A 288,358-nucleotide genomic window follows, 5' to 3' on the forward strand; every position below is an offset into this window, starting at 1 on the left:
GAAAATTAATAAAAAATAACTAAAAAAGTTAATAAAAACTTAATTTTCGAATTTTATTAATTTTGTTTTTAAATAAAATCAAAATATTTATGTATTTCTTTCACTTAATAGCATTTATTAGCCGAGTTGTCAACGATTCACTACATTTAGATTTATTACAATTTCGTATTAAACACAAAAAAAAAATAAAACAAAATTGAAATAAAAATAATTATATTTTTTTATTTTTTAATTATTTATTTTCTTTTTGTTTAATTTTTGCGCTATTTACAATTTAATTTTATTTAAAGCTAAGCATAATGCATGATTTGTGTGTATGCAATTTATCAGTGAATATCATAATAATTAATACTATTTTATGTTTTTGTTTTTGTAAGCGATTTATTTAACTTAATACAGTATAGAAGAAGCGTTAAGCTAGATTAACAGCAAAAAAAAACGCAAAAATGCGTTTGTTGTAATTATACAAATAATTATCGAAAAATATTAACAATAAAGAGCATTTCCTTTTTCATATAATATGTGTGTAAATATAATAAGTTATAGGACAATAATGAGTTTTTCCTCTATAAATTAGATGAGCAAAATTAAACTAATACAACAGTAAAAAGCGTGAGTGGGTGAGTGGAAGGAGCATAAAGGAAGGAAGATTGTGGTAATTATAGCTAATAAGAAATACATAATTAAGTTTTTGAGCGCAGACAAAGCGTAAGTAGAGTTGTTTTTATATAAATAATGAGTTAATGCTTAAAGTTGTCGATAAAGCAAAATGAAAAAAAAAAATGTAAGAATAAATATATCGGAAAACCTTATAGAAGTAACTGTTGATGTAAATCATGTTTGATTGTGGGTGATTTTTAGTATTTTATAACTTTCTTTTTTAATTTATTAAATTTATTTGAATTTAAGCTTTAGCAGTATTCTTCGAAAATGTTCGATGCTGTTATAAATATAAATTTTTTCGAAAACATTTTTGTAAATTAATTTTCAAATATTTTTCTAAATTGTCTAAAGTGCCATGTAAATTTGCGAAAAAATTAAATTACAACAAAAAACCACAAAAGAAGTGATGTTTAATAAATAGTTATCAAGGTTTGCCAGAGGCATATAATTGCAATGAGTTTTCGAAATTCGAAAAGATATAATAAATTTATATTAAAAAAGTACAATATTAAATAAAACATGATTTGAGCCTGAAAGTATGCTTAATTTCATAAACAGTTGCTTTAAGACAAATTTATTTTGATAGAAATACATTTTTAGTAATTTTATTTATCATTTTCGAATTTATATATATAAGAGAAAATAACAAATAAAACTATTTGGGAGCCGAAAAGTATGCAATAATAGCTCATATATACTCTGTATGTGCAAGCAATTGCTTTAAACTAATTTTCTAAATATGTAAATACAATTTCGAAATTAAATTTTAACATGTTCGAATAAATTTATAAGTAAATGTTTCTATAAAAATAAATATTGAGCCAAAAATGTGAAATATACATGCATATAATAAATTTTAGCAAACAATTGCATCAAAAATAATTATTTTTAAATTAAAATACACTTTCCAAATGTTAATTTTAACAATTTCGAATTTTAATAATACTAAATAAAGCACATTTTAAACTTTAAATTATGCAGGTATATATTACAATTATATCTATAAGACTAATTTTAGAAGAAACTTGCTAAAAATTTACTTTTTCTTAAAGAAACTCTTTTTCGAAATTAAATTTTATCTTTTTCGAAATTATATATGCTACTGTTTTATGCATTTTCTCAATTTTAGAATGTATATATAGAAATATAATTTCGAAATTCGAATTTAATAATTTTCGAAATTATATGTGAGACAGTTTTATGCATTTTATGAATAGAAAGTAATTGCTTGAAAAATATTGTGTTTTTAATATAGAAGTATAATTTCAAATATTAATATTAAAAATTTCGAAATTCCAATCTTATCTTTTTCGAAATTATACGTGAGACAGTTTTAGGCTTTTATTCAATTTGCTTGAAGAATATTGTTTTCTTCCTACAAAATTTTACTTTCGAATATTAATTTTTAAATTTTCGAATTTTGTCAGTTTAGAAAATATATATGAATAGTTTTAGGCATTTCCTCAAATATAGAAAACAATTGCTAGAAATTTCATTTCGAATAATAATTTTAATATTTTCGAAATTCGAATTTAATCATTCTCGGAAATATATATGAAACTATTTTATGCATTTTCCCAATATTAGAAAGCATTTGCGTGAAAAAATATAGTATTTTTCATATAGAAATTTAATTTCGAAAATATTAAAATTGATTTTCGAAATTATATATGAAACAATTTTATAGCTTTTCTCAATTTTAATAAGCAATTACTTGAAATATGTTTTTCTTGATACAAAAATAGATTTTCGAAACGTAAATTTTCAACATTTTCGAATTTCGAAAACTCATTGCAAGTGTATAAAGTTGCGTAATGTGCTTAAATTTAATATTGTTGACATTTCAAGTTCTTAAACATAATAATCTTTGTGTTCTTCCCGTTATTTTCTTGTTATATTTTTTGTTTTTGTTTCGATTTTTGTTTTCTTCACTTAACTCTATATGCATAAATTGGAATGTCCATTTCATAAGTGCCGTTGCGCAGAGAGAAAAACGTCGAGCCGCTACCGCTTAGACATGCTACATTTAAGTAAAGTTATTTATAAAAATATATTTTATATTTTGTATGTATATGTATGTATGTATGTATGTATTTGTGTAAAGACAGTTCTTTTAGAACACGATTACACTGCTTACTGGCTGCCAAGCTGCTTTGTATTTATACTTTGTATGTATATATGTATAGATCGATATATATATATATAAGATCGCATACAAATATATGTAACTTTTGCTCAACCCCTAATGGGCATCCCTGTTGAGTGGTGTCTATATATATATATGTATGTATGTATGTTTGTGTGTGCGGAAGAAATACTGTTGCCTTGCAATTAGTTTTCACAAAACTCTTTGCATATTTCTGCTGTGGCGGAGAACTGCTAAGTTGGCCGACCATTCAATGTACCGTTATTATAACAAATTCACTTTCACTTTGTCTTATTGAATTTATATTTTATATTCATGGCGTGCCTCAATTCCTTGTCATCGGTCCCAAACGGAACCAGTCGATCAATTCTTTGCGCAAATCATATTTACTCAGATCGATCTGAAAGCCGCCCAGCAGTTCGTTTTCCTGCAGTGTGTCATGTGACCAGACGGTGACGTGCAGCAGGCGATTTTGTATGTACTCCAATGGCATGCGATACTCGAGCTGAAGTGGGAGAGGATTTATGGATAATTTTCATTTATTATTTATATATTTTATTGTTGTTATTTACCGTTTCCATGAAGCTCGGCACACAGGTCTTTCGCACCACTTTCGTTTTGCGCTTCGTCACTTTGGTCGTATCCGGTTTGAGATAGCATTTGACATAAGTGTTCGGCTCTTGACCGCCTTGTAGCATTGTCAAACCCTTGGCGTGATGAATCTGTAAAGGAAAGAAGATGTTTTTACTTTAATAAACGTTTTTTTTTAATTTAAATTAAATTAAATTGAATTAAATTTGACATTAAATTAAGTGTAATTAAATTGACATTAAATTAAATTAAGTTTAACATAAAATTTTATATTATATTAATTTAAAATAATTAAGTTTAATTAAATTAATTGTGTTAAATTAAATTAAATTGCATTTGATTTTATTTAATTAAATTGACATCAAATTAAAATTTACACTTAATTAAATTTTTATTTTTTTTTTTTTATTTTTTTTAATTAATTAAGGTTAATGAAATTTAAATTAATTACTTTAGTTAAATTAAATTCAATTTGACTTTAAATTAAATTAATCTAAAATTGTATGTCATATTAAATTAAATTTAAGTTTAATTAAATTAGATGGAATTAAATTAAATTACATTTTAGATTATATTAAATTAAAATAATTAAGTTAAATAAAAATTAAATTAATTTAATTACGTTAAATTTAATCAAAACAAATTTAAATTGACAATAAATTAAATTTTCTTTAATTAATTATGTTTAAATAATTTAAATTAATTAATTTAGTTAAATTAAATTCAATTTGACTTTAAATTAAATTAATCTAAAATTGTATGTCATATCAATTTAAATTTAAGTTTAATTAAATTAGATGGAATTAAATTAAATTAAATTTTATATCATATTCAATTAAAATAATTAAGTTAAATTAAAATTAAATTAATTTAATTACGTTAAATTGAATCAAATCAAATTTAAATTGACAATAAATTAAATTTTCTTTAATTAATTATGTTTAATTAAATTTAAATTAATTAATTTAGTTAAATTAAATTCAATTTGACATTAAATTAAGTTAAATTAAAATTGTCTGTCATATTAAATTAAATTTAAGTTTAATTAAATTAGATAGAATTAAATTTGACAATAAATTAAATTAAATAACATAAAATTTTACATTAATTAAGTTTAATTAAATTTAAATTAATTAATTTAGTTACATTAAATTCAATTTGACATTAAATTAAGTTAAATTAAAATTGTCTGTCATATTAAATTAAATTGATTAAGTTAAATTTAATTTAAATTGACATTAAATTAAATTTAATTTAATTATAATAAGTTAAATTTGATGCTAAGTTAAATTGAATTGAATTTGATATTAAATTATATTAAAATTTACATAAAATTTTACATTAAATTTAATTAGACAATCAATTTAATTATATCGATTATGTTAAATTAAACTAAATGAAATCAAAAATATTTGTATATATAGTTATTTGTTTCACTTACCATCACCGTTAAGACATCACGGCGATATTGTAATGATAATTTTATCTGACCAACTTCGTAAGGGTTCTCACGTGTAGGCTGCTTGACTTCTGTAATTCAAAAATAAAATTAAAATCAATTAAATCTCAGAGTGTTAATTTAGATAAGAAAGATATCAGAATTATATTTTTTGTGCAATTTTTGATCATTGATCAGATGCTCTCATTGTATAGTACCCAATAGCGAATATTAAACTTCAAATAAGCTTTTCATAACATTACTAGGGTTTCTACATTATTTTTTCAGCATAAAGAGATATGTTTCATTCGAATTTTGTCTTAACTACAGCTGTTCTACTTTCACTATCGAAGATCATTTTATATCTAACCTTAACCACATACTTGCGAGACTACAAATATATATCGGCCTATTTACACTTACATATCTTTATTTGGATATGTACATACATACATATTCTTTTAATCTTATCGAAAGTAAATATTTACAAGTACAACAAAAAATACTTGCCGCTAGTGCGGGTTTATTACGAAATAACGATAACACAAATGTCCAGAAAACAGCTTGAAACTGTTGTGTAAGCATTTGGCCACTAATCGTGACTAATTAACCACACTAGCGAAATAGCACAAGCCAAGCTAGTTGAAGTTGAGAGTTCTTAATTTTTTGTTCGTTTTGGAAATATTTTATACCCGAGTGCAATATATTAAGGGACCTCATTTTGATCTTCGTTAGTTACAGGAGTAGAGGAAAATAATTCGTCTGAATATGTTAGACATAGATTTCAGATCTATTTAAAAAGCTGTATATATTTTACTAAGGTTCTTGAAGATTTTTTTGGAAGAAAAGAGGATTTTCGAATAAAAATGGGGACTCAAGTAATGACTTAGATCAAGAATTGTTTCTTGAACCATCAGGGACTTGAGCTATATTCAGAGCAGCGAAATACAGCTTAAGTGGGTAACAGATCCATTTGGATACAAAAATTGCAAAGATTGAATTTAGGTGCAAAAATAAGAGGTCTTCGGTAGGAATCATTAAAAAATTTATTTGAGGTCTATGATTAAACGTCTAAAAGGTAGTAATTCTACTATGAAAGTGAAACTTAGAAACTATGATGCAATAATTTCGAACTTCAGACTTATAAATCACTTTCCGAATTAGGCGAATCTCGACCGAACCTTGATATTCCTTACTTTTTTGTTCTATATATTTTTAGTTGGTTTTCTGTTTTGTTTCTGTTCTGTTTATGTTTGTTACAACTAAACTTCACGTGTCACACGCTTATCAGATGTAAAACACCGAGTATTAGTTACTTACCTCTAACTTTAGACACCGTCAACTTAGCCTCTTGCTGATCGCGCAACAAGGGATGGAAGAATGTATACACCAAATCCGAGTGAGCAATCTCATCCGCTGAATTGAAGAGCGATACGAGAAAACGTCGTATTTGTGGAAGGCGACGCTCAGCGACCGATTTTACATTCGAACGGCCGACATGCATGCCACTTGGTAAACTAGAAGAAAATAAAGAAAACAACAACAACACTTATGAATATGAATATATAAAGATAATTATGGAAATAGAGTGAAGAGTAAATTGAAGTTATTGTAGAGAGGGTAAATTAGAGCGGCATGGAAATTAATTAAGTTGGCGCTTGAGTGCGAGTAAACTGTAATAACTTGGCTAATAAAGTTGGGTCGGTGAGTGGGAACAAATTAAATAAAAAAAGTGAAATTCATATAAAAACAAAACAAAGTAGTTGATAATGTACAACAACAATTTGTGCAATTTTTGTTGGTATCGAAAATATAAATAAAATGCTTATCAGAAATTTGTTGCAGAAATTGCTCGTATTGAATAGATTTTATTGTGCGATTCGACGAAAGACACGTCATAAAAGAGCGTGTAATAACTCAATCAGCTGCGAAGGAGAGTCGAATAGGTGAGGCTGATAAGTGCTGGACACGTGTGTTAGGCGACAGTTAATGAGCAGTAACGGTTAATATGAGTGGGTTATATATTTAAATGAAATATAAATTGGCTAATACATGGGGATAACATTAGAAAATGCGGTCACTTGTTTGACGAGAAAAAATAAAAAATAAAATAAAATAAAATAAAAAAAATTAAATTCAATTAAATTAAAATAAAGTAAATTAATTTAAATTAAATTAAATTATATTAAATTAAATTATATTAAATTAAATTATATTAAAGTAAATTAATTTAAATTTAATTTAATTAAATTAAAATAAAATAAAATAAAATAAAGTAAAATAAAATTAAATTTAATTAAATAAAGTAAAATTAAATAAAATAAAATAAAATAAAGTAAAATAAAATTAAATTTAATTAAATAAAGTAAAATCAAATAAAATAAAATAAAATAAAGCAAAATAAAATTATATTAAATTAAAGTAAATTAAATTAAATTAATTAAAATTAAATTTAATTAAATTAAAATAAAACAAAATAAAATAAAATTAAATTAAATTAAATTAAATTCAATTCAATTAAATTAAATTAAAGTAAATTAATTTAAATTAAATTTAATTAAATAAAGATAAAATTAAATTCAATTAAATTAAATTAAATTATATTAAATTAAATTAAGGTAAATTAAATTAAAATAAATCAAAATAAAATAAAATAAAAAAAAATTAAATTCAATTAAATTAAATTAAAGTAAATTATTTTAAATTAAATTTAATTAAATAAAGATAAAATTAAATTAAATTAAATTAAATTATATTAAATTAAATTAAAGTAAATTAAATTAAATTAAATTAATTTAAATTAAATTAAATTAAAGTAAATTTATTTAAGTTTAATTTAATTTAATTAAAATAAAATTAAATTAAATAAAGTAAAATTAAATAAAATTAAATAAAGTAAAATAAAATAAAATAAAATAAAATTAAATAAAGTAAAATTAAATATGTAAAATAAAATAAAATAAAATTAAATTAAATTTAAAAAGCAAAAAAAAATAAAATTAAATTAAATATAAAATAAAATAAATTACATTAAATTAAATTAACTTAAATCAAATGAAATGAAAAAATATAAAATAAATGAAATTAATTTTAATAAAATATAAATTGAATTAAAGTTTATAAAAAATAAAGATTTAATTTAATATAATTTAATTTTCGTAAAACGTAAATTAAGAAAATTAAAATTAATAAACCCTCAAAACAGCCCAAAAATCATAGCTCCACCGCCAGTGGGTGAATAGTAATAAGAAATTGTTGCGAAAGAGTAAAGCACAAAAAAATTACAAAAACAAAAGCAAAAATGTTTTTTTTTATTTAAAAAAAAAATCATGGTAAAAGTCAAAACAATTGACGTTGAGTAGTTGAGCTGTAGCTAACGTTTGTTGTTGTTGTTGTTGGCAAAACAGCAGTTAACAGCCAACAAGCCAAACAAGCAACGAGTCAGCTAGCCAACTAACCAAGCAACTCCGAAGCTTTTGTCATTCGATTTGATAAACGGGTGCGATGCAGACACGCCGAGCGAGCGGCAAAATAGAGTGAGAGTAAAAGAAGTGATATAGAAAATTAAAAATAAAAAATATAAAATACAAAAACAAAATATAAAAACAAAAAATAATTGCAAAAACAAAAAATAAAATATAAAAACAAGAAAAATAAATTACAAAAATAAAAAATTAAATACAGAAACAAAAATAATAGCAATTAGGCAAAAAAAATTCAAGTAAGAACGAAATCTAATTGATTTCTTAGATATCACGGCATAATACTAGCAAAAAACAACAACAAAAAATACGAAGTGATAAGCGAAGTAACGGTAAAAAGTGCACAACGCGATACTTTAAGCAAACGTGATAGCAATAAATTGAAGAAAAATAAAAATAACAAAATCGACAAAAATTTGCTGCGTTCGACAAGGTTAAAATACATACATACAAGCAAACATTTGTATGTGAGTTGTTCAAAAATGCTCTGAACATATGAAACTTCAAAACGCAATGTAAAAAAAAAAAAAACAAATTTTGGCATTCAAAATTCAAAAATTCAATTAGAAAACAAAAATTTTGAAATTACAACAAAATTCCAACCAAATTATAACAAAAATTATGGCTAAAATCAGCCATGTAGATACAACTGGTGTGGGCAGCGTCAGCGGTAGTAGCGCAGGTGGGCTAACAACAATAATAACTACATACGGAATACTAAAAATCAAACTAAATTTATCAATTTACCCCCCAAACAACAAAAAAAAAAAACAAATACTAAACAGGTGACGACGATTATGGTCTCTTTGCCATGCTGGCATGTGTTGGCATCTTCATTTGCATGATCTCCACATTGGTGGGCATAAAAATTTGGTGGTTCAAACATCGGCTCACTTTCGATCATGGTAGAACGAATAATGGTGCAGCGGGTGGTGCCACGCCTACCTTGCCATTACGTACGCGCAGCAGTCGAGAGAAACGCATGTCACAAGAGGTAAAGCAATGAGTGAAAGAAGTAATGAAGTTTGCAAACGAAATGTGTAAGAACTTGATAAAAGACAAGAGCTCAGCGCCTCTGTTGCGTTTTAGAGGTCTTCTTCTCAATTAATTTAGATGAGATCAGTGAAGTCTCGCGCTGAAAGCTATACATTCTTTTATGTAATGATATTGCGGAATTTTTGTTTTTAGTTTTCGAAATCTAAAAACTACGTTTAACTTTACGAAGCTGGTGCTTCAAAAATCGAACTGAAACCAATTTAGTTTAGTGCTTTTAGATATAATTTCTGTTTCACAAAAGTTTTTAAGACATTTTTTGTAGTCTTTTCGAAGTTATCATCGTTGCTTCGAAGTCTATATGGAATTTTGAAAATCAGGTCTATAGTAAACTTTTTGATGTTTTTCATTTCAAAGCTCATACAAAAGCATGAAAATGAGATCTAACAATCTTAAGGTTCTTTTGCATTTTGAGTTTCTTTAAAGAAATTCCAAATTAGTTCAGATTTATAAGAATCTTTTCTTAGCACAATTCTCTCTGCTTATCGATTCTTTACTCCCATTCAGCTGTCGGATATATTTTACGATCTCGATGCACAGCCAACAGCATCGCCATCAACTACTCTTCGTATATGTTCCGTATTCTATTGTGCTTCATTGGAGATTTCGGAAAATCATAAACTCAATTTTCAACTATTAGACAATGGACAATTACGCATATGCATTGATAAACAATAAAGTGTCTGGCATTTATAATTATTTTGTGATAGTAAAAAACGAAAGAGAGAAAAAGAAAAGAAAAGAAGAAAAAGCGAACTATAAAATGTTTTATTACAAAATACCATAAATCCAAGTCTCTTTAACTCGAAGTTTTTTTGTGGGTTATGGTGATTCGAGTTAGGAAAGTTCAACTCTAGTTATTTTGGACACTGTGAGTGTGCTAACGGTATTTATAACTTTATTTATAAGTTTATAAATAAGTAAAATCTGAATATTTTTGAGTACACACAACAGGTTTTGAGACGAATCTAGACTTTTGAGATTTATAAAATCATGTAAAGAAGTTTATTTAAAATGAGATGTTAATATAATCTGAGATTCTTCTTAGATCTTAAGGATTTGCAATAATAATAATCAAATAGAATAATAAACCAGATAGTGAAGTACATTAGAAACAGCTTTTGACTTTGAATTGCATGAGATTTGGAAAGATCAGAATAGATCGAAGCTTCTCTTCAATAGAAGAATATTATTCCAACTCAGAAAACTTTTAGAAAGCTTCTTCAAAATTATTTGGAGATGTTTTGTGGGTTACAAAAACCCAGAACAAAGTGGATTTTTTTAGGAAAAGAGAAAAAGTAGTTTATGAAGATATCTGATTATTAAGAATATGTTCCTATCAATGTTTTAAAATCAGAACAAATCGAAGGAAAAACTTTATTAAACATTGAAGATTCAAAATTAGTATTTGACAACCATTATTACTGGTGAGATTGGATTTGTAAGGGTAAATATTATTGAATACACAGACTAAAAAATATAGAAATATTAAAAGAAATCTCAAATTAAAAAAAAAATATGAAGAATACTTTAAAGTATAGAAACCCCACATATATATAGGTAATACATTTATTAAAATTAGTGCGAAAAGGAATTTTAAGCGGCACTAAAACAATATAAAGGCATTCTGACAAATGATCCACTTCAACTAATACAATACTAGAACTGATTACAGTTATATAATATATAGGCATTGATATTTTACGATTTGTAAATAAGTCATAAACCTGAATAAATTTTGTGGCGATAAGAGAAATATCGATAAAATATGAGAACTATAAAAAGTGGGTTAAAATTTTTTGAGCAAGGACTATACGCTAAAGAAATTAGATAGATTATTTATGGGTTATTTATTGGTTATACATACATATAGTTATAATACTGCATGTTCATATGACATATAAGAACTCATTACTCATCATTACACATACAAAAAGTCAAGGCTTCTCCTACCCCGTGCCGATCACTAGCCAATTGTCAGTAAGGCAAATCGAAGCAAAACAGACTTTATTCCAATGTTTTCTTTTACCGTGATCAACATATGACTAGTGAATATATGCGATATTTATGATACTCATGCATTTATAAATGGCAAATGTGGATGGACGGACATATATGTATACAGGCAGGCGAACAGACAGACAAAATGTGCTTCCAGTGACAGAAGTGCGTACTGGTGGAAATTAAAGCTACGCCGCACTTTGATTTTCATATCACAAATCAACAAGTTAATTGTTTGTTGGTGCGTTTGTGTGTATGCCATTTCATAAATACAACAACAACAAGCATCTATACATATGTATGTGTTTGTAAGTACATGTGTGTACATGCTGTTCAGCACTATCGGCCAAATACAAAAACAACAAAAAGTAGGCAACAACAAAAAATACCTGCCTATTACGTTGATTGGTTTTGCTTATCAGTTGGCGGCGGCGGCGGCGACGGCAAAGCTTTTGCGAGCATTTTACGGTTTCCAGTTATATTTTCGTTATTTTTGTTGTTGTTGTTATTGCTATTGTCTTCTATCTTTTTTAATTATGCATATATAGTATGTGTATTAGTCAGATTTTCGCAATAAATTATTTGAATATTTATTTCGCCAATTAATTCAGATACATAATACATAACTATATATCGTACTATATACATAAACCCATATATATGTAGTTATTAATTTGCTTTTGTTCTTGTGCAGATACGTGAACCGGTGGAGGTGCATGGCGTTTTTCGTCGACGACAAGAGGATGATTTGGACATTGTGCCAACAAAGCAATTGCCGCGTATGTATGATTTATTTAATGTAAATTTGTGTGTGTATGTATGTATATTTTTATGGGTAGAGTGCGTGTTGGGGAACACCCTATTTGGGAAAATACATATGTCAGTAGCTTAGAATATTACAAATAGCAACAGATATATTGATATTAAAAAGCGCTTACATTTTCAATTAAGCAATTACAGTAAGCGCAAGTTAAGTTAATCAATGATTTGAAAAATTTTTTAATTTGTTATCAAAATGCATAAAAAAATGTTTAAACCATTGCTTTATAATGTTTTGGATTTGAAATAATCATATTTGACTGGAAATGAGTTTTTACTGAATTTAAAATGTTATTTATATTATTATTATTATTATTTATATTATATTATCATTTATTAATTTCATTCGAATTAATATAAATTAATTTACATAATTTTTTTATGATTTAATGTATTTTTTAAGTTGATTTAATTAATTTAATTTAATTTTATTTTATTTGAATTTATTTAATTTAATTTAATTTTATTTTATTTATTTTACTTTATTTTATTTTATTTTACTTTATTTTAATTAATTTATTTTAATTTATTTTATTTTTTTTCATTGTTTTTATTTTTTATTTTATTTTATTTTATTTTATTTATTTTACTTTATTTTATTTTATTTTATTTATTTTTAGTTTATTTTACTTTATTTTAGTTAATTTAATTTAATTATTAATTTTATTTTATTTTACTTTATTTTATTTTATTTTACTTTATTTTAATTAGTTTAATTTAATTTAATTATTAATTTAATTTAATTTTATTTTATTTTATTTTATTTTATTTTATTTTATTTAATTTAATTTTATTTTATTTTATTTTATTTTATTTAATTTAATTTAATTTAATTTAATTTAATTTAATTTTATTTTATTTTATTTTATTTTATTTTATTTATTTTACTTTATTTTATTTTATTTTATTTTATTTTATTTTATTTTATTTTATTTTATTTTATTTTATTTATTTTTAGTTTATTTTACTTTATTTTAGTTAATTTAATTTAATTATTAATTTTATTTTATTTTATTTTATTTTATTTATTTTACTTTAGTTTATTTTATTTTACTTTATTTTAATTAATTTAATTTAATTATTAATTTAATTTAATTTTATTTTATTTTATTTTATTTTTATTTTATTTTATTTTTGTTTTATTTTAATTTTATTTATTTAATTTTATTTAATTTAATTTAATTTTATTTTATTCTATTTTATTTTTATTTTATTTATTTTATTTTATTTTATTTTATTTTAATTTTATTTTATTTATTTAATTTAATTTAATTTAATTTAATTTCATTTAATTTAATTTTATTTTATTTTATTTTATTTTATTTTATTTATTTTACTTTATTTTATTTTATTTTATTTTATTTTATTTTATTTTATTTATTTTTAGTTTATTTTACTTTATTTTAGTTAATTTAATTTAATTATTAATTTAATTTTATTTTATTTTATTGTATTTTATTTATTTTACTTTATTTTATTTTATTTTACTTTATTTTAATTAATTTAATTTAATTATTAATTTAATTTTATTTTTATTTTATTTTATTTTATTTTTATTTTATTTTAATTTTAATTTTATTTATTTAATTTAATTTAATTTTATTTTATTTTATTTTATTTTATTTTATTTTATTTTATTTTTATTTTATTTTAATTTTATTTATTTTATTTTATTTTATTTTATTTTTCAAATCAATTAACTTCCTTCACTTCCCATTCCAGCCGTTCGCATACGCAACCTGTCACAAAGCACACCCTCCCTGTTTCCCCTGCCCCCAACACGCCGGCAAGATCGTGTGCGCAGCGCAATCTTCGAAGAATATGAGCCACCAACACGTGAGCCGCCACGCCCACCAATCGATGCATCGCCACCCTTACACACACCCACAATAAGTTTGGTGGAAGAAATGCCCACTTTCGATGAACTGGAGCAGAAGTACCGGCAAATGCAGTTGAATGAAACAAAAGTACTCGAACCGAATGCCGAACCTAGCGATGAGGGTATACTACGCGTGCGCGAATCACCACCACAACCACCGAAGCGTTTCAATCGCAACTCAAGCAAAGAAGCGAGCTACGCTTCGTCGGTGGGTATGCACAAGTTCGTAAAAGCCAAATCGCCCTCGACGGACATAGAAGGACCACAGCAAAAGTTGAGTGAACGTCGTGCAACGGGCTATTTGCGACCGGATGAGGACGATATAAAAGCGTCATTGGCTGAGGACAATTCAATAGCGCGTTCGCACAGTGTTGAAGAGTTCGGCGAACGTCGTCCCACCGGCTACATCAAGTACGAGGAGATCGATACGGATGGCTTGGAGGACTTCCGCAATAAATGGGATGCATTGCAAACGAGTTTGGGCCCAGAGAGTCCCAAATCGTATGAAAGCAGCGAACGTGCGGTTTTTGAAACTATGCACGGACACAATTATGATCACCTCAATCGTGCGAGTGCCTGTGAGTTACGTACGATGGCCGATGGCGCGCCAGCCGATTACACAGATGGCGGGCGCGGTTCCAATACGGCAACGCGTTTCAGCTGGCAGACGGATGAACGCACGAGCAAACCAGTTAGACCAGAATCGCAGGCAAGCATCGATTTCACCAGCGACGAAGAGTATGCCGAAGAGCTGGATGGTTTTAAGCCACAGACGATATTGAAATCAGCGACGGTGTCTGACTGCACTTTTGGTGGCTACGAAAGTGTGGAGCATGTGCGACCACAGACGCCTGAGATGGCTTACGCAGCGACACGTGTAGTGAAGTTTGCGAACCCAGAGTTAGAAGAGAATGACACGCTGCTCTCACATACTTTGGAAGAAGAAAAAGACACTTTGAAAATGCGACGACCAACGGGTTACGTGCGTGCAGTGCAGCCCGAAGATTTGTGGGACGAGATGGAGGCCAATATAAAACAAGATGAACGTGAAAAGCATCTCTGGCTTGAGATTGAAAAAGATGTTAAACTCAATCGAGAATTCACAAGCAATATTGAGGAAGAATTCGACAAAATACGACATTCGTACGAAGAAAACGAGGCAGCATTCTTGGAGAACACCAACAGCTTGAAGCGCGTGCCCAAACAAGTGCTAATAACGACACCCGAACCCGAAGGATTTGGCAAAAGCATCGACGAGGATTGGGAGAGCTTTGAGAACTTGAGTGACGTGAAACCTAAAAAGAGTGACGAGGCAGGCAAGCAAGTTGTACAATTTAAGCTATCAGACTTAGAAGACGCTTACGAAAAGGAGTCCGTACTGCGTACTGAGCGGCGCCCAACCGCTTTTGTGCGCAATAGCGAACAGTTGCAACGAGAACTCTCGAACATCGAAGACGACGACGACGAGGAGGCAGTCACAACAACGCACTACGAGCCGAGTAGCGTTGAATTCGTAGACGAAGCCAATGAAAGCTCAAGCAAAACACTCCGAGAGCGTCGCCCCACGGGCTATGTGCGCCCACAAATATCCAATTTGGACGAGGATTATGTGCATGAGCACAATAGAAACAGCATTTTCGAGCCTGTGGAAGAGCCGCTAACTATAAAGACCGAGACGCCTGTGCGTCCACGCACGCGTCAAAAAGTCACCTTCGATTTCAGCAATACAGAGTACTTTCAAACACCGGACACTGGGGAAAAGCAGGAAGGAGTAACGAACTTTGCAACAACAAATTACGACGGTATTGATAGCGACTCCGAAGGCCAACAGGACGCGGCAGCACACAGTTTCCCGAAACCTATGCAGCGCATTACAAAAATTCATTACACCGCCGAGTCGGTTAATAATGACAGTACTGTTACACAAGATCAAGCGCTAGCACGCACCATCTCACCAGCACCCGTGCCGTTACTGTTCGGCACACAAACCTCGCTTGAGAAAGCCGAGACCGAAATAAACGACAGCTGGGCCGCGATACGACAACGTCGTCAAATCACAACAACAACGTCAACATCACCTCAGCAACCGTTAACACCAATACTTATAAATGCGAGCGAGCCTCCAAAACCGGCCTACCGCAATCCGCTTGCACAATCTTCCACGGTACAAAGCGTGACGTTGATGGAAGAGACGCCTGTCGTAGCGCAGCAACATATGAGCACATTCCAACCGCATGCGGCGGCGCGTCATCAATACTTTGAGCAGAGCTATTACAATTCAACGGAGGCTTAGAAAATATTGAGCTAGAGCAATTACAATACAATGGAGGCTTAGTAGAAAGCTTTGAAGAATAGAGAGAAGAATGTGGCAGCGAAGTACTGAAGTAGAATGCGAAACGTAATCGGTAGCTTATGTAAGACGGAAAAGTATTAAATGTAGCTAAACCAAAGTTAGGCTTTACAAATACATACATATAATGTGCCAAAAATACATATTTACAGATATTTAAGAGAAATAAAATAAATTAATTAATGATGAAAATATTAAAATGGAGTTGTGTTTCCAGGTAATTTACGATATTTGGAGTTCTATAAGAACAAATCCTTCAAGATCATCTGCCAACTGAACAAATATCTGAGAACAGGTCATGCGACGATCGTAAAGACCAAAGTCTAACCGATTTGGAATAGTGAAAGACTAAAACAACCAACTTGAACTGATGATAGAACATGCCAAATGAGGTTAGAGTTAACGACAATCTCGATTAGGAGTTTACAACTCAGTTTATGCAGTCTGGAGATCTCGGAAAAACTTCTTTGTTACCAAAATCTTCTAAGATTTATCATATCATCTACATCTAAGATTACTAATTTAGTGGACCTTTGAAAGAATTGATTGATCAGTTGAAGATTATTTCATTGTCCGACAACCTTTTTGATAATAGATCATGACATAAGTGAGGTTAGGTTAAACTCAAATCTCGATTAGGTGATTACAACTCATTTTATAGACTCTGGAAATTTCGGAAAAATTATTTGTCCTCAAAAATCGAAACCCAAGGGGACCTGCTAAGATTTATCATAGAAAGCTCTACATCTAAGAATACTAATTTAGTGGACCTTTGAAAGAATTTATTGATCGGCTGGTATAATGCCAAGTGAGGTTATGTTAAATGAAAATCTCTAATGGGAGTTTACAATTCAGTTTGTGGACTCTGAAGATCTCGGAAAAACTTTTTTGTTACCAAGAATATATATAATTCAAAAGTAAATATTTACTATCCTCTTGAGATTTCACAAAGAAAGTTCTTCACTTAAGAATACTAATTTTACCAGACCTTTGAAAGAATCGATCGATTGTAGGAAGTATTCTTTCCTTGTGCGACAAGAATTATTTTGACTAAGAGTGTCTTATGAAGTTTAATGAGAGTTCGAGGAAAATGTTTACTCTGCAGAAATGAAATAGAGAAAGTGAGAATTGTTGCCGTCTTTGAATGTGCAGCAACCTTATGAATAGAGTTGACAGTTCGTTGAAGATCACTGCTAACAGAAGAGTCACTTTACTAGATACTTTTTCTTTCAGCTTAGGAAGTATACACTCGAATTGACATAATTGGAAAGTGTCTGAATAAAGGAGAAATGACGGTTTAATGAACATCCCATCCCGATTTATAGTCTATCAAAGCTATTTGAAATATGTTTATGTTACAACTTACAAAATTACACTTTTTAAAGTAAAATTGAAACCGAATTAGGAACAATTGGGTTGGGTTGAAACTGATGAGAAAGCAAATATTATATTCATTCAAAGGAGACGGGTCTATGAAAATGAACAGTTGAATAACAGTGGCTCTAAAAATTGTTCCAAAAAATATTTGGAGATTAGAATATGTACAATAGCATATGCCAACCCTCTGTTATAGTTTAACATTACTCTCTACAAAACTACAACAACACTCACCTGTGCAATTTCGCGAGCGGAAAGTGTAAACATAATTTCTGATGAAACTCCGTGAATTCCTTGTATGAACGGAACAAATGTGTGGGATCGGTTTGACCGTGACGCGTCACACATATAATATAGGTGTAATACTTTTCCATGTCATAATGTTTCTGACAGCGCACCACCATAACGCTCTTCAGACGACCATCCTGTTGCATGCTGTGGAGGTGATAGTGATAAAGAAAAATGTATACAATTCAAATATTAATAACGCCAAGTACTTACGTATATTTACGCGGCACAAAGGAGAGCAGCTCACCGCTGCCCTCATCATTGCTGAAACGCATTTGCGCCAAATTGTGCAAGAAGAAATTGAATTGTGTGAACCAACTCTTCAGCGAGAATTGTATCATTTTGGCGAATGAAGCGGCAGCCTCGGGATTCGACTGCTCGGGCAACAGAGCACCACGCACATAAGTCACGGCATCCGCTGTTACACCCGGTATGCCGGCAGTGGCCATTAGAGCAAGCATGTGTAGGATGAGATCACCGTGTTTGCGTATGATATTGAAGGCACGACAACACAAATCGACAAAATAATGAAAATCTGTGGAGGGTTTATCGCCGCCATTGATCACATACGCCATATCGGAGGTTAGTACGAACGGTGTGCGGTCTCTGTACGTTGGAGAGAGGGCGAGAGAGAGAGATACATGAAGTGAAACATTATTAAAGTTCAAAATGATGAGTTTCTTACCTTTTGAAATTGCCAAACATTTGTGCATCGCCCAGAAATTTGCCGAAATCTATATGGAACAGATGACCCGAAGTCTTCAGCATAATATTGTCATTGTGACGATCACAGATGCCGAGTATATAAGTTGCAACGCTGTAGCCGGCGCAAGAAACTGCAAAGAAACCATTTTAATTCACATAAATTATAAATAAAGAAGAGTTTAATACGGACGGAACCGAATATTTATGGCAGACGAGTCAGATCCGACGCAAGTTTATATCAAATCAATACCATCGAATCAAGAGTTTTTTTTAAATAAGTCGGGGAATATTTTCTGACATTACAACTATAACTTCAACTATATATGATCCCAACTTTTCTATGAACACTCACCTGTGAAATTCTTCACCGCCCTTTGATACTCCAATTGACTAGGATTCTGTTTGGCCAACCATTCAGCAATCGGACGATCTTTGAAGGAGCCCGTTAAGCCATATTCCACTTGTATTTTACGTAATGTCTCCGCATCGGAGACCAGCTCGATCATACCCTTCTTAAAGCCCGTTGGTACGCAGTTGAAAGTGACCATTTTCAGATCCAAACCCTCGGCCAACCACATTTTATTCATCACACGTATGAGTTGTATGGTAAGCATGTCCTGCTGCAGATCGTCACCGGACTAAACGTTGGAAAATTGTTTAAAAATTTGTCTTTTATAAAAATATTGGCACTACCAACAAACCTTAAAAATAGCTGGTAATACTTCAGCATCAGAGTTGATATAGGAAATTTTCAGTGGCAGCGTATTTGAGTTGAAATAACTGCAACTGCGTACATTAACACCGGTCACTTCCAATTCGGGACCCAGAGGCAGTGATGTGGGTTTGTCATTCAACTGTTGATGCACGACTTCCATGCCGAAGCAAAGTGTTTTCTGACGCAACGACTCCTTAGCCTGCTTCACTGAGTCAGCTAGACTTGCCAGATTCTGTGGAGAACGGAAATAAATTATATATTTTCAAATTTTTGAAGTTTTGGACACAAAAAGGATTATTCCACTTCCTTTCGAACTGTACGATCTATATCGCTCGCTTTATCTCAATATATCTAACTCATTCTCTCCATCCATAACTCTCTCTCCCTTTCGATCAATGTTTCTCTCTTTTGGACTTCCTTTCAAACTGTATCTACTCTATCTATATCTGTCTCTCTATTTTTCTTTTCATCTCACTTTCCCTCTCGATCTAGGTTTATCTTTTCTTCTCTATCTATATCTCCCTCTTTTCCTCTCGATGTATATTTCTCTCTCCCTTTCTATCTATGTCTCTTTACTTCCTTTCGCACTGTATCTCTCTCTTTCTCTTGATATATATCTCTTTATTCTCTTTTATATCTCTCTTTTTCTCCCTAACAATATCCCTATTTTCTTCTCGAGCTTTGTCTCTCACTTCCTCTCTATCTTTATCTCCACCTTTCTCTCAATCAATCTCTCTCTACTTTTTTACTCTCTTACGCCCTTTTTCTAATATCCTTACTCTCATTTCCTAACTAACTAACTCTCTCTGTGTGTCTATCTCCCTCCGTCTATATAAATGGCTCTCTCCACATCCCTCTCCCACTCACCTTGCACATAATATTCTGACTGAGGAAACGCGCCAACAGCCGCTCACCGCACACTGCCAGCAGCGCGCGCAACATCATCTTGTTCCGTCGGTAGTAGCGAGCTTGTGTAATCAACGAATCATCCAACTCGTTCGCGCCAGACGAAGCATCAATTGAGTTCTGCGGATCATCACCCGGCAAACTGTGTACGAGTAACCAATACATATGATGAGCAATGCGCGGTGATTCCAAACACTTGCAGAGCAAGAAGTTTGCCATATCGGATGCCTCGTAGGTGTCATGCTTGAGCGCTTGCAACAATTGTGGCAGATAATCGACCAGCTGATCGTTGGGTAGTTGGGATATCCATTCGACAGCCTTCTTACGCACCTTCGCATCGGGGTAGCGTGGCAGCAGCAATTCGAGCGCTTGTAGCGGTGAAAGCGGCGCCCACGAATGCAACAGCGAATGCAGATCCATAAGACTGGCGTAGTCCCAACTATGCGCCGCATGCAGCACTTTCGGCAAGGCGTAGGGGAAACTCTGCAAATACAGGCGTTTCTCCCAGAACACCTCACGCTTATCCTTAGCGCCGGAGTAGCCCTGTTCGGCAGTATCGAGAAGTTCATTCTGTAAATTTGCGTCTAACGAATTGAAATCGCAACGCGGCGCTGGCGTTGGCTGCTCCAACGGTTCCGGGAACAGTATACGTCCGCCATAAGGTGGTACTTCTATACTTAATACCGGACACAGATCCGGTTGTGGATGGCAACCCCGCGCCGGCGCAGGACCCAAAAACTTATCCGTCGTCGGCGGCCACATCGACAACAAGTACGAGCCGCAAATCATTTCGCGTTTATGATCGAACAACTGTATGGCGCACCAACCCAGCTCGGTGGGCACTTGTCGACGTTCGCCATTCGCATCGGTGTTCTGCTCATTCTCCGCCGTCTGTGTGCCGTAAAGTACAAATATCAGACGCGATTCACGTGGAAGCGTACAGATTGCATTCTTCTCGAACGAAAGCCACGAAGAGAAATTTAGACGTGGAAATAGGCCGCCACTCATATCGTTCGAACACTTCGTGACTATGGGATCGGAGATGAAGCGTGTGCCATAGTTGATTTGCACACCCAACGAGTAGTCGTCGTAACGCCAATCGGGAGGTGGACGATGTAGGCAATTCACGCTGAGCATAATCGGTTTGAGTACGCACGAAATGGGCATGGGCGCTGTGAAAAGAGAGAGAAAGAGAGAGAGAGAGCGAACTTAGTAAAACATATAACTTTAATAATCATTTTACTCACTCGTCGAGTAATCCAACGATTTCACGGAGAAGCCCACACGGAACACATTCGAATAGAGCTCGATGAGCTCTTGCACGGCATCACGCAGCTGATTGCATTTCAATTTGATCTGATCGAGCATGGGGCGTGGTACTAAACGCACCTCCGCGTAATCACCGCGTTCGCTAACAATCTCCGGATTTGTTTCGCTCGAGTGCGAGGCATATTTCACTTGTCCCTCTTCGCATATGCGTTTGAGATCGGCTATGCAAGCCGAGATTTCGAGTGTGTCAATTGAGCCGAGCAGCGCACATATAGCTTTCACGGCCTGCACAACGCCCGAGCAGGAGAGTATAGCACGTGCATTGGGATCGACGCACTCCAGCTTATCAATTTCGTTTTCAAGCGTTTCTGTGGAAGGAGATTAATAAATTGTTCAATTAAATTGTAGTGGGAGGTACAAATATTTATATTTGAGACTGCAATTAAAAGCGTTGCATATTTCCAGTCTGTTTACCTATTAATATCATCATATTGTCATAATTGATGATGGTCGCCATTTCGTTTGGCAATATATCTTCGGCACGCAGCTCAGCGTCACGTAAATCATCTCCCTGCGTACGCGCAATAACCTGCATATTCTCCTCGGACTTGACGCACAGTCCCAACTGCACATCCTGCTCCAGTTTCAAGCTGTTATGCACACATTCCAGCTGACTAAGCTTCGATGTGGGCGACAGCCATTCCGATACACCAATGGGCTGGAAGGAAAAGGGGAAAATATGGTTATTGAACTATACTTACTTATGTATATAAAGGCATTTGTGTTGCATCTCAAGATCCTCTAAAAAACTAAAAGGCTTACAATAAAACACGTTAAACGCAAACGGCAAGAATAAAGTCAGCGATTGTCTATTTTGAAACATTTTAGAAAGCTTTTTGGAAATGTTTTACTTGAAAGTACAATATCAAGCTAGTTATGGAGTGTCGTAACATCCTGATCAGTAGCTTCAGTTTGCAATCGAACTTGGAATCGAGTGTACCTTGTTACCACGGTATCGCTGGAAACTACAGAGCTTGTCTAGCATGCAAAAGAGTGTAACCTAGCAACATTGACGGCGGAAGGAAGCGGATGGATAGTCCATGGACACACTGACTTCGAGTGACCTCCCCAAACGCTGTAGCAAAACCAGCACATGTGCAGTAGAGAGGTCTTTCTGGCCCGCGGTGGACAGAAAACGGTCCTTCCAACAGTTGTCTTTTAGGAAGGCTCATCTCGCCACAATCATTAGTGTGCTTAACGGTTACTGTTCAATAGGTACACATACGGAAGATCAATGATCAAGCTGCTTGAAGGAAGGCGAAGAGGAATCATCCCAGTTTAATGATTGGAATCGACATTAGCCGACAAATGCCACAAAGGACAGTCGAAGCTATCTAAGCGAAACTTCGCCGACTTAAGAACTTTGTAACATAGTTCAAGCGCTTTTTCGAATCATGAGGATCTTGGCGAGCCGTTAGGAGTATTTGAATGCAACAAATGACAGTCGAAGCTATCTAAGTGACACATTAGCCGACTTCAAAACTTTGTAAAAGAGTCCAATCGCTTTGTCGAATCTTGTGAACTTTAGCGATGCGTTAGAAGTATTTAGGTGCTACGAAGGACAGTCAAAGCTATCTTTGTGAGGCTATAGTTGGGGAGAACTACCCCTTAACCCAATCTAACCTAACCTACAATAACAACATTTCGAAAAACTTTGGCTTTACAACAACAACACTCCGCAATACATTAATTTCACTCACCTTCACCACATAATCACTGGGTGTGCCATTTATCTGACCCTCTAGTGAGCAAAATGCCTGATCTATGACCAATTCCACAGCCGTATTAACTGTAACGAAGTTGAATAATTAGTCAAATATTGAAAATATATACGAATCCCACTCACTATCACATGTGAACACCACCGGTACACCATAACCCTTCAACTGTCCTTGAGAGCGCGTCGAGTCAGCGCTCGGCAGCAGCGCCTTCAAAGCAGGATGCACTAAAATCTTAATGCTCGTCTCCAAAGGATAATGATAGTTGAACTCCGACGCAATTATATGACCCGGATTAGTCTGTCTATCATTGTACAAGTAACGCATACGCAACTCTTTAACCATAAAATAGAATTCCAAGAGTTCGGGATCAACGGTGCGACGATCGGTGACCACTTCATACAAGCGTGCACCGGTGGTTTTTCGACGATCCAACGTTGCACTGGGACGCGAGAACGAGTTTGTAGAAGTGCTCGGAGCAGCAGCAGCAGCAGCTGTCGCAGCTATACTACTGCTACTGCCGAAACTCTCGCGCTTCAGCGTAGGATAGAGTCCAGGCAGAAATGGTGGTGAACGTGAGCCGCTATTGCGTGGCGGCAGCGGTGGTGGTGGCGAGCGTGTACCGCTAGGCGTTGCTTCATGCGACTGCGTGGGTGTGGGGCTGGCGGCGGCGGGCGAACGCGATAAATTGTTGAGCATTTCATCGCGATTGACATAATCCGTGCGCCAACCAATGGAGGATACTGTTTGAAGGGTGGAGAAAATAAATTATTAATATTTTTTAATTTAAAATTGAATTAATTGTTCAGTTACTCACCATTTGGACTGACGGCGCTCTTCTCCAACTTATTAACCGCCTCGTAAACGGGATCTGAGTACTGTGTACCGCCGCCACTGTAGAGATAATCAAATGGATCGTACTCGGCATAGTAGGAAGTACAATCCGAGTCATCGTCGCAACCTGCAAGCAGTGAATGCATCGTTTTTATATTCGCACAAATTGGACACTAACTTGTTGAACGGGAAGTTTTCACTTTCGCAACTGTGAGCGAAAATTATAGTGAAAACAAAAACAAAACCAAAACCAAAAACAAAAAAACCAGAAAATGACGCAAAAATTGCGGCGAATCACATTGGCGTAAATTAATTATAATAAAGAGCCGACAACGGTTTAACAAATCATATTTTGTTTTTATTGTTGTTGTTGCGCCTACTAAAAACCAGCTGAATGCTATAAAAACAAATAGTGTTTAAATAAAATTTGTTATATTGCGCTTGGCCGGGAGACAACGTCGACGACGACGACAACCACAATGACCGGCCAAACACACACGAAAACAATTAAAAAAAAAAATATTAAAAATTATATTATTTTTGTTTTCTTTTAATAATAGAATGTCGAAATAGCAATTATGGCGCAGAAATACATTTGCGGTGTCGATAAGTAAAGCAATCTGCCGTGTTTACAACGCTGCCACAGACGAATTTCTACATTTACAAGTACCTAAAACAACAACTACACAACAGCAGCAGAACATTTTCAGACTTCAGCGCCAACCAAACCGACCAATAATCGAAACGATTAAAACTTAAGGACTGCGGCCAAAATGCCAAAATAAAATAAAATTAAATTTTGAAGTGTGTGTGTGTGGGGAAGGGTGGGTAGAACTAAATAAAAATATAAATAAAATAAAAACTAATAAATAAGAAATAAAATAAAATAAAATAACATAGAATAAAATAAAATAAAATAAAATCAAATGAAACGAAATTAAATAAAATAAAATAAAATAAAATGTAATAAAACAAAATAAAATAAAATAAAATTAAATTATATTAAATAAAAATAAAATATTTAAAAAATATTCGTCAGATATTTAAAAAATTAAAAAAAAAATCATGAACCGGTTTCATTAATTTTCACCACAAAGATAGAATATATCCAAGACTATACGTTCATTTAATATAATATATATATATAAATCTAACAGAATTTTGACCCGATTTACATATTTTTTTGGAACAGAGGCACACTATTAGAAGAAGAAGAAAATTTCCTCTGAATTAAATTAAAATATATACGAGATTTAACGATATTTTCGGTGGAAAATTACCCTAAGGTACTGAGTTCTTCATATTCGATATCCGGGGCCTTGAAAAGTTATAGCCCGATTTCGACAATTTTTCCACAAGTGATGTCATAGCTTAAATACAGTATTTGTGTAAAGTTTTATTCCGCTATAATGTACATATATCAAGTGAAGGAATCAGATGGAATTCAAAATTGAGTTATATGGGAAGTAGGCGTGGTTGTGAACCGCTTTCGCCCATTTTCCATTCATGTCATTAGGGTCTTAAGAAAATATCATGTACCGAATTTCATTGATATTGATCGAGTGGTTTCTGAGACTTGGTTTTTGACCCATAAGTGGGCGACGCCACGCCCATTTTCCCATTTTTTTTTAGTCTGAGCTCATTTCCTTTTGGCATGTTTTCTGATGTTTTTCATTAGTGAGTTAACGCACTTTTAGTGATTTTCAATATAACCTTCGTATGGGAGGTGGGCGTGGTTATTATCCGATTTCAACTATTTTCATGGTGTGTGGTGGGATTTTGGAGGCGGGGCCACGCCTACTTCTCCTAAAAAATTACATCTAAATATTCCCCTTCCTAGTGAGATCCTTGGCACAAAATTTTATTTTATAAATTTTTTTTTAAGGCTTCGTTATGACACTTTATGTATTTTCGGTTACTCTCATAGCAACTTTGTTGCGAGAGTATAAAAAATATTAAAAAATAAATGAAAATTATGCAAAATAACTAAAAAAAAATAAATTTAATTTAATTTAAATAATATCTAAAAAACCTATAGAAAATAAAATAAAATATTTAGAAAAACAATACAATATATTTAAAAAAAATAAACACCAATTAAACTTTATAGCCAACTGTTCCAGCGCACTACTCTTGAAACGATAACAATAAAATTAGCCAATGGCTAAATCAAAAAACTATATATTACCTATACATACTTCTATAAGAGAAACATAGCAACTAATTTAAGCAAATCGAAAGCATGAACTGAGAAAACACAATGCTATATAGTACACATTGTTGTAGATTTGTTGGAAATGGCGCACACACTTGAGGCGCGTTAATTATAGCATATCAGTGCTAAACGTGCCGTCGAACGGTGAGTGAGTTGATACAGCTGCCCATTAGTACTGGGACATATTGCCTGGCTAAAGGATTAAGAAGTGGCCGCGCGATTGGCGCGTAGATCTGCATACACAAAAGTTAATACGCACAACAAGACAATTTGACAGACGAATTTGTCCGCTATTAGAGCGTGGAAATTGTTGGAAATTTTGTGCTTTTTTTGTTTTTGTTTTTGTGTTATATTATACATTTGAAAGATATTTGGAATTTTTGATTTTCGAAAATTGTGAATAAATTAATTTTGAATAGTAAAGTCTACTTTTAGGCGGCATGAAATAGTTTTATATTCAGGTACCGTCCAAATTATTTTATTGAGGAATTATAAAACAGAAATAACGAAAAATTGAGTATTTTAAATATTATAAAAGTGGTTTAAGTGGAAAAATTTTGTTTTCGAAAATCCCATAGAAATTAAAGATATCGAAGTATACATTTAGGCAGTACGAAATTATTTAATTTGAAGAATTGTCTTTAATGCATATTCAGCAGAGATTTGAAGAACACTGAGCTCGACTTGGCATCTGTCAATATACTGTCGGCATATTGAAATGGAACTTAAACTGGAGTCAAAGGCTATACGAATAATAGTCAAGGTGATATGAACGATTTTTCGATCGACTACGGAGAAATTACTATATGCACTAAATTTATAATGAAAAATTTTAAAATTATCTTAATTTTTAAATTCTGAATTTAGAAAATAATATTTTTTGGACCACGAATATTTAGAGTTCAGTTTAATAATTTAGATAATAAACTTAATTATTTTACGATGAATAACCTGAATATGTGAACATAGGCGTCAATTAGGATTTCTATTTAGAAATTTAAAAATGTAACGGGTTTTTGAACAAAGGTATGTATAAATAATTTTGAAATTAACACAGCTTTCTCCATTTTTGTATCTAATAAAAAAATTTACCACTAAGTCTGTCTTCCAGCAAACAAAGGCAAGGCAAATACCAAATTTCAGAATGAAGAAGATAGAGGTACTATATAAACCAATATGGAAAATGGGCATGACATTAAGCCATGTTATTGACCTGTGTTTTAAGTGCTCCAGTATTGCGTTAACCTCAAATTCAACGCGATAACTCGATAACTATGGAGAAAGCCGATTCTATGAAGTACAGTAACTATAGTGTTACGAAAATCCCTAAAAAAGAGAAGTGGGCGTGGTGTCATAACCGATTTAGTGTTTAAAACTACAGAAACAATCAGGATCTCTAAATTAAATCTATGTAGCTTAGCAGTTTGAGATCTCGATGCTTAAAAATCGCTTGCTTTTCAGGATTCAGATTCAGAACGGGGGCCGATTAGGCAGGGGGAGGTTAATCGTTTGGGTTTACATATAACATATTATCTGACGCTGAAACGAATCTAGATTTTTAATCGACCAAATTATTCTTTCTCAAAATCATTTGCGTAATATTTTCTATATAAAAAGAGCAAGAGCCCTTTGTGTTAAAAATACAACTGATATCGATATGATATGAAATCTATTTATAATACAAAAAGAGTCGATTAGAGTTCGGACAAACTGATAAAAGTTAAGCCCGTTCATAATTTAATATTTATAGCGAGAAATATTTTTCCTTTGTTTGCATATCTACCTAACACTTATCAAATCTATAGCACCAGCTGATTAATGCAACAACAATCATTTGGTGTGTTCACAAACAAACATAAATACAATAAATGATATAAAGACCTGCTTTATTACCGTTAAACAAAGGCAAATATTACGCAGACAAAAAATATCATAAATTTTCAATTGGTATTCACATAAGAAGGTGTTGAATTATTTGGAACTAAATCAGATGCAATAAACGAGGAAAGAGAGTGGATGGAAATGAAAATATGAGAAAAATTATGATAATAATAATTTAATTTAAAAAATTAATAAAAAAAATTAAAAATAATATAAAATAAAAAAATATATTATACAAAAATTTAAAAAAATATATAGAATAATAAAAATTAATTTAAAAATATTTAAAGAGAAAAAATAAGTGTTAAAAAGTTAAAAGAAATGTTTTTAAAATTCTTTTAAAATATAAGAAAGTAAATAAAAAAATTATAAAAATAATAGAAGAAAAAACGAATTAAAAAATTTTAAAAAGAAAAAATAAAATTTATTTTTTCAAAAAGTAATAAAAAGTTTTTAATAAATTAAAAAATTTATATATATAAAAAGTATATATATTAAATAAAAAAAAATTGAAAAAGACAAAATAATAAACAAATAAACAAATAAACTATTAAAAAAATTAACAAAAACATTCAAAATATATAAAAAAAATATTGAAAACAAAGAACAAAAAATTTTTAAATATATATAAAATAAAAATATTTAAAAAACTTAAAAAAAAAAATATTTGAAAAAATTAAAAAATATTAGAAATAAAAAAACAAATGAATTATAGATAAAATTAAAACAGAAAATTCAAAAAAAAAACATTTGTAAAAATTAAAAAAACAAAAATTTAAAAAGACAAAATAATAAACAAATAAAATATGAAAAAAATTAACAAAAACATTCAAAATTATAAAAAAAATATTGAAAATAAAGAACAAAAAAATTTTAAATATATATAAAATAAAAATAACTAAAAATTTAAAAAAAATAAAAAAATATTAGAAATAAAAAACAAATGAATTATAGATAAAATTAAAACAGAAAATTCAAAAAAAAAACATTTGTAAAAATTAAATAAATAAAAATTTAAAAAGACAAAATAATAAACAAATAAAATATGAAAAAAATTAACAAAAACATTCAAAATAATAAAAAAAATTATAAAAAAAATATTGAAAATAAAGAACAAAAAAAATTTTAAATATATATAAAATAAAAATATTTAAAAAATATATAAAATAAAAAAAAGAATTTAAAAAAATTAAAAAGAAATAAAAGTTATTTTTGCACAAAAAATTGAATAAATAAGTTTTTAAAATATGTACAAAATAATAAAATAAATAAAATGAAATAATAAAATTGTAATAATAGTATCTTGTAATAATTTTATTATTGTAATAATTATAATTGTAATAATTTTATTATTAAAAAGATTATAATTGAAAAAATAACAAGTTTAAAAAAATGTAAGAATCATATAAAAAATAAACAAATAAATAAAAAATTAAATGGTAAAAAAAGTAAGAATGAAATAAAAAAGTAATTAAAAAACAAAATAAATTAAAGTTATCAATAAAAAATATTTTTTAATAAAAAAATTAAAAAATAATATAAAAAAATTAAAATATAATACAATTACAAAAAAAAAAAAAATATAATAAAAGAGAAAGGTACATACATACATACAAATGTAAGGTACGGATACAAAAATGCGCAATTTCGTTTATTATAACGACGAAACAAAACGACAACACACAGAACTAAAATAAATATAATAAATCACGCAAAAAATATTAAAAACAAAAATATCCTTGATTGAACGACAAAAAGTATGCATAAAAGTTCTCAACAAAATTATGGCATTTAACTCATTGATTAAATTAACATACCTACACACGACAACAACAACAACAACACTCACAGTGTACACAATGTGAAATGAAACAACAATTTTCGGTTTTATATTTTCTCGCATAATTCAAAACGCTGCGCACGTCTGCACCCACACGCCGTCACCACAACAGATGCCACTGCTATTTGTAACCTAAAAAAAGACAATGCAGCCGAAAAGCTGCCGCGGAGAGCAAGCGGGTGGGGCGGATGGGTGCAGGCGTGACAGCGCTTTTCATAAATGCCTCTTTATTGACAAATTCGCATTAAAAACAAAGCAAAGTAAATAATCACATTTTTTGTTTTTAGTTTTCGTAAACAATTCGTTTAAAACATATATATTTTTGTTGTTGCAACATTTTCAATAATAATTTTTATAATTAATTCCTTTCAATAAATAAAATCGCCTAACAATACGATTTGCATTAAATTTATATAAAGTAAATTGTTTATTATTTTAATTAGAATTTAACTTAGTTTGTTCTTTTGGAATATGCAAAAATCAAGCGCAAGTTTACAATGTGTGGCAATGATATGCAAACTTTATTTTTTTGGGTTGTGGCATTTAACGTTTTAATAAATTCAACAAAAAAAGCAAAGTTTTATAAACTCAATGATTTTAATGAATTGCAATTTTCATTTCATATTTGTACATTATATGTGTGCCGAGAAGGGGTGACTATACTTAACTGTAAATAATACAAAAAAATTGCTATGTAAACGCAGCAGAATGTTAGGGGTATTCACGTAGAGCAGCTAAATGGTAAATTTTGAAAAATTTAGTAAAAGAAAAACTGAAAATAACATAAAATGCAATAAAAATAAATAAAAAACTAAAAAAAAAAATAAGAATAAAATATAAAAAAAAAAAAAAAAAAATAAAAATTAATAAACAAAAATAACATTAATAAAATTGAAGTATAAAAACAAAAATTTATAAAAAATTAAAAAATATATAAGAAAAATTAAAACAAAAATTTGATTTAAAAATTGTTTATCAATTAATAACAAATAATTTTTTATCGATTAATAAAAAAAATAAAAAAAAAAAATTAAAAAAGTTTGATTTATTAAAATTGTAATCGATTAATAAAAAATTTAATCAAAGTTAAATAAATAAAAATAAATAAAAAACTAAAAAAAAAATATAAAAAAATAAAAATTAATAAACAAAAATAACATTAATAAAATTGAAATATAAAAACAAAATTTTATAAAAAATTAAAAAAAAATATAAGAAAAATTAAAACAAAAATTTGATTTAAAATTTTTTTATCGATTAATAAAAAAATAATTTTTTATCGATTAAACAAAAAATAAATTTAAAAAAATAGATTATTAAAAAATTAAATCAAAATTAAATAAATAAAAATTAATAAAAAAATGTCAACCAAAAAAATTTAAAAAAAAAAATATTAAAAAAAAATACAAAAAACATAAAAAAAGTACTAATTTTTTTTTTTAATTTTTACTGTTTTATGTTAATTATATTATTCTATTTACTATTTCTTATTTCTTCATAATTAATTTTTTCAATTTAAAAGTTTTAAGTTTTTATAATTTTAAAATGCATCATATTTAATGTAAAAAAAATATTAAAATTATGTAAGTAATATGCCGTATGAAGACTAGTGTTGAAAATGTTCATAATACTGTTTTATTTAATGAAAAAAAGATTTTTAATATTGAAAGATTGTTTAAAAAAAGTATTATTGAGGTTATGAGATGACTTGTATGGCAACATAATTTGATAATTATTGGTTTTAATCGTTATTAAACAGAAAATATATGTATAAAAATTATAAAATTAAAATATTAAAAATTATATATATGTAATAGAAATAGAAAGTTATATATATTTAATAGAAATAAAAATATTTGAAAATTTTTTAATTGTTTTTATTTATTATTTAGAGAAAATCATTGTGTAAGAGAGAAGTTATGAGTTTGTTTTATAAAGAAATAAATAAAATTGTATTTATTAAAAAAAAAAATGAAATGAAATTTTAATTATAAAAAAATTTAATTATAAAAATATGCAAAAAGCAAAAATTAAGTGAATTAAAAAGATTGGAAATATTAAAGTAGAAATCTTAATATTAATTAATAAAAAAAGTTTTTGAATTTGTAAAATATGTGAAAGTGAAAACAAAAAATCAAACTTATCAGTATTTTTTTAGTAAATAGAGGTAAAACTTAATATGCTTACGTGAATACCCCATTTCTATATAAAAAAAAAATAAAAAAAAGTGTTAGCTAACGCGGAAATACCTAAATTTAGAGCTAAAACAATTAAGCGCCTAAAACTATACATCGACTTTGTCAATGCAACAATTTTTCATGGCAGCTTTTAGGCGCTCAAGCTTACTTTTTCACATTAAAACCATAACAATTGTTAAAACTCCCTTGTTTATTTATATATATATTTTTTTTTTTAAGAAACTTTTATGCATACTTTTAACAGCCAATTATTTCACATAATGCAATACAATATTTAGTTTATGAATTTCGACAAAATAAATCACTTTAAATAAAAAAGTATAAAACCTAACTTATAATGGAATAAAAAATAGAAAAGAATTACATGGGATCTAAAAATGTTGTGTAAAAGTGCAAATGCTATTACATAAACTGACTCGTACATGTACATATATACTATATAATTTACAACAGCGATTGAAACAGACGTAAGACGTACAAGCTGTTGGGTGCACGACGCAATAGTTGTCTTTTGCTGTCTTTTTATGTTTTTTGTTTTGGTCACACTGACGATTGAGCATATTTTAATGAAATTTGATTTCTTTTATTTATAGTAAATTATCAGTGATTGATTTTAAGGTCTTTTACTACTTAGAGTTACATTAAATACACGGTAATTTTTTTGGTCGTTTTCATTTTTACTTAAATATAGATATATATAGTATATTCATATTCATATAAGCTTCCTTGTTACCCCTTGAATGCATTTAATAATATTATTATTTTTTGTTATAATTAAATATTTTTTCTCATTAGTCGTTTTTAAGTATGTGTATGTGTGGTAGTAGAAAAGCGTTTTGCTTGCAACAAAATGTGTTGGTTATTTTTTCCATACTGGAAGATAGAGAAATAAATCAAAAAATAAAATATACAATATTTTATAATGAAAATAAAAATACTTTGTTTTATTTTCTATAAACACACATACATACAAGAGAGAGAGGGATAAATTTAATTCATGCAGACAGATATAGCGCATACAATTTGGTTAATACAAGTTAACGAGAAATGGTGAAGGTGGCGAGAATATAGTAAGTGTGGTGAGTATTTAGCACATGCAAGCGGAGAAAAGGGGGAGAGCAATGTAATAATCCGAAAATTTAAACGTACAAAATGGCATATTCACATATCATAAGCTACGCTGAATTACGTATGCATTTCGAACAATAATTTATGCGATAAATATAATTTTTAAGAATGTTAAAAATATAAAAAAAGAAAAATATAATAAAAAATTTAAAGTCGACATACCATATATTAAATTTTAAACGTAATGATAATATTAAAAATTGTTACAAAAACATATATGTGACCTGGTCTACGGAAAGGGGGCTTAGGTGTCAAAAAATCAATTTTCACATTTTAGTTCATTTGGATGGAAGATGAGATGCTTTTCACGTGATAGAATCCAAAAAGTCATAACTAGTTTTCGCACGTTAGCTCCCTTTTCGTAGACCAGGTCACATATATAAATAATTAGCAAAAGTAAAAAAAAAATAAAAATGGAATTAATGAAAACAAATGAAATCAATACTAAAGAGTTTTGAAAAAATTATAAAAATTTTATGTATAAGACAGCAATAAAAATGCATAATAATGAATAAAAAACTATAATAAATATTAATAAAATAATATATAAAATTTAAATATAAAAAATAAAAAAGGAATAATAATTGAACTAAAAAAAGGAGATTAAAAAATAATCATAATGAATAAAAAACAAATAAATATATAAAAAATTTATCAAGCACAAAAAAATAAAAGGAGGTAAATAAAAAATAATTATAGCTCAAATAAATAATAATAAATAAGATTTCTAAAAAAAAAATATTAATTAAAAACAAAAAAATAATAAAAATAACAAAACAAGAATAAAATAAAATTTCAAAAACCAAAATAAAAAAATTAATAAAATAAAATTTCAATAACCAAAATAAAAAAATTAAAAATGTGGTAGGGAAAAAATATATAATAATAAGTATAAAAAACATAAACTTTTCAATATTAATTAGGATTTAAAAAATTAGTACACATTTGCTAAAGAAAACAAGAACGATTTAAAATTAAAAAAATACAAATATTATATTAAACATTAGCAACCACAAGCGTCTAAAAATAAGTGCATTGCCTATATTGAGATAAGCCTTTTTTAAAACAAAATCATAATTAACTAGAAGCGGTGTTAGTGGTAGAGTCAAATAAAAAGTTATATATAAATAATCACATATGATTTTCTAACGTGTGTTATATATTGTCTCAAAAATGCTAAAAAATCAGACCAACAATTAAAGAAGTAGTAGTAGTAGTAAGAATCATCAATCGAAAGCGTTCCAATGTATTCCAAGAAAGCGAGGTTTCATATATCTAACGAAGCTAAATCGGAATTTATAGCAAGAAACTTTGAAAAAAAGACGGTCATCACTCGGCTTTGCACGAAATTCATCAGGTCTTTGAAGATGTCTTAAAAATAATAGCAACTCTCAATTTGCCAAATAATGGAAAAGCGAACCCTCGACCGAACAAAAGTAGTATTTTTTCTATATCAAAAACTTTTTAGATAAATCTGTTTAATAGCAAAATCGACTTATTTCTGGATATTGAACTAAATATAATTTTTCCGGAAGATTGAGTCATAAGTAAACAAAATATGTACTTCGTTTTTTCGAAGTTGGTCTCTAAAATCGAAATATTTGTCTTCGAATTTCGAAATTTAGTTTACTGAAAATGTGTACACTTTCACAACCGTGCCATTCCAGTACTTATCCAAAATTGGCCATTGGACCAGTATTTATCGAAATACAATTTTTTTTTTCGAACATCTAACTTTGACCCCTTATAGCACCTTTTATATAAACTTGATCTAAAAATGTTATATAGCATAGAAATAATAGGGAAAGGTAGTTTATACCAATATTTTTTATTTCGTAATGACTATATTATGTAATTAATATATGTATATTGAAAAAAAATTTCGAACTTCGAATGCAAATATTTTAATTTTGGAAGCCAACTTCAGAAATCGAAAAACAAAACAAGTAAAAATACTTATTAAATACTTAAAAAGTAAAAATACTTATTACTCAATCTCTCGGAAAAAACTAATTTGGTTCAATACCCAGCCGAGTGTTGTACAGTGTAAAGAAGAAGAAATATTAAAATAACACACTAGAGCAGTAGGTCACTAAAACAACTAACATCATAGCATTTTTATGGAAAGACTAGATAAAAGATTTAAAACAACAACTAAAATGATATCAGATAAATTATTGAATATATATAACAGTACTAATTGTTTATATCAATTCATAAAAGCCCTATAATAAATACTAATTAATTAAATTAAACTACAACGGTACTTAAAAACGTTTAAGCGCAAAATTAAAACAGCAAAAAATGCATTCCAAAGAACAAGGAGCAGAAAATTTGGATAAACGCCAACTTACAAAAATCTATAATAAACTCAAGTAACTAAGTTAGCTGTAGTAACTTTAGCATACTTAATGCTAAGACGCAGAATAAAAGAACACATAAGAGTTAAAGAAATACAAACAGCATCGCTGAGCTTACCTTCTTCATCGGCATTGAGCAATGGATCGAACGCCTCCAGCACGCTGACGCGCGAACTGCAAGAGAGTAGAAATAATGAATTAAAAAGAAAGTTTTGAAACAAATATTTTCAAGCGCATACTCATCCTCCTGACTAAGATCGATTAAATCGTTGCCGGTGCGTTGTGGCTTGCGCGCAGGCGGTGTCTGACGGCGTAAACCTGCAGCGCCGCCATTACTGCCATTCGGCACAATCGCTGCGGCGGCAGATTGCGACTTGGCTAGCGGCAGAGGCGCCGCGGCGACTGCGATATTGCCCGCTGCTGCTGCTGCTGATGCTGGAGCTGCTGACATATGCGCTGCGCCATAGTAGGGCGTAGAGTTGCCGGGCATGACGCCGTATTGAAAACCATATGGTGAAACCGTTGACGGAAATTGTGGTGGCGTAAAAGCGGCAGCTGCTGCGGCTGTTGCCGGCGCGCTCTGCGTGTAGTTGGCAGCATGTGTTGGCGCTGCAAAGCCACCCACTGTAGGCACATAACCGGCACGCGCTTGTGCCGCTGTATATGCCACACCGGGCGGCATGATGGCTGCCATATATTGTTGTTGCAGCTGTTGTTGTTGTTGATAATACTGCTGCTGCTGTTGCTGCTGCTGTAACGGCATATTGTAGAGTTTCTGCAAACCTTCGCTGGTTAACGGTACTTTCTGCTGCTGTTGCGTCGGCGTAAAAGGCACCAACTGCATGCTATTGGCAGCAGCAGCGCCACCTGCTGCCGCCGCATAGTGTTGCAAAGCGGCCGCATTGTGTTGAGGCGTGGCCGCCAGTGGCGGCGGTTGTCGATAACTCGCTGCCGCATGCATGGGTGTAATGGGCGTGGCAGCGACCGGACCAAATGGCACCAAAGCCGTTTGTGGCGTCGCTGTTTGCAGCTTCTGCAAGTCTTCTATTAATTTCTCCAATGTGTTCGGTTGCGCCTCCTTAGCGGTGGGACTGGAGAATGAAATGAGATCGTTTTCGGGCAGCGTTGCTGGTGGCGTTTTGGAGCGTTCACGTGAAGCGGCCGTTACAGCGGCCACATTCAACGAGATATTATTATTCGCCTCCGAGTGGCGACGACTCGGCGGTATTGGCGGCGTCGTTGTGGCCAGGTCATTCGAATTGCCGCGCGATTGCTGGTAGCGCGTACGCAATTGCGCATAGAAAGCTTTCGCCGATTCGGTCGATTGCTGGCGCTGTTGTAGGGAATGTGTATGTTGTTGTTGTTGAAAGGTAGGCGATTGCGTCTGTGCGCGTTCGCTGTAATAATGCGCAGCAGTGCCATACTTCTTGGCACGATGACAATCGTCGAGCACCTGTTGCTCCAAACTCAAAGCGGTAGCTTTAGCCAAATCCTCCTGGAATTGTTTATCATAATCGACCTCCGATTGATTGGACATCGTTGCAGTAGGCAGTCGGCTGTGTGGATTATGGTGTAATCTGTGAAGATAAGAAATGAAAATTATTATCAAAGGAAAACAAGAAAATAAAACTCACATGGGTGTGTGTAAATAAAATAAAATAAAATAAAAATAAAATAAAATAAAATAAATTAAAATAAAATAAAATAAATTAAAATAAAATAAATTAAATTCAAACAAAATAAAATAAAATAAATTAAATTAAATTAAATTAAATTAAAATAAAATAAAATAAAAACAAAATAAAACTTTATTTTTGTTATACTCGTTACTAATGTTTTATTCCTATTCTGCATACGAAAATAAAATAAATTAAAATAAAATAATATAAAATAAAATAAAATAAAATAAAAAAATAAATTAAAATAAAATAATATAAAATAAAATAAAATAAAGTAAATTAAATTAAAATAAAATAAAAATAAAAATAAAAATAAAAAATTCTTTATTTTTGTTATACTCGTTACTAATGTTTTATTCCTATTCTGCATACGAAAAATATTTGCGTATTTGCCTGCTAAGTGTTTGATTATCAATTAATGACTGTTTTATACATTCTTGACAACAAAACCTCAAATTGCCAAATACTGTTTTGGCTCCCCAATACACACCAGCTGTGGCTTTTCACACCAAATACAAACTGCAGCTAAAATTCTAAATATTGAACGAAATTCCGACGCGAACCCCCACTAAAAAGCAAAATGCAATAACAACAACAATAACATGTAGTCATATAGCCAATCGCATTTAATCAGTTTGTAGCGATTACTTTTGATAATATACGTTGCTGCTTTTATCTAATTGAATTCATAAAAAGCATAATACATATAAAAAACAGACCTAAACACACATACAGATACAAATATAAATTTGATGATAACACAAATGCAGAATAGAGTGTGAAATGTTTGTTAAAATGCGCTGTCTGATAAATGTGATTAGAAGAAATGTGAAATGTTAATTGCCGTTGGGAACAGTTAGAAGTGCCGTAAGTACAGGTGAGTAAATAATAACTGTCTGTGGAAATGTATATGTAAATGGTGCTTTTTATGCCTACTAATGGGTGCTCTAGCGTTGTAGAAAAAAGTAGAAAATTCATAGTAAGTATAATTGATCACTGAGTGTTGCTTTAATGAAGCGTAAATAATAATTAGAGTGCTTTTTAAGCGGAAAATGTGCATATGAATTTTTATAAAATGTTTATAAAATGTATTTCACCGGATTATATATTGGTGTTTTTCTCCTTTGTTAACAGATATGCAAGTGATGAAATCAGTTATCGAGGCTTTGAGAGTGATTTGCAGTTTTGTTTTTGTAAATTAGGCACTTTAGAGATACACTTTACACAAAATTATTTTACACTTTTTGCACGAAATTATAATATTTAATTTTATAATCACCTTATCACAATATTTTTTGCAGGTTATGATCGTTATGACTCAATAAAACAAATTTTTTATAGATAGATTATAGTATTTCACACTGCTAAAGCAACATAATTTTTATAAAATAATTAATTACAGCTTAAACAACAAAAAAATAATAAATAATAATTTTTTGTTTGTAAAAAAATAATAAAAAATAAATTTTTTGTAGGTTATGAGATTTTTAACTCACTAAAAATTAATTTTCTAATTATGCTGTTATAAGTTATTGAGAGAGTTTCTTTAATGCTTATTTAACTTAGTTAATTCGACAAAATATTTATAAACTAGTTAATTACAACTTAAACTACAAAAACAACAATACGCAGCACATCATAATCTCCATTCATACATAATTACAAATTTACATCAATTAAAATATGGCGCAAAGCCTCATTTTATAAACAAATCGCATACAACATATGTATGTACATTATCAGCTGTTTTTTTTTTTATTTCAATAAAAAGTCTAGACTTATCGCTGCAGCATGCTTTATAATTGCGTAAAAACCCAGAAGCGCGACAAAACCGCAAGGGACGAGCAAACCTCAAAACTGATAAGTCTTGTACGAAGTAGGTTTTGAGTAACTGAGCCCATTTTAAAAGGGGCTTGTTGAGATAAACAAATGTAGAGTGTTGCAAAAAGCAATATGAAGCAATTATATGAAATGTTTGGGTAACCGTTACAACAACAAAAACAATAATAATAATATAAAATACAAAAATAGTAATGATAACAAACAAAGTTTAAGTAAATATTCGAAAAAAAAATAATAATTTCGAAGAATTTTGAAAACCTCAATAAAATATAAAAAAATATTTTGAGAAACTGAATAAAATATTAAAAATAATTTAAAAAAACTTTTTTGAAACTAAATATAATATTATAAATGATTTCGAATCGTTGTGAGAAACACAATAAAATATTAAAAATAATTTCAAATCATTTTGAGAAACCAATATAATATTGTATCTTTTAGTTGTAAACCATGTTCAGTAAATCGTTAACTTTTAATATTGACACATACCAAAATTATGTTTTTTTTTTAATTTTGAGTAAATAAATACACTTTAGTATATACACACACATATATATATACATATGTATATGCATTTATGATTCATAATTGGCTATATTCTGACTTTATTATTTTCTATTTCATTCTATTTTCCTTAAACAAACAATTTCTCTATTTAAGTTTACTTCAATATCGAATCCAATTAATCGTATTGAATTGAAAGAAATTGATTTGAAGGCGGGTACATACACTTTCCGTCTATTTTTAGGTCAAACATTGACGATAAACAGACGTTGCACAATCAGAGGCAAGATATCAATGAAATCGACATGGCACAACAACGCGCCAACACAAACAACGTAAATGTAATAACAAAAAACTAAAAAAAAAAATATATAAAAGAAAAGAGGTAACAAGAGGTAGGCAATACTTTGTGATGGTGTTCTACAGATGGTCTATAAGTAAAAATTAAAGGCCTTGAATGTATTTGTAAACAAAAATAAGTCAATAATGTGTATGTGTATGTGAATATAAACAATAAAATATACAATAACAGTATTGTTATAAAGTCAATATGCAGTGAATTTATTTTTTGCCTAGGGTTTGCGAAATTTGAATGAAATGCAAACGATGGTTGTTTATTATTATTATTGTGCTGTTATTGCAGCTGATAAGGTATCACTTTCATGAGAATGCCTATCTGCTCTATAGATTTATAATGCAAATGTCGATTAAGGCTGGTCAAAGCTTAAATCAAACGCATATTGTATGCTTGGAGGCAGGAAATATTGAATACATTGCATGAGTTTTATTATTTATTGTTAGGGTGATAAGCGAGCTTATTTTTGTTTATTTTATATTTAAAAAGTGGAATACGAAATATTATTAATAAGTCTTCCTTCTTTGAAAACAAAAAACTGCACACAACCTCAAAAAAAATAAATATGAATCAACCCACTATATAAAAATAAAATAAAAATTGGACGTGTTGAGTTCTTAAAGAATTCGTGAGTTGTATAAATGTATAAATATGATCAAGTTATCAAATTACCAAGAGAGCAATACGAAATGCACATATCAACCTACATACACATATATTCTTACTAAAACTAACTGGAAAGTCAAAGATGATTTCCAAGCTGAAAGAAAACTGCAAACGAAAGTAAAGCAACTTCACTCTTAAGCATAAGCAGACAGAAAGCATATATGAAAGTGGAAAACTTCAAATAAAATATAACATTAACAAAGTATGTCATAGCTTTGCTCAGTTAGTTATAAAGTAAGCGTGTTAAATCGTTAGAGCAGAGCCATGTACTAACTAACTAACACGGCACACATAAATTTCAATTTGGTCGATTGTTGCAAGCTGATGGTGGCCAACACAACAAAAATAACAACAACAACATTTTAGTGGAACTAATTGCGCCTGCTTCCATGCTTATAGCTGTTTCTATGCATATTTGTATGCGCGTTAAAACTACGTCAGCTCAGTGGCATGAGGATAGGTGCGTGACATTTAAGGCAATCACTCAGGTATTCACTGACTGCAAGGCGTCATCATATATACACACATACACGTGTGTGTGTGTGCAAGCAAAGAAAGTGCGATTATAGCAACCGGCTTGCAACTTTTGCAAATATCCGATTACCTTCGCTTCAGCAGAATAGGAAATACATTCGTACAAATATCATGTGCTTGCAGGTAAACAGCAGCGTTCAACGACACTGCTACAAAAGCTACTAGTATTCATAAAGAAAAATAAAATAACTACCCACATAAATACATATATGTATGTACATATACATATACAGCGATAATTCGCCAACTTCTTGCCCATTGCAGCAATAACTTACCTACTTAAATTTTGGAAATTTATATGACTGCTGCTTTGTACATATGTCTGCACATATAGTTAGTTATATGTACAAAAGTAGTATCGTATATATGCAAGCAGTTAATTGGTTGTCTCCGTGTTTCTAGAGTCCTCTTGTCCAGCTATACGTCTTGGCGTGTGCCGCTTTGTGCTTCAACTCTTTCTTTGATCAAATATTAGTCTTTTGTTTTATAATAGATATAGGTACGTGTGTAATTAATTTTCACTGTCCTACGTCATAGCACTTCACTAGTTATCTATTTGTTGTTGTAGTTTTTTTTTGCTACCTTTTATTTTCTCTAGTCTTGCAAATTTTCACTGCATGCATACACTCCCACTGTGTTTAATACTTTTCCGTTCACAAACTACTTATTTCGCCAAATGCAATTGCAAAATTCAACTTAATCTTACTTTTTAAAAAACTATCTGCACTTTTTCACGCCTTCTAGTCGTTTCGTATCGAAGAATACCACGGCTGTATGCCTAATTTGGCTACCAGTGAGTGGGGGTCATGTAAAAAAATAAGTTAATAAAAAATCGCAACAAACTTTAATGGAAAATATAAAAAATAATCAACTCGCCACCGATTGACGTTTCTGACTGAATTCAAGAAAATTTTTTCTACGATAAGAACAGCAGGCGTTAAAGAAATGTCAAAAACCAAATGACAGCTATCGCCAATTTTGCATTACACTATTCGTCACAAAGCGATTTTCGCCTTAAACAGAGATGCCAAGTCGATTTTTATTTTAATTTAATAATGTTATTTTATGTTTTAAAATTGAGAAGGTGAAATGATTGCACAGAGATTTAAAAAAGAATAATAAAATTTGCATATACGTGTGTATATAATATGGTTGTTTATAGAGCTATTTTCTAAAATGGCTTGGCTTTTAATGGAGCGATGACTCATACGAATTGATTGGAGCAGTCTACGTACTGAAATATCAACAACACAGTGCAATAAATTGAAAAATAAATTAAAGGATTTCAGTAAAGGCTTGCTTGAAATAGAGCGTGAGTTCGTGTATATAAATTCAAAATTATTAAATGAGGCTTGAATTTGCATATAAAGTGCGCTGAAACGTATACTTGTATTTTTTAACGCGTGTTCGCATGTTATGGCGTTCCACCATTACGGGGTGACTATTCGAAACAATTACAAATAGATTTACAAATTTAAAAATGTGTTATTAAAACACAAATTACATGCTTAATATTTAAATCTATTTACTTTATTCCCAGGACAGTCCCGAAAAATTTACCCTAATTTTAATATAACTTAAAGAAACAATTTCAAGAATTATATCCTTAGAGTAAAACCCGGCTAAAAAAGGTATGCCACACAATGCTAAATTAGCAACATTAAAACAACCAGATGTTAATGGTACCTAACCCTTTTTGAAACGGTAAGTAGCTGTTACAAATTTAATAACAGCTTTCTTCTTGATTATTTAAAGGTAAGAAAAACTCAATGACGACATTGACATAGTTCAGCGAATAAAAAGACAGCGGCTGCGCTGACTAGGTTATGTTGCTCGAATGGACGAAAGCACTCCAGCTTTGAAAGTATTCAATGCAGTACGCGCCGTAGGTAGCCGTGGAAGGGGAAGACCTCCACTCCGTTGGAAGGACTAGGTGCAGAAGGACGAGACAGCACGTGAGATTTCCAATTGCCGCCAAACTGCTAAAAGGAGGAATGAATGTCGCGCTGTTGTAAACTCGGCTAAAACCGCGTAAGCAATGTCTACGCCAGTTAAGAAGAAGAAGAACACAGTAATAATTTCACATAAAACCAGTAACATTTTATTGAATTCGTTTTGATTTTCATTTTTAAATTCATACACAAAGATTTTGTTGCTGGACTTATTGAGATAAGACTTGAAATACATTTATGTTTACTTGCTTCATTGTTTTTCAAATTTCCAAATATTTTTCCAATATCACCAATATAGTTTATATTATATTAATTAATAAGAAATAATAATAATTTAGAGCAAATAAATACTTCATTTCTGAATACAAGTTCGCTTTCATACGCAATTTAGTAAACAATTCAATACTTAACTGTATATATGTATATACGTAATTACATATATAGAGTAAACAATTAATGCTAATTTAATGAAATACTATGTGGCATATTTATAGGCCAAATAAAGGCGGCTTTAAAATCAAATGCAACTTTTTGTTAAAAATTTCATAAAAAAAAATATTTGTGAAAGAAAGGTTGCAATAAATTTTAGTGTCGCTTTATTGTATCTATAAATACGCCTACATGATTTATAATGATAAAAAGGGAAGAAGAAAGTAATAACAATTTCGCTTAGCTATTTATATAAGATTCGCAGGCCGTTTAAAACTTCCTTTATAATAGTAATAGTAATAGCTATATCATACTGGTACACATATAATATTATTATTAATAATAAAAATTGGCAAAATAACATGCAGACTTCTTATTATTCTTATTCTCTGTCGCATACAGTTCATTAAGTACTATTGAGCTTTTATTAAAAATGTATGTAGCGTTTTAATAATGATGAAGGATAGTTAGCTTGTTGTATTTGCGGTCGGTGGTGATGGTGCTAAAAATGTTAGTTGTGTTACTAAATGTGCTATTATTTGGCGCAAATGCGCTACATTGTGATATACTAGATTAGTTGTTATGTTATTATTAGGTCTTGTTTTTAACGCTGACTTAGTAGTTGTATTCCTGCGTTCACGTCGCCGCCACTATTCAATAGTGGGATCGGCTGCGCCGGGCGCCGTCTTTGAGATCAAATTTTCATTTTTATTATCACTTTTATTTGTGCCAGCATCGTCTGCTGCCGCTGACGGATCATTAATATCGCGCTCAAATTCATCCATTTCTACATCTGCATTGATTACTTCATTCAATGGTTGCCAATTATTTAAATCATCCAAATTAAATATTTCGGACAAAGGTTCGCCAGTCACATCGACGAGACGTGTGCGCAAACGTTCAGAGATTACCTTCAGTTCATTGTATTTATGATTGACGGCTTCATTAAGATTTAGATGACTGATATCGAGCGACTTACCAAATTCTAGCATCTCTGTATCAGCTGTTGTGTCGGTAGTAGAAGCACCAGCAGCAGCAGCATCAGCGGCCTTAGCAGCACGCGCAGCAGCCGCAGCAGCGGGAGTCATTCGTATGATTGGCCTCGGCTTCGGTGGCTCCTTGTGTGTTTTCTCCCAAACTTTTTCGACCAAATACTGCACATACCATTCATCCGCTGGTTTGGCATCTAATTCTAACCTGGCCGTAATGCGTCCATTGAAATCGAATACATTGAAAACTCCGGCTAAATGCAGGCCCTTCAAGAAAACACTCAAGTCCAAAGCTGTAAAACCGATGATGGCATCATCATTCGGTGTGGGTTCCATTTCGCTGGTGTTAATGATTCTGGGGCTGTCATTAGCTGGTGGCACATTCGCCTTCTTCCATAATTTCAAAACAAACGTTTGCTTGGGCTGTATGAAAGAAGATTTATTTGATTCGATTATAAAAGGTTTGGTAAGTAATGACAGCAAAGCTTTGATACAAAAGCTTGCATTTGCAAAGTAAAGAAAAGCGGGAAATTGTACACACCTTTTTCAAGTAGTCTTCGTCCACGGTGACCACGAACGTTTGCAACCAATGCGGCACGACAGAGCGCATCACAACCCGTGTGGCGTATACGTTGCCCTCATGCGACTTGTAACAACCACTACTACCGTCACAGCTGGTCGCCTGGAATGTGACGTACGTCGACGGTGGCTCACCGGGTGGAAAACGTTTCGAAACCGAACGTTTCGGTTCGTTCGTACCAGGTTTGCAACGTACACCCGGATTTAGCGGCAATCCAACGGCACAATTAATTGATAGCTCAAATTTGAATTGTGGCTTCTCCAACGGTTTAGTGGGATCAACAGCTGCAGCATCTGTAGTTATTGGTGTAGACTTTGCTGAGCCAGCAGCAGCAGCAGCTTGTGATGTAGATGGTTCGAAAGTCATTAGTGGCACATCTTCGAGACCGCTTGGTGTGGCGTCTGTGCTAAGTGATGATGTTGTTGTTGACGGTGATGGTTCTGGATTTTTGGCACGTTCACTAGCCATATTTGTTTGTTGCAATGCATTCTGCAGCATATCCATTAACTCAACCGTGGTGCGAATACTTTTCTTTTGGTCCGAAGGTGCAGAAATGGCATGCTTCTTACAGTCATCGGTCGGCATGCGTATGGATTTATATAGATAATCAATTTCACTATTTGCAGTAAGGTTGGTAAACATGTCGGAGTGTAACGGTTTTATATCGCGCTCTCTTTTAAGCGTAGTTATCTGCTCTTCACTACCCATTGCTAGCAAACATTTAATTTCGCCCATAGCCTGCCCATTCGAACCGTAAATGGGTGCCCAAGCGTCAATGGATATAACCGGAAGCTAAATGATTAGAAAAAATTTTGCGTAAATATATAACAACAACAACAATACATTTACACACACACACTCACCCTATCAGACATCAAACGATTTGTCATCTCATCGTTACTGAATGCTATATAAAATTGATGTAACGGCAAGAAGGCCAAACCCAATGGCTCTAACGGTTCATCCGAATTGCCATTCCAATCGCTGAAAGATGTGCTTAACGGCCGTTGGTAAATTAGTAAACGTAAATGCTTACCTCTGACGTGATTCAAGAAGTTCGCATCACGTAGAATGGCAAATTGCTGCAGATAAGGTACTCGATTATTGTATATACGAAGTATAATTGAAAAACAAGTCATAAGTTCTTAATTCACTAACCTCTTGATAATAGAATTGCTCGGTACCAACGGATTTTGCTGTGGCCGGTTCTGTTTTCCAAAAACGCTCGCACACCAGATGCATTTCACGATTTATCGGTATTTCCAAATAGCGCACTTCACAGGCACATATCAAACCGGTTAATAGGCGTATTTTAAGCGTTTCAGAATTGAATTCGCTCTTTAGCCTGGCTTTTAAGTCATTGTTGTCTTTGGTGTTGTTTCCTTTAGCTGTGGAAAAATCATATTTTAGATTTACATTACAGAATATATTAATTATGTGAGATATTGGAACATAATTTTTGAGCGTGCTGAAAGTATACCGTTGACTCAATGACATCGCTTTAGGTTTTAGGGTTTTCAACAAAAATTAACTGTATTTATGTATTTATATGTCCTGTATGTATTTCGGCTATATTGTCTTCCTTGGGAGATAACTTTTTATTTCATATAAATTTTGTTTAGTTAATATCACTCAAACAGCTTCTTTTATAAATAATTAGAAAGAGTCCGGGTTCAAAACTTTATAAAACTTTTATTGTAACAAATCGGTTTCTAAAGAAACATGGATATTTCGTCTAGCAACAAATGTTCACTCAGTTTTTGTTATCGACTTCGGACTACTTGGTGGTACTGGGTTTCGAACACCAATTTGTTCAAATTTTTGAAGAAAATAATAGTTGTTGTTATTCTAGCGGTGATCTAGACCCAGTTTGGGGAGAAGCAAAATTACTCTAGACCCTGTTTAAAGAATAAAGCAAACTTAATTGCCATCGTGGTCATCTGACGAAAGTTCAGCGAATAAAAAGGCAGCGGCTACGCTGGTTAGGTCATGTTGTTCGAATGGACAAAAGCGCTGGAGCTTTGAAAGTCTTCGGTTCAGTACCCGCTGGTGGAAGCCGAAGAAGAGGGAGACCTTCACTCCGATGGAAGGACCAGGTGGAGAGGGACCTGGCTTCGCTTGGTATAACCAATTGGCGCCAAACTGCCAGAAGGAGGGATACGTGGCGCGCTGTTTTGGACTCGGCTATAACCGCGTAAGCGGTGTCTACGCCAGTCAAGAAGAAGAAGAAAACATAGTTCAGCGAATAAAAAGACAGCGGCTACGCTGGCTAGGTTATGTTGTTCGAATGGACAAAAGCGCTGGAGCTTTGAAAGTCTTCGGTTCAGTACCCGCTGGTGGAAGCCGAAGAAGAGGGAGACCTTCACTCCGATGGAAAAACCAGGGGAGAAGAACCTGGACACCTCTTGAAATTTCCAATTGTCGCCAAACATCGAGAAGGAAGAACGAGTGGTGCGCTGTTTTAAACTATAACCGCGTAACGGTCTACGACTACCGTTAAATTAAAAAATCCGCCATGATAGGATCGAAGTGATAGATCGGAAAGTACGTTAGAAGGGAGAGAGAATCAGCCGTTCCGCCAAGATTGGATCGAAATGATAGGGGGTACGTTTCAAGGGATTAAGTGAGTAATACACCGTCATAAGTGCTACTAATCGCTACTAGTAATCGATTCAAGTGAATACTGCCGATTGGAGATGAATTAAACCCCTCTATGAGTGATATTTAGTCACCACGTTTGACTCCAGGCAGTCGGATCTGTGTAACCAGAATGGATCCACTTTCGTATTTGCTCAAAAAATGTACTAATTAGAAGTTGTTGTTCTTGTAACAACGTAAATACTTGGGGGACTGTGGAAGAGTTTACACGTTACTAGGTTGCTGTTGGAAAGGAAATTATGTGGACCCAGCTGTCGTGAAGGCGATGGTTGAGCATTCGTTAAACCTACTGCTTAATCCGGCCGGTTTTCAAAAAAAAAAGGAATCTAAAACTCAAAGTGGAACCCATCTCTAAACCCCTTTAATTGGAAAAGCTAATGGAAATTTTACAAAATTTCAGAAATATCTCAATAATGATGGCTCAAAGCGCGTAGAACTATTTGTCTAATGAGACAACAACAAGGCGTGAACGAACACCGAGCTGGCTAGGTAACAGCTAGGTAAAACCACTAAGGCGGCTGCGCCAAATTAACGCCTTGTGCATGAGTAATAATGTAAAATATAAAAAAAAAACTATAAAATACATACAAACATACAAATATAGAAATACATAAAAATAAATAGAAATACAAAGAAATTTGTTTTTGTTTTGTTTTTTGTTGTTTTTTTGTTTTTTTTTCTTTTTCTTTTGTTTTTTCTTCTTCATTGTTTTCAACTATATTCAAGATATTTATTATAAAGTCTAAAGTAAACCAATCTAAGAAAATTACAAATAAAAATTTGTCTTGTTCAAAAAATGCAACCCTAAAATCATAACGATTAATATCAAATACTAAAATATCAACAAAATCATCGCCGCAATGATTTGTCATAATGATGAAATTAGATTTTTGTAAGAATTTGTCATTGGCAGAAACTATATTGGGGCTAGTGTTTACATTGCACCCATTATATAGTTGTTGTTGTTGTTGTTTTGATTCACCAACGAATGGCGGATTCGCGCACACGCGCACACACATTATGCTTAGTCATTGAATGTCGGTATCTTTCAGATGCACCAAACGCTCAATCTGATAGTCACCTGTAGTGTTCGATTGATTGTTGGCATTGGGGGCTGCTGGAGCGCCCGCACCACCAGCTGCCGCTGCTGATGCATTGCCACTAGCACCCTTCTTATTCTTATTACCACCGCCTGGGTGTTGTTTCATGGCTTGCAATGCCGCTTCGCAGCTAATATCAGCCGCGTTGTTGTTGGCGGTGTCAGCCAACGAGCACAAAAGTAGATTAATCTTCAAATAGATATTCGCCAGTGGCACGCCACGACGCTGAATCGTAATGCGTTTGCACTGCTCCAAAAGTGCAGCATCGTACAGCTCACGCAATTCGAAGACGCCCATGCCGAGCATCTCATTGAGACAAGTGCCGGGTTCACGCCACCAGACGGCAAAGTGTATGCGTCCGAAGTTGGGCGCATCACCAGCAGCAGCATTGCCCTCGGCATTGCCATTCAAAGCGTTGTCGAGCTCATCGATGATTGGCGCCAAATTGATGTCGCGCTGCGCCTCCTGCCCGAAACGGGTGCACTGCGTGAGGCTGTGGAATTTCTCCGATTCGAATTGCATGATGTTGAACATTTCGTAGCGTGGCAATTGTTGGATCAATTCGTGCGATAGCTGACACTCAACGGTGAAGATCGGACGCGTGTCGTTCTGCAGCAGCTCCATACGTTTAGTGCCCTCTGGCTCTAGTGTAAGCGCCTCCAATTGCAAATTGATGCTCTTGATGCGTCTGAATAGCTGCAATTCTTCACGTGTCATATTCTCAACCGTCTCGATAATGGGATCGCTGAATTCTTCCAAAATATATTCATCATTGTCGTTCATTTGATCATTTGGCGCATTCAAATCCAGCTCCAGCTCCAGCTCCGACTCCAATTGCTTCGATTGCAACTTGGTCTCGCCGGCCAAGTAGGCGACCAATGTGGCGTCGAGTTTACGCATTGCCTCTGCAAATGAAAGAAGGGAGGAAATGGAAATTAATATGTGAATGACAAGGTATTAATTATATTTTTGTAATTTTAATTTAAATATAGTTAATTAATAATTATTAAAAAATACTGGAAAAAAATCGGAAAAAAATTTAAAATTTTTCCAAAAAAAAAATTATGAAATTTTGAAAAAAAAATGTAATATTATTTATTTATTAAATTAAAGAAAAATTAAAAAAAAATATATTTTTAAATATATATAAATATATATATATATTTTTAAATATTTTTTTTTATTTTTAAATATTTTTTTTTTATTTTTAAATATTTTTTTATTTTTTTTATTTTTCAATATTTTTTTATTAATTTTTATTAAATTATTTTCTTATTTAATATTTTATTAAATAAAAAAATATTACTAAAAATACACTTCAAATTTATTACATAACTATTTTTTTATTAATATTTTTTTTTTAATAAATTTATTTTTCTGAAATTAATTAATTGACTCAAACGATGAATAAAAAAGTTTAATTAGCTGCAATATTGAACGAATTCGTTTAATATTAATGAAACACGTTCAATCATGAAATATGTTTTCAAAAAAAATACAATAATTTTTTTCTATCGAAAAAATACAAATTTTAAAATTCAAACTATTTTCACCAATGCAAAATTTTTATATTAAACATGCTAAATTTTTTGTAGCTAAATTTTTTAACAAATTATTTTTTTTTTTCAAAAATCGAACCAATCTCCAAATTTTTAAATAAAATATTTTCTTCAAAAAAAAAGTTGTTTAAATTAAAATTAATTTTTTTTCTTTCTTAATTTTTACTTTTAGTTAATATTTTACACCAAAAAATCACTTAAAAACTATTATAAAAATTAAAGAGTTTGTTTTCGAATTCACATACACACATCGGAACATTAAAAAAAAAAACCAAAAAAAATTTCAAGCTTTTCCAATCAAATTACATAATAAATTAATGCACTTCAAACACTTTCTTCGGCAAACAACTGTTTCTAAACACAAATTTAAAATATTTTCGTACCCATTTTAAATGTAAAAAAATATGGTTATCTGCTTTCCCAAGCGATTCTTTAGAAGTCACTAGAACCAGTGAAATAATTTATTTTATTTTCTTTTTTCCGTTTGACAGCAAAGCGTCTGCTTATAGATGCGTGAGTGTGTGTGTGTGCGTGTGTGCGCGTTCTTAAGCGTTCGATACGAGTACTGCTTTGGCCGCAACCGTTGAGTAGAATGAGGATTTTGCCGGTTGCGAAGCTATTTAAATTAGAAATTCTTCTCAATTCTCAACGACGACTAGCACAGTATGTGCACACTGCTTTTTTCCGCTTTTGGCGTTATCGCTTGTTTAATAGATTTTGAGCATAACTATGCCGCATGATTATATTGGAACCAAGTAGGTAAAAACACGGCACACGAGTAGAGCGCACAAGAAAGAGCACACACGCGTTGCTACACAACGGTGGAGAAAGTTAGGTGTGATAACGGTAAAAATCATCATATATGGTGGCTTTAAAAGAAAGGGGGATCACTATATTGGTCTGGAAACATACCAGATAACAATTGAATCAGTTCAAACCCGGTTCCCAATCTTCACTTTCTCATTCTTAGAGAATTTCCTGATTTAAAAGTTTAATATCTCTTTTTACATACCCGAGAGGTCCAAGATGAACGAGCAACTTGAGCGATCTTTATATGCCTATTAGGGAATACAGAATACCGAGAATCCAGGGTTTAATAGATATATCACAAGTCAAAGACTTGGCTTAGAGACGTGATAACTGCTAAACCCTAAAGACGAAAAAACACGAACATTTTTCGAGAGATCAGATTAGAAAAATTGGAAAATTCAAAAGATCCGTAGACCTGAAAGAGAAGTGAAGTTTGAAATTTTCTTAAAATCAAAAAAGACAGTAAAATGATCTCAATCCCTCCGTAAGAACTCATATACTGATGCTCCCTACTTAAAACATTGGCAAGATAACTGTTTTTCCATTTTGAGAGCATTCATAAAAGGGTATTTTCTATAAATTTTGGTAAAAATATTTCCAAAAATTTATTTTTCAAAAAAAGCCCACCGTGCAACCTGAAAAAGAGCGCGAAAACGTACCATTATCTCTTCAAAAATCGCTTGCGCATGGAAACAAACAAGAGAGAGCAAAACAAAAAAAAAACAAAACACGCGGGAATCTGCTACTAACTATTTCAACTTATATAAATTTAATATGCGCTTAAAAATAATTGAATATTTGCTGATAACAGAGTATTAATAAATATAGTGATCGAGAGAAGTAGCTGAGAGTGACTCCGATTAGAAGCTTTAAGAGACATTGAACCGGCAAATAGGTGGATTTGCGAAATTCGAGATTGTAGCGTTAGACTGACGCACTGCATGAAGTTGGGACATTAAAATGCTTATAAAAGAATAATTTATTGCATGATCCCGCGATAACCTTTCTCTCTCGCTCTACTAGCAAGTTACACGCTCTTATAATCCGTTGTAATAAGCGAGGGAAATAACCGGCGAGCTGATGACACAGTTCTAAATGAGTAAATTTCAAAGTACAAATCTTCTTTATGTCAATAATTGTATTATCTATCGATTTAATGGAACAAATAGACTAAATCTTATCAATCGCATGAACACAATGTTGTCACATGCGAAGTCTACACGTGCTTGTCTGTAAAAACAGTTACAATTTTATATAAACTCGTATATTTTGGATCCAGAAACTACGTTCTCTCTACAAGTCGAACCGGCATAGTCAAGGTTCTATTCAGAACTCATTATACTAGATATCAATCGATATTTGACACTCGGAATTAATGAAGTAACCCAGCGGATCCGTCCCCGGATGCATGAAGAAGTCACTCCTACAATACGTCGACGACATAACGAAATACGCTGGCGAGACCTCGGACGCGGACAGCTTCAGATACGCCTTAAACGTCATTCAATTAATACCTCCCTTGCCTCCTTTTCACTGAATGGCGTCCTTGGAGTTAAACCACCATCTGTAGCAGACGCTGAACTCGAGTTGTTTGTGAAACCAGTGTGACCATTGCATAACTACGTTCTGGATATTGTAGCAGTTTAAACTAATACTTATCCAGACTGAATCCCAACATACAGAATATATGTTGTGCAAGCAAAGAGTCCCCGCATGATACTAATCACCTCTTTACATGTCCAACGAACCCGACTCATCTTACAACTCTCTCTCTTTGGTTCTACCCTGTCGAAACAGGATGTATGAGATCTGTAAAGATGGAACCCACTCGATCACAGAAACAATAGTACGTTGTCTCCACTAGCATTTTATCTGAATTTTAGATGAGTTCGTCAAGCCTATCAAGATAAAAAGGGAGGCGTAATGACATTCCGTCAGTCATCAACGTATAAACAAGGATTTACAACCCATCTAAGGTTACTCTTCGACCTTCCATTGCCATATACAACGCATGATTTTCATTATTCAACTGAATACTAACGACCCATAACCTCAAACATCGTCACTCGAAACTTTTTTAATTGAAATGATGATTATGTATAATGGAAGCTATGCCGATCGAGAGATCAAATTGATGCGCGCTGTCTCCGGGTGGGCTTATCTCACTTTCTAAGTTATATAAATTTGGAAAACAAAGCAAATTCATAATTAATACAGCTTCGGGTTTTAGCAATGCTTTACCGATAACTGTAGAAATCACTAACAAAAAATCACAATCGAAACTTTTAGAATAATAAAAAAGTGTCTACGCGGTTAAAAATTGTTATTGTGCATTTTTTGAAGATTAAATTTCAAAGGCTTACATTATTTTTTTAGCTTTAATTTCTTTTAATCAGTTAAAAAGAAATGTTTTTTGAGTTTTAATTTTTCAATTGCGGCACTTAATACGACTTTAAATATAACAATTTGCATTACAAGTCTGGCCGGCTACGTACGCTATCACTATCTCTCTGAATGGGGCATGAGAAGACATATTGACAGACCGAATCAGCAGTTGGAGTTCAATGTGCGACCTCGCGAGTCTGATTTCAGTTTAATTTAAATTATTTCAGATTAAAAAAAGATGTTAATTTATGTATGTACATATGTAGTTAGCAACAGGTTTCCGGTATTGCGAATTTTGACCATGAAAATAATAAGAGATAGGAGGTTTATGAAAGTAACCTAAAAAATAGTAGAAATAACCAAAAATATGAATACTTGTACATATGGATCTACATATGAAGATTCGGAGAAAGGACTATAAATAAAGGGTTAAGGTTAAGTAAAGGGTTAGGGAACAAAAAGGCCTATGCAAAGGCTACTTCAAAAACCCAGGTTGTGCAAATGCTGTGAGTTCATCATTATATATATATACTCTTTCTAGTTGAAACTTCCGAAGGTCCATTGAATTTATAATCAAAACGACCCAAATACGTTACACGTTACTTCTATTTTTGAAAAAACTAACCTTGCAACGAGAACAGTGCAATAAGTCTGTAACATTTTGAAGCAATCTTGTTTTTTTTTTTTAATTTCTCAGTGTAATTTAAAAGATAACAGAGTCGGAGCATAACAAAATGATCTCCAAGAAATTTTTCTGGGATATTTTCAGAGAAACCCCCTGCAGTAAATTGATTGAAGCTGAACCGACCCCTGGAGCCATCGAGAGAACATTCCCGTAATACGCCGACGACCTATAGCACCTTACCAAACTTCAAACGCGACTAACTTCAGACAAGCATTGTGAAGACACAGAAGACTACCTTCCAGTGAATGGCGTCCTTGGAGTTCAATCACCATCCACTTATGATACCGATCCACTATCTATGCAGAATAGATACCGTTATTCCGATTACATTTTCTGAATGGAATAAGTGGGCGTATGACACTAACCACCTCTTTGCATGTCCAAACAAACCCACAGATTTAATACTCCTCACCCCTTGGTCCGGCCTCGAAACACAATGAAGTAGAATTTAAATACATAACAGTGACTTGAGGATCTTGTTCTATAATTTGGTGACGGTCCGGTGATCCGACGGTCGTATGCGAACTGAAGGATTACCAGCTATTTTACATGACAGCCAAAATTTGGAGAATTTCAACGCCAACGAATGATTCGTCGAGTTAGTGAATATTGTCGTGAGAGGTGAACGAAATTCCTCAATTTTGAACCTTTAATTAAAATTGCAAAGTCTTCAGGTTCAGTCAAGATATCAATAACTCGTCTAAAGACCCGTTTGGCCGATCCGTTATATTTTCCGTTTTCTATTTTGACAACAGCTAAAAATACACACTCGAAGGTGTTTATCAAGAGGCCCTCGTTTTTCCACTAATATTTCGATTTCAATTTCCTGTAACTTTCAAATATATATATTCATGAGGCACGTGAATCCATTAGAGGCTTAAAAGCCAGCTGTTGTGTCTCATATCAATTTCAGTGTTAAGTGTTATCAGTCTTAGTAGACTCGATCATAATACATAATATGGATGTATGTAGAGATGTACTAAAAATAAATAAATTCAATGGCGTTTAATACCCGGCAACAAGTATTGCAGCATATTTGTACAGTTCTTTGCAAACATTTCGAGTTGAGTACATCATCTGAGAGCTTATCAATTACGTCGACAAATATTTCATATTTCATAAATTTTGATGAGATAATACTTTTTTGTAGATGTTTGGAAATGCTGTGAAGCTTCAGCGGACTGCATACGAATACATGCGAAAAGGAGATGTTTAGAAAGCTGTAGCCGAAGTTCAAATCAAAAGGCGTTTTTTTTCCTAATTTATATGGAATCACTCTGTATGTTCTAGGAAGTAGGCTACCTATATTGAAAATGAAAAAAAAAAACAGAGACAGAGGCAGAGAGAACAATAATAACATCCAATGCCTCTATTCACGTTCAAATCCTATATAATCTCCAAAACTCCTCGAACTCTTCTTCCAATAAAAGCCAATTTATATCAGTTTTTTAGACTGAAGATCGAAAGTCCCTTTAATAATGTCGAAAGAACCCCATTTTTACTTCGTAGAAATCTATTTCTAGTTCTTATGTCTAAAGTTCTTCAAAATAAGTAAATAGAACTGTGCAAGATATCATGGTAATTGTACAAGAAATCACCTTTGCTCAATGAATGTTTCGGATCTACAACTGTTCACATTAAACCGAGTGTTAGAAGTTATAAATTAAGACAGAACGATGTTCTTATGATAAATTCCAGATTAGGACATCAGCTACGACAGGCTTGTCCTTATAACCGATCTGACTAGATCTATATTTGATCAAGACTACTGGGGTCGGTAGCATTCCATAAAATGATCTCAGGAATGTTTTGTGCCTCTGCAACAACAACCAACCGATCGGTCACCTCTAGAGATCGAGGCTGACAATCATCCACAAATAGATAAATACGGTCCGACGACAGTCGATTCTACGTTATCGGAACGGAACCGGATTTTTATCCGGTCAAGGACTATCATATCGGCAGTTTACTTCAAAATTATTTGGGGAATGTTTTATGCCGTTAAAACAACAACAACAACAAAGATAAAATCTGAACTTTCAAATAGCCTCTCTCCGTGAATCACATCTTGATAATCAAAACATTGCATGTCGTAGACAAACAGCTCGTTTGACATCCAGTTTCTATGGAAGTCTAAAATGCAAAATATTGAAATTAAATGCATTTCACCATAATTATTTATTATGAATGCATTTTTGCCGCTGCGTTAGTGTATATGTAAAGAATTTCCTGTCTGCCGACGCATTACAAATGGTCCACATACATATACTTACAAATATGCATACACATAAGTATACAATTAGGCGCCTAAAATCAAGGTTTCGCAATACGTTTCTTCAATGTCAATAACGATGGCACAAAAAACACGGTCAAAACGCAAAGCATAAGCTATAAATATCTGAAAATTTATGCATATGTAAGTATGTATATATGTACATACATACAGTTATGTTTGAATGTTGAAGAATTCGCAGAACCGACGCCACCATAACAGAGAGCGCAACAAAAATCACAGATGGGGCTGGGAGCGCAATCATGTGGACATGTAATTGAAGGCCAATGGCATAATCTCTCGAGCTCTTTTGAGTATTCGCAATGTATTTATGTAAGTCAATATATATGTATGAGCCAAAACTTGTATTACGGGTATGCGAAAAAGCTTATTATCTAAAGGAAATTACAACGCAAACGACAAACCTTTCTATATACAAATATATATTATTATTGTCGGTATGTTTGTATGTACTTGCATGTGATAATTCGCACAGAGGTCCCAACAAGCAGACCCGGCGAAATTTATGAGCAGTCGTGAGCGTAGTACGGAGAGAGAGAAGCTCTTTGAATCGTAAATTATAATTGTATCGTATATGTTTGTAGGTTATGTTCTTTTTGTCGCTCTTTGATTTATTTTATTAGTGGCGATTCTTTTATTTCGCAAAAGCAGAATACACAACATGTAATCAATTTGCTGCGCTACAATCGGTTATATGCGCGCTTTTAAAAAATTTAATTTCGTATTTAAAATACGATGTCTTAAAATATACAAAAACCGTAAAAGCAAGATGAACTCCCTGGAAACCGAATATTATTTCAAAGTCGTAGAATACATTAGGGGCATACCTTCCTAATCATCCCTGAAATATGTAAAAATGTTGGTTGTGCGATACGCAAAACAATGAAAACCGAACCCGTCTTTTTTTGACACTATACCAACAACAAAGAAATGAAAAATCATCACCCACAATGGATCTACGTAATCGGTATGGACCCGGATTAGTTTCTGTCCACAATTATTTTGGAAATGTTGTTGTTGTTGTAACGGTTACCCAAACCTGGCTGAACCGCAGATCTAAATCATTTGTCATCGAAGACATCTAACGGAAGGACCAGGAAACGAGCTGTTTCGACAGAGTCGGACCAGACGGAGAGGGTTGTTAGATGAGTGAGATCAAGTGTATTATGTATATCGGGGTTCAGTCTGGATAGGTAGGAGTTATAATCTACTGCAGTATCCAGAACGAATTTGTGCGAGGGTCATTCTAGTTAGGCGAGGCAATTCGAGCTAGGTATCTGCAATACATAGTGATTTATACCCAAGTACGCCATTCACGGCGAGGGGGTCGATGAAGGTGTTAATAGCTCCTCAGTAAATGACGTTCAGTGCTTGTCGAAAGTTTGTGGCGTTCAAAGTTGGGTCGGTAAATTTCTGTAAATCGTCGATATATTTCAGGAAGGTACCATTGATGGCTCTGGGAGGCGACTCGGCTTCCAGCAAAAGAATGCGGAACAGTTTCTGCTAAAACAACCCAACAGAAACTGTTTGGAGGCTATTTCAATATGTATGCTCTTTAACAAGTAGCATTAGGGACACATTGTGTAGGTGTTCGACCGGAGACAGCAAGAGGAAACCTGTGGCTGTTCGGAGAGTCGGAATTCTGATGAAAAGAATCTTTTATTCATATTATTGTGGCACATATAGTCAGCGAACGATGAAGAATCTTTCCCTTACAAATTTATACGTACTAGCTAATGGGACGTCAACAAATAAAATAATATTATCAAATGCTATGAAGTCAAATGCGATATATAGACTTGTGAATTTACAACGAAGACCGACTGTAGCGAAGTTAAAAAAATGCTCTTTTTTTCAAAACAAATACATACATATGTATGTAGGTAGGTATACAGAACCCAGTGGAACCAATTGCTCATGGTTGTTTTTTTTTTCAATTTTGCTTTACTTTCGATGACGCTGAGAGCCACAAACATTTTTTGTTGTAGCCAATGGGCACTATTTCAAAGCAAACCAAACAAAACATATACATATGTACTTACAAAATACACATACATATGTATAAATAAGCATTTGGTTTGGTTTTTATGCCTTTTCCGTAACAAAGCAGATACGGCAATGGAAAATTTTCACTTTTTTCTAAATGAGAATTGACGATGCGGAGGGCTATCATTAAAAATAAAGCAAAAAACAGGCTGAAACGGCAAATATTTTATTAAAAAAAAAGTTAGTCAAATATTTAGAAAATAAATTGATAAGAAATTAGGGGTAAATATGTAGTAAAAGAAGGGAAGAGTGAAAGAGAAAACATAAAAACATAAATATGGTACAAAAAAACATAAATATGTACATATGTTATATATAATATGTATGTCTGCTTAATTAGCTTAGATGTGAGATTTTTGGCTTTTGGCGCTGTATATAATTTAAATTCATGTTCATTAACAAACAAAATAAGAGCCTCGCCAAATATTTTAGAGACGCATATATTATTTTGGTTAAATCTGAGTGTGTGAACATAAAAATTTTATTCTAGACGATTATATTTATATATGTATGTACATAAATATTTGTGTGCATATATCTTGGGTACACCTAGGCATATATAACATTTATGTACAAAAACAAATGTATATATAAAGTTACAGATAAATATGTATGACCCTTAATTTGGCTTTGACATACTCTATATATGATCAGAACTGATTTTTTATTTCTTTTTATAGAATTTTTATTATTATTTTTTAAAGCTTTCGTGAATTTAAAAATCCCAAAATATATTACAATTACTAAATTAATATTTGGATAAGACCTGATCCGTCTGTTGTTTGTAAATTTAAATGTTGATAGAGAGGAAAATAAATATGTAAATAAAAAACAGTTCAATTGCTGATTCCGATTTAGATAAATCTGTTGACTTCTATGTGGTCACCACGAACTTTGAAAGATAGCGGTTCCAAAGGCTGTGACTCTTTGTGCAAAGAAGAACAATACTATGTCCGAAGCTTCATCTCAAACTGTTATATATTATTATAAACCGAACTATTATAAATATGTAAAAAAAATTTACAGAATCATTCATACATATATAATTATGCACTTAAATCACTTGCACATTGCAATAACCAAAGCCTTAAATCGATCGGTAAGCGACATACGATGTACAAACACACTTCATATAAGCATACACACTTTCATCCGTTCATCCATTTGTATATAAATACTCATTTTACAATTGCATAATTATTAAACCGAATGTTATTCTATAGGGCACTATATAGATTATAAAAAATAATCAACCAAAACACTGATTAATGCATAGACATACATATGTATGCACTGCGTATGTATGTTAATAAACAGCTTATAAACACTAGTTTGTAAGTGCGAAAATATTGCACAAGCCTGCACTCGGCATTTCTTTGCAATATATCACTAAACTATTACGAATACTAGAAACGCAGTAGAACTAATTATTATGGACACACTTTTAAATATTTTAAATGTACATATGTATATACGTAAGTATATATTCCATATAGTATACCATTTTATATGCATATTAAATAGCGACCATGACATCATGTACACTTGCAATATTTGTATATCAAACGAAATTACGTCTAATGCTATTTAAGGGCATAATGGCACAATAAGTGCACTATTGGAATGAAATATGTATGCACAAACCGGAAATATATTAAGCAATACAACAATTACAAAATAAATATTTTGACCACTGGAATATTGTGAAATCTCAGAATTTTTAACCGTTGCAGACTTAATCACTCGTATTTAATAATTAAAAATTTAAACTCTCACTTTGTTTTGTCTAAACCTCTTCGAAGAATGTCAAAAAAAATGGTTTTTCACTTTAAAAACATTATTTTAACTTATTTGACTGCCCAGACAGGGTTAGATCACTATTAAAATAACGATTCCAATGCGCTGCTTGCAGCTGATGTTCCGATTGTTATTTCTAGATATAAAATTAAAAAATTAATAAAATAAATTCATAAATTATTATTAATTTTAAAATAAAACTAACGATTTTAGAAACAATTGTTTTTCAATCAAAAACTTTATAAATAAATAGACGCAACGCATAACAAATGTCAACAGCCTTTGAAATAAATTACTAATTGATAAAAAAAATAGCTACACGCGCCGGCAGTGTGCAGAATTTAGTCTTTTTATTTAGATCAACTAAAAAAGCAACAAAAAAAAAATTGTATATAAATACAAAATACAAACTAACAAAACTAAAATCGAAAGAATTTTATGATCCCAAAAAAACATTGAGCAGATAAAAACAGTGAAAACATAAAAACCAGAAAACTTAGCTCAATTAAAATAATATCAAAACAAATGGTTGATAAAAATAGAGTAAATGACACAAAAATATATATAATGGATGTGCTATGTTAATCGGCGTATATACAAACATTTGCAAAAAATACTTATTATTATACTTAAATATGTATATATTATATACATTTGTACATATGTATATAAACAAATCTGTGCTGTCGAGAATGCGTGACGCTATCAGTCAGCAATACAGCTGCTTTTTAATTTCTTTGCCGTCACGCTGTGCAATTTAACTTTATTTTTGTTATATTTATAACCAGATGTGGGAATTTTAATACCTACACACAAAAATAGTTAATATTGGAATTTGCGAATTAGTCCAATTGGAAAGTGTACTGGTTTAGTGAACAGCACAGACAAGGAATTGCCATTAGGCTATTAGAAAGACTTTCTCAGCTATAATTGCTGAAGAAATTAAAAACTAAAAGACTAAAAGAATCTTAGATTTAAAACTTCTTTAGCGAATAAAATAATTTGTGTAAACAAAAGCCTAGGTTACATGTCTTAAACGTGTCATAGGTTCATTGAAAATAATTCACAGTTTTTTATTAAAGCAAATTCCGTCAATTCTCACTGTAGGGTACAGACAAATATGTAAATGCAAAATTTTCGTTCTCACACAAGTATTTGTATAGGAACGCGATTCGCTGATTGCATAATGTTTGAAGCACGCTCGAGTAATACCGGCAAGTGCACGCAAACAGAAAGCGATGGGAAAATTATACAAGCAGGTTTTAAGTCCATAACGATGGTGTGGTGTGTATGTAAATTAAAAAGCTAAAAGCAAAGGCCATTGTCACTTTCGTTTATAATTGTTTATCTGTAAACATACAGACACATATAAGTATAATTAAATATAATAACAAATAAATAAATAATAATAACAGTAATAAATAATAATAATAAATTAATAAAATTTGCTAAAAGACACAAATTACTTGAAATTATTGAAATTTAATTAAAATGCCGGAAAAACAGAACTTAAGACAGTAACGGCACACTTATATAGTAGGCAAATTAATTTTAGCATCTTTGGGTACATATGTCACCCATAACTGTATGCATATATGCAAATTTAACTCTTTCCCTTTCCAATAAGAAAATTCTCACTCACCCTTGGCCTCCTCATTGGCACGCGCAGCCACCGCCGCTGCTACCGCTGCAGCTGCATTTCCTGTTGCTGCTGCATGCATTTGATGTTGTGGCGACATTTGCGCCGGCGTTTGCATAGCCGAAGACGACGACGACGATGACGATGACGATAGGGACATCGCATGTTGATCCTTCAGCTGTTGCAGGGACGTCAACTGCTGTTGCCCCAAATTGTTGTTGGCGACATGAGCAGTGAGCTGCAGCGGTTTCGGCGCTGCAGTGGTGCAAGCTGCAAATAGCATTCTGAAGCGTAGCTGGTATACACCTGTCTTCAGCTGCTGCTGCTGCTGTAACTGTAACGACTCCGTCGGCTATACACCTTTGACGCCGCCGTTGCGGTAGAGCGCATAAATTTTTGGTATATGCTGAAAAGGGCAACCACTCTTGTAGTTGCTATTGTATTTGCGCGTTAAAAATGCGGTTAACTTTTGTGAGCACTGTTACTGCTGGTGCTGCTGCTGATGCTGCTGCTCAACAACGGTTTTATACAAAATCAGGTAACGCGTGCTAAACGCTGATATAGTTGTTGTAAAACTGAAAACCCGAATAAAATAATTATTTGCTTTTTACAATTGACGTGCAATTTAATGCAAATTGCGATAGGCTCAAGAGAGTGCGAATATTCTAAAAATAGCACAAAATGTTTATTGCACTCACTGCAGTGTTGTTGTGTTGTTGTTATCGTTTAAATTGCTATATGTAATGCTCTTTGCAATCTTTTCGCAGGGATACCTAAAATGCAATTTGTTGTTGTTGCACTGCACTTATGCTTACATTGGCGGTAGCTTCAAAGCTCTCACCTCTACAAGCAAAACTTTGCAATGGCTTCCTGCGGGCACCAATTACACTTGGGCGTCGTTTTATTCACACTTCTACAATCCGCACGAATTCGATTTTTCCTAAACACTTCGGTAGCACAGTTTTTACTTTTCCCTTTGACTCCTGAAATGGGTGTGACACTTTAAATTTTTTGTGGAAAAAACTTGAATTTAGCACATCAATATCACACACTTTCTGTATGCTATCTACTGCATTGGTAGGATGCAAAAATTCCGATTATTTCATAATCAAAATGCCCTCTTCATATTTTTGCATCGCACACACAACTATCACATACACTACTATTTATAATATTTTTACACTATTAAGCCGAGATTTACATACACCAATGATATTAGGAAATGAACAGGGGATTTATTTCAATTAAAACTTCCAGAAATTTCACAAGCTAAATGGCCACCAAACCGAACAGTAATTTATACAAATGCAAACCGACACGAAAGGCTCACGATGTAGCAAAACCGTTGATGATTTCTAGCCTTTTTTCCGGGTTCTATATGTCACAGTTCACAACCAAAGGAGTTGCCATACACATACATGCGCACATTCAGATAAAAAAAAATTTCAATATCAGCAACCGGCTTTTAACTTGTTTTTGCTAATGTGAATTCTTATTGGCGCACAGCATGTATAAATTGGAAATAATCACAGTGATCAAACATAACCAACTAGAATTTTGCGAACACTGATCAGCTGCTCAGGTGTGAAAGGTAAATTCGCATTTCGGCAATATGGCAATCTTCTGTTTGAAACTGACAGCTGTGTGCCGGTAGAGGGTGACAGTGTTCATTGCAACATGCTTCAATATCGATAACATATATTTATACGTAAAGAAGTAATAAAAACAAATGCAATTGTTAAATAGAAGCAATTAATTTAATTATTATTAAAAATGTATGCAAAATGTTAATGCAAATTACATTTTAGTGTGTTATATACAAACTTAAATATTGCTTGAAATATATACCAATTGGCACGATTTTTAATCGATAAAAAATTGTGTGTTACCAATAAAAATAAATCTAAATTTTCAGATTTTTAACAGCGGTCATTTCAAACCAAATTCTTTTATTTGTTGTTTAAAGTTTCATTATCAACTTCTACACCAAAATCATTTATAATCGACCATAATTCACTAGATGTAACGCCATACCACAAAGAACGCACAACAAGTACAACAAACAGTAACTCCCGTACATGTAAATGTTTCTTTTTCAAATTGCTGACTGGCCACCAACGCCACCAACTTCCATGTTGTCTATCATAAGCGTAGCTGTTGTTGTTGTTAGCGTTGTTGCCATTATCGTAGTTTTATGCAAACATACGTAATTCTTCCCGATGTTCTATGGGTTTTGGTGGAGCTGGCTCCTCCCATTCGCCCAATTCGGCATCATAATATTGCGCTGCGCGATATGGTCGCAATTCCCATGGTACTTGCTCTTCCATGGAGGTCAATTGCACACCTAAATCTTCCAAACATGGTATGTCTGAGCGTACGACATCGGTAATGCATTCGCGTTCGATACGTTCCACATGTAGCTCGCCAATAGGTTGGCCAGGACAGATGAGCTCAGTGAATTTGGCTTTCCAGAGGAAGGTTGGGTCCCAACGCATGTCGTAACGACGGTAGCCCCACCATTTCTCATCTTTGCGCATAACGCGATGGAACCAGTCAACCAATTCGCTCAACTGGTAACGTTTGGGTCTGCAAAGTTTTGTCACATATTAGAAAGTATAGAAATTCAAAATTTACACAAAACCTACCCAACAGCTTGATAAACCTGACCAGCAGTATCGGGGTCCTTAGCGCAATTCACAATAGCTTGTGCAACATCTGAAACATAAACGGGTTGTTTAACGGTACGTTCACCGGCAAACCACAGTGGCATGGCACGGAACTGGCGACGCCAAATGTGTGCGTAGTAACGTAGGAAACGATCCTCCGAACCATAGATATCAGCAGGCCTAATAATGGTTGCCTCAGGGAATTCATCGCGTACAGCGCATTCACCGTAGTATTTACTCTTCAAGAAGTTGCTGCCACCCTCAAGCACAAAACTCATTGGTTCGGGACTAGCATTCAAAGCAGACAAGTGAATCAAACGTTCCACACCGGCTTCCTTGCTGATTCTATAAAAAAGATAAAAATAAAATTACAAAAATGTGTGTATATGCTTCAAGTCAATAATAGTTTTAGCTTACCTAGCAATGCGGCGTGCGCCTTCCACATGCACATCATTGAAGTTAAAGTTTTTAGTCTCGAATTCACGTCCAACCAAGTTGATCACCACATTCGAGTACTTCACAGCATCGCGTATCGCTTTTTCGTCTCTTATATCATAGAATTGGAACAGCACTTGACCCAAATCGCCGCACACCTTGAGACGTATAGCCTCACCGAAATCACCACGATATGGCATTATCATTTGCGTGCCAGTTTTGCCAAGCTTATTGCAAACATAGCGTCCAACGAAACCAGTACAACCAAAAATGGTTGCAACAATGCCATTGAAGCTGCTACGGCCGCCGGTACCACGACGCATGGCGCTAACATTGGTGGTTTTCAGTGGACGAGGCGCATCGGAGGAGTTGGAAGCATGACGCACTAAAAGCACACTCAATGCAGCGCTGCTCTGTTGCTCTGCAATAGTTAAGCGTGTGAGATTTAATAAGAAATACACAAATTATTGTATACATTTAAATGCAAAATGTAAGTTACATAATATTTATGTGCTCCTGTTAGCGCAGAGTTGTGCGCTCATGTACTTACTTGCTACTTGGCCATTACGCAGCAATATTAACGAGGCCATCTTTAGTTACTTCGTAGTTTTTTATTGGAATATATAATCCCAGTCGATGTGTTACTTATCCTCCCAAGGAAAATTTGCAAGCACTCGTTCCTAATTGAAATTATAGACCTACAGAAAAGAAAAAAAAACAACCACACGTCTGATTTGGAAACGTCAAATTTTGACGTTTTGCTTTTGTACACAAATTTGTGGGACAGGTAAAAAAAAATGTCAATGTCAGTTTCTGCTGGATTTGGATTTTATGGAGATTGCCTTATGAAATTATTTAAAAAATTAATAATTAATCATTTAAAGAAATATTTAAATAATGGATATTTCTCATCTTTTATTAAAATTTCATGTATCACCTCATCTTCGGTTTAAGACTTAAGTTATAGAATACTGAATGACCGCTTATGTTGCCCAGCAACACGGTTAAAGTTACTTACTTTAGGATCCATCGGTTACCAGTAATAAATTCATATATTATCTACTTAGTCACTCTTGTTCAAGCATCAGGAAAAATGTGACTATTTCTCCTCTTTTACTATACGTTGATGTGATTATCTTGCTCATTCATTATGATTAACATTTATCGAATGGAAATTAGTTAAATATTTTTTAATTATTTCAATATTCTATTCTATTATATTATATTAATAAAATAAATAAAACTGCATCTAACTATTAAGTGAAATTTTACAGTTAAATTTGTTAAAATTATTTTTAATTTAAAAAATAGTTGTTGATTTCAACAAAAGATGATTGCTCACAACCTTTGGTAATCGATATTTTTATCGATTGATTAAACTTTCGTAAACTCGATAACTATTAATGATTCTTAGTATTGTTCAAAACTAGGTAGAAAAGAATGCAAGCAATTTGCAAACAACATTTTATTTAATGCTAAAAACGCTTGAGAAAAAATAGTATTGCACAGAAATTAACAATAAAAAACTACTAAACAAACGTTTAAAACTTAAACTATAATATTGTATATAAGTAGTGTCGAAAAAGACGAAAATAAGTGCAGTGACTTGGTGTGTGAAAGTGTATCGACGGCGGCTTGTCCAGCGGAGCCCCATTCCTTTCTACTTTCAACGCTTTTGTTACATGTGGTGGTAAAGACTTTTAAAAATAATGAACACCGCTATAGCAAAGACGGCGGCTGGAACAACTAGTGAGTGTTAATTATTTGTATAATAATTTTAACTGTATAAATACATACATATATGTTACAAAACATACAATAAGTTTTTTAAAACAAAATTTTCCTAAACTAGAAATACATACGTTTTTTTTTAATCCTCTTGCTATATTGGCACTATAATGCTTTTTTTTTAATATTCACTAATTAATATTTGTTTTCCAGCAACCACAGCTGCTCAGTTGCTCAGCTCTGCACCAAGCGCTGCTGAGAAAAATAAACAATGGCAACGCGAATTGCTTATGGAGCGCATACGTACGCGCTCCAACCAACACAAATCATTTCCTGAACTAGCCAAGGCTATGCGTATGTCCATGTTGGAAAAACGCTACGCACTCGATGCAGTGGAGAAGGCAAATTTGCAAAAATGTCTCGACAGCATGCAACACTGCATTAAGGTAACATCGCGGCAAGGATTGGTTGAGCGACTTGAGAGTCTCTCACGCCAATTGGGTCTTAAGTTCATGGAAGACACATCGGGTTTGTTTATATCGACTGATATGTTCTTTTTGGAAATCATTTTGGACGCCAATGGCGCACTAACCGACGTTAAAGTGCATCATGAATGTAAGATTGAACAACAATCTTGTAGTGAGCTGGTGAATTGCTTGAATCGTGGTGACTTTGCCGATTTCACTGTGCAATTGGAAGGTCTATCGTCCATCTATCAATTGAACGCGGAACCTAAAGTGAAAACCAAGGCTTTTGTTGCGCTACAAGCAATGGAAACCGATTTGTATAATCTCTTTCAAATGCAAAACTTCACAAAAGACTCACAGCAGCTGGTTAAAGCATCTTCCGTGGGTTTAGTGTTGAAACGACGTGGTGGTCATCCAATGAAACTCATTTACTTCGTCTCGCCTTATGATCTCATCTCAATGGATACCAAATCGATGCAACCACTCACAACCGAATTGATAACAAGCAAAGATATTGGTTTTAGTGTCACAGTGAACTTAGAGGCTTCTTCAGCGAATAAATTGCAAATATTACCGATTGTTAGCGTCACCAATGATCCACAAACCGGCATTGATATACCGATATATGCGCCGTTGAATCAGCAAAACTCCATGCTCTTGCCTGCGACATTTGTGCTACGTTTAAATAAACCGTTACCGGTGTGTCATGCCAACTTGAGAGCTTTGGGCTTGCCACTCGGTGTTGCAGCCGACGGTGCAACAGGCTTAGAATCACCCGACAAAAAGGAGGTTGTGGTAACGTCGATTATGAATTTGATAGTGCAAACTGCTTCGGAGCAACAGTTGAAGAACTCACAGAAAGGGCTCTTCGTGAATTTGCCGGATCAAACGCATTGCTACTTCTTCACTGAGAATAAACAACTGCAGGTGTGTATTAGTATTTGGAAATGTTTTTATATTTTTTACTGCAATAAATGTATAGGTTAGGTTAAGTTAAGTAGTTGTCTATAGACGCACCTAAATGCATAAAATTATATATTTTGTTGCTTTCTTTTCATTAGGCCACACTTGTTTCATCCATACCCTTCACGGAGCCTATGCAAGTACCGAAAATTCTGGATTTTCTTAAACGTCAGGCGCTTTTCTACACACTCTTGGCTAGTTGTGTGCGCACACAGTCGAAAATGGGTAACGGTAAGTTGTTACTGTAAATTATTAGCATTAATATCAGCTATCAATAACTATATTTCCTTCACTTCAGACATGGAGTCCACCACAATACTCGAAGTGAATGCCATATCCTTCCAACAAATCAGCGTCTCGTTGCAACATAGTTACGAGGAATCAATGGCAACTCTGGAGTTTGATTTACGTGATGGCAATGTAAAGTGCGCGCTGTACTCACTCACACACAACTACGATCTGCTGTCTTTGAAGCTGACAAAAGTTGTTGAAAAGTGTCTGTCCATACCGGTGACCATACGTGCGCTACTCAAGTTTTGGGATCAAGAAACGATGAGCATGTTTCAACGCAGCATTGGTGGTGGTGTTGGCGGTGGCATGGGCGGTTTAGGTGGCACGGGCCCATGTGGTAGCACTGGCAATGCTGGTTATGGAAATTTTAGCATGGTTATGGGACCTAATGATTCGGGCGGTGGTGGTGGTAGTGCCGGTATGCGTGGTGGCGGTGGCGTTAAAATGGAACAAAATACACGACAACAACAAATGCCAAATATGGCTTCTGCAACGACAACAATGGGTGGTGGTGTTGGTGGTGTCGGTATGAATGCAGCTTGCAATAGCGCTGCCGGCATTACAGGGTTTCTGCAATATAAGAATGAAGTGAAGCAGGAGGATTTTCATGATAGCCCAAAGAGTCAAATGCAAAATAATTTAGCATTGCATGCTGCTGCTGCTGAGAACAGCTCTTTGGGCGGCCTACACCAGCTACAGCAAACGCAGCAACAACAACAAACATCATCACCGCATGATCTACACGCCATCGCCAAGCAGACAGAAATCGAAATCGCCGACAAGTACAAGAACATTTGGATGGATAAGACAAATTTGAAGAATTGCGTCAGCATAACACCCATCTCGCCGGATAGTAATAGTAGAGGCGCCACACAGCCACAAGGTGTCGATGTGAAACGCGCTGTCGGCATAGAAATCATACCATTGACCGGTGCAAATGGCGCAACTACGAGCGGCGCTTCAGTCACGATGCCTGGCGGTACGAATGTGCCACAAACCGGCGTCAACACCTCGTCCACCATCACTATAACGCCCATAAATGCCGTGACCAGCGCCGGCATTAATGCCAACAAAGATAAGAAAACAAGCAGCGGCTCACTAGTGGGCAGTGTTGGTGGCTTAAATGCTGGCGCGAATATGACGCCGATGGCCAGCAACAAACGTCCCATGGATGTGCCCTCACCCAGCGACGCGCAAAAAGAGAAGAAACGCAAAAAGAAGCGTGACGATTCACCGATGGGTCCACCAGAGAAGGTGTATTCGCGTCAAAATTCACCCGCTGCCACCAACGAAACCGCAGCCACGGTGGCGGCGCGCAAATTCTCATCACCTTCCTCTTCACCGAAGGGTGGCAGCGGTAGTGGCATGCTGAGTGGCGCCAACACAGGCGCGGTCGGCAATGCTGCGCTGCTTTCGACACGACCCAGCCCGAAACATTCGCCCGTCTATAGCAGTCCGAAGCATTCGAATACCGCATCAAATAGCCCGAAATCACCGTTCGGCACGCATTCGCCAAAACATGGCTCATCGGGCAAGCCGAGCATGTCTACGCTGAAGAGCGCCACAGCAACCAGTCTGAGTCCGAAAGGCGACAAAAGCGGTTGTGTCAGCGCAAGCAGTCTAGTTGGCAATGCGGCGGCGGCCGGTGTTGCCGCTGCCAATGCAGTGAAAACCGCTATGGGTGTGGGTGTGGTTGGTGGCATGCAACAAATAAAGTCCATGAATCATTTAGCGGCGCCCTCAGCGTTGAATACGGCTGCCGGTGGCTATGGTGGCGTGCCAAATATGGCGAATATGGGCGGCGGTGGTGCCGGCGGTGTTGGTCAGTTGTTGAGCGGCAATGGTGCGGGTGGTGGCATGGATATGAATGCTGCGGCGGCGGTTGCAGCATCACAAGTGGCAGCTATGCGCAAAGTGGTGAGCGGCGCGGTAAGTTCATACAATTTTCAATAGACACAACTTGCAAGTACACATTTTTGAAGACTTTTGAATTTTTATTATTTTTGTAGTAGCAGTAAGTCTAGTTTATAGGTTCATGAGCTGCTCTGTGTGGTTTAATTTATTTTCAAAGTGATTAAAGTTGTTTTAAAACTTATAAAATTCAAATAAGCAGCAGTAAACCAAGCTTTGCTTGTAAAAATTAAATTTACAAATAAATTAGTGTGTTCAACTCCAAATTCTTTTTGTCTATAAAGTGTATAAGAAAGGTTTAGTTTTGCACAATTAAATTGGAATTTTTTCTATGCTAAAATAATTTAATAAAAACTGCTAAAATAACGCTAGACGTTTGGCACAGGGTGGTCCACAAAATTGAAAATTAAATTTTAAGGAATTAAAATTAAAGTTTAAGGAATTTGAATTAATTTTTTAAGGAATTTCAAATTAAAATTTTTAGAACTTTCATATTAAAATTTTTCAATAAAAATATAATTTTTTTTAACTTTCTTTCTGCATATGCTGACTATGTACATTTTACTTAAAAAAAACGCAAAAATTTGTATTTTAGTTTTCAAAATTAAAGAAAATAATTATAAAATAAATAATAAAGTATACTTTTGCTAACACCTGTAGTTTGACTTTTTTATTTATTATTTTAGTTTAAAATTATTTTTAATTTGTGATTTGGTTTAATTTTTTTTTATTGAAATGCATGCTCTGGTAAACAATAATATATTTATATATAATAATCAAGGTGTGGTTAGACATTAATTATTTTATTTTATATCAATTGAAGTTTTTTTTTAAACAATATTAAAATAACTTAGAAAAAAATATTTCAAAAGTTTCTGTATTAAAAAGCTTACATTTTTTTTAGTTTTTATTTACTTCTTAAATAAATTCGACTGTATTTTTATTCGAGGTTAGGTTAAATCAAAAATAAAAACTCATTAAAGTCTATTGAATATATTTTTTTAGAATTTCTGCGAATAAAATGAAATAATTTTTTTTTGAGGTTAAGTTCACTTTAATTTGCATACATTTTTGGTTCGAGTTAGGCATAGTTTAAAAATTTATATTTTGAGGAGTAAACGTCGTTACAATACAAAGGAATTTGATGATAGAGTTAAAAAATTTGGCGTTTACCGTTAGTTTGTAATTTTGAGGTTATGTTAAGGATATTTTTGGCGCTAGTTTTCATGTTCAGTTTTTATAAATCCCAACGAGGTGTATAAATTTTAAATAGTGTAATTGACAACATAACAGTTAGTTGGATATTTCTTATAAATTAAAAAGAAAATATTAAACCATATGAAAAAAACAGGTTTCTTGATATACATATTATATATATTTTTTTAATGTATTTTTCTTTATATTTTTTTACCATTTTTTTTATTTTTATTTTTCTTAATTATTTTTTATAATAACTTATTTATTTATTTTTATTTTATTTTTTATTTCTTTCTTTAATTTTTTATTTATTTATTTTTTATTTTTATTTATTTATTTTTATTTATTTATTTTTATTTATTTATTTATTTTTTATATTTATTTATTTTTATTAATTTATTTTTAATTTTTTTTTTATTAATTTATTTTTATTTTTTTTTATTTATTTGTTTTTTTTTTTTTATACAAAAGTAGTTCAAAATTGTTGGTGTTAAAGTAATTATTGCAATTACTATGACATTTTTTAGTAAATTTTACTAACAATTTATACTTCACTCTTTCTCTCTCTCTCTTTAATCTTTTCATACACTTTTGCTCTTTTCTGCACTTCCTCTCTGCACTAATTGTTTTTAACACATTTTCTTCGTTTTCTTCTTTTCCCAACAAATCTTAACTCACCACACAAATACACACATGCATTTAACACCTTCCTGACCACCCACACACCCACTCTCGTTCTAATTGTTTCTTCATTTTTACGCTTTCCGCGTGTAATTATCCACACACACACTCTCTATGTTACGAAATTCTTTTGTCAGGTTAGTTCGACGGCGTCAACGATGTCAGTCGCGCCAACAACAGCAACAGCAACGCAAGCGCTGCCGGGAGCGCCAGTGTCGGCGCCGCTGCAACACTCACCGTCGCCGGACATTGGCAGCAGTGAGGTGAAGAACGGTGGACGTGCCGAATCAACACAGCAATTCAACTCAACCGAATATATGGTGAAACCGAGTCAAGAGGGCTTGAAGCTGACCATCAACAAGACGAGCGGTGGTGGCAAATCGAGCAGTAGCAACAACAATGGCAGCGGCACTAGTACGTCTTCTTCAAGCAACGCCAACACATCCACTGGGAAGAGTATGAAATCTAGTAGCTCGACGAGTTCAAGTAAGAGACAACATACTGGACTTAAACCGGGCGTTAGTAGTGGACCGGCCTCTAAAAAGTTATCCTCCGCCAAGTCACCGTCCAAGAAGAGCTCAACATCCAAGCATCCCTTTCAAAAGTCCAACTCATCCGGCAGTTTGTCAACGAAGTCAACCAATCCCGCTGGTGGTGGTCTGACCAAAAGCTACAGCACAAACTCATTTGGTGACTTGAGCGCCGGTGGCGCCCCGTCACGTAAGTCCTCGAAGAAATCTTCCTCGTCGTCTTCGTCAACGTCGAGCGCCAGCTTGCACGCCAATGCGACCGCTACTTCTGCACCTGCCACCCGCTTGGATCACCAAGCGGATATGTTGAAAATACTGCAATATGCCTCACCTGTCATGGCGGCCAATATGGAGGGTTTCATGAAGGGTTTCAATAGTAAATTCCAAATACCGAAGCTGTCGCAACGCAATGCGAACCTCGCGAATGGCTCACAATCGGCACCGACAACACCGACTGCACTCTCGCCGGCGTTGAGTAGTGTGGGCAGTGCGACGGCTGCAAAGGTCGATAACCATGCTAACGAAGCCTTACAAACGCTGCAGAATACGCAACAACAACAGCAGCAACAACAACAAAATGCTACAACAATGCAATTTAATGCTAATTATCATTTGGCCCAGAAATCGGAAGGCGTACAAATGCATTACGCTAATCATCACCGTCAGCAGCAACAGCAACAGCAGCACCAATACCAACAACAAACGCAAATGCATAATCCGCACACTCAGCACCAACAGACCGCCTTAACCGTTGACTACCACCATCAGGCGTCAGCCGTCGCCCACAGTCAACCCATGGATGAGTCGTCGTTCATGTCGAACGCTGCGGCTGCATCGTCGGCCGGATACGGCGGTAAATGACATTACTTTGTTACATTTGTATTTTCTTATTCGTAAGCTCTAAGTATTTGTGTACCCGCATATTTACTAGAGTCCAATGACGGGAGCTTGTTGAAGCATTGATGACAACTTAAAGATTATTGGCGTAGTTGTAACTGGAGATTCGCTCTTTTTTTCTAGTATTTGAGGTTAGTTAAGTCTTAAAAATTAAGTATTAAAGACTGTCTGTGAGAAACTATATTCGGACTAAAGGACTGTACTTTCCTGGAGATTTACTCAAACATTTACTCATCTCTGCTGTGTTACGCGGATTTCTAGGCAGATCAGTTTACACAGAAAGTGAGGTTATGGCCTCTAGTTGCGCTCATTACGAGTTAGATGGAGATAACTCCAAATAATTTTGAAAACTACGACTGAATTGACAGACCTTGACTGGATATGAATGAGAGTCCATTCCGGTTGTGTAGATCCGACAGTCCTGGGAACGCTTATTCTTAATAGCTTCAGGTACTAATATTACTTTGGTACCGGGTCCCTATCTATATTCTGCATTGATGCCAGTGACGTTCTGTTACTATAAAGTAACTATCAAAATTCTCACAGTAACTCGATCAAAAACTTTTCTGGAACAAAAAACTGTCTATAAGTGGACTTGTGAGCCCCTTTCTACGAATAAACTTATGATAAATTGTACGCCAAGACAGAGTTAAGCTCCTGAATGTGACACAGAGATACTTTAGTTTACTTTTTACATCAACGATGTATCCAACTGAGTGCAGGTCTCACTACAGACTCCTCTCTTTACTAAGACTCTTTATGCGAAACTTAATGAAACTTTGCAAAACCTTTCAAAAATAGTTGACATATTTTTTCTGCACGGAATTTCCAGTATACAAACTATTGCTATGTACTGAAAATGTATGTTTTAGAAAACTAGTAAAGTCAACGAATATTTTATTTTAAGTAAATCAACACTTAATTATATGAAGAATGCTTCTAGTTACATATTTTAACAACTATCAAGTAAAAAAAAAATTACAAATACACTGAGAAAATGATTTATATCATCAAGTGCGAACATTGTATGCCTAGAAGTATGCAATATTTTTTCAGAAAATTTTTGAAATCATACAAATTACATTTGAATTATAATTATTTAATCTATTAATATACCACCAAGAGAAGAACCACTTACACAAGCATTAATAGAAAATATTTCTCAAGAAGTTTTTAAGGTTAAAAATATCATTTAGCTTTTGTTGCTCAATTCCTCTGACGCTTTAGCTTAAATATGATATTTTAATACTTCTTATTAAAAAAGAACCCTCATTTGAATGAGGGGGAATGAAGAATCTTATGAAATATGATACGTCAAGAGAGAGTTAAGGTCCGGAAATCAACACTTAATTGTATGAATAATACTTCTAGTTACATATTTTATGAAGTATTAAGTAAAAACAGTTAAAACATACACTGATAGAGCGATTTATATCAAGTGCAAATATTGAATGCCTAAAAGTATGCAATATTTTCTCAGAAACATATTGAAATAACGCAAATATCAAACATATAACATTTGAATTAAAATTATTTAATCTATTTTCGTATACCACCAAGAAAACAACCACTTACACAAGCATTAATAGAATATATTTGCCAAGATGGTTTTTAGGTTAAAAATATCATTTCGCCTGCCTTGTTGATATTTTTAATGCTACTTATTTGAAAAAAAAAACTCTTATTTGAATTCTCAATTCTTACTTAACATATATGAAGATGTTTCTTAAAGATTTGACGTGTCAGGTAACAAGTGACGTCTGGCTTCGTTTATGCCTTACATTTGGCCACTCTCAACGATTGCTCACATCCCTCTGAATATCGATTCCATTAAAGGTATATGTTAAGTAGTGTGAATACCGATTGATCAGATTCGTTTTTCAACTTTCGGTACATGTTGCGCCTAAAAATATGCAACCGATATTCCCTTATTGAAAGAATCAATGCTCTGCACTTTCACAGTTTCTTAGAACTGGTGTTTCGTTGTCAGAAATGCTCCGCGTTCAAGAAGGCTTAAACACACTTTCTGAAGCGTAACTTATTCAAAAAGACGTTTAAGAAAGCAATTCCTTAGGAACAAGTTGAGTCACTAAAGATTTGCTTCTTTTGATTGAAGTTAACGATAAATATAAGCGCTTGAAGCGTTAGTTTATCAAGTATTCTATCTGTGACTTAGTTGACGCTTAAGAAAGTGTTCACCCAAAAAACAAGATTACACAGCAGGTAATGGAAATCTCGGCTTTATATCATAGTCGTTGAGCAAGAAAATCCTTTAAGAGATCTTCGAATATTGTTGAAGATCATCGGATTTGAAGAAACTCCTTTAGAAAATCTTCGAATATTGTCGAAGACAATCTGATTTGAAGAAAATCGCTAGTTTTTACTTTGATCGATTTTAGTAAATCTATCGAGATGAACTAGTGAGTGCTTATACTTTACAGTGATATCGATTACTTTATACAACATGAACAGTTATCGCAAAACATGATTAAAATATAAATTGATTAATATTTTCAAGTGCTTGGGCAGCTCTTTGTCTCAAGTCAAGCAAGAAAGAATCGATTTTTGTTTATGTGTTATGCTTTTTTATATGGAAAAGTGTATTTATACAAAAATGTCGATAACGAAAGCGATTGATATTATCGATACTTATTTAATATCGATATAATTATCGAGTGCGTCTTGGAGAATTGTTCTTAAACAGACAGTTGTTAATACACTGTTGACTTTATGAAGTTAAATATTATTCAGTATTTTATAACATAAAAATATCGCCAAAAACTGTTGAAAAAATATTCGAAAATTTGGATGTGAGTTTTTAATAGCATACTTTTAGGTGTCCCTTTTTTATTTGTAAGCCACTTTTTTGATAAGTTCTTATAGAATCTCTAAAATATCTGATATGATCAAAAAAATAATTGTGGCAGCCGCCTAAAAGTATGCTAAATAATATTTTCTGATATTCGTATTCATAATTTTCAGTTTGGAAGTTAGAACTGACTTATACTGGTTCTTAAAAACGTCACAAAAGTTTTAATTTTCTTTATTTTAACGTTAAACTATTCATTTATCTAGCCACATCTGGAAATAAAAACATTATTTTCATATTATTAATTAAATAATATTAAAAAATTATATTTAAATAATAATTATTACAATTTCTGATCAAATTTGGACTGAAACGGCTGGGCTAAAACATAAAATTGAGTACAAAATTAAAAAATAAAGAAATATTAAAAAAATAAAATAAAAATTAAATTAAAAATATATATATATATATAAATGAAAAAAAAATATATATATATAAATAAAAATACACACATAAATACATTTAAATGCAAAGAAAAAAATTGTAAAATATAATTGATATTAAGAATTTTGAAATTAAATTATATTTAAAAAATAATATCCATACGTTATATTACAGGCAAAAGCAGTATCATTGTTAAAATCTTAGTTAAGTACGAAAGCAAAAATTATTAATGGCAATAACTGTATAAAAAAATAAAAATGAATTGAGAAAAGTTTTCGAAAACTCAAGCTGCTGGTTTTGATGGAATTATACTTAAAAGTTTTCAAAATTTTAAGCGAGTAACCAAGTGTGGTGAGTATCGTGAAGTATTCTGAATTTTTAGTGAACAATTTCAAATATACATATTTTTTTTTAATTAACTGATTTTCAGCTTAAGTTGGCGTACGAAAATTTTGTGGTTATTGCAGGTATCAAGAAAATTTTGAATTTCAAGAAAAGTGGATTGAAGAAGGCTTAAGAAAGAAACAGGTAATCTGTTAATTTTGTTTTCTTTCTATTTTGTTCTATTCTATTTTGGTTTGAAATTACCAAATGTAGAAGGCGTAAATTTCAACTTAGGCGAAGATAATGTTATGCGACGTCCTTGAATAATTATAATATTTGCAAATTTGTACAATGATGATGTGACCCTTCTATTGCTTATTGCTTGATTAGGATAAATAGCCAACACTGTTGTTATGCTCAATTACCTGACTATTGTTGCTGTTGTATTTTAACTCAGATGTTAAAGAATCTGTGAAATAAACAGTTTGTTGAATATAGCTTGCAAGGTCATTCGTTAAAAGACCTCTGCAACACTTTATTAAGAAAACAGCTCGAGATGTTTGCAGCTGTTGGTATAATAACGATTAGTTTTCTTGTTTAATATATGATTATTCATTGAGTTAAACAGAAGACCCCAAAACGGCACGAGATTATATTTTCTCCCTTCATGTTTGATGTTTCAGGTAAATCTTACATCCGACTGTTGTATACCTACGTAAATTACCTTCCATGTATGTATGTATGTATGTTAGAGACAAAAACAATCCACTCAGGTATATGCATGTATACTTTAGACTCTAAAAATCGCATAAATATCGCAGGCATCGAGTGTTAGTACGTCATTCATTCAACACGAGACGTTGTGCGTAGAAGCATAGAAAAAAAAGTTCTGCAATTGTAAAAGGTTATAAAACTCAACACTCGTTTTTAAATACTCTTGTTCTTGTTTATTCAACGCAAAATGTGTAATGAGCATAATGCGCCGTTTGCCTACGAAACAATTCGTCGAAAACATCCGAATTTAAATAAAATCATCTTAGAATTAATAGAGAAACGAAGAACGCCCAAAGAAGCTTTGAAGCTGCCTGATATCAAACGTATGTATTTGTATTTATTTAGTCTAAATATGCAAATAATGTATACATGTATTTTATTGTTTCAGTTCTCTACGTTTTAATCACGTTAAACCCATTTCCGAAACCTATGTGCGATATACAAATTACGGAGTACATACTGAGCATACCCAATATCGTGTGCTTTCGAAATTTCAGAGGAGTGCCATATTTTTATTGTCTGCGCTAGTGAAGGGATTCAATTCAAAATTAATTTATATATTTATTATAAATAATTTGTTTATATTTGACAAACGTATTAAATATATATGTGTATAACAAAATAAATTTATTATTTACTGATTTCATACCTGAAATGGGTCCTCACTTTCTCAAGGATCTGTTCTTTGACTTTAGTTCATATCTATCATATGTCATAATGACAACTTGCCAATGACTCAGATCAAGAAGTATCAATATGGAGTACTTGAGATCGATGAACTTCCGAAACAAAATTAAGGCCACGAGACGAAAATATTTCGTTTGTAAATGCCGAAACAGGAAAGTCTAGACCGATTTTAGATAAAAGTAGTCACTACTTGAAAGGCACTAATTGTACAAAGCTTTATTGCGATATCTTCTTTGTTTCTTGATTTATATAGCTATTATGATAGTGAACGAAACAGATGGTATTTACAAATATTTTATATGGAAAGTATACGTGGTTCGATTTCAATAGGAGTAATGATATCTTTTTCCTTTTTAGCCTTTTCGCACACAGGTGTTAATTGAACAATTAACCGGCCTTTGCTCGATTATATTCTTTTCGCACAGGAGTAAATTTATCAATTAACTGGCCTAACGTACTTATCCATCGATTAACCATACAAAAGAGGTCTTATTTTACTACATTAATTCTTAATCGAATACAAATTAAGTTGAAATTGGAATTCAACTCTGCGGGTTGTTGTCTACATTGTAAATTTGCTGTGTTTACTGATAAAATATCAATCAGCTGATGAAATTTACCAACATCTGATTATTAATCGAGCTGCCTGCTGTGCGAAACAAACACTGCTTTCTCATAATGTATTAAATTAATTTGGCTGTTCGAAAAGGCTATAAGAATGTGAAGGTAATATTTTGTACCAAAATTAGTTGAAAACTTCGAGAAATTGCTCAGATATGAGACTTCATCTGAAATTAGTCAAATATTCAAAGTCAGCAAACGAATTTTTCAAATTAAAAACAGTTGAACTTGCCTAGCTTGAATCAGGAAACATAATCCACAAAAAACTTCGAGTTTGAGAATCTTCCGCTGTCTTTTTATGTTGTTCTATGGTCTGCGGTATTCGCCGTTGCCAATGTTCAGAGGACCATAAATCTTACGCAAAACCTTTCTCTCAAAAACCCAAAGAGTCGTCTCAACGGATATTGTCATCGTCCACGCTTCAGCGCCATACATCAGGACGGGAATAATGAGCGACTTATAGAGTTTGATTTTGGTTCGTCGAGAGAAGATTTTACTTTTCAATTGCCTACTCTGGCCTTTCCAAGGTGATATTGTTATTGCTGTTAATGCTGGTTCCCAGATAAAGGAAATTATCTACAACTTCAAAGTTATGACTGTCAGCAGTGACGTGGGAGCCAAGACAAGAATCTGCTGACTGTTTGTTTGATAACAGGAGATATTTCGTCTTGTCCTCATTCACCAAGAGACCCATACGCTTCGCTTCCTTATCCGATCTGGAAAGAGCAGAACAAACGGTGCGGTTGTTGCTTCCGATGATATCAATATCATCGGCGTACGCCAGCAGCTGTACACTCTTATAGAAGATTGTACCTTAACTGTATATATATTTCAAAACATTTTTTTTTTCAAGAAATAAATGATTTTATATGTAAAATGATAAATATCTAAATATACTATATTATTAAAGAAATAAATATATTTTGGTCATTAAATTGCCTAGCGCAAGCTATAAAAATAAGCAACGCCATCTTCATCACTAAATGATACAATGTAAGGTATAGTCAAAAGGAACTGTCTTGCTCGTAAGTCGCACATACTCGGTGGAAATTTGATATCTGCATGGACCCGGTAGGCATCTGAAAGAATAAAAAACAATTTTATTTAGTTTTATGGAAGTATTTTTATAAAAATCCTGGTAAAAGATTTCCAATAACGATTGAGAGTTTTCCAAAAAAGAATATTAAAAGTTGGCAACTCTTACAAATGACTCAAATAAAAATAATTTAATATTTTTTAAATTACCAATTTATATTTAAATATAATATATTTAAAATTGCCATCTTACAAACCTTTAAGCGTGCTCAAACTAAGCGCCTCTTGGGGTGTTCTATGGCTGGCTAACACCTCTATAAAATACTTATCGATTCTAGGATACTTTTTACGTACTCGGTCGAAATAATGCGCTGCATTGTCTAAGGGGCACATTATAAAATATAAAATTTCTATTTCAAAAATAAATGTTGAAAACGTAATATAAGAAAATCGATAGACGTACACTGTCTTGCGATGACTGAAGATTTCCCAGGTTTGCTGAGTTTATTTTGTTGAAACAAGCTTTTAATATGTAACATACAAATTTATTTGGCTTTTTCTGTTGTGAAATAAGTTAGTTCCTATCCTAGAGGTTCTTATTAAATCCAAGCCCTAATTTATAGATTGTGATTTTTTCCGATGTCTGCTTGAATGACTTCGGGTCAGAGGATATTACTCTTCAATCAGTCTCTGTAATCCGGGATCTACAGTGGATTCGCTTTCTCGTTTCTCAATGGGAAGGATTATGTTTTTTTTACTTGCAATATCTATTCTGTCCACAGTATTACTCGCTTGTTGATTTGATGAGAATCTATTTCTTCCTGTTTGCAATCTCATCCAGATCAGATATTATGTTTTCGTACCAAGAGAGCTAAGCAATAAGGGGATAAAAGATTATAAAATTATGTACTTTATTTCTTCATCGAAATCTTTTATCTGAACCTTCCGTGGACGTCAGGCAAATATATTTGGAACTTTCTGTAAGCATTTCCGCTCATTCTTATTTTGCGAATGGACTTTTTTCTTTCTGTTCGATAAATATCTATGTCTCGCTGTTTTCTTTCATCTTCGCAGTGCTTTTTTCTGGACCAAATATCTCACCTTGTTTAAATATTTTACTTTAATGGCGGAACGAGATTTCTATGGGGGACCTGCGGTTATTGAGCCGAGAGTTGTTTTGCAGGTGCTCTCTATGGGTGATGTGGAGGTTCCAATTAAATCTTTCGAAGACAGATCACAGGTTTTCTGAATTCAATTGGTTCTTAAATTGTACCACCACTATTTGTGTTGTAATATCTGTCGATTAGGATAGTATTTCGCATGGTTTAACTTTTCGGGTAGTGGAGAGTGGTAGTGATATTGTAACGTGTTCCTCCTATCCTATGTTGCACCTATGTATATTGAGTTTCTTCAAATGTCGCGAAGCCCAAATGTCCTTTGTCTCCCACACATATGACCTAGAAAGCATCTGTGTCTGTGCATTCATCTATGACAACTATAAAATGCCTATGTGGTTTACTGAGATTTTCAGCCATTCACCTTTTCGCATTGAAATGATATCGAAAAAAACTGGAATATGCAGAAAGCAGAGAAAAAATCCTAACCACAATTGAAATCAACACAAATTTGCGTAAGACACAAAACAAAAAAAGAAACGAAATAAATGTGTCACTCAAGGCGGTCGCCTACCTAAGCTTTGTATTTAGGCTAACCCTTTTCATTGGCTCGTCTGAAAATGGCCCACAGCTTAGCAGAGCGAGATTGACAGTTGTATTATAGACATCATTCACCTTGTATCCATGTCGTAATGCTTGCTTATTCGTGTGTATTTATTTACGTATGTGTAAATAAGCGGGACACACATGTTTACACACCTATTAAAGTGACACATACATATATTATTTACAGTTGTATGTACACAATTTTATTTTGGTAAGTTCAAGTGGGCACGTGTCGCAAACATATGGAGCGCCACCTACTACACACACATATATTGTAAAGGGTTACACGTTTTGGTGATTTGAAAGCGCAATGTTGTAATTTGATAGATGTCAGTCGCTTTTTAGGTTAGAGTATTAAATTATGACACATATAGGGGGCTTAGATTTGAGTATACAGCTTCAGATTTCTCGAAGAAGTAGCTTTAAGACAGTCAGAAGATGATTTGAGGATTCAATCTTGAAATTTAGAAGAGTACGTAAGCTCAAATGTCCCTTTGTTTTCCACGCACTTGACCTAGAAGAGTGAAGAGTCCATTCATGTTAGACAATTGAGAACAGAATAATATTTTTTAAGGTTTTCTACTATTCTGAGGATGGGATCATGTGTAGAAGTTCACGCAAGTGAGGAAAGTTTTTGATTGTCACTCACTTGGGAGTGGCCAGAAACGATTCTTCTCCACATGGTTCAAGCAGCTCACGACTTCCGGTTTTAGACCAAGTATCCTCTGGGTAGCCAACAGACATCCGTTTGAAGGCGAGCTAAAGTGAGAAGGCGAAGCCCGCTATGGCTGGTGGGCTTGGGACCCACCACATAAAAACGAAGTACCAATGAAAAATCGACGAAAGCCTCGGATGAGACACCCCCCTTTTGATGACGACCCCTGCAAACGTTTTAAGGATAATGATATAAGGGCATGCACCTGGAATGTCCGGACCCTTAATTGGGAAGGTGCCTCTGCCCAGCTGGTTGATGTCCTCATACGACTTAAGGCTGACATCACCGCCATCCAAGAAGTGCGATGGACGGGACAAGGACGGAAGAAGGTGGGTCCTTGTGACATCTACTACAGCGGCCATATAAAGGAGCGCAAATTTGGTGTTGGATTTGTGGTGGGAGAGAGACTCCGTCGCAGAGTCCTGGCATTCACCCCGGTGGATGAACGTCTAGCCACAATCCGCATCAAAGCGAGGTTCTTCAACATATCGCTGATTTGCGCCCACGCCCCAACGGAAGAGAAGGACGATGTGACCAAAGATGCTTTCTAAATTTCGCAAATATTTCATAAATGGGTAATTGAAGAACACAGTGTTTACTGGAGAATAGTATGTATGTGATTGGCGTTGCAACCGTTTAGCCGGTTATAGCCGAATCGACGATAGTGCGGTCGACAGGTCGCTCTCCACCTGGTCCCTCCAACGGAGTGGAGGCCTTCCCCTTCTTCGGCTTCCTCCGGCGGGTACTACATCGAACACTTTCAGGGCTGGAGTGTTTTCGTCCATTCGGACAACATGACCTAGCCAGCGTAGCCGCTGTCTTTTTATTCGCTGAACTATGTCAATGTCGTCGTATAACTCGTACAGCTCATCGTTCCATCGTCTGCGGTATTCGCCGTTGCCAATGTTCTGAGGACCATAAATCTTGCGCAAAATTTTCCTCTCGAAAACTCCTAGTGTCGTCTCATCTGATGTTGACATCGTCCAAGCTTCTGCACCGTAAAGCAGGACGGGAATGATAAGCGACTTGTAGAGCTTGATTTTGGTTCGTCGAGAGAGGACTTTACTGTTCAATTGCCTACTCAGTCCAAAGTAGCACCTGTTGGCAAGAGTTATTCTGCGCTGGATTTCGAGGCTGACATTGTTCGTGTTGTTGATGCTGGTTCCCAGGTATACGAAATTATCTACGACCTCGAAGTTATGACTGTCAACAGTGACGTGGGAGCCAAGACGCGAATGCGCCGACTGTTTGTTTGATGACAGGAGATATTTCGTCTTGTCCTCATTCACCTCCAGACCCATTCGCTTCGCCTCCTTATCCATGCGGGAAAAAGCAGAACAAACGGCGCGGTTGTTGCTTCCGATGATATCAATATCATCGGCGTACGCCAGGAGCTGTACACTCTTGTAGAAGATTGTACCTTCTCGGTTTAGTTCTGCAGCTCTTATAATTTTCTCCAGCATCAGGTTAAAGAAGTCGCACGATAGTGAGTCACCTTGTCTGAAACCTCGTTTGGTATCGAACGGCTCGGAGAGGTCCTTCCCAATCATGACGGAGCTTTTGGTGTTGCTCAACGTCAACTTACACAGCCGTATTAGTTTTGCGGGGATACCGAATTCAGACATCGCGGCATAAAGGCAGCTCCTTTTCGTGCTGTCGAAAGCAGCTTTAAAATCGACAAAAAGGTGGTGTGTGTCGATCCTCTTTTCACGGGTCTTCTCCAAGATTTGGCGCATGGTGAATATCTGGTCAGTTGTCGATTTTCCAGGTCTAAAGCCACACTGATAAGGTCCAATCAGTTTGTTGACGGTGGGCTTTAGTCTTTCACACAGTACGCTCGATAGAACCTTGTATGCGATATTTAGAAGGCTGATCCCACGGTAATTGGCGCAGATTGCGGGATCTTCCTTTTTATGGATTGGGCAGAGCACACTGAGATTCCAATCGTCAGGCATGCTTTCTTCCGACCATATTCTGCAAAGAAGCTGATGCATGCACCTTATCAGTTCTTCGCCGCCGTATTTGAATAGTTCTGCCGGTAATCTATCGGCCCCCGCTGCTTTGTTGTTCTTCAAGCGGGTAATTGCTATTCGAATTTCTTCATGGTCGGGTAATGGAACATCTGTTCCATCGTCATCGATTTGGGGATCGGGTTCGCCATCTCCTGGTGCTGTACTCTCACTGCCATTCAGCAGGTCGGAGAAGTGTTCCCTCCATAATCCCAGTATGCCCTGGACATCGGTTACCAGATTACCACCTTGGTCTCTACATGAGGATGCTCCGGTCTCGAAACCTTCGTTAAGTCGCTTAATTTTTTCATAAAATTTTCGAGCATTACCTCTGTCTGCCAGCTTCTCAAGCTCTTCGTACTCACGCATTTCGGCCTCTTTCTTTTTTTGTCTGCAGATGCGTCTCGCTTCCCTCTTCAGCTCTCGGTATCTATCCCATCCCGCACGTGTTGTGGTCGTTTGCAACGTTGCGAGGTAGGCAGTCTGTTTTCTCTCCGCTGCGAGACGGCACTCCTCATCGTACCAGCTTGTTTTTTGTCGTTGCCGAAAACCAATTGTTTCGGCTGCAGCGGTACGCAGTGAGTTTGAGATGCCGTTCCACAGTTCCCTTATACCGAGATGCTGATGAGTGCTCTCAGAGAGCAGGAGTGCAAGTCGAGTAGAGTATTTCGTGGCTGTCTGTTGCGATTGCAGCTTTTCGACGTCGAACCTTCCTTGTGTTTGTAGACGGGCGTTCTTTGCTGCACAGAGGCGGGTGCGTATCTTCGCTGCGACCAGATAATGGTCCGAGTCTATATTTGGTCCTCGGAGCGTACGCACGTCTAAAACACAGGAGACATGTCTTCCGTCTATCACAACGTGATCGATTTGGTTCCGCGTGTTTCGATCAGGAGACAGCCAAGTAGCTTGATGTATTTTCTTATGCTGGAATCTGGTACTACAGACGACCATATTTCGGGCCCCAGCGAAGTCGATCAGCCTCAGGCCGTTTGGCGATGTTTCGTCATGGAGGCTGAATTTTCCGACTGTTGTGCCAAAGACACCTTCTTTACCCACCCTGGCGTTAAAATCACCAAGCACGACTTTTACATCGTGGCGGGGGCAGCGCTCATAGGTGCGTTCTAGGCGCTCATAGAAAGCATCTTTGGTCACATCGTCCTTCTCTTCCGTTGGGGCGTGGGCGCAAATCAGCGATATGACCTCGCTTTGATGCGGATTGTGGCTAGACGTTCATCCACCGGGGTGAATGCCAGGACTCTGCGACGGAGTCTCTCTCCCACCACAAATCCAACACCAAATTTGCGCTCCTTTATATGGCCGCTGTAGTAGATGTCACAAGGACCCACCTTCTTCCGTCCTTGTCCCGTCCATCGCACTTCTTGGATGGCGGTGATGTCAGCCTTAAGTCGTATGAGGACATCAACCAGCTGGGCAGAGGCACCTTCCCAATTAAGGGTCCGGACATTCCAGGTGCATGCCCTTATATCATTATCCTTAAAACGTTTGCAGGGGTCGTCATCAAAAGGGGGGTGTCTCATCCGAGGCTTTCGTAGATTTTTCATTGGGGGGTGTTTTTATGTGGTGGGTCCCAAACCCTACGCACAACCGCATAAGCGGGCTTCGCCTTCTCACTTTAGCTCGCCTTCAAACGGATGTCTGTTGGCTACCCAGAGGATACTTGGTCTAAAACCGGAAGTCGTGAGCTGCTTGAACCATGTGGAGAAGAATCGTTTCTGGCCACTCCCAAGTGAGTGACAATCAAAAATTTTCCTCACTTGCGTGAACTTCTACACATGATCCCATCCTCCAGGTATTACTTAATACATAATACCTAGTTCCACACTTCAGGAAAATAATTTAAAAATCCTGTTTGATTTCCTTGAAAGAAAGATCGAAAGTAACCATTAAAGAATCGAAAAGGGAAGGTATTACTTAACATATAATACCTAGTTCCACACTTCGGGAGATTGCATCGCAAGAAAGATCGGAAGTAACCACTAAGGAATAATAGCTTACCACAGGTCCACACTTCGGAAAAACAATTTTTCATATGTTATCAACTTATATTTCATTTCGAAAATATCAAATGTAACACCCTTTCTTATTTGTATTTATGGCGCCTTTGTATCGCGCATATGTGGTGCATATTTATGTAGGTTCCTTTCACCATATAATTGCTTGTATGTGTAAAAAAGTTTCAAGTTACTTGAGATGCTAATTGGATATATTCCTCCATAAATACAATTACAGGAGTGGAATGTTTACAAGCACGTTGCACTGTGCTTTAACGAAATAATAATTGTTAATTTACTCGTATAAGCATTAAAAGGTTGGGACCCCATAATTTTAGCATTGGCGTGAGAAAGAAGCCCACTACGATGATGCAATGAAATCGAGATTGTTAGGAGATTGCTTTTAGTTGCTAAAGGCGACATATATTTTTGGTTCCCTACATATTTGGCTTGAAACAAACACAAAGAGATCGGAGGTTTTCTGCTTATTATTTGTAGCTTAAAGTTTTGCAAATTGGCCTAGAATGTCGTGCCACACAGATGCTATCTTTTGTTTGGATTAGGTTAAAGGGCTGATCCAATTGATCTCACTTAGAAACCTAAAGTTGTGATACCGCAAACTCCTAAATATGGACACCACCGAACTTTACGCGTCGCCAAAACGCTTTGAGTCTACTACAAATGTGTTAAGACGGCTGATATCCAATCGGGCCCATTTATTTGGTTAGCCGAAGTTAGTGCTGTCGAGATGTTTTAGCCTCAGACTAGTAAAAGCTGGATAATGAAGATGGAAAAATCTATATGTTTCAATTTCATCTTCTTCCATACAATATTGGCAAGGACATGTAAGCCCATTGGGCAGTGTCCATTGTTAAGAGCAAGTAGTTCAGTTGACCTCCTACGATCCACACTTTGACAAAAGGATCTCATAGTCACGCAGATGCGGTCATTAACCGACGCCTTACGAGCTTGTGAAAGGTCCATAAATCTAGTGTCAGAATGCAGGGGAACAATGGGGTGACAGCTCATTCTGATGAGATTTCGGCTGAAGAGCGGACATGTTTTTGGACGGCTGGCAGATTTGATAGGATTAAACATTGTCTGCTTTTGGACTTGAATGGAACCCAGGTCCAGCACACCGTTTCTCTAACATCATACTAGGGATCCAAGCTAATGATAAAACGAAAATGAACGGTGATTATTAGTCCTCTCAGTTCTAATCTATGATGAATACTCAACATGTGATATGTATCTTTTTGTGTTCTATATATTGGGATACAAGGTAGAGTTCGAGCTTTAGCTTGTATTTTACAACCTCAGGAAGTGTTTATGATCTATAGGTCTCAAAAGGCGTACTTTTATAATTTAGATTACTACCCAAAATAATGAGTACGGTTATGAAACGAATTAACCTCGACAGCGAACTAAATTATCCCTATATATAACTTCTATCCGCCATTCGGCTCCCAACGAACTTAATAATTTCATGTTTGCTATAATTTCTTGTTGCTTTCAAATTCAAGGAAATATTGACAAAACTCTACAATAACAAGAATAGTTCTTTTGAACTGTAAGTTTGTAGCATATTTTTCAACCAAAAGAAAAAGTAATATAAAATACGAGATTGCAATGGAATTTTCGCCAGAAATTTTACAGCAATGCACATTGTTGCCGAATTGCAAGTCAACTGACAGCAGCGTACGTGCCACGTAAATATCAATTATGCTCGGCCAGCTGGTTACAATGTCCACGTAGGCGAACGTACAACTCGCAAGACATAATAATCAATATCGTTAAGTTGAGAAAGTGTGTTTCGGCAGCGAGATCCAAAAGTTGTTACTTTTTTTGCGTTCGAGATCTTTATATGGTTCCATAGTTAACAGATTTGCCAAAACATAAGAGTGCCAGAATTATTGAAATGGTCGATCAACCTATTTGTGCAAAAAGGTCAAGTTCTCTTTCTACGTACATAGACCGATTCTAGGGAAGTAGACATAGACTGTTAAACTAGCTTTCTGGATTAGCGCAAATTGGAGACAAGGGTTTCATCGTTCACTTTCTAGAAAAAATCAATTCTATAAGCTTTTCGCCATTTAATTACGAATATTTTTTGGTTAGTTCTTGGTATCGGAAATAAATTTTTCACGATCAAGAAATCGGGCGCTTTGGGAACATTATTGATTATTATACTCTCGCAACAAAAGTTGCTAAGAGAGTATTATAGTTTTATTCACCTAACGGTTGCTTGTAAGTCATAAAACTAAACGAGTTAGATATAGGGTTATGTATATCAAAATGATCAGGGTGACGAGACGAGTCAAAATCCGAATGTCTGTCTGTCCGTGCAACGGATAACTTGAGTAAAAATTGAGATATCTTAACGAAACTTGGAACACGTATTCCTTGGCACCCTGAGGAGGTGGGCAAAATCGGACCATTGCCACGCCCACAAAATGGCGGAAACCGAAAACCTATACAGTGTCATAACTAAGCCATAACTAAAGTTATTAAAAAAAAATTTGAAACACAGCATCGCATTAGAGAGGGGCACATTTGGATGTAATTTTTTTTGAAGAAGTGGGCGTGGCCTCGCCCTCAAATAGGTTTTTTGTATATATCTCGCAAAACAAAAAAAGCTATATAAACCAAACTTTCTGCAGTCGTTTCTTTTAGCCAATTCTTAATACAGTCCAAAAATGAAAGAAATCGGATAATAACCACACCCACCTCCCATACAAAGGTTAGGTTGAAAATTACTAAAAGTGAGTTAACTCACTAACGAAACACTTCAGAAACACTAAATTTCACAGCAATAATAGCAGAAGAAAGCTGCACTGAGATTTTTTTACAAAATGGAAAATGGGCGTGGCATCGCCTACTTATGGGTAAAAAACCATATCTAAGGAACTACTTGACCGATTTCAATGAAATTCGGTATATAATACTTTCTTGACATCCTGATGACACATGTGAAAAATGGATGAAATCGGTTCATAACCACGACAACTTCCTATATAACTCAATTTTGAATTCCATCTGATTCGTTCACTTTATAATGTATTCATAAGGAACCAATGAAGCTAGCGGAATAAAACTTTACACAAATAGTACATATGTCGAAAACGGACTATAACTTTTCAAGGTCCCTGTTATCGAACATGTTGAACTCCGCACCTAAGGGTAAATTTTAACCGAAAATATGGATAAATCTCTCTGATAATTTAATGTAATTCAGAGGAAATTGTTTATTCTAATAGTGTGTCTCGGTTCCAAAAATTATTAAAATCGGGTCACAACATCTCCTAGCTCCCATATACCTAATTATAGGGTTTTCAAAAATACGGTGGGCATTAATCTGCATAGATGTATTGATTAATATGTGAGATATCTTAGCAAAATTAAGTGAGTGTATAGTCTTGGATATAGTGTACCTTGCTGGTGAAAATTAATGAAATCGGTTCAGGAATTTCCTCAGCCCTCATACACTATATTGGATGATTTTCGTTATTCTTTATGCCGAATTTATGAGTAAATTTGTGTGATATGTAAATAAAATTTCTTCAATAAATTGCGAGAGTATAAAATGTTCGGTTGCACCCGAACTTAGCCTTTCCTTACTTGTTTTTGTTTTAGAATCTTTTCATTGCTTTCTCGACTTTTTTATGTAGGCGACCTCTTCGAAAGCCTCTCGATTCGGACTTATAATGGAATTCGATAGTATAGAGAATATTATAGACCAGTCTGACAGAAAGGAATCTACAAGATATGGTCTTATATCGGAATGAGTTATTGTACTGGGTAGTGGATATTTCTTTTAGACCATAAGTAAGGAGTTTAAATTAAGCCTAGATTCATGCTTCATTCATTCAAACATCGTGTAGAGTTGCTGGCTGACAGGATCATTCTATTCAAATCTGTAAGTTCTAGTTTCGATGTCTTAGCTAAGGAATTTGTAGAAAATCTCTATTTTAAGAAAATTTGCTTCTGAAAATAGTCAGACGAGCAACATAGCTCTTTACAAGCGGTGTGTAATACTTGTATTATTCCCACAAATGAAGAGTCCTACTAGCCTTAAGCAGCCTCTGAATGACTAAATATTTCTATTAAAAGCTTTTTTATGCCAGAAAGTCTGCCTTGAGGCAAGCGACGTTGGAAAAACCCTTTTCAATCAAGTATTGTTTATGCCTTTTATAGGACCTTTTACTTACTATACTATATACTTTTAATGAAAAACGGCACTTGTAAAACCTTCTAATAGAAAAATAAATTGAGTATTTTATATATTATTCTCTTTTCAGCTCCCAAGTCACTCAAATAGCAGAAACCATTAATGCTTACGCGTTGTTTTAACAGCATCCAAAGCCACATTGCTCTCGCCCACTCTCTTGCGGTTATTAACAGTGGTGAGTATCTTAAATGTTTTACATAATGATAATTTAACTGGGCTGTCAACTTAGAGAAGGTTTCTAATGTAATTTTTTGGACTTCATAATTAATGTTAAAAATAATATTAACAGTAGGGCTTGAGTGAAGTAGTGATAACAATATATCAGATTGAAATATAACTGTTTACTGTAGTTATAACAACATATGTAAATAAAAAAGGTAAATTTACATTCATTTTATATTATATCTGAAAAAAAAAAACTAACGTTATTATTCAAATTTACTCAATCAACTGCTGAGTTGGTTCAGACGCCATTCACATTTCATTTGATTGCCGAATGGTTTTTGTGTCGCGACAGATGCATTAGTGCATGGCAAATAAACGGTTATCAGTTAGTCAACTGTATCATAAAGCGTTATTCAACGTTTTTTACCGTTAAAATTGCATACATGACTAACCGAGAAGGTGTATGATGGTATATGGTGTAAACCCTTATATTTATACAGCAAGGCAGTTATATTAGTACATACAAACCTAGATAGTGCAAATATTTACAGCGTTGCAATGAAAACTGACAACAAATCAATGCAATGACAGCGAAATGCATTTGCATTTAAATCAATTCAACGGCCCGTGTTTATATTTTGGTAACACGCTTGCGGAGGTGGGTCATGTTGACACAGTTGACGGATTGAAATGAGTGGGTTTTAGTTACGGTATGTGCGTGTTGTCTTTTAGGAAGGATAAATCACTAAAGTTCTACATATGGTGTTTATGGATTGATTTGAATAATGGATTCGCCATTTTCCGGAGCAGGGAATCAGAGTCAAGAGTTCAGTGAATTACTCTTGGTTATATATTTATTTTGCTTAGCATTGTAGTGAATTCTTAATACTGTTAGTTACAGCTAAGCTAAGGAGCCTCACAAATCTATCGATTACCATAACAATAGATTCTAGCATTTGTTTTACATTTCGATGCAAGTCTGCTTTGCAATAGTAATCTATTTTGAGAACGTTCGTTCAGTAATTTTCTATGTAGTAACTAGATATTCTAATATCTAAGTTAGGATAGATTCTATGGCTCTTCCCCACCAGTGGAAACACACAATATCAGAGAAAACAATATATCTCGTTAGAACTTTTTATCCGAAAAACGGAAAATTTTGAAAGCGAGGACCTAAGATTGCTTCTTCTCAAAGACATTCCTGAAAATATTCAATATTTTGGTTATATTTCGGGTAGTTTCAAGCACTTTATAGCGACTATAACTCTAATATGGGTTCCCTTCCATTTTATATGTTTACTGAAATGTGTTTCTAAACAATTTCTGGTACTCTACTTGCCATTATACGACCTCGGGAGAGTATCACAAGACGTTTTCGAATTGGTGGAATGTTAAGACAGTTTTTGTAGCTGAAGTAACCTCACAGGTTTACAATGGGGTTGTCTTATTGAAAAAAATTATATTACATCGTAGGTAAGATTTTCACAATCGAATCAAGAAATTTCGGTAATTTCAAAATTATTAATGAAAAAATAAAATTATTGTTGATGTGTTCAAAAAATAATGGGAGTTTTATTTTTCTAGAAAAAAATTATTCAATCGTCTACATTAATGTTGTCGCCTTGAAAATACTACTCATTCTATATTATGCACTTAGCAGCAGTGCTTCTTCCAATCGTTGAACACGATTTTTGCCATATTCTTTGTCTCTTTTACAGATTTCTCGTATGCTTTTAAAACGACGGCCCTTTAAGGTTCTCTTTATTTTTGGAAATAGGAAAAAGTCACATGTATTCATGTCTGGCAAATATGGAATCTGAGGAATCTGTGAGCCTTTAAAAAACGAAAATCGCTAAGCTCATAATACGTATCACTTTAGCGGCGGCTACAGACAAAGTAAGTAATGAATACAGCTTAAAATTGTATCATTCTACAGGGACACGTGATAATAAAACTTTTTTTTGACATTTGGACTTTAGAATGACAATTATACATTTTAAACAAACCCGTTAGTTTTTGAACACACCTCGAAATTCGGAAACCTTCGATTTGAAAATTCTTATTCTACAACTGTTGTTTAGAGTTTTCGTCTCAGTTTGTCAGTCTGAAGTATCACAATGGGTCTCCTAAGGCCTAGGTGCGTCGATCGACATTCACAATATCTACCTACCTCGTCAGTCTGAATTCAGGGGTGTATCGAGGGTGTTGGCCAACATCATGCTGTCTTCGAGTAGCTCGTTCAATTCTGGAAGAACCTTTTTCAAAATATAAACATTGAGCGACTTGTTGATAGAAGACTTAACAGACTTATGGGTTTCGAAGGTATTTGTTCATAGAGTGATTGTAGTTAGATTAGATGGCTTTATCCTAAACACTCATTAATGCTACCGAAATAATCATTGTTTTATTACAATTTAGTTATTTTTCTACTCTCGAAACAAAGTTGCTAAGAGCGTATAATAATTTTGTTCACATAACGGTTGTTTGTAACACCTAAAACTAATCGAGTTAGGTATTGAGTTATATATATACCAAATTGCCTGTCCGTCTGTGCAAGCTTTAACTGTAGTTATCTTGATGAAACTTGGTACACATATTTCTTGGCACCATAAGCAGTTTGTTTGGGCGAAATCGGTCTTTGGAAGTAAGTTTTTGTACAATCTCGTAAACTACTAAAGCTAAATCAAACAAACTTTCTAGAGTCGTTTCTTTTATATACTATCTTATACAGTCCTAAAATGGAGGAAATTGGATAATGACTACGCCTACCTCCCATACAAAGGTTGTGTTGAAAACTACTAAAAAAGGGAAAACACTAGAAACCTTAAATTTCATTATAAAGAAGGTACATAAAGACTGCACTCAAATTGATATACAAAAATTTAAATGGGTGGGGCTCGGCCCACTTAGGAGTTAAAAACCATATCTTCGAAACTGCCCGACCAATTTCAATGAAATTCGGTTTATAATATTTTCCTGTCATTTCAATGATATGTTGTGAAAATAGGGCAAATTGGTTCACAACCACGCCTACTTCCTATATACCAGACTTTGAAGTCCATCTGAATCGTTTACTTTACAATATATACAGTAAGCACGAGTGAAGATATTTTGAAGAAATTCAGAGAGAATATTTTTCTTCTTCTAATCTGTCTCCGTACTAAAAATGGGTGAAATCGGGTTATAATTTCACCTAGCTCCCATATACCTAATATTAGGGTTTCCAACTTTCAATGGACTTTATACGTGACGATTTGTGGGTCAAATGTATATTATATATACTATTATTAAATTTAAATAAATAAATTGCGAGAGTATAAAATGTTCGGTTGCGCCCGAACTTAGCCCTTTCTTACTTGTTATTTTTATACTCTCGCAATATGTTGCACAGAGTATAATAGTTTTGTTCACATAACGGTTGCTTGTGTCACCAAGAAATAAAAGAGTTAGATATGGGGTTATATATATATAAATGATCAGGTTGACGAGTGGATTTGAAATCCGGATGTCTGTCCGTCCGTCTGTCCGTCTGTCCGTCTGTCCGTGCAAGCGATAACTTGAGTAAAAATTAAGATATCTTAATGAAACTTGGAACACATATTCCTTGGCACCCTGAGGAGGTTGCTTTCGGGCAAAATCGTTCCACTGCCACGCCCACAAAATGGCGGAAACCGAAAACCTATACAGTGTCATAACTAAGCCATAAATAAAGTTATTAAAATAAAATTTGAAACACAGCATCGCATTAGAGAGGGGCACATTTGGATGTAATTTTTTTGGAGAAGTGGGCGTGGCCTCGCCCTCAAATAGGTTTTTTGTATTTATCTCACAAATCAATAAACCTATATAAACCAAACTTTCTGCAGTCGTTTCTTTTAGCCACTTCTTAATGCAGTCTAAAAGTGAAAGAAATCGGATAATAACCACACCCACCTCCCATACAAAGGTTAGGTTGAAAATTACTAAAAGTGGGTTAACTTGCTAAGGAAAAACGTCAGAAACACTAAATTTCACATAAGCAATGGCAGATAGGAGATGCACTCCGATTTTTTTGAGTGGAAAATGGGCGTGGCATCACCCACTTATGGGTCAAAAACCATAACTCACGAACTACTCGACCGATTTTAATGAAACTTGGTTTGTAATAGTTTCCTTACATCCCAATAATATGTTGTGAAAATAGGCGAAATCGCTTCACAACCACGCCTACTTCCTATATACCAGAACTTTGAAGACGATCTGAATCGTTTGCTTTACAATATATAAAGTAAGCACTAGTGAAGATATTGGTGCAGATCTTTGCACAAATACTATGTTTATAGTGTGGCATATATCGAACACGAGGACCTCGGTGCTTCTAACCTAATATTATGGTTTCCAACTTTCAATGGACTTTATACAATATATATGACGAATATGTGGGTCAAATTGTGTATTATATAAAATAAATAAAGTTAAATAAATAAATTGCGAGAGTATAAAATGTTCGGTTACACCCGAACTTAGTCCTTCCTTACTTGTTATTTTATATTTTATTTCGAAAAACTTAATGGACTGCCTTTATTTTATTTTTCCAAAAAAGGTTATAAAAAATCAGCGAATTCTCCTCATTCTAATTGAACTTGTATAATTTATTGTTTCTAAAGCTGCGCGTCTGCTTGCCCGACCAAACAGCAACTTTTTACAAAATCAAAAGGCAAATCAGCCGCAGAGTCTACAATTGGTTTTGGTTTTAAATTGTTTTGTCGCCACAATTTTGTTTTTGTTTTTATTTATTTTTTGTTTTGTTGCAGATCTGCCTTTATTAAGTTTCACCACTTCAAAATGCTTGTAATTAAAGAAATCCTTTGAATCCACAGCGCTTAAAAGCAATTTATCTTACCCACTTCAACCGCAGCGGAACGTTCATTTTAATTAAATTAAAGTAAAACAAATCGCCGCAGCCATATTTTGTAGATATTTATGGAAATGTGTGTGTTTGTGTGTGTGTATGCATGGAAAATTCCCTAAAGTTCCAAAGTGAAATATGTGCATATACTTAACTCAAGCGCGAAAAATGTCTAACAAACACATAAACTTACCACACCACAGCACTTACCTCACCACCATTACCGCTACTTGCCGTTTAACTTTGCACAAATATAAAGAGTACAAAATAAATGTGAATTAAATGAAATTAAAAATGTACACAATTAAAAATAAAGTTACGTATACGCCACGTCGAACACCAGCGCAACGACAAGACGCAGTCGTCGCTGCCACTTCAACAGCAATTTGAAGATAAACAGAATAAAGTGAAAGAAAAATAAAGACGAATGGCGAAAAAAAGACAATCAAATCAAATACAGTTAACGGTAAGTGAGTAGAAGACGAAATGGCTGAAAATATTACTGCAAACACAATATGTTCAAAAAATAACGGGAATTTCCAATTTTAAAATTTTTTGATTTTTTTATTATGATGCTATGTATACCCTAGGAGTAGGATACAATTTTATTTGTGAGCTTGGCGATTTGCGTTTGTTAAAAGCTAGCATTTCGTTGCTTTTTCGTGAATTGCCGTTATTTTTTGAACACACCTCGTATATATCACAGACACTACCCAAAGTAGCTGTTGCTTTTTAATTGCATAAGCGAGAAGTGGAGAGCAATTGTGTTGGTTGGTACTGAGGAAATACGTCTTACAATACTCTTCTTTCACAAACTCTTGTATACACACACACTCTGAAAATAAAAGAGAGTATCAGGCGTGGAACAAAAGATTCAACTTGCTCTGGTAGCTTTGAGCGCACTCTGACAGTCACATACAATAGCCTACGAATTGCGTTGATGAACCTGGTTGACTGCTGAGCTACCTTAAATGCCGGAAATGTTGACCTTTGATACTGTCGTGGTGAGTGCCACTAATTTGAGCTCTAATTTGAAGTTGTAGGTTGAAATATTCAGTCTATTAAGTGGACAGCAAGTGCTCGCACAACGCCACATCGCCACACAATTGTCTCAGCAATGACAACAAAAGGTTTTACTGCTGCAAGTACAACTGTTGCAAAGACAATGCAGAGACGAAGACAGAGTCTGGAAATGCAGCTAATTAGTAAGCAAAAATGCAGTTGTATTTGAATGTATGAAATTGGTAAATGATTAAAATAACAGACTTTGTGAATTCTATGTTTTCTCGCCGGAAAAGAATGTGGATTCCTAAGATTTTAAATATAACAACTATACCGGATTTTACAATTAGTTTTTTGAATTTAATGTATAGAGATTATTCCTACACTAAGTATATTTCTTCTCTGTTAAGTAAAACTCTTCTCTACAAGCTTCGGAGGGGTCAATAGATTCAGGTCTTTCAGAATTCCTAATTGATTTAAAGCAAATATTGTAGTTGCTGTATTATAAAATAATCGTTAAAGAGTTTTCAAGAATGCCATCTAGTTGAAAGTCTTTCGATGATTGAAAATCCAGGACTGTCCCGGTTACTATGAACCAACTGTACTAGGAACGATTGGGGTCAATCGAACTAACTAACTGACTGACTGGCTAAGGACAATACGTGAACTTTCTAGCACTCGCAGTAGAGTAAGTTCGGGTAATATGGAATACCTATTTATTTTTAATAATAACTATGAAGGTATGATTCCGAAACTTTCGAAATTCGATACACATCATCACTGATATAATGGCTTAAGAAAAATTAGAAAAAAGTCAAAAAGTAGTACTTTGAAAATTATGCGGGTAATGTGGTATACATGGTTCGTATATATATATGGTATACCATAACCATATTACTAACACAATATCAACGATTTCGAATTTTTTTTTCGCGTATGACTATAGTTTAAAAGAACCGGATCTTCTTTAGATGGTTTTGTGAAATCTAGGAAATGTTTCAACCAATTGGTGAAAATTGGAATTGGTACTCATCCAGACAGATGGTACGACGACGCTCCTCCTTCATAAGGAGTGATTTGCAATTCTTTCTTGGGAAAATCAAATATGAAGGCACAAAAGATCCGACACGGAAGTCATGGCGCCTATTTGTCTTTTTCCTTTTTGTGCAATCAACTTTGGTTATCGGGACTGCACTACTGCAAGAGACCGCAAGTCCAGTCCCGCCAGGCCTGAAAAGTGCGACTCCATCTTCTAAGAGTACCTTACAATGTCACTCTCTATTTCTATTTCTGTTAAAAAATGGTTTTCTAACAAAGTTTTGTTGCAAGCAGCTCCTCTGATGATTCGTTGCTTCTAGCCATACGTTGCGATATGTGGAAGTTCGTATATTTTTGAGGCCAGTAGAATACCAACTTCCCCATTTCTTACAGCTACTATGGCTTTTATTATTCACTCCACATTCTATTGCCTTCTTTTATCCTTTTTGATCATTATTATTGTATGATGTAACTTTAAAATTAAAATATTAACCTAAATAACATACCAAATTGGCAGTGGCAGGCCATACGCAGTGTACCATATTATACGCTTTTGTCCTGTCTGTTTAAAGCTCACTTTCTTTAAAACTTTTCTGTTTTAATTTAATTGTTATAAGTTATTTATAAGTTAAATAACTATGTTTCATAGGAAAATCCGTTATAACCTATAAAAAATTACTTAATGTTGTGTCCTCATAAAAACTCTATCACGAGCAATCTCGTGTTTTTAGGAATTGCAAGAAAACTTGACAACTTTCGGAAATGTCACCAACTTTTTATTTATTTGAAAAACACGTTTTTGAGAATAACGCGTTCAAAGTATCCAGCTGCCAACTGAGTGCTTCGGTTATCTCCATCTTCTAACTGCTGTATCTTTAAAACGACTTCGAATTTCTGAAAATCACTTTACTACCATATTCTAGACATGTTAAGTAAGCAATTTATGGCAAGAATAATTTTTTTTGCCCATCACATGGGATGACCCCCTTAAGTCTCCTTCTCTTTCGACACGTTAATTGAGTGTGTACTGAACTCGATGATTCATATGGTTCAATTAAGACTTTTTTCTGTTTTTTTTTCTTTTTTAAACAGTAAAACGATTTCTGATTCGCAATCGCAGTCTGAGACATAAAGTGATCGGTTGTTGTAAGAGTTAATTTTTTGGACTGTATGGTATGTAAGGGAGGGTATACTAAGAGACTAATAAAATATTAATTGAGTGTATTAAGATAATATCTTTTCTTATCGACCTCTATTAGTAATCAAACAACAGTGATCTATTAGCACAGTCCAAGATTTGCTCTGGAATCCCGATTATGCAAGTGTTCCTTATGTATAAGTTTATGGTTTCCGTACTACGATGTGTACGACAATAAAAGCTCAAGAAACCACGTACCATGTCTGTCTCAGGAATTAGTAGCTGTTTAAGTTTTCTGTTTTATAAATTATTTTCTATGAGAGATTTGCACTTGACTTTTTTATATTCATCCTGAAAGTATAATACTCTTTTAACAATTACGATACGTGCTTAATTTTCATAAATTTCTTTATATTATGAGACTTTATAAATATGATATTATATATATACATATATTTAGGTCTACCTTACTGCTCATAGGATTTTTTGATGACACGTAGTTCGAATGCGATTTCTCAGGCACTCGTACCATTTCAAACTTATCCTGGTAAAAATCACGAACACTTCGGTTGGGTCTCATGCTCTTTATCTACTCAAACTATGCGGAAGTTCCATTCATTATTCAAATGATTCTATACACAAAATTTCTATGAAATTGTATCAAAACGTACTCTGACCTACATAAACCACATAAAAATTTCTCAAACTGTAACTATTAAGGCCATTAAATGCTGATTTCATTTTAAAAATTGATCTTTACAACATAATCATATTTATTATTGTGGTATTGTTAAGTAAATATTAATCTTTCCGCCTTTATCGCCATATACAAAACATTGAAAAGCCGTAAAATGGTCATAAAATTAAACTAACGAATTTGCAGTAATTTTTAATGGCACCAGAAATGAAGTAAACGTTTTGCTTTGTCATACGAAAATCTTTGCAAATTAAAACGCCATAAAAATATGGTTAAATTTTTGATTTCAAATGAATTTGGGTTAGTTGGTTCTAGTGTCGTCAGAGGGATAAGAGAAATTCAAGGTTAAATACTTTAACTCGAATGGCATCCTATTCCTCCACCTAATTAAAAAAACATTGATAAGTTTGGTAGTCATACATTTTAGCAATGAGCTTCTTAGGGAGAGGAAGAGGGATAGAAAAAGCGAGAGCGAGAGAGATAATGATAGAGAATGACAAAGAGAGAGTTAGAAAATCAATGGGAGACAGAGATAGAGACAGGGAAAGAAATTCTAAATAAAAGTCCGAATTATTGTTGGACATAGAATCGGGGTTTGCTTTCTTTGAAATGCCCCAACATCAAAAGCTTTTGTTAGTAAAAAACTGTCTTCCACTTCTCATATTACAAATCTTTGCAGCTTAAAACGTAAAGCAACAAACTCTTTACAGTTTACTCATAGAAAATGATATGCCATAGTAAAATAGCGCCATAAAATTATGCCATAACGTAAGAAACAAAAAAATAGAGAATTGAACTCATAAAAATCACTGACTTTGCGAAAATTATTGCTTTTTGCCACTTAAAGTCATAAATATGCAGTAAAGAATATTATTAATTGACAGTTTTATGACATGAAGTACCGCAATAGTATTCATAACCATAGCAATAACTGAGCACTGGCGTTGCACCGTAGTCCACCAGTTAGGGCCCTCTTTATTGAAGCATTCGAAATCAGCGCCTTTGGGGCTGGCGCATAAACTGCAGTGGCCCAAACATGAACTTTGACTGCCATTGAGGTGATGGTGAGGATGGTGTTGCTGTAAGTGTTGTTGCCGTTTCGTTTCGAATTTTTCAATAGTTTTGGGGTGTTACTTGTTTCCATCTCAAATTGCTGTCTTTTATGGCAACGCAGTGTTATAGTGTAATAGAAGGACGTTAGGAATGTTCAAGGTTTTCTTCTGGCAAGGAAGTTAGGTTGGAAGGGTTTTATCGCTACAGTACTACCACTTGGTCTATTCACAATAGTTTCCACCATTTAGTCTATTCACAATAGTTTCAGGGACGGTCCATTGACAAACTGATGTTTCATCTGGAGTCGGCTATTAGAAAAGCCTGAACTTAAGCCTTGTTTCGAGTTTCTTTAACAGTAACTTTAGATTTCAACATATAAAGACCCGAATCGATACTAGTTTTCTTCTTCTTTATTCCCTATGGGCTTTTGGAACAAGTTTTCACAGAACATTCTAGATATATTCCTTATATATACTTTTTATAAGTCCGATAATCGAAGAGCAGAAGGATAGGCTTATCGTATAAAAAAAACCTTTTTAGACGTGGCTATTGAAATAAGATCTCCTGGCATTGTGGTATATTTCTAAATTAGAGGCTGTCTTGCTTTCAACCATATTCGATTGAGTATCAATCTATTTATATGATACACTGGATTTTGTTATTATTTGAGGATCTTCTGAAAATCTTTTTTTTAATGTTCAAAACTCTGCACCACACCTTCCTCAAAGGTTTGGTATTCTTGTTTACCAATTCGAGGCGATTAAACTATGATTGTTTGGGAGTCTCATGTTCAACTCGCTTAGCAGATATATATCTCTTGATATTGTTTCTCCTATAAGCTATTGATATCTTAATTCTTAAGATACTTTCAGACCATCAGAAGGCAGTTCATACCAATTGTCAACGATATTTTCCTTAGTTCTACCATGATGAATCCCGAATCCCTGCTGGGTACTTTCTCTCGCATAAAAATTGCCATTATTCCGTACTTTGTGACCATGGTTATGCATATCATATCTCCATGTTGACCCAATCTTGTTTGCTTTCGAAATCTGGTCCTTTGCACCGCATTCTTCTGGCACGTCTTCGCTTGACATTCACTTATGCTTTCGTGTTATAGTATCTTCTGTGTCCTTCAGCGTGTCGCACTTAATTGCATTTATTACATGAAGTAAACTGGTTGCAACACAATGAGTCAGCATAAAGCACTGAAATGTTGTTTTGGTCACGAAGCGGTGGAGGAGCTCAAGCCACGGCGAACGCTTATTTAAGTCACAAATAATTTATGGGTTTTAGAATGGATATTAGTATTTATCAAGTCTTTGCGGGCTTACTCCAGTGGATACCGCGTGTCTTGGCAAGCTGTATTGACAGCCGTGCCAAGGTGTTGCCATCAATTTGTAATTCATACTGAGTGCAAGAGAAATGCCATAGTTGGAACACTGATGGATGCAATTTTAGTTGGAACGGTGGCTGTGGAGTAGTGTCACTTTAAAAATTTTTTAAAATGTACGAATAAGAACTTCACCTTCTTTCCAACCGTAGAGGATTTTCTAGTGGTTGACGTGTTGAAAGAGAATATGAGTAATTATGAACGAGAAGTGTCAAACGAAGGCTTCCGGTGAACAAAATATGTATGTTTTAAATTTGTGCGATTCTTAAGGCATTTGTCATAAGAACTCGAGAGACGTAAGTAGAGCTCAGAGCTATTCAAAAATGTGCTGCAATTTTGATAGTTCTCTGGAAATTATTTTTCTTATCACCACCACCAAACTGTATAGAGAAAACGTTTTAGATTCAAAAGTATGTGCCATTTGCTTTGAACGACCTCTTTTAAATGGAGCTTACACAGCCATCTGTCTTAAAAAGCGTAACAAAGTATTCGCATTCTTTGAATGATGAGACAATTATCGAAGAAGCTTTGAATTCTTAGTATTGGAGGAAGTTATTCTTCTAGTATTGAGTAACTTCTGTCAAAAAGACTATAGCTTGATCTTATTGGGAGTTCCTGAGATAAGCTATATATTATACATTTAAATCTCTAAGACTATGAACTGATCACTTAAAATCATTGATACTCGTTCGAGGAACTTTTTACTCTTATATTGTTCTCCAAAGTATCGAAATTATTGATATTTGAGTCTTTCGAATTCGGACACAAATTTAGAAAACCTAATCTAGAGCATATGAGCTGTTGACAAAAGCAAAAGCTTTAGGAACTTCGTTCCACAAAAGCTCTTTTTATAATTTTCAACCAAAGCTCCAGGTGCTATAAGAGGATGAGTACATAATAATCTCTCTTGATCATTCTTTCCACTCTCTCTGGATATATGACAATTTTACAAGCTGGAGAATATTTCCAATATTATAATATCAAGTCAACAAAGCTGCGCTGTTTCTTCTGTCCCTGGTCTTTCATCCTATTGTACCCACTGGTACTTTCATGTAATCATTTGTTAGGTAACGATGAGCGCTTAACTAAATGTCTTCTAAACTGCACTTACTAACGGTTACAAATGCTTAACACTTAAATCTTGATGGGTGCAGTCTGGTCACAGTAATTTCGTAATGAATTCTGGTAGAAAGCACGTGTGATAAATGTCTGTGTGTATGAAATAAATTATATAAATTAGCTCATACCGTTCAGCTGGAATATTTATTGCATCAATTGAGCGTGTGCCTGATTTGTGAAGGTTGGCATTGTCATGACATAGTTTAAGTTGAAATAGCTTGGCAGTAAATTAGTATGAATGTATAGGAATGAGATGAGTGCTCAAATGCGAGTGCAATTAGATAACGTTAAAGTATCTCAAATTGAGTTTTTTCTGCTTTCATACTGCTATCTTTCGAAATTGATAGAAACCTGTAAATATTCTCTCTTCTTATCCTCAGAATTTAACAACTTTTAATTACACATTTATTTCATAACGAGGATATTCTACAATTCGTGATCTGCTAGGTTAGGTTAAGAGGTGTGTATGCAAATGATCTCACTTGGACAGCTGTGAGGATCGTCCTTTGTAATACCAAAAAACTCCTAATGAATCACGATTCGGCAAAGCGCTTGAAATCTATTACCTAATTCTTGAGTTGACTAATGCCAATACGGTAGGTTTGAGGAAGGTCTGCCTACCAAGGTCTAGTCAATACTGGACATTCGAGATACTAGTGCTTAGATGATTCCACTTCGTCTTCCTCTAATAGGTATCTATTGGACAGTTACCAATAAGCACACATATAATAGCATCGAGATGAATCTTGTTGAGAGCAGTTCGAAGGGCCTTTTATGGGACTGCTGGCCAAGAAGACCTTTCAACCGCGCAGATGCTGGTTGTTGTCCAGCGCTTGGCGACGTGTGTATATCAAATGGACCATACATGGTCTGCTAACCCACTCACAATCCGATGTCAATGTTGCAGGGGTACCCTCTCTTGCAAGCTGCGTTGTAGTTCCCAGCGATTCCGCGGGGTTCGGGTTGTTGTTTTTGTAACGATTATCTATCCCTGCCGGAATGGAAAACTAGTTGTCCTCGAGGTCATCTAACGGGAGGCCCAGGAAACATGCTGTTTTGACGGGGTTGGTACAAAGGGAAAGGGGTGTTAGATTAGTAGGGTTCGTTGGGCATACAAAAAGGTGGTTCGTGTCATGCGGGGACTCATTGCATGCAGCATTGTATGTCGGGGTTCAGTCTGGATAAGTATTAGTTTAACCTGCTACAATATCCAGATCTCTGGTTTCACGCGATAACTCGAGCTCTTCGTCTGCTCAAGGTGGTGGTTTGGTTCCAAGAACGTCATTCACTGGAAGGGAGTCAAGGAAGGTGTAAATAGCTCCACGAGGTCCGGGTACCTACACTTGCTTGAGCTACTGCTAAAGAGGTTAGACACTGCTTAACTAGCCTAAAGCGTACTGTCATCGATTCCTATGCTAATACTTCTGCACTGCTGTCGGAGCGAATGTAAACCTCTCTGAAGGAGGTTACATTTCGGAGCAGTGCGTCTGATGTTACCTTGCTCGTGTCACCTCTAATTGAGAGACACTACACTGGTAACATAAAATTTGCTGTTGCTTGACAGCTTTGCACGTGTTTGCTATAGAGATCACTATACACATTTATAAACTATATACTTTTACATTTCTTTCATTAGTCCCCTATTCTATCAGGAGATTAAATCTAAACTTGTAAAAATGCGCAATAAATATTTATTGCATTCTTCTTGTTCTAATTTGACTACAAAGAAATAATCTTCTTTCAATAATCCAATAATAAAAGAATTTCCAACGTGATTTATCATTAATTCTAATCCAAAAGCACAGCAAAAGAGCCGTTGATTGAGGAAACTACTATCAGTGGAAAGTCATGCGATAATCTGCTGAATGCGCTTACATAACAAAATAATCCGAAATTAATTTTATTGACTATTTTCTCGCATATGCTGTTTCAAAGGGATTACAAATATACTCAACACATACACATACATTTATATATATATATATATATATATTGGGTGAAATGCAATAACGTTGTCAGCATACCCGTAAATTATTGCCTGCAGATTTTTTTTTTGTTTTTTCTTAAGCTTTTTTGTTGTTGCGTTTTCCACTGAACTGTCAGCAGCAGCGGAAATTAAATTGCATTACTTCTTTTTTAAGTGAATTCGTGTGCACTGAATGAGGGCGTTAAAATGCACTGCAATTCAGTACTTTGTGCGCGCCGCGGCTACTGCACATTGACTGACGCGTAAAAACGTACGTGACGATGAATTTCGAAAGTTTTTACACGATATTAAAAATGCGAATAAAATCGCAAGATTTATAAGACGATCAAGTTGAAAGCTCAAAGTGAAATTAAGGACGTTTTTAGCGAATTGTTGTGTGCTAGAAGAGAAGGGCAAAATGTAATAAATAATAAGTGATTGACATTGTCAGAAAATGTCGGAAATATCAATCAGTTATCAGCTATTTAATATTATGTTTAAGGCTGTTAATCGAATTTCGGATATCCAATACTATAACAATACAATACAATAACCCTTAATACGTATTAAAATCGTATATGAAAATCTAGTCCATATTCGTTTATCCGGATTAGATTAGATTAAATTACAAAACGAAGATCGCACTGCGACCTATGGTCTATTGTGCCCTTTCCTGTTATCAATCCAATATACTATCTAACGCCGTCAAGTTGTTTCAGGGCTGACGGACTATGCTGTCTCTTTGGAGTCACAGATCCCCGAATATTTGATTATTTTTCTTCTCGAGTGCCGGAAAGCCAAGGAGTAAGTTCTCAGATGTCTCCGCTACTAGAATACAGATTCGTACTGATCCGACGAGTAGATCCCTAGTTTGTGTAGACTAAAGAGTCTGCAGAGGCCAGTGTAGAGTGTGGTCTCAGTTTGTTCTTAGAGAGTGCTGTTAATTCTTTAAATCTGTTCAGGTTATATCCTCCGAGAAACAGTTTGGAGTGGCGAAGTCCCTGCAATTGTGTTACATGTTGACCAACTGCAATGTAGGGCTCCGGCCCTTCCGACCTGATTACCTTGTATACCTTTATGTCCTGGTACCCAGAACAATGTAATACTGTTGTTGCCGTTTGACTATTACTGATGATGGCTATGCGTTCACCGTGGTAGTTTCTGTATAATATTACCTCTGCACATTTGGAAATCGGATAGACTTCAGCTTGAAAAATGCTGGAGAATTGTACCATGGACACAGAAAACTTAAGGCGTGGTCCCGTTAACCCGGAGTGTGGTCTCAGTTTGTTCTTAGGGAGTGCTATTAATTCTTTAAATCTGTTCAGGTTATATCCTCCGAGAAACAGTTTGGAGTGGCGATGGTCCCCTATACCATCTGTTGATCCGTCTGTGTACCATTGTTGGGTATTTCTGCTTATGACTTCCTTGAGGGAGTTGTCCTCCCATTCCCTCTTATTGCTCAGAACTGTTCTGAAACGTCTCTCAAAGTGTACCCTTTTGATAATGTCGTCCCTTGGAAGGAGAGCCATTGGAAGTTTTTCTGATGATTCCCAATATCCAGACGTTTTCATCGTGTTGTTTCCTAGTCCCGGAAATCCGGATTATTCATTGACAATGACATAATCTGGTTTCTATAAAAAACAAACCAATATTTGATTATCCGAATGTCTGGATTCATTAGAATTATTTATTGAGACAGTTAAAAACGAATAATAAGAAAATCTGGTAAAATTTGGTTATCCTCAAATCTGGATTCATATATATAATCCGTTAACAAGGATAAGCACCCTATAGTATAGATATTTGATAAACATAATTTGCGGAAGTTAATTCTAAACATTGGAATCTTGTGTTTAACCGGCAAACCAATAATATAGTTTTTTTTTAATGGACTTTTTGGAACGATATATATATTTGATCTTATCTTCGGTAGAGCGCAGAATCCAGTTATTTTCATTGAAGACGCCAATTTTTGTACTTCCTGACATCTTGTTTTGTCTATAGAACAGATTGGTTCAACAAAAAAGTTTCCAGTGCTTTTAGATTGACGTTACCCGACGTTGACGTTTGCTCCAGAGTATAGTTCAAAATATTGTGAACAATCCATCTCCGACAGAATTTTGTCTTAAATATTAGTGTATTTCAGAGAAAAACTTGATAAGATTTCAACTCTTCCCAAAAATATTTCAACTCTAAAAGAAACTAGAGTTATAATTTTTATGTACTTAAAATTTTCAAATAGGTGGCAACTCTTCGCAAATCTAAATTAAGTATTTTCGGCAAGAATATTTCATAAACTTACTGGTTTGATACCTTTATTGTAGTAATTATTTGTATTCTTTATTTTAGCAATTTTATTGAAATGTAATTTTTAAATAGGCGGCAACCTTCTTTCAAATATTTCTTCAAGTGTAAGTTTTTGTAAACATATTTCTTTTGATACTCATATTGTAAAGCGTCTGCATCTTATTCAAAATTTTACTTACAAATTTCAAGCAGGTGGCAACCCTCTAACTGTTAGGCCAGTTGGGTTTTACTCCGAGCAATATATTAATAATTTTATCGACTCACATTCAGTATATAAGAGCTTTATAAACAACGAGTGTAACGAAAATTTGTTTAATGTGAATCACAGCAATCTGGCAACGCAGTCATATCCAGCGCTGTAGTCGTGCACACCTTTAATCTCTAATCACAGCCATAGTTCCTAACTCACCTATTATTAGTCAAGACGACATTCCCCAATCCATGTCTTACTAAAGTCATCTCAATTTTTTATGAATGCACATCTGTAGAATTCACTGCAATTAAGACGAACGAGCGGCGAAGCAAGCAACTCGCGAACCACCTTCGCTGCGTTCAATTGAATTTAATTGGCGCTGTCAAGTGGAAGTAATAAATATAAAATTGGCAAACAAGCGGAGCTAAATTAGTGCGCATCCTCCGCTGCACTAACGGTAAATCCAGGTGCACTACGCGTTTAATGAAATTACATTTTGAACCGATAATTCCTTGTGAAGCCAACGTTATTGCCGGCGAAGCGAAGCGTAGGGATATGAAAAACGTTGTTAACTAATGATTTGTATTACACAGCCAATTCAGCGATAACGGCACTACACACACACATTTATATAATCACAAATACATATTTACTTACTGCTATAAAGCCAAGTTAGTGCATTCTTGGCGCTATACTCGTAAACTGTTGGATTGTTGTGGGTGTCATTACATTATCGCATTTATTTTTGTTGTTGTTGTCAGTTTTGTTGTCATTACTGTAACGCTAACCAGCTAGAAGGATGATTGCGCGAAAAGCGGATAAAGATAAAATTGCAGTGGCTCACAGTAAATGCAGTCTCATATATGCATTTCTACAAGAGTAGCAATAGAAACCCAGCTGAGAAATGGATAATGTAGCTTCAAGGAGATCATTCGACATTACAAATTTTCAAGACATTATAGCAAATCTTTGGTGATAAGATAACTTCCATTTCCAAGTCCCATTCGATATTATACACATATGTAGCGTTTCTTGTCAATCGCCGCAACACTTCTCAAACTCGATTTTTGGGATAGCCTTTGGCTCTTTCAGCGATTTTTCAGATGTAAGTAAAAAACGGTCCTATAATGTTCTCTTAAATTTTGGAACAAAGTCCCAAAAATGGCCATTCAGAAGTTATCGTTCAATTGGACTGGATCACTGGAAATCTAGATTTCTGTATTGAGGAGACTAATCCCCGCCGCTCCTTCTATTATTAGCAGGGGTGGCTGCCATACAGGTAACTGATAGATTACTTAGATGTGCTACCTTTATCAGAGAGGTGAATATTCACTCGAATGGTAGACTGGTAATCCCGGCTATGAGCTCGCTGACTGTTCGCTTAAAGCTAGTCAAAGAGAACTTAGTATCTCTATCCATAGCTTCCAGCTACTTTAATATAAAACTCATTTCGATCTCAGCCCATAGCGGTATCGCTGGAAATCGCAAACCAATAAGCTTGCGTGTAAGGGCATCCAAGCTACAATCTCATCAGAAGCTGGTGCCCCACTATCCTGATGCCTCTCCGCGTTGGATCGTCGAATGAAGACGGTAGGCGTTGGACATCGACCAGTAGATCATTCTGGCCTAAAGAAGATCGCAGGAGATCCATTGTGCTATGTGCTCTTAGTAAGGTTCAGTTGGCGGTAATGATAGGAGTCATTACTGGTCGCTGCCCGATGGGGTTACATGCCGTCAATCCAAATATACTGACGGACGCAAATTGATAAAGTTGCATGGAAGACATCGAGACACTTTCTCCTTCATTGCGGCTGAAACATCTTGGCAGGACAAACTTCGGAGAACCAACTGAACTGTCCTGTGGCACAGGAGATCTGCCCCTTTAACCTAGCCACATATAACCTTCTCTATTTTAATTTGTACATTCAATATCGGGTTTTTGCCGAACTCTAACCCTTACCATATAGGCACGAAAATGTCGTACGTCGTTTCATTAATCTGAATACAACACTTTAACATTACTTTAGGACTTCAGAAAAATTTCCATTGTCGTTTGGAGCCTAGAATAAAATTTCCGTTCCTTTAACAAAATATCTGTTGTTCACTCAGTTGGAGATATCAGCCTTTATCGATTGTTTCAAGATGGGAATGTTGAATCATCTTAGTCTTCAAAAACTGCTAATAGAATTATCTGAAAACCGAACTATCATAAGAAAGACTGTAATATTCTAAATACATACTATATTATAACAGACTTTTTATAGTCTTCAGATAGCTTTCCTCACTATTGTTCTCTGCAGTATGTTCCTCGATATATCTCTGAGCGCACCAATACTGCCGATAATCAAAAAATAATATCATTGTTCTAAGACACCCGTTTTTGCTGAAACTATGAGTATACAAGTAGAACGCAAGAGTCAGAGAAATAAGTCCTTCATACTCCTGAGTGCATGAATTATTTGATGTAAGTCTAGCAATTTTATATCCATACCATCTTTATCTACTGACTATCAAACTGCTTTCCTACTGTGAAAGTCGCATCCCTTACGAACTAGAACTCACACCATATATTAATACACACAGAGACTAAAGACAGTAAAGACTACTGAAGATTACAACTACAATTTACGAATCACGAGCATAAGAAGGAATTACAAAATGCATATTACAAATATCACAGGGATTTGTGTTGTCAACAAATCGGAAGCCATTGTAATGCGTATAATTTTATTTGTTGTCTTAGCTCAGTTTTTCCGCTCAATTAGTTGTGAATGCTGGTACTCATTGCGAAAGCTATGTAAATTTACGAAAGTCGGTATGTGCTGCGATTATATTTTGTTATGTGACTGTATCCACTTGTTGTCCACTGATTGAAATGGTAATTATTGTCATTGTTATTGATAAAAAGAGGAAATAGGAGAGTGTCGGGCATTATTTGAAAGTGTGGTAGGGATTTAGAAACATCTTAGTTGATGGTCTGTTAATCTGGGGATGGATTGCTATCTGTGGTGAGGTTAAGTTTGGATTAATCGGTAGATTAATCAGTTTGAAACATTCTAGTGTAGTTAGATCCAGTTTCTAGTCTTTTAAACTGCGGTATTCATATCGTTTTAACCTTCAATACGATGGTATTTAAATGCAACTGTGGACGTGACGGAATTTCGTTGTATTACACAATTTAGTTGCAGCCCATTCTGATTCCTGATGCTTTTTCAAAATATAAATAAAATCTCTCTTAATTTTTTCACTATTTCACTATAAATTCACCAGTATGTCCAAAAGCTGTTCCATGCTCCAGTGATGATTAATTTCACCAACGCTATAACTAAATTTTTCAATTACTAAATATTTCTTTCAACGGAAATTTGGCAAGCACAAACACACATTTGCCACACGAGTCTATATTGCATTCTAGACACATTTATTTGCGGAGTAGCCGCGCCCGTTTGCTAAAGCCATTACGTGAGTGTGTGCGTGTGTAATTTATGAAATTTGATATCCGCTCCGAATTTGGCGAAATTCCAACCATTAGAAGTAGTTACACGCCTGCACAAGTTATGCACTGCGTTTGGCTTTTATTTTCGCAGCTGTGTGCTCTTTTGTGTTCGCATTTGTGTTTGTGTTGTGTGGCGCCAAAAGGGCGACAACGCTTAGAAAAAAAAATGGAAATAGAGATATATGAAATTATAAAATATATCTATGTGCGGATGCCAAATTGGTATGGAAATATTTTCGAGATTATTCTACTCCCGCAACATGTTGCACAGGGAATAAGAATAAGTTTTGTTCCCGTGACTCTTACAAATGTAAACATATCTCTTCAAACAAACAAAGTAGATCCCACATGACCACTCAAAATATAAATAATATTAACCTCAAGTGACCAACCAATATGTTTAAAAAGTTGGTCTGCCTTGACACTTCAAAACGTAAACAAACTGAAACTTATGGAACCCTCAAAATATAAACAAACTTTACGTTACGTGACCCCTTAAAACGTAAAAAAACTGACATCAGGTCAGGATTGAGCACATGAAGTCAAGTTGGTTCACATACTTGAGTCTATTAGGGGTTAAGATCCAATTTTTATAGATATTAAGTGATGAGAACCGCCAATATCAACTCGAACCTCGGTCAGTTGTGGTCCCCAATTCCGAAATTTCTTTCCTGAATTATCTTTAAGAGAAGTAGATAAACCGATATTTCTTTCTAGTCGACACAAACCTATAAACGAAGGTTCATACAGTACGGCCAGAAGTACCGTTATGCTATTTTTCTCATTTTCGACAGAGCTTCGACATTGATAAGACCGGACCAATGACTTCTGATTTGATTAATAAAAGTTTTGCTAGAGATTTCATTTCATTTCCTTTCCTTTCCTTTCTTTTCTTTTCTTTTCTCTTCTCTTCTCTTCTCTTCTCTTCTCTTCTCTTCTCTTCTCTTCTCTTCTCTTCTCTTCTCTTCTCTTCTCTTCTCTTCTCTTCTCTTCTCTTCTCTTCTCTTCTCTTCTCTTCTCTTCTCTTCTCTTCTCTTCTCTTCTCTTCTCTTCTCTTCTCTTCTCTTCTCTTCTCTTCTCTTCTCTTCTCTTCTCTTCTCTTCTTTTCTTCTTTTCTTCTTTTCTTTTCTTTTCTTTTCTTTTCTTTTCCTTTCTTTTCTTTTCTTTTCTTTTCTTTTCTTTTCTTTTCTTTTCTTTTCTTTTCTTTTCTTTTCTTTTCTTTTCTTTTCTTTTCTTTTCTTTTCTTTTCTTTTCTTTTCTTTTCTTTTCTTTTCTTTTCTTTTCTTTTCTTTTCTTTTCTTTTCTTTTCTTTTCTTTTCTTTTCTTTTCTTTTCTTTTCTTTCCTTTCCTTTCCTTTCCTTTCCTTTCCTTTCCTTTCCTTTCCTTTCCTTTCCTTTCCTTTCCTTTCCTTTCCTTTCCTTTCCTTTCCTTTCCTTTCCTTTCCTTTCCTTTCCTTTCCTTTCCTTTCCTTTCCTTTCCTTTCCTTTCCTTTCCTTTCCTTTCCTTTCCTTTCCTTTCCTTTCCTTTCCTTTCCTTTCCTTTCCTTTCCTTTCCTTTATTGAGAATAGGTTACCGATCTACGTAGGACCTTCTTCTTGGCTCCAGAAAGTTTTCCACCATCCAAGTGAACGCCTTCATTTAAAAGCACAAACGCTACAATCAGCCATCAGACTTATCAATAAGCTTAAGTGCGCTTAGCAAATTATGAAAAGTATAAAATTTCCAGAACTCAAATACGTTGTAAATCAATTTAATTTACTTCCAAGTTATATTACGTTATACTACGCGCTAACTTCGGACGCCAACTTCTTGTGCAATACGCCTTAGCAAACTTCGTCAACACTTAGAAATTAACTTCGACGCCGTCAGGTATGCGTCGTCAGCGCAGCTGTAGTGGGCTCTTAGACCGCTCGCTCTCCACTTGTCGGGAACTCAGCGTGGAGTGCCTTCAGCTTGTTGCTTACGAGTGTCATTCAATCATTTATCGCAATTGCCTTGCAACACAACTAAATTGTTGCAGACTGTTGCATAGCGAAAGGCGCTTAGGCAAACTCACGTATATACTTGGATGAACTACCCACTCGCTTTGCCTTGATGACGGCAATTGTTTGCTTAGTTGGGGCTAGAAAGTTTGTTATAGTTGCCAGCTGCTGAGTAGAAGACCATTTCATTTTTCTTTCTTGTTTGTTTTTGATTTAAAATGTGTTTTAGATTTATCTCAGGCAATTACTTCGGTCATTGCTGTAATATTCCCAATATACTGTCGTTATCTTCCCCAATTTAAATAGACTTCGCTATCCTCAAGCCCAATGATTCAATGTAAGATAAAGGAATAATGGGTTATTTTCTCGGCATAAAAGTCTTCAGATCTCTAAAATTGTTCAGGGCTGACCTATGACCATCAATCCGATCCTCCTCGTATTATGTACTGCTACATCAAAAACAACTATAGGGGAACTACTCGAGTATTCTCGGATTATCAGTAGAATATGAGAACCGATTTCTCACCGTTTGCTGTTCATTGTGGACATTTTAAGAACGTGGTAGGTCTACAAAGTCAACGTCTTCCGTGGCAAGCTCGACGAGACCATTTACTCTCAATTCTATACAATAAAATACACTAGTTCTCTTGGGATCTTCCTAAGAAGTGATGTAAAAGTCGATCGCGGAGGAAAGTAACATGACCAAAAGATTTGGTTACAGGCATAAGTTTGTTCTCAAGTGTTTTTGTCGAATTCTAGATTGTTCTCTGAACATAAGTTCCATAAAGTTAGAGGTGGAACTCAATTAGCTGACGAGTTCAACGGAATGAACAACATTCATAATTGGTATAACCGAGTGTTATTGAAGGCTTGACCTAGAGTATATTTTCAAATTGCTATATATATATAGGTATCCTGTGGACAAAGGTTTATGTTTAGTCTAAGGCTTAGACTTTCAAATTGCAGTACGTATCAAAGTACTCCATAAGACTAAGGCTCATAAGCCTTAACTAAGTCAACGAAAGTCCTTTCTAAACTCTTGTTCTCTCCTCCGCCTGCGATCTCTTCAAGATTTTTCATCTCAAATTAACCTCAAATGGTGCACTGAACTTTGAAACGACAGACTGTTGATTGCACACCCTCACTTCTCACTTCTACATCTACATAAATACACACAAAGAGGAGTGGTAATTTATATTGCGCCAGCTGAGCGCGTCAAAAGTTGCATTTAAGCAAATCAATTAAAATCCGCCGAGTGTCACGAAGCATGAAAATTATTAATGTAATCACCGAAGGAGAAGAAGAAAAAGTAAAAAAATCTCAACAAGAACACATACTTAAAACTCTCACTTACAGCTTTTTTGCTCATATTCGCCGCCAATTGCAGCAGCGTTGCAACAACAATTTACACTACAACAATAAATGAAGCGTTAAATATCCTTTGGGGAATACGTCACTCTCGCCCTCACCCTTGCGTTCGCGTTCGCGTTCGCGCCGTCGGTCGTATTGTCCACAGTGTGTGACGTTTGTCAGCCGTAAGTAATTAAATCTCAACCGTTGGCGGCGCTGCACTGCGGCGAAAAGCCAATTACTTTCCCGTTGGGCTTTTGTTTTTGGCGTTTTGCGAAGCAGTGCATATATTCGCGAGTACGAGTACGTGCGCTTGTGACAGTGTGCTCGAGTGCTAAAATTAAAATGCAATTCAAGTGTGAGTTTAAATATGGACCGACTGGCTTTTTGTGCTACGAGCGTCGTGTTAAGTGTCGGGAATTTATAAATAAAAGTTGGCAGCAAAAGAACATTCGAAAGTGCTCTTATTGAAGATATTAGAAGGGTTCGTTAAGTCAAGCCCCAAATGAGAGTTGACTATCATTAAGGGAGATCAAAACTGCTTTCTAATCTAGAAAGACACGTCCTGAACTTGTCGACTTTCTCTTGTAAGCGTTTCTCAAAGAAATTCAAGAAGTTCTTTATTTGGACCCTATTGTTTTTTTTTTGAATTGAACAAAATTTCTCATCTGAGTTGTAAAAGAAGTCTTCAGTTAACTTTACTAATATTCTTATGCAAACTTTGAATTCACTTCGTTGCGAAGTAAACCACTTGTCGAACAATGTCGTCCAAACTGTCTTAACTACAATTTCTGACAAGGAAACCTCATTTCTAAGAAGGAAAGTTAATGGATAGTGATAAAGTCGGGGATATTAAGCTCGCAGTGTATTTAGGAAGATTTTTCATATTTTGATGAAGTTTTCAAGTCAAAACTTAAGACTCTCTGCCTTTTTTGAATATTTCGATTTACATACATCCACAAACTAGGTGTTTTTTCTTATTCCGGTAGCTGATGCTACAGTTTAGGAGTTAGATCAACATCACATCGTTACTGGAAGTTTTAATGGGAAATCTGACCAAAGTCACATTAAAATCATCAATTGCAAAGTAAAAATATTCACCAATATTTTCTACGTCATTGATCAAGAAGATTGACGGAGCTCTGTGATCAAGTATGGCTTAATTCTACATTTTTACATCGTTCTATGAGATGTCACTAATCACGATTGAGTCAATTGATGGTGGTCATAAAAAATGTGTGTCCACAGACGTTATCTCATGCGATATGTCACAAAGTCGACTACTGAGAGATCTTTTGATTCAGATGTTCGAAACTCCTTGAAGTCGGAGCACCAGGACGTATCTAAGAATTTATATTTAATATATAACTAATTTAAATTTGGAAGATTTAATGTTCCATAAAATTGTACACATATATCATATATTCACATATAGTACGAAAATGGTTGGTTGGTTTGTTGGTTGAAAAGGGAGGCAAAGTGAGCCTGACCCCAAGCGGCCGCACTTAGGCCATCATTTGGGCCATTGTGCTCCCCAGAAGTATTGTGGTAAGCAACACTTAAACGACTCGTGGAAGGTGTCTCTTCTTAACCTACTTAATGCTGGCATTCGCAAAGATAATGCTCTAGTGTCTTGTCATCCTCCGCGCTCGCCCTCAATTCCGCCGATTCCACTATACCAAGTCTCTGTAGGTGGCCTCTAAGGAGTAAGTGCCCCTCGATCACACCTGTGATACAGCTTAGTTCTCTTGTACTCAGAATAAGAAGTTTTTGGGTCAGTCCATTGTCAAAATTATCCCATAGTAGTTTTATGACACGACCTGTGTTGCAAATGTTCCAAGACCTGAGATGTTCACCTAGCATCCATTGTTTAGGCAGCGCTTGAATGAACTGAAAGGTCTGGGGCAGTTTAAGGGAACTGCGTTCCCAGCTGCGCCTGAGCGGGCCAACTCTTTGCATGATCTAACGAAGTGAGACTTCGTGTTGGCGCAGCTGATGGCCTTAATTAATGCTTCACTTATAAATTGCACAGCTTCAAATGATTAATCATATATGTACATATATACAAGATATATCTGCATACTTTAATCTCATATGTTCAACCCACCAAATGCAGAACTGAAGTTGCGGCTCATTAGATGCAACATTCAAGTTGTTAATTTGTTGGTAAGTGTTGTTGTTCTATAAGCAGATTACTGGGCGATGCGGCGGTAATAACTGGCTTCGCTTACTGCTCAATATTTGTACGTATGTATAAGTGTTCATGGATGTAGATTTGCTCGTATATTACATACTGCTGGTTGCAGTATTCCGTGGTAATATTGGCTACGATTCGATGCTTGTAGTAAAAGTTTGTATGTACATGTATATAGGGTTCTTCAACAATCCAAGACGACTGGACAATCAGCAGACATTTTACATCGACGGACATTATTCCTACAGTTCGGCAATACGGGCAAAGGCACCCGGACGGTGTATTATGCGTGTGCACAAGATCTCGTTCTATGAAATGCATTCCCGATTATTTTTTCAAATATAAAAAAATCAAATTGTACAGGTTCCCATTGACGAAGAAATAGTTAAAACAAAAGGTATGTTCACCATATGGAACCCCATGCTAACAGGGCATAGTCCTTTAAAATGTAACCTTTTGGATCCGTATCTTTGTAGGATGCTAGAGTGGACATTTGAACGATTTATTCTGCTGTGTCATTAAAATAAAGAACTCGGAAGTACTTCTTTTACGGCTCACCTTACCTTATTACGAAACCCTTTATTTGTATATCCACTCTTGAATGCAATCGCACGTAAATTTAATTATGTTTGCGTAAGCCAGTCGACTGCTAATATTGCAACATATCTGTTGCACTTGTTGAGGTATTTGCGAATATAAATCTCTTTGGCGCCATTGGTTAGTGGAATTTAAAAAATCTTCGCTAATGGTTCACATTTACTGGATGTAGTTTAGTAGTAATTCTATTAAATAAACAGTACAGATGCTCAGTTCAGGTGGAACATTGAACATGGATTTTCCATAAATTTGTGGTTATTTATTTCTCTATATAAAGTAGAAAACTAACGTCTATCATTCGACATTTTTCGGGTTACTTGAGTAATTTGGATCTACATAAAATCTCCATTATCTATTTAACCAAAAGTATTATATTATTTTATAATCCTGTCATCAAGCAAACAGTCAGCGCACTCGCGCCTTGGCTCCCACGTCACTGTTGACAGTCATAACTTCGAGGTCGTAGATAATTTCGTATACCTAGGAACCAGCATCAGCAACACCAACAATGTCAGCCTCGAAATCCAGCGCAGAATCACTCTTGCCAACAGGTGCTACTTTGGACTGAGTAGGCAATTGAACAGTAAAGTCCTCTCTCGACGAACCAAAATCAAACTCTACAAGTCGCTTATCATTCCCGTCCTACATTATGGTGCAGATGCTTGGACGATGTCACCATCAGATGAAACGACACTAGGAGTTTTCGAGAGGAAAATTTTGCGCAAGATTTATGGTTCACAGAATACTGGCAACGGCGAATGCCGCAGGCGATGGAACGAAGAGCTTTATGAGTTATACGATGACATTGACATAGTTCAGCGAATAAAAAGACAGCGGCTACGCTGGCTAGGTCATGTTGTCCGAATGGACGAAAACACTCCAGCTTGGAAAGTGTTCGATGCAGTACCCGCCGGAGGAAGCCGAGGAAGGGGAAGGACTCCACTCCGTTGGAGGAGCCAGGTGGAGAGCGACCTGGTTACACTTGGGATCTCCAACTGGCGCCGAACAGCGAGGGAAAGAGAGGAGTGGCGCACTATAATCTATTCGGCTATAACCGGCTAAACGGTTCCAACGCCAATCACACACATACATACATTAAAGAAAATCTCGGAAAAATCGTTACATTCTTTGTGTAATTGGTCGGGTGAAAGAAGTATTAAGATAAATCAAGATACAACTTCAGTATCGAAAGTTAATTGTCAATCCCCATTTATTCACCAATCAGAGACTATTTTTCTGCAATCCCATCTTGAGAAGCTTTGCCGTGTGAGCTATTTTGGGTCATGGTTCATTTTTAAATATACAGCAAAACATCCAATAATGAATTTCGATATACAATTTCAGATACAGATGACCGATTTCTAAAGGAAGTCTTTTTAGGATCTCTGAAACCCCTGAGGATAAGATTTTGTGAAATATTTCGTCAAGATTGGTACTTGTATATACTCATGTCCATTCGTCAAAAAAAAGTTCGATACCGTGGACCAAGACATAAATTAAGTATGAAACTCCTCATTGTTCGCAGGGTTTATATTAAAACTTTTTTTTTTGATAATACTGACTAAGTTATTTCACCAGGAGCAAAGAATTAAAGAGAATAGGAGAGCACCGCACAACTCAAAACAGAGACCAAAGTGTGGTCATCTACATGAAATATATCACTATCCTCTCTCCCCCACAACCCATATCCTGCATAGACAGAAAAAAACTTAATTTTCTTGCATTTGTACACACTCACTCTGTGACCTCGCTAACGACATCTACATACGATATATATGCGCGTACATAACTTGATCCTGCCCATAACTGTCAGTAATGGCCATCGATGTGGTGTCGGTAATACTGACAATTGTTTAACGCAATAAATTTTCAATTCCGTTATTTTTCTGTTGTCACTGTATATACACCTCACGTATGCGTTTGTTGCTGTGTGTAGCTTTTGTCTGCGGTTGCTATAGTATAACGTTTGTTTTTACACGCGCCATGTTGACTGCCAATGTGTTGCCACAAACAACCGTTATACGACTACTTGCATGATTTCAGTTTTCAGTTAAATACTCGTATGCGTACTGTACTGCTTGGCTTGACTTCATGCTTGACTTATTCTGCTGTATTTTCCTTTTCGCTCGGTTTGCTTGAACGCTGCGAAATTGTACATTTGAATTGATACACATTTGCAAATAATAATTTTCTGTTCTTTTGATTGCTTTTCAATTTTACGTTCCCGAAAATACCCGGGGTTACATTGGTGGGAAAGTGTACATGTGTTGGTATTCAAAACATTGAAAAAACAATATTGAAAGCTCTCTAAGATGAGGATTGCAAAGTTGGAGTGGTGTTCACTTAAATCTAGTTAGTCCTTTGATTTTTCTGATACAAATTCCAAAGTCTTCGAGGGAGACCTTTTTTGAATTTACATAAACCTTATCTTCTAGGAACTTTATTTTCGAAGTAATTAGGTGGAGCCCAGTCTTATACAGGGTTAGAGTTGTTTCTTCGAAGTCATTCACTATAAAAGAGGTGACCTAATACAATTTCAGACATCTCTGGCGATCACTCTAAACCCGTAGGTAACAAGAAATATTATTTTAAGAAATCTTATACGAAGAGTTTCCGACATAGCATTTGAAGTTATAAGTTTTCATTATTATCCATTAAACGATAATCACAATGATGAAATTCTGTACTATCTCACCTAATTTGTCACCCTCTTCGAATTACGGAGATATAATACGAGCAATTTTCCCACCGATCTCAAAGGTTAAATGACATATTAATAACATCGTTCTGGATTGAGGGTAATCTTTCATCATCCTCGATTTGGCACGGTTTTGGTCGCGTTAACAAGCATTTGCCAGCCGTCTCTGCTTTGCTCACGACGGTGCCGATTGGGCATTTCAAGCTTCGCCGGGTCTGCATCCACTTTATTCTTCCACCTGAGTTTCGGTCGTCCTTTTCTTCGTCAGCCGTCAGGAGGTACCGAATCCTTTGTTTTACGCGTTGGAGTGTTTTCTTCCATTCGGGCTATATACTTAGGCCAGCACAGCCTCTGTAGTTTTCTGCGTCGCACTATGTTCATATCGCCAAAGAGCTCAGCTCATGCCCTAGTGTAGCGGGCTATAATTCTTTCGGGAAACTTTTCTCTCGAACGCTTCTACGGGCCTATTTTTGCAGCACCAATGTCGATATCGTCGGCATAGACCAATTGAATTGAAAACAAGTAAGGAAGGGCTAAGTTCGGGTGTAAACGAACATTTTATACTCTCGCAATTTATTTATTTAACTTAATATTATATAATACACAATTTGACCCACATATTCGTCATATATATTGTATAAAGTCCATTGGAAGTTGGAAACCCTAATATTAGGTTAGAAGCACCGAGGTCCTCATGTGCGATATATGGGGTCTTGAAAACCTATAGTCCGATTTCGGCGATTTTTAGAAATGGGCTGCCACACTATAAATACAGTATTTGTGCAAAGTTTTGCACCGATATCTTCACTAGTGCTTACTATATATATTGTAAAGTAAACGATTCAGATCATCTTCTAAGTTCTGGTATACAGGAAGTAGGCGTGGTTGTGAAGCGATTTGGCCAATTTTCACAACATATTTTTGGGAGGTAAGGAAACTATTACAAACCAAGTTTCATTTAAATCGGTCGAGTAGTTCCTGAGGTATGGTTTTTGACCCATAAGTGGGCGACGCCACGCCCATTTTCCATTTTGTAAAAAAATCTGAGTGCAGCTTCCATCTGCCATTTCTTATGTGAAATTTTGTGTTTCTGACGTTTTTCGTTAGTGATTTAACCCACTTTTAGTAATTTTCAACCTAACTTTTGTATGGGAGGTGGGCGTGGTTATGATCCGATTTCTTTCATTTTTGGACTGTATTAGGAAGTGGCTAAAAAAAACGACTGCAGAAAGCTCTATTGGTTTGCGAGATATGTACAAAAAACTTAGTAGGGTTCGGGACCACGCCCACTTCCCCAAAAAAATTACATCCAAATATGCCCCTTCATAGTGCGATCCTTCATACCAAATTTTATTTCCATAGCTTTATTTATGGCGTAGTTATGGCACTTTATGTGTTTTCGTTTTCGCCATTTTGTGGGCGTGGCAGTGGGCCGATTTTGCAACCTTCCTATGGTGCCAAGAAATAAGTGTGCCAAGTTTCATCAAGATATCTTAATTTTTACTCAAGTTACAGCTTGCACAGACGGACGGACGGACGGACAGACAGACATTCGGATTTGAACTCCACTCTTCACCCTGATCACTTTGGTATATATAACCCTATATCTAACTCGTTTAGTTTTGGGTGTTACAAACAACCGTTATGTGAACAAAACTATAATACTCTCTTTAGCAACATTTGTTGCGAGAGTATAAATATAGGTTGAGATCTATAGTGAATTATCGAATTATCTTCTTAAGCATTAGATTAAAGAAATCGCCCGTTAGGAGATCGCTTTGTCTGAAACATCTTTTGGTATCGAACGTTGCGGACTTCATCCCCATTCTGATGAAGCTGGTGGTATCCCTCAGCGTCATTTTACAGAGCCGGATAATTCTGTAAAGACATCAATCAGAGATACTATGAGCTAGACATAGTCAGTAACGGGCAACTTATGTTCCATCAGTAAATTTCGCATTATTTTATATTATATTATTCTGTTCCAACATTTTATAGAGTGATCCAATTCCACAGCAATTGGGTCTTTGTTAGTGTGAAGAACACGTGTTCTTATTCGTGTAACACTATTTGTAGATTGAGTTTTGCGATCCCAAATCATGCGGATTGAAGAATCATAAAGTTGATATTATGATCTGAGAAGGAGTGTTTCATGACCGGCATTAACTTCCAAGTATGTTCTCTCTCCCCAAAGGTATGATCCTCAATAACGATCAATATCTATTCAGAACTCAGAATTAGGAAACCCGTTTAAGACACTACAGCAATAACTTCGTAGATATTGATCAGAGAATTGATACTATGGTGTGAGGATATCATCTACCTGTGAGTATCTTGTAACCCTCTCTTTATCACTTAATTTCTTTCTTTCTCGCTCTATCTTTTAACAACGATATGCAGATAGGTCTGAGAGTTACGATTTTGATCTTGCGAACCCATCTAGTAGTCAGTCTCTGGGAACGCTCTCCTTATTTCTTATTATCCCTCTCTTTCTATCTTTTAACTCTTCTTCTTTTTCTCTCTGTCTTTTCCTCTATTTATAAGTAGTAAAGGGACAATACTTCACAGTATAACTTAAATGAAACTGATTTATGTGACTCGATTTGCTGCTGAAAAATAGTTGAATATTACATTTCAGCAGTCAAATTTTCGTCTGCTGGTTCATGAGATGATTTGACTAACATTTCATATTTGCATAACAATATTTACTTTTCACTGAGCTGCACTAAGGAAGCGGGATATAACGCGCCACGCTAAACCCAAGTGACTTCAGTATATCCACTCACCAACACAAGCACACCACATGGTAAGCTAAGCACTCGCACAAATCATTGCATTTCACATATTTCATTGCATTCGCAAAATTCACTTAAAAGTTCAACGCATCGTAAAAAAATATTCTATGCATTTTCGTAATTGTGATATATGAATGTTATGAGTGGGAGTATTATCCTGCGGGAATGTGGACGTGCCACACAATGTAGATGTGGCGCTGCAAATGCAAATGCGAATGTAAATGCAAACATTTGCATAGCTGGCCAAACGTTCCAGGATATGGCGGAGGGCGACAGTTATGTGCATATATATTCGTATACTTTGTTGCTTAATAGTTTTGTTGTTATTTTTGTTGCTGTCGCTAGCTGCGAGCACTTTCATGTCATTCACTTCACTGCCAACAATTTACACATTTCACATGCAGAACACTGAGGAAGCTGCTGTCCCATTCGTCTTCCAGTTGGTCGGTCGTTGGAGCGGTGTGTGTGTGAGGAAAGAATGAAATCACATCCAGACAGTATTGTTGGTCAACAACTAGAGGACAATCAACGAACTTAGCGGAAACAGACAGACAGAGAAACTGTGAAAAACAAATTGCATCATAACTTATAGTGTTATTACAGCGCGGCGTGTGAGTCTATAGATATGGAAAGACTTGGGTGGAAGTGAAGATACTCGTGCAATGTAGATGGCGTTGCTTTCCAAGAGTTATGATTGGTGACGGAGCCTATAATTTACATTAAAGCTTAGAGCACATGGATTCTGCCGGTCTACCTACACTTCGAGATTATATTGCTCTTTGAAAAGATCTTCTAAGAATTCCAAGACCCTAGACTTGGGTTACATTGTATGGCTATTTCCAAGAGGGAAACACACTTAGACTATAAAAGACAGTCCATTCTAAAGCGAAGATCCACTCACCTCGCTCGCTTGAGTAGATATTAAGACTCGACAACGCCTAAACCAAATACAAACCTTCAGAAATTTCTATATCCACTAATTCGCGCGGTTGAAAAAAAGTGAGATCCAAGAAATGTTTGTCATGATCTTCTAAATGCATTTCAGAAAAAAGATCAGATGATTCCATCTCGTCCCCTTCCAGTCACCTTCGACTGCGTTAAGCTTTTTAATCTAACGGCGTGGATCCCGATGGGACAATAGCCAGGGCTCTGTTGAGGACGAGGAGATCCCTATACCTCTTACGATTCACCTAAGGCCAGTAAGATCTATCAACTGTGTAAGTGCTTGTGACTGACCAGTGCTTGTCCAGCTCAGCTGAGGTCCAGTAATAAATCACAATAGGATGGTGATGCTTATACTTGTTCCGTTTCCTTGGGTTCCCTGAAACTAAAGTTCCTGAGAGTAAACTTTTCGACCCATCTGTGAAGAAGCTCACCGCGTCTCTTCTCTAGCAACCCTTCATCGCTCAAATCCCACTCAAATGTATAAGAGTTGAAAAGGGATACCCAGAGGTAGGCTTGGCGATATGGCAAAACTTTTTTTTTTGGTTTATTATCATTTTGTAAGTCCGTTAAATTGAATATCAAAACCTATTCTCTCGGAATTAAGACTTCCCAAAGAAGAGATCACATCAGACTATAGACCGCACATTTTGTCTGCTACTTTCGGGTTGGTTTTTAGCGGCCGAAACCAACAAAGAAAGACATTTCGTAAAATATAATCTCTTTCATGGGTGTTTATCCTCCATCCAACATTTGTCGTACGTAAATTATATCTGGAACTGGTTCGTCTTATAGCTTATGACAGTTACATAAAGAATAGACAGTAGTCAGCATGAAAAAAAGGTATTTTTTTGAATATTTACTATCTGATCCTGCTAGCACTTGAATAGTTATATTACTGCCGACTTCGTGGGCTCATTGCCAAATTAAATTGCATATACAGTAAAGAAGCCGTATGGTTTAGTTGATTCTTTTAATGGAAAAATCTCGTAAAAGTTCAACTCACTGTTGGCAACGGACAGTGCTCAACTTCAGCCATTAAACATGTAAGTTAAATGCTCCATTAAAAATTGAATAAAATTTAAACAATTGACAACGTACAAACATTTTAGTAGAAACTACAAAGTATATCAAAAAACTGCTGATGCAAATGAGTGGTTTTTAAATGAATTCGTAATGAAGCCCTGAAATTGCATTGTATGCACCGGACAGTAAAATGACAGTTCAGTTTAGAATTTTGGAGCCAAAATGTTAACTGAACGTATTGTTGTTTTTGCATAAACAAAATTTGGCAAAACTGTTGAATTTTTGCTGTAATGGTCACCATAATACGCTGAAGCTGTGAATTTTTACAAAGGAGGGTGAAAGAATTCAAATTACCAAACTATTTCAAATACAGATTGAGAAGCAAAATGAGGGAATTTTAATAGTCCAACAGTTTGCTTGGAAACTGATATGCTAGATGAACAGTGGCTTAATACTAGTCGTACAGCCCCAAGCGAGTTAGTGAGAAATCACTTTTTGGCGCATGAGGATTCAATACCAGAAGTTCATTACTTGAGCTTTTCAGCTGAATAGTTTTTCATAATCTTGCTTTGGTTTTCCTATAGGTTAAGAATTAAGATTGGTCCTCACGTCAGAGATCGTGGGGATCATATATACTTGGACATGAGTGGACTGGTCCTTTATTATCTTAAGGACGATCTGTTCTTTACTGTTCGCTGAGATGACTGAAAATGGAAGATCAAAGATGTTTCAACATTAGTCTTGCGCAAAACTCCGGAAAATCCTATTTCGACATCATCTGATTAAGTCGGTGGTTTTAAACAATATGGTATATATTGTGCGCTACTCAAGGTCTAGTCTGGTCTGATTTAGAAACTGCCTTCAAACTCGTCAAGTGCTTCCCTTAAATGGGGACGAAGCAGAGATCTAATGGTTGGTAGTTGTCTCAGTGTTTCGATTTCAGAATCTACTACGTCACATCCGTCTTTTAAAACTCATTTGCAAAGAAACTTCTTCCTAAGATTTTCGGGCCTGTGCTCTGATGAGACTGTGGAATATCGGGTTGGGATTAAACGTTGAAATGTTTTTTATTGTTGATTGGGAATATGGAGTCCGAGCCGAGTTGGAAATTGAGACACAAGTTGTACTTAAGCTGTTTAGTTGTGATTTAAATCTTCTTTGATTTTTTTTTTTTTATCAGAGAAGAGTTCAGTTAAGCCGTAGATCTTTATAGACATCGGAGGCTTTTCAATGATATTAACCATCCGTTGACCATAACTTAACAACAGTACCTCCAACCTTAGATGTCAAGTCGGCTATAATCCGATAAAAATGAAGTCTCTGTCTTATTTTGCAATTACAATGCACACAATTTGTATAGAAAATATCCATAAAATGTTGAAAAATAATTTTCATAAATTATTCTCAAATTTAATTCCTTCCATGCACTACACAAGTTTCTTGTTAATCCTTCAGCAATATATGAATTCTACATGCCAGCAAGATTCCCTATCTCTTATTTACGCACCTTCTCTACCCACACAATACCTTTTCTAACAAGTATACTTTATCCTTATCGCAAACTCATTTATTTGATTGCTTTTGTATTTGCAAATGCGTTCCAATAGCTTCACTCAACATATAGCGACTCATTCTTAAGAACAAAACAACAACAATTTGTTGTATTTGTCGTTCTGCTTGTTCACTGGTACGTAAAATTATATTAAAAATAGGAAAATCATAAACAAAAAGCTTACAAATTATTATGAATTCTAGTTGTTGCTGTTGCCGCTCCTGCACTTGACACGTGATTTATGACAAGTAATTCGGTTTGCCTAGGACAGTAGGTGTACGAGTATTGTGTATAGATAATAGAGGTGAACTATTGTAAAAGCACAACAGCACTAGAAGCCCTTGAAATTTTGTTATTGTATACGCTCTATATTCAAGTTATTGTTGTCTCCACTTGACTGTTGCATTGAGAGTGTAGTGAAGTGTCCTTTGAATTGTTTACGTAGATTGTACCCTTTTGTTAGCATTTCTTCTTAGTAATGTTATGCCGAAGTTTGTGTACTATACGACATTGGGTATTAGTTGCTTTAAGTATTCATGATAATAGTTAGACAAAATAGATTGATTATCAAGGGTATACGACTTCATTTTAAGTGAAATTCTCCAGTAGAAAAGGGGACTTAACTAATGAAAGGAATCCCTCAGCAGACGCAGCTTAAATTTAAAAATAAATTCCGTCCATTTCAGAAAATAACTAATTACGTATCTAAGGAATTTAAAATTTGAATGAGAAAAAAAACTCGTATTCCAAAGGTCTTTCAAAATATCATCGTCGTACCAACCAATAAGACATCGCCGACATAATACAAATTTCTATAAAGCTCTGTGGAAGTCCTAAAATGAGTTCGCATGACATTTTACAACATTTTAGAAGAAGTCTTAGAAGACAGTTTCTAAAGTAGTCAAAAGAAGTTACCTCGGAGATGTAGAATGAAATACATAAAGTACTACCAACATAGAAGTCTATGACTTCTGCAATCATTGTCCTGAATAAAAATTTATTATTCTAATTTTATAGTATAGAAACGGTAGCGTCCTTAGAATACTTTCAAAGGTTGGTAAAGTTCTGGTCTAGAATATTTTCGATCTTAAATTTAATTGTGCAAATATGGACCGAACATATTTGGACCGAACCCTTTTTATTCAAAATACGAGTGGTCTTTTCCAATTAACTGATGAATACTCCCTCATCTAACGACAGAACTAGAATTAAATAAATATGAACAGGACGGAAATAGTAACTGTAACAGGACAGAAGAGAGATTAGATAAGAGACATAGATAGGGGTGGGAGATAGAGACAGATATCATAACTCTCTTGGGGAGCTGGACGTGGTAAACCCTGAACTTCGATAAATTATTGAAGAAAGAAGAGGTAATAACGTTAAAGCTTCTAAACTCCATTATAATTTCCAATAATTTACAACTGATATTTTCTGAGTGAAATCCGGTCTATCTCTCAAAAACTCAGCGAAAATATTCGTATTAATAATACTTCAGTGGCTTTTAAAAGGAAGGTTTAAGCCTCAAATATAGCGGATCTATTTTATTGATTGATATTTTATACCAGTCATCGAGTCCCAATTAATTTAGAAACGTATGATTTTTTATCCAATCTAGCAGAAAGTTGATAACACTGCCTTTTCTTTGCTTTAGCCTTCATTCTTTTCAAAATTTCAAATACGAGAAGATCTCAATTTTCACTTAAATTATCTATTTCACTGTGGCACGTGCTGGTTCTACTGCTGCACGCCAGCTGCAACCTAAAAATATTCGCGAAATGTTCATTAATTAATTATAGCAATTAATTTGCATACAACTCAACAGTCACGACCGAATTCAATGCTGACCTTGACTATCAATGTGAATTTTCGCTTAATTCGAATTGATTAAAAATCAATAGCCTGCGGAATTAAAAATAAGCTTGTGTGGAAAATATATTTAAAGTTGCGAAACTTATACGTGTAGTATTTTCTAGTTCAATTGAGTTTTAAATTTAAGAAGGAAGGGACTATGGACTGGATAAAATTTCATTAGGCAATTAACGCAGATTTCTATATTTTCATACGGGTCTATACGGATGAGAATTATATATTTCGGTGGACGTCTTAAAAATTCTCACACAGTTAGTATAAAGGGCCATAAACCTGAGTAAAACGGAACTCGTCTTATTCACAAGAAGATATAAAATTCCAAATGTTACTCTCCCCTCATTGGGAGGCTCCAGTCTGCAACCTGCGGATAAGGTGAAATACCTGGGGCTTATTCTTGATAGGAAGCTCTCATGGAAGCCAAACATTGAGGAGAGGGTAAGAAAGGCTTCGGTAGCTCTTTACTGCTGTAGAGGGGCTATTGGAAAAAGGTGGGGTCTCTCACCGAAAGTGGTTTTATGGTTGTATGAGACCATTATTAAACCTATAATGTTCTATGGCGTTGTCGTCTGGTGGAGGGCACTCGAGAAAGTCACACTAGCTAAGCAGCTGGAGCGTGCCCAAAGAGCGGCTCTCATTGGAATCAGCGGAGCGCTAAGAACTACACCAACAATGGCTCTAAATGCCATTTTACACGTCGCACCTGTTGATATCGCCGGTAGGTGCCTGCGGCAAAGGTCGCTGTCAGACTCAGAGACGCTGGGTACATGATCGGTCCCAAGCAGGGGCATTCTGAGATTCTCCGTCGGTTCGATTGCATCCCTGACTACTGCACTGCGGAACCGTCCCCTAGAGGCTTCTTCTCTACACATGTACCTACGAGGGATATGTGGGTAGGTAGAAGTCAATGGAGGAAAAGTGCAGTCAGCTTTTTCACGGATGGATCGAAGCTTAGGGGAAAGGTGGGAGGGGGAGTTTTCTGCAGAAAGCTTTCTATCAATACCAGCAGAGCAGAGGTCGCTGCGATCAAAGTAGAAGTGGACGCACTGCTTCGTATGGTGACCTCTTTTAGAGAGGTATGTATTCACTCCGACAGCAGGGCGGCAATACTGGCATTGGAATCGATGACGGTACGCTCCAGCTTCCAGCTATTTTGCAATCCGACTAGTGTGGGTACCCGGTCACCGCGGGATCGCTGGTAACTGCATAGCGGACAAGCTTTCAAGGGAGGGTACCCTAGCTCCATTGACGTCGGAATGGGAGTGCATTGGTAGTCCATGGTCCACCTGCGCAAGAGCGCTGGACATGCAGACTACGCATGAGCTCGTCAAACGCTGGTTAACTACCAGTACTTGTGCAGTAGCGAGGTCCTTTTGGCCCTCTGTGGAGCGTAAGCGGTCCTTTCAACAGCTTTCTCTTGGCAGGGTCCATCTCAGCGCAATCATAGGGGTACTTACTGGACATTGTCCAATGGGTACCCATACGGTTAGACTTGGGATCGTGGCAGATGTTAGTTGCCAAAGCTGTATGGAGGAAGGCGAGATGGAATCATCTAAGCATTTCCTACTGCACTGTCCAGCTTTTGCCAGACTGAGGTTGAAACACCTCCGAAAGCCCCTTTTTCGACGATCCTAGCGAATTGGCTAGAATCGATATTACCAGTCTTAAGAAATTTATAACGGATTCCAAGCGGTTTGCTGAATCTTAAAGGTCTTTGATCCACGGGGAGTTTTATTGGTACCACAATGGACAGCGCCAGGCTGTCTAAGTGAGATCTTTCTGTCTTGCAGAGATCTGCCTACAAACCTAACCTAACCTAACCTAGTATAAAGTTCTGTGGAGTATCGTAGTGTAAATGAAGACCTCCCAGAAATATCAAAGTAACCAGTGTCCAGTCCAACAGACTGGAAATAAAGCGTTGTTTTCGAATTGTGTTGAGAGATGTTTGGTGTTCTTGAGATGTAAGACGAAGACCAAGCGATGACTTCAAATAAGGTGTTACGGCTAGTCACTCAGAGATTCACTGGAACCCTTTTAGGGATGTGCTTATTGCAACGATGAAGAAAATATTTAGTGAATAAATTTGGTGTATAAACTGGACGAGCTTTTATTCAGAATTCGCATAATCCTCAATTCTAATTTCGTTACGTTGATTCTCCCTGCATGGCAGGATCTTGTAGAACCATCAGCTGGTATCTTGCGTATAAATATAAAAAACTGGTGCGTGAAGTCCCTACACGCGGAAGAAGTTATACTTCTTAGTGATATTCCAAGAAATGCATATCATTTTGTATGAAAGAAAACTAGCGAGAGGGAAAGGATAAAATTTTGGTGGAGTGACCAACACTTTCTTAAATTCACATTTTATAAAGCAAAGTCCAAATCAATTATCATTTCTGGGTTCTGACGGATTGATATCTATAATATTTACAATTGGATTATGATATATAATATCATATATATATATATATTTCTCGCGAATACCGCATCAATAGTCGTACCTCCTTTTGTCGTAGCATCATTTCTTCCATTGATCATTTCTAATGAAAATTTCTCTCTAAGGAATGCCAGTAGTGGTTCAGCTTCTGGCAATGAGAAATTTACATTGAAATCTCCCGCAAGGAGTATCGGTTGTTCGCTATACTCTACTGGTTCTCCGATAATATCTGCAAAAGCTTGCGAACCTGCAGTTGACAACAGTAATAAAGCTTTACCGATGAACAATTTTATATCTCTCATCGATGAATTTGGTGATATATAAATGGCAATTAAATTCAATTTTTTACTATTATGATTATCGCTAGGGTTCATTTTGCATTCTACCGCACACAAATCGCCAATTCTTGTTGATGTTGATATCGTCACATCAGCATCACTAGCGTACGGAGCCTTTATATCTAAATGAGGAATGAGTCATTGTGATAAATAGCAACGCCTGAATTTCTTGTTTAATTTCGTTGAAATCTTACAACGAAATCAAAATTTGGTACGGATACAGGAGGCTCGTTGTCGTTCATAAATGTTTCTGACAACATCAAGATGTTTGACTGTTTAAACACTCTATCTGAGAAAGCATCAACATGAGCACGAAGACTTTGACAATTGTCTACAGAAATGATCCTGTGAAGTCTTAACTTTTCAGCGGTCTCATTATTCACTAATGCACTCTCTCATTTCATACAAACACACCTATAATTTCCTTTAAATACTTGATAACACCAGTACTTCGTGAAATTCAATAAAATTTTATGTATTTTTTTGAATTCACAACATGTACTTGCTCAGCGATGAGTGGGGCGCATATAATAAACCAGTTCGATTAAACAATTAAAATTCAAAAGTGATTGGGCCCATTAAAGTAACACAGCTTCAAAGTATTTTAACGGTTTTTATTGCCTACAGCCAATCGAATAAAATGGGCAATAACTCTTTGCGACGATGATTGTCCAGCTTGCTGTGTTATTGGTACTTTCATTTGCGAGCGTCGACGAGTAAAAAATTGAATGAATTGAATGTAATTGTGGCACTGTTGTGGGTAGCAGAAAAATGAATGAACAAATGAATGTTGTGTAATGGGTTGTTTAAAAGCGCGATGTTTTTTGATTGAAATTTTTACAGAAACAGTACTCAATATATAGGTCCAATAAAGGGTGAGACGATCATAAGTCTTCATTATTCACAAATTTATTAAGATTAATGGAAATATACATGCTAGCTCCCTTCAGAAGAATTCTATAATAATTTTACGTAATTTCATAAACTCGAGTTAAAGCTTTTGCCTTTATCTTCTGGGATAGAGGGTACATTGCAGGGGTTCGTACTCGCTCGAACCTCCTTTGGGTTATTTCCCGCCTGGGATGCCAGGAGTAGTGGCTTGCCTACTCTGCCGTTGCTCGTTGAGGGTACGTCGTCATCTATCGCGTACTCCTCGAACAGCGAACGCTCCTCTGCTGTTAGAGCATCGAGGAAGCGTGGTCGTCTTCCTGAGCTGGGAGTACCCTTGTCGCTGCTTGGTTTCTACCACCTGACTAGACACAAAAACCCTGTTAGAATTTTCATGGTAGTCAGATGGCGGCCGGCTGAGCAACGGCTAAGCCCCTGCACCGCGACAAGGTGCCTGCCATTAGCAGGAGCACAAAGCTAAGCTAAGCTTCACTAACTCGAGTTAAAATCTTTGAGTTTATTAACTGCTCAGTTGTCTGTTTAATTGTAAAACAAAGGTGTTTCCATGCGAGTTAAAGAAAGTCTTGTTTTGTTAGATAAACTCCGAGTTTAAGAATGGTGCTAGATAAATAAACTCGAGTTAGTGGTCAAAAGTGAGTAAAAAAGAACATCTATAAAGTCAACAGAACTGTAGTTTTGTTGTAAAACCGACTACTATTTTGACGAATTGTGTTCGAGAATTGCTCGTCGAAGAGGTACTTAATCCCCTTGTAATGTTTAAGGAACAATTCTTTCCGGAAAAATGTTCAGAATCTAACGGAGAAATTCGAAAAAAAAACATGAAACGGCGTAAAATCTTAATAACGAATGTGTGAGGGCCTATAAGAGCCAGATGTAGTTCGTCTAATCTTTCATTAGAAAGTCTAACTCGATCTTCTACAAAGGTGTTCAAACTCTTCAGTTAAGGTTTGGTCACATTTTTTACCGGATCCGCCATCAGTTACGGGAAGAACATGTTCTTACATTTACTCACTCATCGTTTTTACTACCAGGAAATTAAACAAAGAGTTAAAAAATCGCTCAAGTAAAAATTGCAAGCTCCGCAAATTGAACGCTCGCATTTCAGTCATATTGTGTTCCAGTTTGTATTATTTTATGCAAAATATTGCCGACGATTTATTTACCTTCACGCGAATCTCGGTCACTCAAATGTGCCCGATTCCAATATATATTTTTTCTTATAAAGACCAAACAAAAACATTGCACAATCAAACAAAAATATATTTCACAATCAAACGTGACAGAGCGCGTTTGTTCAGGCTACTGACGACGCATGGTGCACACAAAATAATTGCATTAAATAAATAAATGATAAAAAAGTGTATACGCCCATGTATGCTTTTTATCGGAGCCCCCGCAGCTCGAGTGCGCCATCTGTTAGCTTTCTGTTGTGTTTGCAAAGCGAAAACAATTTTAACAAAGTACTCGTTTCAGCGTTTGTTCACACGGTTAGGTGAAATACATCATGCCAAATTGCATACTTTTAAGCGCCAATGCGAAATATAGCGAGTTATGGGTGTATGAATATGGCGGTGAAAGGAAGTTATACACATATTGCATTGAAATTTTATATTTGAGGAAATGAGTCATCACATTTATGGTTGTTTATATGAATATTTACTTCGAGTCAAGGTCATTGTTAGTGGAATATCTAACCCCTCTTTTATTGTTTTTTAGAGTATCGAGATTGTTGAGACTCATCCGACGAAGGCTATTTAGCAGGGAGGAATGTAATGCTCGAAAATTTTATGAAAAAATGAAGCGACTTAACGAAGGTTTCAAGATCGGATCATCCTCATGTAGAGACCAAGGTGGTAATCTGGTAACCGATGTCCAGGGCATACTGGGATTATGGAGGGAACACTTCTCCGACCTGCTGAATGGCAGTGAGAGTACAACACCAGGAGATGGCGAACCCGATCCCCCAATCGATGACGATGGAACAGATGTACCATTACCCGACCATGAAGAAATTCGAATAGCAATAACCCGTTTGAAGAACAATAAAGCGGCGGTGGCCGATGGACTACCGCTATAAATACGGCGGCGAAGAACTGATAAGGTGCATGCATCAGCTTCTTTGCAGAATATGGTCGGAAGAAAGCATGCCTGACGATTGGAATCTCAGTGTGCTCTGCCCAATCCATAAAAAGGGAGATCCCACAATCTGCGCCAATTACCGTGGGATCAGCCTCCTAAATATCGCATACAAGGTTCTATCGAGCGTATTGTGTGAAAGACTAAAGCCCACCGTCAACAAACTGATTGGACCTTATCAGTGTGGCTTTAGACCTGGAAAATCGACAACTGACCATATATTCACCATGCGCCAAATCTTGGAGAAGACCCGTGAAAAGAGGATCGACACACACCACCTTTTTGTCGATTTTAAAGCTGCTTTCGACAGCACTAAAAGGAGCTGCCTTGACGCCGCGATGTCTGAATTTGGTATCCCCGCAAAACTAATACGGCTGTGTAAATTGACGTTGAGCAACACCAAAAGCTCCGTCATGATTGGGAAGGACCTCTCCGAGCCGTTCGATACCAAACGAGGTTTCAGACAAGGTGACTCACTATCGTGCGACTTCTTTAACCTGATGCTGGAAAAAATTATAAGAGCTGCAGAGCTAAACCGAGAAGGTACAATCTTCTACAAGAGTGTACAGCTCCTGGCGTACGCCGATGATATTGATATCATCGGAAGCAACAACCGCGCCGTTTGTTCTGCTTTTTCCCACATGGATAAGGAGGCAAAGCGAATGGGTCTGGAGGTGAATGAGGACAAGACGAAATATCTCCTGTCATCAAACAGTCGGCGCATTCACGTCTTGGCACCCACGTCATTGTTGACAGTCATAACTTCGAAGTCGTAGATAATTTCGTATACCTGGGAACCAGTATCAACAACACCAACAATGTCAGCCTCGAAATCCAGCGCAGAATCACTCTTGCCAACAGGTGCTACTTTGGACTGAGTAGGCAATTGAATAGTAAAGTCCTCTCTCGACGAACCAAAATCAAGCTCTACAAGTCGCTTATCATTCCCGTCCTGCTTTACGGTGCAGAAGCTTGGACGATGTCAACATCAGATGAGACGACTCTTGGGGTTTTCGAGAGAAAGGTTTTGCGCAAGATTTATGTTCCTCAGAACATTGGCAAGGGCGAATACCGCAGACGATGGAACGATGAGCTGTACGAGTTATACGACGACATTGACATAGTTCAGCGAATAAAAAGACAGCGGCTACGCTGGCTAGGTCATGTTGTCCGAATGGACGATTACACTCCAGCCCTGAAAGTGTTCGATGCAGTACCCGCCGGAGGAAGCCGAGGAAGGGGAAGGCCTCCACTCCGTTGGAGGGACCAGGTGGAGAGCGACCTGGTTACACTTGGGATCTCCAACTGGCGCCGAACTGCGAAGGAGAGGTAGGCTTAGAAATATCTTTGGCACCTGCGATTAGACCCAGAGAAGCTGAGTCCATGAAGGGTTCCAAGCCTCGAAATTCTCCGGCACTTCAAATGCGACAGTCAATCCCTGCGGCTCCTTCTCTTTTCCCTAGCCTCCAAGCGGAATGTTAGCATTTTGACACAGTTTACATTTTGACGGTTGTGGGTGAAAGGTTGGAGATGGAGTTTATTTTAAGGAGCATTTCTTTGAAACTTAATTTTTTTGTCTCTTTCCAGCAGAGGTGTTTGCAATTAAGGTAGCGGTAAGTGAACTGTCCTTCAGGTGCGTGAGCATCCACTCCGATAGTAGCACGGCAATTATGACCATGAGATCGCTGAATGTGTGTTCAAAGCTAGTTAAGGACTGTTTTAGGTCATTATCGTTAACGTCAAGCTATTTCACTATTAGACTCGTATGGGTGCCGGCCAGATCGTAACGCTGGGAACTACATAGCGGATAAGCTCGCAAGAAGGGGCACAAGTCGTCGTATTTCGCCATGCTGGGAACGAGTCAGCGCTCCGTTGTCCTCTTCTGCATTAGATCTCTTGACCTCTCGATAGCTTGCAAAGCGTTGGTTAACAACCAAAACCTGTTCGGTAGCGAGATCCTTTTGGCCCAGAGTGGAGCGTAAGAGGTCGGCTGAACTCCCTACATTAAAAAAAGGTTCACCTTGAGATGACGCATCGGACACTGTGGAATAGGCATAGGAATCCTGCCGTACGCTGGAGGAAGGCGAGGTGGAAACATCAAGTAATTTCCTCCTCCACTGTCCAGCGTTCGCAAGACTGAAAGTAATAATGAAAATAGGAATATTAATCAACGAAAATGGTTTCATTGTTTTTCAAAATATTCTCCATCAAGATTTATACACTTTTGCATGCGCTCAAACCAATTTTCGAAGCACTTTTTTGAGCCTTTTTTTGAGCGATTGTCAAATTGTGCGGGATCCAACGAGAACAAACCTTTTTTACGGCCAGTTGTTCATGCAATATCGAATGTATGCTGGTGGGAGAAATGCGTAGGCATGCCTCTATCTCAAGGTATGTTACATGACGGTCTTGCATTATCAGTTCACGTATGGCATCGATGTTTTCTGGCACAACGGCTGTTTTTGGACGACCTTCACGGAATTCGTCTTTGAGCGAGCGTCGGCCACGATTGAATTCGTTGTACCAGTTTTTCACAGTGCTATAGGATGGGGCTTCATAGTCATACAAAGATTTTAGTTCATCGATGCACTCTTGTCGCGATAATCCACGTCGAAAGTTGTGAAAAATGATCGCACGAAAATGTTCACGAGTTAATTCCATTTTTTTGAATTTTTTAATTCCCTGTAAATAAAACAATTCACGATTAAATGACAAAACGTTCTGAGTGATGTTATGCCAAAAAATGTCAAACTTTCCAATAAAATGTCAGATTGCACCTGGCAACACTTAGTGTTGCCTAGGCCAGAAATAGATATAGCAGCCCTCGTATTTGAGGTGAACTTGCCGGATTAGAAATTAGCCGCCAAAAAAAAAAATTTTGATAAGCTCAAAGCGCTTCGGCGATACGTAAGGGTCTTCTTTGATATTCATATTTGGAGTCTTCTGGCATCATAACGGTTTGGCACCTTCAGCTGTCCGAGTGGGATCCACCGCAAAACCTGTTGCGGGGACCAGTCTTTATAACCTAACATAATCTAAACCAGGCTTAGAAAAATTTTTTATTTACAGATCGTCTATGATTCGGAATAACTCATATTTTTCGAACTTATATTTTTCAGAACACTTTTAAATTGGGGACTGGTCGGTTTGAAATAGGCCCATAGGCTGTGAAAATATTTCTAGTCAGCAACGAATTGCGGAAAATCCGCCAATTTGTTTTCAGATATCGAAATTGATGTAGCTTCTACGAATAAGTTAGAAGGAGTCTGCAGATTCATCCCGTGATATCATAGATTCTTTTATGAGAAATGATTTTCTAAATTATAATTTTTTTTTTGTCGAAAATTCGGCCTTTGAAGTTTATCAGAAAATATTTGATAATGTAAAATACATATTTATAGCTAGGATAAATGACGAATAATAAATAAATTTTCCAGGATTTTCAGTATTGAAAAAAGGATTTCTTACCCCGAACGATTAATTTATGACATTTTTACATAAAACATTTATATTGTTGAGCTACTGGCTTACAAAGGATGTTAATCACTTTGGCAATTTGTTGTTGTCAGAGTTGTTTTTGTAAAAACATATTTTTTTCTCCGACAAAAGCTTTTTACTCTTTTTTGAAAGTCTGCAAACAAAGTTTAGCATAATGAAAATACTTTTCCGCTTTGTAGTAGTTGTTGTTGTATTTCAGCTAGCACAGGGTGTGTGTGTGTGTATTGTGCAGCGCCACCGCAGACTGTAATTAGCCGTGGTAATCAACATTGGCCTACATGTTGCATAAATTAATGTTGATTTTTTTTTCAATCGACTGCGAGTTGCACACTCGTGGCGCTGCTGCGGCGCACTTGCCTATGGTTTACAAGCGCCATTTTCCGATTTTTTGTTTTTTCATTAAAATAAGTGTTTGCCGGGAGGGAAATCAAGCGATGTGGAAATTGTATACCCAGTAAACCATTTAGGGAGTGAAAACTTTGTTTAGTACTTTCTGGAAGTTGGAGAGAGAATATGTAATGATGTTTGAGCTGGTCGAAATTGCTAGTCCTGAAAGCGTGAGTGGATCTACCGAAGGTCTGCAGTATTCTGTCACCGAATATTATAAGCTGACTGGGTTCTGTTGAAGTTGTTGCTTTGTTGTTGTTGCTGTCTGTAGTATATCCAATGCAAAATGCATTAACACTATTGTATATTGTGGGCGTGTCGGTCAGCCAGCTGCTGTCAACACGCATCAAAGTTGGCAAGTGTTTGTTTGCCGTCACTGAGCACAGGCAACAAGTTGGTTGCAGCAAGTGTCAAGCAGACACAACGGCGTTTACTTGTGGTCGACCGTGGTGCAGTTATTTGCATGAGCGGTTGCCTATATAGGCATACAGGCACACAGGCAGCTGTGCTAACTTACTGTGCGATGAATTCATTAATTTCGGGTTAAAATTAAATTGTGCTGCCAGCTAACAGTCTGTCGGTGTAGTATGTATGCATGTCTATAGGCGTAACTGGTTGCATTTCGCATCAATAGACAGCAATCGCTTTATGCGCGAGCGACATTATATTGCTCTCCATACAAGTACTCTACCTTCATGTGTATGTGTATGAGGCGTGTCCGTGTCTGTTGCGTAATGGCGTTTTGTTGTAATTAAATTTCAGAATTCGCCGCTTTTTTCCACTTGAACATCTTTTCAGAGAATTTTTTTCTCCACTTGGTAAAATTAATATTATGTGCAACTGTAGTTGCCTCAGGCATTTTGTTGTTAATAACAAGTGTTGCTGAAGCAGTGATGGGAGTGTGTGTCTGTCTGTGACTAAAGGAAGATGAAGTTTAAAAGTATTCATTGAAACAAAAATTTAACATTTTTGACAATAAATTAAGTAGCCTTTTCTGAAGATCGAATATTCTAAGTACACTGATTTGAGGTTATGAAGCAGAGAAAGTACCGAAGTACCGGGATCAGGGATAGGACAAAATATCTCCTGTCAACAAAAAAACAGTTCGGAGCATTCGCGTCTTGGCTCTCACGTTTTGAATGTCATAATTTTGAAGTTGTGGATAATGTGGAACACCTTGGAACCAGCATTGATACCAACAAAAATGTCAGCCTTGAAATTCAACGCAGAATCACTCATACCAACAGGACAGGACTGATTAGACAATTGAAAAGTAAAGTCCTCTCTCGACGACAAAGACCAAACTCTACAAGTCGCTCTTTATTCCCACCCTGATGTATGATACAGAAGCGTGGATGATATCGACATCCGATGGGACGGCAGTAGAAATTCCCATAGACGATGGTATGATGAGTTGTACGAATTATATTTCCCATATTGACATAGTTCATCGAATAAAAAGACAGCGGCTACGCTGGCGAAGTCATGTTGTTAGAATGTATGAGAGCACTCCAGCTCTGAAAGTGTATGATACTGTACCGCCGGTGAAAGCCGAGGAAGAGGAAGGCCTCCACTCCGTTGGAAAGGCCAGGTGGAGACCGATCTGGTTTCGCTGGGTATTTCCAATTGGCGCCAAACTGAAAGAAGAAGAAATATGAAGGGTGAATCTGGAATGGACGTTAGAACTGTTAATAATGGATGAATCGGAAGCTCTTTATTGCAATGCACAGCTAGTTCAAAAGTCACGAGTTCATCTACCTTCAGTTGGTTCCAACGGAAGTTCGGGATCCTAAGTGACCGACTTAAGACATTTACTCAAGAGGAAGGTCTCCACTACGTTGGAAAAACCAGGTGGAGATCGATCTGGTTTCGCTGGGTATTTTCAATTGGTGCCAACTGAGGGAAGAGTGAACGAAGAGTGAATTTGGAATGGACGTTAGAACTGTTAGAAATGGATGAATATGAATCTCTTTATTGCAATGAACTCATGAGTCACGAACTCTTCTGTAATCGGTTGGTTCAAACGGAAGGTCGGAATCCTAAGTGACCGACTTAAGTCATTATTGTTCAAATCGAATGAATCTCAACTAAGTACCTTTCTACAACTCGCTGTATTTATTATTATATCAACCTAATTTCTAATCAATTGAAACATTGGGAGCCGTGAAAGATAACCAGGCTTTATCAAATGTAAAATTATTCTCTCTTGACTAAGTTAGCTTTAGTTTATTTAATTATTAGTGATCTGTCTAAAAATAACGCTCTTCAAAGACCGTGCAGAAATATTTTGACAATCGTCATTTATTTAAAGATAACAAATTATGTATGTAACCCCATTTGATCCAATTTTATTGAAGGAAAAATCGAAGAGAGTTCGAAAATTAACTAACAAAGGAGTACCTACGATCTGATAGATGACTCAAGTGACGAATTATTATTTACAAAAACCTTTCTACTCGTAACTGTACATTTATTAAGTTGTTCAAGGATTAATGGTCTCGTGTGAATCGAGTTCGGTAACATATTAAAGAATATTTCAATTATCATCAGCGGACCACTGATTTGATGGTGGTGTTTTTCCGCGTAAAGTCAATCATTCACAGTCCATTACCTTAGCACATTTATAGTGCGAAATGTGCGAAAAAATTCATGACATCAACAATTGCTTTGGCGCCCAGATGTATGCCACAAAAAATGTATACACTCGGCGACAGCGCTTCAGATGAGTGCGTTTATTATTTAAAATGTTAAAGGAAACCGTTGTAGGTTGAGTGAGGGCCCAGACTCGAGAACAGCTTCCTCAGCAATCTTATATATCAATTACTTTCTGTCTAGTTCCTTAAGAGTAATTCTACATATGTGATTTCTAGGGAAAAATAATCAGGAAGAAAGAGTTATATAGAAAGAGATGAATATCGTGAAATTAAAAGAAACAAGTTTGGAATAAAAGTGAAAAGTAGATTGTGGTTATTAGGAATACTTAATTTTTAAGCGTTTTCTCGGAAAGAGAAAGCGATTATCCAGCCCGGCCGGAACGGAAAGCATAAGTCTAGTTGTCGTCGAGGTCATCTAACGGGAGGCCCAGTAATCATGCAGTTTCGATGGGGTCGGACAAAAGGGAAAGGGGTGTTAGATGAGTTGGGTTCGTTGGGCATGTAAAATAGGTGATTAGTGTTTTGAAGGTGGGGGTCAGTCTGAATAAGTAGGAGGAACCTGCTACAATATCCAGAACGAATTTGCGCAAGGGTCGCTCTGGGGACATGGGGTCGTGTATAGCGGTCATCGGAAGTCTACGAATCCTATGAGGTGTAAATAATTAGAAGTATAGAGAGCAAGAGCAAGAGAGAGAGAGAGAGAGAGAGAGAGAGAGAGGAAGAAAGAGTTGGTGAAATGACAGAGCAAGCAGATAGTTATGGAAAAAAGAGAGAAAGAAATAGATGCAGATATATAGAGCGATTTAAAATATATAGATATAGAGAAATAGAGAGTTAATTAGAGAAGAGAAGAATAGAAATAGTTAGAGGAAACGACTCATATGCTTCAAAACTTCTTCAGATAGATCACTATTCTCTATATTGCCTATATTTGTAATATTTTCCTTCCGTTTTGACGCCATGTGTCCAGTGTGCATGAATGTCCACGCAGACTGATTGATGTACATATGCGTCGCGAGTGAAAATAAAAATGCGAAAATATGACAAATGCTCGTGAGAAATATTTGTCATCATTTGTGTCAACAGCGAGTGAGCAAATAACTGAAAACAATTGCGCAAATTGCGTGTGAACCTTTTTCTAGCGACTAGAAAGGCGCGAGTTAATAATGACTTTTGCGAAACAGCCTAAAATGTTGCGACGCAAAAACTTTTCAAGCTGAAGCTATAAAATTTCTAACATAAAAAGCTTTATTGTTGCGCGCAATGGAACTCCCGAACACTGAGAAGAGAGAGGTGTGTATAAAAATGAAAATTATGTCATTGCTGAAGTTTTATCGCAAAACATAAGCGCCTAAAGGTAGACTTACTGTTCGTAGCTTAAAATTGTTCCCTACTCCTAAATGTAGACGACGTGTGCTGTAAACTTTTGATAAGCGATTTCGACGGCCCTTAAGCTTTTTTCTTAACGTACTTATGGCAACAATTATTACGAAGGAAGCTGTTACGACTTATTAAGGAGCTGATAATGGGATATATGGTAGAAGAGCAGGGAAGAATTAAAAGACAATTAGCGAGCAGATGAAAGTTGGATAGACAAGAAATTAAATTGCCAGAGGTGTCTCTTTCTATTTTAATTAGCAGAATTCAATAGACAATTCTGAAGTGCCTTCGGTAAACTTTTTGGATCTTTCTTTTGATATTTTTTATAGAGAATTAAGAGAAGTATGAAATAAAACTAACAATAATATTGCTTTTACCCTAAAAGTGCTTCAACAAAAGCAAAAAAAGTGCTCAACACTAAGCTTAAAAGCTTCATCTATCAGCTGACAAAGTAAAAGCACAGCGCAAAAGTAATCAAAGGGAAATTGAAAGTGGAAACATATGTACTCGCACAAGTAAAAAAATTGAAAAACACATTTTGCACTCGGGGCAAATTTACTGTGCAGTTTTTGGTAGCAGGGAAAATGTGACAAAGCAAATCCATAAAAAAGCGCGCGCTCAAAAGCTCTAACACCACTGATCCAAACGTATTTGCAACATTTTTCACGCGCGCCCTCTTGAAAAAAAAAGAAATCTGATAGTACGGGTGAAAGTTAAATGGTGCAGGCAGACCAAAAAAAGCGCCGAAACCGTTACAATTCAATCAAAGAACATTGGCTGGCGAAAAATGTGGCTGCGGACATGAGGCTACTAACTAAAAAGCTGCGATAAAACTGAGCTGGCAAACATAAGCGGAAAAAGATGACAACTGTGGAAATGCGAGCAGCCTTCGGTGGAGTGGAGTACATTCACGTTGGTGATTGGCTCTTTAGATTGTGTGCGATAAATTTTGTGTGCTTTCGTGAGTGTATCAGCACGAGTTCCGTCAGGTTTCCACGGAAATAAGAAATGGAGTGGATGACGCTTTTTTTGTCGTGTGTCTTGGTTCTACGTTTTATGTAGAAATAATATTTTTAGAGATTTAGATTTTTTAAATGAACGGTTGATTGGTTACCAGGAATCAAGATACAAATCTAGTTTCTTCAGGTTAAGTTGGCACTCACATATACTATATGGGAACCCCATTCCGATTGGAGTTCGTCATTTGTGTTATTTACTCTAGTTTTTTGTTTAGATCCGCAACCGCAGACGATTGTCAACTCAGTCCCAGGGGTCCAGTTGGTTTCTGATTAAAGGAAATACTATATATTCGAATCGCATTGTTATTGTTTTTTATCTTTCAGTCACGTCAAACCAGTTGCTGACTTTCTATGATGATCTACGGTAAAGCCGTAACTTTTGTAGTTGTCATATGGCCATTATCTCAACATCCGCAATTTGTTTGATCTGTGCTTACTTATGTTCCTTTTTATCTCACAGTTAATATTTAAATGTTTCAGGATCCAGCTATGGCAGAGATGGACACTTATCTTTCACAGAACGTATCTGTTGCTCATGCAGTTAGACCGTTACCAGGTGAGATTGACTCATTAATGGTGATTATTAGGATATGTACTCTCTTTCATCTTCTTATTTGTTACTGAAGACCCTGCGAGCTCAAAATTTTAGTTATCTCTACCATTCCATGCCAGATAGTGTCTGTCTCTAGCGATTTATTAGTTCTTCTTCTTCTTTGACATTATAACCGTGGGTCGGTCTAGGCAGAGAACACAAAACTTTGGCACTTGTTTCTATCTTTTGCGATGTCATGCCATGTCAGTCATCCTAAGTGTAGACAGGTCCCTATGTACTTAGTTCTTCCATAGGTTGTGTGGGCGCCCTTACTTCCTTTTTCTACCCATGGGTGTCGAATTCAAGGGTCTTTTTACTGGATCATCGTCTTCCATTCGTACGACATAGCCTAACCAACGCCTTCGTTGGATTTTTATGCACTTAACTATATCCATTTCATTGTAGATCTCATAGAGTTCATGGTTTCATCTTCTTCGGTAGTCTTCGCTCACGCGCACGGCTCCAGGGATCTTGTGGAGAAAGTTAGTTTATTAATTAGTCTTAAATTTTTGCCGACCCTGATTGTACCTACTACTACTTACTACTTACTCATCCAAATAGGGTTAAATCACCGAATGGACAGTTCTAAGTTACTACTGGAAACATAGAACCGAGTGTCCTGGGACTTGGAATCTGAATGTCCCTCGTCAGTTTTGTTAAAAAAGGCAGAAAGATTCCAATTCGGTCTACAAGAATTTACCACTGGATTTTTTCTGCAATTAATGATCTTGAATAAATGGATCAGTTAGTAGAGCGTATATAAAAACTTGCGGAGGGTGAAAACTTCAGCTGAAAGATTTTGACTCTTTCATCAATCTTTAATACGTTGGATGGCCCTATTTAGGCAAAAATAGTTTCAGACAAAATACAGAAGGAAAATATGACTTGCCGTAAAAGATCCGAAACGTCCTATAAGGCAGCGAAGTTACGGTGAGTAGATATGGCTGTTCTCTGTCTGTTTTGGAGCTGCTTCGAGGGAGTACCAGTTCAAGAGAGGTAAGCATATTAACAATTTCAGACTTGTAACCCACAAATTCAAACCTGCGCTTCGGAAAATCATTCCCTGAATATAAGAATTGTTTGAAGAAGTTAACAAAGAAACAAACTATAGCTTTATAGTATGGAAAATACAATTTTTTTTATGATTTTTTAAATTGAATTGAATTGAAGTTACTAAGCTGCTGGTTTCGATAAATAGATCCAGTTAAACATTACTGCCGTCCTACATTGCATCCCGGCTCTGAACTTGAGGTCTTCTGAAAGCATCTGCCTCGTGGCTTCTCCAATTGTAAAGAACTATACAACGCGCAATAAATCATATAAAACCACAACAACATTAAGAATATTACAACACCAAAAAAATTAGCCAACAACAACAATATTACAACAAAATTTTATCACGCCATAATTTTATCATTTATGACTTACAACTTCCGAACAACTCGACTACAAAACTTCTACCAAAAACAGTTCTAAAACAATTACAAATTCATGGTGAAAACAAACAAGCACACCACAACAACAATAACTTATCAGACACTATACTAAAGAGCAAAAACAACAACAATAACAATAAATTTTATGCTGACTTTGTAATTAATTAACCAAATTGTGCGGAATGCCTAGAAAAGCTGACTGATTTGTAAAACAACTACCATACAAATGACAAATAAACACACAGAAACCGTTAGATATACGAGTATATATAAATGGGAGTGTGTGTGAGAGTTGTTGCAAAGGAATTTTGTTGCGCACAAATAATGAAGATTTGTCAGTTATGAATTATTAATGCCAGCTGGGACACAGAAACTTACAGAATTCATACCGCAAAATAGCCGAGGCACCCAACGTGGTGGAGTGTGGTGAGTTGTGTTACAGGAAAATTGAAAACAAAATGTAAAGTGTGTGCGCTCCTCCGCCGACAACGCACACAATTTCTATAAATTATTGCGCCGTCGGGTGAAATATTAATTGTGGTGGGGAGCACATTGTGTGGTGTGGCGACAGATTCCCGTTCACAGTGTCAACAAAAAGTCAATGCACAAAGGTTGTTGTATATGAGCGCTCATAGTTTTTGAAGACAGTCGTTAACAGGATGTGAGTCTATACCCAAAAATGTTGTTGAACTGTAAATTAGCGATTAACGGAAATTTGAACAAACTTTACCAGACTTTCAGGCAAACTTAGCAGGATGTATGGGTGGTTGAGAGTACGGTACAGTAAGTCACAGAATTGCTCTTATTTTCTTTAATTAAATGTTTAATACATTTTCCAGAAAATTCAAATTATCTTAAAAAATTAAAACAAAATTATAAAATTTTAGAAAATTTTAAAAATTTTGGAATTATAAAATTTTAGAAAATTTTAAAAATTTTGGAATTATAAAATTTTAGAAAATTTTAAAAATTTTGGAATTATAAAATTTTAGAAAATTTTGAAAATTTTGTGGGTCACTGTATTTATTCTTTTTGCTTATTTTAATGCACAATAAATTTTACTAAAAATTATAATTATTTTAACAACAAAAAAAAATATTCGAAATATTTTTAAAATTTTGTACGTCACTGTAAGTTACTCCTTTTCCTTTTATACTACAGTCTACTATAATTTTTTTAAACAAATTAAATATTCTAAAAGTCAAAAATTAATAAAAAAAAATATTCCTTCACCAACATGAACACAATTGCGAGTCACTGTAATATTTTTATCTTTCGCTTTCATGGTTAAACGCTTCAAGCCATTATAATGTTCATTTTTCGTTTGTTGTTTGTGTCGCGTGAAATTGCGAAATGTTGTGAAGTGTGCAGCTCAAGGTTATTCAGCGATAACCGTTAACATTTGAAAGAGTGTAAAAAAATATTCAAAATAAAAATAAATTCAATGTATGAATAAAAAAATCAAAAATCCAGTTTAAAGCATATGACATTAACTATGAAATTCTCTTTCAAATACTAGATAGGAATGGTTTAGTTTTTGCTTAAAATAGTTATTAAACAATTATTGCGAAACTTGGCAACTCTATCACAAAATTAGTCAATCATATATTATATTATATAAAGTATAATAGTGTATAAAGTGTATTATAAAGTGTATAATATAAAGTATAAAGTGTATTAATATATTATATAAATTAATCTAATAATTAATTGTTTGATAGTTGGCAATCCTATTTGAAGATAATAATTCTCGAACTATTTTCTTCGAAAAGTATAATAAAGTGTATAATATAAAGTATAAAGTGTATTAATATATTATATAAATTAATCTAATAATTAATTGTTTGATAGTTGGCAATCCTATTTGAAGATAATAATGCTCGAACTATTTTCTTCGAAAAAAAATTTCAAAATGGCAATTTCACTTACAGAAGCATAGCAAAATTAATATTTTTAACTAAAATCTTTTTAATTGTGTAAATTTAAGGCAACCCTAAAAAATAAAAAAAATAAAAATAATTAAAACGCAACTTTACTGAAAAAATTCTTTTTAGAAATTAATATTTTGAACTGAAATATATTTTAGTAGCGAAAACTGATGGCAACCCTATTAAAATACTTTTCGAAAAAATATATTTACATAGGCAATAATTTTTCGAAATCAATATTTTTAACAGAAATCTATTTTATGCATTGAATTGAAATCTATGATAGATGGCAACACTTTTCAAAAATTTACAAATTTATGAAAAATTACTAATAATAAAAATAATTGAAATAATATAATATTTTTTCGTAATTTTGTAATATTTTCGATATGAGTAGGTGGCAACCCTATGAAGTATATTTTAGAGCCAAGTTCGGTAGCAAACCTGCTCACGAAGTGATCCAAAAATGTCATACTTGATACACACATGTTTCTGTTTTCTATTCAGCCATCTATGCAAAAAATTGCAATCCTTTATAAGCTTGCAGCGCAGCTAACGCCTTTGAACTCTTTCATGCGCGCACAATGAAAGTGTGTTGTCAACAAAAAAATGTTCGTATCATAGCACCTCAACTTATTTGCAACATGACAGCTCTTGCTCACACTTTCACACTACAAATTTTCTCTTGGAAAATTCCACGTAAAATTATTTTTAAGGGAATTTTCCATTCTTGATGTTGAAATTGAGAAAAATTCGTCATATCATGTCAACTGCATTAGCAAGCTTTCCATAAATTACTTTTTTTCTTAGATAAATGCTGAATGCTGCATATCATTAATAACAAGCACACATACGAACACTTACTACATGCAAATAGCCAAGACATTGAAAAGGTGGAGTAAGCGCTCAGTGACAAGTTCATCATACGCCGTGTTGCCTCAATTGTTGCCAAGCGAATTTGCATAATTCGAAAAACTCATTTTTGTTAGTCACTATGCCGCAAAAAATTTATTTAAGGTGGTAATATGGGGTTCTAAGTTGAAAAAAAATAAATATAAACAAGTCCATTGAAAGTTAGAAACCATAATATTAGGCTAGAAGCACCGAGGTCCTCGTGTTCGATATATGGGACCTTAAAAACCTATGGTCCGATTTCGGCGATTTTTAGAATGGGGCTGCCACACTATTAACATAGTATTTGTGCAAAGTTCTGCACCGATATCTTCACTAGTGCTTACTTTATATATTGTAAAGTAAACAATTCAGATCGTCTTCAAAGTTCTGGTATAAAGGAAGTAGGTGTGGTTTTGAAGCGATTTGACCTATTTTCACAACATATCATTGGGACCAAGTTTTATTGAAATCGGTCGAGTAGTTCCTGAGATATGGTTTTTGACCCATAAGTGGGTCATTTTGTAAAAAAATCTGAGTGAAGCTTTCTTCTGCCATTTCTTATGTGAAATTTAGTGTTTCCGACGTTTTGCGTTAGTGAGTTAACCCACTTTTAGTAATTTTCAACCTAACCTTTGTATGGGAGGTGAGCGTGGTTGTTATCCCATTTCTTTCATTTTTGGACTGTATAAGGATCCGTCTGTCCGTCTGTCCGTCTGTACAAGCTGTAACTTGAGTAAAAATTAAGATATCTTGACGAAACATGGCACAAATATTCCTTGTCACCATAAGAAGATCAAGTTCGAAAATGGGCAGAATCGGTGGACTGCCATAAAGTCTCATAACTAAGCTATAAATAAAGTTATAAAAGTAAAATTTGGTACAAAGGATCGCACTAGAAAGGAGCATAATTGGATGTAATTTTTTTGGTAAGGGGGCTGGGCCACGCCCACAAATATCTCTCTCTCAATAAAGCTATACAAACCAAACTTTCTGCAGTCGTTTCTTTTAGCCATTTACTTATACAGTCCAAAAATGAAAGAAATCGGATAACAACCACGCTCACCTCCCATACAAAGGTTAGGTTAAAAATTACTAAAAGTGGGTTAACTCACTAACGAATAACATCAGAAATCCTAAATTTTGCAGAAGGAAGCTGTACTTAGATTTTTTTACAAAATGGAAATTTCTTGACACCCTGTTGACACGTGTCGAAAATGGGTTCACAACCACGACTACTTTCCATATAACTCAATTTTGAATTCCATCTTATTCCTTCACTTTATAAGATATACATGAGGATCCAGTGAAGATAGCGGAATAAAAATACTGTATATGATCTGTAGCATCTTTTGTGAAAGAATGCCCCAGATATCGGATATGAAGAACTCAGTGCCTTAGGGTAATTTTTCAACCAAAAGATCGGTAAATCTATCAGATATCTTAATTTAATTCAGGGGGAATATTTTTCGTCTAATAGTGTGTCTCTGTATCAGAAATGGTTAAAATCAGGTCATAACTTCCCCTAGCTCTCATATAGTTAGCTAATTATAGGATTTTCAAAAATACGATGAGCTTAACAGCTTGTAAATCGGTTAATATGTGAAATATCTTAGGCAAATTAAATGAGCATACAATCCAGATATAATGTATGTTGGTGATGAAAATGAGTTTAATCGGATCAGGAATTACCTCTGCCTATATACCATATATGATGAATTTCGTTATTCTATTGGACTTTATGCCGAATATATGGGTCAAATTGTGTGTGATCTTAATAAAAATATAGCGATAAATTGCGAGAGTATAAAATGTTCGGTTGCATCCGAACTTAGCTTTACCTTACTTGTTTTGTTTTACAATAATAATTGATTGAACTTTATAAAACACCAAGACTATAGAGTATTACAAATATTTAATTTAAAATATTAATTCAGGGAAATTTATTCTATTTTGGAAACTTACATGGCAACTCTATTCGTTTTTCTTAAAAAAAGTAAAAATAAAATACACAACTCAGTTTTATAGAGCATTATGTTGAAAGTATTTTGAAAATTATTTTAGAACCCATTCTCTGTAAGATAAATGGCAGCTCTATTTTACGAATTTTTGTTTTGTTTTAGTAGAATTACTACGAATTTCTAAATTATTCTAAAATATTTTAAACGACAGCCTTCTTTTAAGTCGACATCAATTATAATAAATTAATTAAAACTATACGGAAACCATATTTCTTAAACAAATAATTTCTGAATTAATTTTGCATATTTTCTATTAATTTTGTTTATTGTATATATATTTTAATAGTGTTATACAAATTATATGGCAACTCTATTTTTTAAAATAATACATTTTTAATACGATCGGCAACCCTACTTTATGAATATTTAACATATGTAAAAGTTAATGCATAACTAGTCTAAAGAAATTAAAATTACAGTTTCTAACCAACGCAAAAGTTAACAGGAATAGTAATTGACATCGCTATTGATTGCTCTCTGTACTTAGTGGCAAGAAAATACAACTCTTATTAATTTTTCTAAGTGTTTTAGCCATAGTTAATGCACAAAAAAAAAACTTTACGAAAATAAAGTGATTTTGAAGGTATTCGAATTTTTTATAAAACTGTTGAGAATTACAAGTAACTGGGAACGAAATATAATAAAAGCAGAAAATATTTAGTTAAATTCTTTATCCCTACTCGCCATCTGCGACACTCGCATTAAAATAGTATAACAATAATTTAAAGAAAATACACACTTTCACCACTTTTCGCCGCCATCAAATGCAAGTAATAGTAAAAGAGCCAGTTTTATGGCATGCAAAAAAGTGAAATGTCAACCTGCCAAATTAACGAGCGATACGGTTGTAAATTTACGCTTTACAAGCACGAGATTTTATGGCTGTTCGGACAATCATGGTTCAAGTTTTCCCCTCTATTCACTCGAAACAAGAACAGAAGGCAGGTGAAACCATCTAATGCAAAGCGCCAGCACTCAGCAACCGTAGCCTGCTGGGTGTCATAACTCACACATACACAAACACAGGCATACTTATTTTGGTTATTTGAGCAGCACTTTAGAATGTGCCCTCGCTGCACTTTGGTCATTTTATGGCGACTACTATTTTTGGCAAGACGCCAGTGTCACTCAGCATTTTTGTGCACACTCTCGTTGTAGATAAAGACAGAGTGAGTGCTCATTTTTGGTTTCACTGAAGGCACATACATGTACATATGTTCACTTACTTATGAATAGATGCTTTAAGCTTTTAAAAATCGAAAGCGAACTTTAATGTTCACTTTCATCTAAGTTCTTCTAGTAATATTACTAAGTAGTTGCTCTTGTAATAACAATTACTTTTACTTTTGTTTTTATGTTATTAAGTGTTTTCTTTAATTAAATGTCGAGTAATAAAGCTTTAAAGCTCATTTTTAGTGAAGAATTTAATGACAGCTTAAGTTCGTTTTATTTAATTGCCAGACAGCTAGTATGTGGTGCACTCTTGTCAAATCTTGTGGTTGTGAATTTAATTTGATGGCAAGTCAAGTAGGTTGTGAATATATAGAAAGAGAGCTTTCAAAAAGAGACACTCTTCCTGAAAGGAATGAAAGAGAACTTTCTTAAATGTGTTTTAGTATCTTTAAGTGTAACTTTGTAATATGAAAGTTGCGGCTCACATACAGTTGAAACTGATTTCGAACCAATATGTCCAGTTCTATACAAGATTTTCAATTAAATACGTTCTATAAACCAATTGTGAAGTAAACGTCTAAGTAATAGTAAAAATGAAAAAGTGAAACACCGCCTAAATGTATGTTCCTTTAAATGGAATAGCATAGTTTTAGGCAATAGCTTCATTAACTCGTTCATTCATATTCGTTTACCATTTTTGTTGTATTATTTAACTTTTGCTTCAAAATAAGTCTCAATCTTTGATATTTCACACACTCTGAATAGGGACTCTAAGAATAGCAAAAAGTCGCTGAGGACCACTTGTAGAGATTTCGGAGATTTTAAATTTTCTATATATTCTCAATAATCTCTAAATTGTTTAATTACCTCTTAGTACACCTACTTAACAGATGTCCATGTAAGATGAGATACCATGCAATTATCTTTTAAATATTTTTGTTTTGTCAAGAGCTACAGCCCTGCAATTATAAGGATTTGTACATCCCGCATAAAACGCAGAACGTTTTCATGAACTTGATTTCATATGTAGTATGAACTGCATTTTTAGGAAGAGTCAAAGAGGAACTCAAAATAGTTTTTAAACTATAAAATAGAATTAAAGTTTAGGCTAATAGTAAACATTTATATGTGTATTTTACTATTTTTACCAGTAAAGCCTATACATTTGAGTTTAACTGAAAGAAATGTTTATTTTAATAGTCAGTAGAATTGTCCTTACATTTTAAAACTAAATTAAGCCGCTTAATCAGAGAATTAACTACTGACTGTAGAATACTTATGTTAATATTGGCAAATTCTTGCTTTATGGCTAATTTAAGGTGACGTACTGTCTCAAACTGCTTTCTGTTTTGGAAAACAGGAGCAGAGAGGTTCCCCCAGAGATCCGCAATAGGATTTAAGTTCGAACTCAATGCTGCACATTGTAATACCGGAATTTTCCGGTCGTTCTTCGTGTGGATTGATGCGTTATCCTTTCGATATGTCCAGTTATATGCCATAAATATTGCCAGCAAATTTTATTAACTCGCTGTCCAAAATATCTACATTCATATTAGCATTCATTTAAGTGAATATAAAACATGAAGGTAGCTTTCCACGGCAGCAAAATTCAGCCCAGGAAATCAAGGTACCGCTTCCAAGACATCGCTTGTAGTAGGACCGTTGTTCCTGGTGCAAATCTCTCAAATATTTCTTGCAAACCTGGGCCGACCAAATTTAATTTTTTTTCATCACTAAAGACTGTATTCTATCACTCATCGGCACAGAATTGGTATTTATTTGCAAACCTCAAATGAGCTTTATTGTGTCTTTCTTTAGCCTTGGTTTAGGTGCCATGGAGGTGTGTTTCAGAAACTGATTTTTATATATAATTGCGAAACTTATATTTATTGTGATTTTCTGTCTTAACTAGGTCTATATTTGATCGCTGCTTATCAAGTCCGCAACTACTAGCCGTCGAATCATCATTTCGCACCGCTCATCAATGTTGGTTTTCGTCCGCTGCGTCGCACTACACCATAATTAGTGGTGTTTTTAAGAATTTTTGAGATACAGTTCCGATGTCGTTTTGGTCTAGAGCCATTTTGGAAACGCTTTCATGCATTCCTATGATTATTACTTGTTCATTGGCTGATAAACTAGTACCACGAGGCATTTTAGGCTTAAAGCTAAATAAATGTAATCAAATTTTAATAATTAATTAAGTTAATGCACCTAAAATAATTTTGAAAACAAATTTTAGCAAAAAAAGTTTAGAAAACAAAAAAAAAGTTTTTAAAGTTTAGTCTATCAGTAAGAAAGTTCCGCTAAACTGATTTTGCACATATAAATATTTACTATGCAATACCTAATCCACAAGCTCATTCTTAATGTAAGTGTACAACGAACGAGAAAAGTATGAAACAATTTTCGTTGCATAGAAACGGTAACATATCAACCTTTTATTCCAGATTTACCGAAATCCAAAAAATAACAGTGAATAAGAAATATAAACAAAAGCAGAAATGCACATATAATTATTTGACTGGGGTATGTATAAGTTAATTCTGTTGTCCCTTAGCTTACTGTCAAACAGTGGACATTTTTAACATCCAATTTCTAAAAAAATCGCAAACAATTGCTCAAAAGTAGGAGAAATGAATGAAGTGGTCGATAGGTCGTAAGAAGGACTAAGTAATCGTTATCACTAAAGGAATAAAAAACTGCTATTCCTCCAATTTTATTCGACCGCTCGAACAAATAAAATTTGGACTGTTCTTTACGAAATAAAGGAATAATTACATATGTTAAAAGAGATTAAAAATCTTTGGAAATCAAATAAAATTTTAATATGTAACAGCATTGATCTAATAGGTTCATAATTCCACTGGCTTTACCAACTCATACACCGCAGATTAGTCACGCTTCATTTTCAACTGTCAATTTTCGGCTGCCAATTTCGAGTGTCAATTTTAATTTAATATTTCCTCTTTTTGGCTTTCATTCCGTTTATTAACTAAAACAAAAGAAATTTCAAATTCGCGACCGGCTAAGAGTGTTAATTTGGCAATTGACTGGTTCATAAATTGCAGCTATTCACACATGCACTCGTCAAACATATCTCATATTTTTCGGAAAATTATTATTCGCGGTTACAATTTTTGCTTCTATATATGAAATTGACGGCTGGAAAAATTTTATTGAGTGATTAAAGGATTTGTGAAGGTATATGAATGAATGAAATAAATAAAACTGTTGTCTAAAACTATGCTATTTCGTTTAATGGAGCATACATTTACGCGGTGTTCCATTCTTTTTTCATGATTACTATTACTTGGTTGAGCTTCACAATTGGTTTATAGAATTTAATTAAAAATATTCCAAGTTTTTTAGTGGTATAAACGGTTTATCATTCTCGATGAGAACTGTGTTTAATAGTAAAATATTTGTTTCTCTTCTGTGAAAACAAAGTGAAATTGTGCTTGAGGGTAGATATTTATGTCTTTGTATGGTAATATAATTTATAGCTTTTCGCACAGGTGTTAATTGATCAATTTGCTCAATTTAAGCACTGATTTATTTACTTACAAAAGAAAATCTGCATTTACTTTTGATTGAATTTTAATCGACTTGAAAATCAAATGCAACTCTACTACAAAGACGTATGATGTAAGTTCATTGTCTGCGATTGGCTGAATTTTTTGATAAAAAAAGCTAAGCTGCCGCTGCTAAATATATTAATCAGCTGATGAAACTTACCAACTTCATGTGAAAAGCGAAAACAAAAATGAACAGCTAATCGGCTATCGAGTAGCTGGCAGTATAAATGGTAAAAAAGGGTTTCTCAATGAAAATTTTAATTGATCAATTAATTTGGCTGTCTAAATACGCTATTACCAATTTATCATGAACAGCAAAGAACACTGTATAACAACTGATCGTTAATAGAGTAGCCGACTGTACAAAGTGCAAATATTGTTTTTTCTATTATAACCTAAATTTGTTAAATTAATTAGGCTGTGCGAAAAGGCTATTAGATGAAAAGGTAAGAAATATATTTATCCGTCTTATCTATTCAATAACAGAAACCAGTTAAGTGCTTTGGAGACGATCAAATAATTACGTCAAAAACTTTAAGTGTGTTGGTGTCGTCGGCTCTCGTCGGCTGCACGTAAGCTACACCGACCTGTTGTCGGCTCTGTTTGATGAAAATCAAAAATTTTTGATATTTCTATTTGACGGACGATAATTTGATCGTCTCCACTCATGTTTGACAAGCATGAGATCATTTGCAGGGAAGATTTCAAGCTGAGAGGACATAGAAAAGTGAAGTGAAGCGAAGCGGAAAAAATAAAATAAAATAAAATAAAATAAAAAAAAAATAAAATAAATAAATAAAATAAAAAAAAAAAAATAAAATAAAATAAAATAAAATAAAATAAAATAAAATAAAATAAAATAAAATAAAATAAAATAAAATAAAATAAATTAAATTAAATTAAATTAAATTAAATTAAATTAAATTAAATTAAATTAAATTAAATTAAATTAAATTAAATTAAATTAAATTAAATTAAATTAAATTAAATTAAATTAAATTAAATTAAATTAAATTAAATAAAAAAATAAAAAATAAAATAAAATTAATAAAATAAAATAAAATAAAATAAAATAAAATAAAATAAAATGAAATAAAATTAAATAAAATTAAATAATAAAATAAAATAAAGTAAAATCAAATATAATTAAATAAACTAAATAATATAAAGTAATACAAAAATAGAAAATTTTTTTTTATAAAAATTGCAGCACATGCCAATAATAGATAATCATCATCCGACGATGACATGATGACCGTTCGTTACGACCTCAAAACTAAACTGATGTTTGACGTGTTAATTTGAACGTTTGCGGGAAACACACGATTGAACATCACTAATACATATGCACTGTTTGACGCAATTATTTGATCGTCTCCAGGGCACTTTATAATCCAGTTTAACTCGATTAGCGTTTAAAAGCTTTTGAATAGAGCTTTAAAGTTTTACAAAAGCTCCACAAATGTATCACATAAATTTGCGAAAGTATTTCATATATAAATAGCAGACAGAAACGAATAGTTTCAATGAAAATGCCCGGCATTATTTCATATTTATTGCCCATGAATAGTTTCTACTTGAAAAATTGCAATTAAAGCTGTCAGCTTATATGAAAGAAATGTTTTATTATTAAAAAGTGATTTTAAGTGCTTATAAAAGTGTGAAACTCATATTATTTACATTCAAGTTCACAGTTATGCGATTGGGAATATACATATGGTACATATATATTTACAGAAATCAGCACAGTCAATGGCCCTTAACGGCAATATTAAATTCCAACTCTTTTTTATACAATAAAAAGCAGGCAAGTTGTTGTTGCAACTACAATATTCCTGCCCTTGTAAGTGTTCTTAACCAACATCGGTTGAAATATATATATTTGTATATATATGTTCATATATATTTTTCTCTCTGATTTCACTTTCGCTCTTATTTGTGTTTGTAAGTCAAGTGGCGTATTGAAATGGCTTGGCGAGTCTTTGATGTGCTGCCAGTCTGTTATTTTAATAATAAATATGTTGCGGTGTTTTACATCTCTGGCTTACTTAACTACATATTATGTGTAAATATGTGTTCAAGTATTCGCTTGTTGAGTCGCTGCTATGAAAAATATGCCGGTTATTGGCTTTTTTATTACAGTCTGCGAGAATTGTAGGAATTCTTTTTTTATTTTTTTCTGTTTTTTTATTGTTTTTATTGTTTTTTTTTTATTTTTTTTTTGTTTTTGTTGTATTTTAAATCAAGGTACACTTGTGTGTTGTGTGAGAAAAAAATGTTAAACTGTGTAAAGTTTTAACATTTTGCTGGCTTACATGAATCTTGAGCTATTTCCCGTGCAGTAGGCACACACACACTCTCTCATACACAGACAAATGAAAGTCTTAAGTTTTAGTTGCATGTGCAATTCTCTGAATTAATTTTTTCACTGTATTATTATAAAGTCAACATCATTCATATACATGTATAAACATTTCAGCGAATTATTTTACGTTTCTTCGAAAAAGTGTATGAAAATATGAATAAAGAAGGCGTGGGTGCAATAAAATGTTCCAAGAAAATTTTACTTTGACTTTATCGCACATATGGTAAATAAAGTTTATTTAAAAAATATGAGAAACAATTTTTGTGAGATGAGATGTCTAATGATGTCTAGAGGGAGAGTTTTTTTTTTAATTTTTGATTAATATTTAAAGAAAAAATTAATTGCTGAACTACTAAACATTAAAAAAGAGGGTTTCAAGAGTTTTCACAGCCTTATTTTTTCAATATTTATGACATTGAATGACTAAATAGGGGTCAAAGTATTTAATGGAAAATGTATTCATTACCAAGCTGGGGTATCCTAAATTGAACTGAAGCACTAGGCTTAATTACTCTGGCTCTTATCTCGAGACCATTAAAAACATGCCTTCATACAAATAATATTTATCCAAATAATTATTTATCCTCATTTTGAATTTCAATTTACACATTTTACTAGTAGCCAGAGATAAATGGTTTTGTATTTTGTAAGATATTTATTCTTAGTTCCTGTTTTTTAAATTCTTTTGGATATTATAGGGCTTACAAATTTATACCTCAACAAAAACTCAGTCCAAAATTTGACTATTAGACTTCCTAAGCTCTGAGTATTTTATAGATAATTTTTACCATCTCAGTTGAGTTGTTTTCTGAGTTCAGTTATCTTTTCAGTTGAGTTGTCTTTTTAACTGAGTTGCCTTCTCAGTTTAGTTGCCCTTTCAGTTGAGTTGTCTTTTTAGCTGAGTTGCTTTCTCAGTTGAGTTGTATTTTCAGTTGAGTTGTCTTTTTAGCTGAGTTGCTTTCTCAGTTGAGTTGTCTATTCAGTTGAGTTGCCTTTCCAGTTGAATTGTTATGCTATTTTCTCAGCTGTTTTTTTTTTAAGAAACCAGTGAAGTTAGGTCAATAAAAATATGCGTCAATTCAATATTTAATAATTAAAATGTATAATGAGAGTTTAACAAGATAGAAATCCAGCTCTCTTTATGTCGGTGGCAGACTCTTATACAAAAATATACTTACACCCTAGTAAATTCTTAATAATTTTCATTAAAGCCGTTATACGCACATAAAAAGAAAAACAGGAAATTGTAAAAATAACAACAACGTAGTGAAATACTCACCCACACCTCAGCATGAGTGCCTGTCATCGATTGCTAGGCAACGCTCTTCACACAATTATTCTCTCACCACTTAAATGCGTGCATATGGTACACCACTGCGTATGAGCAACCGCAATTATTCAATGTTGGTTTATATAACTTACATGCATACATCCATATAAATATATACATATATGTATGCATATAATTGCTTACTCGTGCATTATACGTAGTACTTGCGCATATGTTTGAGTATCTTGTAAGCTGTTGTCATATTAACAATTTATTTGCTTGTTTGCTGTCAATGACAACGAATAGCAAGCACAAAGGGGAATATGTAAATCTTGATTAAGTTGATGGCTATGATTGAGTTGCCGTTGATGATGATGATGACGATGCTTAATTAAATCGATTACATGTAAGATGAGTTGAAGAGTCTTGTTAAAGTTGGATATTATCGTGTGCAAATTGAGAAGAAGAGCGTGTGAAAAGGCCAACGATGATTGTGGATGTGTGATGAAATATGATGATTGTTGTAATTAATGTGGCAATATAACGGAGAATGACTTTGTTGGTGTATAACGGTGTCGCTGAACTTCGTAAGCGGGTTTTTGTTCAATTACTTTAAAAGTTATTTGTGAAAATATAGTAAGATTTTGAACCTGTAACATCAGATACTATTTTTATGGGGTTAAATAGGGTTGCGACTGAGGGAGTTTTAATGTATCCATAATGGTTGTAATGATTCGAATGTTGTCTGAAGTCTTTGACTAATCTCCGTTGAAAGTGAAGCTGTATCAATTCAGTGTAGCCGTAGAGCTTTTTACTGGAGATGGAAGATAAGAAGAGAGATAATGAGATACAACGAGAAAGGGAGAGACTTTTCGCCTTCATCGGCTTTCGGAGCCGTGGAGTTTTTACGGGAGAGAGAAGATCATAAAAAAGAGAAAGATACAGAAAGAAGAGATAGAGAAAGAGAGCGAGTGCGATACACATTGAAGAGGAGAGATTCGCATCCATGTACAGTAGACAAAGGTCAGAATGAAGAGAGAGAAAGCAAGTGAGATAGAAGTAGAAAAAGAGTGAATCCATCGGAATCCGAAACCGGAGAGTTTTGTAGGAATTATAGAAGATCATAAATAAGAGAGAGAAAAAGAGAGAGAGAGAAGACCATAAAGATTGAGATAGAAATAGAAATAGAAAGAGAGAGACTGTTCCCTTTCGTCGGATTCTAGAACAGAGGTTTTGTACGGTAGACAAAAGATCATAATGAAAAGAGAGTTATAAGGCAAGAGGGTGAATGAGATATAAATAGAAAGTTCGCTTTCATCGAAATCCGGAACAGAGAGTTTTGTACCGGAGATATTAGATCATAAAGAAGAGCGCAAGAAATAGAGCGAGTGACATAGAAATAGAAAGGCCTCTCCCTGTTCGGCTTCATCGCTCTCCGAAACCGTAGAGTTTTTACGGGAAACAACAGATCAGAAGGAATTGACAGAGAAAGAGAGCGAATGAGATAGAAATAGAATAAAAAATATAAAGAGGAGAGATAAATAAAGCTAGTTCGGAGAGGTGAAAGGCGAGAGAGCGAATTAGATTTTTTTAGACAATCTATGTTTCTGCATTTAGTTCCTGGTCTGTTCCTATTTCATCAGTGTTTTGTCCAGCCACACTGTCACTCGGTGCAAGATCTATATTGATGAATATTTTTTGTGGTCTTCAGTTGTCTTTAATAAGAAGAATGTTCAAGTTAAGTTTATTTACATATATGTGACCACCAGACCCTTTAACCTCAATCTCCACCTTTAGCGCACAGAAAATGCTACGCTAATATGATTAACCTTTAAGTGTTGAGACCGTAGCATACTTTTCGGCTGTAATCACAATTTTGTGCTCAAAATTGCCCTCTGATTGTGTGCGCTCACCGCTTTTACGTTGCCCTCAATTACTTAAATTACGCAGTTTTGGACAATTCACCTAATTAATTGCTTGATTACTTGAATAATCTTTGAATTGTTGCTGTGTGTTTGAAGCGAATAACCGCCGCACTTTTGCGGTTTGTTAAACAAACATGTGGTTAACCAACGAATTCAGTTTGGAGTGGCTATATATATATGTATATCTACTATTACATATACCTGCCATGTAAACCATATGAAGTCACAATCACTTTGATGTAAGATTCCACTGTATGTGTGTGCCTATGCGCTTACCTCAGCCTCTTGTGTGTGTGCGTATGTGCTGCGGTTTGGGTTTACGGTTTCACTTTACGAATGCTCCGCATAGTTTCAGCCACACGCGGAAGTAATTTGTGCCTATTTGTAGCCCATAACAAATAATTTTAGCCGGAGCATTCGGCGTAGCGACTGGTAGGCCATAGAAATAATATATTTTTGTGCTCCAACAGGAAATGTGTGCATAACTGGAGCATTACAGGCATACGATTGTATTTAGGCCGTTGAATTGTCCTCATGATGTGCGTTGAATTTCAATTGTTCACCCTCTCACATTTGTTGTTGCTAGGCACTCGTGCATATATATAAAGGTTGTGCAGGGTTTCGGTGCGGGCCGAAGAGGAAGTTGAAAAAAGAGAAAAATAATTATTTTAACTGTTTATTATATTTCGAAAATATCGTATATTTAGTAAGACAAAAAGACACAGGTTGTTTGTTTTGTAAAAAATTATAAATAAGTGGCAACCCTTTTTTACTTCTAGAAAATTTTTAGTTAATTTAATGGATCTCAACTATAAAGCAATAATTTTTATTAAGACAGGTAAGTAAATTCAACTTATTTGAAATACGTGGCAACTCTACCTTAAAAAAATATTTCTATTTGAGCATTTCTGGAATAAAATTCAGTTTTTTTATTTTGACAAATCACTACAAATTAAATTTTCTAGGAATACCTATGTAATTCAAAGTCACTTCATGCGAAAAAAATTGCCAGATTTATAAAAAAAAAAAAATTCAAAAATATTTTTTTTTTTCTAAATTTATATACTAATTTTGTCATTTGCCAAAAATTTTCCGAGTTGAAAAAAAATAAATAAAAAATTTTGCAACTCTTAAACATTTTTTACTTTTTAATTTCGTAAATGTTGGTGTCGCAATGAAAAATATTTAAAATTTTTTATTATATTAAGACCAGTAATAATTTTTTGTAAATACATATAAAAATTAAAAAAACATCTGGCAACACTGTTTTTTTTTTAATTTTATAAAACGATTTTATAAATTTCAAAACAAAATGTTTGACAATCCTCTTCGTGTTCCTCCAAAATTTTTGGTTCAAAATATAAAAACAAACATTTGGCAACCCTAAAATAAATAATTTCTGAATTTTGGTCGTGGCACCGTCCTATAACGAATTTCTCTGCTAAACAGTTTCTCATTTCTCGTTTCTATAGAAATATTATGTCTTTATCCAAAAATTTTATATTTTTATATTGCTTGGCAATCCTGTCTCAAAAAATTCTTTGAATTTACACAAATATATTTCTTTGGTCTTTGGAATTATAGAAATGTTAAGAGAAGTTCTTCGAAGTCTTATAAAATCTGCACAAATGGCTACAAAAGCAAAATCCACGAACAAGCACAAATATATATATACATATATATATACATCTGACTACAAATGGTAATTTGATGCGCATAGAAACAACGTAACACATTCTATTTGAATTCTGCGCTTATTTGTTATCCTTGGCCTTGTTTCCATAGTCCCACGCTCATTGATCCATTGTAAGCGCGTTTTTCTGGTTGATTTCCGATTAGTTTGTAACCGAAGAACAACGGTAGTGGGAGGGCTGGATTTTGTGTGAACATATGGCACAGAATCACCCAGAGCGTAGGTAACAAATATTTGTTGTTGTGTAGTATGTTTGTATGTCTATAGCTATCCAAACTGCCATTTCACATATGGCATTTTAAACCGTTATCTACATACATACACGAGTACAACAAGTACAATGTGTATTGGTAATTCCGCTATTTGTGCGCCCACCTCTATTTTATTGGCCATTGGCTGAATGCTGACAGGAAAACGCTTAAAATCTTATTTGCGGAAAGCATTGAATTTGTTGTGATTTTCCGTTGCAAGCAATCTAAATAGAATTAGGTTTTGCGGAAATCCTTTTTATTTTATTTACACAGAAAGTTAGTGCATGTAGCCTTTATAGTATTGCTAAAGCTTTAAATATTTAATAGAATACCAATATTTTACTATAGCAGGGATTTTTACGATCTTATGTACCCTTAGGAAGAACATATTTGATATCCTCTTTTTTGTGATCTGTGTATTCACTATACTTTAAATCTAATCTAATCTAATATCTAATCTAATCTAATCTAATCTAATCTAATCTAATCTAATCTAATCTAATCTAATCTAATATCTAATCTAATCTAATCTAATCTAATCTAATCTAATCTAATCTAATCTAATCGAAACGAATAGAATCGAATAGTATAGAATAGAATAGAATCTAATCTAATCTAATCTAATATCTAATCTAATATCTAATCTAATCTAATCTTATCTAATCTAATCTAATCTAATCTAATCTAATCTAATCTAATCTAATCAAATCTGATCTAATCTAATCTAATCTAATCTAATATAATCTAATCTAATCTAATCTAATCTATTCTAATCTAATCTAATCTAATATCTAATCTAATATAATCTAATCTAATCTAATCTAATCTAATCTAATCTAATCTAATCTAATCTAATCTAATCTAATCTAATTTAATCGAATCGAATCTAATCTAATCTAATCTAATCTAATATAATCTAATCTAATCTAATCTAATCTAATCTCAGTGAGTAATTCTTCAAGTATGTAAATCATATTGAAGAGTATTAAATACTGTAGTCTTAAGAAGGTGTGGGCTTTCTGTGCTTTTTAAAGATCACTACTTTCAGTACATATGTATGTATTTATTGCACCATCACTTGCTTTGAAGCAATTATGTCTCCTCTTTCCAGAACCACTTTTCTCATCCAATTTCCACCACCTTCTCCCCTCCCTCATCCTAATCCAGCGCAATTTTACGACCATTTTCACCACGTGTGCTCAGTGGCGTACATTTATTGACCACTAAATCACTTGTGTCTTCAAATAATTTCTAGTTACCATATTTCCATGCGCAACACCCGCTCTCACATGCTACGCTCCCACTTCGTTCTGGGCCATAGAACAGTGTCACGGTACATGGACCACACAACGCGTTCCATTCTTCTGTGGTATGCATGGACTGAAGCTTAAACTTGTTTGTGGTCACAGCAGTACACGCAATCCAGTGATAAATTTGCGAGAACACAGACACACAAATACATGTAAGTACTCATGGACGAGTATGAGTTTATTTGGCGTCGCATTTTTGTACCACAGTCCGCCCGAGACATGCTTTAACTGCTACTGCACAAGTAGTTTTGGCTTGTGTTTTATCTTATCCCATTTCGGCGCTGGTTTTATCTGCTCGAGTTGCAACTACTCATTATTATGTGCTCTCTGTTTTCATGAGCTCCATATTGCGGGTTGAGGAGTGTGTAGTGGAAATCGATGTGTAGGCAACGTACACATCTAATTATAGACTTGTTGAGCAGCTCATATTTTGATGTTTTATTATGCTATTAAGTGCAATAGTTGAGGCTTTAATAGGATTTGGTTGTTTGGTTATGGCAATTTAATGAGCGCTGGAATATGGGCTCTCTCGCTCTATGGGTCTACATTGAAGCCAAAGCTTGCTACGGAGAGGTAATGAAATGGAAGTAATTTAAGTATCCATAACTTAGGTCGCTTTTAAAGTAACTGTCTAGACTCTAGACCGAGTATCTCGTTGATAATCTGCAGATGGCTCAGTGCTAACTTGAAGAAAAGCTATGCTGTACTTTACATATGTATGAAGAAAAAGTTTATTAAAAAGTAGTTTATGAAAAGCATAATATTTTTACCTTGCGTTGTCTGTTTACCACTTGAGTTAACCTACGATTGTCGCTTCGAGTTTCTAAAAGCAAGTTGGATTAGTATAAAGATTACCTGGGCCTGCAGCGATCAATCAGTCATCTTCAAGCAGAGTTGATACATATTTCTAACTATTTTGTTATTTAGAACTCTGCCTCTTCAACTGACTTGGCCTACCGCATTTATTTATTTTTAACTTGGTCTGTAGTTAGATACAACCTAGAACCATATTGTATCATCGAAGAAGAGACAAGATTACAAAGACTTTAAAGTTGCATAGGCAGAAACAGATTCTATGTAAGTTTCTAAAAACTTACTTTCTTACATTTGGAGTCACATAATGAGCTTCCACAGTTTTCATGTATCGACATGAAAAGATTGTTGTCCATAAAATTTTAGAGATTTCAGAACAACTTTCTCCAATTCATAGTGTTCCGGTTCCGTGGAGTTTTAAACGCGAGACATAAGATCAGAAATTAGAGAGAGAGAGAAAGAGAGTGTGTGAGATACCAATAGAAAGGGAGACACTTTCCCCATTATCGGTATCTAGAACCGAAGAATTTTGTACGGGAGCTAGAAGATCAGAAAGAAGAGTGAGAGAGAAAGATACAAATAGAAAATGAGTTACTGTTCGCCTTCATTGGATTCCGGAACCGGGGAGTTTTTTACGGAAGACAGAATATCGTAAAGAAGATGGGGAGAAAGGGAGTAAAGGAATCCGAACTCGGAGTGTTTTGTATGAGAGATATAGGATCATAAAGAAATTCGAGAGAGTGACAGCGAGTGAGATAGATATACAAACAGAAATATGAGAGTTTCGTTTCTCCAGTAAACGAGGTTATGTTCTCGGGGTTGTTCTTGCTGCTTTTAGAGAAATAAAGAATAATTCTGCACGCCGATTTTGGTGGGAAGAAAATAAGTCCAAAGAAAGGGGCCTAGATTGAATAGATACTTGCCGATTTGCCTTACAAAACGGGTATAAGTGTGTCACTCTCCTTCTGTTCTAAACGATGAAGAGTCTTCACTCTTATAATCTTGTAATCCTAAGCTGGTCTTTGCCTTTTCAACGTAATTGTCTTGCTTATAAAAGCACATTTATTTTCTGTTTTTATCTAGGTCTAGAAAGAGCAATTGCCTTCTCTAAAGATAGATATTTATGGAATATAAAGATCGATGTAAAACTTAACCTCAATTGTGACTGTAATTTATCGAGTTAGTTTGATTTAAAAACTGAAACATTTGAAAACTTTTGTTCACTTTTTCATTGTAAACTCTGGGACGTCATTGTCATTGTGATTTTTAAATTTAGAGCTAATTGACCATGCCTCTACTAATCACATATGTGTTGATAATCTGTATATTATTGATCAGAATATTGATTATTTGGAAAGTTTATGAACCATTTACTATCTGATATACTAACCTACTGGAATCCTTGAGTGGCAAAATCATCAGTTACAGCATACAATATAACGGATCTTAAATTATATAACTTCTTTCAACGCAGCTGACCCCGACTTCTCATTTAACTGAGTTTATTACAGTCGCCAGAGTAATCCGAGTTCGATTACACTTTGTTTTTAATCCAGTGATCTCCAAGTAAAGAGGCTGGTTTAGGCTAGTTGATATTCGGTTCCAAGTTTTGAGAAGTTGAAATGCCGAAGGACCTAGTTACTGATATGTCAGAGGACCGTTGCTGGCTTTTCGATCACTAGAAGGTCTTTGTTTGATCTGTCATGCTAGCAGTCATGGGTTTCGAAGTCTTTGGTCCATTGGCACAAATAGTGAGGGATTATACCTTGAAAGTCTCTGTGGAACCATCCCTGTGGCATAGTGTGCGGCTACTCATAACACCCAGCGCATCATGTGTCGTATTGAGTTCTACAACAACTATCAACAACAACACCGACTATCAACATTTTGTTTGTCTAATTAATTTGCCTCTGCCTCGACACAACGCATCAATTAGCCAGCGCTACATAGTTACAGAGACAGGCATATTTGCGCAATGCAGAAATTTACAAAGGTAGGTGTGCGTGTAGCCAGTTGTCAGCTCATAAACTAGCTTTGCAAAACCAACAAATTGTTTATAAAAAAAATTGTGCTATTTAATCAATTTGTGTTGGAATGTGTTAGAATTGTGTAAACATTCGTTCGAAACTACTACAACAATGAACAAGCCCAAGGAAAATTGAAAACGACTACAGCTATGTCACAGCTAATTAAACGGAGTGCAAGTAATATAACCACGAGCATACACCTATGTATGCTGTTATGTGTGCATTGTTGGCTAAGAAACCAAATACTTTCGAGCCGTAGTGAAAGGAAATGAGCGTTGTATGACAGAAATGAGTATTTGGACATGTTGTAATTGCACCGCAATATGCCAGGACACTTACGTGTGGCCATAAAAGACAGCGCCGCAGTTCATACATATACTATATATGAGAGTATGTGTGTTGGTATTTGTTTGTATTAAATATCTTGCCTATTTATGTGTATTGTCATTGTAGAACACGATAAGAGCAAGGCTAGCAACAGGAAATTACAAAATGTTTGCACTAGCAATTAGCAGCCGCAATGTGGGTGTGCAACTGTGAGTGCAGCGTCAGGATGTGGGTTGTATGAAGTGCCATATGAGTAGGTGCTGAGCAGGCAAGTGCTTATGTGTGTTAGGGTAGTTCTTAAAGGTAATGTGTGTAGCTCAGGCATGGTATAGAATTCTAGGAAAAAATATTTTTTTTAAACAGCTTGGGAATAAACTGAGTGAAAATCACTTTACATGCCTTATTCCGTTCAGTTCAATTTTTTTTAACTCTTTCAGGTGGAATTTTAGACTTGAGTCTTTAGTTTTGTGAAGGTCCCTTCACATATTTATAAGCTACCCTAATGCCTGAAACGTATATTACAGAAGAATATAAAGCATTTATTGACGATTACTGGCATCCTTTCTGTGTTAAGGAAGTGAAAGCAAATGTGAGATGCTTGATTTTCAAGTAACGAGACTGCGCCGTAAAATAAACTATGATACAAGGGCAGATCGGGTATTTCTATTTATGAAAGTTCAGATTTCTGCCTATTGCATCGATTTAATTTTATCTTTTTATACTCAGACACAAAATATCTTTAAGTGCTCTGAGCCTTCTCTGTGTGAAATAAGTTTCGTGTGCGTAAAATTGACGTCATAAATTTTTTACGGATGTTCCAAGTAAGTAAATGATAGTTTAAATCGAGAAATATGTTCAAGCATCCCGAAAAATTCTATTAGATCTCTCACTTCCACTAAAAGCCTCGAATGGCTTCGTCAGAATGGGTATCTGATTATAGTCTCGAAACCACAAATTATCAAAGTGCTCCACCATTTTATCCTAAATTCTCGGTTCCACTTTTTTTATTCATATCAATGGAGATCTTATGAATATTAACAAATTAGCAAAAGCTGAGCCTTTCGCAAAGGCAGCAATATTCATAGGTTAGGGTTCAAAGGCTGATCCTAGCGACAGGTGTCACGAAGGCGCCGGTCCATTGTTATGCCAAAAGACTCTTGAAATAAGCTTCTTATGTATCGCCGTAACACTTTGAGCCTATTATAAAGTTTATGAGGCGGCTAATGTTCATTCCGGCAAGTTCGCTTGTTCTTCTAAAGATATAAATATCGAGATTTTTCATTCTCAGTCTTGCGAACACTGGACAGTGGAGGAAAAAATGACTTGGTTTTCCAACTTGCCTTCCTCCTTACAACTAAGAGTTTTCGTCCGGCAGGATTCCCAACCTCATCACATTTGTCACCATTTCGCAGTGTCCGCTGAGAACTTCCACTATTGCAGTAAGGTTAGCCATTTTAAGTTTAGTAGCAAGAGATCAAGTGATCCGGAACTAAAGCACAGGAGGACAGAAAGGAGTACCTGTTCGTTTCCAGCATGGGGAAAGAGCACGACGGGTCTTCTTTCTTGCGAGCTATTTGGCTCTGCAGTTCCCAGCGATTCCGTTGTGACAACAATAGCCATGAGTGTGCTATGTAAGCTTATCTTTCACAAATAGTTACGGAGTACGATATAATACACAAAGATCTATATAATAATATTTTTTAATTATTCCCCAACTAACGATGATCCAAGGTCTTCGAGAACTTGCTTTCAGTAGAAGGAATCAGAACTTTCTTAAAAAAATAATTCAACAGAATTTTGTTCTAAACATATTAAAGACGCTAATCGTCATTGCTACGAACTTTTATGGTCAACAGCAGTACAAAAATGACTTTACTCAAAAACTGGTCCCTGAAGATTTGCTCATATTTCTTGCTAAAGCGTGAGTTGGAGCAGACAGAGAAATAAATAAATTTTCCAAATAATAAATAAATAAAATTTCCATTTAGAGAGGGGAAGACGCAGTGAAATAGTAGCAGTTGGGGGGTGTTGCAAACCCTCATAATAATAATTCGACTGTCAGGCAGCAGCCAGCTTTGCAGGGGTCACTTGGCTCGTAGCAGGTGCTTGATGACTGGTTGCTGGCTGAAAGCTGTGAATAGAACAACCACATCCTAGCCGTTTCTTTTGTTCGCTTGTGTGGTGAAGTAATCACCTTTCTTTTGTTATTTTCGGCTATTATTATAGACATATGTATGCTTATACTCGTAATATGGTTAAGCACATTAAACGCCTTTTATCTGGTGAGAGTTCTTTTTAACCTTTCTGTCGTTTATCGTCAGTCCGCAATCTGCTGCATATGGCCAGCTTTCGTGGGGAGATAGACAGACAGATATATGTATTACTTAACACGTGTGTATTAAAGCTCATGCTTCTCATCGTGTTAAGCACCTGCTGGGATAGTTGGTGTAGTGGCTGATAAAATGGCTGGTGGTTAGAGTAGATTTCATTAATATCTACTAGATTAAGATGAGTGGGAGTGTGATTGGCTGGCGTTGTTGAGAAATTCTTCGTTAAGAATACTGTATCGTGGGAAAACCACTCTACCGTGGATCCGATTTCTAATTATTTGGTCGTAGAAGTACAGGTTCTGAAAAATCTTAAGAAGCTATTATTATAATTCTTCAAGACCATATCAAACTTCAGAAAAATCCTGTCTTAGTCTACTAAACATCTAGAATAGTGAAATGAAGGACCGGAGCTACAAATGTCGTGTTAGAAACTCCCACGTAGGAGTACTAAATAATGTGATATAGGAACCCATAGATCAACGCTTATTAAAAAATACTTTTGAACTAAATTGCGCTATGTAGACTATGTTTGAACTAGACTGCAACAGAATTTTATTGCGACCACTAGATAGACGGACAAGTTAAAAGGTTGCCATATGTTTGAACAATTTAAATAATTTAACTTTTGTAATACCAAGAAACACTACAATATGGGCTTCAAATTGAAAACGTTTCAGAAATCTTGCAATTGAAGATAATTAGTAGCAAACTAAATATATTCATTGCTTGGAGCTGAATATGTTTTTGAGAGAGGTTGCCACCTGGTTAACATTTTGAATGTAATTTTTAATCCACTTTAAATAACAGTAAGATAAAAAACTGTATAAATTGAATATCAAACGGAGAAGAAATTTTTGAAGTTACAGGAGGGTTGCCACCTGCTTACAATTTTAAATCCATAAAATAGATAAGTGTGTTTAATTTAGGTACCAAACTGAAAACATTTAAGGGAGCTTAAATTTAAAAAAAAAATTAAAAATATTATCAATATTTAGTATAAATTTGTCATATTAATCCTCGAATATTAGAATTTTCCTTTCTTCGTAATATACACCAAGCCCGAAATCACACATAAGACTAATTTAAATTTTGATTACAATTTAAGTTAATGTTATTCATATAATAAACCTTTATAATCAAACCATTTTGTCATCAAAAAGGGAAGGGTATTTTTAATCTCTCCAGCTAATATTAATTTCCATGGTATTTGTAATTCATAATTACCCAAATTTTAAGGAGTTTGGCACAAAACATCGGTAATCACTCACAGAAGAGGAAGACGATAAAATGCAAAAATTACGAATTACAAAAACAAAATTAAAAACAAAAATTAGATTTTCGTGGCTTTTAAACACATCACTCTAAGTAAATTATCTATGTATTTTGAGTATGTAAATGAATAATTAAGTGCAACCAAATTAACAACAAAGAAATTTTCAACAAAGATAAAGAAGACGGAGACAGTTTAATTGCACGATGAACGAATGAGAGTTGGGGCATAATAATTGGTGTAAATTTGAGTGAGTAAAAATCGAACAAGAGCTCGCACATGATAATCACTTTCAAGATGCTCATATAATTTTTGTTTATGTGAGGACCCTGTAGGTAATTTAGACTGTAAAAGTGTGTATTAATGTCTTTCGTTATTTTAGTTATCAATATGAAAAAAGTCAGAAGTTGAGCTATCTATTTGTGGTATAACCAGGAGAAGAGTACCCAAATGTGAATTAGTAGTGTTTGCATCTTTCGCTCTGCAGCAGCAAACCTTCACCTGTAACTTTCTCCCTGGGTAACTGTAAAAAATTCACATTCATCAGGTTACCACACATTGAAGATGATGTAGATACAATTATACCCCAACAAACACTTTAGTTTAAACCAAATAAGAGTTGAAGTTTATTCTCAACTGTTTCTCAATAGTTTCTCAACAATCGATAGTCTCTCAACAGCGATCAATGATTAATGTTCTCAGGAATGTTGAAATGGGAAATCATAGTGTTACAAAACTTTAAAGGTTTAAGTTTAAATGAAATAAGAATGCAAGTTTATTCTCAACAGTTCATCAACAGTTTCTCAACAGTATCTCAACAGTTTCTCAACAGCATCTCAACTGTGCATTATGCTTAACGTTTCCATATATTATAAACTGTGGAATCATAGTATTATAATCCATTAAAAGTTTAAGTTTGAATTAAATTAAAGGTTAAGTTGATTTTCAACAGTTTCTCAACAATGTCTTAACCGATGGTTCTGATTAACGTTCTCAGTAAAAGTACAATAAGAAAAATTTCAAATTCTGTTGAGTCAAATTAATCAAATAATCAAGTAAAGTTAAGGAATAAATACTACTCAAATTTCAAACACTACTTCTCAACAGTATCACAACTCGAGAATAACAATCTTATCAGTTGTTTTTTTTAAGGTTCGCTGGGTTGTCATATAGCCAGAAACATATTTTGTTCGCTCTTCTATATGAAGGTTGTTTGTTGTACATATGAAAGCTTATCAAGTTAATGTATTTACTTACACCTGAAAAGTTAATTGGATTATGACAGTACGGTCCTGCCTTATTTGAACACAAAGCCAAGGTGAGAATTAACGTGTTGTTTAAATATAAAACTTTTGTATATGCTCTTCGAGGTTAAGTGGTGAGTATTATTATTATAATTTGATACCATAATTGTTTAAATGATCTTTGGTGAGGTCAAAGGTTGTGGAAAAGGGTCTTAACAAACATATTTTCTGTTGAAAATATTATAATTGTTTTCTCAAGCGTCTTCAGTAGCAATATAAGGAAGTGGTTTATGAAATTGGTACTCAAGTGAATATGAGCAAGAAATAAAAACTGTGAATACTCGTATGCATCCCTGTAATGCCACTTAAGAAAGTGTTGCCCGTAGTTCGCGAAATAGTGAAGGTGGAATTTAATGCAATGCTTACACGGGATATAAAAATCGTGTCTTAAACTCTTAAAAGTGGTAATAAATACAGCGGAGTAAGGCAGCCACATATGCAATGCAACCACGGTAGCTTATATAGTCCATATAAGGTCATTAAAGTTTCACACAAGCGATTGGCGCTGTTGGTAGTTTCACGAAAATATTTACAGTAATTGAGCAGCTGGAGCGCAAATTGAGTGAATTTAAAGTGGGGTGTGTGAAATAAAAATAAAAATGTAAAGCACATTTCGCGACTTACAAAGTATCAATAGAGTTGCCACCTTTTACATATAAAATCAGCATGTTTAATTTAAAAAAATTTATGCAATGCCCCAAACACCAAAGACAATTTTTTTTTGGCATTTGTTTCAGATACAATAAAAAAAAAAAATAAATATTTTGAAAGGGTTGCCATACATATTTCATATTCAGCATAGAGCAAATAAAAATATCAATTGCGCAAACATGATTTCAATGCTTCAAAAGTATTGAAAATTTAATTTAAACACTAAAAATTTAATATAAATTTAAGACAGATGGCAACCCTGTCCCATTTTTTTAAATACCTTTCGCTTGTTGCTTATGTGTTAATTTTTTTACATAATTTGTATTCTTTATAAACAAATTATTGAAAATATTGAAGTGGTGGCAACCCTATCCCAAAAAAAAAATCCTTTATTTAATGAATATTTTAATATTTGCTACTTGCTTCAATACTCTACTTTGGTATTAAGTCAAGTAATTTAATTTTTTTAGAAAATAATTTTATGATAATATTTTATAATTGCCTTTTAATTTACTTTTAGATTTTACTTTGTTTAAATTCCAAGCAACTTTAATATTTTTAATTTTTATTTAATTGTTTTTTTGATAAAATATTATATCTTTAAAATTATAAAAATTCAGAAAAATTATTATTTATATATTTGTGGCAACCCTGTTTTTTCAATTCCAAATCTCTTTTATTTTATTAATTTTTGTATTTTAGTTTACAGCAACCCTTTCAAAAATTAACATTTTTTATTGTCTGTTAAAACTTAAAGTTATATTGTTAATTTTTCAATTTAATGGCAACCCTGTGTTTGTCAACTTTCAGCACTCGTCAATTTTTTATATTTTCAAATATAGTTTTTTTCACTTTATAACCCAACAACAACTATCAACACTATAAAATAGTTTTCACTTAATTTCCAACTTTCTTGTGCTCACTTAAGTTTACAGCATACTTTACGGCGCTTAAGTGCAAATATCACATACCAAAAACGCTGGGTGCCCTTTAGTTGACTTGTACCATTTAAATTTACACAGCTAGTACAGCAAGCTAAAAACTTTAGCTATTTAAGTATTTACTAATAAAAATCGCTGCACTCTTTACTCCTCACTCCTCTCTCTTTCCCTCACTTCCAATGTTAGTCAAGAAAGTGCTCACGACAATCGTGTTTAAAGTAGCAAAATTCCAATTCTTGATTATTATTGTTTGGTATATCTTTTTTCTTCAAAAACTTGGCAAAGTTTGCGCGCCAGTAGCGTTTAGCGTGCAGAAAGTAGCGTAAGAGTATGAACTGGGCTAAGAAAATAGTGTTGTTAGTGGGGCGTGTGTGGAGTGGGCACTGTGAGGAGAACGCAAGTTTCGTTGTCGGAAATATAAATATTGATTTTATTGCAAAAATATTGAAATCGTATAGCTTTTGCGCGAATATATGTATGTATGTATGAACATGTATACACCTAGGGGAATATATACATACATATGTATTATGTGTAGTTGTGTGAGTATGGATGGGAGTATAAGTGCGTGTATCTACAGCTGTTGAAAAGTTTGCTACGAAATATTGAAAAGCTTTGACTAGTATTTCTTGATTACTTCGAAAAATGCATTTGGAAATAACTGTAATTTTTCACATGCCGTTACATAGCCATATACACACTCATATGTATATATATATACTTTTGGCAAAAGTATTTGCTCCGGTGAAGGTAAAACTTTTGCCGCTTGTGCAAGTGCATTAATTGCGATTCGGTTTTATTGATATTAATGCATGCAGTTCGGATTACAGTAAATAAATCGACTCTGGGCAAGCGGAATTATTAAAATAAAATTAAAATTTCAGCCTGTGGATATGCTAATAAAATGTATTAGGTGCCTTTTGTTAGTATGAGTGCGCGTATTAAAGCCACCGTAATCTTTAGTTATGCAATAATAAGGCCGATAATACTTGTTTAACATTAAAATATCGAAAAAAGTAAATATTGAAATTATGAGTTAAATTGAAGCACGGTATTGGTTACGTATACGCACTGTCACCCCTTACAGCATATGCTGGCGAATGATTTGCTTAGAGTATTAAATTAAGCGTATTTGGTATCATTTTAAAGATAATTTCATCATTTTCAAGAAAATATACATTAGTTACGCAAAAAATTAATATGAAGCAGAAAATTTTAAATATCTCTCCATATAGAGTCCATACCAATTTTAGCCTCTAATTAAAAAAATCGCCAAAAATACAATTTACGAGATATTATACCCAATTTAACTGCTAACCACAAAAAATACCTCAAATATGTATTACACTCATTTATTAAAACTATTTGCTTACCAACACTCAGTTTTGTACTCACTCATTTATTTACTCGCTCAATCACCACTCACCTTATAGCTTTCAAATTATCTCTCCGCAAAACTGTCTTCATTCTCTGCGATGTTTTTTTACACTCAACCAACTTACATTGAACTCATTAAGAAACCCACTAAACGCTTACTAACATACATCCTTATCACTACGGGGTACATATAGTAAATCGCTTAACAGTCACCCCACGCCTGCTTGATTAACATCGCCCGGCACCAAATGCTATGTTGTGTTGGTGAAATAACCTGTTGGTTTTTGTTTGTTATTGTAATTGCACAGTTTCAGCGCACGCAAGGCAGGTCCCTTACAGAGCAATGGCAATAAAAATTAATTACTTTCGTGATAAAGAATGTTGATAGCAGTTTGTTAACAGTAAGAGGTGCAGATAGTGAGGTGCTGAGAATCCATGATGGATTTGAGCATGAAATGTTATGACTTGGTATGTAACCAGTTTACAGTATGTTGTTGCAGAATAAAGACTTTTGATAAAGGATGATGCTGCTTGCCGCGATTTATAAATATTTTTCTGAATGGGTGTAGTCTTAGAAAAATTAGATGAACTAAAAAAATAATAATTTTTGGTTTTATGAGTAACAGAAGTACAGCACGATGATATACTATAGCCAAGAGTCTTTCTACAATTTTTAAGGTGGTTGTGAAGAGTTAATGTACGAAAAGAAGATCACGTTTCCAACGTCTCCTTTTCCGTTTTATGAATTTGGTGCACTGTTTATAACTGAAACAAATACTCGTATTATACTATGTTCAAGTAAGTCAATGTCAGCTGAGGCAATTCAGATTTCTATTTACTATATTGGTTGAACCGCTCTAAGATATATTTTCCTAACAAAAAACATAACACTAAAAAAATGGAAGAATGAAAATTTTTAAGGATAATTTAAATGCATTTTTAGGCAATTTCTCAAAAATTTGTCAGTAACTGTTTTACAAATTGGTCTTTATTAAGATTTTAAAGAATATTTTACTTATTAAGCAATCGCTTTCCTTCTCATATTACTGAAGTTTTGAAGTTGACAGACTTGCATTGGGATACTAATTTTGTTTCAATTACCTACTAAATTGGACGTTTACTTTATTGCTAAATTAGGAATAAATAATATCATTCTCGAAACCTTGGTATTTGTGTGTTATGAACATTATGCTTGACTTATCACATCCAGTCTTTTGTTATGTACGTTATTGATGTTTCTCATTTATAAAAAAAAGGCGGAAAAAAAATAGATTAGGAGCAATTATGCTCTACATCTCTGTAGCCGATGCATGCATGAGATATTTTTAGCTCCAGCTGAAGGGGTGATGTCTTCTCACCTGGTGTGTGTTTTCTTTGGAGTCCGGCGGTTTACCACTTCATAACACGATTAGGCTTAGGTAAATTTACTTTCCAAGCCGGCCCTGTATGGGAAAAACTCCGTTAGACAACAACTGATTTAACTACAGGTTGAAAATTAACCAATGTGGCCAAACTTTCCATCAGTATGGTGAAGTGCTTGTCATGGTAGTACATAGCGATATATTAAACACTTCATATTTTAGTCTGTTTCTGTGACCTTTTTTTAACCAAGCTCCAGTCTTCAAAAGTTTTCTTAATTGCAGCTAGTTACAGGCTTCGTTGACTTCTCAAGAGAACACCAAGGTCGAAAGAGCTGTTGCTCGGCTTTCTTTATTATGTGTAACTTTGTGTCTCCTTCCTGTATACCTACATACATAATAGTGATTTGTTCATCTTAGTTTGTTTTTAATGTTATACAGCTTCCAACTCATTCCAATAGCCTTCATCCTGTATAGATAATTACACCCCTATTGCGAGTGTCGACTGGCAGTAGATAATGAAATACTGAGCGCTTGTCGACTGCAGTTTTTTTTAAATTTTTTTAAATTTGTCGATCAAGTTACACAATAGCAAAATAAAATATAATCGCCTCAATCGCCTGGAGTCTATTCTACTGCCAGTCAGCACTCGCAATAGGGAGGTCAGTTTCACAAATACATATTTGTTTTTTTGAACATTCATTCTTGACTTATCCCAAAAAAGAAATCAACTTACCGAAAGCCAATGGATAGGGTTCAGCGACTCCCAGCACTCTGTATAACGGGAGCTCTAAGCACCACCCCTACGGATAGATCTCTTTGCCGAAACCTATACGGCAAAATCTACGGGGCGTCTACTGGAGGGAGGAGAATTTACGTACAGAACTTTTGGGCACAGCAGGTGGGGACGGTTTGACAAGTACCGACTACTTGACCCCACTCATGAACTGGGAAAGAAGATTCCGAGTGAACTTGGATAAATAAAGGCATTGAAGGCAACGAGATTGTGGATGAAATTACGAAGAACGGTGTAAAACTGTCTTCTGGAAACGCGACCGACATTGGCAAACCCATGCACTGTCTGTGCGATGATCTGGACAGGGGCATGACAAGGAAAATCCTAACACGTTGGACAAATATACCGGGGTGTAAAATCGCTAAAGTTATGGGCCTAAACTCCTTTGAGTAGGTTAGGTTGTTCTTACCTGCCTTTGGAATGAACACTACCCTAGCCTCTCTCCACGAGTGCGGCACATACCCGAACCTTAGGCATCCTCTAAAAATCGTTTTTAACCACGGCACAACCAACCGTGGTATGTTTTGTAGCATGGTTGGGATGACTCCATCCTTACCTGGGGATTTGAATGGGCTGAACGAGCGAATTGCCCATTCAATCTTGTCATCCGTGATAATTTGTTCAAGAAAGTTCCTAGGCCATTCCTCTACACACTCAGGAGAGACTGTATTCTTACAGCCTGGGAAGTGCACGCTGACAAGGTCCTCTAATGAGTCCTCACAGTTGTGCGTCCATTCCCCGTCAATTTTGCGTTATATGTAAAACGGTAGACCAGAAGTACACCAAACCCATACTGTCACTCGATAGAAGGGACTGTAGGAGTTTGGTGGGAATACTCACAGGGCACTGTCTGGTGGTGACACATGCCTACCAAATGGGACTTATGGATCGAGATGACTGCAGGAAATGTCAAGAGCAAGGTGTAATAGAAACAATGAAGGATCTCTTGTGCACCTGCCCTGCATTGTCAAGGCAACGACTTCGCTACTTGGGGGCCTCACAATATGAGAATCTGGAATACAGAGCGATAATGGAGAAAAATATACCTTCTTATAAACTTTTAACTCCAGCTGCAGCAGTGTTGTTTCAATAGCACGTCTATAAGATCCGCCGTGACAGAACTTTATAAGACGATAAGGCTACAATTACTTTCCAAATCGGGGAGTTAGACAACAACCGAAGCAATAACAAATCTATCAATAAGACAGTTTATCCCACCAGCTAGATGTTTAGTCTGACTGACAGAACAATAATTGAGTATCGACTAAGCCTCTGCACTGCGGTGAAGCGCTTAACGATTTAATAAACGGATTCTTTTCATATTTTGCTCTATTTCTATGTCTGTTAAAGAAAGCAACGCAGTTTTATTATTCTATAAATTCTTAAAAGTATACCAAAGTAGGCTCTTCTTTAATTTTTTTTTTTAACTTTGTGTCTCCTTTCTATGCTCCTATTCACCTAATAGTGACGATTACAATAAGGTTCCATTACGTTTTTATTCACTTTAGTTCGATTTATATGTTATTCGCCTAGTTCCAATAAGCTTAGCCTGCTTGATGCTCAGCTTAGCAAATATTTCTCTGTAGATATTTTAATTTTCAAACCTTTTATCACATAGTATACCACATTATGCCGCGCTGTATGCTCTAATATAAACAATATTATTGGGCTATTTAATTGGCCTTCAATAAGTGCAAATCAAGGCCAAACTGTGCCCTGTTATTACCAACGAACCATTCTTTAACACATATACATATAAAAATATAGAAGGGCTGCTGCTGCTAAGAAGTGGTACTGTAAATAGTCTGCTGTTAACACCTGCAATCGCAATTTTCTCTGTTAAAATGCTGTCATTGAGTAAACGCTGATAAAGGTAAATGCGTTTGCTGTAAATTGTAGTGGAAATTGAGAAAATCAGACCCACTCAATAAAATGTCGATTAACATTCGCTGCTTTCACTGCTCTACACTGTTCAGTTAACATTTTTCTCACCACTGTGCATTGAAGTGGTGCTGTTGCGTCGCCTATAAGCATTTACCTCGCAGTCGCTGTTATTGCTGCTGCCACTGTTGTCGTTTGCCAAACATGTTAGAACTTGCGCTGTGCGTCGCCTACAATTCAGTTGCCTTCGACACATTGACGGTGACGGTTGCTGTTAACGGAATTTTTTCAGAATAAAATGCATTTTGAGTGCTGAATAAAAGTGTTTTTTTTCTGCTAATCATACATTTTAAGAGTGAAGAAAAAAATAAAAAAAATTGTTATTAAATTGAATTTAAATACTTGCAAGTGAGGTGCTTCAAAACTACAAGAAAATACTAAAAAATATTTTTGAATAATAAAATATAAATATTGAAGTGCAAGCATTTCGTGTGTGCGTGTAACTACCATTGTGGCATAAAAAAAAATCGTGCGTACTTTAATGCCATAAACCCAAGCAAGGCAAGGCAAACAACTTCCAAAAGTGTTTAGCTCATTGTTGTTGTTCGCAAGCGGTTTTATTTAATTTCCAGCTTATTGTCACTGCTGTCAACTTTGAATTTTTGTGCAGCTGTTTTGTTATGATTTTTATGTGGCTCCTACTTTCAACGCAGCAAATGTGCCAGTTTTAAGTGCCGCGACGTGCTCAAGTGTTGAAAGCTAGCAAAGAAGGCTGCTTTACTACTACTACTACCACTGTGCTTTGCATATTGCTAAGCAACAACAACAACATTACAGTTACAACACTGGCATAGCTTTCGCGTGTTACTGTGTGTGTAAGTCCTTCCCCCCCCGAGTCCTTTGCCAAGCACCAGCAGCATCAGCACTCCGGGTGTCTTAGGCAGCGTGCGCGTGCAAGCATAAATTTCGTTGACTCTAAAGTAGTCGTGGGACGGAAAGTCCATGCGCGTAAATTTTATTGCTTGCATTTGGCTATAAAATGTAAAATTGGCGAATGAAAATATTTGTACATAACATCATAATAAAATCGCCTATAAAATGGTGTCGTCGCGCTGTCGTAAAGTGTCAGTAATTATGTGCATGTGAAAATATTTCTCTTTGACAAGCAGAGAAAAAAACAAAAAATAAACACTTTGGGTGTGAAATCGTTAGTGGTCCCAAAGTAGCTGCAGTGACTTTAGGCAGCAAAATTTAAAAAAAATTGTAAGACATAATTCGCTAGAGGAGACCGCTATGTAGTTGCAACCAATTCGGTATACAAGGGCTTTTCTTCATAAAAAAGGTGGGTACAGATATTTTTATGCCGTACTAATTTGAATAAAACATATTTTATGACATTATTTACTGTACTCTCTTTTGAATTCTGAGAAATATAATATGAGCCATAATAATACTAAAGAATTTACAGCATCCTTTAATGTGTGGTATAGTTTGTCACCTAACAACTGGTGTGCGTCTTGGATGCCATTTTATAAGCAACACTTCGGATAAAACCCGAGTCAACCCTTTTCAGTGTCAGTATTGGTACAAAAATCACAGCAATAATAATACCACCAAATAATTTGGGTTGGTTTTACACTCACAGAGGTATACGGAGCGCGTCTTAGGTATAAATTTACCCATCAGGGAATTACAATTCCTTCTAAGTATATTCTAAATTAAAGTAACCATTCCGAAGAACATTATAATACTAATTATTGACTGTATCTCGAATTCAATATTAATTATATAATCGACGTTAGAACCCGATTATAAGATCGCTTGGTTGACATTTTCGGTACTTTCAAAGTATAGATCTATCATGTATAGACGTGACTTTTGTTGTAACAACGTCGAAGAGTTGTTGGGAGTTGGGAGGTTGCTTCTTTTTTCTTAGACCAGAACCTTAAGGTTAACTTGCAGTTTCCAGTTTCGTATCCGAAATGATATGGAGATGTAAGGCCTATAAAATAATGTGTCTAACTATTATATATGTGTATGAATCCAAATTTCGAAATCTAGACAAGAACTTGACGATTAAATTGAAATATGAGTTATATAAGCCAGACCCTATTACAGAACGGAACAGAAATTATATCAATTGACATTAGTTATCGATATCAGAGAGAGAGAGAGAGAAAGTCAATGATAGAGATGTTGTGAAATATTATCGGATCTGATGTCGACTTTTAACGCAGAAGAATGTACAATAGTTGTTAGAATCTTCCTAGAACTACAAAGTTTCGAAATTTCGTCAGTTGCAATATGTAAATTACGGGTTTGAAATTTCGACATAATCAAGAACTCTTAAGGTATATCATTTAGGATAATCTTGTCTATATGACATTCATATATATCAAAGTATTCTCCATTCATCTTAATTTACGTTGCAAAAGAAAAATATATCGTCTTGGCGATGCGCTCCTGTTTAAATGGCTAGTTAAGAAAGCTTTTTTACGTGACCTCGGTTTTCGTAAGTAGTGTTTAATAAGCACAGCACTTAGTTCATGCTTAAACTCCAGTTTTTCTTTGTTTTTTTTTCTTGTTGTCGGGGAGAGGTTCTTCTAAAAGATAACGTCATATTACACACGATTCATCCTATTCGCTCAGAATGCACTTCGTTCGGCATTAAGCCCAGCTAGTTTTTTTTACTATGCAAGACTTGCGAGATAGGACGCCTACATACTAAACGCTTAACTCCATCGCCTAAAGCATTTAGTATATCCGTACAGGGCCAACGTTTGGCATATAGTCAGTGAATTAGCTCTGCATTCCTCCATTTCGGATCTCTACTGTCCCTCTCTTTTTTCCTTTGCCACTCCTTCCTTCTCAGCTCTATTAGCGCTCTCTCACTCCATCTGCAGAGATCGAAACAAATACGGTTCCATATTTGCTGGCGTTAGACGCTCACCTATAAGTATCTCCAGTTCGGTTCTTTCTCCTTAATATCACGCATACTCGAAAAATATGTGTTTAGCATTTTCCCTTTCATTGCCACAGGAAGAACTGTCAGTCCCAACTTCATGTCCATATGTGTATAGGTATTCTCTAAAACTCTCTAAAACAGCCGTGACCACTCAGGTACTGCGAGTTTATGGACCCGAATCAATCTACGCATTCAAACCGTTAAACATCTACTACCTAAATTTAAGTATAATAATTAAATTTCGAAAATGGAAGAAGATCTAGAGGTTACTGCTTTTGAAGACTATCACATTTATATAAGAGATTTTTTAAATTGAGACCCCTTAGGGTTCTGTATTTTCTACTTATTAGTTACAAGATTTTAATGATTTCTAACTCCACTTTTGACATGTTTATTACGCGAATAAAGTAAAAGACGGATTCTATTGGCAGCTGTCAAATTGCTGTTCTACAGTTTCATGTCATCCATATGTTTAGACGCTCATATACAAATATATATACACATTATACATAAACACAATATCCGTTATTCGGCTGCTACTTTTTAGGGCGAAACAAACAAAGAAGAAACTTTTACCAAAACCAGTAACAATGTTGTGACTGTCATGAATAAACTTTTGCCAAAACTCGCTACATAAATCTGCATTAGTATGTTTGTCTGTATATACTCGTATTTGAGAATATATAGTATAGACAGATGAAACTTATAAATTATTTAGCAAAAGTTATACAACAAGTCAGAAAGTGTCAATCCTTCTGCTTCGAGAGTTGTCTTGCCTTTGGCACTTCCTATCTGTCTGTCAGCCAATGAAAATTTTGTGACCCAATTGACTGCTAATAAAGTGTTCACTTTCATGGCGAACTATTTATTTGTCACTAAACTATTGATTGAATAGTTGTTTGATGAAGTTTTCTTACGCAAAAGTTTGTGAGTTCAACAAGTTTAGATCAACTCAGCAAACGTACAACATATATATGTACATATATACATATAAAGACAGGAATTATTTTTAGATATTCAGGGTACGTAATACGGTGGTCGCAAATCACTGTAACTCAAATTAATTTTTGTGAAAATCTGAAGAGAGATTTCAGCAACAATATTTGTGTGGAAAGTTATTTCCCAACACTGTAATTAAAGTCTTTCAATTACAACTTCCGTTTGTCTAACTTTTAGTGATTGGTGAATCGAACAACAACTGGTATAAACCGCATAAACTGGTATAATCAATTCAAACGAGAAGAGCTTATACAATCTTATCCAATTTTAACTGAGTATCGTAGTTGTGAATCGAACAACAACTGGTATAAGTTGCATAAACTGGCATAATAGAAGAAAGATAGTTATACTTTCTTTAATAAGGTATCTACATGTTGCCATATACCTTTTTTAAGTGGATAACTTTGTTGTTGCCTTTAAAAGAAAAAAACTGGTGCTTGGAGTCCCTACGCGCGGAAGAAGTTATACTTCTTAGTAATATTCCAAGAAATGCATATCATTTTGTATGAAAGAAAACTAGCGAGAGGGAAAGGATAAAAACACTTTCTTGAATTCACATTTTATAAATTTATTATGCACATTTTATAAAGCAAAGTCTAAATCAATTATCATTTCTGGATTCTGACGGATTGATATCTATAATATTTACAATTGGATTATGATAACTAAAATACGATATGAAATGTCTTACATCTATTTTATCTATATTTCTCGCGAATACCGCATCAATAGTCGTACCTCCTTTTGTAGTAGGATCATTTCTTCCATTGATCATTTCTAATGAAAATTTCTCTCTAAGGAATGCCAGTAGTGGTTCAGCTTCTGGCAATGAGAAATTTACATTGAAATCTCCCGCAAGGAGTATCGGTTGTTCGCTATACTCTACTGGTTCTCCGATAATATCTGCAAAAGCTTGCGAACCTGCAGTTGACAACAGTAATATAATTATTTGTATAAAACCTTGGAATGTATTCATTACAATCACCACTCAGCAGTCGTTTTATCCATTGTAACCGAGCGATCATCGAAGAAAAATCATTTCTAATATGCCACAAGACAAAATTAGAAATGAAGTTCATAAACCTCACGTTGTCAGATAAAACGATATACCTCCTCATCGCGGGTGCTAATACTTCCGATTTGCAAAGAAAGTAAATGAAGACTGACTACAGAAATGATCCTGTGAAGTATAGTCGTAACTTTTCAACGGCCAACGCAGAGTATTTCAACCAAAAGTCACACAAAATAGTTGAGAATTCGCAGAAATGAAACAGAAACGAAAGAAAACTAATGCGCAAGCATGCTATCATACATGTGCGTACACATGTGATTTTGTCACAAACCAAAAATTTACACATTGTTCTACAAAAACAAGAATTGCTCAAATAGCATAAGCATGGCAAGTGCTTTAAGTTCTCTGCTTTACTCTCATTCACTCTCTCTCTCTCGTGTTAATTGTTCAACGCTATTCCCTCTCCACTGAAGCGTTAAACAATTATCGCAACCTTTTCCGAAGTCGTATAAGAAGTATAACTTCAAAAATTACCAAAGAGTACTGCTAAATGATGAATCGAACAACAACTGGTATAAGTCTCATATACTGGCATAAATTAAGTAGAGATGGAATACCATTTTGAACTGTTTCCAGATAGTGACTTGTACTGAATTGAATATAATCATTTTGTTGTTGCTTTCATATGTAAATTTCAAGAGAACAAGACAGCAGTTCTTAAACATATTGAGCCTCTTAAAATTATATCCACAGCGTCTTTTATAACTACTTTCCATCATTTCACTGTAATCGATTTCTGTTTAGTGCTCAGCCTACACTCATCGTATATAAGTACGTGCAATGCATTAAAAGTTTATTTTGCAAATATTACGACGAAAATTACTTAACTTTAAACGCAACCATACAGCTGTGGCGCAAAAGTTTACGTCGAAATCTTCTTAGCGTAATGAGTTTCGTATAATAATCACTATGTAGTCGATTGTAGTGTTGCGTTGAGGCACAGACCCAGCTTTGGTACTTAAGTAATTTCAATTAAACTTAAAAGATTTGCAATTATCGGCGAAATTTGGCTTAACTGCCGTTGACAGTAATAACAGAGTTGCTTTGCATAGTTATTTCACTTAACCACCAGTGCAGATATGTAGTCGGCGAACATTCGAAAACCAAAAATGGCAAGCAATTTGGTTGGGCTTCTCAAACTATTAAAATTTGCATACAATTTCAAGTTAAGAATTTCAAAGTAGATTATATAAGTAACCACGTAGTATAAATGTCTTAAATAAGTGATTTGACTCATTGACTTGTGGTAGTTGACCACTGACTTGTGACAGCAATTCAATAATACAACAACGAACAAATTTCCTCGAAAGCGACCTTACCCTATATATATTTAAAACACTAATATATAGGGTAAGGTCTTACATTTAAATCATTAATTACGTCTATATTGCTAAAAATTTAGTAAAGATATGAGCGAGGTATGAAGGTCAAGACAGAGTAATATAGAGCACTCATATACTATTGGTATTTGGCTTTAATCATAATAGTTGCAGTAATAAGTGACAAAACATTGATCCTGGAATAATTCATTGACATATGACCAAATATCATAGCCTTTTCGCTCAAAAGTTAATTGTTCAATTAACTGGATTTTTCTCGATTAAAGCGCTGATTTAGATCGATTTAGCATACAAAATAAAAATCTTATTTTTCTACATTAATTTTTAATCAAATGCAAATTGAATTGAATTGGAATGCAACTCTGCAGGTTGTCGTCCACGCTGTAAAGTTGGCTGTGTTTATTGATAAAAAAAACTCTACGGGTAATTGTATAATTATGTGCGAAAGACAAAACCTGTTTTCTCAATTATAGTCTTGTAGCGTTTTTAGACAGGATCAATTAGGATCAATTAACCGGCCTCTGCTCGATTAAAACGCATATTAAGATCGATTTACCGTATAAAATAAAATATATATTTATTTTTAATTGAATTTGAACCGACTTGAAAATCAAATGCAACTCTGCGACAAAGCCGTACGATATACGTTCTTTGTCTGTGATTGGCTGTATTTTTTGATAAAATAAAGCTTCGGTAGATGTCGCTGCTAAAAAAAATATGAATCAGCTGATGAAACTTACCAACTTCTTATGAAAAGCAAAAACAAAAATGTATAACAGCTGATCGATTATTGAGTAACCGGCAGTATAAAAGGCCAAAAAGGGTTTCTCAATAAAAATTTTAATTGAGCAATAAATTTGGCTGTCTAAAAACGCAATTAATGTATTAAATTAATTTGGCTCTGCGAAAAGGCTATAATGGAAATAGGTTATTAATCTACATTCTACCATGCATAATGTAATTGCAGTATTCTGTTCAGTTCAAGTTCTATCGAACTTATTGTGATCGATCGAAATTGATACTATAATATTGATTGAGTGAGCTAATCTATGAACTTAATTAGCTAGTACTGTGAGGAAAAAAATCTGAAACAATGAAATGTGAAAAGGACAATCTGCTGTATTCAAACTCTCAGTCAACAAGCTCAAAGAGAAAATGTCATTTTATATAGAAAATAATCTCTCGAGGGACAAATTGAGCAAATATAGCTGTATATTTCGAATATGGCTGATTAAGGTACCTGTACAACAGAATGGGCATATAATTGGCGTATATTACAATTTAGACACCTCTATAATGTATCCTCCAAGGGATGGCATTGCCTTATTTGTTCCCGTACACTCTTTTAGAACTTTTTAACAATAGATCATAGACACGATAGATCAAATATATGATCAAAACCTCAATTGTAATATAATATAATCTAAGGTATAAATAATGGCTTTAATGGTCTTCGAGCAATTTTAGCGCCACCTAATTCACGAACTGTTTAATAAGTGACTATTTTTCGTGTTTTCGGATAATTAAGTCCAATTATGAGGAGTCTTCAGTAAGTTTTTTAATGATTTCTAATATATATTATTTCAGTTCGTCTATATTTAGTACAGACATATTTCTGAGAGACCATATCACACTGTTTTCATATCCATTTAACTATAAGTCAACAGATTGTGGTTTTAGACAAATTAGACAAAATTTCGATGGATCGGTTCAATGGGAGCTTGGTAAAGATAAGTTAGAAGGAGTTTCCAGCAATATGGATACAGTTATAAGATATGTAAGATAAATAGCGCCCTATGGCGTCTTTGGTCGTGCGGTATTCGATGTGTTATCTGCTCGGCTAGCTTATGAAGAGTTGTACCTTTGTTTAGATGCGTTTTAAAGATATTCTAATGAAAGATGATGATTTTCAACTTCTAAATTTATATTGCTTTCAGTATGGTCTGTGGTTTCTGAGTTAGTTAGTAGTGTTCTGTTAAACGGCGGCTTAAAAGGCAGAATATATCTTTTTTTTTCATATTTCTTTATGTTTTATGAGACTCTCCTCCATTTCATAACACGTTTTTCCATAAAAAGATATTCCATATATTGCTTCTCTATTTTTTGTATACAAATGTATATATGTCTGTATTTCGCCACAAAAAATGTTTTGTCAATTCTTCAGTGCACGTTTTGTATTCAGCAGACTATTTGCTACACAAATCCCCAGCATATTGACCGAACAATTACAAAAGCAACTCGGAACATAACTGTAATTTCAGTTAATTGTGCGATTACAGACCCAAAGCGATGTACGAGTATGTAGGCATAAAAACAAGAATGTACGTAGCATTGTGATATACTATATTCATATTGTTCGTATGTATGTATAGATTCATCATATGTACATATCGCAGATATCGATCGAATTTCCATTATCAAAAGACACAATTTTTCTAATCGATTGATGGCAAGTCGCGGCAAATTGATATATGTATGTGTGTGCATGTGGGAGTATGCTTGATGATTATTCATGTGTTTCAGTGTGTATGTATATATGTATGTCTGTCTGTGTATTTGCACAGTAGTCGCCGTTTTGTTAGCTTGTTAGTTTGATATTTAGTCAGCGTAGTCTGCAGTGAAAATTATGCATGCAAGCACGTTTTCGCTATGCGCTGCATATTTTCGCATGAATTTCATACTAACACATATGCTAACACATATACATACATACATACATACTTACATACATACATACAGACGTACATGACTTTAGTTGTATGCGAATATATGCATATGCTGTCGCTGGAAACCAACCCTTTTTGCGTGGGTGTTGATTCAGTATTTCATTCGATTGCTGTCTGTGGTAACATGTGTTTGCATATAATTAATTATTCATACTGCAAATAAGCACAGCACATACATACAAACACACATACGCACACAATTAGTTTGTGAGTACAAGCACTTTGCGTGGCATGAATTCATGTTGGCATTAGCGAATAAATGGCGAGACATCTTGCTGTTGGCAGAAATGCGAAAATGATTGTGAATCCAAATACATTGCTGCATTCAAACATTGTCTAAAAAGCAAACGCAAGCTCTCTCTCGCCAAATGCCAAGTGTTTGCGTAAGCAATAAATGTGTTCTTCTTGATCGATGACCAAACATTTGCGTTTGAGTGGTTCAATGAATCATTGTTTTTGATCTCTAACCGCCTCACATACTGCTCTGCATTTATTGGCAACACATTCTTTTTTTCATTTCTTATTTTATTAGTTGTGCACATAAATATATTTCGTTAGATCCATAATAAATCAGTAATTGATTTGATATTATTAGTCTGTTAGTTTGTTAAAAGAGCAGACAACATCAAAGTGTGTAGAAATTGAGATTTGTGTAAGCCCACGCACTTGCTTTTGACGTTTGAGTCAAATAAATTCATAACTATTTTAATATGTATCTAGAGAGTTGTCATTCACCCAAAAACCAACAGATAAACTAGGCAGCTAGTAAATCTCATTATTGTTGTTTGTGTTGTTGTAAGACTCTTAATTGTTGTTGCCCCACTAGTAATTTTCTAAAATATTTTATCTAAGGAGTCTTTGTGAAATACTCTTTAAGAGGTCATGCGTCGTTGAATATAAATCCGCCTATTTTCGGTTACATAGTAGCGTCTGTCTTGGGAAGGAACCATCCTGAGTCTTGCTTTACCTTCCAACCCAAAGCACCATCTTGTATTATTCATATACGCTAATGATACAAAAGAAGATCATTTCGAAGAGCTTGAGGTATTGCTGTTTCCAAAAAAATTATTCTCCGCCCAAGCTCTCATATGAACTACACGAAGTCGTTTTAGGCCTAATTAAACCAATAGAGTATTAGGTTTAATCCACACTGGATTAGTTAAAAACGTCTTTGACTAATGAGACACAAAGGCGTATTTTGCTCTAACCCACACCACGTATTGTTCAGTGTGATTTGTCACATATGAAACTATAGGCTGTTGTCGTATCAGACAAGAAAAGACGCCTTGACTAATCCGGTGTGGGTTGAGCTTCAGTAAACATTTCAGTACTCTGCAACCAAAATATTCGTCAAGTGGTGTGTGGGAGCTATAATTAAATGTTTAAAGTCTTTCTCGGGTAGGTCAGCGTAAAGGAGAGCTACTGGAACTATTAGGTCTACAACTTTGCTTTCGCCGTTTTCCAATAGATATCTCTAGGGTCAAGCACTGGTCGATTAAATCGTTTTATATCGATCATGGACATTTGTGTCAACATTTACCCAACAAAATATTTGTAGAGATCTGTTTGCATCCCAAACTTATTCTCAACTGAAAATATCAGTTTTTGAGCTGAATGCTCGACATTTGCACGGAATACGCATACTGCCAGAAAGATAGTCAAAAGTACTAGCTAGCGACGACCAATATTATAAAAAAAAAGAGAATTAAATGTTTAAAGTCGGGACCGTCAGAGTAAAAGAGAGTTGTCCGTAATGTTTAAACGACAATCTCACATCAGCTTACGCGACAACTTCAAAAACAGGCCGAGTGATAGATAATGGTGTTTTATATCTCACATGGTTCCTACATGGTTAACAAATTCAAGCAGGAACCAACAAATTGTAATCACAGTTAGGGAAGACTCGAATGAGAAGACAATTTATATTTAGACTAATGGCGTAGCAATGGAGGTCAAGCTGTTTCAACCCGACATATTATGCATAACTAAATCTCTCTCTTTCTCTCCTATAGTTATATTAATAAAGAAGCAATTATGATGAAGCATCTGACTGGTTAATCGCATCAGTAGCTGGTTTAATTCGTAGAGAAGACTGTATTCATTCGTGACAATTAGGGAAGCAATCCACTTACAGTCTAAGCTGCTAACAAAGACGCTCCAAATCTGTGGGACAACTATGCAGTTCAGCAAGTAGTATTTGTTATACTCTCGCAACAAAAGTTGCTAAGAGAACTAAACCACTTAGGGGCAAAAATCATAGCTCAGGAACTACTCGACCGATTTCAATGAAATTTGGTATATAATATTTTCTTAACATCCTGATGTGTGGAAAATGGGCAAAATCGGACAGAATATTTTTCTTATCATGATGTGTCTGTGTGCCAAAAATAGTTAAAATCGGGTTATAATTTCCTCTAGCTCCCATACACCTAATTATAGGTTTTTTAAAAATACGATCGGTTAATATGTGAAATGTCTTAGCTAAATTAAGTGAGCATATAATCTTGGATATAATATATGATGGTGGTGAAAATGAGTGAAATCGGTTTAGGAATTAACTCAGCCCTCATATACTATATATGATGATTTTCGTTATTCTAATGTCTAAATGTGTCTTATATTAATAAAACTATATTGATAAATTGCGTGAGTATAAAATGTTCAGTTGCACCCGAACTTAGTCTTTCCTTACTTGTTTTAATTTCGTTTGTCCTTCTCTGGAATATATCTACGTCTCTCTAGATGTAAAATTTCAAGCCTAAGTACTAATGAATTGGATCTGAATCCTGGACAAATTGGAAAATCGAAAGCCAAAGACGATATGATTTGACAATACTTTATGAAAGAAGCCGGGAGACACTTCCCTGGTTGTAAATTCGATTAAGTTTCGGATTCATAGAATAGACTGCCTTAGATTTGTTAAGGGAACTCGACCCAACAGCTCCGAAAAAAAGTTACACCGCAAACCCAATATATGTGAAACCCAATATATGTGATATTCTATTTTCATTTCTATGTTCTTAAACAAAAATCACTTACAATCGGAAATTGCCACCAGAACTCTGCCTTCGGTTTAGGAATGGATATATTTTCAAAGGCTGTGGCGTAAAATTTTTAAGATTTTAATGACTTATTAGTTTCAGTTGGTTTCCTTGGATCACATAATTAGAGTTATCTTCTAAAATATATCCATTTAATGTTCTAAGAGTGTTAAAAAATCGAACATCCCTTTTTGGTTCTATACCATTAATCAAAGGGATAAATAATAATTAAAAATATGTTTAAAGGATCACTAGTTACCTCTTAACTCTAGTATAATTTAGTAAATGAAAAGCTAAGACTTGTGTACTTGAAGAAGAAATAATAATCTGTTATATGGACTATAACTTCGAACGTTTTTTACATTGTTCAGTTTATAAAATATACATTCTTCTAAATCTAAAGATTATTTCTTACTTATAGTTGAAGTAGAAGAATTGTTAACAACTGTTTTCGATTTCGAAGATCAGCTGGAAAAGAAAATTTAAAGTTTTCTACGAATCAACAGTTGTTAAGACAGTTCTTTTACCGAAAGTTTTGAAGCTTGATATATAAACTGGAGCTTCAATAATAATGTGTCTCATAATGGCATGTTTACTATTTTCTTCGATTTTTTCCTACTTTATATGACATGACATTTAAGCTCTTTTCATACCCAACAAAAACACGAAAAACTTCAATACCGCTTTACTAATCTATATACTCACGCAATCCAACCTGCTTAACCCCGATCAACCTCAGCACCTGCCTAGATCCCTCACCGCAAAATTGAAAACAATGAAACAGCCACCTATTCAAGCTTCTTAACCGTCTAGCGCGCTCTCTATTTCATACTCACTCTATGTTTCAAACAAGTTACTTTGCGTAAAGTATTGAAAGCTGGTCGCTCCCCCTTTTTCAAAAGCTTTATCAATACCAAAATACATTAAAAAGCCTACACATGATTACACATGTACGAGTATGTATGCAGTTGTATTTGTTGACTGAGCTGATTACTTGCAGCTGTTGCCAAGTTGCGTTAAATTATTACCATTTGCCCCTTTGTGTTTGCCCTCAATTTTGTGCTGCGTGTAAACTGTCACCAGTTCGATGTTCTTGTCGCCGCTTCACGATTGCTTTGTTTCAGCTTTCCATTCCTTTTCGGCTTTCTTTGCCACTTTGGCACGCATTCAATATTTATAGCTAACGCAGTGTGGATTTGACATTTCGCCAGCGATTGGCTTTTACTATGCTTTACATAAATTATGCAAACGTGGTAAAGCTAAACGCATTAGAAAAAACATATTTGTAAATAATACAGTGATGTGCAAAAAAAAATGCAAGCATACTAATTTTGATTTTCCCTTGACTTAACTGTTCTACCTTTCTTTTCTTTTACAATTTTTCTAGCTATATTGGGATGGGTAGAAGATAGAATAGAAAACAAGTTCTTCAAAATTTGGATATTTAATAATTCGGATATTCAGTATTCTTTCTTGTGATGATAAAATCGACATTTTCCACACTTTAGAGCAGATCACTAAAGAATTGGGTCCTGAACCTAGATTCGCAGAAGCATTCTGATTGAAGTCTAAGAGAGCTAAAATAATCCCATTGAACAAACATATGTCTTTCCAATAATTTTTTAGATTTGAGTTACTTATATTTCCTCACTCGTTGTAGCCTCGAGAATCTTATCGGGAATGTCTTTATATTTAGAATAAATATATAGAGGACTTTTGAGTAAGACCACATTTATTATACGCGATAAACAAAATCACGTCTATTGTAATTATTTCAGGGCCTTGAGTCATATAGGATTTTAGTTCCAAGTCTTACGGAGAAATTTCCAAGTAAGACTGGAAACTGCTAAATTCTCAAAATTTTTTTATGTTAAGTCGACTTTGGAATTATCTAGGGGGTCGTGATCACATTGATATTTAGAATATGGTCGAATGAAGGAAAATATATCAAAATCGAAGTCGGAAGGTTGATTTTTGATTTCTGCAGACAAGAATGGAACTTTTGGGGAAGACTAACTTTTTTATTCCTTAGAAAGGACAGGTTTCAGACTCTCCGAAGACCCGACAATAAACTCAATATCTATTACCATTTTTTTGGAGCCTTGAGTCATGTAGGCTTTTAATTTCTGGTCCGATGGAAGAATTTGAAAGCGAGACTTATCTCTATATGAGTATTCGAGACTAAATAGACTAAATTATCTTATAATTTTTAGATTAAGTCGATTTCGAAGTTATCTATAGGGTTTTAGAGTCTTTAAAATATAGTCTAATGAAAAATATCCTCAAATTGAAGTTGCGAGGTATTCTTTGATCTTTGTAGACCAGACTGAGACTTTTGAGACAGACCATATTTTTTTAATATTTAAATGATCTAGGTTTCAGACTCTTCCAAGACCGCACATCGAACTCCACATCGATTGCAATTATTTCGGGGCCTTGAGTCATGAAGGATTTTAATTCCAAGTCCGACGATAGAGTTCTAACGCAATATTATAAACTGTTTAATTCTATCATATTTTTTTAGGTTAAGTCGGCTTTGGAGCTCTATGCTCATATGTTACTTAGATCTGGTAAATATATACAAATTTAAGAACAGCTATGTTAGTCCCGGGGTCCAAGAATTATATATATTGTATTATATTTTAAAAAAATTACTCTCGAACTCGCTGAGCCTCTGCGAATACTTTCAGAAAAGTTGACTACAACGAGCTATCTGCTTCGAACCGTTCCAAACGAAGAACCCTTTAATATAATTTACTTATTTATTTTAAGGTTTTTACGACTGTAATTTAGTCTCAAGACCTGATATATTCTTCAGCGTTACAGAAAGGTATCAATGTTGCATTTTTAATACTAGCCACTGTAAATGTGCTGCTATTGTGTGCGCTCCCTCACTTCTGTGCGTGAACATATGTTTTTGTTGATGTTTTTGTGTTTATACCTAATACAGTTGAGACAGTTTTATGTTACCATTGTAATATAGGTGTTCCGTACAGAGTTTTTGCGCCGCCAAGTATGCTATAGAGCGAATCATTGCAAGCAAAATCGTCATTTGTTTTTGTGTGCGTGGAAATAGCAATCACTTTACCTGCACTAAAGGCAATTTTATAACTTTTGTTGTTGTTGTTGTATGTGTAAAAATGCATGTAATTACATATAATGTATATCTGCTATATATAGGCTGTATTTATCGCATGGCACTTATTTGCCGGCAGTAGCGCATTAAAAAATCGAAGTGTGCGACAATAAAATCGGATATAGCGCATATGCCCAGCACGCACCTGCTTGTGTACCGTTACACTTGCTCATACTCCCATTCACACATTTACTCCTATTAACTTGGTCTCTCTCTCTGTGTGTTTTTGCTGCTCGTGAATTTCGTAATTTACTTAGCGCTCTACGCTAAATTTACGAGTCTTACGTGTCCCATTGGCATTTCATTACATTTCCTTGGATTTGTGCGAAATTAGTTTTCTATACGCGTTCGCAGTACTTATTCCCTTGTCGCTGACACTCGCACACTCACACACACATTCACATATCCGTGTTCACAGCAAGATTTTGTAATCATCCATTGCTGTTGCATAAAAATTGACTTTTACAGGTGGGAATTGTAAGAAGGTTGTGGTGGGTTCATAATAAGAGTGCCAATATGTGTAAGTAATTTTGAAATATCCCCGTGCAGTCCATGAAAGTGTTGTCTTTGATTGCATACAATTTTTAAATTTTATGATTTCCTTATTCCTATTTTATCCTTTTACTTTCCTTTTCTTTAATAATGTCCAAACTTCGATGGAATTTTTAACATCACCTTATATTTTACCTCCCAGTAGCTTCTCGTAACCACTGATTGAAAAATTGTGCCCTTTAAGGCTTCCTTCGCTATTTAAGAAGAGTGGGCATGAGATAAACAAACAATTAGTGAGTGCTAGATTCGACATAGAGAAAATAGTTTACCTTACTCACATGGCTTTCCTCTTCATTTATTCTTATCTAAGCAACATTCTTCAGAAGATAGGTTTTTATATTTTTAAAAATTCTAGTAAAATCTAAAATGAGCTGTTTATGAAAAATCTGAGGATTTTTCTCTTATTTTATAGAAGAATCTATTCAGAAAGTTCAGAAATAATCACTTCGTATGCTGAAGTTCCAAAGTATTTTGAAGATGGTTGTAAAGTGATGATTGCAGAGGATATGATTATAGTCGGAAAAAAGTACCTGAAGGATTGAACATATATTCCATTCTATTTAAGGGATTGAATGGTCATTCTAGCCATTTCCATTACCGACTGTCATCCCTTTAGGTCTAAAAAGTCTGGCATAATTCAAAAATTTGTTCGCAACCTTTTTATATATTTTATTCGAGAGAAAGAATGTTCTGGTCATTGCTCTAGGATAACTTATCCTAAACCCTTTTTAATAGAAGCTTAAGTGGAATAGTTATTTCAGAAGAATATAATTGTTTCAAGACGTTAGAGAATATAACACTTTCTTTCTCTGTACTAATTCTATAAATAACCTCGATTTTTTATATTGCTTTTCAGTGGCGAACGCAGGAAAAAAATTTGGGGGGGGGGTTTTAGGTAAAAAAGACAATGTTTCATTATTTTATTCACAAATTTAAGTCTAATCTTCTTTTATTTTGGGCCATAACATTTAAAATCTCTTCCTCCGTCACGTCTATATCTCTATGGATATTCAAGAGAGCCATTCCGTTCAGGCGTACTTCTCCAGTTGTATTTCTTAAATATGTTTTAAGACTGCGAAGTGAGGAAAACGAGCGTTCACTTGAAGCGACAGATATAGAGATTGGTGCTCCAATCTTTAAAAAACGATGTACTGTTTTGAAAATTTTTGCATCGCAACAATTCAACGCGTCCAAACGAGTTTCGGATCTCTTTGTTTGATTTAACCAGTTCCTGAAAATATATTCAAAATTTTAGTTACAAAATATAATATGGAGAAAAGATTTTTAACCTTTTCCACATTCTAAATACAGCAACGAAATCATCGGGATCTTCTACATCAGCGGACCACTGCTTTTCTAAAACACGAACCTGCATCTCAATAACGTCAAGATTTATGCATTTATTTGGCAAAATGTTTTCAATTTTGGAAAGCAGCTCTCGATGTTTTAAGTCCATTTTCGACTCACAATTCCCCCTAAATCTAAAAAAATCCAGTTCAGCAGCCACAGAGTTATAAGGCAAACTCATTACTTTGAAGCAAATTAAAAAAATGTCTCTGTCCAGTTTATATTTTTCGGGGTTTTTTAATTGGCCTACATTCCCACAACTTTTTAATACTATCCAGATGCAATAGGTTTGTTTTTAGTTTAACATTTTCATAGTTTCAAAAAATTAAATTCTATCAGCAGAAAAGTATCAAAATAGGCCGTTTGTGAACAAAAAAGTATCAAATCACAAAATTTAGAAAAAAAAGTATCAAAAAAGATACAATTGTATCAAAACGGCAATGCTGTTAGTGACTAATGTATTCATTTATTTTACATATTCATACATCGTCGGCAGAAAGATTGCTTTGTAAACAACAAATTACAATTTTTCAAATGACTATGTAGAATTAAATTCTATTATTTAAAAATTCAATTACTTTGGGGGGTTCGCCCCTGTTGCCTTTAGATAAATGGTCAATCAAATTCGTTTATTTGTAATCGTTTTTATTGATTTATAACACGATCTTGAAACATATCAGTCGCTATTCCCTTTCATCTCTTCCAATTACGCTATAAAATAGTCATCCTAAATAACTCTGGGATGCTAATTTGCCACAGTTTTAATTCGGTTGAATCATATTTTAAAATGTTGATAGATTAGGTTAGGTTAGGTCAAGGAGTAGATCTTCGAAAATGCAGCAAGTTTCACTTAGTCAGCTCCGACTGTACTTTGTGACAACCCAATAATCCTGACGGTTCACCAAGACTCTTATGATTCGCAAAGCGCTTGGACTCTTTTATAAATATTCGCTGGGTTTGCTAGAGATGTGTCTACTGAGGTGTTTTAACTTTAGTCTGACGAATGTTGGGCATTGAAGGAGTAAGTCCTTGGATTATACCTATTCGCCTTCCTCCCAGCAGATTAGGCAACTAGCGTCTGGCTTGATCCCTAATCTCACCGCAAGTGACTATTGAACAATGACCAGTAAGCACACCAATGATTACGACGAGATGATCCTTCCTAAGCGATAGTAGCTGTAAGAACTGTTTGCGATCCACCGCGGGCCAGAAAGACCTCGCTACTGCACAGGTGCTGGTTGTTGTGCAGCGTTAGGCGAGCTCATTCTAAGTCAGTGTATCCAGCGCTCTAGCGCAAGTGGACCACGGACTACCCATCCGTTTCCACGCTGGCAATAGATAATTCTAGCATAAATGTAGGTATCCAAACAAATCTTCAATGAAATATTACATCTGAGATATTTAAATAAAAGTGGAATAATTCCGTCCCGTACAATTATGGAGCTCCCAGAAGACTTTATATCACATATGTTATAAAAAGTGTGTAAAATTGGGCCAGGTTCACTATAACCTTATATACTAAATATTTATATGATTTTCGACTTTCCAGTTGTTTTTATTTTATATAATAATTTTATACAATGTGTAATAACCTTTTCGCACAACCAAATAAATTTAATACATTAAGATTATGATTGAGATAAAAGTTTTTCCTTTTCTCACAGAAGGCTATTCGATTAACGATCAGCTGTTAAAATTTTGTTTTTGGTATTCATAAGTTGGTAAGTTTCATCAGCTGATTACTATTTCCATAATAAACACAGCCGAATTTACAGCGTGGTCGATTATCCGCAGATTTACATTCCAGTTTCAACTCGATTTGTATTCGATTAAGTATTAATTGTTTTGTATTCAATTGAGAATTAATGTAGAAAAAATGTGTTTTTATTTTCTATAGTAGTAAATCGATCTAAATCAGCGCTTTAATCGAGTAAAGGCCGGTTAATTGATCAATTAGCTCCTGTGCGAAATGGCTATAAGATATGTCACTGAAATTACATGATTTTGTAATTTTTAGGATTTAATTTTTGGAGTGTGATTTATATAAAGTGTCTGCTGTATGCAAATTATATTTGATGCAAATCTTAGAATTCTCAGAATATTTGAAATCACTTTTTTCAAATTTTAAAGTTAAAATCTGTTCCAAAGAAATACTCAAAAGCGCTTACAAATTCTTAGAAATGCGTCTGCCTCAAATTTGCATTATTTCACAGCTATGCAATTAGGAATTCATATTTTTGTTTCCTTATGTTCGAGAGTTGATTGACAAAACAGTGGTTCTCCAAATCATTTATAATAATTACATGATAATTTGCTATCTTACGCATGTCAGTAAAATTAATTAAATGCCATGAGAATTTATGCTACTGACAATACTATCACAGATTACAACAAACACAAATTATTGCCATTTTCATTTCAAGCGAATCACACATGCAAACACTTTGATTAGCTAATCTCTAAGGTAAATTGCCAGCATCAAGCCTTTCACACAGTAAATTATTGCAAGCAATTTGCATTTTTTGCGTTGCCCACAAAAATATTGAAAATTTTAATTAAATTATTGTGGCGTTGCTGGCGCCTATGCAAATTTTTCACTAAACCAGCACATGCCACAAACATAATCGTTGAACACAAACACATACACGCACACATGCGCACTTGCATGCCAGGTTATGCAGCCTTTCATATTGCAAATTTAATCAAAATTGTTTGCAAATTTGTTGTGTGGCCATTTCAGTGGCTTGTCACAGAATGTCAAGTGTGTACAAATAAAAAAATTGAAATATTAATATATTCATATGTGTGTATGTCATATTCATAAACGCGCATTTGCCTCACATGGTTGTTTTTTTCTCTTTGTGCAAAATGGCATGCGAATATGCAAAGCAGAAAAAGTCAACAGACGCTTTACAAAAATATAAAACGAAAATCAGAAAATACAAAATATTTGCCTCTTCAAATGTTGCAAATTGTCTAAAAGAGCAGAAATTGCGTTTGCATAAAACAAATCAATGGAGCGGCGACAAAATTGAATAGAAATGACAGTAACGATCTGACATGATGGGGTCAATGGGGCGTAGAAGAGCATACAAGTGAAGTGGCATAGAGACACGTATGAATGTTTTTTTTTTTTCAATCTAATATGTATATTCGGATATACTTGGAAATGTACAATACTTAAACAAAAATTTTACCATAATACTTATAGGTAGTATCTTAGTTCTAATTTGAACTAAATATCTCTGATATCCATACCACACAGAATAGCATATCCGCTGCATCTAATATACATATATTTTCTGTGATCAGTTCAGTTTATGGTAGTTCCGTAATATTCTTTATTTACCGCGATGAGCTCACCATTTCGCTTTTAGATTACCGATCTCACCGACCCCACTGTTTTCTTTATATTTCGTCACAGAATACACGGAACGGTCACAAAATATGATAATCTCCAAATGTGCCGAAACACACCTAGTTGAGTGTCCAATCAGATTCTTGTAAAACCAATATATTTATACCAAATTCAATGAATTGAAGTTGGAAAAATTTATATTAGATTTGGTAAAAAATAACGGTAACGGCGGGGTTCTTACTGGCCATTGCCCCATTGGGATCCACGCTGTAAGGTTAAAAATCTTACCGGATGCTAGCTGTAGAAGCTGCATGGAGGAGGATGAGATGGAATCGTCTCATCACTTTCTTCTTTCATTTCTTCTGGAATGTCCCGCCTTTGCGAGATCAAGAAAGAGATTTCTTGGCTCTCACTTTTTGGAGCATGCTCGCGAAATAGCGAATATAGAGGTTAAGAATCTCTGCAGATTTGTAGGAGGTTCAGGGCGCTTCGTCGACTCCTAATTTTGTTTTTGGATCCCCCAGGCTTCACAAAGGACTACACTTTAAAGTCTACGTGTGTTTTTCCATTTGGGAAACAGCCTTGCAACCTAACCTAACCTAACCTAACGGTACTTTTAGTTTTCGATATTATGCACTCATGACAGCACTTCTTCCAATCGTTGAAACACTTCTTAAACTCGATTTTTGAGATAGCCTTTGGCTCTTTCCGCGATTTCTCGTATGCTTGTAGAACATCGGCTCTTTAAGGTACTCTTTATTTCTAGACATAGTAAAAGTCACACGGAGCTACGTCTGGCGAATATGGAGGCTGTGGCATCGTTACAGTTTTTTTTGCCAAGAATTCATAAAAACAAGAAGCTCATAAAAACACGTCCAACCTTAGCGAATGCCACAGACAAAGGAAGCAATGAATAAAGTTATGACTTTAATTCTTCTTCAGGGTCAAGTATGAATTTCAATTTTCCTTCCATTTCCGGCTTTTTTTTAACACACCTCCCATTTTTAAACTTTTCGAGATAGAGACTGATACATATATCATTAAGATCCCATTACATAAAAAAAAATTTAATCAAAACTGGAATAACTTTCAAAGATCTTAAATTGCTCTTCTCTGAAGAGCATTTTTAGCACTAAGCTTTAATCTCAAATTCTATAACATCGTCGCAATTACAGAAATGTGGTTGCAAGAGTTTTTATGATAGCATCGCTTTTTGATATTAGGCAAATATCTCCCTTCCGCCTTTTTATCTTTTGAATTTCGCGGCTATGTATCTGGCAATACTATACATCTTTGAAAGGTCTACTAAAACGACGCTATGCAGGATTAGTTTGGATATTGCGTTAAACAGTTAAAGACGTGGAAACATGGAGTTTACTAACGCCGAAATTCGCGCTATTTTAAAGTTTTCCTTCGTTAAAGGCAAAGCCGCTTGAGAAATGTTCCGTGAGATTAATGGTGTTTTGGGGGATGGTACTTTATCACTTCGAACTGCGGAGGAATGGTTTCGACGACTCAGAGGGGGTGAAAATGACACCAGGGATAAGACAGCCGGCGGAAGAACTTTGACGACGAATACCGATCAAATCATGGAAAACATCGAGTTAGACCGCATGTGGCATCTTCGTGACATCGCCCAGGAGATGGGAGTTAGTCACCAAACCATTTTGAAGGCTGGATACACAAAAAAGCTTGATGTTTGGGTGCCGCATGATTTGACGCCTGTGATATGCTGCTGAAACGGAAAGATTCCAGCCGAGGATTCCAGCTACTAAGCTAATAGCCTTTTCGCACAGCCAAATTAATTGATTAATTAAAATTTTAATTAAGAAACCAGTTTTTCCTTTCGCACTGTCGGCTACTCGACTGCTATTTATTATTTATTTCCAGAAGCAACATCTACCTATCCAAATCAGCTCTTTAATCGATCAAAGGCCGGTTTATTAATTAATTAGGTCCCGTGCGAAAAGGTTATAATCTAATTGTCCGATTACTGTGAAAATGTATGTTTTGAGAGGTATCTCGATTCAATATGAGGCCTTTTTACATCTCTAAAATTTTTTCTTAGTAACGCCAATTCGGCGTGTGGTCCACAGCAACGTCCTCTTGAAATCATAATCAAACTTATCATAGTTTGCTTTTGTTCTATTCGGCCGAATTGGTAAAGCATACCAAATACCAAAAGGTTTAATTTTGTGGTTTTATAGGTAGTTCGGTGAGCACATATTACCCAGCATCTCAAATTTTTATGATGTATAATTTTAGCCAAAATTAGACCTTATTTCTCGTCGGAATTTAATGAGAAATCATGTCCAATAAATTGTTGCGACACTTTTTGATCGAATTCAAAATGTATATTAAAATTTCATTGATAATATTGGCAATAGTGATCATGGGAGATTCGAAGTAAAGCCGTCAAAGATCAACTTTCTTCCGTTTGTTAATAGAAGGATTCTCTGTTGTCTAACCCTTCGGTCTTGTTGTTATTTTCTACTGTTAAAGTTACATTTTCAAATTGGATCCATCTTAATCTCGACACCTCTTGGTTATTAGATTAAGCAAATAACTGAATAATAATATGGACAATTCAATATGTTAATGTTCCTGTAAGACATCTTAAATATTCTTCTATATGCATACAATTCTATATTCATATAATTGTATTCTTTACCTTACCTTTTTATGGATATTTATGATTTATCTGAAAATTGTCTGTTCTGTCAGTTCAGTCACGTAAATATAATTTCTTTGTAAGTGAATTCAGTTATGCCTTCGGTGGAAAATTAAATTTACATTTTTATTGGCTGATTAAGAAATTGTCAAAAAAATATACACACATACACAAGGAAAGTGCAATGAAGTGAATATATAGAGCTGTATGCAGTATATATCGTATAAAAAGGTATATATTGTCTTGTCTTCACTATGGAATTATTTTCGTGTTAATTTGGTGATTTGAATGCAGAGTTCCTAGAAATTTCATTAATAATAATAAAGTATTGTCTTTTTAATTTTATTTGTTACTGTGAGGGATCGGAAAACTTTGGGCCTTCAAACTTTTTGACAACCTTTTTTTCAATGCAATCGAATCCATTTACTTAACGGTAGTTTGGTAAAGACAAGGTGTTTTAATATAGGTTCATTGGCATCTATTGTTTTATCAATTTGACAGCTTACTCTCTGGTGGAATGAAAGGATACAATATAAGGGTTAGAATGAAAGCAATAAACATAAATTATTTTTTTTTTTTTTGCTTTATTGCAAGCGAGAAGCTACAGGGGCTAAAAAAGGTCGATGTTTATTATGCATCACTTTGGTTGATACCAGGAGAAAAGTACTGCGAACACGAAGTATTCGTAGTAAGTGTGCAGTAAGTAACGTTTATGGTAGTAGTAGGCTACTCGCGGTACCGTCTTCGTATTAAAATACTCAGATGAAATTTCCTCGTAGGTCATCAGAACGTTCATTCCGGTTAAGTGGATCTGTGGTTCAAGAAGTTCAACTACAAGTCGAGGCAAAATTTATTACATTCATTCCAAAAATATAACAGATCATATGAGGTGGCCGGGTCAATGAAAGTTCCAATCGCATCCCATCACAGATCCAAAGTCTCTACCACAATTTTTCGACAAATTTACTTTTGTGATTTAAACAACTTCATTCCTCTTAGCACCTTTCTGAGTTCATCAAGAAGTTGCAGTTCTGGTGGCGATATCCAATAATAAAAGCTACAGTGTTCGTTCTCTTTTGACGGGGTCTGCCTCAGCAGTAAGGTTTGTATCAGGAGTAAGTTGGGGTTGTCGTGAAGAGATGGATGGTTCAGGAACTCTTCATCTGTTACTGGTAACCAACTGTTAGTGAATAATGCTGTGTATTCGCTTGGAAGCACTTCTTCCGATATCGGTTGTATCCAAAATAAAATATCGAATCATGGGTCTTAAGGACTCGGGTCATACTTAATAGTAGTGTTCTTTTCTAATCACTATGTCTGTGTAGCTGTTGTACGGAGGTGGATCGTTTCAATAAATTTGGGAATTCAAGTGAGATGTTATTGGGAGAGAGCTCTGCTTCAGAACGGTAGCTTCAGTTGCGATTTAGAAGAAGCCAACAAATCAGATATTTTCTTTGTCGACTATAATTGGAATCACGCATACCCCGTTGTACAAAAAGTGATCCGATTATATAAAGAGGCATCCAGTTACTGATCTTCTAGCTGCTTGAGGCATTTCATCTCCATACTGCTAGTTCTCAGTTAGTATAACAGCGCTGTTTAGTATATAACTGGTCGAGTCATTAAAATCGATTCTTCGAAAGTAAGTGAAAGTGAGTACCATAATACTTTCTTCTAAATATGATACATGCATTTTTCTAACGATGCATGGAATATTTGTAAAATATGCGTGTGATAGCTAGTCAAGTAAACTACACTCCCCACTTCCACTACTTACCCACACTTCGCTTCCTCTCCAGTTTATTAACCCTAACTCATACCAGTTTATTAACCCTAACTCATCCACCGGCAGCTTGGTCGACTAGTTTTAATTTTCCGTTTCAAAATTATTGTTTTACGACCGCTCCACAGACACATATGCACCCACATACTCTAGCACAATGAGTTTCGTGCTGTCAGAGCTGACAAAAAAGGAAACTTACATTTCCGTCAGCAGCAGTTAAATGGCAGTAAATTGAGGTAGCTTGTCAGTGTGCAACTGACAACAGTCATTTGCATGACAAGACGACGGTTGGACAATATGGGTTTTATTCGACTGAGTTTAAGTGTACGAGCAGCATGTTTTTGGATGCTGGCGTATATGCGAGCGCTTTTGTGGTTATCTGCTAAGAGTGGCAACAAGAGCGTTAATTCGAAGAGAAATGTGGGCAATTTTAAAGTATTTTTCATGACAAACGATTTGGTGCAATTTTATTATCTTTTGGAACTGAGGCTTTAACCCGGGTAATCTTGTTTTTAGAGCTTCTTATTCAGTTGATTATATCCAGAATTTTCATTATTGAGCCCTGAATAATATTTAGTCGGTATCCAGACACAGAGCTCACCAAATCAGATTTTAACGAATGTAAATTCAGTTTTTGCAGGGATACCAAATTCAGACATCGCGGCATAAAGGCAGCTCCTTTTCGTGCTATCGAAGGCAGCTTTAAAATCGATAAAAAGATGGTGAGTATCGATTCTTCTCTCTCGGGTCTTTTCCAAGATTTGGCGCATGGTGAATATCTGGTCCATTGTGGATTTTCCAGGTCTAAAGCCACACTGATAAGGTCCAATCAGTTCGTTGACGGTGGGCTTTAGTCTTTCACACAATACGCTCGACAAAACCTTATATGCGATATTGAGGAGACCACGGTAGTTGGCGCAGATTGTGGGGTCTCCCTTCTTATGGATTGGGCAGAGCACACTAAGATTGCAATCGTCAGGCATGCTTTCTTCCGACCATATTCTACAAAGAAGCTGATGCATGCACCTTATCAGTTCTTCGCCGCCGTATTTGAATAGCTCGGCCGGTAATCCATCGGCCCCCGCCGCTTTGTTGTTCTTCAAGCGGGTAATTGCTATTCGAATTTCTTCATGGTCGGGTAATGGAACATCTATTCCATCGTCATCGATTGGGGAATCGGGTTCGCCATCTCCTGGTGTTGTACTTTCACTGCCATTGAGCAGGTCGGAGAAGTGTTCCCTCCATAATCCCAGTGTGCTCTGGACATCCGTTACCAGATTACCTTCTCGGTCCCTACATGATAATGCTCCGGTCTTGAAACCTTCTGTTAATCGCCTCATCTTTTCATAAAATTTTCGAGCATTACCCATGTCGGCCAGCTTTTCAAGCTTTTCATACTCACGCATTTCGGCCTCTTTCTTTTTACGTCTGCAAATGCGTCTCGCTTCCCTCTTCAGTTTTCGATGTCTATCCCACCCCGAACGTGTTGTGGTCGATCGCAACGTTGCGAGGTAGGCAGTCTGTTTTCTCTCCACTGCGGAACGACAATTCTCATCGTACCAACTGGTTTTTTGGCGTTGCCGGAGACCAATTGTTTCGGCTGCAGCGGTATGCAATGAGTTTGAGATGCCGTTCCACAGCTCCCTTATATCGAGATGCTGATGAGTGCTCTCAGAGAGCAGGAGTGCAAGTCGAGTAGAAAATCGTTCGGCTGTCGGTTGTGATTGCAGCTTTTCGACGTCGAACCTTCCTTGTGTTTGTTGACGGGCGTTCTTTGCTGCACAGAGGCGAGTGCGTATCTTTGTTGCTACTAGATAATGGTTCGAGTCAATGTTTGGTCCTCGGAGCGTACGCACGTCTAAAACACTGGAGACATGTCTTCCGTCTATCACAACGTGATCGATTTGATTGCGCGTGTTTCGATCAGGGGTTAGCCACGTTCCTTGATGAATTTTTTTTATGCTGGAATCTGGTACTACAGACAACCATATTTCGGGCCCCAGCGAAGTCGATCAGCCTCAGGCCGTTTGACGATGATTTGTCATGGAGGCTGAATTTTCCGACTGTTGTGCCAAAGACACCTTCTTTACCCACCCTGGCGTTAAAATCGCCAAGCAACATTTTGACATCGTGGGGGGGCAGCGCTCATAGGTGCGTTCTAGGCGCTCATAGAAAGCATCTTTGGTCACATCGTCCTTCTCTTCCGTTGGGGCGTGGGCGCAAATCAGCGATATGTTGAAGAACCTCGCTTTGACGCGGATTGTGGCAAGACGTTCATCCACCGGGGTGAATGCCAGGACTCTGCGACGTAGTCTCTCTCCCACCACAAATCCAACACCAAATTTGCGCTCCTTTATATTGCCGCTGTAGTAGATGTCACAAGGACCCACCTTCTTCCGTCCTTGTCCCGTCCATCGCACTTCTTGGACGGCGGTGATGTCAGCCTTTAGTTGTATGAGGACATCAACCAGCTGGGCAGAGGCACCTTCCCAATTAAGAGTCCGGACATTCCAGGTGCATGCCCTCAAATCATGATCCTTAGTACGTTTGCAGGGGTCGTCATCAAAAGGGGGGTTTCTCATCCGAGGCTCGGTGTTTGTTTTCATTGGGGAGATTTTTTTATGTGGTGGGTCCCAAGCCCTACGCACAACCGCACAAGCGGGCTTCGCCTTCTCACTTTAGCTCGCCTCCAAACGGATGTCTGTTAGCTACCCAGGGGATACTTGGTCTAAAACCGGAAGTCGTGAGCTGCTTGAGTCATATGCAAAAGAATCGTTCCTGGCCATTCCCAAGTGAATGGCAATCAGAAACTTTCCTTACTTGCGTGAACTTCTACATATGACCCCATCCCCCAATATATATATATATATATATATAAATTCAGTTTTTTGTCGCATTGAAATGTATTAGTTGAGATTGAATACCATTCGAGTATCACAATTAACATTTTCAATAAATGAGTGATGATCCAAAACTATCCAACTTGTGATTCTCATAAAAGGTGTAGTCATAAAGAAAGTGCTGAGATGAATTCACAACGCCAATGGTAGGGATCAGGCAAAATGCTTAAATTAACCCCTTAGTTGCCAATCGTTGCCATAGCTACAGAGAGAGAGAAAAGAAGAGGGGGAGATATTCAACTTCCGGTGAGTAAACTTGTCCCTAACTCCTTATAAGCACCACGAGAGCCGATCAAATGAGGACTGAATTCTCTTTTGTCCCGATCCTGAAAACATAAAATATATTCTATTTTGGGTTTATTTGTGTTTATTCGATAATGACGAGCCATTCTTCCCTTTTCCTCGCAATACAGCGCCAGTTGGAAATCCCAAGTGTAACCAGGTATTTCCAACGGAGTGGAGGCCTTCCTCTTCCTCTGCTACTACCGGCGGGTTCTCCATTAAACACAATGAAAGCTGGAGTGTTTTCGTTCATTCGGACAACATGACCTAGCCAGCGTAGCCGCTGTCTTTTTATTCGCTGAACTATGTCAATGTCGAACCTCATAGTGTCGTCTAATCGTATTTTGACATCGTCCACGCTTCTGCACCATAAAGCGGGATAGGAATGATGAGGGAATTGCAGAGTTTGGCTTTGGTTCAATTGTTTACTTAGTCTATACTAACACCTGTTGGCGAGAGTGAAGTGTATACTATTGTTATATAAACTGACAATGTGAGAGCTTGATTTAAATAAAACATATAATGCTGATAACGTCCGACTTTAACTGCATCTAGTCGGACTAAAAATACAGTTCTTGATAATAATCGGTAAATTCTGGAAGCACGAGCCTTTTAATGATGGTCCCATTTAAGATCCACTGTACCAGTTTTCGATTACACACTTCATGAAAATATTCTCTTTAGAATACAAATCTGATGATACTGATCTGATGAACAACCTCTAACCATTGCATCAAAATCATCCCTTCATATTGGAACATATCATAGGAATCATATTGTCATATAAAATGGCATATTGTGAACCAGGTATAAAGTAATACGAATTTTCCTTTTTGAGTGATACAATAATACTCGCCGTATTTCTATAAAGTTGAAGAACAGAGAGAGTTGAGAGAAATATCATTTAAATAGTGAAATACTGAAGCTCTCATGAATTTGATGGTGTCATTGAAAATAAAGTGTCATTAAAATTGACATACTCCAAATCAGACATAAATTAAATTATTTTCATTGTTTTAAACTACATAGAAGCTCTTTCCAAAAAACTGAAAGTGCTGAAAATCAATAACCCCTACTTTTATAATCGGAGAAATTTTATGAGATTAGCGTCATTAAATTTGACATAATGTGAACCAAGCTTATAAAGTTACAATTTTCGTGTTTAGATTAAACAGGAATACTCACAGTTTTTTTTACAGCTGTCGACAATTGAAGTGTCATCAGTATCATAATTATGGCAATACGATTACCATCATATTATTAGTGTCATTAAAATTGACATACTGTGAACCAGACATAATTTCAAATGATCTTTCGTTGAGTTTAAATTCAGATATATATATTGTAATCGATAACTTTCGTGTAGTGATGCCATCCAACGAGAGATTCTTTTAATCTTGAAATTTATCGAAACGTCGCAGATATTTTGTTATCATACTGAAGAAAAGTGAAAAAACAAAAGTGTGTGGAAAGGATTGGGAGACCACAAAGAGAACGATTTGGACAAAAAAATTTGCCTCATACAGGAGCTATAAAAGCTTTTGAAACTAGACTATTTCTCGAGGATCAGCATGAATCTACTACATTTGTAACTATTCTGTGGATTCTTTGAAAAGTACGTGAGAATGAGTTCCATATGGTAGTGTGCCTTATGTTCTCCCTTCCAGACATAAGTTCAAATGATTTTTCTAAATTTCTTTAAATTCAGATTTAAGAATCTTAAGCTTATTAGATTCCCCTGTTTTATATTATTAATTTTTTAAAGTTGTGTCAAACTCATGCCAGTCGTCTCCAAGTACTTGCCAGTGACCTGTAAACACCACATTTGAGTTCAATAGTTTTCACCCCCAACTTCGTGGAATTAAATGGTGAAAAAATTCCTTTCATAAACATTTTTAGCACACACACAATGCATTAATCATGAGCGCGCGTTTTGTATAAATTTATCATTTTCATCGATAAGCGCTAACAAGACATTGCAATCTCATGCATGGCTGCGTAAAACTTTTATGGATTGGGTATGAGTAATGAAGTGGCAGCGGCAGCAGCCCGGATTCACACACATATAAAAAATTGATAAGGCTGTCAGAAAAAGATATGGCAGCACTCGGGGCAACGCAAAAAATAAAAAATCACTAAAAACGAAGAAATGCTAAACAAATGCTACAACAACAGCAAAAATTACAAAAAAATATAGAAAAATGCTGAAATATTCTGACGCGGAAACGTGCGCTCGATAAGGATTAACCTGAATGAAGCTAAAAACCGGACACGGCGACAGTGAAATTGAAAATTTGTTGTTGTTGTTGTGTTTTTGTGTAAATAAATAAAATCACTTATAAATTCATTCATGCCATTTCCTCACTAAACGAAGGCAGGTGTCTATATTTCGCTATAGGAGTCAGGTGCAAATTTATCAAATTACTGTAATTACCGTTAGTTTATGAGCATGATGATGATTATAAAATTGTATTTATCAGCACAGTGCAGTGCCATTCAATAATCCACATGCCAAATGACGCCATAAATCGGCAGCGGCTTTTCATTCAGTTATTTGGTATATATGTATTCTCTATATATATATTTATTTCACTCTTCATACTATAATCTATAATTTTATTATAAATATTTTTTGTGTTGCTATCAAATAATCATTATCTCGCAGTTTTTCTTATCGCTTTCATAATATAAAAGCGCCACTTATGTAGCGTGGCGTCATAACGCCACAACACACAAATACACATAACACTACCGGATGCTTTATCATTGCAATAACACTCGAATTGTCGCCAAACGCATAAATATATGCAATCAAATTGCGGTTAGCGTACACAATAAATTACTTAGCGGCTGATGATTTTTATGCAAATTTTCTATTTTATTTCAGCACATACATACAATCACCATATACATATTTAGATATAATCAATTCGAATGGATTTTCATGTTCGAAATATTTCGCACAAAGTGGCTCTGATTGTTGGTTGTATGTTATTTTAATGTGTTGAGTATGGCTTTTGGCGCATTTTAACTGACTCATTGTGTAGAGTTCGTATGCAGACGTGTTTGGCTGGAATTATTTTTTACTCAAGGAAGTTTTTCGAAAATGTTTGTCAAGTCATTCCATCAATGATATTCAAAAAAATGTATATCTTATGTGTACGCTATCTCTCTAGCATCTAAAAAGTTTCCCGTTTCCCTCTTTTTTTCAAACGGTAGACAAGCAAAACCTTTGTAGAGAAATGTTTATAAATTTTTTGTATTTTCGAACCAGAAATGGTTACCAAAGTAAATAGCGCTATTAAGGGGTTTCATAGTTTTTGTCGCGTAAAAAATTGTCTATTTTCAATATTTTTTTTCCATGTAAAAAATTAAATATTTATTTAATCCAAACTTTTTTCTGCCTTATAGATACATATTTAAAGAATAATTTCTGAAATTTTCAAAAAAGAAAAAGTAAAAACATTGCGACTTCATTTCCGGTTACCCCTCGTGCGTCCGCGTTGTTAGCATAACTCCTGACAGGATCATCCAAAATGAAAAAACAAAAATAAGTGTTTTAGGTAAGACCATATTCTCGTGCTTGAACGAAGGAAAGACAAAAAAGTGAAAATTGGAATTTTAGCAGAAATTTTTCCAAAAGAAATAAAAATTTCGGACAAATTTGCTTGACATTTCTTTTTTTTAAATAGTTGTAATTGCAAAAAAATAAAATCCTTCGTTCTAGCACGAGTACATTGTATCTCGAACACCTGTTCAAAATTTCATAAAGATCGGTTGAGTAGTTTTCGAGAAAATTTGACAACCGACTTTGAAAACACGGTTCCGAGAAAAACGTGTTTAAAGTTTTGACAGTACTTGACTTGGAGCGCACACTTTCCAAAGGCTGTATCTCCAAAACTATTATTAGGATCGACTTTAGGACAATATTCTTGAGATGTTGTAGAAAAAATACAAATACGCGATTTTTTGAATCCACGAAACCCACGTAACCCCTTAAAATATTTACATATAAATAAACAATGTAGTATACTGTTAAGCAGTTCTATTTTACAATAAGCCACAAAAAACTAGGCGCTCAGTCAGCATTATCCATTCAAATTCACCAGTGTTTAATAATTTTGCAAATACGAACAAAATTTGAACGTAAACAAACTGTTTCGAATAATTGTTTCAAAAAATGTAAATAGAATTAGTTTCAAAATAAACAATTTATGACTTTCGTATTATATATATAATATTCATAAACTCATAATTTATCGAAACCATTCTCGAAAGTTTAATAAGAACCCTTACATTTTCCATAATTTTGCTATTAATTGATTTTTAAGATAGTTGGCAACTCGTATCATTAACTGTATATATGAAAGATGTGTCCAAAAAGTTGCAGTAGTATTTCGGAAATCTCTCGCGTTTAGCATAGATTCGTAAAATCTGACTCAGCTGATCTTTTTGTCGATATGTGGCAATCCTCTTTTAAAAATCTATATCTATACGAAAATATTTCAATACTTTCTCAAATCATTTTTGCGTTATCTTTAAAAACTATTTAAAATATTCTACATTAAAAATTATTTGATTTTGAAATTAATACTGAAAATTTAAACTTATTCTTATGAAATTCTCCATGAAGCTAGCTTTGTTACCACCTATTATAGAAAAGTGAAAATGTTATCAATTATGTGTTCAATAGTATTGGAGAAGTTTTAAATTTGACGTTGTGTTGACATATTTCGAAAACAATAAAATATATTTAGATAAAATGGGTGTTTTTTTCAGACATATGGTTTTCAATGAGACAATAAATTTTTTTATTGCTTTTAGAAGTAAAATTTTATACAAATTTCCTTCCAAAAATCGAACATTTCGACCAAGTCTTATTACAAAATTTAAAATTTTACTATCGGTGCAAAATTTTTAACAGACTCCCTATGTTATATGAAGGCGAAAAAGTATATAAAACTTTATGCAAAGAAAATAAATTAATAGAACTGGGTATAAATCTATATTTTACAGCTTTTATGTTTTAATGAAAATTTCTATAACTCGAAGTCTCTCTAACTCGACGTTTTTTTTTTGTGGATTTTGGTGATTCGAGTTAGAGAAGTTGAACTGTATTTAGAATTTATAAAGGAACTGTCTCCTAGTGAAATGTGAATCAGAAAATATCTTCATAATATAATGCCCTTGAAAAAGCTTTCTGGAAAATTTTGGAAAAATTTAATGAAACATTTTGACATAATGACATGCCAGCTTTCGAAAACAGTAAAATATTTAGGAAAGTATTATATATTGAGTACCAAATTTAATGCGTTTAAGATAGAAAATTTGCTGGACTAAAAAAAAACTCTCTCTAAGCAATATTTTCGGTTGTTTAAGTTGTTAAACAAAAAATTATATTATCAAAAAATGAGAAAGACTAACTTTCAAAATTCGAAATTATTAGTATTATTTTTATAAAATAAATAAATATACTTTTAGAGTTATTTATATTTAGTTCATGTTTGGAATTTTCTCTCGATTTTATGACTTAAATTAATTTTCTGAAAACGTTAAAGTTGCTGTATTGTTAAATATACCGTATATCTTTAAATTTCATTCATAAAAATATGTGCTACATCATTGACGGAAGGGCCTTGCATAATAAAAAAATAACCAAATCATCTACCTTTTGATACTAAAGTTGATTTCAGCTGACACAAATCTTATATAAACTGACACAAATCTGAATTTAATTCAAATACATTTGTCACACTTTTCACGCATTTCGCATTTCATCTCACATACATCATCACACACACTTTTGGTTCACAGAGCTTTACATAACCTCACTTTCATTGCTTTAGCACATAAAAAAGTGTGTGCCTAACTTGAATGCATGCATTGAATCCAAAAAATGAGCTGTGACCTGTGGGCTTTAAGCGTGAAAAATATAATGACTTTCATAATGTCTGTGTATTAGTTAGGCTGCGCATCATCAACTGTGTGTTTGTTAATATTCGCCTGGCACCAAAGTCAAACATACAAATACAAAAAACATTTTTCAGAAAGACATTATTAAGCCTCAGCGCATCGAGGGTGTCTGCGTTCTTATTCGCACTTGCCTGGTCTCCATCAGAGTTTCTCACACCTAAACAAAGGCGCAAATGTGAAAAATTTAATGGGATTTCATTTAAAGAGGCTGTGACGCGTTGAAAAAAGTTTCCCCACATTATGAGTGGGTCACCTGCAGCATTGCCGGCTGACATTTCAAAACGTACAACGAAAACATCAACATCATGCGGTAGCTAAGTGTTAAAACAGCAAAACCAAAAGCAAAAATTTAATTCACCGCCATCACAGCCGCGTTTATTATAATGACTTCGCGGTGCTGCAGCTCAAAAGTCATTTTTGGTGCGAAATTCGTTTTGTGTGAAAATCATGTGAAAAAGTGTGAAATTGCTTTTAAACAAAAAATTGAGCAACCAACTGCGGGTAGCAGGTGTCACAGCACTCAAACACACATACACACACGTGCAGACACATATTTAAATAAAAAGCGTATAACGTTAGTTGCGCCTGTGATTATGCAGCAAATTACTTTGAGCACTCGTGTTGGTCATCAAGTGCACTTGTGCGCGCCCTTATGCGCATGTAAGCTGAAAACAGATGTGTGTAGAGCGTTTGAGCGCCAGGGAATGAAATTCTAAAAAAATGTTTTTGCAGCGTTGCTTTAATAAAACATTTTACTTTCGGCTGTTTTGAACATAATGTTAAGAGCGCAGAAGAAAAGATATGAAGAAGAAAAAGAGCTTTCTTAAACTAATAAAATGATGGTTTGAACAAAAAAATTAAAAAAAATATTGCGCAATATTATTAAAGATAGGCATAAAATTGAATGAAATGTGCATTGTTACATCTAAAAAATTTTCATATATAAAATAAAAAAATTTATTGCGCAATATTATTGAAGAGATGTATTAAATTTAATGCTATGCGCTTAAATATATAGATATATATTTCCTTCAATTACATATATAAAAACAAAAAAATTATTGCGCAATAATATTGAATATATATTTCTTATTTCACTTACTCATGAACTATTCAAAATTAAACTTTACATTCTACGTAATTTATCATTTCAAAAAATATTGCACAATAATATTGAAACTTAATTTCCTAATCGAGTCTAATTTGTGTCCCCGTGACTTCTAGAATAAAACATGTCAAATATTTATTTTATTGCGCAATATTATTGGAGATATTCATCTATTTTGATGATTTATGTCTTGTAACTATCCAGACAACAATACAATTTTCATACGGAAAATATAAAAAATATTGTGCAATAATATTGAATACAACTCTATGATGTGAATCTAATTTGTGTCCCAGTGACTCATAGCATACTCATAAATTTAATTTGTTTACCTAAAATATGAAAATTACATCGCTAAAACTAATAATACCAAATGTACTACATGACGTATACGCAACCTTGACATCTGAGTGCTCATAAAGCAAAAATATGCAGCCCCTAAACGCACTCAAGCACGGCCAATGGCTAACCTACAAATGCAAATGGCATGCAAGTGTAAGAGAAATGAAATCGCATGGTAGAAAAATATCAAATATGAAAATCAAATGAATCAGTGCAAGATTTAAAAATAGCAAAATGAGAAAATATCAACATTTTTTTTTATTTTTTATAATTTCGTGAACGGCGCAGTGCATGACTGCACCTCAAATATCGCCGTTTGTTTGTCGATATGTGAATTGCATTGCCGGGCGCTTTAATTGCATAGTCCCTGCGTTGAAGAAATATGTGCTAAGGCAATTTTAGCAGTTTTTTTTATTCCAATTTGTGGACCTCTCGTGTCTCACGCTTCATTTACGTTTTTAATGAACCAAAGAAGTAATTGGCAAGCAGCAAGCATTCCCATTTAAATGCATTTTTGTTGCTGTCAATAAATGAAATGAAACATTCCATTTTCCGCACTAATTGCAATGTGTGAGGAACGTTTCGATTGGAATAGGCGCAAATCAGTATTGAAGCTCTGAATTATTGACAGCTTGTGGAAAATATTCGCTCGAAATTATTCAAATGCACTTGATTGAAATTAGTTTGGCATTGAAATGAAATGAAATTTGGTAAAAATTAGATTCACAATTAATGAAGCTTTTGATTTCAATATTTAGTTTTTGTAATGGAAATGAGGTCGTTATTGAAATTTATAGTTATTGAAAATGATTGTAAATCGAATGTACTAATTTACAACAATCTTAAAGAAAAAATTAATATTTTTGTATTAGAAACACATAACATATGTATATTATAAAAATAAATATAAAAAGACTAAAAAAACTGAAAAAAATTTAAAATTTTTTTGTAGAATTGCAAAAAAATAATAATAATAATTAAAATATTTCAATAAATTTCTGGTTAAAAATGTTTTTTAGTAATCATAAATATTTTCTTAAAATTCTTATTATTTGTTATTTCAAAATCAGTTAGCAATACCTTAAAATAAATTTCTCACCAATATAAGTATAATTTCATATCGGTCTTGAATATTTAATATTTACAAAACTATTTAGAGAAACAAAAAAGGCGAACAAAAATTGTCTCATACTAAATTTAATTAACTGATATAATTTTTTTTTATTTAATATAATAATATGAAATTTTTGTCCCCGTTCTTGTTTTTCAAAAGTTTTAGCCAATTTGCCATAGAATTGGCCAACTTTTGCGATACTGAAACGTTTATCTTCGCCCATTCCTCCTCAATCGCTTGTCATACTGCTTTGTTCAGCTAAAAAATGTTACGGAATGGATTTCCCATACATCCTCTATTGAATTTAGATCTTGACTTAATGACGGACACCGAAGTTAGTATATCCTGCGAGGTGGATCAGTGCGTTATCCCGCTGGAACACCCAGTTATTGCCATTCCTTAGTTCACTGTCCAGCAATTCCATATATATTTTAGTTTCATATGACTCGAGACAAGGCAAATGGGAGACTTCTCTTTGGCGCTAAGAGCAACGCACATCATTAGAGATCCACCGCCATGTTTGCGCTTATAGTAAGTATGGCGAGGGTGTCGTAGATCCCTCCAATGCTTATGATCCATCTAAATATCTTTTTTTTCTTCATCATTAAATATCAAATTTGGAAACTCTACTTCTTAGAATTTGTATTTTTCGAAAAAGGATGCATGCGTTTTTGTGGAGATTATAAACGCGGGTTTAGACACTTTGCATTTATATTTAAGATTTAAGTCTTCTTTCAAAATTGGTACGTTCATTTATCGAAGATTTTGGTCCAGTACGCTTATGTTTTTTGTATTACATTACGGGGTTTCTAAAAAGTTTCGTATGGTTTTTCGATGCCACATTACATTAGCAGTATTTACATAATTTTTTAAACCATCCTTGTTCATAATCTCAATCTTGACCTGTTCCTCAGACGAAATTCGGTTCCAAGTCACATTTTTAACTAAAGTGAAAGTTAGTTGTTGTTTTTATATACATGGAATTATTTTCCAATTATTGCTTATATTCTCGTTACTTGTTTTTATAATTCCAATAGTCGAGATGTTAACACCGCGACACGCAAAAAACAAAAAAAAACATTTTGCACATATACCTATTTTCAATGATGCGACCTGATCTACATAGTGTACTAATACTAACTGTACCATGAGCAAGGTGTTGTCGTCGAGATCTTGGGCGGCAAACAGATGTTGTCAACATGACTGCAATTGTTGCACCAATTTAAATTTTTCTGAGGTATATGCGGCAACCATTGTTTAGTTTATCTAGCATATAGGCTTTCTATGAATATTTATGAATGGGGTTGTACAAACTGGAGCGACACCAATAAAAATTATTTTCAATAAAAATATATATATTCTAAAATTAATAAATTTTAGCTATTTCTTGGAAGTCACACATTAGACGCTACGGTTAATTAAATATTAAATATCCTAGTAAATATCGCGGAAATGGTGGGGGTTCTTTACTAGTTAAGCATCTAAATATTTAACAAGTGGGATTTGAACAACATTTTTTTCACTCAGCGCCATCTAATGTATACGTACTTGTTGACATTTTCTATAACGAGATTAATATCAGATAGTAAACCATGAAATGTTTAAAATCTTAATTCATGAAATTCTTGTTTCTAATTTACGTAATACAGAATTTTTGTCCTAATGTATGTATGTGATTGGCGTTGCAACCGTTTAGCCGGTTATAGCCGAATCGACGATAGTGCGCCACTTCTCTCTCTCCTTCGCAGTTCGGCGCCAGTTGGAGATCCCAAGTGTAACCAGGTCGCTCTCCACCTGGTCCCTCCAACGGAGTGGAGGCCTTCCCCTTCCTCGGCTTCCTCCGGCGGGTACTGCATCGAACACTTTCAGGGCTGGAGTGTTGTCGTCCATTCGGACAACATGACCTAGCCAGAGTAGCAGCTGTCTTTTTATTCGCTGAACTATGTCAATGTCGTCGTATAACTCGTACAGCTCATCGTTACATCGTCTGCGATATTCGCCGTTGCCAATGTTCTGAGGACCATAAATCTTGCGCAAAATTTTCCTCTCGAAAACTCCTAGTGTCGTCTCATCTGATGTTGACATCGTCCAAGCTTCTGCACCGTAAAGCAGGACGGGAATGATAAACGACTTGTAGAGCTTGATTTGGTTGTCCTAATATGTGATCAAAATAAGATTCAAACCGGATAATAAATATACTTTTAAGAATAATATCGACTTCAGCGCCACCTTTCGGATATATTCGAATATTTTTAAATGATGCCATCTATGTAGATATTAACTGAGGCTTATATTTTTTCGAAATGTTCAGAGGTTTCTTCGAGTTTTAAGTAACAATTATATCTTTCTATAGATAGAGCAGTTCAAAAATTCAAGTTCACCTACATAAATATCTCTATAGTACATATTTTCATCAAAGAATTTTGATTTCTACCAGACTGTGGATTTAGAGCTAATAATCACTTCCAGAATGCTGACAGAAAAGATGTTCGACCAAAGGCCCTCTCCTATTTTCTTGATAATAGTTGATTACCTGTTTATACCCGTATGTGTTTTCAACCATCATATTTGCTTTCTAAAAGTTTTACAAAAATACCACTTAATACTATCTTTCGCTTTTGTTTACTTACAGATCACTAACTAAGGCAACTACGGACACTTGTAAACAACTAATAAATCAGAGACCAAACAACAGTTACAGCAGTATGCGAAATTTAATTGTCAACAGTGCCGCTTTTGAAGACTTTGGCGGCGCGCTTTATGACTGCCCAGCTTACACGCCCACACAGACGCGCTCATAATGTGCTGCAACAATGAGAACAGTTTAATCCTTTCAATCCAACCGTGTAGTAACAACAACAACGCCACAAACAATTTGAGCTGATTTATTGCCACGCACGTGACGGAGCAAGAGCAAGAGCCGAGCCAGAGCTCAAACTGCAAAGGCAGAACCACACACACCGCAATGATAATGGATGCACATAGCACTGCGACGATGTGGCGACGACGCAAACCAATAACAACAACAACCACCGCTAAGCCACTTTACAACACAGCAACATGGACTTTAATCATACTGTTGTTCAACATCGCCTCGGCGGCGCTGACTTTAGCCGGAGCTTTGGGCAACACAACAAACGAGGCGTCGGCGCTGGCACAGCATAACAATGAAACCAACAATGCAACAACAACAATTGTTACAAAAGCACATAAAGCTAGTGCGAAAGCTGAGTCTACCGAGACGCAGCTCATAGTGGTACCAACAACAACACCGGTGTCCGGTGATGGCTTTACGCCAATGAGCACGGTGAGCGCTGTGACGGCTTTGAGTGAGAGCTCGCTGAGCGCGAGCACATTGAGCACGACCACGAGTATGCATCGTAGCGGCAGCTTGGATGTGCGCTATGAGGTCGAGCACAAAGCCGATCTCATCAACGATCCTTATGTGCAAATCGTTTTCTGCATCATCTATGCGACGGTCTTCGTGTTGGGCATCTTTGGTAATGCGTTGGTCTGCTATGTGGTCTTACGCAATCGTGCCATGCATTCGGTGACCAATTACTTCATCACAAATCTGGCGATCTCCGACATACTGCTCTGCGTGTTGGCCGTACCCTTTACGCCCCTCTACACTTTCATGGGACGCTGGATATTCGGTGCCGCCATGTGTCACATGGTCTCTTATGCGCAGGGTTGCAGTATTTATTTGTCGACATTTACGCTAACCGCGATCGCTGTGGATCGTGTGTTCGTGATCGTTTTCCCCTTCAAGCCGCGCATGCAAATACGCACCTGCTATTATACGCTCGCTTTTATCTGGTGCTTCTCGTTGATCGCCACCACGCCGTATGCCTTATATATGCGCGTTGTTGTTGCGCATGTCAAGAAGAAGTACGTGAACGAAGGCGTCACGTTCATTACGGACGGTCCAACTAATCTGCTGGAACATCTGAATAGCACAGCAGCACCGTATGGCGTTTATATGCTGACCGATGTGATTACGACGGTGGCCTCTATGACGGGCGTCGAACTGAATTTGAATGCCACGGGGATTGCAGAGTATGATGATGACGCCACGATATACTGCGAGGAGAATTGGCCTTCGGAGAGTTTTCGTCGCGGTTTCGGTATACTGACAACGACTGGACAGTTTATTATGCCGTTAGGCGCAATAACGGTTTGCTATATTTGGGTGTCGGTGCGTCTGAATATGCGCGAACGCTGTCGGCCCGGCGCTAAGTCGGCGGCCCGCGATGCGGCCGATCGTGAACGTAAGAAGCGCACGAACTTCATGCTAATCGCAATGGTTGGCGTCTTCGCTTGCTCGTGGCTACCGATGAATATTGTCAATATGGTCGATGATTTCTATGACAAATCGAATGATTGGTCTTTCTACACGTTCATTTTCTTCATAACGCATGCGCTCGCGATGTCATCGACCTGCTACAATCCCTTCTTGTACGCCTGGTTGAATGAGAATTTTCGCAAAGAGTTCAAGCATGTCTTGCCCTGCTTCAATCCATCCAAACATCGTCAAATGAATCGTTACTGTTACAATCGCTCGGATCGCAATACATGCGGTGGTGCGCGTCGCAATGACATGAGCAATGGTGTGGGTGTGAGCATAGATATCGATGAGGGTGATGATGAGAATGAGAATGGCGTTACGCAGGAGACTTCGTTGGCACGCGCGAAAGAGAAATGCACGGGCGAGTCACACGAGTTGACCTGCAGCAACGGTGGTGATGCTTTAAAGTCAAATAATAAGTGTTGCAATACGGTGCTGGTGCATGGTACACATGTGGTGGATATCGCGCTGAATGATAAGAATCAAAATCTTGATTGTAGCATTGCCATGGATGAGGATTGTGTGTCGGGCGATGAGCATACGGTGGAGATGCATTTCACGGAGACTGCGTTCGTGAGTTTGGACAATGGCAAGGATATATGCCTGCTGGAAGCCGGCTGCAACAACAAAGAGGTGGGCGAGCAAATTTTTAACTAAGGCCGGGTGAGTTTAGTGCGTAAGGTGGGGTGGGACGGACAGTGAGAGGGCGTCGGAGTTAGACAGAGATAGAGAGCGAGAAAGAGAGATAGAGAAAGAGGAAATGTGAGAGAAAGAGAGAGATAATATTTGGTGTACAAGAAAATTGGTACAAAATTGTAGGAATAAAGTCATAACAGTGACACTGACATTAGACAGCTGAAATCGCCAGCAATTTGTGATGAGGACAATAGAGCATCAGCTCGTTCCCAAACTGATGAGATTTCGGCTGAAGCGGTCTTAAGTTCGAGCTCATCAGCTCTGCTGATGTCTCAAGTCTTTATTCGACTTCGAAGAGAAAATTGACCTATAAGCAATTCTGAGAATGTCTTCTTTAGCAAATCCAATGTCGAATTTGTTCGTTGGATTTGTTCATTTCTACACAATTTTCATTGTTGGTGGTAGTGCTGGAATTCAAATTTTGTGTTCGACGATTTGTTCAATAAAAGAGAAAATTTTCTATCTTGTCTGTATTCGAGCGAACATATTCGTCATTGAATGGCAGTATCCCCCATTGCGAGTGTCGACTGGCAGAAGATAATCGATATTATCGACTACAGGTGCTATTGTAAGTGTCTATCAGTCGGTCAACCATCCACTGTGAATGATTTTTAATCGCTTATTTGTTGATAAAAACTGTTAAATGGTTGGAAATTTTTAAATTAAATCGACTCAATCGACTTCAGGTTATTCTACTGTCAGTAGACAGTCACAATAGGGAGTTTTGGGCAAATGTATCAACTGTTCGGCGAACAAATTCGACTATAGCAAAAGGTTTTAAGTATTTCTCTATTACCAATTAATCAGTAACCACATAGTAGAACACACTTTCCAATCCCTAAACAGACATCCTGCGACAATTAAAAGGCGTTCTTTGGTCTCAACACTTATACTATGACTTATAGTTGTCTAATCTGACCTATATCTTTTTATCTTCTTCTCATCTATCTTGAGTTTTTGCGGTACGAAATTAGGAGTTCATTTAAGCTAACGTGTCCAACGACCTAGGTCATATTTCGAGCCGACGAATAAATTAAGAGCATTGCTTGGTAGGGCCATAAGACCGAAAGAAATCGGATTGATATCTGTTAGATTAGATTAGATTTAATGATGTGGGGATAGTAGAGAGACACCATTGCCTGCCTCCTTAAACTCGCAATCGCAGGGCAGTCTCAAGGAATAGATGCTCAGGTGTTTCCGCCTGTCTAATCCCAGAACTTGCACTGATCCGACGAGCAGATTCGAGTTTATTTAGATGACGCCTTAGTCTGCAGTGGTCGGTATATAGACCACTAGTTGTCTCAGTTTGTTTCTTCGGAGCGCCCCTAGAAATAGTATGGAGTGGCGAAGTATCTGCAGGTGGAGCCAGTAGCGGTTCTTACTTGCAAATTCATCTTCTACTAGCCGATTCCTGAGAACATGCCGACCAACAGCAATGAAGGGCTTCGGACCTATCGTCAAAGTAACATCGGCATTTTTATCTATCTAAAAGTAATTTAAGAAAATCTCACTTAAGTTTTTAGCTGGAATAAGCATTTTATTTATTTTATTCTAACTGTATTTATGACTTATGACCCATGCGTGTTCCATTCGCCACGCTCTAATTTTGATAATGTTCAAGTTAGTCATCAAATATCATTTCCAGTGATAATTGAATGTTGTTTTGTGTTTAATATTGGAGATCTAGTAGATTTTTTTGTGCTCTAGGGGCTGTTTTATTTGATTTACAGAGCTTCTGTGTGATTTCTCTTTTTTTGATGATTCTTCTACACAGCTTCATTGTCTAAGATCTCATACTCTTTTTTGATCTTTTGAAATTCGACCGATTATTTGTTGAGTCAGTACTACCAAATTTTCGTTCTAATATTGGAAAACGAATAGATCGATCCATATTCAGCTCCAACTGTATAACACAGCGTACATTAAACACTAAATCATTGGGTATATTTTACTCTTTTAGACACATTCTTCTTCAGTATTGTGTTTTTGTGTATTGGTATACATATGTTAACACATATATAACTCTTAAAATCATCTATGCTAGCTCCTATATGTTACAATTGCGGAAGTAAGCGGATTACCATAGCGCCCAAAGGCAAAATCTCAACAAAAGTGTATGCGGAAATATTAAGAGATATACAAAACGGCTGACGAAACAGTTGCACGCACACATGAGCTCAGATATAAAACGCACTTTGTATTTTTTTTTTTGTTATAATACTTACATATTTATAAAGGCCGGAACCGGATTTCCCTGTGCTATCGCTTACTCAATGCGCTATGATTACGCAAGAGTGCTTGTCGGCATATACTCACACTTATATGGCATAGACAGCCATAGAAGGCAGAAGAAAAACTCAACAAACATATGCAAGCATATACACACATAATCTCGCCAAGAGATTTCATGTTGCTCTCATATTTCTTTGTTTACTTTTGCCAACGCACGGCTTCCGAGCTGGAATTCATGCCAAGCGCTCTAGCAATCCAGTTAAGCTGCCGTTTTTTCCAAACTGCCAACACAACAGGTCACACGCCAACAATGGCTCATCAGGCATAGAAAAAGAATACAGGAAAAAATTGCCGACAGAATAAAGTTTATCGAGCACTTGAAATTTTAATAGGCCAACATAGTTACACAATGTTTGCTTTTCCAACTTTTTTCTCCCATCTCTATTTTATCAAGTTCACTGCGCGCTGTGTGTGTGTGTGCTTTTCGACTCGCCTACTGTCCTACTAAATGCCCAATTTTTTGCTGCCTTTACATGGTATTTAGTTGTTGAATAAAACATTAACCGCTATTTGTTATAAGTGTGCATGTCGCTGTCGCCCTTCGTGCACATAAATTAAAGTGGCCGTACCTTTTCTCTACCATTCATCCCCGAAGCCGAAAGTTCTTCATCATTTATATTACATTTAATGTTGTAATTTATATTTTGTGTGTAATAAGCGCCGAAAAGTGACAGGTCCAACTCATCATATATTCTCTTTGAAGTATGCTTAAATAGTACTCATAAAAAGTGATTAAGTTATAACTTGTTTAGACTTAATTTATGGCGGGAAAATTGCATTGGATTAGCTGTGTGGATATTAGAATATTTTAAGTATAATTTTGAGAATATTTTTCAGTTTTAATGTAGGCAATTAATTGTAAATAACTTCGTATATAAGCGCCTGAAAAGTTTCTGTTGTCTTTTATAAACCAAAAACAGTACGGTTGTTTTGAAAACATAAACTTCATATTCACAGCGCCGTCTAGTGGATTTTAACTTCATTGAAAAAGTTCTCGGTCTTTTAAAATTAAATCTAGGTGGAGTTAGGTTTGTTTTAGTGTTTGTCTGTTGATGCATCTATGCCTTAGGGAGGCCTATTATAAAACCACCGACACTGGAATTCCCTCACCCTATTATGTCTTCTCTGAACCACCCTATGGTCTTTAAATAATTGTTAAAGTTTGATATGTGCAACTTTCAGCACATCGTCGAGGAAACCGTGTCCGATAGTAGCGATTCTTTTTCTATACAAAGCCTTAAATTTACATAGAAAATGTGTTATAGTCTCTTCTTCTACTATTGTCATCTTCTGTAGTAACCATTGTAAGGTATCCTCAGGCTGCTGGTGTGTCTCTCAATCAGATAGTGGCCTGTTGACAACCCTACTATCATTACTTTTAATTTTCTGTAGTCGTCATATTCCATTCAGACCACGTTTATCTGCTGGTTTTGAAAGTCAGAGATTCTTTCCACCCAGACCCAGCTATGTATATCTACAGCATGTTTGTCGATTAAATATCTAAACTTAGCCAGAGGTATGTATATTCCCACTTTATTTGCATCTAACTGTAAGGTGGGGCCATTTCATTTGCTTCGCAGTTCTCAGGAATATCACTATGCCCTGGGACCCATTGCAGGCTTATCGTGAAACATAATGTTATTGCCATTAATAGCTCCAGTCATTCTTTCACTGTATTCGATGACATCCTAAGAGACTTCAGTGATTTTAAAGCCGCGTGGCTATCTATAGATATAAATATGTTTCTTACCGTTAACACTCTTTTCGAAGGAAAGATAATTTTTCTTAATTTCAGTAAAAACTAAATCTAAATTTATAAAAAAAATTAGTTAAGATGGGGAATACTTAATATATTCTATAGAAACGAGTTATTCCGGTCAAAGAAACACTGATTTAAATATAGATTTCACGAAAATGTGTTTCTAATAGCAATAGTCTCCCGTTCTTATTTATTATACAAAATAATTTTCGTAAAAGTTCATCAACTGTGTATCATAAGTTGAAGAATTAGTACTCACAAAAATTAATCAATAGTGATAACTCCGTCCGGCATCCTTTTTCGAATTTCACAAATAAAATAAACCAAGATTTTGATATCTGTTTTGGATAGTCTTTGCGCCGTCAATCCAAAACTTTCGAATCTAAAACACACAAAACTTATCGAAGGATCCTTTAGGGTATAGGTGGCAGCTCAAAACTCATAGGGTTCTCAATTTATTGGATAATGTCAAAGCACAACACATAACAAGAACGAAGGTAGTCTTGAGCACGAATCTACCAGAGATGGAAATAGGTATAATTACATCCTAACTATCTACAGGCACTTTAGTTACGACTTTTTTTTAAGTTGAGTCGCAGTTTAGTTACTGAACACGTCAGCTAGCTATTTCTTACTTTATATATGTGGATGTTCTTTGTACCAATACCAAATCCTTTAAATTCAGTTTTACAGAAATTTTTTCGAAAACTATATGCTGTTTCGGATCTCAAATAGTACAGTAAGTAATGCCTTGGAATTTATAGATTCATGGATCTATCTCTATATCGATTTATATCAATCTATATGGATCTATTATATCTCAAACCTTCCACTGCTCCTTTCCCTCTACGCATGGTTCTTTTTGGATTCCAATTGATCTGATCATGTACAGGTAAATCTGTAATAGGACTCCTTCACTACGTATCATTTAATTTAGTAGGTGGACCAAAATGTTTGATTTGAATTCCTCAAGAACTCAAGCGTTTATATCTTCTAGTTGATTATCAAATCTGAAAGTTATAAAGAGATATATTGGTTAGATTGATCGTTAACTATAATGTTAGATTAATCTATAACTATAATATAATGAAGCTTCTGATTTTTACAAAACTTTGGGTTCTTTAAATTATAAACACCCGATTGTGGTGGGAACTGAGATTGTTATTGCTGTTGTTCCCAAACAATTTTGAGAAATTCTGACGAGTTGAGCGAGTCCTTGGCCGGACACAAATCCGGGTCCGTTCATATTATGTTATGTTGTATCAGGAAAGGTGGAAATATTCCATAATGGGAACGGAGATTAAATTATTCGCTTCGAACAGGTAACTGTGAGGCTTTGTTTAGCAAGAATTTGAGAGAGATTCGTTGCAGTTAATTTTCATTAAGCCACAAACGAGCTTTTTCTAATACTAGTAGGGTCCTACTGGCCCTATTGTGACAGGTCATTGTATCTTGTATATCTCATATCCCACAGTGTTAGCAAGTGCACATTTCTAAGGACAACTTAAATTTCTTTACACAGTTTTCGCACTTAGCGCAAGCTCTCCTTACTCTCTTACACTTTCGCGCAAACACTTTAAAGGCCATAGCAGGTTTATGGACGGCAACGCACTTCAAGCGTCGATTATTCATAGCCACCGAAGCCACACTATTCACGGTAGTGAGAACACTGCTAACGTTACTTGCTTGCCGTTACAAAGACTGTGGCAACAACAACAACAAATGTAGCCCAAAAACTTGTCTGAAAATATTATTCTTTCATGGTTTCCACTTACAGTTACGCAGCACCATTTGCGGTAAAATAAATGGACACATAAAGTCCAAGCAAAAGAGGCATCAACTAAAGGGGCTGCAGGGGGTAGAGTTGAGGGTGTTGAAATGAAAAATATACAGCACCAAAGCTGAAAACAGTGACAAAGCAGCAGTGAAAAGAGTGGTGGCCGTATTAAAGTGCAGTAAGGAGCGCTGTAGAGAGGCACCAAAAAAAAAAAATAAAGAAAAAGTGAAAAATCGGCGATTGGAAGCCGAAAAATGGCCAGGATACTGTGTTAAACATAAATCTAGGTCAAGTTTGTTGAAAGTGTGTTCTGAGCTGAGCGCTGAATGCAGCTTCCTAACTGTAACTGTAAGCGATTGTGGCTCAACATCAACCATTGTTGAAAGCAGAGCAATGAGCAATGAAAGCGAGAGTGTGATGGTCCAAGTAAAGCGGTGCGGCAAGGACATGCCACACACAATGCTGCGGGCGCATAAGTTTGTGTAAATACCGTTTACTTTATCACTTGTTGGGTCATGCGTGTATTATGGTCATGCAAATGCGCTCCTCGTCACACACACACACACACACACACACACACACACATTCACCACTGATTACCCTTATAAAATTGCGTCAATCTGTTTCTTAACGCTTCCTTTTTGCATAACAAAAAGTTTTGTCTTTAGATTACTGGCATAACATTTAATGCTGCGATAAGCGTAAGGACATTGATCCTTTTTCGCACAAATGGTTGCTAATGCATTTTGTGTGCTTCAACAAATGCCAGCATACATAACATAAAAAATAGAGATACTTGTAACTGTGTCTTGTCTTTGACACTATTTAACTAGTTTACGGCGGTACGTAAATGTTATAAAAAATATTTTTGAAACCAAAGTTCGCATTAGTCGATACTAACAGGTTGAAAATATTCCAATTATAGATACCCAAGCTATATTGGTATCATTTGCTGGTATTATAGGGGAAACAAATGTTGCCTCTGTAGAAGTCTGAATTTTGAGCTTTATGCCACAAGTCTAAATTAGAAACCCTTTACAAAAATCGACGCGTTTCGATTCGGTGGTTTGAACTACTGTAACGGTACGCGAACCGGTTAATCAGTGTCTCTGAATCGCGGTTCGGTTTGCTTCAAGAATGGGGACAGATATAATACCCGAACCGATTTCACTGATTTAGCTACATAATATCAAAGACTATAAGCTCACATTATTTTACTAAGATATCCCACATATTAACTGATATATACGGTTTAAAGCTCATAAGATGTTTAGAAAACCTAATAATAGGTATATATATGGGGGCTAGGGGAAGTTATGACCCGCTTTTTTGGTCCAGAGTCACGTTATAAGAAGAATTTCCTCCGAATTTCTTGAAAATATCTGAGAGATTTTCCGGTATTCTCGGTAAAAATTTATCCATAGGCATTGAGGTCTTCATGTTCGGTATCTGAGGCTTTGAAATGTTTCGCTCCGATTTGGAAAATCATTAAATGAACCACAAAGTTTTTATTCCGATATCTCCATCGGTTTTTGATTTATATATTCTACAGAGAACAATTCAGATACATAGAATTAAAAAATAGAATTATATGAGAACGTGTTTTTAAACCGATTTTGTTCATTTTGTACCTTTAAAATCATAATTTCAATGTTAAAATTGGTTGACTATACCTGAGATTTGATTTTGGACCCTGTTTTTTCATTTTTATTAATGCTATTTTTTATTGAATATGGTGAGACTATAAAACAATATTTTTAAAAAAATTTCATACCACCCTAATGCGGATAAGTAAACTTCCCAACTTTGCAATAATGCCCACACACGCACACATTGATACTTTTATTTGCAACCTCTTTTGCTTATCTTTAGAAAAATGTCCAAGCATATTTAGTTTCTAAAGATGTCCTTGTCCCTTGTCAAATTTGGCTACAGTTAATGTAGCGTTTTATTTTTTTGCGGTTAAATCGGTGGATGTACTAAATTCATATATAAAGCTTATGTTTGTATACAGTAAACTATTAAACGTAAATGCTATTTATACTGCAAACAAACTGAAATTTTTTATTATTTTCAAATGTTCATGCTTCGCTTGTGACATTTTAGCGACCATTTGTGTAGAGTTAAAGCGAAAGTGTGGGAAACTTTTTTAAGTAGTTCAAAATCTATTTGGAATACGTTCTATGCCCAACTTATTTTTTGCTTGACTCCATATTTCTCAATCTGTCGATCTCTCTAACGCTTTTTTCCATGTATTTTTCTGTCTTTTTATATATCTCTATATTTTACGCTCCTTTCTCTTTCTATCGATCTCTCTATCGTGTTTTCTCTTCCTCTCTATTTGAGTCCTTTTCAATAAAAAAAATATATTTTCAGCTATATTTCAATTTTTTTTTACAAAAATTTTATATGCGATCTTCGGAGGTACCAAAAAAAAAGTTTCCTAACTGCTGATATGATTCCGGCCGAATGAGTTGTTGAAACAAGAAAATTTAAAAAGGTTATTAAAGCTAAATATATTTCCTCTACAGTGACCTACCACTTTTGAAAAATATCAAAAATTGGCAAAATGGTGTAGTTCTGACAAAAATTTTCGTTTTTATGTAAAAAAAATGGTATTTTTTTAATACCAAATTGACAATTTACAACCATTCAAAAAGATCGTAGGTCATTGTATAGTAAATATACATATACAATAATGTGTGTGTGTGATTGGCGTTGCAACCGTTTAGCCGGTTATAGCCGAATCGACGATAGTGCGCCACCTCTCTCTCTCCTTCGCAGTTCGGCGCCAGTTGGAGATCCCAAGTGTAACCAGGTCGCTCTCCACCTGGTCCCTCCAACGGAGTGAAGGCCTTCCCCTCCTCGGCTTCCTCCGGCGGGTACTGCATCAGAGATCTGCATTGAGTAATAATGAAATTAGTGCACAAACTCATGAGCCAAACAAATTGGTGTAAATGAGTACTAATACAAATATCAAAAATGACAAAGACTCATTTCCACCAAACCAAAAAAAAATTCATAGTAATTCTACACTTATATGTGCCGTCAATTTATGACTCAAACGAGCGTATATTAAAAATTTCATTTTACTCACTTGTTCATTGGTCACGATGAAAATAAACTTGAATGAGCTCGCTACACTGATCGGCATGAGTGGAATTGTGACTTCGTAGCTGAGCACGAAAGCCAAGATACCCAGTGAGAACTTCGTCACATTACATGTTTCATTATTTCATTGAACATGCATTTTCGTGCGTCTTTATTTATTTTCAATACATTACTATTAAAAAAAATATATTAGAACCTAAAAGTATTAACTTTACTGTCATTAATTAACTTAAAACATCAAATGTAATACACGACATCAAAGAACAAAACACATCGTTATTCATTTCCCGCAGGGCACTTTTGCCTAGCGGCGGCACAGCCTTCGTCAGTTTTACTTTGATCCTATTCGTATGACTTTATTTATTTAGCTATACTATTGGTGTTATTTTGGTGGTATGGCTCATTTTTGTTTAACTTGACTGAATTATTGGCTCATGAGACAATTGAGCACTTCAACGATACGTATGAAGAGAAACTTACTCATTTTTCATTCTCTCGCTTTGTGTGCTGTGCGTAAATGTGTTTTAGTGGATCTTTGTGTTTGATGATTTTTGACTTATATGCACTAATACTATTTTTTGTGTTACTCAACCAATGACTCAAAAAAGGGAATAATTGCAGTTCTCTGTACTGCATCGAACACTTTCAGGGCTGAAGTGTTTTCATCTATTCGGACAACATGACCTACCCAGCATAGCCGCTGTCTTTTTATTCGCTGAACTATGTCAATGTCGTCGTATAACTCGTACAGCTCATCGTTCCATCGTCTGCGGTATTCGCCGTTGCCAATGTTCTGAGGACCATAAATCTTGCGCAAAATTTTCCTCTCGAAAACTCCTAGTGTCGTCTCATCTGATGTTGACATCGTCCAAGCTTCTGCACCGTACAGCAGGTCGGGAATGATAAGCGACTTGTAGAGCTTGATTTTGGTGCGTCGAGAGAGGACTTTACTGTTCAATTGCCTACTCAATCCAAAGTAGCACCTGTTGGCAAGAGTGATTCTGCGCTGGATTTCTACCACTTCGAAGTTATGACTGTCAACAGTGACGTGGGAGCCAAGACGCTAATGCGCCGACTGTTTGCTTGATGACAGGAGATATTTCGTCTTGTCCTCATTCACCTCCAGACCCATTCGCTTCGCCTCCTTATCCATGCGGGAAAAAGCAGAACAAACGGCGCGGTTGTTGCTTCCGATGATATCAATATCATCGGCGTACGCCAGTAGCTGGACACTCTTGTAGAAGATTGTACCTTCTCGGTTTAGCTCTGCAGCTCTTATAATTTTTTCCAGCATCAGGTTAAAGAAGTCGCACGATAGTGAGTCATCTTGTCTGAAACCTCGTTTGGTATCGAACGGCTCGGAGAGGACCTTCCCTATCATGACGGAGCTTTTGGTGTTGCTCAACGTCAATTTACACAGCCGTATTAGTTTTGCGGGGATACCAAATTCAGACATCGCGGCGTAAAGGCAGCTCCTTTTCGTGGTGTCGAAAGCAGCTTTAAAATCGACAAAAAGGTGGTGTGTGTCGATCCTCTTTTCACGGATCTTCTCCAAAATTTGGCGCATGGTGAATATCTGGTCAGTTGTCGATTTTCCAGGTCTAAAGCCACTCTGATAAGGTACAATCAGTTTGTTGATATACAATAATACTCAGTTTAAATTTGAAGTGGATCGGTGAATGTATTGTTGAGTTATGATGTTAGCAATTTGAGAAATGTCGTTGCGAGAAAAACGCGTTTCAAGTTTCGACTGTAGCTGCTTATACCAGCGAGCGGTCGCTCTTTAGAATGCTGCATTCAAAAACAATTCAAGATACTATCTTAGCGCTTTCACAGGATATTTTTGAAAGTATTAACTATCGAATAAGCAAAAAATAAAAAAAAAGATGATTATTTCTTTGTCTTTCAACCAGCGTGTATATTGTCATTTTTCATGGTTTATGTCTTGTTTCTAAGAATGTTCGTCAAGAATTGCATAGAAAATTGCACGAATTGTAGTGGTAGATAAGAAAAGGCAGATGCCAGAATCTTTTATTTTAAAATACACGTGGAAGACGGTTGACTGAAAAGATCTTCGCTCTTGCTTTCTCTGCTTGTTCGTTTATGGTTGGGTTTTGGTTTGAAATATCTTACATAGAATTATATTCAATTGGAAAAAAGAAAATGGAAATTCACAAATAGTTTGAGAAATTAGATTGAATACAGCTCAGTATAAACCAGATAAATTAGACTATTTTAAAGCAAGGCTGGAAGATTTAATAAAGTGGGATAGATATAGACTTTATATTTTTTAGAATATTTGTTTCGGTCTTAGTTGATGGCTTGCTTTATCTAAAGAATAACAATAGTTCAGCTTTTTATGAAGTATTTAAATATATGTATGTAAATAGCTAGTGGCATACAATAACCACACAAAGCACTACGGTCAAGCACCTATAAACTCGTATGATCCAAAAATAACCTTCATTATCATTATTAGCCACCTATTTTAATACACTTGTGTGCATATTTATAGCATAATGACTGCACACTATAAAGCAGCTTAAGGTCATTAAAGAGCTGTAATGCTAACAAACAGAAATGAAAAGACTATAAATTGATGCACCAACACCTGCCAGGAGCTCTTATCCCTGCTACGCTTACGTGCTTACAACTTTATTTTGAATATGTATATGCACCACATATGTACACACACACACACACACACACTCACACATATTTGTTTTCACGTAATTGCATAATTAGCTACATTGTTTTTGTTTGTTGCCAGCAAGGCAGGCAGTCAGCACAATGAACCATTATCTGGCAGTTAATCGGATTAATTAAAGCTCACTCTGCATATTTTGTTGCTGTTGCTGTAAGCATGTGTGTGTTTGTGTTTGCATGGCAGCTCTCAGCCATGATGAGCATAATGCGCGTGCACCTGCTGCTTTTTGGTTTTTATTTCCACATCAATTAACCAATTAAGCGCATGTGTCGACGAAGACAGCGGCAGGGATGAAGCGTGAGGAGCGTGTGGAGTATGCCGTAGTTGCTATGGCAATGGAAAGTTTTGTGAAAACATGAATGTATAAGAATTGAATTAAAAGTAGTAGTAGAAAGCAGCGAAATAACTTTGTTGTCAACTGCAAAAATAAGAAAAGTTGAAAAAGTAGCATGAGATAAAATTTTTATTTTCAATATTAGTGTGAAAATATGTATTTTATGCGTGTTTTGCGTGAGAATTTATTGAATCTATAAATTGTATTAATTTAATTTATTTTATCTCATGCGATATTTTCTTACAAAATTCAAATATTATATGTTTGACAACAAAGTTTACCTTCTTCTCTCAAATAAGTTTTTTTTTTTTAATTCATATTTCACTCTATAGGGAATTGATAGCTAAGCTCCGTCTAGTCTCTAATGCAAGACGGTAAAAAAATCTCTTTGATTTTGTAATTTGTAACATACTAATCAATTTTGAAAGAATCTTGAAAATATCATGAGATAAAAAAAATCACATATTGCTTGAAAAAATATTTTTACTCTCCAGTTTGAAGCATATTTTATAGAGCATGTTAAGTGATTTATTTTGTTTACCTTATCTCTCTTATTGTAAAAATCTTTAAAATATCATGAGATAAAAATAACTTATATATTTATTTGCCGTAACAAATATTTTTACCCGCCATTTTAAATCACATTTTACAGAGTACAAAGTATGAATGAATTATTTAATTACATACCTTTATCGCATGCAATTTTTTTTTTTAAATTCACCAAATTTGTTATCACACTTTCTCATCCTCCAACAATGATGTATGACATTTTTGACATATTGAAAAAATTTTGTTGCAAAATCGCATGAGACAAAAAAATGTATAAAGCATTTTTATGAAGATATACATTTCTTCGTCCATTTGAGGTATATTTTATTAAAATTGCCAGCTTATTTGCTTAAACTTATTTTATCCCATGCAAATTTTTAAATTTTTTACTTTCAAAACTTTTATAATTCACAAATTGATTTGACTTCTTTCTCTCAATTAAAATGTGCAAACATTTTTCATGCTTATGAAATTTGCAGCAAATTCACCAACATTACTTCAATCAATGCTCCGCCCGTTAAAGTTAACCACCAAACAAACATTTTCATATTTTTTCGTGGTTTTATATAGTACTCGCTTATTTATTTCTGGGTATCATCTTCCTTTATTTATTAAAGAAAAAAAATGCTTGTCTCTTATCTGTCGCTTCATCCCATCAACTATCACTGCTTGCAAGTATCAACTTAAACCCGCTACGTGCCTTTCAGAGTATCCTTTTTTCGTCCTTCAACAAGAAAATCGCAAGTAAAAGCCAACAGAAAAATGTCTTTTGTTCTTATTTTCTTTTATCTCTGCTTCTTTCATTCACACCACCCTACGCGCAGCTTCATTACGTTGCATATTCAAAGCAAGCTTTTATAAATGTTTTTCACATTGCAGTCCCTCTCTCATTCCACTTCTAATATCTGCACCCTACTTATCACTGTTTGCTCTCCCTACACTCGTTCTTTGTCGCGTTTTTCTTTTATACTCCTTTTTGTTGGTTTGGTCTCATTTTTCCGGTTAGTCAACATCTTGTTGCCACATTAAGTCACTTCAATGTCAGCTGACAAACGTCCCAAACAAGTTTTTCTGTGCGGTCTCTCGTAAAATCTATGTTTGTATGTGTGCGGCGGCAACATGTTAGCACTTGAATATTTATTGCAGTTTTCACTAGTTGGACATATGCGGGAACATGAAAATAAACAAAGTTGGAACAAATAGTTGGAAATTTATTTCGGGATTGGTGAGGGATTTTCAGGATTAATATATAGTTTTCGGGATTGACTTAGAATTTGCCTTTTATTATTTCAAAAAATAAAGAGAACCTTAAAGGACCGTTATTTTATAAGTATATGTATGAGAATTCGCTGAAAGAGTCGAAGGCTACCCCAAAATTAGAGTTTGAGAAGTGTTTCGACGATTGTAAGAAGCGCTAGGATAAGTATATAATAGTGGTACTCATTTAACGTCGCAATTATATGAAAATGGCAAATTGGCAATATGGCAATACATATAAGTAAAACGAACGCTCTGTGGCAATATCAGTTGATTGGGAATTGAGTAAACTTGCCATGAATGCCACTGAAAATGGGCTCGCATATTTGCAAGATTGTCGTAAAATAAAATGCATTTAAAATGAAGAGCTGTTTTACGATTTTGCTATTTCGTGATATTGCCATATGTTTGCGACGTTAAATTAGTACCACTAATATCTAATGGAGACTATTTTGAAGGCGACAACATTAATATAGTCGAATGAAGAAACAATTTTTTTTGGAAGAACGAAAATTTCGTTATTTTTTTTTTCCTTTCCTAGTATATTTAGCTATTGTGATTCGATTTGATATTTAAATTCGTTAATCCGATAGGTATTAGTGTCTAAATGAGAAATTAATTATTTTTCTTAAGTTGAACTCTTTACTTAGTACAACGATATTTAGTGTCTCTTGAAACTTCCTAGATATTTCCTGTTTTCCCTGTGTCTATATCTCCTTCTACTTAACTACTACTCTTCGTAAATAATGCTTGATAAACATACAGCCATTGATACCAGTGCTTCTTCGCTGACTTTCTTCAATATTTTTCCTTCATTTCTTTGAAATTAATATTTTTCTCTACCCTGCCCATTAGTTATGTGCGGCATTCTGCTCGTCTCAATCAGCGCTAACATAAGGTCAAACTTGCTAAAATCATAAATTATTTCATCCATTCAACATTTTGCATGCAAAATAAGTAAATATGTTTATGCTTGGGGTACGAAAAATTTTCATTGTGAGTTAAGCTACATTCACTCCCACATATAATACTTAAATGGAATTGAAATTGAATCTGTTCTCATTATTAATGTATGGGTATAAAGCACTAAACTGAAATGTCTGGAAACTTTACTTGACTGCAAAAGTTCTAGAAGAATATTTATAATATATTATTGTATAGGAGAATTGAAATAACCCAAATATTATTATTAAAATGCTTTCAATAATTGTATCAAAAAGGACATATTGAAATAAATATAAATAGCATTGTATTTAGTAAGGATACTTCTGGATTTTCATGCTAAAGTGTATTAAAATATTTTTCATTGATTTTTTCTAATATTGTGTCACACATGTATACTCTCGCAACAAAGTTGCTAAAGATAGTATTATAGTTTTATTCACATAACGGTTGTTTGTATCACCCAGAAATAAAAGAGTTCGATATGGGGCTATATGTATATATATAAATGATCAGGATGAGGAGTGGAGTTGAAATCCGGATGTCTGTCCGTGAAAGCGATAACTTGTGTAAAAATTGAGATATCTTAATGAAATTTGGTACACATATTCCTTGGCACCACAAAATTGGCAAAATTGGCTCACAACCACGACTACATCCCATATAACTCAATTTAAAATTCCATCTCATTCCTTCACTTAATAATATAAATAAAATTCACTTAATAATATAATAAAACTTTGCTTAAATACTGTATATGATCTGTGGCACTACATGTGGAAAAATTGCCGAAATCGGACTATAACTTTTCGAGGCTGTGGATATTGGACATGAAGAACTAAGTGCCTAAGGTAATTGTGGCCAGAAAATATCGGTAAATCCCTCAGATTTTTTAATGTAATTCAGAGAACTTTTTTCTCCTAAAAGTATGTCGTTGTTCTTAAAATTATTAAAATCGGGTTATAACTTCCCCTCCTCCCATATACCTAATTATAGGTTTTTCAAAAATACGGTGGGCTTTACTCCCCATATATCGGTTAATCGGTTGTGGGTAAAATTAGTGAAATTGGTTCAGGAATTACCTTAGCCCTCATAAACCTTGTATGATAATTTTCGTTATTCTATTGGACTTTATGCCGAATATTTAGGTCAAATTGTGTGATATCTTAATAAAACTATGTCAATAAATTGCGAGAGTTTAAAATGTTCGGTTGCACCCGAACTTAGCCTTTCCTTACTTGTTCTTCTTAAATTTAAAGGAGTTAGCGTTATGTTCTCGTAATGATATGGTGATCACTACAATTCTGAGTGTATATTCTGTATTTTCGGATTTGGCAGGATCAAAAATTAACTTAAAAATCGAAATATTAAAATACATTAATATATCTACTGACATACAACATTGTACTGAGTCACAGTGGGCACAGTTTTGGTTATTAGTTCACAATAGTCCATTTTTATAAGCTCTTATATGGGATCATCATATTAGTGAACTGCCTCGGTTTAATCTTTTAAGAAAGGGAAATTTGGTGTCCATTCTATAAATCGAAAAAGATCACATTATGGCCAATTCAACGAGTTTTATAGTATTTTGGCATTACTGTCGTATGTATGTTAAAACCTTTGATTTGTTGTTACAAAAATTAAATATAGATGGAGAAAATAAAGGAAAGGCATTTTCGGGAAAAAAAAGCTAGTTTTATTTGCTTTTCGTTTGTAATACGTGTATTATTATATGGAGGGAACTTGTTGAGGCATATATGCTTTTGCCAATAGCACTTAAACTGAAAAAAGTAATAGCAGACGACTTTGCACACATAATATTTATAATTCTATATTTATTTGCCATATTTATTGTTTGCCGCTCAGCCATTAACTAAAAATTCTAACAGGTTTAATTCTCCAGCGCCACCGCTTTGCCGGCAGAGTACCGAGGAACTTAGCCAGGAATTTGAGAAATATTTGTTATATAACCACTATTTACCCGTCCATTGTCTCTTCTATTGTAATTCCCATATTATACTCAGATCTTCTACTGCCTGTTTCGAAAGTAATCGTGAGAGTCTGACGTATGTGAATACGAACTGCTAATACTTTTTAGAAATTATGCAAAATTGCCACACGAGACTACCATATCTAATAAATACTATATAAAATGTATATGCGTAATCTTTATATGAAAAATATTTTGGGAACACCTGAAATTTACTATTATTTAATCTTTTGGTGTTCAACCCTTCTTACTTAGGATCATTCCTGGATGTAATCTAAAAGAAAGTCCTAAAATTTTAAAAGGAGTTGTTCGAAAATACTCTCATATTGGACTGACAAAATATTGTTCAATTTAGGTTAGAAATCGGGACTCATCTAGTCAAAGTATAATTTAGAATAATTCGAAATATGTTACTTTAGGAGCATCATTTAGATGGGAAAGTGTTAAAAACTGGATAGGCCGTGCCAATTTTACTAAGGACCCATATATAACCTATTCACTGACGACATCTTAAATAATGGACGGTAGATTCTAAGCTCAGCTCAAATGAAAAATTAATATAGGACGTGGTTAAAAAATAATTGACTGACGGAGTTCAGAAAAACGTCTATATTTGAAACGTTTTGTACGTTTTACTAAACCGATGGTAGTTTTTGCCATACAGTCAGCTCCGACTACAAACAAAAATGTTTGAAGAATGCTGCGTATGAATATTTCATTCTTCCAAGGAGTTTGCTCTCATTTCTGTGCTCCTATTTGCTCAATATTATGCTTCCATGTGTGTAATTTGCTGGAAGCCAAAATCTCATATTCCTCCCCTACTTTTTAGAATGGCCGAAATCCCTCTAATAAAGACATAAAAAGAATAAGCAACTTAAGCAACATGCACACTTGATTAGGCACGTACAAAAGTGTGGCCACAAAGTTCGTTGCCCAAAATTGGGCCGACCGATCAAAAATACAAACTAACAAATATAAATATTCACACAATACAGCAATAATAAAAAGCTCAAAAATATGACCTTCTCTGATGCTGGTCGACACTGGGTCAGCGTGTGGCTCCGTACACAACAAATTGGCTTTATTGACAACTTCGAAGACGCAGCCAACTTTCGAAAGCAGGCAAATTGAAAGTCACAATGTACTGAGTATGCATAAGGGTATGTACTCGTATATATTAACAGTTACATGAGGCTTTGTGCGTGGAGGGCATAAAATGCGGCACGTTTCGCCAAGCAAATTGTCCACTAAGTGCGACTAAGTCATGGCTTACATTTCAAGATAGCGAAAGCGTGAGAGAAGTGATGCTATTTTATAGAGGAGATGAGTGTGTCAAAATCTGTCGCATACTTTTTTTAATGCTCGCAAATAAACGTTCTCCGCTCTAGGCAGCAGGAAGGCCGTTCAATAAATACAAATTTGTCAAATAAGCAACTTGATAGGGAAAGTACTTCGTAAATTTGCAGCACTCCATTGAACTTATGGTTTTGTGTGTATCATATTTTCATTGAAATTACGAACTCCGCAAGTCATATTTTTATGACAGTTTATTACTTGGATTGTGCGAAAATGAGCGCATAAAATTTGCTTGTATATTGAAGAATGCTGTTGGTTCGAGTGAGATTTAGAGGTCTTTTAAAGCCTTCTCTTCTATTGGCTTATGCAAATTTAGCACATTTTTAACTATTTACTCAAACACTGCAAAAGGACGGATATTGCAAACCCATCTGGAGAACATTCGTATTAAGGTCTCAACAACAATGGCATCACTATCGTGGTTCATGTGGGAAGCAACTGTTTGTAGAAGCATTCTAATTGAGTTGTACTTAGAAGACGATGTCATACAGTTTTATATTACCGATAACTCTAGTCCTTTCCATATGTATTCAGGTGAAGGAAGTACATACAACTATTGATTTTGAGACTAACAGTATAGGCGACTGGTAAACATGTAGAACTATTCATAGCATTGATAGTGAACAGAGTGACTTCACAGAAAAGTAGTGTCAAGTGTGATTGGGGGAAATATTTGGAGGTAAGCTAATCGATCTTCGCCGTCATGAAGTGTTTGAGTCAATTAATATATGAAAATACGACGCAGGCTCCGATTTGTGAACAGCAAAATACACAATCATTTGTCACAGAAGACTATATGAGGCTGTGCACGTCCAAGCTCACATCAAATGAGTTTAGTTTGTTTATATTTAATCTATACAAGAACTGAGCATACGAATAATATAGCAAGTAGTACCTCTATTGTCATCGAGATCAATCGATCGGGAATATCCGCACTACCTAAAAAGTTGTACAGAAATACTCAGTTCAGTAATATTGCTATTTTTTCATAAAAGCATAAATACTCCCCAACGAGTTTTGAAAACTGCAACTGGGGTGTCGGTTTTTGACTACGTAGCTTCTTGGGTAAATTTTAATCTAATTCCAGTATAATTATCAACTCAGATCGCCCTAATTCTTACAGCTCATGGAACTTGCTTTCATATTAATTGAAAATAAGAAGATGAGTAACAAGTAAGGAAAACTAAGTTCGGGTGCAACCGAACATTTTTGCATTTTATTGATATTGTTTTCTTAAGATAACACACAATTTTACCCATATATTCGGCATAAAGCCCAGTAGAATAATTTCAATTTCGAATTTTCATTTCTTCATCACGAAGGTACACTATATCCAGGACTATACGCTCACTAAACTGAGCTGTACGAGTTATACGACGACATTGACATAGTTCAGCGAATAAAAACGCTGGCTAGGTCATGTTGTTCGAATGGACGAAAACACTCCAGGTCTGAAAGTGTTCGATGCAGTACCCGCCGGAGGAAGCCGAGGAAAGGGGAAGGCCTCCACTCCGTTGGAGGGACCAGGTGGAGAGCGACCTGGTTACACTTGGAATCTCCAACTGGCGCCGAACTGCGAAGGAAAGAGTGAAGTGGCGCGCTATCATCGATTCGGCTATAACCGGCTAACCGGTTTCAACCCCAATCACATATATACATATCCGTTGCTCGGACAGACAGACAGACATTGGGATTTTGACTCGCCTCGTCATCCTGATCATTTTGATATGTATAACGCTATATCTAACTCGTTTAGTTTGATGACTTACAAACAACTGTTATGTAAACAAAACTATGTGAACTAAGAGAGTATAGCAACTTTTGTTGCGAGAGTATAATAATACAGACAATCTTCATAGAGTTGACAATGTTAGTAGCTAACAACTTTTCGGTAAACAAATTTTGTACAATGAAATCAGATAAATGACCGATAAGGAATTATAAAAAAGCTGTAAGTAAACATAATGCCGAAACGAACAACGGCAAACACCAGCGAAGTATCTTAACCTATGCCAAAATATATTATCTAGTCCATTGACTTGAAAGTCTAGATCAATATGTTCCAGAACAGTTCTCTAGAACGCAATAGACTCTAGGCAGTCTATAAATACTAATAAGTACCTAGTCTAGTTGCCCCACACGACCCGAATTGGCTTATTACAATAACGATGTATGTATGGAAATATGGGCTGCAGTTTGAAGTTTTACTTATGTATTAAGATGGACTGCCCAATCGGATCCTTCACCATTCTAAAAAAATAATATCTGGTCAGTTGTTAACTATGTTTTTACCTCATATTTCCACTTCAATCTTGACTGCCTCACTAAGGTTAATGAAACTTGGCTCTCACTGATCTCACTCGATCTAGGAGAAGCTACATATTTGTCATGGATATCAATAATGCGATTGTGAGTATTTCGTCGATATTCATATGAATTTTTGATCAATTTCACTATCTTTCATTGAACCATATCTAATATATGTATTGTGATGGGAAATCATAAAATTCAATTTTGATGTCGGGTATCAATACACTTAAATGAAACAATCAATGCCTTCTTATGGCCTTATATTTGGTCCCCTCTGAGTTTATACTTCATTAATTATTGTTTGACAATAACTTGAATCCATAAACGTTGGTTGAATGAAGTGTCCTCAGATTTTATGAGATCCTTAAATCCTTATACGATATTTGTTTATATTATCCTTAAATCCTTAGTATACGTGCATTCTTCTTTGTTTGCTTGAACTATTTAATTCCGTAAGTGAAATTAATTTTAATTAAAAAATCTCCTGTTATTTAATGAGTCTGCAGTACAAACACATCTAACATTTACGCAAATCCAAATAATTATTATTATTAACCCAAACGATTACCCTCCTCCCGCCCAACCGACGCGTGGGGCGCAGTCCGCATACGAGCGGAATTTGCCGAGTCTAGAAAAGCAAGAGATTTTTAAGCGTCCGGTTCTCAAACTGCTCAGCTACAGAAAGAAACATTTCAACAGCTGAGATTTAAAAATTTATAAAAACAAAAAGTTAAAAATTTCTGAATATTATTTATTAAGAGAAGACAAAATAGTTTTTTTGATGCTAAATATTGAGTCAGATGGATCAAATGTGCTGGAATGCGAATTAAAATCATGACATATTCGGCAGAATGGTTCATTTAACTCAAAATTTGTTCTAGAAGATTTTAGAAATAATGGTCTAAACTGCCTGGATGAACGCAATGGGACATTAAACTTAATATCAGACAAAAGGAATGAACTACAAACTAAACCATTCAGAAGTTTTACTAGAAAAATTATACCTAGCATTTCTCTGCGACTAGTGAGTGTGGGAAGATTTATAAGTTTTAAACGACTAGTATACGGGGGAAGATTCAATCTTGAATCCCAATGTAAGTGGCCTAAAGCAAAAAGTAAAAATTGTTTTTGAACGGACTCAAGCTTATCAGAATGGGATTGATAGCTAGGATTCCATACCACAGAACCATACTCCAATATAGGCCTTACCAATGTTGTAAAAAGAATTTTAGTAATATACGGATCACTAAATTCTTTAGACCAACGTTTAACAAAGCTAAGAGCACCTTTAGCTTTTAAGACAATTGAATTTACATGAGAATTAAAATTTAGTTTAGGGTCCATATTAACTCCTAAATCAACAAAGCTAAAAACTTGCTCTAAACTGAAGTTATTTATTACATAGGGGGAAAGATCAACAGTTCTACGGGAAAAGCACATCGTTTTACATTTTTTAAGATTCAGTGGCATATCATTTTTGTGACACCAAGTAACTAAATTATTTAAATCCGATTGCAACTCAGTCCTTTCGTTATGAGAAGTATATGATTTAAAAAGTTTTACATCATCCGCATATAATAAAATTTCTGAAAACTTAATTACTGAAGGTATATCATTGATGAACAACAAGAACAGAATCGGGCCGAGATGACTACCCTGTGGAACCCCTGAAGTGACACTAATTGAATCGGATAAAGTATTATTAAATAAAACTTGTTGTTTTCTGTTAGTAAGATATGAGGATACCCATTCAAGAAGTCTTGGTTGAAAACCAAGAAGATTCAGTTTTTGCAAAAGAATTGAGTGGTTTACTCTATCGAATGCTTTACTAAAGTCTGTATATATAACATCAGTATTCTTATTATCCCTAAAACCCATTGACACATGGTTTACAAATTCAAGCAAGTTAGTTACTGTAGATTTCCCTTTACAAAATCCATGCTGAGAGAATGAAATTAAAGGAGAGATTAAGAAAGTTATTTGGTCAGTGACAATAGCTTCAAAAAGTTTGGGTATAGCTGACATTTTAGCTATCCCCCTATAGTTCTCAACAGATGATCTAACTCCACTTTTATGCAAAGGTAATATAAAAGAGTTTTTCCACATTGACGGAAAAATACCTTGTTTAAGAGATAGGTTAAACAATTCCATTTTATTGTTTATACTTTCACTTATAGCCACTTTAATTTAATATAACACACTCATAATGCATACGAAATGCGTCTCTCTGTCATAAAGACGACGCATAAAAACGTGTTATTTTTGGGAAATATTATTTACATGTACATACGTGCGAGTGTGCATATTTGGGTGAATGTGTTAAATATACAAAGCGCCACTCAAATACGAGTACACGTGCTCACATAACTTTCTCACCTGCTTCACACAGCCACAAATCACTCATAATAAGTGTTAATTTGGTTTTTTCTCTGGTTTGCACAATACACTTATATGTATGTGTGTATATATTTGCATATAATTCTACCTGCGTACGTGATTCTTGCTGTTAACGTTTTGTATTTTTATTTACATACCTATGTATATACAAGTAAGTATCGCTGGGGAATTTCGACGCACCTTGGCGTATGAGTGACATTCATATAAGACAACTTGGCAGTTAACATAACATCACGCCAAAGTGAGAGCTATCAAATAATGGCAGCGATATTGCTTATGAAGCGTGTTAACATTGCGCTCATGTACAGGGTGTGTCATATTTTCTTGTTTTGATTGAGTTGGTTAGGTTGACTTTGGAAAGCTCAGAAATTCTGTAGCAAAAGGATTCCATACGAGTTGTGGCATATAAAGGAGATGACTTGACTGTTTTTTTTTTGTTTAGTAAAAAACCTTCCAAATTAATTGTAAAGTGTTAAATGGTTAAAAAATATATAATAATTGGTTTTTAATTTTCTTTCTTTAATTTTCTTTTATTTTTAAAAAATTTGCTTAAATTAAAAAAAAAGTTTAAGTTTTTAATTGGTTTTTAATTGTTTTTATATATTTTTTTAAGTTTTAAAATTTTATTTTTTGGTTTTTAAATGTTTTTATATATTTTTGTAATTTTTAAAACTTTTTTTTTTGTTTTTAATACAATTTAAATTTTTTTTAAATGATTTAAAGAATTTTTATTTTGTTAAATATTTCTAATATGTTTTTTTATTTTTAAAAAATTTGTTTATATAAAAAAAAATTAAAATTTTTTAATTTGCTTTTAATTGAATTAATTTAAAAAAAAATTACAATTTTTGAATTTGTTTTTAATTGTTTTTATATATTTTTTTTAAGCTTTAAAATTTTATTTTTTTTGTTTTTAATACAATTTAATTTTTTTTTAAATGATTTAAAGATGTTTTATTTTTTATTTTATTAAATATTTCAAATAAATTATAATGTTAAATGGATTTAATAGATATATTAAAATATATATAAAACAATGGTTTTTAATTTTTTTTCTAATATGTTTTTTTTATTTTTAAAAAATTCTTTTATATAAAAAAAAATACATTTTTTTAATTTGTTTTTAATTGAATTAATTAAAAAAAAAATAATTTTTTTAATTTGGTTTTAATTGATTTTATATACTTTTTTTAAGTTTTAAAATTTTATTTTTTTTTGTGTTTTTAATACAATTTAATTTTTTTTAAACGATTTAAAGATTTTTTATTTAATTAAATATTTCAAATAAATTATAATGTTAAATGGATTTAATGAATATATTAAAATATATATAAAAAAATTGTATTTAATTTTCTTTTTATACTAAAAAAAATTAAATGTTTTAAATTTGGTTTTAATTGTTCGTATATATTTTTTTAAGGTTTAAAATTTTATTTTTTTTTTAATACAATTTAAATTTTTTATTTCTTATTTTATTAAATATTTCAAATAAATTATAATGTTAAATTGATTACAAAACTAATTGTAAAATTTGTCATTGTTGGTTTTTATTTATTTTTTTTTAATTTTTTTTAATATTTTTAAAAATTTTTTAATATTTTTTTAAATTTTCATTACTTTTAATATTTTTTTTATTTAATTAGTTTTTTTTTTAATTTTTTTTAATTTTTGTCATATTTTTTTACATTTTTTTAAATATTTTTATAAATATTTTTTTATTTTTTTTTAATATTTTTTTTAATTTTTATTAATTTTAATAATTTTTTTAAATTAATTTTTGTATTTATTTTATTTAATATATAGTACACCCTGTATTGTATCTTTATGTATAAATATGTACATATACACACTCATACTAGTTTATCCACCCTTATACTGAGCAAGAGCTCCTTCGAATTCAAAATTCAAGTCCCACACACACACGCAACTAACAACACATTTATTTATGTATATTGTTACACCTTTGCGGCGGCGGCATTTGTTGTTAATGATTTTTGTGTGTTTTGCTTGTAACCACTTATTTGTGCAGCAAACAAATATAAATTTTCTCATTATGTGTTGTGTAAGTGGTTCTTGTTGTACAACACATAAGTGGCAACACCAGCTCATTTTCAAACACCTACCTGCCTGCTTTGCTGCCTGTATCAATCTACAATTCATTTGCTATTCATATTTAAGTGAAATTATGTTTTCTCGTTGTTGTTGTTGTTGCATACTTGTAATAACACTGTTAACATGTTCGGTTGCCTTGACAATCGTACGCACTTTTGTGAAATTAATTTCAACGCCAATTTATGCGTCTGCCACACAATCTGGTAGATTGCCACACCCACACTCCACGCTCAGTGTTGCCTTAATTGCATGCACATTTCAATGGGTTTAAGTGGAAGTGACAGGATTTTTTTCGACTGGTAATTGCGAAAGTTTTGTGCCAGTTTGACAAAGTGATTTTTAATAGAGTTACGGTCTCATTAGTGGTTATTGTGCTTAGTGAAACTATACTTGGTAAACTTATTAATGCTTTTCTGCTTAAAAACTGGAGAGTTGTTGTAATAATAATTTGGCAGAGCTTGTGTGTGAAATTTTATTTAATTACTCGGCAGTCTCCATATATTTTTCAAGAAGCAGTTGAGTTGATTAATTTAAATTCAAATAAAATAAATTTAAATTATTTTTTTTTTTCACCATGGAGTTTCCACGTGAAATAGTTATTAAAAATTCTACCCTTTTCCTTGGTTTTCCATGATCTCAGAGTCACGAAAGAAGATACATATATATGACATCTAATTCAGTCGCTATAAAGATATCCAAATGTTACAGGGTTTTCCAGCTTCCAATTATTGTTGGGATACAGGGCATGCAAATTTATTGGAACTATTTTTCTGCCACTTTCTAGAAGTCTTGATTCTGTCATGGATCTTTTAAAATATCTGAATTTGTTACTTTTAAAAAAATTATTAAAATATAGTAGAATATATAATATATAGCTTTTGCTTTTAATTTTTTTATTACCCGATGTGGCAACATTGATTAGGAACATTTTGAGTTAATATGTTAAGTTGGCAAATATCTCTCTTCCGCTCTTTTGCTCTTTATTCAATGATTTATAAAAAGTGTTACAGTGTTCGGAATTAGTTCAAATAAGTGCCGTTTTGTTCGATAATCTGTTTCCATCATAATATCCACCTCCTTAAACTCGTAGCGAAGAACTCAGACAGCCACTTTTCACAAGCCTCTTTTGACTTCAACTTTACACCACCAAGAGCGTTCGAGATGGACAGGAACAGATGATACTCATTTGGAGCTATGTCCGGGCTACATGGTGGATGCGATAAAACCTCCCAACCGAGCTTCCGTAACTTCTGACGAGTTATCAACGCTCTGGAATTGTCCTGGTGGAACACTACACCGGTCCAGTTGTTCGCAGTAGATGGTAGAATTAAGCGTCTGGCCATATGGGTGCCGCTCAGAGTGGATGATTCCCTTTCAATGTCACCAAACACAGCAAAACCTTCCTGGCCGTTAATCCCGGCTTAGCCACTGTTTGGGACGATTCATCGGCCTTCGACCACGACCGTCTTCGCTTAATATTGTCATATGTGATCTATTTGTCGACACTAGTAACATTCCGCTTTAAAAATGAGTCGAGCTTAAATCATGCGGCTCCCAAACTTCAACCTTTTTGGTGTATGCAGCCTTCTGCAGATGGTTTAAAATGGTTTGGTGTCTAACTCCCATCCATCTCCTGAGCAATATAACGAGATGCCACATGCCGTTCTAACTCGATTTTTTCCACGATTTGATCGGTATTCGTCGTCACCTTCCGTCGGCTGGCTTATGGTGTCGTTTTCACCCGTTCTGAATCGTCGAAACCTTTCCTCCACAGTTCGAAGTGATAGAGTACCATCCCCTAAAACACCATTAATCTCACGGAACACCATAGTAAACTCCATGTTTACACGTCTATAACTGTTGAACGCAATATCCAAACTGCCAGACACGAGCTCTGTAGCGCTTCATACATAGCTACGAAATTCAAAAGACAAAAAGGCGAAAGGGAGATATTTGCCAACCTAATACTTCCAACCTCTATCGAAGATATGGTTATTGTGAAGAATTCATATGATGATGAATGAAACTGAAAATTAAACTTTGCATATTTCAAATATGTGGTAACCCTATTTAGTTTGTATATTAAAAAATATGTTTCCTTATACTTTATTTATGTTGGAAACTTATTTAAATATATGTATTTTAGACTAAAAAATTATTACATTTTTTTGTAAATATATTTCAAATTTAGTTATGCTTAATTTTTTTTGTAGATGTGGCAACCCTAGATGAAACCCTTTTGTTTTAAAATATTCTTTAAGACTTAAATTAGATAAATTTATATTTTCTGTGATTTTCGAGTGATCCAATGTTATATTTATTTATAAAAACGTTTTGGTGGCAACTCTATTAAATAATATTAAAACATCTTTGTTTTTGTTGTCTTTAGTATTGCTTAGTGTGAAAAATCTATGAAATAATTTGCTAATAAATTTAAGTTTTGACATTGTTTTTATACTTTTGTGGCAACCCTAGATGAAAATATGTACCATTGATATGTTTGGTGGAAATTTTATTATATAAATTTCTTATTTTTCTTCTATACCCCCACTATCTATACACTCAATTTCTGCTCTTAAAACCTTTAAAACTAATATAATAGAATAAAAATAAATGTTGGTGCCGGTGGCAACCCTATTAAAAAGTATGTTGCTGTAACATTTTAAAACTACAAAAACTATTTCACCTTTCATATTTGTTAAACTATAATTTAGAATTGTTACATACATAGATCTCAAAAGTATTAAATATTCAAATTTGTAGTATGAAATTGACTACTTGAAATAATATATATATATATATATATATATATATTGTTATATATAATTCCAATTTTATTTAGGTGGTAATATTTTCACTGATATATTTTTAATCTTCCAATATGTTTATTTATGAAATTTTTAAATATTTTTATATTTATTTCCTATGTAAATTAAATTGTTTTTATTGTCCAAGCTAATTGTTAAAACATGTTATCTTACATACATATTTATGCACGTTCCATCCACACTTTCTTATTATATTAATATTTATTTTTAATTCTCTGACTAAATATCAACGCTCTTCCCTTCGCTGATTCTGTCAAATTTTATTTTAAGTAAAAGAAATACTTTCCAAGGTTGAAGAAAATTATTTTTTGCAGAATGAAAAAAAAAATCCGAACTAAAATGGGTCATTTAAAGCACTTTGTTCCACTAGTTTCTCCCTAGCGTGCTTCCATACATACATACATATATAATGTATATCCAACTATCTGGCATCCCGCTGAAATGCTGCAAGTTCATTTTCGAGCCAAAATTCATAATTGTGCGGCTAGCGAAGTGTTGGCGCGTAAACTTGTCGACATAACAACTGAATAGTTTGTAGTTTTCGACAGCAGCAACAACAAGAGTAGTAACAACAACACCCCTAGAGTAATGCTCTGGCAATCACAAAGGCATTTCAAGTGTCGGCGCAACTGTTGCACAGCTGGTTGCGTCGCTGGTATTTAGTGCGGGCTGCGTGCCTTTGAATTGTTGCGTCTCACCAGCGAAAGTGTTGGAAACAACGCCGAAAAAAACGAGCGCCAAAGTGTTATAGCAATTGCATGCGAGGGCTCGGAAATTCATAACCATAAGAAACAGGAAAATCCTCAACTGAAAAATACGAAAGGCGAAATTTCCATTTAATGCACAAAAGCGAATATGGAATTCTAAGAACTAACACGCAATAGAGACAGGAAAATTAACTCTCAGAACGACTTCAATGCTAGAAGCGGGAAAATAACTAATAAATAATTCTCTCAAAGAGTTGGTTCTTAAATAGGAGCGATCGTAAAGTTACAATTTTATTTTAGTTCAAATTTATTAGATGGAATTTGTGATAAGGCTAAACGTTCATTTTCTTTCGAAATTATCATATTTTACTCCGAAATTTCATAGGATAAGATATTGCTTTTATTATATTAATATAGTTAAGTTGAAACGTAACCAAACATTTCATATCTCTGTTATAATCTAGCAATGTTTTTTATGTTTATTAAGAAAACACAATTTCACCCATATATTAGGCATAAAGTCCACTAGAATAACGTAAATCATTTGTTATAGTTTACAGGAGCCAGGGGAAGTAATGACCAGATTTTATTGGTATATAGAGATATATTATTGGAGAAAAAGTTTCCTTCTGAATTTCAATAACACATCTGAGAGATTTACCGTTATTTTTGGTAAAAAAATTATTCATAGACACCGAGGCTAAATTATGTACGGTATCAGGGGCCATGAAAAGTTATAGTAAAATTTTGTTGAATTTTAAATGGGCGATCTCCAATGCTGTATTTACGCAAAGTTTTATTCTGTGTGTAAAGTGGACGAATTATATGGAATTTCAGTTTGTGTTATAAGGCTACTACCCTTAGTTGCGTAGTTGTGACCCAATTTTCATCCTTTATATGAATATATATTGAAAACATTACTTACGAAATTTGGTTGAAATTGGTCGAGTAGTTCCTGAGATAAAGTTTTTAACTCAAAATTAGACAAAGCCACGCCAATTTTAATTTTTCTTTACCAATCTGGGTGCATCCTTTCTGTACCATCATTTCCACAAAATTGATCATTTCTGGCGTTTTTCGTTCGCGAAAGTAGTGTTCAACATAACCTATGATAGGGTGTGGACATGATTAAAATTTTATTTCTCATCTTTTCATATAGTACTATTATGTGGTAAATTTAATATTTATACAACCAATGGCTGATCTTATAAGTCACAATTCGCTCTCAACCCCTTAATCAAATAAAGTCGGACATTTTGGATTTCCGGTCATCGAAGAGCTTGGCTGCAATACACAATGCATACTTTCCCATATTTGCCTTATCATACATGGGTACCAGTAAATCAAATTCAAATTCCGCCGCTCTTGTTGGCAAGAGAATATAGATATGTCGGAGTAATGTCTCGTTTAGTGAACGTACGTGGGTTAGTTAGTTGCCATTTCCAAATTAGAGTCCTCCATAACAACAAGCTATATGTGAACCTTTTTCTATAGTAGTAGTAGTAGTGGTATGGCCCATACAGCACAATTCCAATAAGATAAGGCAAGCCAAATATGTAAAAGGAGGTCCAACATTTGCTTTATTTTTCCCCAGTAACTTGAGAGAAATTTGCTTCAGTTTTCGTTTACTTCATTACCAACTAAGCTATTATCTTTAAGAATTATATCAAACGCTTCTTCCTTAATCACGTATTATTTTCAGTGTGATATTGCAATACAATTTTATTTTATCATTAACTTTAAAATATAGAGAGAATTTGCTTTATTTGAAAAAAAGTTGCATGCTTTTGTGCGCGGTTTACTAGTGGCTTCGTTTTAAGGTAGCTGTATTAACATTTTTCACACTCCCGTGCTGTGTAGGCATGTAAGTGAATGTCTGGCTGCCATCTTCAATGTTTTAACAGATTATACACTTTTTCGTACTAATTTAAATTGAATTTAAAAATATGTAAATCGCCTAAAAGGATGTTAAGTGTAGAGAGAGACTTCTAAGAAGTATGAACCAAATTTTATAAAAATTAATAGAAATTTGGTATGGACCAAATCACCAAATTGTTCGAAATTTGATACTGTATTTTATCTTAAACCTTATGATATTAAAATGCCCAACTTAGCTTAAGCTGATCTATGCTCTTTAAATACATTAGTGAAGATATGTGTGTATACATTATTCAATGGTCATGATTTTCAACTCCACCTAGTTGCTTTTAGATTGCAAAATAAAACAATTTTAATTACTTTCAATTAGAGAGACATTAAACCACAGTTTCTCATACAAACACACGCCCCACTAATACACATACCGCCATGCCACTAACTCCTATTAACCAGTCATTAGTAACAGCAAAGCTAGCAAGAGCTGCAAACAACACAGCTGTCGGGAAAAAAGTTCAAAAACTACGCGTGCAATAGCAAAAGATAAATCGCCATCACGTGCCACCACCCATGACACCAGCAGCAGCAACAGCCGCCAAATGATTTTGCTGCAACAACTGATGTGGCAGCCAACAAGCGCAGCAACCGTGTGGCGCATCACCTCGAACAGCAAGAAAAAAAGAAATAAAAGAATGAAAGAAATAGATATACATGAGTAGAGAGTATAGCAAATGAGCAGATAAAGGCTTACATGTATTCATGGCATACATGTATGTATGTATGTTGCAGGAAAGTAAGAAAAGACTTCTCTCAACCACCACCGCTGTTGTTGTAATGAAGCTGTCTGTCTGCCATGACAATGACGTGTGGTGTCCCAAAAGGGTAAGGCGTTGGTGTAAATTAAGAAAATGTGCGACATAACAAAAGGTGTGCGGGTAAATTGCCGCTTGCCGCTCTCTAACCCAGCGCTTGCCACGGCGCTTAATGGCAAAACTCTCTAACTAATAGCACTAGTGGCAAGTGGTAAATATTGTATTTAATCCGTTAGGCGGCGGGTTAGGGTTAGTCAGATTGGGGTAGGTCATACGCTCCAGTTGCACTTTGTCGCCAGCGCGTGACTTTGTTGATGTGATTGCTTTTTAGTTTGCGTTGCATTCTGGTTGATCAGCGCTTGGTTTTATGGTTGGGTTGATGACGCTGATTTCACATGTGTAGGTGTTACGAGGGTTGGTTGAATGGTATGTGCTGGATATTTATTTGCTAAGGTTGACAGAAGTGACTGAATTAATTGGATTCCAAGTTAGGCAGGGTACACAGACGGGCCACCTAGATTTTTATAAAGTCGAAAACATTCGAACTCGAAATTCAAGTTTTCGGAGAACATGTGATTGTCGTTGCAACCGTTTAGCCGGTTATAGCCGAATCGATGAGAGCGCGCCACTTCTCTCTTTCCTTCGCAGTTCGGCGCCAATTGGAGATCCCAAGTGTAACCAGGTCGCTCTCCACCTGGTCCCTCCAACGGAGTGGATCTCTTCCCCTTCCTCGGCTTCCTGCAGCGGGTACTGCATCGAACACTTTCAGAGATGGAGTGTTTTCGTCCATTCGGACAACATGACCTAGCCAGCGTAGCCGCTGTCTTTTTATTCGCTGAACTATGTCATCTGCGGTATTCGCCGTTGCCAATGTTCGGAGGACCATAAATCTTGCGCAAAATTTTCCTCTCCATCGTCCAAGCTTCTGCACCATAAAGTAGGACGGGAATGATAAGCGACTTGTAGAGTTTGATTTTGGTTCGTCGAGAGAGGACTTTACTTTTCAATTGACTACTCAGTCCAAAGTAGCACCTGTTGGGAAGAGTGATTCTGCGTTGGATTTCCAGGCTGACATTGTTATTGCTGTTAATGCTGGTTCCCAGGTATACGAATTTATCTACGACTTCGAAGTTATGACTGTCAACAGTGACGTGGTAGCCAAGACGAGAGTGCGCTGACTTTTTGTTTGATGACAGGAGATATTTTGTCTTGTCCTCATTCACCTCCAGACCCATTCGCTTCGCTCACTTATCCAGGTGGGAAAAAGCAGAACTAATGGCGCGGTTGTTGCTTCCGATAATATCAATAAGATATACCCTTAATAAAAAGGGGAATCATTGCTCTTTCCTAAGCATATTTTTTATATATTCACAATAAAACTCTCCTACCGAATGTATTCCCGTTTAACCTCTTCGGAGATAGCTTTATGTTTTTAAGAAAACCTTCTTTATAATTCCCAGTAAAGTTCTTCTTAACCTCTTTTATTTGTTTGAAGTAAGTGTTTGATCTGTAAATGTCTGTTATCTCCACCCTGGACCTGGTCTCTGAACAAAAAAGTGCTAAAATTTATTTATTTTGAGATCGATTTCTGAATATGAAGATTATATCCTTCAGAAACTCTGATATACATTATTATCTTTACCAGTAAACCAGCGACCCTCATCGTCTCCTCTTGTATGTCCCGACTAGTCTCCGAAAACTCTCGACATAACATTATCAGTAAAAATTTTGGTTTTAAATAGAATTGTTTTTCGAGCAGTCTGATTACTCCACTGTATTACGATTCTAGAAGGCATAGAAATCTATACGAATTACATGTCTTAATTAAAGTTTAAGCAATTGTTCGGTTATCACAAAACAACTTCGATCTGTAAATAAATCTTTAAGACTTCATTCATTTCAGCAATATTTTTGAGATGATGAATTCACTTATGTTCCTTGAATAATGGACGTTCCTTGAGCTAGTGCTTAAATACTTTTTTGTTCCATTATTAGATCAATTCCATCGAAGTATTTTGCTCTGTTTTCATTCTAGCGCGTTCATCGTTTTTTGGTATTTGAAATATACCACCAACTTCACTACCCACCCTCGTATTCTCATCATGTCTTTTTTTTCACTTTACTCTTTCACTTTATGCATCTAAGTTTTTCATCAATATGCGGCGCCAGCTTTTGCGTTTTGTTTGTTTCTGTAATACTGTCAGAGGTCGTGACTGATGATTATAGTGATTACACTTGCAACATAATATCCAGATACACACATGATAGTCCTCAGTACACACCAGCAGTTGCTGTTTACTTCACTGCACGGCTTTACGGGATTAAGCCGAACAAAGGAACAAAAGCTGGAAGTGTCGTCAAAGCGTGCATGGCATAATACTGTCAACGTCAGCAGATTGATGAAGCACAAAGGCAAGCGTTGGAAGCGTGAAGTTTCAATATTTCTTCAATGTTCGAAAATAAATACGTACAGTTGCGCTGAAATTAAATTTTTTTACGGCATGCTGGCTCTGACATTATATTGACTTGCTTGGTGGAGGACTTCGTTATAAAAAATATATTAAGAAAGACGGTGGGTGTGATCTTTCTACTATACTTTTTGTACTTGGGCATGCTTTGACTAAAGAACCCTCGAGCCTTGAAGGAAATAGAATATAAAATATGATTTTTTTAAGTTCGGAGCAAGTGCTGGGAAACTATAATAGTTGTAGAATAAAGTTCTGGGGGATGACACACTTCGACAGACCGTTTGTTTTGAGGAACGAAAAGCTAACCTAAGCACTCGACAGGCGGATTAATCTTGGTTTATATGCAATAGTTATAGAGCTCAGTCGGTGGATGGACTTTTTTTACTCTAGGATTTTTTTCGACATTTGAAGATGGACTGATATATAAAAGATGATTGTGGATTACCTCTGTCTTTCCATATCTTCAACCTTAAAGGAGAGGATAAATATCGTGAACTAATTTTTTGATATCTTCCGATCAAAGAATTTTTTATATTCCCTTCAACTTATAATGAAATTCGGCTACAAGAATATTTTTTTTTGATAATAAATTTAAGTTCACTCTTATTTCAAGGTTGTCTTTCAGTCGGGGGTCTAGATCTTTGGAGAGGGATTATAATCTTCGCAGCAATCATTGGTTCCTGAATAGCGATCGCCTATCCTTTTCCAATTTTTAATTTCATGCCATCCATTAAGAGAGAGTAATAAAGATAGGGATAGTGAGAGAAAGAGAGGGATTAAATAAATATGTATATTGAGAAAGAAGGAGTGAGACAAAACTTTTTGTTGCTGACCATTTTTAAACAAATTCGTTGTATTTTTTAAGAATTCTGGACTCACTCATCCGTCACAAACATTATTGCTTATTATTTAATTGTAATTTTTGTCCTCTGAACGCGTGATATGGCTTAATTTGAAGTGTGAAAATATATAAGTACGGAGTTAATTACAAAATGATTGACGGAATATGGTTAATCAATATGCTGTTAATTGAAATAATTATATTTCTTTGGGCATATCACAATAATCGGCAAACCGGACATGCGGCTTTAATTTGATGCGTAATTAAAATACATGAATAAATAAATAGATGAATATGGGTAAATATGTACTCGTATGCCTAGTTAACCAGTAGGAAATGTGGAGTTATCAGTAAGGTAAAATTTTCTAAAAAAAATATATTAAGCGATAGATGGCGCTGGTGTTAAATTCTGTTATTATTTTTGTTGTATTCTACGAACAAGGGATTAAGATACTTGGGACTAATATGCCGTTTTCATCATGTCAAAATTTATGACGCTAAACTGATAATGTGGTTCCACCAAGTAATATGATTGAAATGAAAAAGAATTACTTTTAATTGATAAGCAAGAATGTTACTCGCCGACTTATCCCTATTAGTGAAATGAAATGAAAACTATTTTCAATAAATTTACTGTCATTAAATTTGACATAGTGAGGATTGCATATAATGAAAGTACTACTTGCAAAAATATGGTCATAAGTTGCTTTTCAAATAGAATTACTCCATAACTCGAAGATCTCCATTACTTGACCTTTTATATTGGCAATAGCCATAACTCGAACTTTTGAAGTGGCAATAGATGTTAAATTTCATACAAATTTCCTTCCATAAATCGAACTTTTGGACCAGGGCATAATATAAAATTTAAAATTTTACTATCAAGGAACAATTTTAAAGGAGTCCCTATATTCGTATGGAGGCGAACAAAAAATATGATATTACACTTTCGATTACATAAATTGTGTAAAAAAGGTATGAGATACAGACGTCAAGAGCCAAACAAAAGCAAAGGGCAACACATAAAATTACAGAATACTTGTTGTACTTGTATTTAAATAAAACTTTATGCGAAGTAAATAAATAAAACAGTGTAAAATCTATTTTTTACAGCTTTTTGGAAATCTATATGTATTAATGAAAATTTCTATAACTCGAAGTCTCTCTAACTCGAAATTTTTTTGTGGATTATGGTGGTTCGAGTTAGAGAAGTTGTACTGTATAGGAGTTTTTAGAATTATGGAGTTTGACTACGACTTTCATTGAATTTGACACGTTGAAGAACTGTGATAAGACACAAATATCTATAGTAGTCTTGGGTATTTAAGGTTTAAAATATGCTATTGTCTTGCAATATTCTAAATATTCTAAAATTATTAAATCATACCCCATTTTTAAACTCTCGCAACAAAGTTGTTAAGAGAGTATTATAGTTTCCCAGTCATTTCCCTTACGTACCCGATCATACACCATATCTCAGAAACTGCTCGACCTATTTCAATGAAATTCGGGAAGTGATATTTTTCAACAACCTCATATTACCGAAGGAAAATTGACGTAATCACAACCACGCCTACTTCTCATATAATATTATACAATTTCGAATTCCATCTGATTCGTTCTATTTATAATACATACATTAGGAACCAATGAAGATAGCGGAATAAAACTTTACACAATTATTGTATTTGAAATATGACACCATTTGTAAAAAATGTCGAAATCGGACTGTAACTCTACAAGGCCCACAGACCCCGGATACCGAGCATAAGATCGAGAACTCAGCTGGCTAAGGCTAATTTTGAACCGAAAATATCGGTAAATCTCTCTGATTTTTTAATTTAATTCAGGGGGAATTTTTTTCTTCTAATAGTGTGTCTCTGTACCAAAAATGTTTGAAATCGGGTCATAACTTCCCGTAGTTCCCATATACCTAATTATAGGTTTTTCAAAAATACGGTGGGCTTAATTCCGCATACATATATCGGTTAATATGTGAAATATCTTGGCCAAATTAAGTAAAACTATAGTCTTGGATATAGTGTACCTTGGTGGTGAAAATTAGTGAAATCGGTTCAGGAATTACCTCAGGCTTCATATACTATATATGATGATTTTCGTTTTTTTATTGGACTTTATGCCGGAGATATGGGTCAAATTGTATGTTATCTTAATAAAATTACATCAGTAAATTGCGAGAGTATAACATGTTGGATTACACCCGAACTTAACCTTTCCTTACTTGTAAAGACGTAAATTTGAATCAATAATAGTGGAGTAATGACATATCTATTTATTGATATGGTGTCATAATTCCGTAACAGTTTTCTATGCAAGATTTTCCGCTAATAACGTCTGCTCATTCCTACCCGGTACTTCCATGTACTCGCACTGCGCCATAATTGTAAGTTAAATAATACAATTATTACCTCATTGTATGCAATGAATAGTGAATGTATTCATGAAATAATTGTCAGCCAAAGGCACAATTTTAATTGAACACGCGCATATTCAGTAGTTTTTCATACATATACAATGCACATGAGCGCGGCACAATTTTAAAGCACAAATGTTGAATAAATTTCACATGTAATTCATGATAATGAGATTTAGTTCATTTAAAGTCAAATAATACACAAATTGCATAAAGCGCATAATACAATATGAAATGTGAGTGATTGCATAATAACTGTAATAAATCCATGAAGTATACATATATATATCTGACATAACATAAAGCATATAACCGCATGCAACTCGTGGCAAATGAACATGGCATCATAAAATGGCGTGTGTAAAGTAAATGAAAAATAAATCCCACATCTCAACGTCTTACGCCATTTATTTCGACTGACATGGTTCATATTTCAAAGGAAAATGAAATGTCAATTTGCAAAAGACGAAAGGAAACGGGAAATATGGTGAAAAATATTTATACAAACGAGATTTTATGGAGCTGTATAAATGGAACGGCGATGAGATGGGGCGAAAAGTCGTGAGTAAAAATTTATTTCAAATAAAAAATGTGTTTTTTGTTTATACTAGCTAGTAGACGGGATTTCAGTTCAGTTTTCTTTGAACTTTAATTATATAAGATATATCTCGGCAAACCCTCATAAGTCTTTAAAAAGTCTCCCTCAAAGATAACACTCGAATTTAAATCGACGTTGCAAACAGTTATATCTATTGTTGTCTCTCTTTAATGGTACCAAACAATCCACCCATTTATCAAACATCCATCCAGTTCTGTCTTTAAGAAATTTCTCATACGACGAGCGGAAGCATACGGTCTTTCGGAAGCTTTAACAGAACTCTTTTGATTCACTCCTTCCAGAACACCTTTATAAAGTTCAAAGTTAATTTTTTCAATTCATTAAATTTTCTAGATTACGCAGAGGATATTTTTGAAAAAAAGAAAAAGAAAATGTAAAACTCGTTGCTACTTAAGGTACACACAAATTTCGACTGAGGTTCCAAATGAATTCATAATAATAACAAATTTTCGGTTTATTAGTATACTTAGTTAAAATTTTTCAATGAGGAAAAATCAACACGTCCTCCTTCAACATGTCCTCCTCCTTTTATAGTTCTCTATGCCCTCAAAAAAAAGTACACGGCAGACTAATTCATTAAGACAAATGTTCCATCAGTTGCTCCGCTTGAGCTTGGTTATTTTTTTTCGTATGCCAGTTAAACTAATTGTTTGATACTTACTTCTTACAGCGATTTGATACTTACTTCTAATACAGCGATTCTCAGTCGGGTCTACGTCGCTGGAACGGATTTGGTACTTTATCCCGCCCGGTACTGCCGAACTTCTGCTGAGGAAGTTAAGTGTCAACTTCTAGCGTTTTTAGATAGCCAAATTAATTGATCAATTAAAATTTTTATTAAGAAGCCCTTTTTTGCCTTATATACTGCCGGTTACTCGATAACCGATCAACTGTTATAAATTTTTGTTTTTGCTTTTCATAAGAAGTTGGTAAGTTTCATCAGCAGATTAATATTTTAACAGCGACATCTACCGTAGCTTTTTTATAAAAATTCAGCCAATCGCAGACTAAGGACGTGTATCGTACGTCTTTGTCACAGAGTTGCATTCGATTTTCAAGTCGATTAAAATTCAATTAAAAACAAAATGTAGATTTTGTTTTGTATGGTAAATCAATCTTAATGAGCGTTTTAATCGTGCAGAGGTCGGTTAATTGCTCAGTTAGCTCCCTTTTAAAAACGCTATTCAGAGATTCAACGAAGACTTAAATAAGTTCTCTTACCTATTACCCGAAGATACTGCTAATATAAATAAAAATTAATTATTCGATAATTTCAATCTTCTTTAGTCTTAGAAAATGGTCTTTAGAATCCTCTCAAATAATTTATTATTTTAAAATGTGTAGAGGCTTGGGTGATAACATCGTATTTAGGAACGGTCCGAAATACAACTTCTTCCAAATCTTTTCGGATCCCATTATTATAAAAGCTGAATTCCATCCACAGAAATAAAGTGAGGAAGTCTGTTTCCAACTGTCACCTACAATTAAGGGGTTATATACAGTTAGACGGCCGAAAAAAAGTGAATTTTCCAGAATTTTTCTGAGAAAACTTTTTACTTTATTGATCCAAAAATTTATACACATATTATGGTATCTTTTAACTGTATTTTAAGACTTAGTACTAGTAAAAATATTTATTTGAAAAAGAGCTACAGCTGATCTCCAGGAGCTCCTCTCAAAAAAGACGTTTTGCGGTGACCACTATATCTCGGAACTGGATCATATGAAATTAAAAAACCAAACAGATTTCGTTAAAATAATGTTAAATCTAGTAATTAATCGAAGGAATAAGCAAAATAAAATTTTTTGACAAAATGGCGGTTTCTCAAAAAAAAAAATCGATTCTTCACCGAAATTTCGGCCTTAAATTGTTTATAAAAAAAAATATTAATCGAAGAGAAAAAATCTTCGATTAATTACTAAAAAATATATTTAAGAAGGTCGTGTTAAAATTTGAGACTAATCGGTCTAGCCGTTTTCGAGTAATGTTGGTCACCGACTTTGAAAACACCATTTTGAGAAGAACGCGCTGCCGCTCGGACCTTGTACTTCCAAGCACTCTGAAACACCTTTTCAAATTTGCTTGTATCTTTGAAAATATTCACCGGAACGATATGAAATTTTCTGTGTGTATTCTTAAATATATGTACATTAAGAAAATGAAATAAAAAAAATCGATTTTTTGAAAATTCTAACTGTATATAACCTCTTAAAACAAGACAGGAAAATATAACGAGCTGATAAGGAATCAATAAGAGGCAGAAACAGAAGTGGAAATGTTAAGCCGCATTAACCCTAATTAGAATATGAATATTTCCTTAGCGGTAACAAAACGACTTCATTTTAAACAAATAACAAATTTCTTAAAATACATACAAGAGGCATAGAGAGAACGAGATTTTAAAATATTGCAGAGCCAAATATCACTTACTTTTGTACTTATAATGCCTACCACAAATGTGCGGCTGGCCGCTGATTTTCATGGAAAAAATAACCCACCAACTGCCACAGCAAGCGCCACATGTAGACAGTCACCACACATTTATCAGCGAAACAACGAAACCGCAATATTTATTTATGTATGTTCATCACAAGGCTTGCGCCGCCTTTGTCAACTCGGACTTATCAAGCCGGCAAGCCGACTGTCAGCTTGTTTATTACGCCATCAGAGTAATAATACGATTGCAAATGCGTAGGAGAGAGTGTGAGTGTATTATACAGTTGACAAAATAAATACGCGAGTGTGCGTGGGAGTGTGAGTGTGGAGTGGAGATGTAAATATAGCGGCTTTTGTGTGGTTAAAGGAAGACAATCGTGCATGAAAACATATTTGTATGTGTAGATTTATGTATGAAATGAGTGGGATATGCATTAGGGTGGTACTAAAGATATTTTCTTATGTGTTTCAGACTCAGTTTAGTAATTGATAATTCTGAAATTGAAATAACAAACCTTCGATTATATAATATCTATTAACAATATTTATGTTTAATTTTCTTCAACTTATACCCAAAATTGAGACTCTTATGGTCGAATATATGACGTATAAAATCTTATCTTGAGTTTACACAGTTATTGAATAGCTTCAGAGTTGCAACTCTGAACCCCATGCGTCATATCTTAGCACTCTCTCAATGAAATCGTCTTCAAAGTTTTTTTATCCTATGAAAAATAGCTGAAACCTATCCAAGCAAATCTAACATTTTTATGCGATATCTTAAACTATAGTAGTATAACTTTAGGAGTTGTTTTGAACTTTATAGAACACATCTTAACCTTCTCTCATGGATATCCAACAGTTCTGAATGATATTCCCAATTGGGAATATAGTAGCATATATTGAGTAGCATACATTGAGGAGTTGAAGCGCAGGTAACTCTTTGAGCACGTCTCCTCACCATTTCTAATGGATATCCACCATTATTATATGATATTTGCAATTATGGAACTATACCTTTAGGAGTCAAACTCAAGAAAAACTTCTAAAAATTTCATATGAACCCATCTTTATCGATATATGTATATTGTGAAAGATACTTGGGTATGTCATATCTCAAACTATAGTAGCATACATTCAGGCGCTAAAACTCAAAAAATCACTTACAAGGTAATTTATATTCCATTTAAGTACCACCCTAATGTGCATAGAACCATATAAAGCGCTACACTTTAGCCGCTACTTCTTTGCCGCATGGCTGACTGACTGACTTTTGCGCTCTTATCTTTTGCCGCTTGCGCCTGTAGGCTGTGCTTGTTAATTTGGTGCCTCCACTATATGCCAGTTGCTAGATATATATAAAAAGTGTATATATATAAAGTCTTCAACGCTTTATCAAAATCATCAACGTGCGGATTAAGTTGAGACTCGACTCCTTTCTGCGCTCTGACTTCGTATTCTGCCTGCTGGCAGCAGCCTCGTTCGCATAATAACATATTCGCATATGTAATCAGTTGCGGTTTTATGCATGAGTGGCAGCAACAATGCGTGACACACACTCGTTGGCGTGCAAAAATTCGTGACAGCTGCTTGTGTAACCAGCAAAGACACACTCGCTGAACTGATTTTTTTCTGTTTTTTATACTTTGCCTCTTTGGTTGTGGCATTTATGTCAACGACATTTGGTATGTCGCTGGTCTAAATTTTTATTACTGAGCAGTATATCATATAACTGTGAACGGTTTTGCTTTTGTGCAGTGTGCACTCGCATTTACTTTTTTATAGTTTTGAATGAAGAAGATGGAATATTTGGTTTAACTGACGAAAATTGCATGATTTTTAGAAAAATGTTTTGCAATAAAATAAGTAATTTGATTAAATTAGCCTTATTAAGATAGTGACCAAACTAATCCTCGCTTCAGCTCAGCAGCAATCTGTATTCACTGTACTTAAAAATTTTATTGGTCTTTTGGTAGAAACTATTCATAATCACCAAACGAAAGAAGTAATTTTACGAAAAGAAAACTCAATAATATAGGAATAAGGTGATAGCTTTAGAAATAAAATAAGTTAGTTACGATATATAAATATATTTCTCCATAGTTCCTGGATGTAATATAGGGTTTCAAGTTAGCTATCGTAAGCGCTAGATTAATATTTGTTTCGGCTGGGGCTACAAGTAAGCATTAGTTTGTCAAATGACGTCAGAAAACATTTTATAAACGAGTATGAGGATCTATACTAAAAATATCGGTCCTCGCGGCATCTATCGGATTTTTTTTTGTTGAAAGGTAAGTGAAGGCAAGCATGTACAGTGAAAGACATTCGTTTAAACGCACCTTGGTAAAGAAGGCGAAAACATTTTTTTGGTATGAAAAATTCAACGAAGGGCAATGCAAAACGTAATATTCAAACTATTAAAGACTTTTTGAACTGCAAAAAAAATAAAAGATAATTTGGGATTTCCAGTGACAACTAGGCATTTTGCTCACATTTTACATAACAGAAATTAGTTAGAATGGAAGAAACCGGTGTGTAAGCCTGGTTGAAGCCTCATCACAAACAAATGCACTTAGACTTCACCCAGAAACCCATGCAGTGGACAACTGAGATGGATAATGTTGTGTTTTTCGATGAAAAAATATTAAGTTTAGAAGGTCCAGACTTTTACAATTGTTGCTGAGACAATATGTCAAAAATAAGCTTTGGTGGTGGCAGCGTTATGATTTGGGAAGCATTTTAATCGAGAGGTAAAGCAAAATTATGCTTTGTATCGCCGAAAATGGACTCAAAATATACACCGAAATGTTGGACCATGCTCTCATTTAATTTTTGGATAACAAAATGGATGAAGATAACATTTTTCATTTTTCACGTTTCTAAAAAGTCTTTAAAATGGATTGAGGAGCGCTATATCGCACTTATAAAGAGCCCAGCGTGCAGTCCTGATTAGAATTCAGAACATTTGGAGGAACATATCGAGCAAAATCTATAAGCAAAATCTATGAGCAAAAAGTTCAAGGACACCTTTATTGAACTGTATAAGAGCTCTAATTGGACATTAAAGAAACTTGGGTGTATTTTGATCATTCGAAACTGAAACATTTAGTGAACTCGATGCCAAATAGTGTTTTTGAAGTTATTAATCAAAATGCAACAACAATTAGTTATTGAAAACTTTTAAATATGACAAATATGAGACTTTTGGTTGATGCGTTTAAAAGAATGTCTACCTCTTTTTTATCATATTATTAAAAAAAAATTGCATTAAAAATAACAACAGCAATGAACCTGGGTTTTTGCACTACAAACAAACTCCCGTTAGCCTAGCAAGCAATATAACATAGAATCTGTAACTGTATACTAAATTCAGGATTTAAATCACTTCTTTATTATAATTTATGATTATTCTACTAATTATGGTGTATATATGATCCCTTGATAGGAAATATAAAATAAATTCTTCTAGTGCAAAGATATTATTATAATACAAGCAATTATCAAGTCAAATATTTCGTATCACACATCACTTTGAGATTGTAAAACAAGGCTCTGAGATTTGTAACATCACCCTTTCACTAAGGAAACATTTCGTTGTCTTGTATAAATATTGCTTTGAATACCCAGACGTTATTCGAGAGATTTATTGAAGTTGTTAATCGACTTTCAATGAAATATGTGGAGCATTTCTTTATAGAATACGTCGTTTCAAATTTGAGCTGTGTTCAAAAAATATCGGGATTTTTCATTTTTTATGAAAATATTTAAATATTCGTCTACATTAATGTTGTCGCTTTCCAAATAGTCCCCGCTCGATATTATGGACATGGCAGCGCATCTTCCAATTGTCGCAACACTTTTCAAGCTCGAATTTTGTGTAACTCTTGGATCTTTCAGCAATTTCTCAATATATAAAATGAAGGTCGCCATTAAGGTTCTCTTTATTTTTGGAAATAGAAAAAAATCCGTCGGAGTCATGCCTGGCGAATAACAAACAAATTAACAAACGAAAGTCGCCAAACTCATAAAAACGCGTGTAAACTTAGCGACTGCTATAGACAAAGTAATCTATCAATATTGCTAAAAAATGTATCGCCCTTCAGGTATGTATATCAAATTACAATGGAACTTCTCTAACTCGAATTACCATAATCCACAAATAACTTCGAGTCATAGAATTTTCATTAAATATTTTTGTATTCTGCTCTGATCGAAAAGTTCGATTTATGGAAGGAAATTTGGCTCCTATTGTCAATTCAAGCGATCGAGTTATGGAGAACATCGAGTTAAGGAAGTTCGAGTTATAGAAGTTCCACTGTAATTAAACAAAATTTACTTCTGAACAAATGGAAATTTTAGAATTTCCGTTATTTTTTGAACACACATCGTATGTTGTGTAAAACTCGACTGTTTCAAGTGTCTTTAAGAAAATATTTCTTATCTTTAGTTTACCAATGGGATACAAAATGAGAGAAATATGGTGTTAAGTTTTTTAAGGAAGAAATATAGAAATAAAATATATGATTGTACATTACTGAGCATAAATGTTTGACCTGAAAATAACTCAGATAGCTTGCCAACTACTTTTTCATCTTCTCAACATTTAGATATATCCAAATCCAGCATAGAAATAAGTTAAGATCCGTCGGTTTATCAAATCTTTAGTTATGCATATCTATAAGCTATCAGCTATCCTTGTCTTCCCTTTATAGATTTGACTTTAGATTTGACTTAGAATTAGTTTGGCCTGTTGTCCGCTAATTGCTTCTCTAACTTATGTATGTCGCCTCCTCACTACCTTGTCTATAAAGCCGAAGCTCTGTTACCTTTGCTACTCATCAGTCAATCATGAGATCTGCTTTACACTTAAATTTTCCCATTCAACATAGCAATTTAGTTTCAGCTCTTTAAATGAACAAACAAACAACTTTTCAAACATCCATTCCATTTGTCACAACAAGCTGCGGTGCTTAGTAGTTGAAACTTAAACTTCGCAAATAATGAATATCGGAAAAGTTAAAGTACATTTTTATTACAGTTTCCGACAATTTTCAAATTCTTTCTTTCTGCAAATACACCGAAAAAGAAAAATAATTTTTCATTCATGCTCGGCTGACTTGTTGGCACAATGAAAATTTACAAAGAAATTTGCATTATGAGCCAGCTGAAATAAATAAGCGACACACACCACAGCAATGAGCAACGTCTCCCAGTGAACAAAAGTTGTTGTATTTTTGTTGATATTTATAAGAAAACATTCATATTCAGTCATAACGTCCTTCCTTTAGCTCACTGTGTCATATGGCGCCCACTTTGTTTACCTCTGTTCTCTGCACGTTGCGTATACGCACTGTCGAACTCATTATGATAAAGTGGCTCACAGCAACATTTGTCATTATTTTCTTAGCCATTACAAGCGTTGGTCATGCGGCACGTGACAACTGATGATGCTTGTACAAATAAATGTCGGTTGTAAGCGGCGCGTAACGGGTCTCCAGTAAGCAATTGCTTTGTTATTTGTAGAGGACTTGGCAAGCATACAACTACACATTGACGCACACACACATTTCAACTGTGTAAAAATGACTGTTGAACGTGCTGGTTTTTATCACTCATTTAAGTTGTGTACTTGAAGGCCTACTCATTGCTTGGGTTTCTCGTATTTCTTTAGATGTAAGTGTTTGCGCCTTAAAAAGCTCCTTTGGGTGTGTTTATGTGGAATTAAAATTTCAATTTGTAGTGCGTGTCGTTTATGGAGAGAAAAATGTGATATTGTCGAAATTGTAATGGAATTGTGATAAATAGAAAGCAATAAATTGGTGATTTATAATTTTATTTTTATTTAAAGAATTGTGTCATACTTCTATTTCCGCAGAATGTTGCACAAGGGTACAATTGATTCTTGTCCTTAAAAGCGTAGGAAGCGCTTACTGAATTTATGTGTTTCTGCACAAGTATACCATAAATATAATATTTATGTATTTTTATGGTGGGATAATTCAGGTATTCAATTTAGTCTAGACTGAAGTTTGTCGTTCGATAAATACGTCAAAAATTACAAAATTTTTTTTTTTTTAGTTTTCTAAAAGGCTTTTCTTTATATGCTTAACCATGCAGAAATTGATTATGATACCTAGTCCCCTACTAAACTGCATTTAATAATCTTCCATATCAACCTAAACTCTCTGATAAAGTAATTTTAAACTCTAGTGAATATATATCTCTTCATTTGGTTAAAATGTGCCTTCCAAGAGATAATGATTTAATTAATTAGCCATCCTGGGCATACTTCTACTTTTACCTCACCTATGGAGTTTCTGTAGATTAGTAGTTAATACTGTGTGACGTCTCCCATGGTAAAACTACGTCTTATCTTCTCTGAAAGCAATGGTTTTTGATGTGTCCCTCATCCACAATAATTAAAATTATATTTATTAACTTTTGTGATATCGGCCTGAGATGTTTGTCTCTAACAACCATATTTGTGAGCCAATTTTAAATGAGCTCAATATTCTCGGACATTTTACGGAAATAGCTCAGTGGACTAGTATATCGCTTTTCCATTGTCCTGTATCAAAGTCCACAACTTACTTAATTGGCAGGTTTTTATGTTTAAGTAACTGATCGGCTTGGTGGTTGGGGTTATGTGTAGAAGTTCAAGGAAGTGAGAACAGTTTCTTACTGCCATTCACTTGGGAGTGTCCTAAAGAGATTCTTTTTCATGTAGCTCAAACAACTCACGACGGCGATGGGCTACTAGACTTTCGAGTTTAAGCGCTATACTTACGATCTGCTATACATACGAGGGCTGCTATATATATTTCTGGCCTAATAATGAAAATAGGAATATTTATCAATGAAAATGGTTTTATTGTGTTTCAAAATATTCTCCATCAAGATTTATACACTTTTGCATGCGCTCAAACCAATTTTCGAAGCACTTTTTTGAGCCTTTTTTTGAGCGATTGTCAAATTGTGCGGGATCCAACGAGAACAAACCTTTTCTACGACCAGGTGTTCATGCAATATCGAATGTATGCTGGTGGGAGAAATGCATAGGCATGCCTCTATTTGAAGGTATGTTACATGACGGTCTTGCATTATCAGTTCACGTAAGGCATCGATGTTTTCTAGCACAACGGCTCTTTTTGGTCGACCTTCATGGAATTCGTCTTTGAGCGAGCGTCGGCCACGATTGAATTCGTTGTACCAGTTTTTCACAGTGCTATAGGATGGTGTTTCATAGCCATACAAAGGTTTTAGTTCATCGATGCACTCTTGTCGCGATAATCCACGTCGAAAGTTGTGAAAAATGATCGCACGAAAATGTTCACGAGTTAATTCCATTTTTTGGCCGAGATAAATTTTTTAATTCCCTGTAAATAAAACAATTCTCGATTAAATGACAAAACGTTCTGAGAGATATTATGCTAAAAAATGTCAAACTTACCAATGGAAATGTCAGATTGCACCTGGCAACACTTAGTGTTGCCTATGCCAGAAATATATATAGCAGCTCGTACGTTCGAAAAGGCAGAGTAATAGGCAATTAGTTTAAAGCTAACCTGATGGCAACACATATGCCTTATATTTTCATCTAATATTGCAGTGTTCTCATGTCACATAATCTAAAAAAAAATCGTCTAAATAAAATTGTATATAATTTTATTTAATTTCCTTTTCTCTTGTGCGTCTAAGAGGTTCAATTGCTTATGTATATTTTAAATTTTCTAGCATACATTTAGGCGGTGAACATATTAATTTTTAGCTCGTAAGTATTGAAATATAGAAGTGATCAATATTCGTTCAATGTAAAGAATATAGTTTTCTCGGAGATACTGTCCCCATTACAGAATGTTTCCACGAACGAAGTTTCTCTGTACAATAAAATTTCGCAACAACAGTTCAAGTAAATTGACCAACTCATTGAATCCGCAGCGAAAGATTTTCGATCGAAAATGTTCATGCAATCATTGATTCCGTTTCATTCCGATTCACCAACGGATAGATTTCGACTAAAATTTTCGATTTTGGGGATTCAATGATTTCGTAAATAGCGACATTTATTAGCGGAATGTATTTTTCGAGTCGGTAAGTGAGTTCAATGTGATCGTAAATTTCATTTTCGATACGGTTTCAATGATTTCGATGTAAAATTTTTCGATCGTATCGAACCATTTTTCAGTCGAAACGGATTCAATGATATTTGACGTAAAGTCAAATGGATGGCACATCGAAAAAAAATCAATCATGTTGCAAGTCAAGGTGTTGTTTTCAAAGAGACAGTACTTTTTCGAAGTCTCAGTTTGGTTTGTCGTAATGAACATACTTACTACGGAACAACGGCTGAAAATTTGGTCTCTCGCCTGGAACTTATTCGAGCCAACCGTGGCAGTCACTTGTCCGAAATATTTTTATGGGTTTTATATCTTCTTGATAAACGCATGAAAAACACCCTTTATTATAAAGGAATATGAGTGGGGTGTACTAAACTTCGAATCAACCATCAATGCTTCCAATTTTATTTTCTTCTTCTTTTGAAACTTCACAACAACAATTAGAAAAGTTTACATGCCTTCAAACTGCATATTGTTTATGCTAATGTCCGCATATTAGATTTAATTTTATTTGAATTTCTCCGAACTCTTTCGCATACGTTTATATATATTTTTTTACCCAGACATTATAACCCATAACACTTGCGCAAATGGCACAATTCCTGTGGTTAAAAAACAATTAACAATTTCTTGCTTTTGTTATACCAATTTCAAATTTCCAACAAAAATATTCAAATTTATTATGAAATGACCGCTCTGTTATACATTAAAGCGCATAACCACAAAGTGTCTGGCATTAACGGCACGTATAATTATGCTGACCTCTTTTCGGTTGCGCCGAAAGGTTATATGTCTTCAACGAACGCAGTTGCAAAATTCGTTTGCTGTAAAGTCAGTTGGTCAAGCTATACTTTGGCGGCTGTCTGCCAATTCGAATGATGTTGAAGTTGACCGTAATTAATTTAATGAAGAGCATTAAGTCAAATGTTGAATGAATGTTACCTTGGTTAAAGGTTTTATTTTATGTGGAGTGTAAGTATGTGTATCGTGGAGAAAATAAAGAAGTGGTAATAGAGGGATATGGTATTTTAAATTTAGTAAGGTGTAGAACAGAAATTGTCCGAAAACACTTCCCGAATAATTTTGAGGAAGCTTTTAACTTGGCAATATTTTCTGCATTTGCTGAGGCTTTAAAACCATGTTCCAAGTAGATCTTTATTAGTTTAGATGAAAATCTGAATTTGGGGATATTTGATCACTTTTGTGCTAAATTAAATTTTTATAAAAATGATTGAGATATTTCCCAACTAACCTTATGATTGGACCAGATAATGCATTTAAATAATATTTGGACTCCTACAAACACATATGCATGTCATTGTATAAATTAACATTTTTTGAAGTATACATTCAGGCGCTGTTATAATTATTTAAACTTAATCAAAAACAATTTCTTATAACATTCTATATGTTTCTTTATCATTACAGGTGATTGAGACTCACTTTTAAACCATTGAATGTGTACTGAAGCCAAAGGAAACATAGATTAGTCAAGTACTTGTATTATAATTCTTTAAGAAAAACTCAGCTATAGAAAATTTTAAAAATAAATTTAAGGTAATGTGTGTAAATAAGATATTAAGTACAAAATATGAAATTAAAAATAGTATATAAAGTTTAAAGAAATGCTAAAGAAACTAAATAGTAACGCAGTTGGGAAAGTAAACATGAAAGTGAGCAACTATCTAAGGCAACATATTAATTGTGGTTGACAGAGAAGTATCAACACACAGACATTTGATTGAATTTTCTTCTCACTTTCGTTGCTTAAGCATGAATTTAAGATAGTATGATTTGCTTAGCATACATTTGGGTTGTCAGAGGTTTTTAGGATTATTATTACCGAACCCCTAAATGTATACTTCATCTTCATATTGCATAAATTGAATAAAAGACGTGACTTGGTTCTTGTTTTTGTTATAAATTAGACACAAATTAATCGCTTAAACATTTTTTAGCTTAAACGCCTAAAAGTATACTATGTTATTTTCTACATTTATTTTCTTAAACAGATAAAGAAAGAGTTTTTGTATTATTTTATTGTACATCAAGTATTTTAACTTGAAATATGAACGTAGAAAACGTGCCAAACAATTCTAGTAACGCCTAAAATTATACTTTTTGCCACTTCCTTTTTCAATTATTTTCTCGAAATCATACGAAAAACTTCTCATTCATGCTCTAAAGCACGTCTATAGCAACAGCGTGTAGATTCCATTGCTATGCGCCTATACTCAAGCGCCAGTGACGCCTACAAATATGCAGCACTTGCGTGACACACGTACAATTTGAAGAACAATGTCAGTATATGTGAAACAATTATGCCAACAACAAAGTACATAACAATTAAATGCACAAAAATATGTATTTAGAAAAATAGAAATTATAAAAGCCGCACACATATACAATTTCCTCAAGTGTGCTACACATTGTTTTCAAGTGCCAGCACAATTGCATACTTTTGGAGGGTGTATGCGTGCGTAAAGCGGGCGAAAATGGAAATAATAAAGTGAAATGTGTTATGAATGCCTAACTGTGTTACAAAGTTGAGGCAAAGTGTAAAATAAAATTTCTAACATAAATGTGGTTTGTATATAAATGAGTTTCCGATTTGCCATATAGTCTACATTTAGGCGCATATACTAAAGATTGTTACTATCGAGTAAGTAATATGCTTAGTACTTGTATATTTATAAATTTAAAGCTTTATATATATATAGACAAGCGTACACATACTGTATACTCTAGTTCGTTGGTTAGAACTTTCACAACATACGGAACGCATTCTATGCACGTGCAGCCTAAAAGTTGCAAAATAGCGTACAACATGAGCCCCAACTTTGGTGGTTTAAAATAAATGCATAAAAGAATCATGATAAACCAGCCCTCCTTACTAGCATAAAGCTACCAGTTATGAGTATAACACAATCGGAAAGCTGTAACCCCTCAAAAAATAAAGGAAACCAAAATCCACTCCACCGACTTCCCAACAGCAAATGCATTCGATATTAAGCTGCCAAAACGATACACGTACATATATTTGCATACTTTTAGGCTATGCAAAAATAACGAAAAATTGTTAGTATGTCTGTTTGCACTTGTACATAACAACCGTTAGCTAATTTTAAGTGGAAAAACATCTCAATGTAAACTAATTATATAAAATAATTGCATTAACAAAATAAATACTCACAAAATATGAAAGAAAAACATTTTAACTAGCTTTTAGGCGCACATGCAACACGGTTACGGCTGAAAATTATTTTTTAAGGGTTTCATATATCGATACATTAGTAATGGAAAAAATGGCTGTTATGCAATTAGAATTCATGGCAAATAAATGTAAACCAAATTAGCAACTAAAATGTTACACTCACTGCTGCATTGCAGCATTTTAGGCGTAAACATATTTGATAAAATAAATTTCTTAATAATGTTGTAGTATTTATTGTAGTGATTACCCAACTATTTGAACAATTTCGGTATGTATGTTATGCGGCTTCGATTGTATTTTAGGCAAAATAGAAGTGAAATTAATATAAAATTTGTGAAACTAGTCATTATAAATGGAAAAAATATTAGCTGTAGAATGTAAATAATGTACAAAGTTATAGAGTAGCTGGCATACCCACTAATGCTAATGGTACTTAAATCTCATTTTAATGAAAATATTTTAGAAACGTAATGTTATGTGTGGCAAGCCTAGAAGTAGGCTTTAAATTGTAGAATTAAAATATATTTGGTCAGAAGCTTAAAAGTAGTCTATAAATTTCGTAAATATATTTTAATAAACGTTACTTAGAGTAGGCCTCAAATGTAAAATCTCAGTCGCACAATTTTTTAAATTATAGAATAAATTGCTAATAAAAAGCTTCTTATTTATATGATTATTAATATTGTGAGCTTTTTATTTTGGTTTAATTATTGTTATTAATATTCTTGTGTATAAAAATTAAACTATTTTTCATAGTGAGCTCCGCAAAATATGTCTATTTCACATTAAAAGGTTTTCAAAACTGCTGCTTACAGCCGATTATCGAAAATTATCGAAATTTTTAATAAAAATTATTATAATAATAAAATAATTATTTTTTGCAAAACATGTGGATGTACATTGGTTAACGTTTCAAATGATGGATCTGTAACATATTTATCAAAATTCAAATTGTAAACTACATACTTACATTTCAAATATAATTACCGTTAGTTTTGATTACCTTCAAATTTATTTTTTTTTAGCATTTCGTAAACATGATAAATTAAAATCCTACAATTTTTTATTTCTATATGTTATCGATGAATCAATATTTATACTTAGAGAATAAAATTGTTTTCCTAAAGTGTTGTGTTAAAAATCCATGAGATTATCAATTGATACAGTTCAGTGATGTATCGATAATTTGTATAGATCATTCTATTATATATAATGGGCGTAGTCATTGAATCCGCAGCGAATTCAATTTCGATACAATAAAGATTTTCGATCGAATTCATGCTATCATTGATTCCGTCGATAAACTGCTTTACCACAAAGTAAGATGGTAAAACGACCTTTATCGACAAATGCGAAAGATTTGATAAAGTGTTGTGTGCTTAAAATAAATATTTTTGCTCTGTTTAAAAAATTTTTTTAAATTTTATCGATTTTATTTTCTGTATATCGATATTTTTTAATTTTATCGATTTTATATTTTATAAATCTATGTTTCGATTTATCGATATTTTTAATTTTATCGATTTTATATTTATATTTATCGATTCTTTTTTCTATGTTTATCGATTTTTGTTTCAATGTATCGATTGTTTCAATATTTTTTGTTGTTCTAAATTCATGAAATATTTCAAACATCGAGATTTGAATCCCCTTTTTATATTCGAACATCTGTGCCATAAATTAAGAATAAATTGATATGTTGAAAGCAGTTAAATATTTTGAAACAAATCTTATTAGATTTCAATTGTATCTAACTAACTATAGCATGTTTAGTTAAAATAGGTATATCACAAAGAAAACAATACAATATACCACCGTTTTGGATTGAGAAGAAAATATCTCGGTCTCTCTTCGATAGAAAAATATATATCGATGTTAATGAAAAAACAAACGATGAAAAAATAAAAAAAATCGATTTAAAAATAAAATATAATTTTTTATCGACTATATTGCCATAATGGTTGCCATTTATTTCCATGTATAGTACCAACAAAAATTACTGCATATCTGCAGGCGCACTTGAACTGTTTTTATTTATTTGCATAATTGCCTGTAAATATTAAGCACATTTTAGCTATTATTTTAAGTAAATTTATTCAAAATGATATTTTGAAATATTTATTAGTAAACCTGTATATAAATATGTATATATTTATGCTTAAATGTGCTCTACATAGAGGCAATATAAATATAAGTTGAATATACAAATGTATGTAGATTAAATTAAAATATGATATAAGTGAGTACAATTAAAGAATTAACGAATATTAATGGTTTATGGAAATAGAATTTCATAAGTGTTTGTCTCATATACATACATACACACATGTATGAACCACATTAGAAGAAGAGAAGAAATTTAAAGTGCAAATTGTAGTTTAAAGTAATTCTATGGAGAAATGATACATTATATACAAACATACATATATATATAATTACATATATGTATAATGTAACCACAAGCAACTACATATATAGTATATGCCAATTTGTATGTGCTTTCTATGTAAACGAGCTAATATGAATAAAAATTGTATAAGCGTTATATCTTAACAGCTACATATGTATGTTCTATATTAATATGTGTATGTAATTGTGTGTGTAAGTGTTTCAAACTATAACTAAGTCTGAGTGTTTGTATTACGTTTGGTTTTCATATAAACATGCCTACTAAACATATGAAATTTGATAAAAACAAATGAATTATTTACATATGTATGTTCAAGCTCGATATATTGATGGTAAAGTGTTTGTTATGAAACTGTAAAAAGTGAGTTCTGAAAATTTGGAAAATAAATTAAATGAAATTCAAATATAGATAAAACTTAATGATAGAAAAAGTTGTAAACAAAATGAATTATATAACAGCAGTAAATAAATGTTGAATGACTAAGTTGGACTTTGAATTTCATAAAAATTGGTTTAGAGTGGAAAGTGAGTATTAAATTTAGTTGAAAGAACCAGAATATTCAAGGTTGTTGTGGAATCTGATAGTTGTCGAAATCAGAATTCACACCGACAAAAAATTCTGATTCGTGTCATGAATTCTGATTTGTTGGATGTTCTGGTGATCTGGTTTGATGTTCGAGTCAGAAATTTAATTGGTTTTAGGTGTCAGGGATTCGAATATTGGTTTGCCTATATTCGAAAATGTGAAAATCCAATCAGATTCTGTGACACCATTGTCTGTCTTGGATTTCACAACATCCCTGATTGAAGTATAACAAAATATCAACAAATAAAGTTATTTATAAATTACGGATCACCAATGTTATAATTTTGTGTACTTTGCCTTATAGAATTTCCTAGGGGATTAACTGTCAAATCAGGGGCCCTATTCAGTAACTCGATTCGAAAATGAATTTTCTCGAATTCGAATTTTCGAATTTTCGCATTTTTAATCCTACTTTCGAATAGTGAATCCGAATAACGAATATTTGCAATTATGTAATTCGAATTTAATTGTTAAATGTACTGGAATTTCGTATAAAATATTCGATAGCTTATGAGTTGTAGAAAGAAAATGTTTTGAAAAATTTAATAAGTTTTATTACATATTATACTATGGATAAGAAGTTTAAATGAAATATTATTTTTAATAGGGACTCGGCTAACAAAAGTTATTAACATAAAACAAAACAAATTTGAAATAAAGGTGAAATTTATGCAATCACATCCAAATTTTGCCAAAGGTTTAAAGTTTTTCTTGTGAGTTCATAAGCTATACATTGCAAGACATAATTAAAGGCTTCCTTGGAAAGTCTAAGGTAGTGTATGAAGCTATAATCTCAAATGCAAACAAATAACCAATGTAGCGATAATTCCATAATATTAGATTTATTTCTAAAAGATCTTCTCGCAATCCTTTCCTCAATAATTTCCTAGTATTTTTCAAATAAATTTAAACTTATTTCATTTTATTTTGACATTTAGCATTCGAAAATACTGGCACAGGGTGGTACAACTTTCGCATATTTATAAACTTAATTCGATTTTTTTACAGAATGCTAAAACACATTCGAGTCGGATATTAAATTCGAATAGAATTTACTTTCGAATCGAGATACAGAAAAGGGCCCCTGCTGTCAAGGTAAAAATATGTTTTTGACATTTATGTTCAGCAAACATTGGTGAATTAACTTTAGAAAAACAAGTCATCCCAATTTATATCCCAAACTCATTTCCTGAGTGCTAAACTTATAGAGAACACACCATTTCGCTATGCATGAAGGGACACACATGTTTGATTTGACGTTTGAGTAAGTACACAAAATTGCGAATATTCCCAGACAGATACTCCAGGTTCCCTTGTATACATTAACAGTACTTGTCTGCAATGATCTGTATTCCGATGGACCATAATTTTTTTTACAAGTGCCGATAAAGCCAATGTTCAGTAGTAAGTACTACAGGCGAACAAAACTGTTTACGGTTTTTAGTACTTACCAATCCAAACAGAGTTAGAACGTCGAAAGGGCAGCCCTTGACCGGATAAAATCCGGGTCAACTCCGGTAGCGTAGAACCGGCTGCAGTGGGAGTTGGCTCCTACTTATCCAGACTGAATCCCGACATACAAAACACATGTCCGGCATGTAATGAGTACCCCCCATGACACTAATCACCTCTTTACATATCCAACGAACCACACCCCTTTCCTTTTGGTCCGACCCCATCGAAACAGCATGTTTCCTGGCGGTCCCGTTAGATGACCTCGACGACAACTAGACTTATGCTTTCCGTTCCGGCAGGGCTGAATAATCGCTACAACAACAACAACAACAACATTTACGGTTTTTTGGTTCCAACAAGTTGATCTAAAAAGTTAGACAGCTAATGAAATAAAGACTTTAGTGCGTTGAACTATGCTGACCGAATCGCTGTAAGAGATCGACCTAGGACTCATTTATAATATGTCTTTTGGTATAAATCAATAACTAATAATAACCAATAAAGGAGGACACGAAATTTCAGCATGTTACTTGCGAGTAAAGATCGGCTTCAATTGAAAAGAGGACACAAAATTCAACTGAATTTGGCCGTAGTTATAAAGATACTAAATGGAAATGTTTATAATAAAACTGTTCACGGTGGTAGTGCGAGCTCTTAATAGGAGGAGGTGAATACGAGAGTATTTTGGTTGTTTATAGAAAACCGACTCTGTTACGTTACATAAAGACTTAGCTACCACACAAACTCTCCCTCCACTCATTCATACATTTTATAGACAACTGAAAGTTCCAAGTACCAGCACTGCAATTTCAAACGCTGCATTTTGTTACTCAAAATATTTGTCCCTACCTATCGCTTAGCCCTCGTGAATTGCTTTGTGTACCTTTCGTATTGCATTCGAAAAAACATTGAGCTCCATTGTAATACTTTATGTAATTCGATTTGTACCTCTCTTGTCTTGTGTAACTTTTTTTTACGAGGGGGCTGCCTTATCCCGTATTGTATTTTTTCGCTCCATTTGGTTTTGTACTCAAGTTTCTTTTTTTTTGCTGTTGTTTACTGAGCCTTTTGTACGCCGGTGGGACTGTAAATGTTAAACGACAACTTGACCAGGGCACAAACAGACACCTGCACATTGCAACATGTACTCATGAATGGTAAGGTAGACAAAAGCGCACACAATTGGACACATTTGTTTGCAATAATATACATTTGTTGAGGTGAGGGTAAATATTGATGCAAAAATTACGTGGGTGTGTTGCAGACTAAATCAGGATTCGATTTTATTTGGCCTTCGTTACTCAAATAAAATTTCGGTTTCTTTCCGAACCATTTTTGCTAGCAACGGTACTTTTCCATATATTTAGATCTTTCTCATAGAGTGAATCATTCGCTCTTTCCAGAATAAACAGTAATTAAAGTCAGACCAAATATAGGTATCAAAAGTCAGCTCAGGTTCTCTTTCATTTGACTCTTGCACGTATTCCAGGATTGCGGCATAGTGTTTTTCTATAGTGGATGTGAAATGAGGTTTATTTTTAGTTTTCGAAAAGTGTTACCAAAATTATCCTATATGGATGTTACCCTCTCCCTTCCAATTTCTCTCTTTCTCTTTCTCTTCCTCTTTCTCTTTTTCTTTCTCTTTCTCTTTCTCTTTTTCTTTCTCTTTCTCTTTCTCTTTCTCTTTCTCTTTCTCTTTCTCTTTCTCTTTCTCTTTCTCTTTCTCTTTCTCTTTCTCTTTCTCTTTCTCTTTCTCTTTCTCTTTCTCTTTCTCTTTGTCTTTCTCTTTCTCTTTCCCTTCCTCTTTCACTTTCACTTTCTATTTCTCTTCCTCTTTCTATTTCTCTTTGTCTTTATATTTATATTTCTCTTTCTTTTTCCACATTCTCCTTTTCTCTCTCTCTCTCTCTGCTACCCTCAGTAAGTCCTGATTGGAATATGTTTAAGAAGTAAACGAAAATAGTTAGTAATGACCTTAGATCGATTCTCTCATTATGTAAATTTTAACGTGGAAAAAATCATGCAATTCTCAGTATGGACCCCATTATGTAAATCGCGTCATCAACTTCTTAAAAACGGGGAACTCAATTGTCCCCACAATACACTTTCTGGTCGAAAAAATTGCTTGGTTGAGGCGCTTGGGATACACTTGGGCGTTCCATTGACATCAAATAAGTATTCACAAGAAATGAGCTTCTTCAGAACCGATAGAACTAAGCCAGTTATGGTAAGAACCTCTTAAAAACGGGGAACTCAACTAAGTAAAGATTTTAAATTCTCTTCACTGTCCAGTCTATCATTAAAAAAAAATTTGGTAGTTCAAGAATCTGTAAAGCTTACTAATCTCACACAAGAAACTTCATAAACGCCCCTCGTATACAATGCCTTTAAAATTTACTTTTATGTCTTGCAACAATGTCAATGGGCTTTTTTGGGACCAAGCACATGCAACACTGGCATTAAACTGTAAAAAGCACTGAAAACAGAGAGAAATTTTTAACAACCCACTAGAGCTACTCAGACGATTAAAGCTGCACCAAATGCAGCTGCTGACATACATTTCACATATGTTGCAACTGAAGTGCCGAAAAGCAAGTGAAAAGGCGAGAAAGTGTCGGACGACCTATTCACAACGGTACAGGCGATAATACCTCCAGACCCAGCGGGTTAATGTCACATACATATGTAGTCACATGAGCTGTATTGGAGTCACGAGTAGATGAGACTTTTATATGCAACATCTGTATATTTTTATATTTCCTTGTTAAAATATAGTTAAAACGAGCAGCAGGGCAAACACAAAGGCACCACCCACATTTACTGACTGTTAAACGTATTTATATTTAGTTTGTTATAAAAGTGGCAGCATGCATTTCTTTGTAAATATTTTTTGTAGCCTCTGTGAACTGCTGCGCTTGTCGGGCTACTCGCTTCGACTGAAATATTCGGAACACCCACTGTGAGTTGTGTTCGGCATTCAAGTGGTTTGGTACTTTAGCTGGAGTACAGTGAATAGCTTTGTGGCGCTTGCATGCTGTCGGGTGACCTGGTCAAGTGTTGAAGGTCTTGTAAGTGAAGAAAATTTTGGAGTTTAAAGCACATGTAAACATATTAATGCTTTATTAAATTCGTTTGAGTAATAAGAATGAACAATATAATTTTGAATGAGTATATGGAAAAAGCGCCAAGTGAGAGAGGGGGAGAGGGGAAAAATTCCCAAAAAATTTCTCAAGATCACTGAGTGCTTAAGCAAAAATAAAATATCAAGTAATTGATGCCTAGGCAAAACCAAATTTCTAAAGAGGAAACTTATCTAAACTGTTAATGTTGATAGCTTCATAACAAAATATTCGAAGAAGATGAAGAATCTAAAATTTAGTTCTTTTTCATAACTTTGTAAACTATATCTATACTATTTATCTTTCCTTCAACAATGAGCTATATCCGAAGGCTTCGAAAAGTAATCATATAACTTCTGCATATTTCAGCATTAAAACCATATAAAGAGAGATAAGAAGATGTTGTAAACGGAGAGTTCGAAAACATAGCGAAATACTCTTTCATATAAAAATTATTTTCGAAGTTCATTAATACGAGCGATTTTACATTTATGATCTCATTAGACAGTCAGCGCTTATATGAAAGCCAACATTTCTCCTGCGCGAGACGCTGACAGCCGAATCTTTGTAATGAAGACCATGAACACTGCCTTGAAATTCAATAATCGGTACTCATTTGATACTATTAGGAAGAGGTGGACGAAAGACACAAATGAGGATTATGATATGAGCTTACGATCTTCATTGAACCTTTTGTGATATTTAATCACTTTTGTTAACTGAGACAATTAAGCCCTAATCGACGCACTTTAAATCAATTCTTAAGCGAATATTAATGTACTGTGATCTAAATGTTTGATTGTCGAAAATATTTTAATTTTTTTTTAAGACAACCTTTAATTAAATAAATTGGCAAACATTTTGACTTTGAAATGAAGTTTACAACGTTGCAACAGAATAACCCTTCAAAACATTAGAGTTAAAAATGTAATCTGGCTTTATACTAGCCCAAAAGTAGAATAATTTACTCTTCTTTTTAGGTTTCGGTGCAATTAACCACTACATTAAATTACTTATTTAAACAGAAGATGTCTTTATAATCTTGTTTTTCGAAAATTTTATATCAAGATTAATTTTAGTGCCAAACAGATTGTTTTCCTCTTTCGGTTGAATATAATTTACAAGGATACAATAAAATCTTTAGATCGTTCTACAGTGAATATAATACTAATTGAGCAATTAACGTATTACTTTAATGAATGTTAATTGAGAAAAACTGAGAGTTAGTTGTTTGAAAATAACTAATTGTCAAATTAAAAATTTATTCAGTTTTTCAATGCGAAATTTTCCGGCAACTAGTCTAAAACAACCGCAGACTTCCATTCTCTTGTTGAATCGTTGTTTGAAAATAACTAATTGTCAAATTAAAAATTTATTCAGTTTTTCAATGCGAAATTTTCCGGCAACTAGTCTAAAACAACCGCAGACTTCCATTCTCTTATTGAATCGATCGATTTATGGTCAATAAAATACTAATTAAGCAATTAATGCTTTACTTTATTGATTGGTTAATTGAGAATAATTTGGAGGTCTGAAATTAACTAATTTCACAATTAAAAATTATTTAAATTTTTTGATTGTGGAATTTCCCAGCAACTAGTCTAAAACGAACAAAGGCTTCCATTCTCTTGTCTATTTTATTCTGTAGTTAATTGAGACAAACGAGTGATTAATTGCTTAGTGTTTTCATAAACTAATTAAAAGAAAATAAAAGAATAAATTTTGACTCAAAAAAATAGTAGTAGGAGTATTTATAAATGTGAGAATATAAAATTCAATACTTTTCAGTACCGACTGCTCTTTATTTTCAGCCTCTGGCACAAATGTCATTAATGACCATGCGTAAGATTAAAGAGTCTGCTTTTGCAGTGAAATTTATGAGCGTGAATATCCTTGTATTTAAATAAACGACCACTTGCCAAATATTATTAAAATTTATTGCACTCAGAATTCAAGAAATTATAAATGCAATAATGCATATGCATATTCAGTATATGTACATGTATGAGTATATACCCACAATACCACTTACTTTCGCTCCATAAGTAGCAAAAAGTAATTAATTCATTTTTCCACACATACGCGTAAATAAACGACAAATGTATCAGCATTTTGCTGGCGTTGACGGCGAAATTGCCTATAAATTTTATACACATAAACATAATGGCGAGACATAGTGAGACACTACACTGTAATTAATAGGCTTTTATGTGAAAAAATGCGAAATGCATTAATTAAATGGTTACTTTCAGCTTTTGAGCGGATGAGAGTGCTTTAAAAGTGATTAATGCACAAGTACTTATGCACATGATTGTGCAGATATGTGTGCGTGTGTGTTTAAAATATATTAAATTTGTGAATAATAGTTTCTCACATACGCCTGTGGAGGTTTTGAGGCCGAGATTTTGTTAGCATTTAACTTTTAGCATATTTTTCAAATGACTTAGATTTCAACGGTTCAGATAACATATAACAATAACAACAGAATTCGTTGGATCGGGGACTTGCTGTAAGAAATATATACTTAATATCAGTGTTAATATGGAAGAGTGACAAAATCGAATAAATAAATAAGTTGAAATAAAATTATTTGAGTTAATTTACAACCCAACTTCCTTATTGAAACAACTAAGCAAAACACGAAGTTTTTAAGTCTACATAAATAACAAAGAAAAGATATTATTGAGAATTAATCTACTCATATTTCCTAATACTCTGTATATCAATGGCTCAAAGTTAAACCTATGACTTGCCTCATGGTTGTCACACACTCAATACCTCCAGATGCGGCAACAAGTAGTAGTCTAGGTAGCCACTATTATAATGACCAGAAACATATTGTTCATATGATTTTATATACTCAAGCATGTATGTATGTATATACTCACATATTTTCAACTATATACTGCTCATATTCATTGTTGTCATAAAGAATGATTTTTTGCACACAATATTGTTGTTGCTATCTGAGGACGTGAGAACATTACCGCAATTTATGTCACAGTGGCATCATTATCGACCTTTAACTTACCTAATATAAGTCAGTGGAGATAATAAAGTCAAATATCAAGCTCAATAAGTCAGACTTCCAATCATAATTCCAGTATCTAATAAAGACACTTCAAAGAAGATCCAGATCGATCGAGAAGGTTACCACTACCACCTTATTTTCTTTAAAATTTTACTAATTTAATTTTGTGGACTCAACTTCAAACAAAGCGTCGGACCAAAAGCTTAATATACAATGCTTGGAATCGATATTTTCACTATCATCATCACTATCACTATCATGGACCTGCCAGCACCATTGAGCTCCTAAGTGATAGAAAAGTGATCATTATAGTTAATCAAGAGAAAGAAAAGAAAGCCATTACATGGTTCTAATTTCAATAAGGTGGCATCATTCATCCATTTATATCAGATTTAATCAATACGGTGATACAGTGGTGGTTTTTGGTACAGAGACACACTATTCGAAGAAAAAGATTTCCTCTGAATTAAATTAAGATATCTAAGATTTATCGATATTTTCGGTGAAAAATTAGGCACTGAGTTCTTCATATTCGATATTCGGAGCATTGAAAAGTTATAGTCCGATTTCGACAATTTTTACGCAAGTGATGCCACGGATTATATACAGTATTTGTGTGAACTTTTATTTCGCTATCTTCATTGGCTCCTTATGTATAAATTATAAAGTGAGCGAATCAATGGAAATCAAAATTGAGTTATATGGGAAAATGCGTGCTTGTGAGCCGATTTCGCCCATTTTCCATCCGTGTTATCAGAGTGTCAAGAAAATACTATATATACCGAATTTCATTGAAATCTGTCGAGTAGTTCTTGTGATATGGTTTTTGACCCATAAGTAGGCGATGCCACGCCCATTTTCCATTTTGTAAAAAGGTCTGAGTGCAACTTCTTTCTGCTATTTCTTCTGTAAAATTTAGTGTTTCTGACGTTTTTATTTAGTGAGTTAACGCACTGTTAGTAATTTTCAACCTAAACCTTTGTATGAGAAGTGGGCGTGGTTATTATCCGATTTCAACTATTTTCATGGTGTGTGGTGGGGTACGTAAGAGAAACGAGAGTTTGGTTTATATAGCTTTATTGGTTTTCGAGATATACACAAAAAACCTATTTAGAGGCGCGATCACGCCCACTTCCCCAACAAAATTACATCCCAATATGCCCCTTACTAGGGCGATCCTTTGTTTGATTGTTTTTACTTTTACAACTTTATTTATGGTTTGGTTATAACACTTTATGTGCTTTCGGTTTTCGCCATTTTGTGAGAGTGGCAGTGGTCCGATTTTGCCCAACAACCCTCTCACGGTCTCAAGGAACATGTGTTCCAAGTTTCATTAGGATATCTCAATGTTTACTCAAGTTATCCGTTGCACGCACGGACGGACGGACGGACAGACAGACATTCGGATTTTGACTCGTCTCGTCACCTTGATCGTTTTGAGATATATATCCCTATATCTAACTCGTTTAATTTTATGACTTACAAACAACCGTTATGTGAACAAAACTATAATACTCTCTTAGCAAATTTTGTTGCAAGAGTATAAGAATACTACTAGTATTATTTGAAGCTGGTCCCAGCGAAACGCCATGGAGGAACGAACAGTCAAAATTTCTTAAAAACATAGCCTTGACTCTCAATTTATGACGTGACGAGTCAAATATTTTTCTGTCAAAATAATTCTTAAAAGTAACGGGTTTAAACTGTCGTAATGTTCATTACACATATGTAAAAGATGCTAGATCTTTTAGAGTTTGTCAGGATTCGATTTATTTATTATTAAAAGATTATATTCCATACAATATTGTTTATTATTAGATATTTCAATTGCTTAAATGTATTACTCGTTTTTTAAAGTTAAAATAAAATGAAAAATAAAAATAGACCAGTCTCGAACGATGCTGACGCGACACTGCTTTTTTTCGACGACTCTTCCTGGGTTGTTGGTGCGCTCGTTCTTTTGTGTTGCAGGGATGCAATTATGCGGTTTACCTTACAGTCGGCCAATCCTGATTACAGGAGTCGACCTCGACTCCGACATCATTATCAAACCCATCGAAATTCGGCAAATTACACCATGGCTTCAACTTATCAGATGCATATATATATATATATATATTTGGCGTAGGAACCGCTTTAAGCGATTATAGCCGAATCCACCAGAGCGCGCCACTCATTCCTCCTTTTTGCTTTTTGGCGCCAATTGGAAACACCAAGTGAAGCCAGGTCACTTTGCACTTGGTCTTTCCACCGGAGTGGAGGTCGTCCTCTTCCGCGGCTTCCTCCAGCGGATACTGCATCGAATACTTTCAGAGCTGGAGTGTTTTCTTCCATCCGTACAACATGACCTAGCCAGCGTAGCCGCTGTCTTTTTATTCGCTGAACTATGTCAATGCCGTCGTATAAATCGTACAGCTCATCGTTCCATCGCCTGCGGTATTCGCCGTTGCCAATGTTTAGAGGACCAAAAATCTTGCGCAAAACCTTTCTCTCGAAAACCCCAAGAGTCGTCTCATCGGATGTTGTCATCGTCCACGCTTCAGCGCCATACATCAGGACGGGAATAATGAGCGACTTATAGAGTTTGATTTTGGTTCGTCGAGAGAGGACTTTACTTTTCAATTGCCTACTCAGTCCAAAGTAGCACCTGTTGGCAAGAGTGATTCTGCGTTGGATTTCAAGGCTGACATTGTTGGTGTTGTTAATGCTGGTTCCCAGATAAACGAAATTATCTACAACTTCAAAGTTATGACTGTCAACAGTGACGTGGGAGCCAAGACGCGAGTGCGCCGACTGTTTGTTTGATGACAGGAGATATTTCGTCTTGTCCTCATTCACCACCAGACCCATACGCTTCGCTTCTTTATCTAGTCTGGAAAACGCAGAACAAACGGCGCGGTTGTTGCTTCCGATGATATCAATATCATCGGCATACGCCAGGAGCTGTACACTCTTGTAGAAGATTGTACCCTCTCTATTTAGTTCTGCAGCTCGTATTATTTTTTCCAGCAATAGATTGAAGAAGTCGCACGATAGTGAGTCACCCTGTCTGAAGCCTCGTTTGGTATCGAACGGCTCGGAGAGGTCCTTCCCGATCCTGACGGAGCTTTTGGTGTTGCTCAACGTCAGCTTACATAGCCGTATTAGTTTTGCAGGGATACCAAATTCAGACATCGCGGCATAAAGGCAGCTCCTTTTCGTGCTATCGAAGGCAGCTTTAAAATCGATAAAAAGATGGTGAGTATCGATTCTTCTCTCTCGGGTCTTTTCCAAGATTTGGCGCATGGTGAATATCTGGTCCATTGTGGATTTTCCAGGTCTAAAGCCACACTGATAAGGTCCAATCAGTTCGTTGACGGTGGGCTTTAGTCTTTCACACAATACGCTCGACAAAACCTTATATGCGATATTGAGGAGACTTATACCACGGTAGTTGGCGCAGATTGTGGGGTCTCCCTTCTTATGGATTGGGCAGAGCACACTAAGATTCCAATCGTCAGGCATGCTTTCTTCCGACCATATTCTACAAAGAAGCTGATGCATGCACCTTATCAGTTCTTCGCCGCCGTATTTGAATAGCTCGGCCGGTAATCCATCGGCCCCCGCCGCTTTGTTGTTCTTCAAGCGGGTAATTGCTATTCGAGTTTCTTCATGGTCGGGTAATGGAACATCTATTCCATCGTCATCGATTGGGGAATCGGGTTCGCCATCTCCTGGTGTTGTACTTTCACTGCCATTGAGCAGGTCGGAGAAGTGTTCCCTCCATAATCCCAGTGTGCTCTGGACATCCGCTACCAGATTACCTTCTCGGTCCCTACATGATAATGCTCCGGTCTTGAAACCTTCTGTTAATCGCCTCATCTTTTCATAAAATTTTCGAGCATTACCCATGTCGGCCAGCTTTTCAAGCTTTTCATACTCACGCATTTCGGCCTCTTTCTTTTTACGTCTGCAAATGCGTCTCGCTTCCCTCTTCAGTTCTCGATATCTATCCCACCCCGAACGTGTTGTGGTCGATCGCAACGTTGCGAGGTAGGCAGTCTGTTTTCTCTCCACTGCGGAACGACAATTCTCATCGTACCAACTGGTTTTTTGGCGTTGCCGTAGACCAATTGTTTCGGCTGCAGCGGTATGCAATGAGTTTGAGATGCCGTTCCACAGCTCCCTTATATCGAGATGCTGATGAGTGCTCTCAGATGCATAGATTGATGTATAATGTCGTTGTTTTCGTTTCGACCCTGGTATATCTTCAACGAGATACCTGTCGTGGCCAATCACCTTGGTTACCATGAACGGACCTTTGTATAGTGGCTCCAATTTGCGAGAACCACCAGTACTAACAGGCTCATTCTCGGCGAGAACCAAATCACCAACGTTATATTGTGTAGGTTTCCGATGTTTTTCGTTAAAACGCTGTTTGGCTTTTTCTCGCTGCTGATTAATACGACTTACTGCTTCAGTTTGAATTTCGTTCATCTCGTCATTACTCGTAACATCATCTTCATGTAAAGCTAATATTAATTTATTCTGAAGAATATCTCGAGGCTTGTAATTGAATAAAAGTTCTTGTGGAGTTCGCTGAGTTGTTTTGTTCTTTGTAGTGTTTAGTGCCCACTGTATACCTCTAAGTTGATCATCCCAGGTTTTGTCGTCTTCCGTCGACGGAAGTAACATACCCAGTAGAGTTCGGTTGGTACGCTCTGCATGTCCGTTTGCGCGCGGAGTTCGAACAGCATTCAAAATCTGTTTAATATCATTATCGTTGCAATATTGTCTAAAATCCTGAGAAGTAAACGCTGTTCCACGATCGGTTACTATTCGTGTTGGCACTCCGAAATAGCTGCTTACTTCGTTAAGTAATGTCAATACATGTCGTGTCGCTGTGCTTCTAACAGCTCGTAATACTGTAAATTTCGTGAATGAATCAACGAGGACTATTACGTGTTCGTTCTGCTTCTTGGTACGAGGAAAAGGTCCTAGATGATCGATATGTACCGTCTTGAATGGTACAGGTTCTATCTCGTCATAATGATACGCTCCTTCTATTTTGCCACCCCGCTGTTTATTATATGCGCATTCAATGCACGATTTCAAAAATGTCTTTACAAAATTACGCATTCTAGGAAACCAAAAATATTTATTTAATTCTTCTAAAGTCTTTTCTGTACTAAGATGCTTAACTTTCTCGTGCACGCTCTGTACAATTTTGTATCGCATTGATTTCGGTACTACCCATAGCTTGTTACTTTTCTGTTTTCGATAAAGTCTTCCGTTTTCGATTTTGTATTCATCATTAGTAATTTTATCACCGCTGGCGAGTTTTTCTACAATATCTCGAATATCTTTGTCTTGATGCTGCATACTGTATATCCAGTCACCTACGTCTAAAGTTGTTTTCGCAATCTTCAGAGACGCTGTATCGATTTTTTTCACCTTTTTCATATGGCATTCTGCTGAGAAAATCG

The 288,358-nt window shown here is 34.7% G+C and overlaps 7 protein-coding genes, 2 long non-coding RNA genes and 1 other non-coding gene across 29 annotated transcripts; 5 read left to right on the forward strand and 5 right to left on the reverse strand.

Moving 5' to 3' along the window:
• Positions 1-609: 609 nt before the first annotated feature.
• Positions 610-42,386, reverse strand: LOC105216157 (phosphatidylinositol 4-phosphate 3-kinase C2 domain-containing subunit alpha). Of its 6 annotated transcripts, none has more exons than XM_054229419.1 (18): positions 42,203-42,386; positions 36,156-37,493; positions 36,035-36,090; positions 24,278-24,421; positions 23,589-24,203; positions 23,443-23,531; positions 22,157-22,400; positions 21,661-22,050; positions 20,375-21,585; positions 19,494-19,739; positions 19,145-19,430; positions 18,773-18,923; positions 18,301-18,693; positions 18,034-18,234; positions 6,159-6,355; positions 4,842-4,930; positions 3,382-3,531; positions 610-3,314 (listed from the first exon to the last, which is right to left on the reverse strand). In XM_054229419.1, exons 2-18 carry the CDS (start codon positions 37,451-37,453, stop codon positions 3,135-3,137), a joined length of 5,940 nt encoding a protein of 1,979 aa, XP_054085394.1. In that variant the 5' UTR covers positions 37,454-37,493; positions 42,203-42,386; the 3' UTR covers positions 610-3,134. The 6 variants fall into 6 exon arrangements, with proteins under 6 accessions (XP_054085394.1, XP_054085392.1, XP_011188816.2 ...); XM_054229417.1 differs by having other exon boundaries at positions 42,079-42,386; XM_011190514.3 differs by having other exon boundaries at positions 41,772-42,386.
• LOC105216143 (uncharacterized) lies at positions 8,638-16,449 on the forward strand. The gene is made up of 4 exons (XM_029043039.2): positions 8,638-9,002; positions 9,106-9,314; positions 12,069-12,153; positions 13,916-16,449. Exons 1-4 carry the CDS (start codon positions 8,942-8,944, stop codon positions 16,363-16,365), a joined length of 2,805 nt encoding a protein of 934 aa, XP_028898872.1. The 5' UTR covers positions 8,638-8,941; the 3' UTR covers positions 16,366-16,449.
• Positions 26,409-28,041, forward strand: LOC128921532 (uncharacterized). Its single transcript, XR_008470970.1, has 2 exons — positions 26,409-27,535; positions 27,609-28,041. It is a non-coding gene; the product is annotated as an uncharacterized LOC128921532 (long non-coding RNA).
• Positions 42,387-42,513: 127 nt separating the features above from the next.
• On the forward strand, positions 42,514-43,420 carry LOC128921533 (uncharacterized). Its single transcript, XR_008470971.1, has 3 exons — positions 42,514-42,933; positions 43,037-43,127; positions 43,252-43,420. It is a non-coding gene; the product is annotated as an uncharacterized LOC128921533 (long non-coding RNA).
• A 151-nt stretch (positions 43,421-43,571) lies between these two features.
• LOC105216108 (uncharacterized) lies at positions 43,572-63,981 on the reverse strand. Of its 9 annotated transcripts, XM_054229422.1 has the most exons (9): positions 63,624-63,981; positions 63,260-63,401; positions 63,117-63,191; positions 62,422-62,993; positions 49,186-50,109; positions 46,605-46,834; positions 46,310-46,528; positions 45,408-46,238; positions 43,572-45,289 (listed from the first exon to the last, which is right to left on the reverse strand). In XM_054229422.1, exons 4-9 carry the CDS (start codon positions 62,699-62,701, stop codon positions 44,528-44,530), a joined length of 3,246 nt encoding a protein of 1,081 aa, XP_054085397.1. In that variant the 5' UTR covers positions 62,702-62,993; positions 63,117-63,191; positions 63,260-63,401; positions 63,624-63,981; the 3' UTR covers positions 43,572-44,527. The 9 variants fall into 9 exon arrangements, with proteins under 9 accessions (XP_054085397.1, XP_054085398.1, XP_028898852.2 ...); XM_054229423.1 differs by lacking the exon at positions 63,117-63,191; XM_054229424.1 differs by having other exon boundaries at positions 44,644-44,788; positions 44,857-45,289; positions 62,422-63,401; positions 63,624-63,980.
• A 345-nt stretch (positions 63,982-64,326) lies between these two features.
• LOC105216181 (NADH dehydrogenase [ubiquinone] 1 alpha subcomplex subunit 9, mitochondrial) lies at positions 64,327-66,273 on the reverse strand. Its single transcript, XM_011190547.3, has 4 exons — positions 66,070-66,273; positions 65,502-65,940; positions 65,064-65,429; positions 64,327-65,004 (listed from the first exon to the last, which is right to left on the reverse strand). Exons 1-4 carry the CDS (start codon positions 66,107-66,109, stop codon positions 64,611-64,613), a joined length of 1,239 nt encoding a protein of 412 aa, XP_011188849.2. The 5' UTR covers positions 66,110-66,273; the 3' UTR covers positions 64,327-64,610.
• Positions 66,274-66,940: 667 nt separating this feature from the next.
• On the forward strand, positions 66,941-91,652 carry LOC105216183 (mediator of RNA polymerase II transcription subunit 1). 6 transcript variants are annotated; one of them, XM_054229427.1, is made up of 10 exons: positions 66,941-67,268; positions 67,461-68,641; positions 68,776-68,908; positions 68,976-70,897; positions 72,895-74,140; positions 77,612-77,788; positions 77,868-77,965; positions 78,445-78,492; positions 78,556-78,858; positions 78,924-80,079. In XM_054229427.1, the coding sequence occupies exons 1-6, from the start codon at positions 67,229-67,231 to the stop codon at positions 77,665-77,667; spliced, it is 4,578 nt and encodes a 1,525-aa protein (XP_054085402.1). In that variant the 5' UTR covers positions 66,941-67,228; the 3' UTR covers positions 77,668-77,788; positions 77,868-77,965; positions 78,445-78,492; positions 78,556-78,858; positions 78,924-80,079. The 6 variants fall into 6 exon arrangements, with proteins under 6 accessions (XP_054085402.1, XP_054085401.1, XP_054085403.1 ...); XM_054229426.1 differs by having other exon boundaries at positions 78,445-78,858; XM_054229428.1 differs by lacking the exon at positions 78,445-78,492.
• Positions 80,736-81,488, reverse strand: LOC128921534 (uncharacterized). Its single transcript, XM_054229433.1, has 3 exons — positions 81,342-81,488; positions 81,136-81,258; positions 80,736-80,922 (listed from the first exon to the last, which is right to left on the reverse strand). The coding sequence occupies exons 1-3, from the start codon at positions 81,415-81,417 to the stop codon at positions 80,783-80,785; spliced, it is 339 nt and encodes a 112-aa protein (XP_054085408.1). The 5' UTR covers positions 81,418-81,488; the 3' UTR covers positions 80,736-80,782.
• Positions 91,653-93,260: 1,608 nt separating the features above from the next.
• LOC105217546 (neuropeptide F receptor) lies at positions 93,261-222,105 on the forward strand. Of its 2 annotated transcripts, XM_054229432.1 has the most exons (3): positions 93,261-93,624; positions 96,522-97,082; positions 218,634-222,105. In XM_054229432.1, the coding sequence occupies exon 3, from the start codon at positions 218,967-218,969 to the stop codon at positions 221,004-221,006; it is 2,040 nt and encodes a 679-aa protein (XP_054085407.1). In that variant the 5' UTR covers positions 93,261-93,624; positions 96,522-97,082; positions 218,634-218,966; the 3' UTR covers positions 221,007-222,105. The 2 variants fall into 2 exon arrangements, with proteins under 2 accessions (XP_054085407.1, XP_054085406.1); XM_054229431.1 differs by lacking the exons at positions 93,261-93,624; positions 96,522-97,082 and adding an exon at positions 179,547-180,634.
• LOC114804635 (small nucleolar RNA U3) lies at positions 184,240-184,453 on the reverse strand. Its single transcript, XR_003752769.1, has one exon. It is a non-coding gene; the product is annotated as a small nucleolar RNA U3 (small nucleolar RNA).
• Positions 222,106-288,358: the final 66,253 nt, after the last annotated feature.

The sequence above is a fragment of the Zeugodacus cucurbitae genome, chromosome 4 (genome assembly GCF_028554725.1).
Source record: "Zeugodacus cucurbitae isolate PBARC_wt_2022May chromosome 4, idZeuCucr1.2, whole genome shotgun sequence".
Lineage (NCBI taxonomy): Eukaryota > Metazoa > Arthropoda > Insecta > Diptera > Tephritidae > Zeugodacus > Zeugodacus cucurbitae.

What these genes read in the sequence shown, in the direction of transcription:
- LOC105216143 (XM_029043039.2), top strand. Translation starts at nt 8,942, where the DNA reads ATGGCTAAAATCAGCCATGTAGATACAACTGGTGTGGGCAGCGTCAGC. An exon ending in AGAAACGCATGTCACAAGAG is followed by an intron (nt 9,315 to 12,068) that starts GTAAAGCAATGA and finishes GTTCTTGTGCAG; the next exon opens with ATACGTGAACCGGTGGAGGT. An exon ending in GCCAACAAAGCAATTGCCGC is followed by an intron (nt 12,154 to 13,915) that starts GTATGTATGATT and finishes TTCCCATTCCAG; the next exon opens with CCGTTCGCATACGCAACCTG.
- LOC105216157 (XM_054229417.1), bottom strand. Translation starts at nt 42,119, where the DNA reads ATGCATGCAGTGAAAATTTGCAAGACTAGAGAAAATAAAAG. An exon ending in GATCTTAGTCAGGAGGATGA is followed by an intron (nt 36,091 to 36,155) that starts GTATGCGCTTGA and finishes ACTCTCTTGCAG; the next exon opens with TTCGCGCGTCAGCGTGCTGG. An exon ending in TTTGTGCCGCGTAAATATAC is followed by an intron (nt 18,235 to 18,300) that starts GTAAGTACTTGG and finishes TCACCTCCACAG; the next exon opens with CATGCAACAGGATGGTCGTC.
- LOC105216108 (XM_029043019.2), bottom strand. Translation starts at nt 62,701, where the DNA reads ATGCTATTTGCAGCTTGCACCACTGCAGCGCCGAAACCGCTGCAGCTC. An exon ending in AGCAATTCTATTATCAAGAG is followed by an intron (nt 46,529 to 46,604) that starts GTTAGTGAATTA and finishes CCTTATCTGCAG; the next exon opens with CAATTTGCCATTCTACGTGA. An exon ending in ATCGTTTGATGTCTGATAGG is followed by an intron (nt 46,239 to 46,309) that starts GTGAGTGTGTGT and finishes CTAATCATTTAG; the next exon opens with CTTCCGGTTATATCCATTGA.
- LOC105216181 (XM_011190547.3), bottom strand. Translation starts at nt 66,109, where the DNA reads ATGGCCTCGTTAATATTGCTGCGTAATGGCCAAGTAGCAA. An exon ending in GGCGCACGCCGCATTGCTAG is followed by an intron (nt 65,430 to 65,501) that starts GTAAGCTAAAAC and finishes TCTTTTTTATAG; the next exon opens with AATCAGCAAGGAAGCCGGTG. An exon ending in CAGGTTTATCAAGCTGTTGG is followed by an intron (nt 65,005 to 65,063) that starts GTAGGTTTTGTG and finishes AAAACTTTGCAG; the next exon opens with ACCCAAACGTTACCAGTTGA.
- LOC105216183 (XM_054229430.1), top strand. Translation starts at nt 67,229, where the DNA reads ATGAACACCGCTATAGCAAAGACGGCGGCTGGAACAACTA. An exon ending in GACGGCGGCTGGAACAACTA is followed by an intron (nt 67,269 to 67,460) that starts GTGAGTGTTAAT and finishes TTTGTTTTCCAG; the next exon opens with CAACCACAGCTGCTCAGTTG. An exon ending in ACAGTCGAAAATGGGTAACG is followed by an intron (nt 68,909 to 68,975) that starts GTAAGTTGTTAC and finishes CCTTCACTTCAG; the next exon opens with ACATGGAGTCCACCACAATA.
- LOC128921534 (XM_054229433.1), bottom strand. Translation starts at nt 81,417, where the DNA reads ATGTTACATATTAAAAGCTTGTTTCAACAAAATAAACTCAGCAAACCT. An exon ending in TTCAGTCATCGCAAGACAGT is followed by an intron (nt 81,259 to 81,341) that starts GTACGTCTATCG and finishes TGTGCCCCTTAG; the next exon opens with ACAATGCAGCGCATTATTTC. An exon ending in TAGTTTGAGCACGCTTAAAG is followed by an intron (nt 80,923 to 81,135) that starts GTTTGTAAGATG and finishes TTATTCTTTCAG; the next exon opens with ATGCCTACCGGGTCCATGCA.
- LOC105217546 (XM_054229432.1), top strand. Translation starts at nt 218,967, where the DNA reads ATGATAATGGATGCACATAGCACTGCGACGATGTGGCGACGACGCAAA.